This window comes from Martes martes, assembly GCF_963455335.1.
Source record: "Martes martes genome assembly, chromosome: 6".
Lineage (NCBI taxonomy): Eukaryota > Metazoa > Chordata > Mammalia > Carnivora > Mustelidae > Martes > Martes martes.
Genome location: NC_137893.1, coordinates 7,393,963 through 7,660,914, shown reverse-complemented (window position 1 = coordinate 7,660,914; position 266,952 = coordinate 7,393,963). Strand labels below are relative to the sequence as shown.

Sequence of the window (266,952 nt, the reverse complement as noted above, 5' to 3'; positions counted from 1 at the left end):
TGTTTGTGTTGCAAACACTTCTGGCCTAATGGGCTAAGCTCAGTGATGGTCTCCAGGACATGAAACCATGGCGGTCAGGTCTAAGCATCATTTGGTCTTCCTTTGAGGATGGACATTGGTTACTTGGAACCTGAAACTTTGCACTTGACAGGAAGGGAAGGGAAGGAAAGGAAGGGAAGCCGTGTCGAAGCCATGTTGAAGTCATGTCTTCTGAATTCTATTTTATTTTATTTTATTTTTTTATTTTTTTTTTTTTAAGATTTTATTTATTTATTTCGCAGACAGAGATCACAAGCAGGCAGAGAGGCAGGCAGAGAGAGGAGGAAGCAGGCTCCCTGCTGAGGAGAGAGCCTGATGTGGGGCTCGATCCCAAGACTCTGGGATCATGACCTGAGCCGAAGGCCGAGGCTCCAACCCACTGAGCCACCCAGGTGCCCCCTGAATTCTATTTTAAAACCCATCTAGATACATGGAGGGGACCAGTGTTTCATTTCTGTTTCTCTCCAGCAAGTCCCTTCCCCAATATCTTATCTTTCCGATCATAACATATATACTCTTCACTGGTAACAAATATGTAAACTGTGGACTTCAAATTGTTTTCTTACATGTCCTCTCTGATCTTTCTTAGCCTCTGATGAAACTTCTGAGGAGGCTTTAGACAAAGAAGAGAGAGTGTGTGTTGGGGGGCACTGGGGAGCCTCCTCTGGCATGTGTGTTCACCTGCTCTCCTGGGAGTGGTGGGGGGGGGGAGGCTTGGTCCTGGTGACCAGATTTTAAGTGGAGCCCACCTATAGAAAGTGTATTTAAATGTTGCCTGTCTTGTCACGGAGAGGCACGGGCTGTCCTTCCCTCCTCGCCACCCTCCGTGTGGCCACAATGGAGCCACAGTCAATCCAGACAGAGCGAGGGTGGAGGGGGGGGGTTGTCAGGTAGTGTGAAGGCAGAGAGAAGTCAGTCACAGAAACAGGTGATGTCTACGTACTGGGAGAGCTGGGAAGGTGTGACACAAGTGTCAGGAAATCTAAGGACCTGTGAGGACCTGGAGTGAGGCCCCTGGGCTCCTCCTCTGGGGGGGCAAGGTTATGGGGTACGATTAGTTCAGCACACATGTGATGAGCGCCTGCTGTGTGCTTCGGTCATCCCGGGCTCTCAGAAAAGCCCGCAGACAGCTGCAGGCAGGCGATGCTTCCAGTGGCCCGACCAGGAGCTCCCAGTAGCGCCCTGGGAGGTGAGTCAGGTTGTGCTGGCGGGCGTGGAGGAGCAAGGCAGCTGAGCTTCTCAGCGGATGGAAGGACATGAGGATCTGGAAAATCACCTCCCCAGCCCTGCCCCAAACATGTCTTCAGTGCCTAACATGCAACCGTTAGAAATTTCATACTGTGGGTCTTGAAGGCCAATCGCTGGGATGGCAGAAGGGAAGATGGAAGAAGGGAAACCACACATTAGTCCTCAAGTGGGGATGGGGCCACTCATCATGTAAAAGCAGGTGGGGACAGGAGGTCCTGGGACACTGCCCAAGAGGGGCGGGTGCGATGGCAGGGCAGGAAGCCCCACTTCCAGCCTTGTGCCTAGGACATGGCGCCTTAGTGAGGCGACATGAAGTCATGGGAAGAGCCTGGACTCTGCTATGACCCAGAAGTGGTTTCCACATCTCCTCCACCATCTGCTGATTTTATGGATGGAAGCAAGCTCTTTAACTGTCCGAGCCTCTGTGTTCTCCTGGCACCCACCTCCAGGTGGCTCTGAGGATGTGGTGAGAAGGATATGGAAAGCTGAAGAGCACCACCTGGGGACATCCCGTCAGGCTCCGTGTAACACGGGCCCTGCATCTGTATCATACACGGGAGTTAACTGTCTCTAGCTGGAGAGGAAACCGAGACATCCGACCAGCTCCCTCCCTGTGCCTGGTTGTGTCCTAGGGTCTGCTCCACCTCTATGTCCTCTGTGAAGATGAAAGTTGAATGCCTGATGTTCTCAGATGTCGCCAGAGCGAATCAGAGACATGGGGTTAGGCTTTGTACAAAGACACGTTTCAAAAGGTCATTTATAAGATGCATTCATAGACAGGACCTCATTCAGTCATGGCAATAACATTTTATTTATTGTATTTTTATTTTTTAAGATTTATTTGGTGGGGGGCAGAGGGAGAGGGAGCAAGAATCTCAAGCAGACTCCCCACTGAGCGAGCATCCTGACGCAGGGCTTGATCCCAAGACCCATGAGATCACGACCCGAGCTGAGAGGAAGAGCCAGACGCCAGCCAGGTGCCCCATGGCAACATTTTAAAGCTGATATTATTATCTGCATTTCAAAATTGAGAAAGCTAAATTCAGAGATGGTAAGTGGCTTGTGCTAATATAGCAAGGAACTGGGCCTTGACTTTAGATCTTCTGGACCCCATTGGCGAGGGCTGTGGAAGTTCTCCACAATTCTCAAACTGCACTTTTCCTGACTCCTGCCTCTTGATTTTTAAAACTTAAAAACACCAAGAAACATACACACACAAAGAAAATCACTTCAGAACCCACCATCTGACAGAATCCTATGGAGGGAGGATCAGCTGCTCACTCCCCACCTGACCTCAAACCGGGGGCGCTGCTGAGAGCAGGCTGAGTCCCCATCCTGCCTCTCAACACCGGAGCGGCGGGGAATATTGGGAATATCGGGCAAGCTGAGTCTGGGAGCACTAAGAATGTGCATTTCCCCCCACTCCCCTTCTGCACCCCAACTCTGGCTGCCATGAACAGCAGCTATCGCCCCACGCTGAGCTGTTACAGTAAATCCAGAAAGCAAAAGATGCAGGTCTTGGGACCTAGGTTGTCTGCTCGGGGTGGTGGAGATTCAGGACGGGACAGAAGGCATCTCCTGCCCATCAGCGGAAGAGACAACAGTGCTCTGGGCCGGGAGGGCCACGGAGGGAAAAGCTGAAGGGTTAGGTGATGGTCTTTGAGAACATGTTCTGGGGTCTGGCCCCCTATTCTGCACTGGCTCCCAAGGTGGTGAAGTCTGGCTTAAGTTTGCGTCTGAGTTACCAGAATCTTCCAAATACCAGGGTCTTTGACAAGATAGAAGTTCATTTCTTTCTCACGCTTAAGAAGTTGGAGGACGCCCCCCAGAGCTGGTGGGGTGGCACAGAGCAGGGCTGATGCCGCTGGTTCACTGTGTGCTGGGCAGGACTTCCCTCCCCAGGTGGCTTCTGGAAATCACTGGTTACAGCCACCCCTACCGCGGGTATATGCATCACAGGAGACGGGGGACAAGGAGGAGGACAGTCTTCCTTTAGGCCCTGTGTCTCACCAGCCAGTAGCACATCTAGAGAGAACAGGAAACCGGGGGGCATGTGGACCTCACATAAAACTGGGGTTTCATTACCAAGGAAGTGGTGACAATGGATATTGGAGGAGAACCAGCTGTCCCCGCTCTGGTTGGTGGGATGTCTGACCCTTCAAAACAAACCTGAGGGTCTGGGAGGAGAGGGGACCTGCATTCTTGGCCATGGCATGAGGGAGGCCTCCAGAGACCCAAGTCTCCTCTCTGGGGAGGCCAGGGGAGGAGAGCACAAATGCCCTGATTGACCGGAATTCTCTGAGAGAAGCCTGAAACGGTCAGGCTTGCCTGGAGTTGGCAGGATATAGTTTTCCACCACCTGCTGGAGTGAGGGCTGGAGATGAAAAGCCACGTCAGAGAACAACAGGCTCCCTTTCTGGCTCGTTTACATTCTGTGGCCTGAGAGCCATGCCCCGTGGTCGCAATGTGCTTTTTCAACATTTTTTCCATCTGTGAGCACATGGATCTGGTTTTTTGCTTAAAGTCTTCATAGTAATGAGTGGAGCAATGCCAGGGATTCAAGGTGCAAACCCCACCTTAGCACCTTCTCTTTCTGGCGTTTGTCAGAAACGTCGAAACAGGAAAGAATCTCTCTCTGCTCCTCCAAGCATTTTGTGTGCAAACTGACCGTGCTTGCTGAGTCAAATCCTATTTGCCTTATCTTATGAATTAATTTTGTTCTTGTTCTCTCTCTCTCCACACACACACACGCACACACACACACACATACACACACATTTCAAATACATTACATTTCACACCACATGTTACATTACATATAAAATCACCCCAAATGTGGCTGACTTCTTTTGAAATCTCTCAGTGGGTACATTTCCCAAACCTGGCAGTGAAAAAGTTTACTCTGTTTTAGTTAAATAACTCCCCTCTCCACTAAGTACTACGCCCTCAAATGCGAGAGACAACGTTCTTAACTTCTGCCCCTTAGGAAGAGAGAGTTCCATCTGTGTCTGCAGTGCTGCTGTCCCCTTGGGGACATACTTGATCCCACGGAGCAGATGGCTTTTAGTTTAGCAAATAGGCCCTGCTGGGACCTTTCACGAATGAAGACAGGGCTGGGATGGCGACAAGGAAACGAAGAGAGTGCCAATCGGCTGCCCAGATTTCCATGGAGCACAAAGCTGCTTTGTAGATTAAAAATAGGGGATGACGGGAGCTGGAAAGAAGATGTGGGGATAAGGCACTCATTTGGCTAGGTGGCCCAGTATAGGTCAGGCAGTTCCCGTGTTCCCCCCCACCATGTCCTTAACCTGCTAAGAAAGAGGGGAGGATGTGGAATATGGCCAGGTGTCCCATAGCTGGTACAGCTCTCATGTGACAATGACAACTGAGGTCTAGAACATCTGTCTTCTCACTGCAGTGACAAAGCCCTCCACTGCCTATAAGCAAAAGGGATCATGACAGCCACGTGGTCAAAAAGAAATTTATTGCATCTTCCAGTGGCTCTCCCTCACCCAGACCCTGGCTGGTGACATCAGATGGAGTCTCTTCTAGTCCCAGGAGGATAATAAGGGGGTCTTTGAAGAGCCAGAGAGCAGCTGGGAAGAGAAGTTGGTAAGGCATGGCTCTGTCCTCCATCCTTCCCATCAGACACTAGTTGTGCTTCGCACCAGGGCTAGAGGGAACGTCAGGACTCTTCAAAGGATCACCTTGATCACGCAGGTAACCTAATTCCCAGAAACGCTTTCAGTTTGCATCTGTGCCTTGGGGGCCCTTGAATGGTGACGAAAATGTTCACCCTGTGCCAGCTGGGTTATCGGTCAGTGCACCCCATCTCCCATCTGTGAGACTTCTTTCCCAAGTGCTGATGTCATTGCCTTTGACCCCATGTGCTGGTGCTCACAGACACCCTCTGCAACTGGCCATCAGCTCGAAGCTGCAGAGTGTTTGGTCTTTATCTGCTCTAGTTTGGTCATCGACATGTAGAAGGCAAGGCTTTTGTAGCCTGATTTTCATGTCTGTTCTCATTTATACTTCCAGTCAAGTGTCTTGAAATGATTTGTCATTTCATTCCATGGCCAAGGTGCCCTCTGGCATTACTCCACTTGCTACAACAGCCCATGGGGCCATCAAATGTGCACTCCAGGAGGCCAGATTTTAGTCTCTCATGCATAATTTGCTTAAATAAATTAAATTAAATTATTTTTAAAAATCATGATTCCAAGAAGAGTTGCTATGCTAGGCTTAGGAACAAGAAAAATTCATAATTCAAGAAGAGAAAGGAAACATTTTGCCAAAGATTCACGGAGATGGCTAAGGTAGTGTTAAAAAGATGTATTTTGAACCATGGAGGGTCCACAAAGACCACAAAGGGACAATTGTACCATCCTAAAAACAGTAACTGTGGTCAAATGAAGCAAGTTGAGCCTATACAAAGAGTCAGAAGCCCATAATAATACTCAAAAGGGACAAATAATAGGAATTGGGCCAAGGAAAAAGTGCGCATGAGTTTCTAATCAAGTTTACAAGACGTTCTGTTAATTGTTCAACACAACTAACGTGAGTTCTCTCCTCAAGATTCAATTACCGCCAAGGCTGACAGTCATAATGAGAAGCAGAGGAAAGAGGAAGTGAAGCGTGCTTCAAGTACATAATGTCTATGGTTTGAGCGTTTCTTTCTTTCTTTCTTTTGATTTTCAATTTTTAAATTTAAATTCTAGTTGGTTAACATACAGTGTAACACTAGTTTCAGGAGTAGAATTTAGGGATTCATCACTTACAACACCCAGTGCTCATCACACCAAGTGCCCTCCTTAATCCCCATCCCCCAACTAGGCCATCCCCCACCCACCTCCTTCCATCAACCTTCAGTTGCTTCTCCATAGTTAATAGTCTCTTATGGTTTGTTTCGTTCTTTTTTCTCCCCCTCCCCCAATATATTCATCTGTTTTGTTTCTTAAGTTCTACATATGAGTGAAACCATATGGCATTTTTACATTAACATATTTTGGGCGTGCAGAATTATGGGACCTGGAAAACAGGTCAGATCTTTCCTGGACTCTGTCCAAGCTGGAGATTGGAAGGTTGTGAATAGGAAACGTTGGCCTGCTTGGTGCATGCAGGAGAGGATGACCAGCACATGGGTGCGGGACTGGTAGAGGGACCACAGAGCCTATGGAGGCTGCCCTCACTATGACTCATGCCAGCGAGGAGCTGCTGCCCTGGGCCCAACTGCACAACACACCACCAGGTTGTGCCCTGGGCAGAAATAATACAGAATTGCTTCTCTCCTTGAAAGATTTAAAAAAAAAAAAAAGGTATTCCAAAAGGACATGCCTTCTTAATTGAAACTGAAAAATTGGAAGCTAATGGACGTTTCCTGCCTACCTTGTCAGTCACCTGCTCATCAGTAATTATAGTCACACCTTCAAAATGCCACTGTCCAGCCAGGCCAGAACCATCAAAGGGTGAGGAATTTTGGCAGGCACAGGAGCTCCGCACTTCCTTCTGTTGTTGTGAATAGGCTCTGGGAGGGCGAAGACAGGGGCTGGTCAGACAGGAAGAGGCCAAGACCCAGGAATACCGGGGGGAGCATGCCATGAAGGGACCACCACCAAGGAAGAAGTAGAAACACTTCCCTTGGTTACTGCATTGGAAGATCATTATCAGATATATGCACTTAAATCTATACTTTTTTTTTAATTTGAGGGAATTCTGTGATGATCATCTACTGATTACAATTAGCCAAAAGCTTAATGAAAAGATAAAAACTTTCTAACTGTTGGTACTGGGTTGTGGAAGGGGCCAAATAAGGTGAGATACCCATGACCCAAATGAAGGACACAGAGAAATACTGTCAGGGACTTGGGAAACAAAACACGACCCACTGTTATTTGGAATTAGGAGGTTGCAGAATCATTTTCCTTTTTCAGTGTGGTTCCCATTGTCCAGCTGCTCCTGACATGACGGGGGCTGTTCAAAGTTGGAGACATAACCCACTGTGTTCAATTCCAGGGCCCTAACCAAAGGCTGCTCTCTTGAGATGAGAAAGAGAGATTTCCAAGACAAATGAAACTATCCTACCCCAGAGGCTCATATAAAACATACAAGTGGCCCTTGAAATCTTGTTCTATGCTGGCTTTGTTCTAAAGAACAGTTGTGCAATATTGGACCACCCCTATCCATGGGAAAAGGCTGGGTAATTCTAACATTTGGTGCCAGAATCCTGATTAATTTAGTTAAAGTAGCATATTTTCCGCCAGTACCCCTGTGAGAGCCATGGGATAGAAAGATGCACAAACACTAATTAATGGTAAGTTAAAGGAAAAGTTGTATTTGAGAATGACAAAAAATCAATACCAAAGAAGTACAGTGAATGAATTAATGACCCATCTGAGAATGATGAATGGTGGTAGCTAATGCAGACAGTGAAAACTACTCTTCTCTGGATATTGTTTAATTATTACAGGATTAACCATGATTGTTGGGTTGCACAGCCAGACTCCTCTCCCTCCCCCCCCCCCCCATACTTTTATGTTGTCTTAGGGAAAAGATAAAATCAAAGGATACCATGCCTCTATCTGCTGATAGATCCATTAACCCAATTACCCACCATTAATTCATTTAGCAGATATTAACTGACCATCTATTATGTGCCCATAAATCTTTAGGTCCTGGGGATTCAGTGAGAGAGAAATAGAGGCAGTATCTTTTGTTCTTATAGAACTTACATTCTAGTTGGGAGAGACAGACTAATACAACCAGACAATTGAAGTAATTTCAGAAGGAAATACAGTCGCGCAGGATGATAGGCTGCAGAAAGATTTGAATGGACCCTGTCCACAGGGCTAATTTAGCTTAAGTAATTGTGTACTAGTATTTTCTTTTTTTTCTCAAATGGAGAATAGAAATACATTTATACTGCAGTTCCAGAATGAGCATGTAATCCTATTTTTTTTTTCTGTTGTGGAAGAATTAACAGCATATGTAAATTCTTTTATTTGATGCTCATTTCTTACAGATCTTTCTGGCTTTTGACAACAACACCAAAATCATTAAGGGAGTGGTGTGTGTCTCACTTTAAAACTGTGTTGTTGATCACTAAAATTTTTGACATCAAACCCCAGGGATGTTATGAGTGAATTTTTTAATTCAAACTACAACTTCTGCCTTCTTAACTTTTAATTGCTGGAGGAGAGTGGCCCTCAAATTCCCAAATTTCGAGTCCAGGCAGTGGGCACATTTTCCTATTTGTCTGTCTCTAATAAGAACATACCTCAGGGGCCACACCTGCTCAGAGTCTTGTAGTTTTCCAGTCCCTGTACAGAAGGCTAGAAGCAGTACAGGTAGTACTGAGATATGGTTTGGGCATTGAGTTTAATCAGGAAGAATGAGTGGGTGGAAACTTTAACCAATATCAAATTTTTAAATAATTTTTAAATTTTTAAATAAACATATAATGTATTTTTAGCCCCAGGGGTACAGGTCTGTGAATCGCCAGGTTTACACACTTCACAGCACTCACCATAGCACATACCCTCCCCAATGTCCATAAGCCCACCACCCTCTCCCGACCCCCCGCCCCCAGCAACCCTCAGTTTGTTTTGTGAGATTAAGAATCTCTGATGGTTTGTTTCCCTCCCGATCCCATCTTGTTTCATTTATTCTTTTCCTACCCCCCAAACCCCCCACATTGCATCTTCACTTCCTCATATCAGGGAGATCATATGAAAATTGTCTTTCTCTGATTGGCTTATTTCGCTAAGCATAATACCCTCTAGGTCCCCCCCCACATAGTTGCAAATGGCAACTATTTCTTTTGATGGCTGCATAGTATTCCACTGTGTGTATGTGTGTGTGTGTGTGTGTGTGTGTGTATCACATCTTCTTTATCCATTCATCTGTTGATGGACATCAAGGTTCTTTCCATAGTTTGGCTATTGTGGACATTGCTGCTATAAACATTTGGGTGCACGAGCCCCTTTGGATCACTACGTCTGTTATCTTTAGGGTAAATACCCAGTAGTGCAATTGCTGGGTCATAAGTTAGCTCTACTTTCAACTTTTTGAGGAACCTCCATGCTGTTTTCCAGAGTGGTTGCACCAGCTTGCATTCCTACCAACAGTGTAGGAGGGTTCCCCTTTCTCCACATCCTCACCAGTATCTGTCATTTCCTGACTTGTTAATTTTAGCCATTCTGACTGGTGTGAGGTGATATCTCATTGTGGTTTTGATTTTTATTTCCCTGATGCCGAGGGATGTGGAGCACTCTTTCATTGTCTGTTGGCCATCTGGATGTCTTCTTTGCAGAAATGTCTGTTCATGTCCTCTGCCCAAGAGCAAATATGCTCTTTGGGTGTTGAGTTTGCTAAGCTCTTTATGGATTTTGGATACTAGCCCTTTATCTGATATGCTGTTTGCAAATATCTTCTCCCATTCTGTCAGTTGTCTTTTTTTTTTTTTTTAAGATTTTTTAAGATTTTTTTTTTAAAGATTTTATTTATTTATTTGACACAGAGAGAGATCACAAGCAGGCAGAGAAGCAGGCAGAGATAGAGGGGGAAGCAGGCTCCCTGCTGAGCAGAGAGCCCAATGCGGGGCTCCATCCCAGGACTCTGGGATCATGACCTGAGCTGAAGGCAGAGGCTTTAACCCCCTAAGCCACCCAGGCGCCCCATGTCTTTAGGTTTTTTTAACTGTTTCATTTGCTGTGCAAAAGCTTTTGATCTTGATGAAGTCCCAATAGTTCATTTTTGTCCTTGCTTCCCTTGCCTTTGGCGATGTTCCTAGGAAGAAGTTGCTGTGGCTGAGGTCCAAGAGGTTGCTGCCTGTGTTCTCCTCAAGGATTTTGATGGATTCCTTTCTCACATTGAGGTCCTTCAACCATTTTGAGTCTATTTTTGTGTGTGGTGTGAGGAAATTGTCCAATTTCATTTTTCTGCATGTGGCTGTCCAATTTTCCCTACACCATTTGTTGAAGAGGCTGTCTTTTTTCCATTGGACATTCTTTCCTGCTTTGTCAAAGATTAGTTCATCATAGAGTTGAGGGTCTATTTCTGGGCTCTCTGTTCTGTTCCCTTGATCTGTGTGTCTGTTTTTGTGCCAGTACCATACTGTCTTGATGATGACAGCTTTGTAATAGAGCTTGAAGTCTGGAATTGTGATGCCACCAACTTTGGCTTTCTTTTTCAATATTCCTTTGGCTATTTGAGGTCTTTTCTGGTTCCATATAAATTTTAGGATTATTTGTTCCATTTCTTTGAAAAAAAAATGGATGGGATTTTGATAGGGATTGCATTAAATGTGTAGATTGCTTTAGGTAGCATAGACATTTTCACAATATTTGTTCTTCCAATCCAGGAGCATGGAATATTTTTCCATTTCTTTGTGTCTTCCTCAATTTCTTTCATGAGTACTTTATAGGTTTCTGAGCATAGATTCTTTGCCTCTTTGGTTAGGTTTATTCTTAGGTATCTTGTGGTTTTGGGTGCAATTGTAAATGGGATTGACTCCTTAATTTCTCTTTCTTCTGTCTTGTTGTTGGTGTAAAGAAATGCAACCGATTTTATATGCATTGATTTTATATCCTGACACTTTACTGAACTCCTGTACAAGTTCTAGCAGTTTTGGAGTAGAGTCTTTTGGGTTTTCCACATAGAGTATCATCTGCAAAGAGTGATAGTTTGACTTCTTCTTTGCTGATTTAGATGCCTTTAATTTCCTTTTGTTGTCTGATTGCTGAGGCTAGGACTTCTAGTACTGTGTTGAATAGCAATGGTGATAATGGACATCCCTGCTGTGTTCCTGACCTTAGCGGAAAAGCTTTCAGTTTTTCTCCATTGAGAATGATATTTGCAGTGGGTTTTTCATAGATGGCTTTGATAATATTGAGATGTGCCCTCTATCCCTACACTTTGAAGAGTTTTGATCAGGAAGGGATGCTGTACTTTGTCAAATGTTTTTTTGGCATCTATTGAGAGTATCATATGGTTCTTGTTCTTTCTTTTATTAATGTATTGTATCACATTGATTTGCGGATGTTGAACCAACCTTGCAGCCCTGGAATAAATCCCACTTGGTCGTGGTGAATAATCCTTTTAATGTACTGTTGAATCCTATTGGCTAGTATTTTGGTGAGAATTTTCACATCTGTGTTCATTAAGGATATTGGTCTGTAATTCTCTTTTTTGATGAGATCCTTGTCTGGTTTTGGGATCAAGGTGATGCTGGCCTTATACACTGAGTTTAGAAGTATTCCTTCCATTTCTATTTTTTGGAACAGTTTCAGGGGAATAGGAATTAATTCTTCTTTAAATGTTTGGTAGAATTCCCCTGGGAAGCCGTCTGGCCCTGGGCTTTTGTTTGTTTGGAGATTTTTTTTTTAATTATTTTTTTAATTTATTTTCAGCGTAACAGTATTCATTGTTTTTTCACCACACCCAGTGCTCCATGCAATCTGTGCCCTCCCCAATACCCACCACCTGGTTCCCCCACCCTCCCACCCCCCGCCCCTTCAAAGCCCTCAGGTTGTTTTTCAGAGTCCGTAGTCTCTCATGGTTCACCTCCCCTTCCAATTTCCCTCAACTCCCTTCTCCTCTCCATCTACCCTTGTCCTCTATATTATTTGTTATGCTCCACAAATAAGTGAAACCATATGATACTTGACTCTCTCTGTTTGACTTATTTCACTCAGCATAATCTCTTCCAGTCCTGTCCATGTTGCTACAAAAGTTGGGTATTTGTCCTTTCTGATGGAGGCATAATACTCAATAGTGTATATGGACCACAGTTTCCTTGTTTGGAGGTTTTTGATGACTATTTCAATCTCCTTACTGGTTATGGGTCTGTTCAGGTTTTCTACTTCTTCCTGGTTCAGTGGTGGTAGTTTATATGTTTCTGGAATGCATCCATTTCTTCCAGGTTGTCAAATTTGTTGGTGTAGAGTTGCTCATAGTATGCTCTTATAGTTGTTAGTATTTCCTTGATGTTGGTTGTGATCTCTCCTCTTTCATTCATGATTTTATTTATTTGCGTCCTTTCTCTTTTCTTTTTGATAAGTCTGGCCAGGGGTTTATCAATCTTATTAATTCTTTCAAAGAACCAGCTCCTAGTTTTGTTGATTTGTTCTATTGTTTTTTTGGTTTCTATTTCATTGATTTCTGCTCTGACCTTTATGATTTCTCTTCTCCTGCTGGGTTTAGGCTTTCTTTGTTGTTCTTTCTCCAGCTCCTTTAGGTGTAGGGTTAGGTTGTGTATTTGAGACCTTTCTTGTTTCTTGAGAAAGGCTTGTATCGCTATATATTTTCCTCCCAGGACTGTCTTTGCTGTGCCCCACAGATTTTAAACTATTGTGTTTTCATTATCACTTGTTTCCACGAATTTTTTCAATTCTTCTTTAATTTCCTGGTTGACCCATTCATTCTTTAGAAGGATGCTGTTTAGTCTCCATGTATTTGGGTTCTTTCCAAATTTCCTCTTGTGGTTGAGTTCTAGCTTCAGAGCATTGTGGTCTGAAAATATGCAGGGAATGATCCCAATCTTTGATACCAGTTGAGACCTGATTTATGACCCAGGATGTGATCTATTCTGGAGAACGTTCCATGGGCACTAGAGAAGAATGTGTATTCTGTTGCTTTTGGATGGAATGTTCTGAATATATCTGTGATGCCCATCTGGTTCAGTGTGTCATTTAAGGCCTTTATTTCCTTGTTGATCTTTTGCTTGGATGATCTGTCCATTTCAGTGAGGGGGGGGTGTTAAAGTCCCCTACTATTATTGTATTATTGTTGATGTGTTTCTTTGATTTTGTTATTAACTGGTTTATATAGTTGGCTGCTCCCATGTTAGGGGCATAGATATTTAAAATTGTTAGATCTTCTTGTTGGACAGACCCTTTGAGTATGATATAGTGTCCTTCCTCATCTCTTATTGTAGTCTTTGGCTTAAAATCTAATTGATCTGATATAAGGATTGCTACCCCAGCTTTCTTCTGATGTCCATTAGCATGGTACATTGTTTCCACCCCCTCACTTTAAATCTGAAGGTGTCTTCGGGTCTAAAATGAGTTTCTTGTAGGCAGCATGTTGATGGCTTTTGTTTTTTTATCCATTCTGATATACTGTGTCTTTTAATTGGGGCATTTAGCCCATTTACATTCGGGGTAACTATTGAAAGATATGAATTTAGTGCCATTTTATTGGCTGTAAGGTGACTGTTACTGTATATTGTCTCTGTTCCTTTCTGGTCTACTACTTTTAACTCTCTCTTTGCTTAGAGAGAGTGCTTTCAATATTGCTTTCAATATTTCCTGTAGAGCTGGTTTGGTGTTAACAAATTCTTTCAGCTTTAGTTTGTCCTGGAAGCTTTTTAATCTCTCCTTCTATTTTCAATGATAACCTAGCTGGATATAGTATTCTTGGCTGCATGTTTTGCTCGTTTAGTGCTCTGAATATATCATGCCAGTTCTTTCTGGCCTGCCAGGTCTCTGTGGATAAGTCCGCTGCCAATCTAATATTTTTGCCATTGTATGTTACAGACTTCTTTTCCTGGGCTGCTTTCAGGATTTTCTCTTTCTCACTAAGACTTGTACATTTTACTATTAGGTGATGGGGTGTGGACCTATTCTATTGATTTTGAGGGGGGTTCTCTGCACCTCCTGGATGTTGATGCTTATTCCCTTTGCCATATTAGGGAAATTCTCTACAATAATTCTCTCCAATATACCTTCTGCTCCCCCCTCTCTTTCTTCTTCTTCTGGAATCCCAATTATTCTAATGTTGTTTCGTCTTATGGTGTCACTTATCTCTCAAATTCTCCCCTTGTGGTCCAGTAGCTGTTTGTCCCTCTTTTGCTCAGCTTCTTTATTCTCCATCATTTGGTCTTCTATATCAATAATTCTTTCTTCTGCCTCATTTATCCTAGCAGTAAGAGCCTCCATTTTTGATTGTGCCTCATTAATGGCTTTTTTAATTTCAACTTGGATAGATTTTAGTTCTTTTATTTCCCCAGAAAGGGCTTTTATCTCTCTGGAGAGGGTTTCTCTAATATCTTCCATGCCTTTTTCGAGCCTGGCTAGAATCTTGAGAATCATCATTCTGAACTCTAGATTTGACATATTACCAATGTCCATGTTGATTAGGTCCCTAGCCTTCAGTACTGCCTCTTGTTCTTTTTTTTTTTTTTTTTTTGTGGTGAGTTTTTCTGCCTTGTCATTTTGTCCAGATAAGAATATATGAAGGAGCAAATAAAATATTAAAAGGATGGCAAAGACCCCAGGAAAATGTGCTTTAACCAAGTCAGAAGAGACCCCAAATCATGGGAGGGAGAAAGGGGATAAAAAGAAGTTCAGGAAAAAAAAATTAAAAAAGGAAAACAAATAAAGAAAAAATATAAAGAAGAAAAAAATATATATTAGACTGGTGACAAGAACAGGGTCACCCACTTAATTTTGGGAGTGTTTTGGTCTCTTAGAAGAAACTACCTCCCAAAATTTTAAAAAATGGAAAACATATATAAGGGTAAACACAATGAAGGGATGGAATATGCCTAATAAGATGAAAAAAAATTATATTTTTTTAATTTCTAAAAAGGAGTTGATAAAGTAAGTTGATTGGGAGAATAAAGAAAAAGAACGTGGAGAGAATTTGCTTAGGCTGGAGACTAGAACAAGCCCAGAACTAGATTTAGGGTATATTTTGATCTATTAGAAGAAGTTGTACCCCAAATTTTTTAGAAGAAAAAACCCTATGTGTATACAGAAAATAAAGTTAGTTATAATGAAGGATAAAATATGACTATAATAATGAAGGTTCAAAAAAGATTATTATTTTTTTTATGAAAGGTATTGTTAAGATAAACTAGTTAAAAAACGTTAAAAGAGGAAAGGGTAAAAGTTAAAAACAATTTAGCAGAAGAAAAAAAATAAAATTAAAAAAAATTAATTAACTGCAAGACTAAAGAATCATGGGGAGAAAGCCATGAATTCCATGCTTTGCTTTCTCCTCCTCTGGAATTCCGCTGTTCTCCTTGGTAAGTGAACTTGGTCTTGGCTGGATGTTCTTGTTGATCTTCTGGGGGAGGGGCCTGTTGTAGTGATTCTCAAGTGTCTTTGCCCGAGGCGGAATTGCACCACCATTACCAGGGACCAGGCTAAGTAATCTGCTCGGGTTCACTTTCGGGAGCTTTTGTTCCCTGAATGCTTTCCGTAGAGTTTCAGAGGACGGGAATGAAAATGGTGGCCTCCCAATTCCCAGCCCGGAGGAGCCAAGAGCTTGGGGCCCCACTCCTCAGCACGGCCTCAGAGAAAAGAGCTCAATCACTCCCGTCTCCCTGGCCTCTGGCCGGGCTCCCAGCTCACCCAGCCTGGGACCGGTTCAAGGTAATCCCGACCTGAGAGCTCTGTCTCTGTAGCCGGCTTCCCTGCTCTAATAACTGCGAGCTCTGTGACACTCAGACACCCCTGATCCTTCTGTGACCCCATGGGACCTGGGTTCATGCTGACCCCGTGTGGACTTCACCCTGTTTTAGCCTCTGGAGTGATGTCCCTCGGTGGAGCAGACTTTTAAAAGTCCTGATTTTGTGCTCTGTTGTTCCGCCACTAGCTGGGAGCCAGCCCTCCCACCACAGTCTATCTTTCCATTGCTTTGGATTCACTTCTCTGCTGGTCCTACCTTTCAGAAAGTGGTCGAATTTCTGTTTCTAGAATTGTTGCTCTTCTTCTCTTCGATCTCCTGTTGGATTTGTAGGTGTTCACAATGGTTTGATAAGCTATCTAGCTGAGCTCCTGCTACCTGATGTCATCTCAGCCTGCTACTTCGCCATCTTGACTCCTCCCCAATATCAAACTTTTGATGCCAGGACATCACCATCCCATTACAAGTAAAAGATACAAAGAACAGTCTGGTCAGAGATGGGGGTACAAATCCAGTGTGTAGCACATCTCAAAACATGTGGCAAAGAAAAACTACAGCAAATCTAAATGGTTAGATCCACTTGTCTGGAGTCTGAGTCAAGATGGCAGAGGAGTAGGAGACCTTAGTTTTGTCTGCTCCCAGGAATTCATCTAGATGGCTGTCAACTCATTCTGAACACTTGCAAGTTCAACCGGAGATCTAAGAAAAGAATAGTTGCAACTCTACAAATAGAAAAGTGATGACTTTGTGCAAGGTGGTGAATCTGAGGTGATTTATGGGAAGATAGATGGCAGGGAGAGGGAACCTCTGTCAGCCAGGTACTAGCAAGTGATAGAGCAGTGGAGAACAAAATCAGAACTCTTAGAAGTCTGCTCTGGTGAGGGATGTCACTCAGGTAGCTAAGCAGGGGGTAAGACCCAAGCTGGGACAGTGTTGTCTCAGGGTCACAGAAAGACTGGGGGTGCCGGAGTGCGGCAAAGCTCTCAGGTATCACAGCAGGGAAGCTGGTTGCAAGAGTGAGCCGAGGAGTGGGCTCCAGCTCAGGGTTGCCATAAACCATGATCCATGGTACACTAGGGTCACTGCTTTTCAAGCAGGGGCCCAACAAGTGGTAGAACTGGGAAGACTCCTCTTCCTCCCCTGGGAGGAGTGGCACAGGAGCTTCTGGAATCTGCTGGGTTTGGAGACTCCAAATGGGGCTGTGTGCCAAAGATAGAAGTGCTCGGTCAAAGGCTGGGTGAGCTCAGGGCAGCAGCCAGAGACCAGGGAGACAGGAGTGGTTGACTGCTTTTCTCTGAGGGCTCACAGAGGAGTGGGGTCCTGAGCTTTCAGCTATGGGGCTGGAGAATGGGAGGCTGCCATTTTTATTCTCATCCTCTAAAGCTGTGCGGAAAGCCTTTAGGGAACAAAAGCCACAGAGAGTGACCTTAGAACAGATTACTTAGCCTGGACCCTGGCAGAGGTGGTGCAATTCTGCCTGGGGCAAAAACATTTGAGAATCAACCCAATAGGCCCCTCCTCCAGAAGATTCACAAGAACATCCAGCCAAGACCAAGTTCACTGATCACACAGAACTGCAAAACTCTAGTGCTAGGGGAAAATAGTATATAAAATTCATGCTTTCCCCCCTCCCCCCACTATTCTTTAGTCTTTAAATTTTATTTTTTCTCTTTCTTTTTCAACTGATTTCTAATTTTTTTAAAAAGATTTTATTTATTTATTTGACAGACAGAGATCACAGGTAGGCAGGAGAGGCAGGCAGAGAGAGGAGGAAGCAGGCTCCCTGCCGAGCAGAGAGCCTGATGTGGGGCTTGATCTCAGGACCCCGGGATCACGACCTGAGATGAAGGCAGAGGCCTTAGCCCACTGAGCCACCCAGGCGCCCCCCAATTTCTAATTTTATCAACTCTTTTAAAAAAATCTTTTTTAATTTTCATTTTTACAGTTACATTCTATAGTTTCATTGTATTTAATTTTGTTTTTGTATATATATATATAAGTTTTTCTTTCTTTACAATTTTGGGATCTAGTTTTACAATAAACAGACCAAAATACACACAGGATCCAGTGCATTGCTCTATGCTGATCACCTGCCTGACTATATTCTCTCTTTAAAAAAAAAAAATTTTTTTTTTCAGTTTTGGATCTCTTCTTATTTCTTTAGTGTATATTTCTCTGGGGTTGTTGCTGCCATTTAAGTATTTTGTTTTTTATTCATCTATTCTCTGGACAGAAAGATAAGGTGGAAAAACTCATCTCAAAAAGAGAGCAAGAGTACTGGCAGCAGTGACTGCCAGTGACCTAATCAGTATGAATATAAGTAAGATGTTGGAACTAAAGTTCAGAATAATAATTATAAAGATACTAGCTGGGCTTGAAAAAAGCATAGAAGACACTAGAGAATCCCTATCTGGGGAAATAAAATAACTAAAATCTAATCAAGTCAAAATTTAAAAGGCTATCACTGAGATGCAATAAAAAATGGAAGCTCTAACTGCTAGGTTAAATGAGACAGAAGAGAGAATTAGTGATATAGAAGACAAAGCAATGGAGAATAAAGAAGCTGAGAAAAAGAGAGATAAACAGCTACTGGATCACAAAGGGAAAATGCCAGAGATAAGTGATACCATACAGTGAAACAATATTAGAATTATTGGGATCCCAGAAAAAAGAGGAAAGAGAGAGAGGAGCAGAAGGTATATAGGAGCAAATTATAGCACAGAACTTTCCTAATCTGAGGAAGGAAACAGGCATTCAAGTCTAGGAGGCACAGAGAACTCCCACTCAAAAATCAATAAAAATAAGTCAACATAGAATAGTGAAATTTACAAATCTCAGAGACAAAGAGAAAATACTGAAAGAAGCTTGGAACAAGAGGTCTGTAACCTATAAGGGTAGAAACATTAGACTGGCAGTAGACCTACCCAAAGAGACTTGGCAGGCCAGAGAGGACTGGCATGATATATTCAGGGTGCTAAATGAGAAAAATATGCAGCCAAGAATACTTTACCCAGCTAGGATGTCATTCAAAATAGGAGAAAGATAAAGAGCTTCCAGGACAAACAGAAACTAAAAGAATTTGTGATCATCAAACCAACCCAACAAGGAATATTAAAAGGGATCCTTTAAGCAAAGAGAGAGCCCAAAGTAACATAGACAAGAAAGGAGCAGAGACAATATACAGAAACAGTGACTGTACAGGTAATACAATGGCACTAAATTTATATATTTCAATAGTTATTCTGAATGTAAATGGGCTAAATGCTCCAATCCAAAGACACAGGGTATCAAATTGGATAAAAAAGCAAGACCCTTAGATATGCTGTCCGCAAGAGATTCATTTTAGACCAAAGGACACCTCTAGATTTAAAGTGAGGGGGAGGAAAATTTTATCATGCTAATGGACATCAAAAGAAAGCTGGGGTGGCAATCCTTATATCAGACAAATTAGATTTTAAACCAAAGACTGTAATAAGAGACAAGAAAGGACATTATATCATAATTAAAGGGTCTATCCAACAAGAAACCTGATAATTATAAATATTTATTCCCCTAACATGGGAGCAGCTACTTATTTAAGCCAATTAATAACAAAGTTAAAGAAACACATTGATAATAATAGAATAATAATAGGGGACTTTTACACCCCCCTCACTGCAATGGACAGATCACCTAAACAGAAGATCAACAAGGAAACAAGGGCTTTGAATGACACACTAGGCCAGATGGACTTAAAAGACATATTCAGAATATTCCACCCTAAAGCAACAGAATACACCTTCTTGTCAAGTGCACAGGGAACATTCTCTAGAATAGATCACATACTGGGTCACAAATCAGGCCTCAACCAGTACCAAAAGACTGGGATAATTCCCTGCATATGCTTTGAAACTGGAACTCAATCAGAAGAGGAAACTTGGAAATAACTCAGTTCATGGAAGCTAAAGAGCATCTTACTAAACAATGAATGGGTCAATCCAGAAATTAAAGAAGAATTTAAAAAGGTCATAGAAACAAATGAAAATGAAACACAACTGTTCAAAACCTTTGGGATGCAGAAAAGATGATTCTAAGAGGGAAGTATATAGCAATATAAGACTTTCTCAAGAAACAAGAAAGCTAAAAAAAGAAAAAAAAAGGAAACAAAAAAGCTCTCCAATACACAACCTAACCCTATTCCTAAAGGAGCTGGAGAAAGAACAGCAAATAAAGCCTAAACCCAGCAGGAGAAGAGATTAATAAAGATTAGAGCAGAAATCAATGAAATAGAAACCAAAAGAGCAGTAGAACAGAACAATAAAACTAGGAGCTGGTCCTTTGAAAGGATTCATAAGATTGATAAATCCTTGGCCAGACTTATCAAAAAGAAAAGCAAAAGGACCCAAATGAATAAAATCATGAATGAAAGAGGAGACATCACAACCAACACCAAGGAAATACAAATAATTATAAGAACATATTAATAGCAACTATATGCCAACAAATTAGGCAATCTAGAAAAAAATGGATGCATTCCTAGAGAGTATAAGTTACCAAAACTGAACCAGGAAGAAGCAAAAAAATCTGCACAGGCCCATAAGCAGCAAGGAAACTGAAGCAGTAATCAAAAACCTCCCAACAAACAAGAGTCCAGGCTGGATGACTTCCCAGGGGAATTCTACCAAACATTCGAAGAATTAATACCTACTCTTCTGAAACTATTTCAAAAGTTAGAAATGGAAGGAAAACTTCCAGACTCTTTCTTTTTTTTTTTAAATTTCCGTTTTATTTTATTTTATTTATTTGACAGACAGATCACAAGTAGGCAGAGAGCCAGGTAGAGAGAGAGAGTGGAGGAAGCAGGCTCCCCGCTGAGCAGAGAGCTGGATGTGGGGCTCGATCCCAGAATCCCGGGATCATGACCTGAGCCGAAGGCAGAGGCTCTAACCCACTGAGCCACCCAGGCGCCCCTTCCAAACTCTTTCTATGAGGCCAGCATTACCTTGATCCCAAAGCCAAAGTCTCAACCAAAATGGAGAATTACAGACCAATATCCCTGATGAATATGGATGCAAATATTTTCACCAAACTACAAGCCAATAGGATCCAACAGTACATTAAAAGGATTACTCACCACAACCAACTGGGATTTATTCCTAGGCTGCAAGAGTGGTTCAACATCTGCAAATCAATCAATGTGATAGACTACATAAGTAAAAGAAAGGACCATATGATCCTCTCAATATATGCAGAAAAAGCATTAAGCAAAGTACAGTGTCCTTTCTTGATTAAAACTCTTCACAGTGTAAGGATAGAGGGAACATACCTGAATATCATAAAAGCCATACACGAAAAACCCACAGCAAATACCATTCTTTTTTTTTTTTAAGATTTTATTTATTTATTTGTCAGAGAGAGTGAGCACAGGCAGACAGAGAGGCAGGCAGAGGCAGAGGGGGAAGCAGGCTCCCTGCTGAGCAAGGAGCCTGATGTGGGACTTGATCCCAGGACCCTGGGATCATGACCTGAGCCGAAGGCAGCTGCTTAACCAACTGAGCCACCCAGGTGTCCCAGCAAATATCATTCTTAATGGGGGGAAAACTGAGAGCTCTTCCCCTAAGGTCAGGAACATGGCAGGTATGTCCACTATCACCACTGCTGTTCAACATAGTACTAGAAGTCCTAGTCTCAGCAATCAGACAACAGAAAGAAATAAAAGGCATCTGAGTCAGCAAATAAGAATTCTCACACTTTGTAGATGAAATGATATTCTATGTGGAAAAACCAAAAGACTCCACTCCAAAATTGCTAGAACTCATACAAGAATTCAGTAAAGTGGCAGGTTATAAAATCAACGCACAGAAATCTGTTGCATTTCTATACACCAACAATGACACAGAAGAAAGAGAATTTAAGGAGTCCATTCCATTTACAATTGCACCCAAAGCCATGAGATACCTAGGAATAAACCTAACCAAAGATACAAAGGATCTGTACTCAGAAAACTACTCATGAAATACTCATGAAAGAAATTGAGGAAGACACAAACAAATGGACAAAGATTCCATGCTCATGGATTAGAAGAACAAATATTATTAAAAGGTCTACACTACCTAGAGCAATTTGTACATTCAATGAAATCCTTATCAAAATATCATCAACTTTTTTCAGAGTGGAACAAATAATCCTAAAATTTGTATGGAACCAGAAAAGACCCCGAATAGCCACAGGAATATTGAAAAGGAAAACCAAAGTTGGTGGCATCATAATTCTGGACTTCAAATTATATTACAAAGCTGTAATCATCAAGACAGTATAGTAATGATACAAAAACAGGCACATAGATCAAGGGAGCAGAATAGAGAACCTAAAAATGGACCCTCAACTCTATTGGTCAACTAATCTTGGACAAAGCAGGGAAGACTATCCAATAGAAAAAAAGACAGTCTTTCCAACAAATGGTGTTGGGAAAATTGGACAGCCACATGCAGAAGAATGAAAGTGGACCATTTCATTATACCACACACAAAAATAGACTCAAAATGGATGAAAGACCTAAATGTGAGACAGGAATCCATCAAAATCCTAGAGAAGAACATAGGCAGCAACCTCTGTGACTGTGGCCACAGCAACTTCTTGCTAGACATGTCTCCAAAGGCAAGGGAAACAAAGGCAAAAATGAGCTATTGGGACTTCATCAAGATAAAATCTTTTGCACAGCAAAGGAAACAGTCAACAAAACCAAAGGACAACTGACAGAATGGGAGAAGATATTTGCAAGTGTCTTATCAGATAGAGGGCTAGTATCCAAAATCTACAAAGAACTTATCAAACTCAACACCCAAGAACAAATAATCCAATCAAGAAATGGGCAGAAGACATGAACAGACCTTTCTCCAAAGACATCCAAATGGCCAACAGACATGAAAAAGTGCTGAACATCACATGGCATCAGGGAAATACAAATCAAAATCACAATGAGATACCACCTCACACCAGTCAGAATGGCTAAAATTAACAAGTCAGGAAATGACTGATGTTGGCCAGGATGTAGAGAAAGGGGAACCCTCCTACACTGTTGGTGGGACTACAGGTTGGTGCAACCACTCTGGAAAACAGCATGGAGGTTCCTCAAAAAGTTGAAAATAGAACTACGCTAAGACCCAGCAATTGCTCTAGTGAGTATTTACTCCAGAGATACAAATGCAGTGATTCAAAGTATCACCTACAGTCCAATGCCCACAATAGCTAAACTATGGAAAGAGCTGAAATGTCCATGGAAAGATGAATGGATAAAGAAGATGTGGTATATATATACAATGGAATACTACTCGCCATCAAAGAAAATGAAATTTCCTATTTGCAACGATATGGATAGAACTAGAGGGTATTATGTTACTAAAAATATGTCAATCAGAGAAATACAATTATCATATGATCTCACTCATATGTAGAATTTAAGAAAAAAACAGAGGATCATAGGGGAAGAGTGGAAAAAATAAAATAAGACAAAATCAGAGAGGGAGACAAGCCATAAGAGACTTTAACCATAAGAAACAAACTGAAGGTTGCTGGAGGGGGTGGGTGGGCGGATGGGATAACTGGGTGATGAGCATTAAAGGGAGCACGTGTTGCAATGAGCACGGGGTATTATGTAAGACGGATAAATCACTGACTTCTACCTGTGAAACCATTAATACTTTATATGTTAATTAATTGAATTTAAATTTTAAAAATTAAAAGAATAAATCCACTTGTCCATATCCAAAAACTTTGAAGAGTGACCCGTACATTATGTGTGTGTGTGTGTGTGTGTGTGTGTGTGTGTGTTACAGGTGACTGTGATGATGACCTTTTCATGTATTAGCCCATGGGCCTTGTGCAGAATCCTCATGAATCATCAAGAAACACATTCCAGGAAACTATCTCATCTACTAATTCTGGCGGGAATAATGTAATTCACCTGGGAAAAAGAAATGAGCAGAGAAAATATAGCCTAACATTTAAAAGATTCAGGAATTCAAGATAAAGTGACAATCTTGAGATAACATAGCAAATATTTCCTTTTAGAAAAGGTACCCTACCCAAAAGGAGAAAACTTTAAAAAACCTCCAATTCATGTTCTCTGCAAGTTTCTAGAAGACGAGGTCATGAAAGGGGAATTTTTTTTTTAAGTAGGCTTTTACTTATTAGTACGGAAAAGTGGACTATCCCAAGAGGAAAATGGGTGAAAGACAAAAACAGTCATTCCATAATAAAAAAAAAAAATTGCCAATAAACAAGAAAACACATTTACCCTCACTACTGGCAGAAATGTGGGTAAGACAGCCATGAGGTATCCTCTTTTGCTGGTATGCTTTGCAAAGCTGTGTGTGTGGGCAATGCACAGGTGTGTGTGAGAAGGAGAAGGGAGAGGTCCATGTGTGACAAGGATATGGAAAAGCTATACTCTGATAGTGTGTTGGTGGAATTAATTTGTAACACATTCTAAAGGACAATTTGAAGTATTTCAAATTTGAAGTATTTGAAGTATTTCCACAGCTACTGTGGAAAACCGTGGGTCCTCCAAAAATTAAACACAGAATTACCATAGGATCCAGTAATTCCACTTCTGGGTAAATATCCCAGAGAATTGAAAGCAGTGTCTTGAAGAGATATTTGCACACTCACTTTCATGGCAGCATTATTCACGAACAATATTTGGTTGGATATTGTTTAGTCAAAAGAGGAAACAACTCAAGAGTCTACTGATGGATGAATGGATACACAAAAGGTAATATATTCACATAATGGAATAAAATTCAGCCTTAAAAAGGAAAGGAAATGATGACACTTGTGACAACATGGATGGACCTTGAGGACATAATGCTAAGTAAAATAAGCCAGTCACAAAAAGACACTCTGTGCACACACATGAGGTGCCTAGGGTTGTCAAATTTACAGAGACAAAGAGAAGGGTGGGCGCCAGGCAGTGGGGGGAAGGGGAACGTGGAGTTCACATTTAGTTTGAGTTTCCATTTGGCAAGCTGGAAAGAATTCAGGAGACGGGTGGTGGTGGTTAAACAGCAGTGGGAATGTACTCCGTGCCTCTGAACTTAGAAATGGTGAAAATGGTAAGCATTTTGTGTATTTTACCACAATTTAAGAAAACATGTCCAGTAAATACACCATGTGGACGTGACTTTTCTCCATGTAGGGCAGAACAGTCCCAAGTGACCCAAGTGAGGGATGGAGTTAGGTGGTTTTGCACAGGTTTGACTCCTGTCTGGGTATTTCGCACTCACCCGTGATCTCAGCGGAAGTCCCTCTCGCTCCCAAATGAGGTCAGACCTCTCTGTGATCCTTGTGCCTCCCTCTGGGCTGCCTGTGTTAATCACTTCTCTGTTCAAGATACCGGGCTAGGTGAGTGTGTTGGGTGACAACGTTGTACCCTGGGACTGTAACTCCTTGCTGAATGTTGTTTCTTCTGCTACAACATGAACTCCGTGACGTAAGAATAACATCTCCTGTTCCATGTAGAATTTCCATGCCCAGGACAGAACTTGCACACAGCAGACACTTAAAAAGTGTGAGTCAAATAAACACGACAGGAAATGCCAGCGAAATGTCTATTATTGTTTTCACCCTGAAGATTTTAATACTTTTTTTCTTGTGCATCGTGATTTACAGATGTTTTTCAAAAATTCCTGGAGACTGCATTGAAAGTAGCAGTCCTCACACCACAGGCTGTTAAAATTATTCATGGCAAATTCCATTTAGCCACTTTTGGTACTGCCAGAATCCTTAATGTGCATCTCTCATAGGTTCTGGTATTTTTAAGCACTGGCTTTGCTGTACTTCTTCTAGGCTTCCCAGGACCTAAATAAACAGCAAATGACCAGTGATGTCCTTCCAGATGTTTTGTTTACAATATCCCTCTCCAATGAGAGAAAAGGCTCAAATCTTGGATTTCATGATAGCCAAAGGTAGGTTGTGTTAATTTAGATTCATCCCTAGAGAGTACTTATGAAGTCTGGGGTTCACCAAAGGTCTCTAAGTTAGGCAGAAATGATGTTTCTCCCTGTGTATTTCTTTCACTTTATTCTTGTAGCTACTCCATCAGATCCCACTGGGATGACAGTTTACTCTCCCTCCACAGAGCAGCCCTGCAATGTATCAAGTATTTAAGGGAGTTTATCTTATTGTGGCTTTCATCCCACAGTCAGATGTCACAATATTTATTGGTTTAGTTCATCAAAGCAGGCCATTTAAAACTTTGTTGGCTAATTCTTGCTTTTTTAATAGTTTCTGAGGTTAGGGAGAAACATTCTTACCCCCTCATTTAATCTTGCTGATGTGGTTAGGTTGCGACATATCCAAGTGATAGTTCCTTTCTATTCTAAATACTAGAAGCTTTGTTTTTTTAAAAGCATGTCAAAAAATCAGATGTTATTCAAAGTAACATTTTCATGTAATTATTACCAGATTTTTTATTGTCATCATCCGGTCTGAATGAATAAAAACAAATAGTCCATTTAATCTGACTGCTTTCAGACTTCTAAAGATTATTGGGTCAAATGAATTAACATTGTTTCCTAGCATGTCAAAAGAGCTTGAAACTTCAATGACCAGAGAAACCTTGAGGACCCCCATGTGTTTCTGTTTCCAGATTAACATTAAGTTACTACAGTTTGTTTTTATAGACCGGGAACTGGTAAGGTCTTCCCTTGGCTACCACCTGGCTCGATTAGTAGCTAAATCATATTTTATCCTGGTTGGGAAAGTACATTTTCCTTAAAAAAATGGAATGGTAGCTACTTGCCATTATTACAGGATCAAATATGGCCAAGAAAGATTCACAGTTAGGTATAAATACAGACAGCTACAAAGTATATAACTTGAGATATAGTGCTTTAGGGATTTAAAACTCCACATGATGAATTATAATGGAAAGGCAAATTTTATAAGTGATAGAGATACTGAACTCAAAATGAAATCTTTTTCTTTTGCAATGCGTTCTATTTTTCTGAGCATAAATAAGTAATGAACAGGACGACTTCCACTTCGCACTGTTTGGACTAGAGAGTTAGAAAAGGAACCACAGAATAAACTTACGTAAGAAAAACGGAGATAAGCAGAAAAGCAGAAAATAATTAAATATAAAATGGAAATGAAAACAAAGTAGAGGTGCACACTTATATATTTGAGTGTGTGTGTGTGTGTGTGTGTGTGAGAGAGAGAGAGAGAGAGAGAGAGAGAAACATAAAAACAAGGAAATGAGATAGACAAAATCTGGAATAGTTGTGGACAAAAGGGAGCCCTCAAGCACTGTTGGTCGGAGTATAAATTGGTGAGGTCTCTGTGGAGGATAGAGTGGAGGTTTCCTTTAAAAGTTAAAAGGAGAACTACCAGACTTTCCAGCAATTCCACGTCTAGATATTTATCTGAAGAAAACGAAAACACCAATTTAAAGAGATCTGTGCTCCCGCTCTGTTCCTTGTAGCAGTGTTTACATCCACCATGGCACAGAGGCAACCTGTGTCTATTGATAGATGAGTGGATATAGAAGTTGTGGTTCACATACACACACGCACATGTGCACACACACGCACACACGCAGACACACTCAGGGAAATATTACTCAGCCGTAAAAAGAATAAATCTTGTTATGTGTGAAAACAGAGAGGGTATTACACTACGGGAAATCAGTCAGACAGAAAAAGACAAATACTGTACTTACAGTTACCTGTGGAATCTAAAAAACAAAACAAATGAGCAAACAAAACAACAAAGAAACAGACTCAGATACAGAAAACAAAATATTGGTTACTAGAGTGGGGAGCGGTCAGGGTGGATGAAATCAGTGAAGGGGATTAAGAGGTACAAACATTCAGTTATAAAATAAATAAATCAAGAGGATGTAACCTACAGCATAAGAAATATAGTCAATGATACTGTAATAACTTTGTGAGGTTATAAATGGTAATAATGAGACTTATTGTGGGAACCATTTCATAATGTATAAAAAATGTTGAAACATTGTGATGTACACCTGAAACTAACCAGACATTGCATGTCAATTATACTTCAAAACAAGAAAAATCTCTCTCTCTTTTCTCTCTCTCTCTCTTTCACACACACACACACACACACACACCCCAAACCTGGAATAGTTGTTGCCTTTGGTATGATGGAGGTGAACCAGGGAGTAATTAAGGAAGTAATTAAGGAAGGAAGGCTTTACAGATGACTCATATACCACATCTGTGCTTTTGTATACATCAAATTTTGCCTAACAAATATATATATACATATATATACATCATCTATCTATCTATCTATCTATCATCTATCTATCTAATGTATTTATTTATTTGAGAGAGACTGTGTGAGTGGGTGGGGAGGGACAGAGAGAGAGAGAGAGAGGCAGAGAGAATCTCAAGCAGTTTCCCCACTGAGCAGGGAGGGGGACGTGGGGCTCAATCTCACACCTGAACTGAAATCAAGAGTTGGACGTTTAACCCACTGAGCCACCCCTTAACAAATATATTTTTTAATATATTTTAAAAAAATACATGCATTACAGAAAATTGAGGAAATGCCAACATTTATGAAGTAGAAAATTAAAAATTACTCTTGCTTTCAATCACTACATGATTTCTCTTAACCATTTTGGGTGAAACTGTTTCAGACATGTCTTTTTTTTCTTTCTGAAAGTACTTCTAATGTACTTGAAGCTGTTTTTATGAGTTAGGGTTATTTTGTGTATAAAAACTACCGTATCACTCTCAAAGATACTGATGGTCTCAGGACCTCCAGAATTGCCCCTTGATATTTGCTCTCATGTGAAATTCGGCTGCTGAGGGTTTGATGAGTTTCTGGTTTGTTTTCTTTTAGATTGTTACAGGATAATTCTCCTTGCTATACTCACCTTAAATTCAACCCGCAGGCCCCACATCAGATCAGTCTCTATGTTGTTTCTCTCCCTAAATTCCCCTCTCATCCACCCCCTTCTCATGGCCCATTGAGGGTCAGCCTGGGCTGCTCCTGACCTCCTGCTGCCTGTCCCGCCATTCACAGCTCTCTTCAAGACCACAATGGCAAGGGTCAAGGCCATGCACCTGATGCTCCCCCTAGCTTTCCCCCTCCTGCATATGCAGTACCTCAACCACACAGCACCTCCCAAACCTGCCACTGTCTCCACAGAGAACACTCTCCCTCCCCTCTATGGCAAAACCTGCAGATTCCTAGAATTAGAGCTAGGTACCAACTCCCCAGGGAAAATTGTCCCCACTCAGCAAGTAGGACCCAGTGACTGTGAGACCAGCGGCTTCCTTCCTGTCTGTTCCCAGACTAGCTTTCCACACTGTGCTGTCATTGCTTCCTCCATGCCTGTGACAGCAAAACCCACATCCATCTTGTTCACCTTGTCCTGATGCCTAGCGTGATGCTGACATTATTAGTCAGTAGCCAGTATTTACTGAGTGGAGAAGGTCCAGCACACTCTGCTCTGTGGCTGGCGGTGTGGGAGATATTGCACGCACACACCAGTCTAGTGATGCAGCACCTACACGGTAGCTTGATGTGATCCAACTGTGGCCACTGTTACTTTGTGAGCTCCAGTGGCTCAGGGGCTGGGCTTTACTCTTCCTGGTGTCCCTGACCCTAGTAGTTCTGGCTGACACAGACGTAGTCACTAATGATGACATTCCCCAAGTTTTCCGGGGGATGAGAGATGGCTTGGGGAATGTGCGCATGCAGGATATGAATATGGGCTTTTTCAGAATTCTTCTTTTTTTCAAGATCTAAGATAATATCATTTCAGTACGGACAGGAAAATCTCAGTAAGAATGGCTGTCTACGAGAAGCCCTTTGGATGGGTAAGTGGCGATGTCTGGAGCTGGCAGAGTTCTGGGTTACGGCTGTTGATGTGGGAGTCCTAGCTGGTGCCTGGTGGTGGGAGCCAGGGCTGTTTAGGAACCTCTGGGTACACAAGCACTTACATGATTGAAAGGCTGGGCACAGGGGATGGAGGGGTTCCCAGAGCTCAGCCGGGTTGGTTTCTAGGACTGATGTCCTCTGCCCCCACACATCATTCAGTAGCAGAATCCTAAGATTCTGGGTCATAGAGTGCAGGTCTCCAGATGGGGGCCAGGAGAGGAGACTGATTAGTCAGCAGGTAGGGGGGAGGGGAGGAGAGGCAGCCCAAGGACAGGGGAACCTGAAAGTTTAGTCTCCGTTTTACCAGGACTAGTCTTGATAGAAGGCAACCCTCCTGTGCTCTACACTTGAGGAAAAGCATCCATGGGGTAGGATTTGTGGTGTTCTAGGCTTGGCAGGGATGGTACGATATCATGCAGTCATATCATACACTGATTTTCATACATCAGTATTTTGCTCCACACCTTCCTGTCTTAAAGAAATTGTTGCTAGAGATGTCTAAATGTGGATGTGAGCCTCAGATCCATTTGTCTGATGACGTCAAGTAGAGTTGTTGCCACAAAGAGGTCTTTGCCCAGTCACTTTTGATTCCAGAATTTAAAGGGGTCACTCAGGCTCACAGTTTCAGAGTTCTTGGTATAGATGTTATGCTAAGATTTACCAAAGAAAAGGGAAGGGTTTTATTCTTGGCATTTGCTCAGGGTCGTTCTTAGACACATCACCTTACTCATTGAGACTTGTGTGAGAAAAATAAAGGTAATTCTATGTTTTATTTAAAATATTAGCATTTGGGCTCAGGAGAAGCTGGAAACCGGTCTCTCTACTTAGCTGGCTCACAGGATTTTGCCTCCATGATGGTGGTTAATTTTGTGGGTCAGATTGATCGGGCCTTGGGATGCCCAAATTAAACATTATTTCTGAGTGTGTCTGCAAGGGTCTTTGTGGGTGACATTAGCATGTGAATCAGTAAACTCCATAGACTGTCCCCTCCCCAGCATGGGTGAACATCATCCAATCTGTCAATGGCCTGAAGAGAACAAAATGTGGAGGAAGGGAGCATTCTTCCTTTCCTTCATGCCATCCTCTCTTCCTGCCTGCAGGAGCTCAGACATGTTGCTGGGGAGGGACACCATCAGTTCCCCTGGTTCTCAGACCTGCAGGCTTGGACTGAATGAATGGCACTGGCTTTTCTGGGCCTGTTGTTTGCAGACAATAGATCGTGAGACTTCTCAGACTCTGTAATGATGTGAGCCCATTATTTCCTTTTATGTATAGATACAAACATACAAAATTGTACTGGTTTATCCTACATGCATACATCCTATTGGTTCTATTCCTCTGCAGAACCCTGACTGATAGATTTCTCTCTGTAAAACCAGCTGACGAACCCTCAGCTCTGGCTAGAGGGCAACATTCTGGAATGTTCATCCATCTGCATCTACCAGCTGAGTTATAGGCTGATCAAGAGCCAGTTACATTTGTTCCTACCCCTGTTTTTTCTCATTGAACTTGCTATTATAGTTACTTAATTTGGTGACATTATGTAGCCTGATAAAATGGGAGTGTAGAAAATGAATTATTTTTTTATTGTAATTTGATTAAAGTAAGTCAATGCTTTCCTGATATTCAATAAAAATGAGTCACTAAAAATGTCTAAATGTGAGTGACTCAAATGTAAAAGAAAAAGTATAGTAAAACCCCTGGACTTTGCATTTTAGACCTAACATTTATCATCATTGGAGCCAATTGTTGGGTACTGAGTTATCATTTCCTAGAAGATAAAGATTTTGAGGAGGTAGGGGAGGAAGGAGTACATTTTATAAAATGTTACAAGAAACTCACAAGTGACCTTTGAATAGTAGGAGTGTTAGTATGTTAAAAATCTGTAATGGATGTTAAGGGAGTTACCAGACAGAGAGAGAAAAAGAAAAACATGTGAGCTTGCCCAACAAGGATTGCAGTAGAATTTTTGTCCTTATCAGATGAACTTAATGGAACAAGTTACAGTTAAAGTTTGAATGGGAGAGCTGCCGTTGTTGTTCCACATTGGGTTGTTGCTGTTTACATTCCTTGTTGGAATGTATGTTGAACCAAACAGTCTTCATAAGCTTTTCAGCAGGTGTACGTTGAACACCTCTGTTCATGGTCAAGGCGGGATCAGAGGCCATGCATACTGACAACTGATCTGTCTGTTTTCCTCTGTCTTTTTCCATGACTAGACCTACTGCCTCGTCTTGATTTATAAACAAAACCTGGAAAACCTACAAAGAGAAGTGTTTTGTGATTTATCTAGGAATAATACAGAAAATATTGCTGTTATTTTTGGTGAAGAAAATCAATTTTGTATAGTTTATTTCAACTTAAATAAAATGTGAACTTTGTTTAAAGTTCAAAAAAAAAAAATCCGGGACTTTGGATTCAGATTGTTTCAAAGTGCTGGCTCTACTTTAAAGAAATCAGAATGCCAAATTATAAACAATGCGTTATAAGTGTGATTTATGCAAGAAGAGCATGGGGAACTCCCATCAGGAGACCTACTTTTATTTTTTATTTACTTATTTTAAAAAAAAGATTATTTATTTATTTATTTGACAGAGAGAGATCACAAGTAGGCAGAGAGGCACGCAGAGAGAGAGAGAGAGAGGAGGAAGCAGGCTCCCTGCCTAGCAGAGAGCCCGATGCGGGACTTGATCCCAGGACCCTGAGATCATGACCTGAGCTGAAGGCAGAAGTTTAACCCACTGAGCCATCCAGGTGTCCCAGGAGACCCACTTTTAAAGAAACACTATTCATTAAAGAAATATAAATATATTCTTTTTGTTTTAGGCTAAATAAAATTTCTTTTTACTAAGTGGGCATTAGGTAATGGAGATTCTACTAAGCATGTCTTGAACAATATGCATAGAGGGGTCTGCCAGCCCTCCATCCGTAAGTCACCTCTCAGAGTCTGCATGGCCAACCCCTTTCTTTCCTAGAGTGTGGGGGCCTGCTGGCATCACCATACCCTGAGCACATCCAGAAGTCCCTGGTCCTAGAGGTGGCAGCCCAGCCCATCTCAGTGCTGTCGGGAGAAATTGACACAGAAGGCCATGTCCCCCAGAGGGCTGAGCACAGCCCACACATAAAGGTTCTCCATAATGTGAGCAGTTCTTCCTTTCAAATCACTACCTTTCTATCTCCATTTTCTGTAAGCAGGCAATACAGAAAATGACCTTTAATTCCAGGCACACAGAAAGAGAAACTCAGAGTCTAGAGTATTAAGAGGATCGCCTTCTCTGTGCTCTTATTATTTTTTTATTCCAATACTCCTTCTGGCTTCTAGAGGTGGAGTTCTACCCAGAGGTCACCAAATTTTCTCCATAAAGGGCTGGGTAGTCAATATTTTAGGATTTGTGGGCCAGAGAATATGAAACTATTCACTCTGTTGCTGTGAGTATGGAACAGCTGTAGACAGTATAGAATGAATGGGCTTGGCTGTATGTCAATAAAACTTTACTCAGAAAACAGGCAGCGGTCTGGATTTGGCCTATGGACTGTAGTTTGCTGACCCTAGTATCTATAACAAGCATTCTGAACTGAATGAGAGATCAGGAAAATCTCGGAGACTGTATGCAGATTTGGGGTATGTATTTTTCTGTACAGAGGAATCATAATTTTCTTCAGATTTCAAAACCACTTTAATCAATAACTTTAAGAAACATTGCTCTAAAGAAATGGTCTCTTCTAAGCCCCCATGGCATTTACTTTTTAAAAACACTGTAATTTTCATGATCTGTTTTTAAAACTTTATTTTGAAATAACTATAGAGTCACAAAAAGTTGCAAAGATCATACAGAGAAGTCCTGGGTCGCCTTCACCTAGTTTCTCCCAGTGGTTACATCTTACATAATTACAGTATACTATTTTTTTTAAGATTTTATTTATTTATTTGACAGAGAGAGAGAGAGATCACAAGTAGGCAGAGAGGCAGGCAGGATAGAGGTGGGGGAAGCAGGCTCCCCGCTGAGCAGAGAGCCTGATGTGGGTCTCAATCCCAGGACCCTGGGATCATGACCTGAGCCGAAGGCACCCCAATATACTACTGAGACCAAGAAATTAATGTTGGTACAATATGTGAGTATAGCTCTCTGACATTTTATAACATGTGTAGACTTATGTAACCACTGCTGTAATCATTTTCCATCTCTGTAGATATTTTTCCTTTCATGAATAACCTTGTGAGATTGGCTTTTATCACTCTACATAATACCCCTGAGAGCCATTCAAGTTGTGTATCGTTCTTTTATTCCTTTTTCTTACTGAATCGTATTCCTCAGTATGGATATACCACAGTTTGTTTAACCATTCAGTCACTGAGGAATGTTTTGGTTATTTCCAGATTTTGGCTGTTAAACGTAAAGCTGCCATGAAAAATTGTGTATAAGATTTTGTATAGACATACATTCCTACCTCTAGGATAAATGGCCAGGTGTGCAATTGCTGGATCAAAGGGTAATTGCATATTTAGCTTTTTAAGAAAGTGTCAAAGTGTTTTCCAGAGTTAATAATTCATTTTTTAAAATTTTTTTATTTTCAGCATAACAGTATTCATTGTTTTTGCACCACACCCAGTGCTCCATGCAATCCGTGCCCTCCTTAATACCCACCACCTGGTTCCCCCAACCTCCCACCCCCTGCCCTTCAAAACCCTCAGGTTGTTTTTCAGAGTCCATAGTCTCTCATGGTTCACCTCCCCTTCCAATTTCCCTCAACTCCCTTCTCCTCTCTATCTCCCCATGTCCTCCATGTTATTCGTTATGCTCCACAAATAAATGAAACCATATGATAATTGACTCTCTCTGCTTGACTTACTTCACTCAGCATCATCTCTTCCAGTCCCGTCCATGTTGCTACAAAAGTTGGGTATTCATCCTTTCTGATGGAGGCATAATACTCCATAGTGTATATGGACCACATCTTCCTTATCCGTTCGTCCGTTGAAGGGCATCTTGGTTCTTTCCACAGTTTGGCAACCGTGGCCATTGCTGCTATAAACATTGGGGTACAAATGGCCCTTCTTTTCACTCCATCTGTATCTTTGGGGTAAATACCCAGTAGTGCAATTGCAGGGTCATAGGGATGCTCTATTTTTAATTTCTTGAGGAATATCCACACTGGCTGCACCAACTTGCATTCCCACCAACAGTGTAAGAGGGTTCCCCTTTCTCCACATCCTCTCCAACACACGTTGTTTCCTGTCTTGCTAATTTTGGCCATTCTAACTGGTGTAATGTGGTATCTCAATGTGGTTTTAATTTTAATCTCCCTGATGGCTAGTGATGATGAACATTTTTTCATGTGTCTGGTAGCCATTTGTATGTCTTCACTGGAGAAGTGTCTGTTCATATCTTCCACCCATTTTTTGATATGATTATCTGTTTTGTGTGTGTTGAGTTTGAGGAGTTCTTTATAGATCCTGGATATCAACCTTTTGTCTGTAGTGCCATTTGCAAATATCTTCTCCCATTCCGTGGGTTGCCTCTTTGTTTTGTTGACTGTTTCCTTTGCTGTGCAGAAGCTTTTGATCTTGATGAAGTCCCAGAAGTTCATTTTCGCTTTTGTTTCCTTTGCCTTTGGAGACATAATTTATTTTTTAAAAAGGCATGAACATATGTCATGAACATGCATAAGAAAACATAAAAATGTAAGAATTTATATCCAACAGAAATAAACCTTTCCTTGGCATGCCTGGGTGGCTCAGTTGGCTAAGCATCTGCCTTAGGCTCAGGTCACGATCCCAGGGTTCTGGTATCAAGTCTCACATTGGACTCCTTGCTCAGCATGGAGCCTGCTTCTCCCTCTGCCTGCCACTTTCCCTGCTTTGTGTTCTCTGACAAATAAATAAATTCTTAAAAAAAAAACCTCTCCTTATGCACTGTGCAGTCTGGGACTTCCTCTTCCTAGGTTGCTATTTCTATATTATTATTCCAAAAGTCCTTCACTGTGGGGGTCTTTCTATAGAGTAGCTATAAATTGTTTTTAGTCCTTTTTAACTGATGAGTAGATATACCATAGTTTATTTGAGCATTCCTCATATTTAAAAACTGGTTATTTCCAATTTTCACTGTCATCAGGAAATGATGGAACAAGTTTCTCTGGGATGCTTCTGTGTGCACACTTGTGTTTCTCAAAGACATACATTTCTGATATTTATGAACGCTACCAAAGTGCCTTCCTAAAGAATGTATCAACCAGTACTCCTGCCAACAATGTATAAGTGTCTTTACACCCACATCCACACTCGATATTGACTTTATTAATTTATATTAATTTTATTGATTCATCTGAGTGCAGAATTTTTGTTGTTATTTGTATTTCCCTGGTTAACAACGAGGTTCCACATTTTTTTCTTGATAACTTAATTAACCTTTTTATGGTACATCTGTAAATAACTATATGTACTCTTAAATCATTATTTTTTCTCTTACTGTCTTTTTCTTATTGATTTTTAGTAGCTCTTTATTTCTGTTGGGTATTAACCCTTTGGAAATTTTTATATATATTGTAACTATTTCCTCAAATCTGTCACTCATCTATTGAATTTGCTTTTGGGATGTGTGTGTGTGTGTGTGTGTGTGTGTGTGTGTGTTCATGTGGTGTGTGTGAGTTACACAGCCAGCATCATTTAGTTTAGTCTTGTTTTGCGTAGTCACATCGGTCAGTCTTTTACTTTACATCTCTCAGATCTTATTCTTGCCCAAGAATTCCTTCTTATTTCAAATTATGGAAATACTCCCTTATATCTTTTCTAATGTTTCTGGTCTGAAAACTACTGGAACTAATGCCAGGTGTTTCACCTGGTACATTAAACCTGGAATCTTAGATTAGAGCACCCATCTTGACAAATTGGACCTGATTCAATGTTATTTCATCCTTCTGGGCTTGGTATCATTATAATTCATTCTTAAATTTCTCCCCAGATTTCTGCTGATGTTACAAAATCTTGAAATTCTTTTTGTGTGTAAGGTATCTCTTCCCCAGACTTCTTATTTCTTCTCTTGAGACATGCTGGAATCTACTCTAGGTGTATTTGGGCACAATATGGTGGGTGGGTCTTAAGGTGTCCTGTCATCCCCTCTTAAGGTAACTGTGTAAGATGAGGTCATTAAAACTCTTCCAACAAGGGAAAGTGTTTTTGTTTCACAGAAAGGAAGAGAAGGGCTGCTTCTTTTGGCCAAGGAGTTTCAGGGGACTTGGCGGCTCAAGATTTTCAGATTCATTTGTGTCCACTTACAGTTTCCATTTCATTTCTCAGGAGTCCACTCCTTCCCATCCATTCTGTAATTTGCATTTCAGAGGTATGTTTAAGCTCTGAATTTAATCTGTGATATAATTCTTAACACATAGGTTCAAATTTTGAGACTGCTTTTCAGTGGTATCAGCCTTGCCTCAAGGTCTTGAAAGGCCATCATGAGGACCTCTCAATTTCTCTGGCAATGCCTCCACTTGACACTTGAAAGCCTGAAGTTTTTATGTTCTGTTTTGAAATTTCTCCATTGGAGTCAGAAGCAATTGGCTCTATCCCAGAAATTCTGTGGCCACAGTCTCCAGTGTGGTGATGAAATCCAGCAGTCCCTTGGCCTCCCAAAGCCTTGCTTTAAATAGGTTCTGCATTTCGGGTAGTCACAACTTAACTTTAAGTAACTGTTTTGTGACTGAATGTCGTAGGTAGAGACTGTCAGTATCTCACTTTTCCCTGGCAATTATGGCATCAATGTGTCCAATCCCAATCACATTATTTAACAAACTACAGATTTTCTTATTTGGATATCTATTTCCTAGGTGTGGTCCCAAATAGAATATTAATTCATGCTGAATCAACAGAACAGAAACCACTGTAGCTATTTCAGAGAGAGATAATTTAATACAGGCACTCATTTACAAAATTGTTGAGCAAAAGAGAGAAAGCTATTCTAGAGAGAGAAGAGCATGTATACATAAGACCGGGAAACAGCACTTGCTTCTGGCTGGGGCCTGAGACCCTGTTCTTGCCTTGAAGTCAATGAGGCAATGAAGTTGCTGCTGCTACTGCTGTTAAAACTGCCCCCACTACCATCGAGCTGTGACCAGGAACCCACATTCCTTTGGTTCAGGTGGCCAGCAGGTTACTGCAGCTGCCCAAGACACCTTCTCCATTGGAGTCAGAAGCAATTGGCTCTATCCCAGAAATTCTGTGGAAAAGAGGAAAGACCTCTCTTGCTCCCATCTTCCTATGTGGCCGATGCTACCCATTGGTAGAGCCTTATAAGAATCCAGGTGGCAAAGGGCCAGGAATGTGTAGTTGTAACACCTAGTGTTACAGAAGAGAATTTAGAAGGACAAGTATGAGCTCTTTCTCAGGACAATACTGGGAGATGTACTTCCTCAAAATGAGGGAGAAAACCAAGAATGAGGAAGACTTCTGACCTATGAGACAGGGAATCCCACCCAAGAAAGAGGCACTGGGATTGCTCAGGAAGGTGGGGAAAGGAGAGCCCAGGACAACAGCTGGGCAGTAAGCCTTAATGTCAGCCAGGCTACACTGGACCAGAAGGGCTGTGGGCTCCAGGTGAGTTTAGAAGGTGGGATGGCTCCCTGGAAGAGAGAGACGTGTTTGAATGCACTGAGAGATCTAGTGTTTTATCAGAGAATTGGGGGGAAAGTAATGGTGCATATATAGAAAACAAGCAATAAAAACCAAGGCCTAAGAGAAATAAAATGGTGTGAAAGAGTAGAGGTGTGATCATTATATACTATGTGGCTCAGCTGTTAAAAATAGTTACACAGCCATAACAATGTGAATGTCAACTTTTGATTGAATAAAAATGTGATAACACAGAGTGTGAAGAGAAGAGAGAAGTTGTGTGTTGGGATGAGGAGAAAGCTGAAGAAAGCTAAACCTTTATATTTTATATAAAAAGGTCAATAGGTAATGTAATATTTAAACCTAAGAGGTCAAACAGTGTCAATTTAAAGCTAGTTATTCAACTATATAAAGATAAATCACAAGGGAAAAAATCCAGCTAAAATAGTTGAAAATTATTCCAGAGGCATTGATAGAAGTAGAATGGAGTAAGGAACTTCTGTTTTTCATTATAGGCTTTGAAGTATTTAGCTTCTAAAAGTTTTTATTTACTATATTATCTTGGTAAAATATTAATATAATTTTTTAAACCACAAATTTAGAGCAATTTTTTATCAGAGTGAAACATTACCATGTTGGTTTAATAAGCCAACTTCAATGCTGCTCTTTGTCAAACTTTTCTCAAGATTTTTTGTAAAAAGCACACATTTGTACTCATTCAGTCTAAATAGAGGAGATTTAGTGATTACTCAGTTGCATTTCTTATTCTTTCACTTTAGTTTCCTTTAAAGTGTAACCCAGATAATAATGAATGTATTTTAAAATTTTTCACACATGACACTGAAAGGCCAATTTAAAGTTCCTCATGTTCCAGACAACTTGATATTGTTTAACTATATTATATGTTTAAGAAAACAGGGTCTCTCCATTCCCACTTAATTGTTTTTCAGATCTTTTCTATTTTGTTTTCCTGGCCAACAATTCCCCTATGTGTTTTGGTTTGATACCATTGTAGAGAAAGAAATAAAATAAAGAAATATAAAGATGAAAACAATTCCCAGCACCCCAATAGCACTGTCCTAGGAATGCTGGGAATGGAGTGAGCTGGGAGGGTTTGGTAGGATCTGGTCCCATGGGAAGATTTTAATACAGTAGGACAACAAACTCTATTTGGCTACAGACCTAAGTTAGTAGAGTTCAAAGGGGAGTGAGGTTGAGTTCCATGGGCTCTGTGGTGCTTGGAGAAACATCTGTTCTGGACTTGTATCATCACAGCAAGGCCATGGCAAGAGTGGTCTCTCTTCTTAGTTTAAGGGAATGTCTAGTTTCTTGACTTGGAGATAAATCATCTTTTCTTTATTTTTTCTTGGTCTGCAGTAATAAAAAAAACATGGAGAGGGGATAAAGAAATTGTGAGGAGGCTGAAAACCAAAATAAAGAGGTAAGAAAAAAATGGAACAACAAATGGATGTAAACTTTGTCTAGGCACAGTATTGCAGTGTTCTGAGTGGTGATTCCTAAAAAGAAAATAGACAGAGCTTGGTGAGTAAATTATGTGATGGAACAGTTCCAAAAATGCTCCTCTGGGAATGGGACTGGCCTATGTTCCTTACTTAAAGTGGTCACTTTTCTATGTAATAAAGGATGCAGATAATGACTACATTTAATCTTATATCAGTTAAAAATGATGACTGCAAAATCTAGACACTGTTGTCATCAGTCCTTGCAAATACAATTTTTGAAATTATTCTTACCGATGCTTATTTACTTTTCAACAGTTGGGCAAGTGAAAAACCAAATTGCAAATTTTTTCAATCATCTTATCTTTATGAATATCGGGAAGTTGCAGATACTCATTATAGAAATGCTGCTTTCTTCATCCTGCTGTTCCCAGTCGTGCCCTTTGGACAAGCTCTGCCTGATCATAGTATTCAAATCTGGAGTGGGGCTGCTCCCATGTTCCCCAGATCCTCACAAAATTCTCCCCATGTGGGGGTGCTTAGTCCTGTCTCAGCTTCTGGGGCAGTCTGAGACAGGGAGTATAGCAGAAGCCCACCCAAATCCCCTGGCAATGCTGGGGTTCTCTCAGGCTCCAGTTAGAGGGGCCCAAGGAAGTTGGTGGTTCTCCCAGGGTCTCTATGTCAACAACAGTAACAACAAAAACAACAGCAGCAACAACAGAAACAACAATTACAACAGGAAGACCAGCAACAACAGAAATAATGCCAGAAACAGGAACAGCAGCAGTAACAATAGTAACAACAGTGACAATAGCAGCAGCAATAGTAACAATGGCAACAACAGCAGCAACAATAGTAACCACAACAATAGGAAAAACAACAGCAACAATAGTAATAATAACAGGAACCACACCAGCAACAATAGTGACAACAACAGGAACCACAGCAGCAGCAACAGTAACAACAGCAGCAGCAACAACATCAATAGTAACAATAGCAACAATAACAGCAACAATAGGAACAATGACAGCAGCAGCAATAGTAACCACAGCAACAATAGCAGCAATAATAGTAACAACAGGAAAAACAGCAATGATAGTAACAACAGCAACAACAGGAATAATAGCAACAACAACAGCAGCAACAATACCAGCAGCAGTAACAATAGTAAGAACAGCAGCAACAACAGCAATAATAGCAACAACAAGAATAGCAGCAACAGTAACAACAGCAACACCACCAGCAGCAACAGTAACAACAGCAACAATAGTAGCAGTCATAATAACAACAGCAACAATAGCAGTCATAGTAACAATACCAACAACAGCAACAGCAGCAGTCACAGCAACAACAGCAACAATAGCAGCAACAACAGCAACAATAGCAGCAACAACAGCAACAATAGCAGCAGCAACCATGGTAACCACCACCACAACAACAGGAACAGCGACAGCAAGAGCAGCAGCAGCAACAGTAACAACAATAGCAAAAACAGTAACAATAGCAACAGCAACAATAGTAACCATAGCAACAGCAATATGAGCAATGACTGTCACCACAGCAACAACAGGAGCAGCAGCAGCAGCAACAGTAGTAACCATAGCAACAACCATAGCAGCAACAATAGTAACAAGAACAATAAAAACAGAAACGATGGCATCAATAATAGTAATAACAGGAACCATGGCAGCAACAATAGTGACAACAAAAGGAACCACAGCAGCAGCAACAGTAACAATAGCAACAATAATAGCAACAATAGGAACAATGACAGTAGCAACAACAGTAAACAGAGCAACAACAGCAGCAATAATAGTAACAACAAGAACAACAGCAACAACAGGAACAACAGTAATGATAGTAACAACAACAACAACAGGAATAATGGCAGCAGTAATAGTAATAACAGGAAACATGGCGGAAATAATAGTAACCATAGCAACAACAGCAGCAACAACACCAGCAGCAGGAGCAATAGTAACAACAGCAGCAACTCCAGCAACACCAGCAGCAGCAACAGTAACAGCAGCAGCAACATTAATAACAGCAACAACAGCAGCAGCCATAATAACAATAGCAACAACAGCAACAACAGCAGTCATAGTAACAATAGCAACAACAGCAACAAAAGGAACAACAGCAGCAGCAGCAGTCATAGTAACAGTAACAACAGCAGCAGTCATAACAACAACAATAGCAGCAACAACAGCGACAATAGCAGCAACAACAGCAACAACCACAGTAACCACAGCAACAACAGGAATAGCAGCAGTAAGAACAGCAGAAGCAACAGTAACAATAATAACAGCAGCAGCAATAATAGCAACAGCAACAATAGTAACCATAGCAACAACCATAGCAGCAACATTAGTAATAAGAACAACAACAATAGGAACAATGGCATCAATAATAGTCATAACAGGAACAACAGCAATGACAGCAGCGACAAAAGGAACAACAGCAGCAGCCGTAGCAGCAATAGTAACAACAGCAACAACAGGAACAGTAACAATAGCAGCAGCAACTGTAACAACAATATCAACAATAGCAGCAGTCATAATAACAACAGCAACTACAGCAGCACAGCACAGATCTTCATAAAAGTATCTAGATCACACCAAGAAGAGGCATATAAACCAACAGCAGGGATAATCTTGGTGGCATCTCCCAAACCGGATGAACCAGCCTGATGGGAAGCCTTTTACAAGTAGACATGTCTGTGTCTCTCACGGAGCCACACTTCCCTATCTCAAAACCATTCAGAATATGTTTTAAAATTTGATTTCCACTCAGTTGTATAGGGACAAAATCACCTGTTTTACAAAGCAGCTATGGAAACTTCCGTGAATAACAGGACATTTCCAAAGAGCCAGGCACTTTCCATGCATGTATCTCATTACAAAAATCCAATGAGTAGAAACTGTTGTCCTCATTTACAGATGAAGAAATCAAGGCTTGGAAGAGTTAAGGCCACATGATGGGAAATGTCAGGACCTGGCCTAACAGATTACAGCCCAGGCTCCTCCTCACAACACATTACCGCCTTCCCAGCTTGGAGCTGCTGCACAAGCCTGGAGAGCCCACGATTAGAGATTCTGTGGAAGGAGCTCAGCATTTAGTCCACAGCTATATGGGGAGCACCTGGTCTGTGCTGTGGGGTACAGGCTGTGTCCAAAGGGAGGCTCGTGTGCATGGGAAGGTTCACTGAGATAGAGATATGGGGGGCCGGGGGTCAGTTGGTCTAGATCAAGGATCTCAAGCTCAAATGTCTGCATGCACCAGGCAGAAATAATAATAAATGTGCTAGGCACAAGATAGCAGGGAATGTGGCTCTGTGCCTTCTCCAACAGGCATGCCCTTCCAAGCCTCCTGCCAACCCTGCAGCTCCTGCAAACTACCAGCAAGAGGAAATGCCTGCTCTGGGTCACCAAATCCTTGGAATTTTTTTTCTTTAACAGATCCTGGAAATCCAGCTTATGTGGAATTTCCCACTTTAAAAATACCATGTGGGTCAAGCAAAGCCCTTGAGGCCCTGATGTCTTGTGGGTCACCAGTGTGTGACCTCTGGCTGAGCTCAAAGGCCTTTTGTAATGTTGAGCTCCTAGCTCTAGGAAAAGCCTTAGACCACAGCTATTCTTTGCGGCGCCATCTGCATGGGTGCCGAGTGTGATAAATGGGAACATTGTGTAGAACGGATAAAATTCAGTTCAGCACATGGTCCCAATAAGCCAGAACTGGAGTACAATTAAAATGAGTAAAAACATCTAATCATACTGCATAAAGAAATTGTGGGCAGTGTGTCCTATGTTTCTCTTCATTAGACTTTCTTAAGTTTAATTTTTGAATAGGTTCCTATGGTTCAAAATTCAGAAAGTAGAAAAAGGTATACACTGGAAATCCTTCCCACCTGTGTTCTACAGCCACTGAACCCACAGACAGCCAACGTTCTGGTTCTTGCATATTCTTCCAAAGACACAGGTAAAGATACAGGTAAGTATATATAGTTAACAAGTAGTTGCCATACCCAGCATGGAGGCCAATGTGGGGCTTGAACTCAGGACCCCAAGATCAAGATCTGAACTGAGATTGAGTCAGATGCTTAACGGACTGAGCCACCCAGGTGTCCCCCCTTTTTTAAATTAGTAATGTGTCTTAGGGGACTTTCCTATCAGTGTGTATAAAGCTGCCTTCTTCTTTTTAATGGCTGTATAGTATTTTACTGAATGACATACCATAATTTATATAACTGGTCTCCTAATCAACGTGCATTTAGGTTGTTTCCAATCTCTTGTTACATAAAAAAATTGTCTTAAATGGTAATCCTGTACATATGTCATTTTGTACATGTAAATTCCTGGAAGTGTGGAATTGCTAGGTAAAAAGAAACACAGGGCACCTGGGTGGCTCAGTTGGTTAAGCATCTGCCTTTGGCTCAGGTCATGATCCTGGGGTCCTGGGATCAAGCCTTGCATCAGGCTCCCAGCTCAGGAGGGGGTCTGCTTCTCCCTCTCCCTCTGCAGCTCTCCCTGCTTGTGCTCTTTCTCTCTCTCTCTCAAATACATAAATAAAAATCTTAAAAAAAGAAATACACATTTTTGATACTTTTGTCATATTGCCATCATAGAGATTTCAGCTGTGTATTCCCACGGGCAATGTAGGACACTGTTTCCTTACATTCTTCCCCAACACAATGTTACCAAGTGGTTTGGTCTTCACCAATCTAAGTTGTGAGGGGTGGTGTTCAGTCGTATTCCTCTCGCTATGTAGGAAGTGAGCACATTTTCATATCTTTAAGAGCTGCTTTTATTTTCCTTCCACTGAATTATGTGTTCAAATCCTTAACCTGTTTTTTCTTTTGTGTGGTTCTCTTATGGATGTGTTAGAGTTCCTTATATATTAAGAAAATTAGTCCCTTATAGAGGAGTAAATATTTTCTCCACGTTTGTTATTATTATTTATTTTTTTAAGCTTCTGTTAGTTTTTCAATGCAGAATTCTTTGTTTTTATAAAAGCAAACTTATAGATCTTTTAAAAAATGAGTCCTGGATTTTTTTTTTTTTTTTTTTTTTTTTGCTGTACTTACAGAGAGACCTTCCTCACTATGAAAGCATGAGTATTTTTCTATGGTATGTTCATTATTTTACTGTTTCTTTGTGTTTTCCAGTCTTTGATCTCATATGACTTGATCTCAATGGATGGTATGAGGTATAAATTCAACCTCAGATGTTTTTCCAACTGGCTACAGAGTTGGCCCAGATGTGTATGGAGGAATTTGAGCTCCCTACCTCTGCATGTTTTCTGCTTCGTCAATAGTCTCAGGCAAAGCCTTCCCTTTGGTCTCCGGGAGCAGCAACACTAGTCCCCCAGCAACCAAGCCAATCACCGCTGGAAGCCAAACAGACACAAACCACATTAAGAATAAATACATGCAGGCTTTATAATCGGAACTTCTTAAAAAAATTACTACTTCTTAAAAAAATTTTGCGTGTGTGATTTTCTATACTTACAGATTTCTTTTTTTAATCTCTGACTGTCCTGTAAATATTTTGCTGATTCTAAGCTCTGTTGGATTATAATTCCTTATAGGGAGATGGAATACTCAACATTTCGAGTCAAGGTTATTCTAGGCTAGAGAACATTGCCATAATATGAAGATGCATTGGAGTTAGAAAATAACTCAGAAAAAAAAAATCAACTCTAAGGAAAGGAAGAGCATAACCCTGCCAAAATAAAGCACTTAGTAATGAGAATAAGTCAGAAACTTGGAGCACAACGAGAACCCAGAAGTCATGAATCACATATCACTGCATCATGGCTTTTAAAAAGCATAGCCAGGCCTACACTTTTAGTCCTGTTTCGGGTGTTCGAGAAATTCCTTTTGTTCCTTTTTCCTTTGTCAGCAGCTGTAATGTTTTTGCACATGCTGGGGAGTCACAGTAAACATTTGAGTGTTTATGTGTCTTTAAATTCCCATTAACATTTTGGGATTTTAAGCCTATGTTTTATGTTTTGTGGTAACAGAATGCAGGAAGTAGATGTGGAGCTTTCACTGGTTTTGGAGTTCCAAAAAAATGCACACTGGCTTCTGTTTTTATGTCTTTACAGAATGACAGGAATTGAGGCCACAGAGAGCAGTTTAGGACTCTGGCTGGAGCTCTGGGTGTCTGGCACCCAGTTCTGAGCCCCCACTCACTGGTCTCAGAGCCCTGGGAAATTTGGCACCAGACTTGTGGCCATAAAGTGGGGTGATATTCCCACCTCACACACTTGTACTGAGACTGAAATGTATTCCTGCTTGTTACATGGCAGAGCTTGCCACAGAGTTATGAATGAAGTAGCCACCTTCAGAGTTTCTCCAAACATGTAAAGATTCATTTGGTTGTAACTTGTGCAAATTATACACGTATTTGCTGGCTTTGATTCTCTGCAGTGAGTGAATTAGGAAGAGAATATATAATAGATTAATCAAATGATCATCTCCTTAGCTTTTTATATTTGCAAAGATAAGCCTCATTAACCAGGGTATTTCTTTTTTTTTAATTAATTAAATTTAATTTTTCAGTGTTCCAAGATTCATTGTTTATGCACTGTACCCAGTGCTCCATGCAATACGTGCCCTCCTTAATACCCACCATCAGGTTCACCCCCACCTCTCTCCCCTCCAAAACCCTCAGTTTGTTTCTCAGAGTCCATAGTCTCTCATGGTTCATCTCCCCCTCCGATTTCCCCCAACTCACTTCTCTCCTTCTCCTAGTGTTCTCCATGTTATTCCTTATGCTCTACAAGTAAGTGAAATCATATGATAATTGACTTTCTGTGCTTGACTCATTTCACTCAGCAGTATCTCCTCCAGTCCCATCCATGTTGATACAAAAGTTGAGTATTCATCCTTTCTGATGGAGGCATAATACCCCGTAGTATATATGGACCATATCTTCTTTATCCATTCGTTCTTTGAAGGGTACCTTGGTTCTTTCCACAGTTTGGCGACTGTGGCCATTGCTGCTATGAACATTGGGGTACACATGGCCCTTCTTCTCACTACATCTGTATCTTTGGGGTATATACCCATAGTGCAATTGCAGGTTCATAGGGTAGCTCTCTATTTAATTTCTTAAGGAATCTCCATACTGTTTTCCAAAGTGGCTGAATCATCTTGCATTCCCACCAACAGTGTAAGAGGGTTCCCCTTTCTCCACATCCTCTCCAACACTGTTGTTTACTGTCCTGTTAATTTTGGCTATTCTAATTGGTATAGAGTGGTATCTTAGTGTGGTTTTGATTTGAATATCCTTGATGGCTAATGATGATAAACATTTTTTCATGTGTCTGTTACCCATTTGTATGTCTTTTTTGGAGAAGTGTCTGTTCATGTCTTCTGCCCATTTTTTAATATGATTATCTGTTTTTTGAGTGTTGAGTTTGAGGAGTTCTTTTTATAGATCTTGGATATCAGTCAGCCCTTTGTCTCTACTGTCATTTGTGAATATCTTCTCCCATTCCGTGGGTTGCTTCTTTGTTTTGTTGACTGTTTCCTTTGCTGTGCAGAAGCTTTTGATCTTGATGAAGTCCCAAAAGTTCATTTTCGCTTTTGATTCCTTTGCCTTTGGAGACATATCTTGAAAGAAGTTGCTGTGGCCAATGTCGAAGAGGTTACTGCCTATGTTCTCCTCCAGGATTTTGATAGATTCCTTCCTTACATTGAGGTCTTTTATTCATTTTGAGTTTATCTTTGTGTATGGTGTGAGAGAATAGTCAAGTTTTATTCTTCTATACATAGCTGTCCAATTTTCCCAGCACCATTTATTGAAGAGACTGTCTTTTTTCCATCGGATATTTTTTCTTGCTTTGTTGAAGATTATTTGACCATAGAGTTGCAGTCCATATCTGGGCTCTCTACTCTGTTCCACTGGTCTATGTGTCTGTTTTTGTGCTAGTACCATGCTGTCTTGGTGATCACAGCTTTGTAGTAAAGCTTGAAATCAGGCAACATGATACTCCCAGCTTTGTTTTTCTTATCAACATTTTCCAGTGCTCTTTCAAGTGTTCATTTCTTGCTTTTCAGGCTCTAGATAATTGCTTCTGGTTATTTCAAGACCACAGTCAGTACGTCATTATTGCATGCCAAAGAATGGAAAAGGAGTAAACATGGGAAAGTATTTGTTTTATTTCCTGCTAGCTGCTCAGATTGGTGAGAAAAGAAGACAGAACTACAAGCATTGATAAAAGTGGACGTCGACTTTGAGTTTATTTGAAAGGGTGAAATAGAGTTAAAATCCTTGATCTTTTCCAGGGGAAGGTGAATGCCAAGGGAGGTTCCACAGAGGCTCATCTAGGTCTGGACTTGGCATTGCATTGTTAAATGGTCCTTGGAGAAACGTGAAGTCTGTTCTCCACCTAGAAATGTCTCACTGACCCATAGGTCACTCACTGCTCACCTAAGGGAGTGGCCAAGATTGGGGCACCTCCACCCTCCTCCTTGGAAGGAAGGCATCCAGAAAGTGTGGTATTTTCCCAAGATGGAAAGAAGGCTCTTCACAGGTCCACCAGCCAGTGTTGGGAGAGGAAGATGGCCAGGGTCATGCTTATGCCAGGATAAAGAGCTTATGTTCTATCAACTTTGTCCATCTTGCTGTTATTAAGTCATAGCCTAGAGGAATTCACTCAGTCTGTTTTGAGGGTGAGTTTTATCAGCAGTGTGGAACATTTATTTGCTGGCACATCTACAGCAGTGGAAAATTTCTCCCTCACAAATCCCTTGAGAAGAGGAATGAGCAGAGGTACTTGTGGGTGACCAATGCATGGCATTAGGAGAAAAGCCATCTGGGGGTGCCCCCGGTGTGCAGAGTGTCTTGTCTTTCCTCCCCTCAAATTAAGTGAGGGTTGAGGAAAACTTCATGTCTGTTTAGACCCACTCCCAGTGGGTCTAAAAGAAGGCTGAGCTGGGTGCGTTGAAGCCTTCTGGCTAGCTCGAGGTGGCAAATGCTGTGTGTGTGAGACTCTGGACACCCCTTTGCACCCCTCTGTGTGGCACACGGTGAGGGTCTGTCCCATTGTCCACAGCTATGGCAAAAGAATGGACATGAATGAATGGGAGTGTCCACGATTCCCAGACACCTTCCACAGTCTGTAGATGTCATGTTCAACATTGGCCTCTGCATGTTAATTGCTGATAGTTAGATTTGTCCCTGTCACTGTCCAAGCTGCAGGCTGGGCAGTGAGGGGAGAGGGAGGGCTCCGCACTGGTACATTCCTTCAAGGTTGGAGGGAAGGGCTGTGCCAATCCTCCTTAAATCTAATTGCCCAAGGGATTTGGGGAAGGGGTGCCCAACACCAACACAGGTGTGCAGTGATGCTGATGCATTTCCTTAATTGTGGTCTTTCAAAACCGCCTGGGTTTTAACCACTTTTTGTTGAAGTAATGAAGTGAAAAGTTTTGTATTTTCCCATGTTTGGCCATAAAGGAGGCAGAAAAAGTGAGCTCTGTGACAAAGAGACTCAAGCAGGGGTGGAAATCAGTGAGGAGAGAGTTAAGGGTGTTCTTCAGGCAAACAGCTTTCCACCTCACTCCTTCTTGAACTTTGTGTCGCTGAGGCTGGGAGTCCTAGTAGTTCCCATACTTGAGTCTTAGTAGGCACCAATAGTATTACCTATGCTATTACTAACACTGAGAGAAGTACTAATTACTATTACTGGCATTCAGTAGTTGTCAGGAGGCGTGATACCTATTTTGAGATGGAACAATGGAGGGCCCTAGAAAAATGGGTTTTCATTTAAAGATATGTCTGAGTATTATGCCTCCATCAGAAAGGACGAATACCCAACTTTTGTAGCAACATGGACAGGACTGGAAGGGATTATGCTGAGTGAAATAAGTCAAACAGAGAAAGTCAAGTATCATATGGTTTCACTTATTGGTGGAGCATAACAAATAATATAGAGGACAAGGGTAGATGGAGAGGAGAAGGGAGTTGAGGGAAATTGGAAGGGGAGGTGAACCATGAGAGACTATGGACTCTGAAAAACAACCTGAGGGTTTTGAAGGGGTGGGGTGGGAGGGTGGGGGAACCAGGTGGTGGGTATTAGGGAGGGCACAGATTGCATGGAGCACTGGGTGTGGTGAAAAAACAATGAATACTATTACGCTGAAAATAAATAAAAAATTTAATTAAAAAAAAAAGATATGTCTGAGGATTTCTCACCAAAAACCACCAGCGGGAGCTCATGCCAGACATCAGTGAGCCGGTAGACCAGGAACGGTGTGACGATGCCACCGATGTCACACATGGAGGAACAGACAAGGACACCCAGATTCCTGAAATGCAGGAAGCTGATTCAATTTCCAGCTTCTACCATAGAGTACTTATTCCCACTCCACCCCCAAATAAATCCTCCCAAATCGCTAAAATGTCTGCGAACTGAAAAAATGGTGTTCACCTTGTTTTCAACACACATAGATGGTGCATGATTCATAATTCCACTCATATTCTGTTGTACTTGTTTTATATTAGTCTTTTTTGAAGATTTTTAATGAGGGGAGCATTTTTCACTTTTTACTTTGGTCATCTGGCTTCCCTGCACTATTCTATGGTCCTGTTCTTAATGTTTTCTTTTCTTCCTTTTTAAAAAAATTTATTTATTTGAGAAAGAGTGAGCTGGAGAGAGTGAGGGCCCAAGGGAGAGGGAGAAGCAAACTCCCTGCTGAGCAGGGAACCTGATGTGGGGCTCGATCCCAGGACCCTGGGATCATGACCTGAGGCAAAGGCAGACACTTAACCTACTGTGCCACCCAGGCGCTCTTGTTTGTGCTGTTTCTGATCACGATTGCCCATGGCCATTTGGTAATCCTTCTCTTGAAACCAGTATCTTCTGTTCTCACTACACAGTGACTGTATTTGACCCTACGCTGTAGCCGTAAGATGTGCTCTGGCTACTGCCTTTAAATGGTCTTACCCTCTCTCGCCCTGTGGTTTGTTTTGGTTTTTGGTTTTTCCTGCCCTGTGTTTTGAAAAGCAAGGTGCCATCTGCTGGCACTTGTAGTTCTAGCCCATAAGCCAACATCCCACCCACCTTCTTCCTGTTGAGGAAGTTGTGCTCACCTGATGAACGTGGGGTAAAGCTCTGCATTGACCAGGCAAACCATTTCGAAGGCCATTGTAATCCCCATTCTACCCAAACACGCAACGGTAACTCTTAGCCAATGGAGATCTGAAGGGCAAAAATGCACCAATTACACACATTGTACACAATCCCTGGTCTGCAAACAGTGCTCCAGATGGGAGAGTCCACATTCCAGAATGGGATGAGAATGCAATATTCTTCTTCTCTAAACTCAAGACTTTTTTTTTTTTTTCATTGCACCTTTCAAGATTTCTTTTTTTTTTATTTTTAAAGATTTTATTTATTTATTTGATAGACAGAGATCACAAGTAGGCAGAGAGGCAGGCACAGAGAGAGGAAGGGAAGCAGGCTCCCTGCTGAGTAGAGAGCCTGATCCTGGGCTCTATCCCAGGACCCTGGGATCATGACCTGAGCCAAAGGCAGAAGCTTTAACCCACTGAGCCACCCAGGTGCCCCCTTTCAAGATTTCTTATGCCCATTTTTTTTTTTTTAAATCATCATCTTTACAACACAGGACTTTTGAGCAAAATTTCCCATCTCTGTTAGTTGTAACCTTGGACAAGATTCTAACACTCCATTTAGACCTCAGTCATTAATGACAACTGGATTATACCAGTTTACAAAGCTGGGTCAACTCTAATTTATACAGGCCATCCCCCCAAAACAGCAAAATATAGGCATATTTTAAATAAATGCTAATAACTACAGGGTTCAAAGAAAGCTCCATGTTGCCAATAGGATTCTGTTGTACAGGTTTTTGCTTCTCCTCATTGAGAAAGCATTTGAAAAGGGAAGAAAGGAACTGAATAATTGTGCATTGGTTGCATTTACCTAAACTTTCTTATTTGTTCTGCAGGATGGTGCAGGGAGCTCAAGGGGAGTTACCTAAATACTATCTGGGAAATGCGGGTATAAGACTTTAAGCCTGGGCCTGTTCTACCCCAAAGCTTATGCTCTCTGTTCTGGGCCCGATCAATGGCCTATGGCATGTGTCCTCTTCATCTCTTGTTATAGCACATTAGAGAACAATCGTGATTATATTACAGCAGGCAACTATAAGGTACAATTGTTCTTAATGTTCTTAAATGTTCTTAATGTTCTTAAAATATGTTCTTAAAATATGAGTTTGCTCAGGAAAGTCCCAGATACTGTGTTCATTCTTTCCAAATTGACTTGGATGATAAATTACATCATCTTACTATCAGAAGGTTGTGACATCCCCTCTTCTTGGGGCCTTGGAAGACAAGACGCCAGCGTGGCTTGACACTTACCATCAGGGATGAAAACCGAGGCGAGACAGGCTGCCCCTGCCACCATATTTGATGCAGCCCATGGATACCGACGACCTATACGATCAATGGTGAGGATGATGATGAGGGCGGCTGGGAATTCCACCAAGGCAGAGTAGAAGAAGTCCAAGTAGATATTGCTCCCCGCAAGGCCCATGTGCATGATGAGGCCTTGGTAGAGAACAGAGCTCGTGAACCTGAGCAAAGAGGAGAAGCTCAGGTCAAGCCAAGCACCAGAAGCAAGTCATCAGAAGGGAGAGGCTTCTGGAAAAAGAAGAGTTGATCGTGGATCACCTTTCTGTGTCATCTTCTTATTGCTCTTCCCTTCATTCTACTGCTTTTACGTGATCTGGCCCACCACAGTGGCTGACAGGGTCCCCAGAACTGGGACAGGAGAAGCAATCAGGATAGCACTCCCTGGCCAAATTGAAAAGTAGGAAGAAATGTCTTTCTAAAGTGACTTAGTTGGTAAAACTGTCTCAGGTTATTAGTGGTTAATTATTTCTTTCTTTGTGGTCTTCTAATGGAACTGGGATCAAAGGGATGGACTACTTAATTCAGATTTAGGAAGTCAGAGACCCAAACGGGGTACCAAATCCCCAAATGGGTACAACCTCCCTTCTTGCTGATTTCTCCTCTAACACAATACAGATAGCATTTTGACGATGTTTTCTGGTTGTGTTTTGTTGACTGGAAGTGTTCCTTATCTATAATGACAAATAAAAGGATGCTGGGCAAGAGTCACAACTATCCAGAAAAGGAAAGAAGGGTACGAAGCCAAATTTCCTGGCTGTATTTTAAAGGTAGTATTATAAGGTTGCTAAATGAGTTCCTGAGGAGGCTTGCTTCTGGCTGTGATTCCAAATCTTCTTGTGGCCAGCATGAGTCCCGGGACACACTAAAAAGAAAGGGAGCTGCACTGAGGAAGGCTTGGTGCTGAGTGAATGGCTCACAGCTCTAGGAACAGCCTGCAGATAGCAGAAATGCTCATGCATCACCACTGGACTGTAGAGCTCGTGGATTATTCCTTGTGTTTTTTGCTCCTTCGTAAGTTTACTTCTTTCTCCAATAGACAAGAAAGGGAAAAGACCCTTTCCTTGCTAGCCCTGTGCAATAAGGAGAAGTCTATACTCATTATAGGTATAGAACCAGTAGTTCTCAGGGTGGGCTCTATATCGGACTCACCTGGAGAATGTCAAAATATTGGTGCCTAGACCCTTCCCTTGACCAATTCAATCAGTATTTTCTGGGGCCAGGGTGGGAGTTCTGGTGTTGGTATTTTATAATCTCACAGGAGATTCTAAAGCAATGCCAAGGTTGAGAACATACTTATCTATGCTTTGAGACTGTAAGCTGATTTCAAACACCTGTCTCAAAAAGTGGTATCATAAAACATGGCTATAAATGAGATCCCTTGCTGTCCACTATCCATACTTGTACTGGATCTAGGCTGTGTGACAGCGCTCTCTTTGTTCCTCCCCTAATGTGGATGGCAGGGATTTAAAATTTAAAAAAAAAAAAAAAGAAAGAAAGTGGAGGGATTTTAAAGTAAAAAATTTTCCTTACCAGTTGTACATCAAGATCAAAGTATGTTTCCTTATCTGAGGGGTTCTGACCAAGTCAAGAAATGAAGGATTCAGCTTCTCGTCAACTTCCTCATCAGGTCTGAGACTCTAGGATAAAAACAGCAGGAACAGCTTTGTGTGGTGAAAGACGGTGACCCTGGGTAAGACGGGGAATCATGACAGTACCTGCTTGACACCTGCTGAGGGTTTCTAATGACCCTTTCACACTTACTAGCTCATTTAACCTTGGCTATCCTGGAAGTTCATTTCCATCTTTTTTACCCCCTTCCAGAGAAGGGGAAGCTAGGCTAGGGGGAGTTAGGTCACTCATGCGCATAGGTCCAGCAGCACTGGTCAAGCACAAGGGGGCAGAACGAAGCCCAGCTCAGGGGTCCTGAGGGCTGATGGCACTGGACAGGCTCTTTGTCGGACCAGGAGGCTCTGCTCCGGGACCTTGGCACTCAAAGCAGCTCCTTATCGCCTAGAGCTTGTTAGAATGAAAGACCTGGGGCACCTGTCCAGACATGCTGAACCACTCTGCATTTCTGCAAGGTCCCCAGGGGCATCCTGTGCACAGATATTAATAAAAGTTTGAGAAGCCCTGTGCTGTAAGAAAACAGTAGGTGGTGGAGTTGAGATTCAATCTCCAGGGTTCGGGAAGCAAACCTTTGCGAAAACCACTTCTTCCTACAGCAACATGGGTGTGGGGGGGGCGGGGCTCTGCAAGCCTGAGGAGTGAGGGCAAGAACGTTCAGCGGACTCCCAGTGCTCATGTGAATGAACTCTGCACGTTGGCCAGACAGTGATTCACGCGTGCTTTAGTCCCTGACCAATTTCTGAAAGGATCTAAAACTTAAGAATCAGGGCTATGCTGGTCATCCAGGGTAAAGAGGATCTGCCCAACTACCCAGAAACTGGAGAGGAAGTTAAAAAAAGGGGGGGGCTCCAATGCTCACTCTAAAGTCATGAAAATCATAAACGCTTACAGGTAACCTATCTTAGCTCCTGGCACAGAGACGATTACTCTTACTTTGATGGGGTTTTCTAATCAGCTTGATTTTCACTTTTCCAGCCCCTGTTGGATCAAAAGGCTTTAGCTAAAGATGATGAGGTCTTCCAAAGGCAAAAATATGAAACATGGAGAAAATGGACGGATATGATATGATATGTTTTATGTGATATGTTTTATTTCAGAAGGCAGGAGACTGCTCAGAACATTCTGGGGCAAGTTTCTATCAAAAATGCTAAAAATTCTAAGAAATGATTTCTTTCTGAAGACTCTTCCCTCCAGGAAAGAGCCCCCTCCCTGAGCATGCCAATGAACACCGGGGAAGGAAGACACGGGGTACCTGAGTACCAGTGACCCCACAGCCTTGGGCGGCACACAATAGAAGCTTCTCATTTGTCTTTAAGTGATTTTTGGTTTCCTTTTAGTTTTATGTTTTTGATTGATTTAGAATTTTTGACCAGGAACCATGAAGCCTAGTACAACAGAACTACCCTGTTGCATATGGTGAGTCCCTTCTGTAACTCCCCACTGAGAATGCATGGCTTTCTCAGACCCTCCTGTCACTGTTCCTTGATCTGAGAGTTCAGCGGCTTGCTCACCTGAAGGGAGGCAGGCAGAGGTTTTCCATTTTTCTTTGCGATGTACTTCATGACCCTCATGGCTTTAGCACTTTTGTTCTGGGAGATCAGCCACCTTGGAGACTCAGGTATGCACCTAAAGTTTAGCACAAGTGTTATCAGTGCTGTTCAGTATGGGATGCGGGGGTCTTCCCGAGCCCCTGTCCCTGTGAGAGATCTCACACAGTGAGGTTCAGTTGGGTCTGCAAAGGAGATAAAATTGTGCGGGAGCTGCCCAGCAAAGGAGAGCAACAAAATGAGAAAGCAGCCTACTGGATGAGAGAAAATATTTATAAATCATAGATCAGGTAAGGAGTGAATATTCAAAATATACCAAGAACTCATACAACTCAATAGCAAAAAAAAAAAAAATCTGATTTAAAAATGGGCAGAGGAGGAACGCCTGGGTGGCTCAGTGGGTTAGGCCGCTGCCTTCAGCTCAGGTCATGATCCCAGGGTCCTGGGATCGAGTCCAGCATCAGGATCCTTGCTCGGCAAAGAGCCTGCTTCTCTCTCCGCCTCTGCCTGCCTCTCTGACTACTTGTGTGTTCTCTCTCTCTTTCTGACAAATAAACAAACAAATAAAATCTTTAAAAAAAATGGGTAGAGGATCCTAATACACATTTTTCCAAAGAAGACATTCAGATGGCCAACAGGTACATGAGAAGATGCTCAGCATCACTCATCACCAGGGAAATACAAATTGAAACCACAATGAGATGTTACTTCACACCTCTTAGAACGGCTAGAATAAAAAAGATGAGAAATAACAAATGCTGACAAAGGTGTGGGGAAAGAGAAACGCTTACACACCACTGGTGGCAATGCAAACTGGGGCAGCCACTGGGGGTAACAGTGTGGAGGGCCCTCAGAAGATTAAAAATAGAACTACCATATGACCCAGGCATTGCACTTCTGGGCATTTATTGGAAGGACATGGAACTACTAATTCAAAAAGGTATACACACCCCTCTGTTTCTTGCAGCATTATTTACAAGAGCCAAGTCATGGAAACAACCTAAGGGTGTATATATATATAATGGAATATTATTCAGCCATATAAAAGAACGATGTGTTACCATCTGTGACAACATGGGTGGGCCTATAGGGTATTTTGCTAAGTGTGTAAGTCAGAGAAAGACAAATACCATAAGATCTCACTTATACGCTGAATCTAAAACAAACAAAGTTTATAGATACAGGGAACAAATTAGTGGTTGTTGGGGGGGGGAGGTGGACAAAATGGGTGAAGGGGTCAAAAGGCACAAACTTCCAGTTACAAAACAAGTAAGTCCTAAGGATATAATGTATAGCATGGCGACTATAGTTAATAACACAATATTGCATGGGGCACTTGGGTGCCTCAGTCAGTTGGGCATCTGCTTTTAACTCAGGTCATGATCCCGGGGTCCTGGGATTAAGCCCCACATCAGGCTCCCTACTCAGCGGGGAGGGGTTGTAGTATGTGGGTTTTTCCATCTTCACCTGCTGACTTCTACTCAGCCTTGTACAGGAACCTTGCAGGTCCCCTCTTCAGAGAGTTCCCAGTGGGACTCTGCAAAGCGGAAGTCAACTGAATATCCACCCAGCCCTGTGCTAGAGGGAGAAGTAGGTTGGCTTGGCTAGGGCTTGGCATGTGCTGCGAGGTGACAGCTGGGGGGCAGGGGTGCAGGTGGAAGGATGCAGTTCCGTTTTGGGGGAAAGCAAGTATTTGCTTTATATCTATTATTCTGAGAGCTGATTTCTCAAAGGAAGGAGGTAAGAGTTTGAGGCAAACTGGTGGATCTGGCCAGACAGAGAATCCCTGTAGCTCCTTGAGCAGGATGCTAGCCGCTTGGATCTGTGTTTGGAGAGCGCTCTTGGAACAGAGAGATGGGGCTTAAGGGAACTCGGGATGGAAGTTTGTGGGAGTGCAATGGAGGCAGGAATCAATACAACTGATTAAGACTTGACATTAGGAACGGAAATGTGGTGAGCTCAGCCACAATCAATTCACAGCTCACAGAACACATCCTTTCTGTTGTAACACCATAGTGTAAATTTTCTAGATCACATTTGGTGCACAGGTTCAGCCCAGTCACCCACACCTCAGGAAGCAGAGTCAGTTCAGCCCTTTGTTGCATGAGCTGAAGGGCCAAGAAGGTGAAAGACTTGGGAACCAGGTCAGAGAAGACAGGAACCATAAATGGCTAGCCATTTATGTCTAGTCTGGGTGGACTCTCAGAGGCATATCCAAGATAGTCCAAGAACTGCCTGGGAGAATAGAAATGACTTTTTTTGAAGCTCTAAGCAAAGAATTTGGAGCTCTGGGTCCATTTTCTGGGAATGTAACTTCTGGCTCAAAGAGAAGTCTCTGGAACATGAGCTTTGGGTTCTATAGTAAAGTGGCTTGCTTGATGATGAAGTAGGAGTTAGCCATAATAGTGCCCAAGCAGAGGGTGAATAATCATCTGCTGGGGGCGTGGCTATGGGGCTCTGGCCCTGGACAGGAAACTGAGCCAGAGGGCCCCTAATGTTACCTGCCCTCTGATAGCTGACAGCCTACTGGGACAGACAAACAAGTCTCTCAATGTCAAGTGAAGAGCGGATTCCCAACAAGCAGTAAGACATGAGGGTTACCTCTGTGTGTGTAATGTCACTGGGCAAGGGACAGGAGCCCCACCTGGGCAGCCTGATTAAGGCCAGTCTTCGAGGAGTCCCTTCTCTGGTGACTGCCACATCCCCTCTGCCCCCATATCTCCTCCCTTCTCATCATGGCAACCCCCCACCCCCGCCTTCTTCTGTCCTGGCTCCTCAGCGAGGCTTTCAGGATTTGGCGTTTTCTCATGATCTACCCCATTCCCTTCCTCTCCTGACTCTGCTCACTTTCTCTGAGCGATTGCCTCCATCCTATAGCTACAACAAAGACAGGAATTTTACTTGAATTCCTGATCCTTAAGTTCAACCATGCCTGGCTACGCGCACGTTCATATCATTTCCATATCTCCAATCTGGCATATCCCAAGCTTGCCTCATCATCCCACCTTCCAAACCCACTCCTCCTCCTGTGTTCCTCATCTCTGAATGGTGCCCCCAGCACATACAGACACACAAGCCTCTGTTCCACCCACAAGGCACCTCCTCTCTCTAAATCTTCACATTCAGTCTCTACCAAGCTCTGTCATTGCTACCTGATGAAACGTATTTACAGTTTCCTTCACTCACCTTAATTCAGGTCCTGTCCTCTTTTGCAAGGATTATGGCAATAGTCCCTTACCTAATCTCTTTATCCCCACTCTTCCCTGCAAACACCTGTTTTCTACTCTAGATTGCCAGTGATCTTTTAATAATGTGGTTGCATCATGGAGGTTGCAGACTTGTAAGTAAATTAAATTTGATTCTTTTGAGTAAATATGGTAAGAAGGAAGGCTCCAGTGATGGTCAAAACTTAGATAATGGGTGTGTCTTTTCTGTTGTGCTAAAGCATCAGGGAAACAAAACTGTTGAAAGACTTTGAGGGCAGGAGAGGAACATGGTGGATCTGGATTTTGGAAATGCAGCATGAAACATGGATTGGAGAATGAAAGAGCAAATGTCTATGAGACCAGAAAGAGTCCATGGCAGGGTGGCTTCAGAGCCATAAATGAGGAAGAATGGATATGGGAGGGGGGTAAGTGTTGGTCTCGGTGTTTGACCAGCTTTTGGAGGAGACAGGCTTCCTGGGAAGGGTTGAGGTACTTAATTCTTGACGAGACAACTATGGGAAGAGCAGGTGGATACATCCAGAAAGTAATTTGTTGCAAGGGAGAGGGATTTGCTTGATAAGCCAGCATCCATCTTGCTTTATTTTAGGTAACCTTGCATTAGGGATTTCTGATAGTTTCTGCTGTTTCCACTGCTTCCATGGTTCCTCAGCAGGGGTGACAAATGTATTTCACATGCCTTGGTGACTCTGATTTGCATGGTCTGTCTGGGGTGCCGTATTGGCCTGATCTGGGATTGGGACTGGGATTGATTGGAGATGTCTGCCTTGGGCAGGGATGTGCAGAAGTGGTGACACAGTGCCACACTCCATCTTCTCTTACACTAAAGTCTCCCCTGGGACAGAATAAGAATACTAATATTGTCAATCTCTGCCAAGGGCACCACAGTCACTAGACGTTAATTGAAACACCACATAAATTGGGGCACCTGGGTGGCTCAGTCGGTTAAGTGTCTGACTCTTGATTTCGGCTCAGGTAGTGACCTCAGGGTCATGAAATCCAGCCCTGCATCAGGCTCTGAGCCCAGTGAGAAGTCTGTTTGAGATTCTCTCTCCCTCCCATTCTGCCCCTCCCCAACCCCATGTGCACTCTCTCTCTCTCAAAAGTGAATAAGTAAATCTTTAAAAAAATAAAATGAACACCACATAAATAATGTGAAAAGATACAAATCTAAAACTCTTAAGCTCAGAGTAAAAGGACATTCAATTTCCAGAGAGGGAGACCCATTGACGTTTGTGGCTTTGTTATTGTCTTTTTTTATACCTGAAACATGGACCTGGGCTTTTCATGAAAGGAAAGAGTGAAGGACACCTTGGAATTTGGAAGGATGGTGTGCATTAAGGGAGGCAGCCTTCTCAGTAAATGAAATAGTTCAAGTTATTTCCTTTTTTGTTCCAAGTGCGCTTACCAGTAATAGAGCACAAAGCAGATGTTGGGCAGAGTAACAGTGAGCTGCAGCCACCTCCAGTGTGGAAGCACGTAAGCCACGCCAGCCAGCACCAGGAGCCCGACGGTGAAGGCCACTTGGTAAACAATGCCCACTGTTCTCCGATAGCTCAGCCCGACAAATTCTGTAACTGCAGAGAGAGCCCAGATGGTCAATGCAAGTCGGTATGGCAATGAGTTGGCTGTCCAACCTTGGGGAGACTAGCATGCCAACCTCAAAAAAGAGACCAAATTCTAGAATTTTTTAAAACAACTTTCCAAAAATTTTAAACATTCCTTGGGTTCTATTATTGCTGTCACATCAGTTAATATAAGATCTTGTAATTCCACATTGGGTGGGGTGAGAGGACCGCCAGTGTGAGCAAAATGTTTGATTTAGAGAATAATTTCAAGGGCAAATGCAACTGGATTTTGGATACGTGCAAAAAATTTTTCTGAAGCAATCCAAAGTTGTTTTTATTTATTTTTTTTGAATTGTCTTTGCCTTTTCTAACAAAGTAATCCAGTTGTTTTTATTTGCAAAATTTTGATCTAGAGTAAGAAGGCAATGGTAGTTTAAGACCTGAAGAAAGGGATCCAACGTTGACTTGAGACTGTAGGTGGTTTTAATGTAGGTGAACATCTCAATATAACTCATTTTCTTATATGAGTTAAATATTCTCTGGGCAATCGTGATCATGTGTGTAAATGGCTTGGAAACCTGGTGGTGGGTTTAGTGGGTTTCCATACTGATTGGTTAGCTAGTACTGGCTTGCAAGAACTGATTTTTAAATTTCCAGGAATTTTGCAAGTTTGTTATAAAGCCCATTCGTATCTTAAAGTGGGTTATGGTGGGAGTATTTACAATTTAGAAATCAGACAACACCAAAAATCAGGGTTTTTATTTTCCAAAAGCCAGTTATCAGCACCCCACTGCAGGTGGTAAAATAATCAGCTTTCTCCCACTCCATGACTGCACCTGGACGGATGTGTGAAGTCCGCAGTACGTGGATTTAAGGGATAGTCATTTCTATGTCACAAACACATTAGAATTTAAATTCCATGTATTCCATGAGCCATAGAACTTTGGGTTTAAACGTTCGGTAATCATGTTAAAGACTTCAACTATTTATAAATCATATGGAAATGCACCTGAAAAATATTTCTATATAATACTGCAAATGGTCAAAAAGTATTTAAAACAGAGTTAAACAAAAGTCTGTAAGAGCTCAGTAAGTAGAAATATCTTGAAGTGGTTGGGGTCACGGACAGGATCTGAGGGTCGTGGGGCAGAAGGTCAAGCAGCAAGTTGTACCTCAAGGACATTCAGAAGGACTGGAGGGGAAATTAATGGGCAGAAGGCTGAAATTTATACAATTAATTTATACATACTTTCACACATCATGTGTTCTAAAAACCAAATTATTGATTGAATAACTGTACATTAATTTCTTTGCTGCCCTCATGTAGATTAGATGCCTACCAGGACAGCTCATAATAGCCTCCCGCATCCTCCTTCTGTATCTCACAGAGTTCCCTGGATTACCTTTACCAGGTACAGTTTTAAGCACACATATTCTAGCTCTCATGGATAATGAAGCCTTTATGATGGTGATGATTTTAATTTCAAAGCATCCATTTCCTTTCATATGGAGGCTATTTGAATGTTACCAAAGGAAAGATAGAGTTCATTCCCAAGATCTAATTAGGATGCCAATTTTTCTTAATATGGCTTTAAAGATGCTATGCTGTTAGGATTCAAATGTTCTCCCATACTCCATAGAGCTCCCGCATAACTCTGGCTACAGTAAGTGGTTCCTGGACAGACAAGTGGCTAGGGAACTCAGATTCCCCACAGAGCTCATATTCTCCCTTACGGTGCATATAGTTTGAGGTAAGAGTGACTTCCTAGAATCCGTTTATGCAAAGCAATAAAGTCCCTTGTAAATCTGACATATCTCTCACTACGAATTTTCTTTATGTTCAGGCACAGTAGGCTAGATTTTCTCTCTGTGTAACACCCCAGGTACAGAAAACATTTTCCTAAGAAGTTATATTAGATTCTGGGTGGTATGATGTTTACCCTCATTTCTGCCTTCATTGTTTCCTTTAGAGGAAGAATGCAGAATGAATTGACTGAAAAGATTTTAGAAATCCTTTGATACAGAAAAAAAGAAAATCTCTCAACATTTTCTTGAGGCGGGGTCCATTCTTTGGCACAGCCCCCTCCCGTCTCCTGAGCATTTCGGCAGCAATGTGGCTTTGTTCCCACAGCCACAGCCACAAGCAAGTCTTACTCAGGATGTAGCCTATTAACCAGCCTGCCTTGCTGACCAGCCCTTGGATCAAGCGGAAAATTAACACCCATGTATAGTTTGGGGAAACGGCCATGAGAACGCCAGATGCAGCATTTATGAGGATCGTGACCAAGAGGCAGAGCTTGCGGCCAAACCTGCAAGGGAGAGAAAGAGAGAGCACAGAATTAGATGAGATTCGTGAAGATTGTAGAAAATGGCATGGAAGCTATGGAAATCATAAGGGGTGGTTAGCTCTGAATTACGCAAACTCAGGAGGCTCGGACTGGTGCCCACCAAGAGAATCACTGACTTCAGGTCAGTTCGCTTCAGTACTTTTCCCAGGGCACTCTGTGAAAATTCTATTCACAAGGAGCCCCATTCACCCCAGGGTTAGCGAAACTTCTCAGTCCCACACTGTGGAGGGTATTCAGGCAGGGGGTGATTATTCCAGGCCACCCAGTGCTGAATGCCCTAAGGGTCTGTCTGGGTCTTCCATCATCATAGCAGCTGGGCCTTTGCACTAACAGTCTCAACCAACTGCCCACCCAAGAGAAGTCTTTACTTGAGGAAAAAGAAAATTCAATGGTTAATGTAATCCCCCATCCATTTTCAACACTGCTTTTGGACTTTGTGGTATTTGCCCGTCTCCATGGAAAAGGTCTCTCATGTCAGCTGTGAGGTGGGAGGTGGGGGTCTTTGTCATGAAGTACCCCAGCAGGTAGCTTCCACCACACCTTCAGTCAGAGAGACTTGGGTTTCGTCAGTTGAGGAACCTGGAGAGTGTACCAGGACACAGAGAAGGGGAAAACTTAGAGATCTGATTGAATCTTGGCTTTACTACTTACTATGATGTCGGCCAGTTACTCAACCTTTCATTTCCTCATCTGGTAAAGACCTATCTGACTCAGCTGACAAGAGGATTAAGTGAGATACTACATGTAAAGAACTAGACACTTGGTCTACCCCATTTCCTGCCTTCTATCTGTAAGGCAGGTTCTCTGAAACTTGACTTGGGACAACTTGTTCATATCGTCATCATGTCCACCTCGTTTCATTCCAATTGGCCTAATTGGCCATTAATGGATATTTTAAAGATTCTTCATAGAAACCAGTATTTTATTTAATCCTTGCTTATCTACTTCAAACTGAAGAGTCATGTTTATGTCATTTGCTTTGCACATTTGATGGTGGATGAACATTTTTTACTAGTTGCTCTGCTTGGAGGCAGCTTTGTTCTAGTGACCATTTCAATATTAACTGACTATGTGAATATAATCCACAACATCATTAACAATTATTTGGGATGTGGATGTTTTAAATCTGGAATTTAGAGATCACACAGTATCACGAGTAATTAATGTAAATTGATAAACTTTTAAGACCCTGTTTTGGACATTCATTTCTTAATTTTCAATTTATGGCTCCTTACTATAAACATCTGCCTCCTTGGCCTTTTTTTTTTTTTTTAAGAGAGAGAGAGAGAGCAAGCAGAGAGAGGAGCAGAGGGAGAGACACAAGCAGACTCTGCACTGAGCATAGAGCCCAACGTGGGTCTCAATCTCATGACCCTGAGATCATGACCTGAGTTGAAACCAAGAGTTAGAGCTTAACTGATGGAGTCACCTACGCACCCCTGCCTCCTTGGCCTTCAATTCAGTTTTCCCAAGTCACATTTCAACAAAGTATTTTAGCCTTTCTTCTCATCTTCTCCCACCAGACCCCTTCCTTTACCCTTTAGGAGTTTATAAACATTTGCTCAGGGGCTAACTCTCTAGCTTCCAAAGTTGACTTGGGCCTACGATACTAGTCATGCTCCTCTAGATGAATAAAATCCTGTGGCTGATAAGAGAGTATATTTACCATCACAAACTCAGAGCATGGAAACCTTCAGAAAATCAAATCTATGATGCAAAATAACTTCAGTGGGGGACATGTTCCAAATAAGGACATAATGTTATTACAAAAATATGGAATGGCTGGAAGAAGAGTTGGAGATCTGGGATTGCATTTTGAGACTTCTTTTCCCCACAGCAGAACCACTTAAGTGATTAAGTGAAAAACAAAGAGATAAAACAGGGGAGAGGGGTGGATTCCAGTACTGCTGGCTTCATAAGTCTATTAGTTACTTGCTACTCAGCGTGGCTCAGGGCTTATCAGCATCACCGGGGAGTGGCTAAACACAGGCTTCGACTCATTCTAGACCCACTGGATCAGAATCTGAGTTCTAACAAGATCTGAATGGTTTATATGCACACTAAAATTGGGAAGAACCACTTTCATTTCACTGAATTTCCTCATCTGCAAATTGGGGATAAGAATATCATTTTTAAAAGGCTGTTAGTGGTGCAAAAACAATGAATCTTAGAACACTGAAAAAAAATTAAATTAAAAGTAAGTAAATAAATAAAAAATAAAAGGCTGTTAGGATCCTAAATGACATAGAACACATCAGGATGCCCAGTACAGCGCCTGGCACATAGTCGGTGGTGGAGAGCTTATTTTGGAAAATTTCAGAAAGTTGGGTAAGTTTGATGATGACCCTCTTGGACTCTGATTATGCTCTGATCTAGTTCCATCATGAAATACAGACAGAGGGTGCTGGCTCTTGAGAGCTGATTATTAGGCTTTCAGAAAACTTGACAGCTAATTGTTAAACAGAATCATTGTTAAAAATTCTATCATGCACTTAAGTAAATTATATTAAAAACATATGTAATAAATATGCAAAAACATTGCTTCCTAATTATTTTACAATGTTTGAACATTATCTATGCTCATGAGATTATTTACCTCTGTCTGTTGTATCCGTACAGTGGAAATACTATAAAATGGTGCATATTTCTAGCCAAGTCTGTGTTCAGTGACCTCAATTTGGTAGCTAGAAATTACCATGGTGGGGCGATATACACCATGGAAATCAGCAAGTGCTATACATCAGGGCTTTATCCCTCAGGAGGCCAGGCATTAAACTTTTACAGGTATGCCACTAAATACAGAACATATAATTACTGATCAGTGGAGTAACAAATCTGGAATTGGGAGAGATTACTTTTTTGTGTCAGGTGATACTACAAAAAATTCCTTAGGAAGTTTGAATGATGACATCGATGAGATATATCATAAAAGGTTTATTTTCAAATTCTCTACCACATTCCCATTCTTTCTTCCTTCAGTCTACTTACAAAATGACCTTCAGAAACTTGACATGGTGTAAACCTCAGTATCCTTATTTACAACCTTTTCATAATATCCTTCTGGTTTTCTTCTTAAAGCTACCTTAATCACTGTTCATATGTTTTGAAAACATCATAAAAGACAATCTGTTTTGTTTAATATTAGTTTAATCGGTAGCATAAAATGAGCTTCCATGAGATTCTTACACCCTTGTATAAAATCTGAATATTGGAGGGAGGTGGGGTTATGGACATTGGGCAGGGTATGTGCTAAGGTGAGTGCTGTGAAGTGTGTAAACCTGGCAATTCACAGACCTGAACCCCTGGGGCTAATAATACATTATATGTTAATTAAAAAATCTGAATATTGTCCAGAAATAGGCATTAAGTATGCAAAAGATAACTTGATCTTTCTTTTTCTCCCTCTGGCTGTTGTCTTGTTGTCTACTCTCACATGCATACCCTAGTAGAAGAGAAAAGAAGAGGCAACAACCACCCAAACTTCAGACAATTTAAGAAAAAGAAACGGAGTTTTGGATATCGTTTTTTGGGGAAGGATAATGAGTCATCAGCTTCGCATAGGATATTTCAACAATAGGAACAAAATAATGAGGTCATCCAAGAGGGTGGATAATTGACTGAGGTTTATAAATCAGGAATGCACTGTCAGTGGGGAATTATAACCGGTCTCCTACTCCTTGAGTGGGATGAGAATAATTAACTCATTTATTTAACCAGCCGTGAGGCTCAGTCACCTATTTGCTCACTTCCATCCTGGCAGCTGAGTGTTAGTATCTCCGCCTTGCAGGGAACACGGGAGAGGAGAGGGGGTGAGGAGCCAACGGGCCAGACAGACACCGCAGAGCAAGGCAGACTCTGGACTGCCCCTTGCCGGCAGCTCTCCTAACTTACAGAGTCATCTCCAAACCACAGACCTCACTTGTGGGGCAATAAAAATAAAAACCCAATGACCTTCCCCTTTGCCTCACAAGCCTCCCACACAAAGTCCCAGGAAGAACCCTTGAAGGAAGGCTAAGCAGACAGTTAAAGAAGTAAAGGAATGTCATGAAGGACTGAAGGATGGAGCTGCCCTGTGGCCCAGTGGCCTCAACGGCCTCCTGCTGCCACGGAGGTGGTAGGGGGCTGGTGAGGTGGGCAGGTTGTGAAACTGCAGATGCTCCTGGGAGAGGATAGATTAAGCTATTGTTACTAATCTTTAACTCATTTGCAAGTTTTCTTCCAGCCTGAAAATACAGCGCAGTCAAAGAAAATATTTGATTTACATTTAATATAATGCTCATAGGTTTGGGTTTATTTGCATCACAGATATAGTTGGGGAGAGCAACAAGCATAAAGTGTATTTGCCATTTATTTCAGAATTAAGTGTATATTTATATTTTGTAATAAATGAAAATTTATCTTGTAGTAAATATAAATTTATTAAACAAATTAGACTATTTATATTTATTGTATAGTTCTATATCATGAGTTCCTGGGTGACTGGTTATTAAAGAAAATGATACTGTCCAAACAGTTGAGCATGGTGCCTGGCACATGGACAACACCCAATAAATAGTATTATGAGTGCTAAAGTATCAACTACAAAGCAAATTTTTCTGTTCTTTTCCCTTTTCCTCAAAATATCTAATTGGCCATCAACCTGGTAAAGATGCCTGTTATAAGGAACTTTCAGCACAGTGAATCTGGGATTACAAAGTGATGGATAAGTAAGACATAAATGCACAAATGGATTCACACGACTCACTGAAAACTAGCTCCCTGACGACACAGACCATCTAAGAGGACCATTTGCTGTATGTTCTACACGGAGAGGTCTTTCCTCATCTTTCTTCAGGGACACTGACATTGTGGGCGTGGATTTTACATCTGTCAGTGCAGATGGACCCAGTTTCCCTTTTACCAGATTGTTTCTGGGTTCCACACCTATAATTACATCTGGAGCCCGGGCCCCAGTTCAGGACTCTTGCAATGCCAAGGGCCAGGCAGGGACACCCACAGGGAGAGTCTATACTGGCTCTGGGTATAGAAGCAGCAGGCAGAGGAGAGAGAGCTCAGGAACCCCACAGGCTCACAGATGGGGGTGATGATGAAGAGGCTAATGAACTGGGAATTGCAAAAAGGATCAAGTCATCGATGACTTTCCCTCCCCCTCCCCGCCCAGGACTCTGGATAGCCCACAAGGAAAAACTGCTGCCTAAGATAGAAATGGTCCTCTATGGCCCCAGAGAATTAGAAAATATTCGCATCGGTTGTGCTGATGGAAGCAGGAGAAGAAATTGCAAATTATCAAGATGACTGACACGAGGCCAGGAAACTTCGGTCTTTGTCCTTGGGGAAAGAATACTATTCAAGCAGGGGCAGGTGAATCCAAGTGCTTCCCAGACCAGAGGACGACTCAAAATTCCACCACATTCGCGGGGCACCTACCTGTCTGCGAGGTAGCCGATACCCACCGAACCGATAAAAAATCCTACATTCACAGCCGACTGGAACAGGTCCAGCATCCAGGAATCGGCACACACTAGGTTAAACTGCAGAGGGGTGAAAGGTTTCCCGGGTCAGCAGAGAAAACAAAGTCCTGTTAGACACAACTCAGCCCCGGGAACTCACTGAATATTCCTGCTGCGTGGTGTGGCAGAAAGCCAAGAACTCTTCTCTTGCTTATATGAATTTTCTTCAGACAAATCTGAAGATTTGTCCCACAATTTATCTAGCATTCCCTCTGGACGTGCGTCATTAAGCCAAATTCTGTTGGCTAAATCAGCTGAAACCAGGTGAATACTCCACTTTCCCTTTCTTTTTAAAAAAGATTTTATTTATTTATTTGAGAGAGAGAAGGGGGGAGGGGCAGAGGGACAAGCAGGCTCCCCACTGAGCAGGGAGCCCGAAGCAAGCTCCCTCCCAGGACCCCGGGGATCCTGACCCTAGCGGAAGGCAGAGGCTTAACCGACTGAGCCACCGGGGTGCCCCACACCTTCCCTTTCTAACTTTAATACCCAGAAGCAAATGGGTGTATAAAGAGGATATAGATACTGCCCCGGAGGAAGCTGGGCTGTTCAGCTTCTCTTCGCTGTCTCTTTAATGGCAGGGGAAGCAGGAGCGTCTTCTCAGGCTCTTACATTTGCTCTCATTTGGAACAAGAGGCAATGTTGAAGGAAGAACAGGTGCTGGGCCGGAAGTGGGGGGATCCGATTTCTAGAGCGAACTGCTAGCTCGCACTCTGTGGCCTTGGGCAGAAATTTTCTCTGTTCTGGGCCTCAGCTTCCTCATCTCTGCGTGAAGGGATGAGATTAAGCCCTGCTGTATTTTAAAATTGTAGGGTGTTCTATCTCTGACCCAGGCCTACAGTTTCATGTCACTGTTGGACCCCTGAAGAGAAGCTCCTCTGCCTAAAAGTCTGTTCAAACAGGATGTCTTCTCATTATCCAAGCGCTCCTTTTAAATTAAGCCAGGCAGCTGGCTTTCTCTGGATTTTTAGAATAATTGTACCCTCTCATTTTGCTTTGTCTCCAATAAAAGCAGGCCTCCATTTTTGGGGTTGTTTTCTCTATATTTATTAAAATGAGCCTTCATAATGAGATGCTAAAGTCAACTGGAGTTTTTAATAAAGGAATTAGTGCCTTGGCAAAAGCTCCAGCCCTGGATGGTTTTATGCAAACGTTTTGAGCAAATCAAAGAGAGCAAAACAGCCATCAAGGGAAGAACATATCCTGTCTCAGTGAGGCAACGTTCAGGTGAGTTCCATGAGCGCTCACCTGTCCATCTGTCGTACAGCTGCCGAACGGAGGGCTTCCAGAAACAAAAGAGGAGGTTTGACAATTTTCCTTTCCTTGGAATTATTTCCAGGAATTCTGCTTGCTTTTGCTTGTTTCTTACCCCTGAAACTCGCATGCTCTGGAATCATTATTGTCAGAATTTGATGAAATTTAACTACCTCACCTATATGCCAGGCAAATAAGAGGCTGCATGTTTTTGTTGGAAACTAGGATTTTATAAGATCCTCTGAGTCCAAAGAGCGTGTCCAGACATTGTATGAGCCAGGCCCTACCGGCCTCTTCCTTAAGAAAAGCTACTCTGTTGGCTTTTTCCTAATGCAAGGCTTGCTCTCGCTTACCTCGGTCACGATGGACGAGCCAGGCGTGTCGTACACCCAGCCGTGCCGACAGGGTCCCAGAGGCAGGTGACTTCTGTTGGCGGCCAGGCCAGCCAGCGGGTCCACGCAGCTGAGGCCACTTCGGTTCCAATCCACCTCGTAGCCGTGGCACTGGTCGGGGAAGGTCTCGCCAGCAGCCCCCGGGCCAGGCACCGTGTAGTTCAGCTCCTCCGCCAGGCTCCAGCCGCATCGCTGGCTCAGCTCGGCCACCCCAGGGCTCAGGCAGCGGTGATCCGGGGTGAAGCCCAGGAAGACGATGCCCACGTAGATGGGGGTGAACGCTGCAGAGAGTAGAGCTAAGAGGAAAAATGTCTGTTTCTGGAAGAAGTTAAATTCCCCGATGTGCTCTAGAATGTCATCCACAGTTGGCATTATTACTGGAGACAGGAGAAGCCCTGGTGCTTTTCCCTGGGCTGCTACGAGTGTCCTGATCCAGGCTGCAGCCAGCTCAGCACAAGAGTCAAATGGTGGGAGGGAGTTGACTTTAGAAAGTGACCAGCCTTTGATCCAGACCTTTCCTTGCTCAGGCTAATTTCCAACCATGCCCTCCTCCGGGGGACGTGCGTCCTGCTGCTCTCCCGAAACGCCCCGAGCAAGCAACAGGGCCAGATGTTGTGTTCGTTGTAACATCACTCTCGGCAAATTTGTGTTACCTCATACCTGCACCACAAACAATCCCTCCTCTGTATCACTCGGGGAGAAATCAGAGAACACTCACGTATCGCAGACCTGTTAATCTTTCCCTAGTCAACTCAGTGTCCAGGAAATTAATATATTCGTATCTCACCCACACAGCCAACCTTCTCTCTAAGGTGCTACAGAGAACGCACATGCATTTGCCTAGTGTAACGTGAATCATGGTCTTGGGTCAGAGCTCTTGTCTGCAAAGCGGTTTGCAAATTCTACCCCGGGCCTCATTCTATAAACAACAGCGAGTACACTGGGGATCCCATGCTGTGGCTGCCTGTTTTGATTTTTTTCCCCCAGATTTTATAATTCTGCTTTTTAAAAGATTTTAAAGAATGCTGATCTGGCATTCTTGCTTTTCAACCCTGAGGTGTCCTTCCCCTGACCCACTGGTGAGGAAAGAAGAAAATGTTCACTGCACGTGCAGTTCAAGTGCGAAAGCCAGCCAGAGTATCTTCCTTCTACTTTGGTCCTAGATATTTCTGCCTGTGGTTTAGAACGGGGTTGGGTGCACCCAAACACAAGAGAAGCAGCCCATCTTTCCTGGTGCGCAAAAGGGTCCTTACTATAGCGGGAAGCTGCCCCATAGAGAAGGTGGCCTGTTAACAGACCTTCAAATTGAAATACCAGAAATTTAATTCAGTTTTCTTTCTTCCTTTTCTTCTGTTGATCAGTCAGTGGTTATGACAGCCTGGGTCTAAAAATAGTGGCTTCTGAGGATCCTCTTCCTTGCTGCAGCTTTGAGAGTCTTGGTTTTCTTGAAAAAGCAAGAAGCAGGTGCGTGTTGGGCCCCTGTCAACATCTGTTGCACCTTCGTTGGCTCACAAGGGCGCTCAGCTAAGTGACATCAGGCCGGGAGGATCACTACCTTTGCTGGCCCCAGCTTGCCACTGGCTAAGTGAGTAGGTTAAACTCTGTAGATCCAAGGGTTTGGGGGAGTATATTTCTGGCACAAAAGGTATAACGACAAAGCTCATTGGCAATTACATCCACTGACTATTCAGTAGAAAACAGAACAAAACCAACAAGAATGGATGACATTTCTGGTTGTATCGTGACTATCCAAGGCCAGGGGTAGGCTGCAGAGAATAGGGATCTCATCTTCGGGAAACACCAGACTTCTGGAAAGCTGTGGCTCATTCTGCGGCCACTGCAGGCGCCGGGAAGCATTTATGCAAGATGAGGCTCGTGGCTTCATGTGGCCGTGAATCTGAAACGTGTTCCAGTCCATGCCTGAGGAGCTCCCTAGATGCAGAGATAGTTTTCAAATAAAAATAAAAAATCATTGATAGAATAAAGGGAAGATAATGAAATAGTACCAACCAGCAAAAAGATAAGACAATGTTAAACAAGAAAAGTACATGTTTAACTTTTGCTTCCAGGGAAAATGGAGTAGGTGCACTTTTCTTTTTCTTCCCACTGAGTACAACAAAAATCCCTGGATACTGTTCATGAACCGGTGGTACGAGATGCAACAGCAGAGAGAAGGCCGACTGGCTGTGGACCTCTAGGCCCAAAGACACGGTGGTGAGTTTCCTCCCTGGGTTTTCTTTCTGTTTCCCATAAACTGACTGGGTGCTGGAGAAGCTGGCAAACCAGGAATACCAATGGGCCTGGACATCAAGAGCCCCAGGTAAAGCCTGCTTTCTCTAGATTCCCAGGAATAGGTTAGAGCTTTTCTTATGATCCCTGTGGGCATCTCGTCTCTTTTAAGTGTTTTGGTCATTCTTTTGTTAACTTCGAATCATGTTTATCTCCTAAATGTCTCTTAAAATCATCTTAAAGGAATGTCAGAACTCCATGCAACACGATATTGCATTAAAAGTTGCTATCTGCAACCCTGCAGTGTGATCTAGTCATCTGAACAAAGATGCTGAACACTATGAACGTTAATCCCCTAGCTAGGAAGAATCAGCAGGGACCAGTTACCACCTAGACCAACCTCTGTCAAATGTATGGATCCCTCAATAAGCTCTTCAACACACACAGCCATTTGAACTTGGAGGCTGCCAGCTTCATTGTCCCAACATTTCTAGCTAATGGGAAAGTTCCATCTTAGATAACACTGGTGCCCGTCCCTGTACAATCTCTACCTGTTGGACCTAGTTGTCCCCTCCAGGATGACCAGAACCAGGACTCCTTCCTCTTTGACGCCCATCACATGAGAGAGGTCTGTACCATTGCAGTGGCTGACATGAAGAGATAGAGGTGGTCTGTGGTTTCTCTTGGGAGTCAAACATGGCCAGCTGTGGCTTTGGTCTCAGCACCACAACCTCCACCTCCAGCCTCTTCTCTGACCCCAGGGAACTGATGATGGAAACCAGAGGTGGACTTAGTGAGCACCACTGCCCGTGGCTGCGAGCATGGCATGGAAGAGGGGGAAGAGGGAGCGCCATCTCTGAAGCACGTGTTCTGCTCCACACCGTCTCTGAGGTGCTGTGTTCACGTGACTTCTCTCCTGTAATCTGAAGAACATCCCTGGGTGCTGATGTGAATGCTCCTTTTTCACAGTAAAGGACATTGGGGATCAGAGCAGAACAGGAACTTCCTCAGTGTCAGGTAGCCAGTTAAGGAGGAGTCAGACCCTGATACTGGGGTGTTCCCTTCCTCTGCCTCCCCTCATTCACCAGAAATGCTGATAGAGTAGAGTGAGCTCTTAAAAAGTGACCAAGGTCATGACACTTGACTCCAATCCCAGGAACCCAGAGGTGGTCCTGACCGCCATTTGCTAGCACATTTTACAAATACCTGCACCCTGAATTTGACCCATTGACATGATCCATTTCAAGACACCAGATCTTCATGCTGTGAGCAAGAGGGCACCAGGTGAGAGGCAAAAATGAGTGTAGTTTGCCAAGGAGAAAGGATATTGAAATTCACTATGAATTACTTATAGTAAGCAATCAGATAAGGAGAAGGTAAAAGCTCATATCCCTTACAACAATCGGTTTGCCTGCCATCAACAATTTTCCATTGACTACAAACATGGGGGCAAAACCCACAGCATGGCTGCTGTAACATCCAACCTTGGCAGGTGACAAACTAGATTCCTCAGCAAAGCCATAAACAGTTGAACAACTAGATGAGAGAAACTACAGAGTGAGGGTATGGGGGTGCTGTAAGATACAGCTAACTCAGAGTTACAATTTGAATCTGGTCTCTTGTGCACTATCACTTCTGTTTGTGGTGGGGGGAGGTGGGGAGTTGGTGCTATACTCACAAGTATGATAAGGGGCTAATCTGATCCTATGGTGACTGATCATCTAATCCACATAATCTGATGATTATTGTAATTAATACTATAAGTATTTCTCAATCTTTTATCAGGTTCCTTTGCAATGTAAATAAATACTGTCCCCAGGCTGCTATCTTCCGGAGGCATGGAGGAAGGCTGCTTGTGTCTACACTAACTTTCTCAGCTCTCCCCACCGGAGGACAAGAACTGGTTCAAGGGTTCAGTTCAAGTCTTACCCAGCAGCAAGCCAGGATCCTTGGAGGTTGACAGGGCAGAAGCTAGTGACCCATTAGCAAGGGAGAGGGGGTTTCTTTGGTCCCATGCTATGCAGGATGGCTTTGACACTAGATACAGTGAAAAAGCAGGATGTGGTCTTGGGTCACCTCTGCCCCTTGGGTATGTTGATGTATACCTGAGACAAGGATGACTAAAGACACATTGTCTCACAGTGATGTGTGTTGTGTGCTCTCTGTGGTTCATGGGGATAATGACAGGAGGCCAGGTGGGGCCAGGAGGGGCAAGTCCATGTAGCCTGGACTGTGGTCCAGCCTTGCCCTAGAGCATCCACGTCATCTGGGCAGTCTCCTAATTTGTAAACTAGTGACTGTACCTACATCAGAGAGCTGATGAGAAGGAACACACAGGGCTACCCAGCACAGTGGCTCACACTGGTCTATAGTCACTTATGAGACCTCCTCCCACCCCTGTTCTACCCCTTTCTCCCTTATTTCTCTCCTCCTTGTGCCGCACCTCATTTTGTACTTGCTGGTGTCTTCTGCAGTTCCCTGCTGCCCATCACTGCCAGCTGATTAGGGATAGGGCCCTGTGGCTAAGCATAGTGGCAAAAGGTCTGCCTTGACCCAGAATATCCAGATGGAAAGGACCTCAGAGGACATCAGAGCAGCACTGTGCTTACATTCCTCATAGACATCTGTTCCAAATAGTTCTACAAAAATCCTTCCTATGTCAGGTGAGCCTGGTCCATTATGGGATATTACAGATTGGTGGAAAGATCTTCCTCGTATTGTATCAGAGCTTGTCTTCCAGAATCTTCCACACACTTGGACATTATGCTCCCTTTTGAGGTCAGGTAAGTTAAGTTAAAACTCTCCACAACAGGGGGTGCCTGGGTGGCTCAGTGGGTTAAGCCTTTGCCTTCGGCTCAGGTCATGATCCCGGGGTCCTGGGATTGAGTCCCGCATCGGGCTCTGCTCAGTGGTGAGCCTGCTTCCCCCCTCACTTGGCCTGCCTCTCTGCCTACTTGTGATCTCTGTCAAATAAATAAATAAAATCTTTAAAACAAAAAACAAAAACCTCTCTGACACAGAACTTCAGAGATTTGAAGATGATTTTCTTTGACCTTGGCTTCTTCTGTCTCCTGGACTAGATCACCCCATTCCCACAGAGCAGGTGTTCAATTCTCCCCACCTGCAGAGAAAGCCCTGAAGTGCACTATAGCTCCTTTCTTCCCTTAATGCGTTGCCTCTGGGACCCTACACACAACTCCATTGGTGGCCACTTACTGTGATCCACAGCCAGGTGGTTACTTTCCAAGCAGAGATGGGGCCGAGGCCAGCAGAGGAGGTCACTCCTCAATCAGCCCACGGTAGCGACCTCCCTGCTGAGGCTGGCTATAGGAGGGCTGGTGGGAATTCCCTTTGGGCTTCCTTCATCAATGACGTCTCATTTTGTTTGCCTTTATTGGTTCTCTTCCTTACAAAATGAGGGCCTTGTGCTTATTTCTCTGAAGCAGGGAAGTCAGAGTCAGATGGGCATGAGATCGGGAGGCCTTGGCCAGGGGGGCTCCTTCCTCCTGTTGTACCTTCTCTCTCCTCTCGCTAGTAGCGGTGGGTGTCACAAAAGGCCTGGACCCTGTGCTTCAAAATACAAGACGCATGCTTGACACTGAACCGCAAAGGCGACTGGGTGGACTTTGCAGACTTAATTTGGAAAGCCACGGGGAAACTCTTTTTTTTTTTTTTTAATTAACATGTAATGTATTATTCACCCAAGGGGTACAGGTCTGTGAATCATCAGGCTAATGCACTTCACACCACTCACCATGGCCCATACCCTCCCCAATGTCCATTACCTAGCCAACTCATCCCTCCCACACCCCTCCCACTCCAGCAACCCTCAGTTTGTTTCCTGAGATTGAGTCTCTTAGGGTTAAAACACCCAGACAGTTAAGTACTCAGTTTCCTTCCTCACAGACAATACTTGTCTTTAAAGATTGTTTTATTTCTTATGTAAAATTAAATGCTGAGTGTTGGTTTGGCCTTAGGCTCCCAAGTCAGGCTGAACATGCAGCTTCACGCTTGGGCCTTTAGGATTCAGAGCTCTTTGATCCGGCAGCTCAGGACCCTCACACAGTTTTGTTTGCCAAAGCAAACACCTGATTAATCTCCAAATGCAATTAAAAGTTTCATGGGTGTTTAACCTCTCCAAAATCCAGGAAAGAGTGAACTGGGCTGGACTGCTTTCTTCAAAGAGATAGTGAATCCAGTTGAGATAGAAGGAACACCCTCTAAATGCCACATGGAATGCTACCGGACAATGAGGACAGGCTTTAAGATGTTCATTTCCATAATTCTGAGGATAACAGCGTTTGTAACCTCTCGGTTGCTTATGATGTGGGAATTTAGACACAGATGTGTGTGCCAGAGTCAAAGGGCACACCTCATACTAATTTCCATTAATCCCAAACTGAGTAAAACAAACAAACAAGCAGCACTTCTCAGATCCATCTTTTAATTCAGAGCAAAACCATAAGCTTTGACGCAGGTGCCTGAGGGCAAAGAAATCTGGTTAGAGAGGACGATATAATCAGTTAAGGTGAGGCATACTGGAGTAGGGTGGGCTTAAGCCAATATGACTGATGTTGTCCTAAGAAGAGGAGTCCTAGGGAGAAGGCCACCTGGAGACAGAGGCAGAAACTGGGGGCTGCTGTTGCCAGCTGCCACCAGAAGCTAGAAAAGGCGAGAAGAATTTTCTCTTAGAGACAGCATGGCCCTGCTGACACCTTGATTTCAGACTTCTCATCTTCAGGGCTGTGAGGGAATACATTTCCGTTGGATGAAGCCACCCAGTTTGTAGTACTTTATTCCATCAGCCCCAGCAAACTCATACAGCTAGCAAACAGGGGGTGGGGGTGGGGAATGGCATCTATATGGCAGTTATTCTTGATCTAGTTCATGTACACGAGGACCTGATGGGTTTCTCAGAAGTCTTCTTACCTTCACACTTACCCTATCTCTGTTTCCAGTGATGGAGCCCAAACTCTTCCCTCCTTGGCTTGCCCCACTGCTCCGCTCTTGGTTAAAGAATAGAAAGAGACAAGTGGTACCCAGTGGCCCTAGACTGACACAGATGACATATACCTCAGGGGATTTCCTTGGTTACGCCCTCCATTGTCCTCCAGCACCCTGAAGGCCTGCTCTGCCCCACTGTCCTCAGTCTTTCTCCTTCACCGTCTTCCACCCGACCCCCACCCATATCCAGAGAGTGGAAATGCCCTCCTTCTTCCATTGTACCCAAATGAGTCCTGATGATAAGTTTGGATTTTGTTTTAAGGGAAGGACTTCCAATGTAGAGTGGAGTGTGGACCATTCTGACATGTCTACTCCATACTCATTGAAGTATCTAATCTCATAGAATTAGGTTATGAGTAAGAAAGCACAATAATATTTGGGAGAGGCGACATGTCTTATTAGAAAGTGTCGAATGAAACCACAAAAGACTTGAGAATAAGAAAAAGAAAAGCCATAGGATCCATTGACATTTCTTGAAGAACTTACATAATTTGTATGTGTGTGTGTGTGTGTGTGTGTGTGTGTGTGTGTGTAAGATTATATTTATTTATTTCAGGTGCAGGGGAACACGGAGGGAAAGTGAGAGGAAGAATCAGATTCCCCACTGATCAGAGAGCTCGATCCCAGGACCCTGAGATAATGACCTGAGCCAAAGGCAGACACTTAACCAACTGAACCACCCAGGTGCCCCAAGAACTTACATAATTTGGTGTCAGCATTGGGAAGTTAGTCATACTCATTTTCATTTTCCCTGAACTATTCTTATAACTATTTCATAATGGTAGATTTTGAAAGCAGAAAAGGTTTTATGATAGCACTTTTACTCTCCAACATTTCCCAAGGTTTAGTCACAACGTTTAAAACACTTTTCTGTGTATTCTTCACTCTGCTATTCGGTATTCTTGCTAATTTTGCAATCCCGAATTCACAGAATTCTCCAACATAAAAAAATTCTACCAATTCATATAGATCTAATATGATGACTTTATTGTAAAATTAGTGAGAGAGATTTTGCAAAATATATTATCTTTACTTGAGGTCCTGTAGCTAACCCAAGGGTCATACAGTAAGGGTTCGGTAAGTGTTTATTGACTGACTAACTGAATAAAATCCCGAAGTCTGGAGAGCTTGAACACAACGTCACCAGTTGGACAGCCTGTACTAAACATGGGACTTTAACTTCATTTATTTATTTGTGAGAGAGACCTGAGAGAGAGAAAGTAACATGTCTATTTAAACCATTGTTATTTTTGATCCATATTATCTTGCCACTTATCACTTAGAAAATTCCAAATGTCTCAGTTACTCATTTATCACGTAAATACCAATTCAGCAGCCCATAGTCTGAATGGCCATTTGAGAAAAAATTTAAATCAGGTATCAGAGTAATTCATTATTAAGTTCGGGCAATAGGATCAAATTCCACAGGGTTTTTGAAGTGATAGAAATGATTTGCTGATGTCCAAATTAAGGATGTGAAAGTCAGTACCCAATGTTGGAGCCAAAAGGAGCCCAGGGAGCATTGTGTGGTACGAAGGAATATGTACTTGTCAAGAAAAGAATCTGCCCTTTGTCCCAGATAGGCTATAACTCACCCAGTTATTTAATGGGTCTCAATTTCCTCATCCATAAATAGAAGAGAATGAACCAAATCTCTAGGGATCTTATAAACGCTCTAATTTAAGGACTTTGTGATTTCCTAGTGGTAAATCCAATCTTTTATGTTGCACAAAGATGAAGAGCCTTATAGTGCTTACTTTGCTATAGACCTACCAGCACTGCATAAGTATATCTCAATATTTCCTTCTTTCTCTGAAACTTTCACTTTAACATAGGCAGAACCAAGCTTCTTTGGGCAAGGTGTATGGGTCAACAGCTACTCACATCCTCTTCATTTCCTTGGATTATCACTCTCACTAATTAGGAGAAAAAAATATCAAGCATATCACCGATATAATTCCTTCCTCCAGAAACTCTTCACTTTTTTTTTTTTTTTTTTTTTTTTTTTTAGAAAGACAAATTCAAGTAGAAGGCTAGGAAAAATCTATGGACTTCCAGTTGCAACAAGAGATGATGGCAAGTGATTGAAGAGTTTTATTTGTATTTGAGATTCCCTCAAGACCAGGTCTCAGAGTTTAGGTTTCTTTGATTCAGGAATAGAAAGAGCAGAGAGCCTAAGGCCATAGCTTCATAGGATTGGAAGCAAATTAGGGGACCAGCAAGCCGAATTCATTTACCCAAAGCAAGCAAGAAAGGAACACGATGCGACGTGTATAATTGATATTTTTAAAAAATTTTAATTTTACCTCTTTTCTTCATATTAATGGGTAAAGTAATTAATTCTTTAAAGAATTAATTTGTTCTAAAAGCTAAAATTAACAAGTGTGAAAATGAACAAAAACCACCCAAATAAGAAGAAGCCAAGGTTATTGATTCAGCGCTTGCTTGTAGCAAGGGAGTCAGCCACGATCACTTGTGATTTGGTTCAAAGGCAGAAGGGTGGGAAGGCTTCTTAGGGAAGAAAGGAATGGCTTCAGGCATGCACTGAGGAAGGCTGCTCTGTCTCTCACAAACTAGTCATTTTTTAGAATAAGCTTTAGCTATTCTATGCAAAGAAACCAAACCAGCATTGGCTGGGGAGACAGAACCATGTGATGGGGTTGTGGTCACAGAAAATAACATGGTGTCATGTTTGGGGGTGTGGTGTTCAGACCTCCTCAGAAAAAGCATCAAGAAAAATACAGATCTCAGAGTAGAGAGAATTTGCGTGGAAGCAACTTTCTTCTAGTCTCTCCCAGACTTTAGGTCTCTGAGACTGTAATAATGCAATCAGCAATCAAATTCTCCTGTTTCACTGAAGAAAAACAGCTCTATCAATGTGAGGAGAGAAGTCTGGGAAGGGTCCTGATTCCAGGAAACTCTCTACCTTTTTTCCCTTCAAATATTACTTCTTTTTTTTTCCCCTTTAAATATTATTTCCATTCCATCTCTTAACTGGAGTCTTTTCATAAATTAGTTGGAGTTTTTCATTCTTTCCTTCATTTAAAAAAAAGTTTTTGTTTATTTTTTCCATCTTATTTCTCTGTATTAAAGTCTGTTATGTTCTCAGATATATTTTCCTCTGATTAGTTTCCTCTTCTGCTGTGTTTATTCTACAGTTTAACTTGTTTAGGGAATTTTATTTTAATGGCTGAATTTCTGTTTGGTACCTTTTCAATTTCCTTGTTCTTTTTTTTTTTTTTTTAAGATTTTGCTTATTTATTTGACAGACAGAGATCACAAGTAGTCAGAGAGGCAGGCAGAGAGAGAGGGGGAAGCAGGCTCCCCACTGAGCAGAGAGCCCAATGTGGGGCTCTATCCCAGGACCCTGAGATCATGACCTGAGCTGAAGGCAGAGGCTTTAACCCATTGAGCCACCCATGTGCCCCTCCTTGTTCTTTTTAATGTAATTTTGCATTCTTGCACTTGCAATACATACATACATATATATATATATATATATATTCATCTATTCAAAATTTTAAAATATATGCATTTAAAAATATTTTCCCCTTATTTTTGTGTTTCTAGGGGTGAATTATCTCCCATTTTTAGATTTATTTTGGGAACTCAGTTTCAGCTGCTCATCACATACAGGGCTTAAGTCCACAACTTGCACTCTTCCTTAGGCAGTAAATTCCAGTGCCAAGGGGTTTATGGTACCCCATGGGTTCAACTCATGTTGAAACTCAAGAGCCACCTCTTTGATTTCGAATTCCTCGGTGACTCAGGCCTCTAGGGATATCCTTTCCTTGCTTTTGAGTTTGGCTCCCTACCCAACAATTCTATCCAACATTTCTCTGTGCAAGGAGCAGTGAGATCCACTAAGTCTGCCGTACTGACCACTGTCAACTAGTATTTGTGGTGTGTGTGCTGTATACCTACCACAGGTGCAGACGGTGAGAAACAACAAAGCACAGCTTTCTTCCTCAGGACAAGCAGAGTCCAGAGAGCCAGACAGACAAGTGAAAATTTTATAATAAATACAAGAAGTCTAATGCTGCAAATATCTTGGGGTGGACCTGGGAGGGGGATATCTGACTCGGGCTTTAGGGGAAGGGGAAGGGTCAACAAAGAAAATGCATATTTTTCTAAACAAAGGCTCTATTGGAAAAGATGAATGTGTATGACATTTGGTAGGGAAAACATTTTCAGCTGTATTTTATTTTAGAATCTGTGTGTGGGCCCAGCACCCACAATCCCAGACAGAAGGTCTTGCCTCCCTGGATCCCACGGTCTGGATATTCACAAGCTTCCTGTTTCTTTCAGCACCAAAGATATTATTTGATGACTCATTCATTTGGCAAATATCATCCCAACAACTATTAAGGTAGCTTCCCAAAGGATTAATTTTGCTGCTGGGATATAGGTTGTGTCCTGGAAGACTGAATCATTGCCAACTGTCACTAAATATTTATTAGGAGGATGTGCCCAATGACTATGAAGCTTTATTCTGTTGTTGCTGTTAAACATCAAAAAAGCACTTATTATGCACACGTTTTTTGGTAACATGAGAAATTTAAAATTTTTATTGAAGATAAATAATTTGGGACAATTTAAAAATAAGGGATCTGCAATGGAAGAAATATGTTGAGCTGTCTCTAGAACCATGGGATTTTAGTACTGGATATTACTTTGTTGAAAATCTGGTCCAATCTGGTTGAAACCAGGGTTTCTCAATCTAGCAGCATTCCTGGTCTCTTACCTACTAGATGATCTCTGCACTACCCAACACCCTAAGTCATGACAAATGTTCCAGACATTGCTGTATGTCTCCAGTCCCTAGAAGCTCTTTTTTTTTTTTTTTAATTTTAGAGATGATAAATGGAGACCCAATGAGGGTAAGTGATGAGCCTTAGATTTTGCAGCTATTTGGAGACAGACCCTGGGAGAGGCACCCTGCTCTTCCACTGCCTCTTCTCCAGCTGTTTGCACAGAAATTGCAGCAAGAGCTGCCATCTAATATATTGCTAACCAAGCCTTCCCGTCTGTATCAGAGCCTGGGTTCAGACCCTCAGAATAATGTCACTTCTACTGAAAAACTCAGGCTTGGCAAGTTTGTACTGTTTGAGTTATCTCCGATTCACTTAAGAACTAGGATTTTTGTGAAATTTCAATGATACTCATTGAGTTGATTCTAAGTAACCAGGGTGTTCCTTCCAAGGTCACATTTCCTTTGTGAGAAAATATCTCTTCCCTACTCCTTCACTTGTGAAAAAACAAATGCCCTGAGCTTGTCTCCGAGGACTTTTGTATACCTGATCATTTTCCATGGGACTGGTGATTGGGGAACTGTATGCTTGCCAAACGGTAAGTAAATCCATACCCACCTTCTGTCCATCTGGTACATGGTTGTAATAAATGCAGAGTTAGAGTTTGTTTCATGAAAACACCCCGTTTTAACTGAGGTCTTTTCTTCTAGTCAGTACATTCAGATGCCTAGGGGGAAAAAACCCCAAATTCACATTTTGAAGCCCTATGATCCTTTCATTTGCTTCTTAGTCACCACGTTGGCAAATAAGGAAAGGAGACAGCAAAGGGTGAATGAAAGCAGACTCCAGAATGTTCTTCCTTATCCTTAGAGATCGTACCTCTGTGAACCAGCCTTCCCTGTTTAGTGAGAAGCTTACTCGCTTATAGGTTGCTCAGGGTCACTTGGCAGGCCAGGCTTGGATTTTGACACTGCAGAGTTGTTGTCATCGACTCCAGAGGCTTGTGGCTGGAAAGTCCAGCAGTGACGTTCTAGCTCTGCTCCAATTTATGTCAGTGTACCAGTGACAAAATTCACAACTTTTCCTCAGCGCTGCCGGGTATCTGTCTGACAGGGCAAACACTCAGGGACAGCCAGTGCCAGTGGCCACAGCAGGTGCTTCTTACCCTTAGCTGAAATGGCCCGCAGCTCCGGGAGACAGCTCAGGAATGCTGCTGACGCCATCCAGGGCTCAGCACCCTTACCTGCTTACACTGCAACTCTGCCCGTCCGTAAGAGGAATTGTGTTTCCATATTGTGAGATGTCCTCATTGCACCAGATGATGAATTCTGTGCTGGCTTTGTGCAGAACCCAGAAATATCCATAGTCAAATTGAAGTCTGGTGGTGGAAACACGACCAGGTCAATGCTGCATGGTCAGCAGAGCCAGAGGCCCTACAGAGCACCCATCTCCTTCCCCTGAATTACTACATCCTCGGTGCTGTTCCCAGAATCATGTTGTGTTTGAGGTCTATCTCCCGGTCTCTCTTCAGGCATAGCCCGATCTCTGATGCAGTAATGCGGCACCGTGGGAGAGCAGAAGGATCACGAATGGAGACTAAAGGTCTGGATTCCATTCACGCTCTGACAGTTTTTATGAGCTTGGGTAAGAAGCTCAGTTGCTGGGGGCCGTGTTTCCTTTCCACTGTCTGGAACTGTGGTTTCTCACTGCTTTGGAAAGTGGAGTGCGCTAGCTCATGCAGCTGTGCCCTTCCCCATGAGAATCTGGCCAACGGTTAATGTCACTTCCTTGGCTTCCGAAAATGTGGTTCGTTCAGACACTCCAGTTCCTGAGATTGTAATTTCGCTGCTTTATTTTATGTCCACTCAGGGTCGCATCACATCTTTCGTGAAGAGCCAGTGCTGTTGTTTCTAGCCCCGCACCGCAGGGCCTTTTCATTTGGACACGATATATGTATGTATGTACATGTGTGTGGAGATATGTTAGTAATGTAGAAACGTGGAGATTCTTGGTAATAAAACCTTCATTGTGAGCCAAGATTTAGAAAATGTAAACATTTGAGCAAAATGATATATTTTCTGGAGGCTTGCGAGCAGGAGTCCTGTCCTGATTTTTGTGAACGTGGAGTGAGGGCAATGAGGCCTTGACTGGTAATCTCTTTGATACTCTGGAATTCTCCCTGCATATCCATTGTGATGATGTGTCTTGGCTTGGAGAGCACCTGATCACATGTCACTGAGGTCACTTAAAAATATGGGGCAGCTGGTCTCTGCCCCATGGAAATTTTTGCAATGACTGAAGTGTGCTGTGTGTTCAGTATCCAGGATGCTAGCAAGTGGCCGCCAGTAGCTATCGACCTTTGGGATGTGACAAATGCAATTGAGGTACTGGACTTTAAATTTTACTTAATTTTAACTAATTTAAATGTAAGGCTATACAGACATGACCATACTGGGCATCTCTATTATTTTTACTGTTTTCTATTTCATTGATCCGTTGTTCTTGTTCTGATTTGTGGTATTTCCTTTTTTGGCTTACTTTCAGGTTAGTCTGCTCTATTTTTTTCTAGTTTCTTAGGATGAGATCTGATGTTGTTGGCTTGGGAACTTTAGTCCTTTAAAATATAGGCATTTAGTGTTATAAATTTCCCTCTAAGCACAATGTTGGTGTTATTCCACGGAATTGGTCTGTGATGTTTCCATTTTCATAAAGTTCAAAATAGTTTCTAATTTTCCTTTCAACTTCCTTACTGATTCATGGGTTATTTGGAGAGATCTTATTTAATTTCCAAATACTTGAGGATTTTTCAGTGGTCTTTCTGTTACTGATTTCCAATTTAATTTCACTGTGGTCAAAGAACATAGTTTGTGTGACTCGAATGCTTTTAAACTTATTGAGATATATTTTATGGCCCAGAATAGGACTGTCTTGGTGAATGTTTGGTATATACTTGACAGGAACGTGTATTCCATGATTGTTGGTTAGTGTATTTCATAAATGTCAATTAGGTTAACTTGGTTGTTAGAGTTTTCATGTCTCATACATTCTTTACTTTCTGACTGCTTGTTTAATCAGTTATTGAGAGAGTGGTATTTAAATCTCTGACTATAATTATAGATTTGTCCATTTCTCCTTCTATGTATACCAGGTTTTGCTTCATGTTTTTTGAAGTTCTGTTGTCAGATATATAAACTTTTAGGATTGTTATAGCCTCTTGATAGATTAATCCTTTATCATATTGAAATAACCTTTTAATCTCTGGTAATACTATTTGCTCTATATAAACTTATTTTGTTTGATGTTAGTATCCACTCTAGCTTTCTTTTGACACTGTTAGCAAGTCATACTCTTCTCCACACCTTTTCTTTTCACCTACTGTTTCTTTATATATAAAGTGTACTTCTTGTAAGAGTATTTAGTTAGATGCTGCTGTATTTATGCACTCTGACAGCATGTGCCTTTTAAAACTCTTTTAACTGAGCTCTTTAATCATTTACATTTAATGCGATTATTTCATTGCTAGATTTAAGTCTATCATCTTTCTCTTTATCTCATCTTTTTGTTATTTTCCCTATGATCTTTTTTCTTTTGGATTATTTATTATTTTTTAATTTAATATATTTTGTTGACTTCTTAGCTAAAACTTCTTGTTTTGCTATGTTAGTGATTGTTTTAGAGTTTACCATCTACATACTTCAAGAGATATTTTGTGAATCCCATTTAGGCAAGTTGATACAGTACTATATATAGAACTCTATTTTCCTTTTCCTGCTTTCATGGTATTGTTGACATACATTTTTACTTAAACCCTACAAACATAAAATTCACATTTTTCTTGTTTTGTTGCTATTAAAATGCTAAAAATATCTTTTGTTTTAAAAGTTGAAAATTTTATGGACATTGGGGAGGGTATGTATGTGCTATGGTGAGTGCTGTGATGTGTGTAAACCTGGCGATTCACATATAAACATATAAAAATACATTATATGTTTATATAAAAAATAAAAAAATTAATAAAAAAATTTTAAAAAATAAAAGTTAAAAATTTAAGATTTAAATTATTTTTGCCTTAAAAGTCAGCTATCTTTTAGAATGATTCTTTTTAAGTAATCTCTATGCTTAACATGGGGTTCAAACTCACCACCCCAAGATCACTCCCAAAATTAGCTATCTTTTAAAGAGATTTAAATAATAAGAAAAAAATCAGACATATATACCAATGCTATAGCATTTATGGTGCCTCTCACTTTTGTGTGTAAATCAGTAGTTCTCAACTGGATGTGATTCTCAGTTGGGTGTAATTTTGCCCACTGGGGACATTCAGCAATGTCTGGATAAAGAATTATCCAGCCCCAAATGTCACCAGTGCCAAACTTGAAAAAACACTAGTATGAATCTGTATTTTCGTTTTGTTTCACTTTCCTTTAGCCTGAAAGTCTTCCTTTAACATTTCTTATAATGTGGATCTGCTGGTGAGGAATTCTTTCAACTTGTTTAGAGTTTGGTTTTTTATTTTGCCTTCATTTTTGAAAGGTACTGGGTGTAGAATTTTAGATTAAGGGTTTGTTGCTGTTGTTGTTGTTTTTTTTTTCTTTTTTCTTTTAGTACTCTGAAGATATTGTTCCATTATCTTCTTCTTTACATTGTTTCCAAAAAGAAATCTGCTGTCATCCTCATCTTTGCTACTGATTGTGTCTTTTTCCTTTGGCTGCTCTCCAGATTTTATCAGTGGTTTGGGCAGTTTGAATATGAAGTGACTTTGTGTGATCTTTAAATATTTCTCATTCTCAGGATTAGATAAGCAACTCGAATCTGTGAATTTACACTGTTCACCAAATTAGAAAAATTTTCATCTAATACTCTTTGAAATAATTTTTCTGTTGTCTGCCTCTCTACTCTCTACTCTCTCTCTACTCTTCTTTAGGAACTCTAAATATATGTATATTAGGTTATTCGAAATTGTCCATAGTTCAGTGATTTTATAATTTTTTAAAGTTCTTTTTTTCATTGCATTTTATTTTAGTGTCTATTGCTATGTTTTCAAAGTCACTTACTTTTTTCTTTTGCAATGTCTAATCAGCTGCTAATCACATCCAGTATATTTTTCATTTAATAATTTGTAGAAGTTTGATTTGGGTCTAGTTAACTTCTTGAACATCTAGAATGCAGTTATATGTAGTTATAATAACTGTTTTGTGTCCTTGTCTCCTAATTCTAACATTTAATCAGTTCTTGGTTGGTTTGGACTGGTGGGATTTTCTCCTCATTATAAATATCTTCCTATTTCTTTGCTTGCTTGGTGAATTTTACTTTAGTGCTGAATATCTTTGTCTATCTGTAAACATTTTAAAGCTTTGTTTTGGGATGCAGTTAAATCATTTGGAAAAAGTTTGATCCTTTTGGCTCTTGCTTTTAAGAATTTAGTTGGAACAGAGCAGCATTCAGTTTTAGGCTAATTATTCCACACTACTGATAAAAGACTACTTTGAGTAGCCTTTCCAATAACCATTAATTATGAGGCTTCTAGTCTTGCTGTGGGGGCAGGCACTTTTTCTGGCCCTATGGGACTGCTTGGCACTTTTCCCTCAAACTCCTTCAGACAGTTCTTTCTCCCACCTCAGAGTTTCCCCATGTGCATAAGCCTATCAGTACTCTGCTGTATTCTTGAAGGGTTCCCTCCACAGATCTCAAGAATTCTCTCTCCCCACAGCTCTCTCTTCTCTGGCACTTTATTCTGCAAACTCAATACACCTTGGTCTCTTACACTTTCAGCTCTGTTTAGCAGTAGAGCTGTGTTTACCCAGGGTCCCCTGGGTACCACTTGGATTCCCCATCCCTGTACTGTGGCCTGCAGACTCTCATGGCAGTGAGCTAGAGTGGTCATAGGACCCACCTTTTCTATTTTCCATCTCTCAGGATCACTCTCCTTCATTGTCTGATGTCCAGTGCCTTGAAAACTGCTGCTTGATATATTTCATTTGGTTGTTTCAGGAGGCAACCTGGTCTCTGTTACTTCGTCCTTGTCAAAAGCAGAAGATACAAACAAACCAGTTTTATTTCCTTCTAACAAAGATGTATGCATGTGGCTATGATTTTACATTGTACATGTTTTTAAAAATTCACGCTAGTTTTTTACTGGAACTGAGCAGATGACAATTCATGGGGTTTGTCTGCTAGGTAAATCACACCTGCCAGGTACTGAATACATTAGAGACTTCTGTATCTGCCTGTTGCTGGTTTGCATTCAGAAACCTCTTTTCCTATGAAGGGAATTATTCTCTTCTCAATGAAATTCTCCTTTGTTCCTATTAACTACCCACTTGAAATTTACTTAAGTTCACTCTTTAAAATTTCACAAGTAAATGAAACCATATGATAATTGACTTTCTCTGCTTAACTTATTTCACTCAGCATAATCTCCTCCAGTCCCGTCCATATTGACATGAAAGTTGGGATTCATCCTTTCTGATGGAGGTGTAATATTCCATTGTGTATATGGACCATATCTTCTTCATAAGGAATAACATGGAGGACATTGGGAGATGGAGAGGAGAAGTGATTTGGAGGAAATCAGAGGGGGAGACAAACCATGGGAGACTGTGGACTCTGACAATCTGAGGGTTTTGGAGGGGAGGGGGTTGGGGTTTGGGTGAGACTGGTGGTGGGTATTAAGGAGGGCACATATTGCATGAAGCACTGGGTGTGGTGCATGAACAATGAATTTTGGAACACTGGAAAAAAAATAAAATAAAAACCATTGTCACAAAAACAACAACAAAAAAGAAAAATTACAAAAAAAGAAATAAATTTCTGTTGTTTATTTAAAAAATAAAATAAAATTTCAGTTTTTGATCTCTTGAGAATTTTATGAACTGACTTCTCCTAAAGGGACCAGAGCACACTTCTAGTTTTAAAAATCTAAGCCTAAAGTAGTACAACTTCTCAAAATATGTTTACCATGATAAAATCCTCAGGCATGGAAATGTCTAGATATTTTACATAGATATTCAGTAAGTAAATGGTTCACCTGTAAATGGTGGGATTTCCATGGAAGGTGTTCCTATGTCTCCAGGGGGTACATGGGCACAGTGATCTTGGAAGCAGAAATAGGAGCAGAACAGCCCATACCAACACAGAAATAGTCTGTTCTCTGCAGGAATGGAGACCAAGGCAAAGCCAGTACATTTTAGGAAATTGCAGATTTATGCCAATGATTTTTTCCCAGCTTATTTTTGGCATTTTTATTTTAAGGATTTTTAACTTACAAAGGTAATTAAAATTTAAATAGATATTTTTATTTCTTCCAGTGTTTTTGTGTCTTGACATTCTTTGATTAGGGGTCTGCAATAAGAAAACAATATTTTATTTTCCAAAATGTCAAGAAATGTTCCCAGCACTATTACTTTAAAAATACTCATCTCTGTTGATTTGTTCTTTTTTTTTTTAAGATTGTATTTATTTATTTGACAGAGAGAGAGATCACAAGTAGGCAGAGAGGCAGGTAGAGTGAGGGGAAAGGAAGCAGGCTCCCTGCTGCGCAGAGAGCCCAATGCGGGGCTCGATTCCAGGACCCCTGGATCATGACCTGAGCTGAAGTCAGAGGCTTTAACCCACTGAGCCACCTAGGCACCCCTCTATTGATTTGTGTTGCCATTTTTGTAAAATCATATTTCTTGGAATACTAAGATCTGTTATATTCTCATTCCTTCAATCTATTTTCCAGGTGCAATTTATGTTCAGCTTTTTCAGGTTTGAAAAAGAACCCACTGTTAATATTTTCTTTGGGATTAAATAGAACATCTCATCTCTTTGGGAGAAGAACATTCTTACAATACTTTAATCTTCTCAATCTTCCTATTCAGAAATTTGTGCAACTTGGTTATGTAAATATATAAAATTATCTTTATACTTACTGAGATTAGTGTATATTTCCTGTGCATTTCTTACCAGCTTTCCCCTGGGTTGTTTTTGTTATTATTGATAGTGCTGCTGAGAACTTTGGGTTTTAAACTGATTTTTGTTGGTTGATAGGAATGACATTGATGTCTGTCTGTTTTCCATCAGATCACTTTAACCATTTCCTATAATTTTCAGTAGGTGCTGGATGGTGTTTTCTTTAATCAACAGGCCACTTGAAACTCTTAATATTCTCTTGATTTAGATTCTGGGTAATGGCACCAGGGACCTCTATGAAATGCTGAGCCAGAGAGGGGGGCAGCACGAGCTGCAAACTTCTGAAACCTCCTCACTCTGTGATGCATTTTGCTATAAAAATCCTGGAATTCCTCAGGGATGCGTAGAACTTATGGTATAAGAAATTTAACTCTTTCATTTTCAGAGACCAAAACAGAGTCATCAATATGTAGCTGTCGTAATGCCAGATGCTGGGAGTGAGGGCAGGTTGGAGAAAGAAACACTAGCCACCACCTTATAATGAGCAATCATCACAATTCCAGTATATTCCAGTATGGTTACACTTTTAATGTAACCATTTTTCTCCCTCAGTGATTTCAGCAGAGCCCTGTTTTGACTCAAAATGCAGAGCAGAGGCAGAAAGAAAGCTTCCACTAGCTCCCCCAGGCTGTTTTTCTAGGCTGTTTTCTCAGTCCACAGCATGCCATGGGAAATCCTTCTGCACTGGCCATATCTCAGGGAGTGTCCGTGACAGCCAATACAAACAGAGTGTGAACCTGCAAATAGAAACTCAGTGCTCTAGAGTCACGTTTGTCTGGGGGCTTGTGAAGTGGGGGGAGGGGGGGCAGGGGGTGGAGGGTGACTGGAACTCAGGGCAGCCCCACAGGAATAGACCCCAATGGGAACTTGTACCCTTAAAACCACTAAAAATCCTTTAAGGACCTCTGCGTGTGCACACCCTGAAGAATGGGGCAATTCAGATCCCCGGGAGGGAGCCAGCTTTGCACAGTGGTTGATGAGAGCCCAGAGATCAGGAGACAGATAAGAAAGACTTTTCTCACAATCTCATCCTCTTCACATCATCTTTGCTCCTGTTGTGGCTTGAAACTCCTCTGAAAAAAATTTCCTGGGGGGAGAAATGAGCTGGTCAGGGGCAGCCAGGCTGCCCCGTTGTCCCCGAGGACACCTCATTTTTGCAGCTTAACCTCCAAAGTTCACAGAAAAGGGGAAGGGAACGGGTTCTCTAGCTTCATAGAAAGCATTCATTAACTTATTCAACAGCTACAGAGTGAACTTGTTATATGCCCAAGACTTTGAGGTACAGAGGACGCAGGAGACTGGGTCACAGGCATCAGGGGAATCATTACCTAAGTGTCCAGGAAGTAGGGAGAGATCCCCATTCAACTCCAGAGACTTTATTATTTCCACCTGTAAGTGAAAGTGTTGAGCACTGAGTTAGAGGTGAAACACGTACAGTCAGGCGGGAGTAGGTTATCAATGAGCACAGTGGCCCTTGTGTATGCATATCACGTGGGAGGTTATAACAGGTGAAAACTAGTGGCATCTATCAGAACACCGGAGCTGAAATCTGTGCTCTTAACCATCCGTATGATCTGGAATACCTGGACATCAGTTTCCTCTTCTGTAAAATGGAACTAATTGCATTTATACCATAAAGCTATGGAGACATTTATTGAGAAAATGTGTGGGTAAGAGTTTTATAAACAGAAGCTCCCCCGCTAATACGGGTCTGAGTGGTAGGTTCTGGCAGAAATAGCTCAGTTCAAATTCACCAAGATTTGCTGTCACAGCGCTAACTACCGTCAGAGTGAAGCTCCTGGAAGTGTGTAATGAGCAATTAGTATTATAAGCATTTGCGGCAATTTATTTTTCTAACCACAGGTTAAGATTATGATTTAAATATATGTATATTTTACAGAGCCTATGTATATAACCTCTATTCTGCCAGGCTAAACAAAACTTCCCCCCAAAAGAGCACACATCAGTCCGGTAAACCCTTGCTTTAAGGGTTTAGAGGGAAGACTGACTATTTTGGTGGCTGGTGGACCTTGGTAAAGTGTATACAAACCATATGCATGTGTGCCAAGTGGCTCCCAAGTGGGTTATGTAAGGCAGGATGACTCAGGAAGACGTGCTAGGGGAGGTGGTTTCTGGCAGAGATGAGGGGGGCAGAGCCCGGAGGAAGCCTGAGACACACACTCGCACCAGGAAACTTTCTACTTTTTTCTTGGGGTGGTAGAGCAAGCCCGCCGCACTCTGAGACGGGGGTCAGTGTCCTGGTGATGGAGTCATTCAGACACTTGGCACACAGATTCCCCTTAAAGGTACAGGTACGTGGCCATCTGTGCTGTCGCCATCTTCAATTACAAAGCAGGAAAAGAAGTGTTTTCCAATGAAAACAAAGAACCCAGACTGTGGTGATTAGCCACAACCAGGACTCAGCCCTTCCTGCTTAAACAAACTTTAGAACTTGAGTGCATTGTTTCATGGATTATCAGAGACCTGGCCTCAAGGTCTCAAAATAAGAATTGTCTCTTCCTATGGGTCCATTAGATTGGATTATTCCATAGCTAAATATTTTTATATTTAGCTGTACTGTACTGCTAAATATTTTTGATGAATAAGTTAATATTCCACATTAGTGGGGAGGGGCATCTAAAGCGTGGCAACTGGTTTTATCTGTATACACCCATCGAGTATTTGTTGACTGTCCATGCCTCCTGGGTCACCTCTTACTAGATCATGAGCCATGCAAGGGTGGGCAAGGATGATGCTGATCACCTGTGTGCTCAGTCCGGACCACTGTGCCTGGAACGGGGTAGGTTTCAATAAAGGTATGAGTGAGAGAATGTAGAGAAGGTAGAAGAAACAGGGCAGATTCCCTGTCCACTGTGAGCTAGTGGGAACTGGGCCGTGCTCGATGTGACAGCTTCACGAATCTGGTCTGGGCGGCTGGGCGAGCAGGGCAGGGCTCCCTGCCACCCCACTTTCTGCAGGGTGCTCGAGGGAGGTGATCACACGTGGCAGGGAGCCTGCACTCTGATCAGGGGCAGAGCTCCAAAGCTCTCTTTCTGAAGGAGCCTGAGCCCTTGACTCCACCGTGTGGTGTTTGCGGAGAAGACCTGAGGGGAAGCAAACACAGCGAGAGGCCACTCAGGAATGCACTTTCCAGGGAGGACGACTCTCAAGGAGGAGCTAGGGGGCCAGTGAGATTTGGTTACAAAATTCCAGGATCCAAAGCTCCCAGGAGCTGTGGGCTCTGCTCCCCTGATCTAACCTCACGGAGCAGTGCCCCTGGGGAGATGGCCAAACAGGCTAGTAAAGGGTCCGGGAAATGCTGTCTGATGTCCCCTGGAGAGTCCAGCGGTGGAACGGATCGCCGTGAGGGTGGCTTTCATATCCTCGTTTTCCCAGTGAGTGATCTGAGGGTCAGAGGAAAGCAGTGAGGGAGAGACCTGTGCCGGGATCCCTGCCCTGCCGCCAGCCCCCACCTCTCCATCACATGACGCACCTCTCACCTCCTGTTTGCAGGGGGCTCTGCCATCAACGGGCTCATTCGTGGCCGATCCGCAGCCTCACGGGCCGTCCAGTGAAGACATAAGCAGGAGCGCCCTTGTCCACAACACAGGTGCGGAGCTGGACAGGTGCGGTCATCCATCGAGTGAATGGCAGAGGGAGGCTGGACCAGGGCCAGTGCTCTTTGGGCTCCACCAGAGGCCAAGTGTTCGGAATCCTTCCGCTGCTGCTGCCGTGCGCCCTCACAAGTCATCCACACTCCCAGCCCCCGTTTGCTCTGAAGAATGAAACAATATATAACTGGTACAACTTCGTCTACTTAGCAGAGCTACGCGGGGGACTCGATTTCTGTCTACTTTGTGGATCGCCCATCCCATTGGAGAAGCTGGGAGAGGGAAAAGGAGAGAACTGCGGGTTTATCAGAGACATTTCTAGGACAAGCCAGACTCTTCCCACATCTCCGCAGACATGACAAGACAGGGGATTGAGATGCCGTAACACCAAATCCACAATGAGCATTTCAAGGAAAATGCAGATTTTTTTTGGGGGGGGGTTTTTAATAAATCAGGCTTTGGAAACTGTGTATTTTCTTTCTTTGGGTGGTGTTGGACTATTCATTCAGCATGGGTGTATGTGAGACTTTGTTTTGGGAGAAGATAGTTCCAAAGGCATAGAACGGACCTAGGTGAAACCAAAAAGTGTAGGGGAAAGAAATCTAGGTGGGGCCGGGGGCCATGAAGTTGTCTTGAAGATCTCACAGAGCGATATACGGGACAAAGACGTGATAGGAGCAAAGGTATAAACTTCAGGACAAGTTGCACTGGTATCGAGCGGCTGGATTGTGACCTCCCACCATTTCACCCCAAACAGAAGAGGACTCTGGCTGTAGTTTCACAGACACCCTGTTATCAGAGAGGACTACCCGAACCCTCATCATTTACTTAGTCTGGATTTACCTAAGATGAAGCAAGACTCACCATTGCTTTCAACTGGAATTGAGAAAACTCAGGAAGCAACCCTATAAAAATATATTTTTTTAAAAGCACAAGTCACCAAATCTTTTTCAACAAGAAATCCAGAACAAGTCCTAATGGATGCTTGCTCAGACTGGGAACACACGGGTTGATCAGGCCGGTGTGCACACACACTCACACATATTTGTACTGATTTGGGCTGGGTCCTGTCCCTCCCACATTTTTCTGTGAAAGTGCAAGCTCTTAGTACCTCAAAATGTGATTGTATTTGGAAACAGAGCCTTTAAAGAAGCAAGAAAGAGGCTATTAGGGTGGTGTTTTTATAAGGAGGGAATCTGGACACCTACAGAGACCCTGGGGTTGCACACGTGTGTGAGGAAGGACCGCGTGAGGGGGGACACAGAGAAGGCAGCTGTCTGCAGCTCCGGGGGAGCCCTTTGAATGAAATCAACCCTGCTGACACATCAATCTTGGACTTCCGGCTTCCAGAACTATGAGAAAATAAGTCCACGTTCAAGCCACCCAATCCGTGGTGTCTTCTTTTGACAGCAGACCAGTACACACACATTATTTTACATTAAGTGCGAGATAATGATGGTTTGCACAGCACATTTTAAATTTTTAATGTCGTCTTCTTAAAGTTCTTCTGATGCTTATTCCTTCCCTCTCTGCTCCTGCTGCCACCCAAGGTGACCCGTAGGAGTCCGTATTTCTCTGTATCGTCTGAATGGAAGAGACTCATAGCCATACACAACACATACATACTTGTATCTGTTATGTGAGGGCGGGTCACTTTTTTACACAGTTAGGATCATGTTTCCCACGGTTTTCAACATCTTGCTTTAGATTACTCTTTACATCTTTTATATTTTGAAGGAATTTCAAACTTACCAGAAGTTGCAAGTGTGATACAAAATATCCATTGTTGTTGTTTTTAAACCCTGATCCATTCGGATTTAGGGGCAGACGTGATGCCTCATCACCTTGGCTTACTTTGGTGCGTACTTCCTGCGAACAGGTTGGTGTCGTCGGCAGGAAGATTACCGAGATGATGCAGGCTCCATCTGTGGTGCCAAGTGCACGTACCGTTACTGATGACATTCACTTTGATCCCTTGATCAGGATGGCTTCTGCCAGTATTTTTTCTTTTTCTTTTTCTTTAACCACGCGCTTTTCTCCTTTGTAATTAACAGTCTGTGGGGAGGCATCTTGACTCTATGTAAATATCTTGTTTCTCGTCAAATGTTCCGTTTACTCATTTATTTATGTCGCAGGGATTCAGTTTCCTTTTGTATTTAATAGGTCATAATCTGTTAGCTATTGTTATATATTTTGACCTTCCTGTCTGCGTCTTTTTGGCACATCCTATCACGCGTTGAACACCTCCTTGTTTCTCATGCAAGATGTTTCCAGCCCATCTTGCACTTTTCCCCAGCGTGGAATCTGCCCCTTCTCTAAGGATCTTCGCTTCCTTTTGCAGAGGTGGTAGTTAGAAGCCAAGATCTGGGAATGCCTGGGTGGCTCAGTTGGTTAAGCGTCTGACTCTTGATTTCTGCTCAGGACATGATCTTGGGGTTTGTGAGACTGAGCCCTGTGTCAGGCTCTAGGCACTGGGAGTGGAGCCTGTTTAAGATTATTTCTCTCCTTCTGCACTTCCTTGCTTGTGTGTTCTCTCTTTCTCTAAAACAAACAAACAAACAAAAAAACAAAGTTAAACAAAAAATAAATAAATAAAAATAAAAGCCAAGATCTGGGTGCTTGATGCTCATTGTTACAGGTGGGTGGCTGTCCCCAGTCAGTAGAGTTAGAGATTATATATAGATGTACACACACACACACACATTCACATAGACATGCACACACGTATGTATCCACACATACACACATTAGAATCTATATTTATCACATATATTGACAACCATGAACTCACATTAAGACCTCTGCTTCCAATTTAAAACGGCTGGGTTTACTGCAGTTTCTGAGGATTCCTACCTGTAAGCCCCATCTCTTACAGGGAGGAATATTCTCAATATGCCTTCTTGTGTGACAGGTCCCCTTGCATGTAAACAGTCTCCCATTGTGCCTCTACATCCTCTCCTGTGTGGGTGCTCTCCTCACTCCCCACCTGCACACCACATTATGCCCCTGCCCCCTCCCCCAGCTTGGGGCTCCAGCATCCACATGCTGGACTGTTCCTCCCAGCATACTCCCTCTTACCCCATACTGGGACACCTCCATGCAAGCTCTTCCTCCCCCTTCTGGGGCTCTGAGATCCCAGGCCAGGCTCCCCCTGCTGCAGAACCTCTCTTTTCCACTGAGTCTCGGACACGCCTTGCCAGGGCAACACTTGTAAATAGATGCTCTTCTCACTCCCTGAGGCTCTGACCCTCCCATTGGGCCACCCCCTTATGTGTTCACCCTCCTCTCTCTGCCTAGGGTCTCTGGTGCATGGACACCCTCCACACCCTGTTCAGAATCTGACTTGTCCCACAAGGATACTCTCCTTCCCCTGACCAGGCCCCAACATCCCATGTGCGGCTGGCTGCCCACCGTGCTCAGCCCCACCAAAGACTTTAGGGCTGAGTTGCTCTGGAAGGGACGAGAAGGGCAAGGGAAGGCAGAAGCACATCTTACTACTCTCACTCACCAAGACATCAGGCAAATCATACCCAGTCCCTTTGCGGAGGTAGGGTAGTCCTCTCCCCAGTAGCAGGTGCACCCTGTGGTGTGGATATATCACAGCTGCTCTGTGTGTACCCCTCAATAGCATTCCTGTTGTTTCCAGTGTTTTACCACCACAAACGAAGCTGCAACAAACATCCTGGTATATGACTATTGTTATGTACTTTTATTTCTACGGCACAAATTCTCAGGAATGGGATTTCTGGATCAAAGCTAAAGATTTTAATAATGTCTGGCTATCCAGTGATGGTCTCTGAGAAACCGAGGCTTTGGTTCTTCATATGGGGACGCTGCAGTGCTGACAGGTGTCTGAGATCCTTCGTAGCCGTTGAGCCTTGGTAGTGCATAAGCCCAGAGATGCTGGAATTTTTTCCAATGGCCATGCCAGCCAAAAAGGGCTCTCTCTAATCCTTGTAGGTTCCCATTAGGGGCAGAACACACCCCCTCATCCCCACCCCCAGCATTCAGCAGACTGTGACTTGAAGGCTGACTGAATGTTGGGCATGGAACCGGGCACTGGGGGACAGACCTACAGGCTTACTGCCCACTGGGGAGGTTGACCAGCAAGCCAATCCTTGTCCTTACCTGTGCCACGACTATGGGGATGCAGGACAGGGGCGGGTGGGATACCAATGCTGGCAGCAAGGCCAGCAAGGGCTTCCTAGAAGAGAGATGCATGACCCTGGTCTTGAAGGTTGGATAGGTGCCAGCTGGGCAAAGGTAGAGACAGGGTGTGTTCCTTGGAGCAAACAGGCAGGAGGGAGTGGTGGCCCAGGATAAACGCAGGGTGTATACCCTCCACTGAGAGGCCAGGGCCTCAACCTCCTTCTGTACCTCCCTCCACCTGGGCCCTGCTCCTCAATGACCCCCAAATGCAGCAGCAGGCACCCCTTAGCCTCCGGTCTTTACTCCCACCTTTCTTCCCAAGCAAAGCTACTCTCCCAAGACTTGGCTCCCAGCTCTTGTGTGAAGCCTTTCCTGGCTGCTGCAGGTCACACTTATCTCTTGGCCCTGGAACAGCTAGTCCAGTGCCTGGCACATGGTGTTTATCAAACCCCTGCAGCACTTACCCTTGGGAACTTTCCTGTGCTGCAAGGCGGGTTTGAGGTTTCCTGCTCCCCAGCTAGACAGAAGCTCATTGAGAGGCCAGCCGTCACTGTGCACAGATGGGTCTCAGCTGGCTGGGTACTGAGAAGGAGCAGCCCCGTTCAGTTGTCTGTAGACATTACAGACACCTCATCCGCAGAGAACCTTCTACACTGCTAGAGCTTTTGCTGGGAATGTGGATGCATGGGCTAGAACCTCCTCCAGCTTTTGTTGTTTGCACAGTGATCCAAGTCCATCTTTCCATCCAAAGGGCTGGGGAGGGGAAGCAATGCTGCAGCCATGGAAAGAGAAGAGCAGTTTTCCTTCATGGCTTCTCTTCCCACTAAGACACAAAGGAACCAGATGTTGGTAAGCTGAGAAATCCCTACCTCTCATGAGCTTGTTAGGATTCAGCTTAATTATTTGGCTCAGGGGACTTTCAGGAAGTTCAGAAACACGTTGTTGAGTTGACAAAACTCCAAACTGGTGAGTGGAGGAAGCAGGGGTCAGGAGCAACTCCACTGCTGGGCTCCTCTGGTTCCAGACATTTCCCTGCACTGTGCAGGCAGCCCTGTGTTTCCAGTATGTCATCGTTGACTGACCAGCCGCTGACTACCATCCTGCCAGTGATAGATGAGGACAGCTGGGACCTACTCATACTGCTGAGACAGAGCCCACCTGGCATTTTTGAGGTCTTCCCTTTGAAATGGTTACAAAACTTGCCAGTAAATCTGACTTCTAAAGGCCACTTTCTGTGGTCAGTATTTTATGGTCTAAACCAAAGTTGCACTTTATCTTAAATTGAAATAACAAAAATAAAGTTCAATTTGTTGATAGAAGTCATAGCATAATAAGGAATAAGATGTTTATGCTAAGAAGTATGTGCATCTGGGGCACTGTGGTTTGAAATAAGTGTATTGGGCTGCTCAAAAGTTAATGAACTTTCCAAAATTATTAGACATCGAAGGCCTATTCTATCCATAGGGCAGACCATTTGCAGGTGCAAAGTGTGTGTGTGTGTGTGTGTGTGTGTGTGTGTAGGGGGTATGATTTCAAGGATCCAACTAAGGACCTGCCTTAGAAATGGCTAGCTCATGGGGCTCCTGGGTGGCTCAGTCAGTGAAGCATCTGCCTTTGGCTCAGATCATGATCCCGGGGTCCTGGGACTAAGCCCAATGCTGGGGTCCCTGCTCTGCGGAGAGTCTGCTTCTCCCTTTCCCTCTGCCTGCCACTCCCCTTGCTTGTGCTCACTCTCTCGCTGTGTCAAATGAATAGATAAAATCTTTTGAAAAAGTAAAGAAAGAAAAAGAAAGAAGGAAAGAAAGAAAGGAAGAAAAAAAGAAAGGAAGGAAGAAAAAAAAAAGGCTAATTCAGAGAATTTTGATGAGTTCCAGGAAGAGGCAATTCATAGGAAACTACTCTGCCTGGTTGCCAATCTCTATGAGGACTCTTTATCTGAGAGGCGTCACCTGATTAGATTCTGAAAACACCCAGTAGGGGTTAAGTCCGTGCAGTGAAACCAGTGGGAGGTTCTCCTGGAAATTGTGGTGGGAGAGATGCGTGCGCAATGTCACTGACACTGGCAAGAAGAGATAGGAGGCTGGGTCTAGTCCCTGCTTTTCCCTGAACCAGCTTTGCAACCTTGGGCATGTCACTTAGCCTCCAAGACTTTTTTCAGTCCTAAATGTTCTGATTCATTAACTTTTTGGAGGCAGTTACAATGGATTGTGTAGGGAAAAAAACTGCTGAGGAGAAAAAGAGAAACGTATACTCAGCCGCAGGTTTTGCTTTCTATCCCGAGCTGGTCCCATTTCTCTGTATTAGTGTTATCAGGCTGTAATCACTTAGATTACAGTGACTGGAACAGGGTGGAGCAATTCAGGAAAGGACTGTGATAATAAGCAAGTCTTCACCTGGGTTTAGAGAGGAAGGAGGAGCCCAGCCTGGAATGGGAGGGATATTCCAGAAGGAAATGAGTTTATCTGGTGCCTTGGAGAAGCACCAGAAGAGTGGGCGCTAGGGTTTGAGTGATGAGGGAAAGATTGAGGGACTGAGGTCATAGTAAAAGGCCTTTAAATGTCTATACTGCCCAGAGCAATCTATACTTTTAATGCCATGCCGATCAAAATTCCACCAGTATTTTTCAAAGAGCTGGAGCAAATAATACTAAAATTTGTATGGAATCAGAAGAGACCCCGAATTGCTAAGGAAATGTTGAAAAACAAAAATAAAACTGGTGGCATCACGTTACCTGATTTCAAGCTTTACTACAAAGCTGTGATCACCAAGACAGCATGGTACTGGCATAAAAACAGACACATGGACCAGTGGAACAGAGTAGAGAGCCCAGATATGGACCCTCAACTCTATGGTCAAATAATCTTTGACAAAACAGGAAAAAATATCCAGTGGAAAAAAGACAGTCTCTTCAATAAATGGTGCTGGGAAAACTGGACAGCTATATGTAGAAGAATGAAATTTGACCATTCTCTTACACCGTACACAAAGATAAACTCGAAATGGATAAAAGACCTCAACGTGAGACAGGAATCCATCAGAATCCTCGAGGAGAACATAGGGAGTAACCTCTTTGATATCAGCCACAGCAACTTCTTTCAAGATATGTCTCCAAAGGCAAAGGAAACAAAGGCAAAGATGAACTTTTGGGACTTCATCAAGATCAAAAGCTTCTGCATAGCAAAAGAAACAGTCATCAAAACAAAGAGGCAACCCACAGAATGGGAGAAGATATTTGCAAATGACAGTACAGATAAAAGGTTGATATCCAGGATCTATAAAGAACTCCTCAAACTCAACACACACAAAACAGATAATCATATTAAAAAATGGGCAGAAGATATGAACAGACACTTCTCCAATGAAGACATACAAATGGCTACCAGACACATGAAAAAATGTTCATCATCACTAGCCATCAGGGAGATTCAAATCAAAACCACATTGAGATACCACCTTACACCAGTTAGAATGGCCAAAATTAGCAAGACAGGAAACAACGTGTGTTGGAGAGGATGTGGAGAAAGGGGAACCCTCTTACACTGTTGGTGGGAATGCAAACTGGTGCAGCCACTTTGGAGAACAGTGTGGAGATTCCTCAGGAAATTAAAAATAGATCTTCCCTATGACCCTGCAATTGCACTGCTGGGTATTTACCCCAAAGATACAGATGTAGTGAAAAGAAGGGCCATCTGTACCCCAATGTTTATAGCAGCCATGGCCACGGTCGCCAAACTGTGGAAAGAACCAAGATGCCCTTCAACGGATGAATGGATAAGGAAGATGTGGTCCATATACACTATGGAGTATTATGCCTCCATCAGAAAGGACGAATACCCAACTTTTGTAGCAACATGGACAGGACTGGAAGAGATTATGCTGAGTGAAATAAGTGAAACAGAGAAAGTCAAGTATCATATGGTTTCACTTATTGGTGGAGCATAACAAATAATATGGAGGACAAGGGTAGATGGAGAGGAGAAGGGAGTTGAGGGAAATTGGAAGGGGAGGTGAACCATGAGAGACTATGGACTCTGAAAAACAACCTGAGGGTTTTGAAGGGGCGGGGGTGGGAGGGTGGGGGAACCAGGTGGTGGGTATTGGGGAGGGCACGGATTGCATGGAGCACTGGGTGTGGTGAAAAAACAATGAATACTGTTACGCTGAAAATAAATAAAAAATTTAATTTAAAAAAAAAAAGGCCTTTAAATAATTTGCTGAAATAGCACACAGACTTGTCGGCAACAGGCAACAGTGGACTTGAATGAGAAATCCTGTGCTTGAGATTGAGAATTTCTAAATTCTAAATGAGAATTTAGAAAAAGAATAAATGCAGCTCTAAAAAATTTCAGTGACATTGTTTTTTCATACCTTGTCCACATTTTAACAGAAGTCAGCAAAAGCTGTCAGAGCCAGCACCATGATCCAAATGACCCATTTTACAGACAAACTGAGGCTGGAGACAGACTCTCCCACAATGTACCTTTACTTTCATGTAAGTTATCCAACTTACAAAGCAAGATCTCTGAAAAGAAAGGATGTGTCTGGCTTTTATTTGCAGGAGATAGTTGCGGTGGGGGTGGAAGGGTACTTAGCGAGAGATCTAGACTTCATACTCTCTAGCACTAAATCCTGAAGTATCTGATAAAATCAGAACCTTTACCATTAGACTTGTATAACTGTGGAAATACGCAACCTCACAGGTCTGGTTTGTCTTCTCATTTAGTGGATGATGAGTTGACGGAGGTTGTGGAGATGTATTCCCGGTTGGTTCACCTTGGCTTCAGACCCAGAGCTGGACATGCAGGCCCACACCATAGCTCAGAAGCCATGTGCTGACCACTGGTGTTACATCAAAGTGATTATGATTAATAGTTGTGGAGAAGGGGAGCATATCTGGTTGGAACTTTTCTATGTGAATATTTATTGTAGAAACACATTAAATAGGGGATAATTTAAAAACATTACAGCAGCACATTGATATCTGTGGAAGAACTCTAAGGTAAATGTCCCACAATATTGATGTGCTACACTAACTCCCTTTAAAAAAATTTTTTTTTAAAGATTTTATTTATTTATTTGAGAGAGAGAGAGAGAGAGCGCACAAGCAGGGGGAGTGGCAGAGGGAGAAGCAGTCTTCCTGCTCAGCAGGGAGCCCAATGCGGGGCTTGATCCCAGGACCCTAGGATCATGACCTGAGCCAGACACAGATGCTTAATCGACTGAGCCACCCAGGCGCCCCAACTTCCTAATGGAGTTGGCTGAGGACTACAGGGAGTAGCGTAGGGGAGACCGGACACTCTCCAGCTCACCTGCTGTGTGTTCCCTGGGGAAAGGACAGGGGCACTGGACAGTAGGGGCAGGCAGGTTAATCCACCAGGATGCCAAGCTGGGTCTGCGCCAGCCTGCAGCCAGCCAGACAACACAGCGGGGCTGTGGAGCTTTCACGAGAACAGAACACAGAAGGATCATTCTAGGTCTCCCCCATGGACTGGAAATCGTTATTCACACCACACGCTGCTAAAGGAAGCCCTGCCTTTAAAAGAGGAACACTTTAAAAATAGCAGTCATACCTCGTGCATGGAAAGTACCTTTGCTATACCAGACACCATCACATCTGCCTTCTTACTTGATCCCCACAATGACCCAACAAAATTGCTGGGGCGTAGAAGCTATCCAGGAGAGGGAATAACTCATTTCTGGGCCAGGTATCAGGCAAGAGCTCAGCTAATGCTTGAGTAAAGGAAGAAAGGATGGGAGGAAGTGAGGGAGGGAGGGATTGAGGATGACACTGGTGTCCTGATTTTACAGAGGAGGAAACCCCCTAGGGAGAAAATGATCTACCCAATGTGACACCACTGCTTGCACGGGGAGCAAGGTGGGGCTGTGGACTCCTGGTTTAGTGCTCCTCTTTCCCACGACCCTTGCAACGTCTCTCTCAGCAATTTGCTGACAGGTGCATTTGGGGTGATCTTTTAAGTGAATTAGCCCACAGGATCCCAAGTCTGGGACTGATGTCTGTAAAGGGGGTAAACCTACCCTTCTATAAAGTACACAGAGGCCCAGCTGTTCCCAGGAAATGTCTCAGAGAGAGCAGCATGGTGTCTGTGTGATGTGACCAAAGGATTTCAGGTTATGTCCACTCTGTAATATAAGTGCACAGTGTGTCTTGCCAATCTCTGACCCTCTCCAGGCCATAGTTTTCTCAGGGATATAATCATGACCACCATATTCTTCATGACCACCATATTCTTTCCAGTCTCCATCCTCTGCCTCTAAAGCTCATCCTGGGTGGCTTCCAGAAGTGTTCCATCTTGCTGATGGCCGAATCTCCCACACTCTGCCCAGTATTGACCTCAGGAAAATGCTGTGGGGGTGGGGAGAGAAGACTGCTGGATCCTTGGGGTGCATATCACCATCACCTCAAAAGTGTCTGCTGCCCTCCCTTCCCTGTGGCCTTGTTGGCATAGAAGAGATCCTGCAGCCAACAATCAGCATCAGTGGTCCCCACAATAAGATTGCTTAGTGTTCGAACTTGTCCTTTTTTTTTTTTTTAAGATTTTATTTATTTATTTGACGGACAGAGATCACAAGTAGGCAGAGAGGCAGGCAGAGAGAGAGGAAGGAAAGCAGGCTCCCTGCCAAGCAGAGACCCTGACTTGGGGCTTGATCCCAGGACCCTGGGATCATGACCCAAGCCAAAGGCAGAGGCTTTAACCCCCTGAGCCACCCAGGCGCCCCCAGACTCATCCTTTTGAGTAGAAAAGTGATTCCTTATGACCCTACTCTTTATTTTTATTTTAAATACTATCCTTTCAGAAATCATTCCACTGTAGAGAATTTTTTTTCTAGGACTGAAGCTATGTGAGGAAAGAGGGGAGGGATGGACTAATGGAAGGAAATGTCTAAAACAAGGGGAGAAGAAACTTGCTAATGGTAACTGGATCAGTCCTGAGTGTCTGATTGATGTAAATCAAATGTATCCATTACAAAACCTTTCCTGGAAACTCATTGTATGCTGGGCTCTGGATGGACCCACAGGAAGCATTCACGCATGTGGCAGCCTTCACCCTCACAGAGTCATGAAGTCTTTGGCCAAACAATAACTTGCTTATGAACAGAGAAGAATCTATCAGCCTGAGAAGCTGCTGAGAAATCTGAGCTCCACAAAGATGATGGAGAGTGGCTGATGCTGAAAGCCATGGGCATCCAGCCAGCCAGAGTAGAGAGAGCTCACTGAACATCCTTGCTTTCAGCTAACAAATGGGAAAGTCCACACTTAGAAGCACGGCTACTCTGGTTAGTGTATGGGCTACTCTAGACTCATCCTAATCAAGTTTCAAATCAAGCCTCATAAGAATCAGCCTGATCTACCAATAAATTAACTGCCTATTGGCACAAAAATAGATGGCTGCTAGATGAAGTCATCAAAATTTGGAGTCTTAACAATGCAGCATTCATAATTCTAGCATAAAGTCATAAATGAAGGGACATGTGATAAGCAGGAAAATGTGACCCATAATCAAGACAAGAGAAGCCAATGGAAAATTATCCTGAAATAACCCAAATGTGATAACTAGAAGGAAACAAGGAATTTTAAAAAGCCATTATAAATATATTAAGGAATTAAAGGCAAAACTGTTTATAACAAAATGATAGTTACAATATTTCAGTAGAGTAATAGAAACTGCAAAAAGAATCAAATGGACATTTTACAACCAAAAAGTAAAATATCAAAAATGAAAATTGGATAGACCTAAGAGCAGATTACATGAAACAAAATAAATTGTCAATGAACTTGCAGATTGATTAACGAAAACAATCAATTCTAAAAAACCAGAAGAAATGGACTGAAAAGATATTAACTTGTGAGATGAGATCAGGCAATCTAAAAATGTGTAACTTAAGTGCTAAGAGGAGAAATATGGGGCAAAAAGATATTATTTGAAAAACTAACAATTTAAATGTTTTCAAATTTGATGAAAACCCATAACCTTATAGATCTGAATAGTTCAGTGAGCCAAAGATGGACGAATACCAAGAAACCCACTCCTTGTCATGTCGTAGTCAATCTGCTGAAAATCAAAGATAAAGAGAAAATCTTAGAAATGACAAAACAAACAAAAAACCAAACAAGCCCACAATTACTATAGGGAAGCAAAAATATGAATAATGACTGACCTCACAGCAGAAAAAATGGAGACAAGAGTATAACGGAGCAACAACTGGAAAGTACAGAATAAAAATACCAGCCAACCAAGAATTAATTAATTAGCAAATTAATTAATAAATACCCTTCAAAAACAAAGGTGAAGACCTTTTCAGACGTCTGACAATTGACAGACTCTGTTACCAGCAGATCCACATTATAAGAAATAGAAGACGTTCTTCAAGCTGAAGAGAATTGACCCCAAAGAGGCATTTAGAGCTACAGGGAAAAGGGAGAGAGAGAGAGAGAGCACCAGGAATAGTAAATATGTCAGAAAGTATAAAGGAACACATATTCTTTACTCTCTTAATTTCTTTAAAAGACTTAATATGTGTATCCCTGTTGGGGGTGGTTATAAAGGATGTAGCTGTGACAACGATAGAACCAAGGATGGTGCTAAATGGAACAATATTGCAACAAGGTTCTTATAGGTTCTAAGAAGTGGTGGAATAGGAACTCTGAGTAGATTGTGAGGAGTTTAGGGTTTGCATTGTAATCCCTATGGGAACAGCTGGGAGAGAGAAAACCAGTGGAGGACTGACAGATGCTGAGCTGTGACTCCTACATGCCCCTTCAATGAGAGACTCGTTGCCCCAGGGGCTGGGAGTGCCGTTGGCAGATGTTACCTACAGAGAACCAACTTGCCCTTCCCTTCCTTGGGCAGCACATGTGAAATGACTGATCAATTGAAAAGTATAAAGTTCTGGCTAATTTGTCCCATTCAGGAGAACTCTGGAGGACCAGTGTAGTTCTCAAAGTTTTTGCGGGTCTTCTGAGTCTGCTATTGGACCAGCAGTGCAGCTGGACCTCTCCCGATGCCCCATTCTTCTTCTTTCTCCTTTCTTCCCCAGACATCGCTCTCATGGACATTCCTGAGCAAGCTCTGTGCAAGCTAGATTTCATCTCAGAGACTTTTCCAGGGAACCCGATCTGCAACAATCGGTAGCTGGAATGTGCTGAGCAAACCAGTGGGGAAAGAATGGAGTTTTGGAGTGGGCACACTCACTTGTATGGCTCATAGTGAGGACCCCATCATAGCCCCTGGCAGAAGACAATAGTCTAATGGTTTAAACTTTCTCTGATGGTGGACTAGGTTGGCATAACAGGAGGAGAGATGTGCTATAATATAGGTGATGTGGTATATCAGGTATTTAAGAGAAAAATACAGACTGAGATTGCTTAACAAGCAACTGAAAACTACCTTGGGTAACATACCAAGGTGCTCCCATCTCCTGCAGCATCAGGGAACACAAACCTGAGCTATGAAAACCCAAACTTAATTATCAGAGTAGCTAAGCTCCAGAGAAGGTTAAATGCAAACCAAGGCAGGATGTAATGCCAGACTTGAGAACCTCACAGGAAAGACTATGACCAGGCAGGACTCATGGAATAAGGACAAGAAGTCAGTGTTCCTCCAAATATTTTCAAAAAAAATTTTTGGAGATAAAATTCACCATCATAATGATTTTAAGTCTGCAACTCAGTGGTTTTTACTATATTCAAAATGTGCATTCATCACCACTATCTAATTCCAGAACATTGTCATTATACCCAAAAGAAACCATGCTACCCCCAATTTCCTCTTCCTCCCATGCCCTGGAAACCACTAATTTACACTCTGTCTCTATAAATTTGCCGATTCTGGACATTTCACACAAATGGGATCTTATGAAATGTGGTGTCGGAGCTTCTGTCATGTAGCATAATGTTTTACAGCTCTTCTAGGTTGTGGCATGCCTCGGGTCACTAAAAATTCCACCCACATTTCCTTCTAAGAAGTTTATGGTTTTAGGTCTCTCATTGAGGTCTCTGATTCATTTTTAGTTAATTTTGTATATGGTGTGAGGTGAGACTCCAAATCCATTCTTTTGCAAGTAGATTTCCAGTTGTTCTAGTGCCATGTATTAAAAGAGTCTTTTCTCCTTTGAATGGTCTTGGCGTCCTTGACAAAAATCAGTCTATCAGATGTATGGGCTAATTTCTGGACTTTTCACTTCTATTCCATTGGTTTATGTGTTTATTTGAAACCCATACCACACTGTTTTGAAAACTGTAACTTTTTAGTATGTTTAGTATGTTTTGAAATATACTACTTTGTTCTTTTTTAAAAATTCTTTCGGGTAATTGGGGTCACTTACATTTTCCATGTGAAATTTAGGATCATCCTGTCCATCTGCAAAAAACATATTGGAAATTTGATAGGGATTGAGTGGACTCTGTGGGTCAATTTGGAGAATATTGTCATTCTAACAATATTAAGTCTTCCAATCCACAAAAGAGATATGTTTCCATTTATCTAGTTCTCCTTTAGTATTTTGCAATAATGTTTTATAGTCCTTGGCGTACAAGTGTTTTGCACTTTTGTGATTAAATTTATTTCTAAATATTTTATTATTTTTGCTGCTGTTATAGGAATTTTTTAAACTTCATTTTTGGGTGGTTGACTGTTAGCATATAGAAATACAACTGGTAGTTGCATATTGATCTGGTATCTTGCAACTTTTCTGAACTCACTTATTACCTCTTCATTTTTTTTTTATTTGTCTGTAAATGTTTTTGACAAATGCTCCCAGAGAGTGGCTTTAACTCTCGGTATGTTCCAAGTTAGGCACCACGAAGGCAAGCATTTTGAGCTCGTCTTCCAGGGATCCAGCAGACTGATCAAAACAAGTAATACAATTCTTTGTGAATAAGTCTGTTCTGCTGAATTGTGGCAGGGATACAGCATGGGGTTTTCAAGGCTATCACTGGCCTGGGGCATGGTGGATGGGACTTGGCTAAATTAAAAAGCCACAAAGCTTGCCTTTTTTTTTTTTTTTTTTTTAACCAAGATTCAACTGTTTTTCCTGAGTAAGTGTTCCCTTGGTTACTGCAAGCTTTTTGTTAGTTTCTAGAGTTCTGAAAAGCTGATTCTGCTAGTTTTTGCCAGTTTTTTTCATTGCTTTTACGAAAGGATGGACGTTTGGAAGTTTCCGCTGCACCATTTTTGCACAGATCAAGCTCCCTGCCACGCCCCACCTCCCTTCATCCCGTCTTCCCTTATCTCAAATCTGGATTCCTGTGAATTCCTCTGAATTCCTCTGAGCCTATGGAAGTGGCTTACCCCTCCCTTTTATTTGCAAACAATGAGGAGGCTGCTGCCTCATAAGACAATATGTGGCCCCTCAGCTCCATAGCCACGTCCCCTCCTAGCACCAGGTCTATAGCTAAGGTTCAATTGTAAGGCATGCAGACAGGGGTGCACTGATTCTGGCAAAGGAGGAAAGGGATTACCCCAAAGAAGAATGATCAGCACTGTAAGTGTGGGAGCTGGAAGGGGACACATAAGACTGGATTCTGCGGTTTTGAACAAAGAGGCCAAAACATAAGGGTGGACAAAGGAGAGTTAATTGATTTTAGAGTGGTTTTCCAGGTTATAAGATTTAAGACTCTGGCAAGGACCTCAGAATATAGTGTGAACTCACTACTGTGGGGGCTCCAAGAAGCCTGGAAATAGTGATGGTCCATTCCAGGTGATGGAAATGCCAGAAGTACCATGGCTGACGTTGGAGAAGATGAAAAGGCTCAGAGAAGTGGGTAGGCTGGGGTGGATAGACTCTGTAAGACGGGGAACCCACTAAATGTAAATGTGCCATGGGATGGTCTTGCAGATTTGCCAGGGCCATGAGGAGTGCACTGATGAGGGGCACCAGGATCATTGACAGCTCTGATGCATCTCCTCCGTAGGCCAGGGCTGATCCGGGGAGAGGTTGTGACAGAATTTGGCTCACTGATATCAATGGGGAAAGACCCAAAATTGGTCATCTTCACTTTCAAACGCTAGCAGCCCACTGAGAGATTTGGATGGCGATGGACTTGTGAGGGAGTATACCTGAGAATCAGAGAGATTTATTCCTCACTTAGGAGTCGTCCATGTCATTGTCCACATTGGAGGTCTTATCACTCTTGACAGAGGGTGGTAAAAAGGTGGAACATTAGGGTTGGAGAAATGCCAATGGTCTTCTGTGCTTGAGCCAGGAGACACTCTCTAGGATTCTAGGACAAGAAATAGAAGGCTTTATTTAGGACAAGAAATGAAAGCTTTATTTAAATAGGGAAAACTAAATTATTCTGTAGTCATAAAATACTTAGAAGATTATGGGAGAGGAATACTTTATCTTTTGCAGAAGAGGGTCAATGGACTCTGCCAAGATTTGCTAAACAAGAAATGGAAGCATAGTCTTATAGTTGCACATTACAGTGGTAACTTCCAGTAGGACTGAAAATGGAAATCATTAAAAATGGTCAGCTCTGGGGGACATGGAAGTGTCATATGGGGAGATTGTTTCCCCCTTTCCCTTCAGTATCATTTAATTTTCCTCCATGTGTATGTATTATTTTAACTAAAAATTTTTAAATGAAAAATTCCAATGGTCAAGTGTATTTTTGGGGTAGAAGTAAAAGGTCAGAGGAGGCAGTACAGTCATGAGTCGGGCCCCCTGGCCCTCCCTCCCAGTTCCGGGTATCAGGTGCCTGTCCTCAGAAAGGACAACTTGTAATGGGCTCAAGCATTCTTGGAAGGTTTCCAGTGTCATAGAGTTCCTGGATGTACTTATGCCCAAGAACCCACATCTCATAAAGCCACATTTGGAAGCACCAAGGTGTATCCGTGCAAAGCCCGGGCTTGGATCGCCAATCTGTGAAGACAGGAAAAACAGAAGAATTTACAGATTGACGAAAGCAGCCCTTGAATGTGGGATACCTGTAGATAGGAATAGCTACCCTGGTGAAGTATAACTGCTCCTGAGTTCATTTGAGAAGATACCACTGGCATTAATATTGTAGTATTTATGGGCTTGCAAGACACCAGAGAACCCTGGATGCTTTTGGTATTGGGAGGAGCTAATACATTTGTTTAGAGAAGAGTAATTTCTATCCAGTTTCCTCCGATTTTCTCTCTTCCTCCCCACTCCATTTAGATTTCCTTTCAGAGATGGATTTGGAGACCTAAGTTTAATTCATTGGGGGCTATGTAGTTGTGCCTATCAAACACTAAAGTGAATGGGCCTTTCTACTAGAGGCTGGAGAAGCGAGTGTCCAGAAATGCAAGGATCTATCTGTTGTGCAACACTTTGGGGGGAGGAAACTCTATTTTCTATATTCTTGGCCAGGTTAACTTGAGAATTCAGGCAGTAGCAATTTGCCATCTAGAGCAATAAGGAGGACCTTTCCTGAGACCAACTTGGGAGCCAAACAGAGTGTGGCTGACATCGGCAGTGATCCCTGGGCTTTCCCTGGGGCTCTGCCCAAGGCCCTCTTGGTCAAATGTCAGTTACTTTGCACACGTAGAGTCAGGAACTTGGGAAACTCATGGTGAATGTTGATAAAGATACAAAATAGACTAATATAAGAAGGACTTTGAACTTTGGTTGCAGGCTTAGAAACCTGAGTTTGAATCTCAACACTCTCTCTTACGGATGGTGGACTTGTTCTTGTCTGAACTTCATTCTTTCTGAAAGAGAAAAAAATAGCACGACCAGGTGGGAAACCATCAGATTTAGAATTTGACAGGCTTGGATTCTGGTTCTGTCCTTGTTATGTTTGGGGTGAATTAACGGTCTCTAAATCTTGGTTTTCTCTGTTAAAAATAGCATAACAGTTTAAATGAGATGAAGTACATGAAAAATATCGAGAACATTCCAGTTTCTATTCTACCAAAAGTGGTAAGAGCAGAGGGAGTACAAACAAACAAAAATTCTGCCTCCCAAAATGAGGTAGGAGGAGGGAAAGAGGGTGGGAGTAAGAGAGTGGCAAATCTGGGGACATGAGATGACAAGGCTCTGAGTTGCTCCTCAAATGTACAAAAGCAAGCACTCATTAGCTTTGAGGCATTGTATATTTGGGGTACATTTGCTATTGTAGCCACCACTGCTTTCATATGAATAGTTGGAGCCATGGGGCCATTGAGACTGCCCAAGGAGAGTTTGTAGAATGAGAAGAGGAGAGGGATTTGCAGGGAAGCCTGCGGCATGTCCACGTGGAAGGAGTGGACAGGAGGAAATGACCCGACAAGAAGTGTGAGGAGTGGGTTTGGGGGCCTCACAGAATCCAAGGGAAGGAAGTGCTTCCAGAATGAGGAAGAGTTCAGTAGCACCGAAGTTGGCTAGGAAGTCAAAGATGAATGGAGTTCTTATTAATTGGATTTAGCTGAAAAGATTTTTTAAAATTCCGGTGTAGTTAACATACAGTATTATCTTAGTTTCAGGTATACAATATAACGATTCAACACCTCCATACATTACTCAGCACTGGTCATGATAAATGTCCTCTTAACCCCCATCGTCTATTTCCCCCATCCCCCCACCCACCTCCCCTCTGGTGACCATCTGTTTGTTCTCTATAGTTAAGAGTCTGTTTCTTGGTTTGTCTCCTCCCCCCACTTTGTTTTGTTTCTTAAATTCCACATATGAGTCAAATCATAGGGTATTTGTCTTTCTCTGACTGGCTTAATTCACTTAACATTGTACTTTCTGGATCCACCCATGTTGTTGCAAATGGCAAACCAAAAGGAGGTCCTCAATGATCTTGCCATCACAGTCTTAGTGGAGTGGTGAGTCCAAGGGAAATGATAGCAGTGGAGGACTGAGTTGGGGAGAAGGGGCGGCCAGGCCAAAGGGGGGCAGCGCCCTGAAGGAATGGGGTTTTAGGAAGCTTGGCTTCTTCCTTCTTCCTCTGCTCTTCTCATCCTTTTTCTTCTCTTGATTCCCTTCCGTCTCCCTCCCTTCTTTTCCTTCTCTGAGTAGAGAGACTTAAGCACGCTAAAATAATAATGAAAAAAGAAATTGAAGATATAGGCAAACAATTTCCCAAGCTCTGACCTGCTACCCAGATGGCTTTCTCCTATAACCAGTAAATTGCCAGTCAAAGAGCTCCATCTGGATGTTCCCTGGGGGCTTGAAGTTCAACATGCCTAAAACAGATTTTCCCCTTCTCTCCTAGCTTTCTGCTTTTTTAGGCTCTTGACTGGCACCACCACCCATTCCTGAGTCAGATGCCTGTGGTCACCCGATTCTCAGTGCCTTCCTACAATCTCCTCAACATCCCTCCCGTCCTTCAGTCTTCTCTGTCCCCACTGTCATTCCTAAGTGCAGCTCCCACTTCCTCTCCCTTCTCCCTTGGACCACCTAAATGGCCATCTTGCCTCAAGTCTCATATCCTTAAAGAAATTTTCCTCGATTTAGCAACCTCATCTTTCAAAGGAATTTCTTCATTCTGAATCCCAGCTGCAGGAAGAGTTTTGCAGCCTTCCAAATGTGACATGTTGCTTCCTTGTCTTTGCCTTTGTGCATGCATCCTCCTCAGTCTGGAATGCCCTTCACCTCACGTATCACACGCAGCTGAAGGGGTTGTCTGACTCCTGGGCAGAACTAACTGACACCCCTCCTTTATGTCCCCTGTGCTCCAGCCTCTGATCTGAGGTCATGTGCCTCTCATCCTTTCTACTGTAGAGAGTAAGCTCTTTAAAGAAAAGAATAGTATTTTATTTATCTCTGTACCTCCAGCACTTGGCCCAATAATGGGACTCAATGAATGAGTAAATGAATGAATGAATGAATGAAAATGAAGACAGGGCTACTTGTGATTTTGTGGAACTGATTCCTCGTCACCCTTTTTGGGCTTGGTTCTCTAACTAGCCATAAAGCCACCAAGTTACATCAGTGCTGTCCCGCCATACTTCTCTTACCCACAGGAGACTGTCACAGACGGTGACCTCATCAAACTATTTGCTGCATTGTGTGTGTGATCTGTGGTAGAAGGATTCCATGGTCAACATAAGTGGCCAAGACCATGCACACCACATTCCCCTCTTGGTGATATACAATGCACCCTGAGGGCTCTGAGAAGTTGTACAGTAAAAAAGTAAAATTTGGTTAAAAAGCCTGCCCAAATTTATTTGGATCCTTTTTTCCTTTCAAGTCACACCTTGAAATCTTAATATCTTTTAAAGCTTGCCTAAGAGAGTCTTACAGTTTACTGACACAGTGGGGTTATTCTAGTAACATCAGAGGTGATTTGTATTTGACTCTGAGCCACTAATTTTTTAGTGGCATCTGGCAGTTTCTGTAATATCTATTTTACAAAAAGCAATGTATTTTGAGATTATGACAAGTTTCAGAAATTAATGATTTTTTCCTCCATTAGGAAGAATCTATGCCTATCCAAAAGATTCCACTTATTTTATGAAGTTTGTGTTTGTTCTGTACAAAACTTTTTGTTCTTCCCAATGGCTTGGGGATTCAATGAAATAAGATCTATAAGGTTACTATTTTGATGTATTTGAAATGTCAGAGGGTTCAAGTCAGGTCTTGCCTCCTTTGGGGTTTCACGCCAGCCTCCATCAGGAAGGACAAGAATTATTTTCTAGCATGTCTGGGTGGCAGACATTAAACCTAAACATTTTAGGTATTTAAATTTGAGATTTCGGAAATCTAGGGTGTATCTACACGCACCTCCTAGACTAGAATCCACAGTTCCTGTTTAAAAGTTGAAAGGTACTTCATCACGTTAAAAAAATCCACCCTCCTAATTGATTCTTACCGGTGAGCTTACACCTCATTAAATGGCTCATGCTCTTTATTCCCCCAACACCTGGACCGGTCTCCACCGTGCCCATCCATGAGCAGTGCTTTCCTGCAAGGATAATGCTAATCTCAGCTCCCACCGCAGAGCTAGCCGTTCAAGCTCAGTTTCACATTTTTCCCCCCAGGCCACATTTCCTAAATATTTGTGTTAACAAATGCCACGAAGAAGGAACTGGCCCTCTGAAGAGTCATCCTCAGAATTATGATTCCCATGGTGTTTGCGTCACTGAACATCTGAGCGAGGATTATGCTAATCACTTCAGACAAACATCTGCGGAGATTTGTTTGAGGTTCTCCAGCGGAGATTTCACAGTCATAAAATAGCCAAGTGGGACGCGTTCTCTGAAAATCAGCTTGTCTGTCGTTGTATCTGGTGCCTAAAAGGCGCTTCTCTCCACCAACATCTACCATCAAGGCAAACTGAGGATCTCCCAGACTGGGTCTATATAATAACCTGCAAGAGCCCTAAGGCATAAATCACCCGGAGCCCTGCCAAGTTTCCTTTGTAACTTGTTTTTTGGCATTACCGACTCATGACGGGCAGATCAGAAGCACATCAGAAAACGTCAGTGGAGCAATAATTAGGAACCGCGTCAGGCATCTGGGCCCATTTTGATACTGTGAGCTCATGGCTCTCTTGCTCTTGGATAAACAGGGAAGCCTGGTTTCTGGAAACCACAGAGGACCCAATTTATTTTTCTCACTTGTATATAGGGGAAGGTATTATTAAACCAAAGCCTTAAAAAAAAAAAGTGTTTCAGAGAATATGAATACTCTGAACGCTTAACCGAAGGGGTCGTTCAGTTTCCCTTAAAGTGACACAGAGACCCAACAGATTCTTTGTAGAATATCTTGTGAAATGTCCAGCATTACGCTGGGAAATATATACGAGAGAAATACAGAATGCAGTCTTGTTCGTCAGGGAGGTTAAGAAGACACTAAGAATTTGTAGGGCACAGTTAGAAACAGTACCTCCTGCAAGGTGCTGTGTATTGAGGGTAGGTGCTAGGACGTGGCCATAAATACCCAGGAGTAAAGAGAAGTAAGTGTAGGGAGGAGACTCGGAGGAGGTAGGATTGAGAGCAGCCTAGAGATGGGAGACATTCTAGAGAACAGTTGACACTGAACCCTTCCTTTTGCCCAATACTGTGCTGAGCAGTTAGCTTCCAGGTTTCATTTATTTCTCCCTACAGTCCTGTGGGCTTGATACTGTTCTTTACCCTCATTTCACTAAGGATGACACTGAGATTCAGTGGAGGTCTGTGATGTGTCTGAGACGCCCAGCAAATAAATGACAGAAGAATTATTGTAGGGCCATTTCTAGAAGTGAACCACCTTGCTATAGTAGCTTGCTGTGTTATGAAGGACATGGGGATGTGAATAGAGATGTAAGTGTGTGTGTGTGTGTGTGTGCATAGACACACACACACAACGTACCTTGTACATATATATTGGATGTGTGTTTGTGTGTATGTATATATGTATATAAATATATATCCTGTATGTATAGGACATGACATAGGCAGAAGACAGTGATAGAGCATTTCAGGTGTAAAAGAAGGATTAAGCGTAACTAGGAGAGTAGCTGGCATGGGTTTGAGGAGGGATCCATGAGGATACTTCACTGAGTAACTGGAAAGGAGGGCTTGCCTTGGGAAGGGTTAGAGGCTAGGGGGTCGGCTTATGGAAGACCCAGGCAGAAGGCCAGTGTCAGCGTGTGACAGGGAGTTGGGGCTGCGTCTAGAGCTGAGGTTCAGGTATGTACTGGCTGGCCAAAAAGTAGTCATCCTAATTTGTCTGTGCGCTTTGGACACACGGACAGATTATTTAGGGACAAATGCCCTGGCGTGCCCTCTGATTTGACTGTGCCACAGGAGACCTGTGGAAAAGAGCTTGAACCCTGACTGTTTGGAAGGATAAAACACATGCAGACCTGAGGGATAAGCCAGAGGTGGGGGGCAGTGGAAATCAGGGGGAAGTTGAGACTTGCAGAGAAGCCCTGTCTAGCCTCCCCCCAACTCTCACTCAGGAAACAGAGGCCTCCAGTGAGTCTGGACCAGTGCAGTGATTTTTCCCTGGCATTTGCAAGCTTCCCAGGGGCACACATCACCTTTCTCCTGCTGTAGTTTCTCGCAAGATGATCCCTCAGTGCACGCCAGTTCTCCACTTGGTCCCCGACCAGCGAAACCATCATCTGATCTTGTTCTGGAGTGCTGAGAAGACTCTCAAGCAAGATTTTTGACTATATGCTCTTTCCTCTGTGTGCTCTTTCTTGAGAACAGAACCTGCGAGTAAGATGCACTTCTCCAGTAAGAACGCCCGCCCCACCCTACCGCAGTCATAGAGATTCTTGGGGGGTACGTGAAGGGGGACGTTCCAACACTGCCAATACAGTCTGTGGGGTGCACATAAAAGATAGCACCCAGGGATTCCCAGAAAAGCTTGGGGTTGGGACCTTCTGCAGAAATGGGGGTGGTGGTGGTGGTTAAGGCTGCAAAGATTCACACAGTAATCCTGAAATGGCTGCATTGGTGAGCCCAGGTGGCAGATGCCCAGGACAGCCAGCTTTTCAGATACAAACTATTCTGGTGTGTCTCCAGGGGTGTTACAGGATGTGCACACAAAACCCTACATACGCGTGTACGTAAGTAAAGACAGTGAGATCACCAATGCCAAGGACTGCAACAGTCAAAGAGCAGAAGCAGCAAAAAGACCTTTTTTAATTTTTTGTTTGTGTTTTTGTTTTTTGGTCACAGACTTCTTCTAAGACTTTGGTTTTGACAAGATGTGACTGATCGCCTCTTGGCCACCCTTCCTTCTTTGTCCGTCCCAAGACGAATGCTTATTTCAAAACGGAAGAAATCCATAGCTCATGGTTTTGGTTTCACTTGCCCTTTGCACTGAACCCAAGGTCACACTCAAGACAGCACACACACAAAACAACCCTCAATTCACAAACGGGCAGGGCTCCTAAAGCGCACTTATAAATCGGGTCCTGGAGCACAGGAGCGTTTCCTCAAGGACACAGTGGTAAGAAGGAGTTCTCCACTCCCAGGCCAGCCTGTACAACTCTAGTTAACCCCCTGAGGTTTGAAGCTGGTTCCTCGGGAGACGGAGGATGGAACTGGGCCAGGGAGGGGGGGCGCTGGGTTTGGAGTGCAGGGACTGTCCTGTCCTTGAAAGGAAGAACTCAACGGCACAGTCATTTTGGGCACAAAATTTTCAGGACCAGTTGTCATAGCAATATATCAATACTTTTTCTAAAAATAACTTTTTATTTTGAAATAGTTCAGGACTCTCAAGAAGTTGCAAAAATAGGACAGAGAGTTTCTGTGTTCCCTTCACCCAGTTTGTCCCATGATCATACCTTACATAACCGTGGTGTATTGTCAAAACCAGGAAGCTGAGGTTGTCGCGGTAGTACACAGCCAGGTAGGAGGCTTACTCGGATGCGCCCGGTTATCCCTCTTCCCCGCCTCCACAAATATAATGCTTTGGAATTATTAAGCTCGTTTTATTTTTCTACTGTTACAAATGCTAAGAATCTTTATTTTTGCAACAAAATCTCCCATTCTTCACCACAAAAAATTTAACTGATACTGTTATTTCAATGAAGAATGAGTAGGCTTTATATTCATACAAATTAATTTTGACATTGAAAGGCAAAGATTTTCAAAGTTTCTAGAATATGCCATATTTGTAGTCAAAAGAATAATTTATGAAATGACAGCTTCACAAGATAAGCTGAGTCAGTGCTTGATCGTAGAGTGTGGGCCGGGGTCCTGCTCCCACTGGGCCACAAACTGAATGAAGTCCTGTTAGCTGAGTTACTTATCTCTTTGGTCCTTAATTACTTGATTGCAAAATAAGGAAATCAGACTCGCGACTTCTTCTTCTTCTTTTTTTTTTTTTTTTAAGATTTTATTTATTTATTTGATGAAGAGATAGAGCTCAAGTGTGCAGAGTGGCAAGCAGAAGGAGAAGGAGAAGCAGGCTCTCCGCTGAGCAGGGAGCCTGATGTGGGGCTCCATCCCAGGACCCTGGGATCATGACCTGATCCACCCAGGTGCCCTGACTACACAACTTCTAAAATGTCTTTCCGTTAAAACAGAACCCCTACAATAGCTTTTGTCAGAAGTACAATACTTCTGACAAAAGCTATTGTACAGAGATCATTATAGCAAGCAACTTAAAACAAAACAAAAACAGATCCAGGTCTAAAGCAAAAGCAAAAAAAACGTCTTGTACTCACATGAAGGTCATGAGAAAAGTACAAAAGGAAATTGCAAAGGCAGCATCTCCGTCGTGGGGATGAGGAGACCCATCCACAGGTGGCCAGGAATGCAGAAACAGTCCGCATTCCCTGTAAGCTACTGACACTTGGGGGACATTTGGACAAATGATGTTCATCTTTCCAAGCCTGTGTTTTTCCTCTGTCAAGGAACCATATTCCTGGGTGAGTGTGGTTCTCAGGAGCAGAAGGGATGTAGAGGGGAAAGCCACAGCTTGTCCTGGGCAGAGTCTGGGTCCATAAATGTTACCAGAGAGCCTGAGTGTCAGGGGTGAAGGGGATAGGAAAGACAGGCTGGGAGAAGTTTCCATTTAGATGAAACGACTGAAAGGAACGGTAGCCTGCCTTTTGGTGCAGTGAGCTTCCGTGGGGAGCCTCTGCTTTCCGAGGACGCCCCTTGAGGAGAGCATGTTATGGGGCCCAGAGGTGGGTGTCACCCTGGCCACTCACTAAGCCTGAGTCTGAGCTGAGGAAGGTGACGGACCTTCCCCCACAAGGCACGAGAGAGACCCATGGTCTCAGCGGCCCTGACCTGGCAGAGAGACAGAAATGAGTAACACAGAGAGCTCTGATCTGTTTTTAGGACAAGTAAACATGTCCCACGTACTTTTTATCTCACTGTATGTTTGGGATTAGAATTTAGACTCCAGATTCCAGAGTGTAAGACATCTTAATGTAAAAATGCAATAGAGATTTATTTATCCTCTCTCCATCTTGCTGCTTATACTAGTTTCCTATCTATAAACATCTTCTTTTCCGCCTGGCCTTTTCTCCTAATATTTATAGTGGTGTCTCAAACACAGCCATGCAACTGCTATACTCAGGATAAATGGTAAAATCACCTAGACCACAATTAATTCAATAAAAATATAGAAAAAAAAGCCCCAGAAATATTTGCGTACACTCCTGTCCAGTAGCCATGTATCATTTATATAAAAATTTCATGCTGGGTATTCTTACACTCCATAGACTATTCCTTCAAGACACATTTTTAAAAGGTTTCACTTTGAATTTTTCAGGTAGCTTTCACCTTTTCATGTTAAGACAGAGCTTTAAAATCTCACAAAATTGGATATTCCATCTACCAGCATTCCATAACCTGTCTTAGAACACCAGTGCTAATACACACAGGCAAACTGCACTAAAAAGGACCCAGATAACTGCAATTGATACATTTTGTCTTTAAAGGAATTATTCAAAGGAAAGGAGCACTTGAACGCGTTGCATCTTATTGCCAGGAAACAATCTAATGATCTTCATTTTACTGTACTTTTAGAAAGAAATCACTTACCGGCCCAACCAGAACTAGAAATTACTTATTGACTTCAGTATGGACTGCGAAAGTAAACATCTATGATTTAACAAACAAAAATTAATTCCAAAAGGAAAGTAATCTACACACAGAAAGCCTTTAGCTCAGGGCACCTGGGTGGCTCAGTGGGTTAAGCCTCTGCCTTTGGCTCAGGTCATGATCTCAGGGTCCTGGGATCGAGCCCCACATCGGGTTCTCTGCTTGGCAGGGAGCCTGCTTCTCCCTCTCTCTCTGCCTGCCTCTCTGCCTACTTGTGATCTCTGTCTGTCAAATAAATAAATAAAATATTAAAAAAAAAAGAAGGAAAAAAGAGAAAGCCTTTAGCTCATGAAATCAGCTAAGCATTCAAACGCCCTTGGTGTGACTTTGTGAACATGGAGATCACCCCTCTAGACCACCTTTCATATGTACACTCGGGAGATGTCGTTCAATCCAGAAATACTTGCTGGAGGCCTGCAGTGTTAGAACATCTATTTGTGTACCTAGGGTACAATACAGACTTCTCACGGAAACATAAATATAAATATAATGTTATTTTACCAAAAATTGGTTGCGTAGACTACACTATTAGACCTGGCCTATGAATTGCTGTCTTCAGTCTGCATCAGGTTGGTGCAGAGATTGGGAGTAAGCCTTTAGAAACGTTTATACACTCTGACATCACCACAAAGTGAGTGACTAGTGAACAGGCCTCCTTGAAAGGGTATAGACCAGTCCTGATATTGTTGAATTTGCCTTGGGGTTGTATGTGTTGTGAGCTTCAAGCTACTCGTGCTCAGTAAAACCACATTTTGGTCTGCGATAGATGGGAAACAGACAACCACAGGGAGGTTGAGGAGCACTGATCTCAAGTGCAGTCTTTGTCACCTGTGTCTTATAGAACAGGTTGTGGGCATCCTACCTATGTTTCTAGAAGGTCATTTTCAATGAAGGTGTTATTCTTCAGTTTTTAAGTTTGATTCATTGAGAGGTGATTTGAGTTTTAATGGACACCTGCCTCTTTCCCAAGACTGCCTGCTCTCATTCGAAGATTGCATTAATGGGATTTATGTGTGATGGTAGTAAGATTCAGAAACAGTGTGTCTCTCTTGAATGTTCAGCCCAGGGGGACCACTTGCAAACTATTGAAGGTACCCCACTAAAAGACAATTTCATCCATGAGGAGGTTCAATAGCAGAAACCTCTGGACGATATTTTAGCAATTAATCGCTACAGTGACCTTTCATCAAGACCTTCGCATTGGAGACCCAGAGGGAGTATTATGGCAATTTGGCACTTGTCAGGCTGCACTGGCCAATAGAAGGATGACCACTGTTTTACACTTGTACCCCAGTCCCCCTCTCCTCTATCTGACATTACCAACCAATCATGGACTGTTTGGGACTCAACCTCAAAGTTGTCCTCAATAAAGGTATGTTCTAGATAGCTTCTGCCAAAAGATGGGGGAAGGGAGTACATAAGAAGGAACTCACTTGCCATTCCTCGACTGAAACCATTTCTGATGAAAAGGTTTCCAAGAGTTGCAATGCACTTCACCTTGTACTTGTGAGAACAGCACAAAACCCACAAGTACTGGAGGGGAAGTGGTGAAGGGTTTGCTGCCGTATACATTAGCAGAGTAAACAGGAACTCTCCAAGTCTCTTTGGTTTCACTAACTTTTTCTACCTTGTCAAAATTCAATTCTGGAATATTTCACCAGGTTTTCTCCAAGGCTACACCTTCTCTAAAGAGGGTTTTAAGTCTAAGTTCCTAGATGATCAAGTATAGAATGAGCATTGATTTCAAAAGGATAATAGTATGTATAATGGTTCCCCCCAAGCCAGAAACTTTCTTATAGGAAAGTCCAAATTGTAATCAACCAGCAAGGGATGGGTCAGAAAAAGACCCATTAAATAGCGCTCAACCTAAATCAATGTTAGGGTTGGTAGTTAGGCCATATAACAATAGGAGTGACTTGTAGCTTTTACTACATTCACAAACTAAGTTAAAAAATAGCTACTCTGTGCCAAATATGGTAATAATGAGAGTGTTTCAGATATTCTTACCCATTTATTAAAAAACAAGAAAGAAAATACAATACCTAGTTTTTTTTCCTTAGCCCTGAGCACATGTACAAATTCCCTTGCTGAATTTTCTTTCAATGGACCTTTTCAAAAAGTTTTATGTCAAGATTTACTATAGTATTCTTAAGTAAACCAATTTTTTTGTGCTTTACAAATAGTGTAAATGTCATTATAACATATTTTGGTACCTCAATATGGGGTGAATATACCCTAATACTTGGTATATCCATTCTTAAATGCAATAGTAAATTCCAACCTTAAACTTTAATGTGAAAAACCCAAAAAATTATCTTTTCAAGAACAAAGTCAGTATGTTTTAAAAAGGCTGAAGATTATGGGCCAATTGATTCTTACTATGTCTCTTCAGGAAACATTTAATAATCACTATGTCTAGATCAGCCTGCCCAACAGAACTTCCTGTGGCGATGGAAATGTTCTGTATCGGCTTAGTCCAATATGATGGCCATTAGCCACATTGACTATTGAGCACTTGAAACATGGCTCATGAGGAACAGAATTCTTTATTTTACTTAATTTTAATTAAATTACATTTAAATAGTCATATGTGCAGATAGAAAATAGATACCAATGGGTTAGGATAGAAGGATGAATATGATTTGGCATTTCTTTCAAAAACCTACAAAGCAATGGGAGAAATAACATGCAACAGAATTCCACCTCGAAATCCCAGCTCAATTTTTATGACCCTTAATAAAGTAGAGATTTTATATGGAAGAAAAAAGCCCCCAAATCACCACGATAATTCTGAAGAGGAACAAGGTTAGGGAGAGGAGGTGGGGCTTGCCCTACCAGATAATCAGAGTTCTTCTAGAGCTCTCATAATTAACAAGGAAATATTGACATGGAGATAGTGTAGTAGAACAGAGGGAGAATCCAGAAACATTCATGCAGGATTTTCTTTCTTTCTTTCTTTCTTTTTTTAGCAAAATAAAAAAAAAAAAGGCGATAAGGAAAATTGATATGTTTTACTATATCTGAACTCAAACTTTTTGTAGTCAGCAAGACACTATAAACAAAGTTAATAGACTGAGAAGACAGAATCTACACCATTGGTAAAGGAGCAGAATATACAAATAAACAAATTAACTTCCCAAAAGTTCAATTAAAAAAAAAAAACAAAAAACAAAGGGAATGCAGACAGAGGATATGAAGGGGCCTCTCCCAGAAGATGAAACCTGAACGAAGAATATGGTCCATCTGACTATATCACAGACATGTAAATCAGAACAATGAGACTGCATATTCTACCCAGAGCATCTGCTAGTGGTCTTGAGTTTAACAAAGCCAAATGTCAGCACATATGTGGACGCTGGCAGGATGCATGGTGGGACCACCCCTCTGAAAGCAATTTGGCAATGTCCGGTGAAACTCCAAATACGTGCACTCTAGGCCCTGCTAACCTACTTCTAGGCATTTGCCTTCTGTCAATTCTTGCACAAGTGCACAAGGGAACTTGCACAACAGGTTCACTGCAATGTTATTTGTAACTGTGGAAAATTAAAAATGAGCTAGACGTCCTTCAGTCGGGGAAGGATAAATCGTAGTGTGGCCGTTCAAAAGAATGATCCATAGCAGACGGAGTAAATGAGCTAGATCCATGTTTATCAAGGCTGATGGGTCTCAAAAATATAATGTCGTGTGAAAAAGAGAAGTGACAGGAAAATATGGGGAGTATGGGACCAGTTTCGTAAATGTCAGAGCACCCCAAGTGCTATATATTTTTTGTGTGGGATACCTGTGTTTTAAAAGGATGAAAACTGGACAAGACGAATATTAACAACTTCGTGATAGCTGCACCTGGGCAAGAGAGGTCTTGTGCCTTTGGGAGTGGAGCTCTGGCCTCTGCTCCAGCCCCAGGGCCAAGGGGTTGTACCCATCTGAAGCCCATCTCTGCTCCGTCTCTGCATTGCATCCCTCCCACTCCCACCCTGGGAGCTGGAACCCCCAAGATTCCCTGTCCAATGGTCCAAGGCCTCATCTTGGGCCTGGGTAGGCCTTTCCCCCAGCCCACCTTCTCAAGAAAGGGCCTGGTGTCTGCCTTGGAGGCAGGGGACAGGGAACAGGATCTGAAGGAGACTTCAGCTGTGTCTAGGAATGTTAGTTCTTCATAACAATATAACTAAAACAAACACAACAACATGACCCTGCTAATTCTGGGGGTGGCATTTTTTTTTTTTTGCTCTTTTTAATAGCTGACTCATAAATATCACTTACCATGTTTCAAGTACTATTCTAAATGATTCGCCTTTAAAATTAGATAGCTTATTCTTATTCCGTTTTATGGAAGACAACTAAATGACTTGCCAAGGTCACTCACTGCAAAAAGAAGGGAATCTGGACCCTGTAGGTTTGGCTTCAAATTCCATGATCTTAGCAATACTCTAGGTCTATTTGACCATTCACTACAATAAAAAAAAAAAAAAATTAAAATACCCGGACAAATACAACCCAAAGAAAAAGGCGGTGAAATTTTGTGAGAAGGTTCTTAGATGTGTGAAGAGCACAGACGAAGAGGGCTTTACCTGGGCAGGAAGGCAGTCGTGGTGGTGGGGCAGGCTTCAGGAACCAGCTGCCCCCTTTCTGCCCCGGCCTTGCTGGGCAGGGGGGAGGGAAGGGCAGGAGAGTGAAACGCCTGGAAGAGGGCACTTTGTGTATACAGGGATCAATTTAGAAAAGTTCAAGAAGGATTTGAGGATTAGCAAGTAGCTATGTTTGGCTGTTACATGAGGGGACAACTTGGTGAGGGACACAGGTTGGGATCTTTAAAGGGAGGGTAAGACGGGATTTAATCTGGAAGGCAAGGCAGGCTCCGCCGAGCTACACCGTGGCTGTGGCCGGCAGGCCAGCTGCTGGTGAGGAACCCCCAGGGGCTCTGGCGGGGGGGGGGGGGGGGACACTGAGGGGCTGAGTCAAGAAGCAGTCAGGTATGCTCACCTACAGCGAACCGGGCATTCTTCTAGGTGGTGGGAGCCTGGAGTGAACAAAACAGAAGTTTCTGCCCTCATGGAACCTGCAGTCTGGTGGAGCAACACACCTAAGATAAATTGGTGGATCTACAGCAAACAAAGGGAGACGGATATGCATCTGTGAGACGGAGAAAGCAGGGAAGGGAGCTAGGAAGGACGGCCTGTGCACGTGTATGCTGTATTGGGTGGTGTGGGGGAGGCGGAAAGGTGGCAGGGTGGGGGAGTGAGCTGAGGTGCGGTCGGAAGAAAGGCCTGCCCGGTGAGGGGTGCTGCAAGGATCCGGAGACTCAGAGCCTGGGGCTGGGCCACGGTTACACCACAAGGAGGGGCAGGACGAAGAGCTCGGTGGGAGGAAGACAGATTGAGTCTGGGGTCCAGGGGGGCAGTTAAATATAGGGGCCAGAGCCCCGAGCGTGAGACACATCCACCCAGGAGTCACTGCTAACTTGGTGATGGATGGTGATAGACACGCTTTATTTTAGTAGCTAAGATCAAGGAACCAGAGAGCAATAGAAACTGCCAATCAGAGCGCCCCCGCTGTGTGTCCCCCGCACTCTCGGGTGTTTTAGTCCGCACAGTACCTGTAATGCTAAGGACATCCCTGCGGCCCCCATAGAGTTCTAATTCAGCACAAATAACACCAGCAACAGTAGCCCACACTTAACAAGTTATAGACTACATGCACGAGACACTTTCCCGGCCCTTTATACATGTTATAATATGTTAATTCATTCAGTTTTTACAGAGACCCAGGAGGGTACTAACTGGCCTCATTTGACAGGTGAGAATGCTCCGGTGGCCCCGGAAGTTGCCCAAGGCCACCGGCTGGTAAGGGGATGAAGGAAAGGCTGAAGAGTGCGGCCTGGCTCCAGAGTTCTTGTTTCGGAGGGAGGGAACCTCTCGGCCCTCCGAGGAAAGACAGCTGAAGGCACAAAGCCTTTTTGAGGACGGGGTGTGGGTCTGGGGAGAAGAGCTAGAGAGATTCTCCGGGGAGAAGAGCTAGAGAGATTCTCCGGAGACAAGGGCGAGAGGAGGCTGGGCCGGGGCTGGGAGAACGCGGTCAGCTCTGCCGCCCGGGGGTGGCCCGCAAGCTGGCCCGCGAAGACCGAGCCCCGAGCACCGCACACAGCAGCCCCAAGGGACGCGAGCAGAGTCCCGGAGGCCAGAGGCCCGTGCGGACACGCCCTGCGGACCTCTGGGAGCGGATAAAGAAGTTAAAACCAACCCCCAAACCAACCAAACACCCTTTCTGAGCGATTTCAGGCCCGGAAAGTAAGTCTGAAGGCTCCGGCCGGGAAACCCGTTTCCCTCCGGAGGTCCCTTTTCCCTTTGAACTTGACGAATCCGAACGAGAGGCTTAAACGCTGTAGATCGCCCAGCTGCCTTTTTGAAAAAGTTGGGCGACCTCTTAGATGTGACCAGAATCCCCCCCTAGATCCGGCTCGGCAATGGGTCGCCGAACGGCCTTTGAGCCCTGAGGGCTGGAGGTGTCCCCGGGGCACCTGCGCGGGACCCGGAGCGCACGTCCTTCGTCCCCTCGAGACTTCCGAGAGGCCGCGACCGAGGAGCCCAGAAAGTCGTGGGTGACCCTGGAACTTTCCGACGGGGCGCGCGACCCGGGGCGGAGCGCAGAGCAGGCTGCTGGCAGGGACCGAATGGAGCTCCGCGCCAGGCCGGAGGCTGTGCCCGTCACTCGCAGTCCCGGGCCGGGTGGCCGGCGCGCGGTGGCGCTGAGCCAGGCCGCGCCGCCCGGGCACCGCCGCGCGCCCACTCCGACCCCGCCGCCGCGTCCCCGGGGAGCGCCGCCCGAGCCGCCGCGGGCGCCCGAGGTCGGGAGGCGGGGGCGGCGGGCGCGAGGGCCCCGGGGGCCGAAGGGCCGGCGACGGCTGGCGCGGCGCCCGGGGCTGTGAGGCGGGAGCGCAGCGCGCGGGGGGGGGGGGGTTGGGGGAGCGGCAGGGCTGAGGCGGCGGCCGGCGGGGCCCGCGCTCACTCGGAGGCCGGGCGGCCGGCGGCAGGACGCGCTCGCGGAGTCGGGCCCGGCGGCGGCCGGCCGCGCGCACCATGCCCTCCTTCGACGAGGCGCTGCAGAGGGCGGGCGAGTTCGGGCGCTTCCAGCGGCGCGTGTTCCTGCTGCTGTGCCTGACGGGCGTCACCTTCGCCTTCCTCTTCGTCGGCGTGGTCTTCCTGGGCAGCCAGCCCGAGCGCTACTGGTGCCGCGGCCCGAGCGCCGCCGCGCTGGCCGAGCGCTGCGGCTGGAGCCCGGAGGAGGAGTGGAACCGCACGGCTCCCCCCGAGCGCCGCGGCGACGGCAGCTGCCGGCGCTACCTCCTGGAGGCGGCCAACGCCAGCGCCGCGCCCGACGCGCTCAGCTGCGCCGACCCGCTCGCCGCCTTCCCCAACCGCTCCGCGCCGCTCGTGCCGTGCCGGGGCGGCTGGCGGTACGCCCAGGCCCACTCCACCATCGTCAGCGAGGTAAGCGGCTGCGCACCGGAGCCCGCGCGACGGGACGGCGCCCCGCCGCCCCCGCACGCGGCGAGGGCGGGAAGCCGGCCTCCGCGGCCGGCCCGGGGAGGCTGGCACCTGTTGGTGGCCTCTGGGGACCGACCAGGTGCATCCCGCTCTCGAAGCGCCGCGCGCGACAGGCCCGGGAAACGCCTGTCGCTGATTTCCCTCTGCGAGCGAGCGGACCGAGAGATGCTTGGCTGTCCGGTGTGAACCACAGGTGGGGACGGATCCCAAGCTCGCGGATGCTTCGCACGCACCTCCTCGGGCATCCGAGCGTCCCGTACGATGGACGTTGTCGCCGGGGTGGGTTTGTGCAAAAGTGGGAAATGACGGTCCGACTCCCGGTGGAGACCCGCGGTCCCTGGGGCGAGCGACTTGGTTGGGCCGGGCCGGGTTGCTCTGTGGTCTTCAGGGGGTAAAGGAAGGGCGGAACGTCAACTGGTTGCCCAAAAGATGATCGGAAATGCACGGGGACAGAGATCAAGACTCTCCGTGGCCATGATTTTAGCAAAACTGCTCTGGGGCAAAGAGCAACATCTGAGAGAAATCGGGAAAGCTGTGGGTTTCAATGAAGACTTTTAATTTGTTTTTTTTTTTTTTCCTGTTAGTAAATTACAGGAAGGCAGCAGAAAGGGCTACAGGCCTTACAAAGCAGATCCCCCTTCCCAGGGGCGGCCGCCTGGCTGTGTTTGGGACGACAGTGCAGTGGTTAGCTGCCGCTCAGCCTTGGCCGAAGCACTGTTGCCATGCTGGGCTGGGATGGCAGTTCCCTTCCTCATCTTTGTGCCTTAGCTGTGGGGACTGCCTCCACGGGGACTGGGTCACAGGAACCAGCAGTTTGTTTGCACTTCGTGGGCAGTCAGAGATCAATTTAATTTCTTAAAAAAATGATCGAATGTGCCCTGGCAAATTAGGAAAGAAACATTTTTATCTTCAGTTATTGTCATAAACGTTTTTTAAGCACATCCTTGAATAAGGGGGAAACTCAGATATGAAGTTAGTGATGCCTCTTCCATCACTGTTCATGGTGACCTCATCTCTCTGGTGTTGGGATTCTAGGTCTTTGAGGTCATGCATGTTCTGTAGTGCCATGTGTGTATGGTCCTATGCTAAGTGGTGTCGAGATAAAACCTGTGGCCACCCAGTCAGGCAATATGTCTTTGTATTCCCAGTACTTTAATTTCTACTTGATCTGTGGGTAATGATGGCGACTGCTTCATAAACTACGTGGGCTTGCTGTTAGGGATTTCATAGATGAAATGGACAGGGTGTGGACTAGAGTGGGACCAGGTATTATCCCTAGTACTTCCTCCGAGCTGTTCGACGACTGCTGGTATTCCATTTAGCATGGCTGCTTAGTGCTTACTTCCCAGGCAAATTAGAAGGTAAGCCTTGGAAAGAAGACACCGGATTTTTGAAGACATTTAAACCTCAGAGAATAAAATGAAGCCCTCAAAGCGAAACGCACATGCGCTCAAGTGGGGTTTCTGTGAGCCAGTGTGATCCCCGGACATCAGAGAAGGGAGACATAGAAGCTGTGAGTTAGTGCCCGGACAGATACTTGCGAAATATTCTGGGGTTCTGGAGTTGTGTCAGGTGACCTGGGGTTATCTCAAGGAGGGACAGGTGGTCTTAGGAAGGTCAGTGGCTCCCAAAAGGCAATGTGGAAAGTGGAAGGTCAGGAGACCTGGTGTGGTACTGTTTGCAGCTAGCTGTGTGGCTTGGTTGAGTCACTTAACTTCTCTGGGCTTAGCTTTCTCATCTGTAAAATCAGAGGTTGGACTAAGCCCTTTATAGTCTTACAGATGCCGCCGGCATTATGGCTGGATGGCTGCTCAGGGTGCCCAGAACAACAATAAATATTTTCAAGGGAAAGTAGAATGATACTCAGCATGCACTGCTGAAGGCCACCAACAAATCTTTGAAGTATATTGGAGAGATTTTTTTTTTTAAATCCCAAATTGGTCACTTTTTCTGGTTGGTTTGTTTTTAATGCTTTGATTCTTAGGAGAACCCCCTTGCCCGCCATCCATTCAGGAAATACCACCATTCAGAGCAACTCATTCTCTTGCAGAGTTCTGCCTGGCTATTACTTCACTGTCTTTGGTTTTCAAGATGATCCACTTAGTTTTTGTTTTTTCATATTCTGTCGGGATTAAAGGAACTTTACTTCTATCTTGGGTTAACACTGTACCCAATGTGTTTCTACAGACTTAAAGATTAAGTTATTAATCATGGAAAGGGGGTGAATTGCGAGAGTTTCGAAGATGGAAGGGCAGACCAGATTCCAGAATGTCTCTGTATGGCTATTACACTTCGTCCTTGCACCAGTGGGGGGAGATATCATTGTCCTAGCTTTGTAGAAGAGTTACCTGAGTCAGGAGATGTGGAGGGACCTGCTAGAGTCCCAGACCTTTTAAGTGGCCCAGTTGGGTTGAGATCCAAGAGTCATGAGGGTAAATCATTCTCCGTTCCTCCAGGTTGTGCTCAAAGTCTTGGGGACAAGTAGAAGTGGCAGGAAATCATTTGGAACCTTCATATTTACTTCCTTCTCTGGCCAATCTGCCCTTGTATTTCATTTCATGGCAGGAGGAGCACAGTCAGCCATAATCATCCAGACCAGCCAGGAATGGCTCGCTCCTCTTGACATGAACATTATAGAATGGGCACCTGAACCTCACCCACTGTTTCTCCATCTTACAAAGCGAAACAGCTCCAAGGAATGACGTCAAAGTCAATGCCTAGTGCAGGGGTGTTTTAGTCCATCCCCCTCGCCTACTTCTCTTGCTCAAGATGAGGCAGTAGATTTTTCACTGATAGGTAACTTCCTCGGGGCGGACTTTCTAACGTTTGCGCCTCAGCCTTGCGTGCTTGTCAGACGCTGGCCAGCGTAGAGCGTGACAGAATGCAGGAAAGTCTGAGCCTCCTCCACACGCACACTTCAATTCTTTGCCTAGGAGTGAGGCTTTGAAATGGATGTTAGGACTTTTAAATGTTTGCTTGTATGCCATAAATGGAAATTCTTTTAAAAAAGAAAGAACGAAGGAAGGAAAGAAAAAGAGCTTCTCCCTAGTGCCTCAGTGAACCTGACTTCAGAGCACCTTTTAAAAATAGTCCGAATCAGTCTCATTTTTCCTTTCCAGGTCATTTTCTCCCCCCAATAAAAGGAACACCCATATGAGGGAAGTAGCGGCCACACTAGAGAGAGCGGGGGCAGCTTGGCTTTGTAGGGCTTCACGTGTCTCTGCTTTGCTCTAACTCGTCTATCCCACAACCCAGGGCCAACCCAGTGGGTTAACCCACAGACATCAGAGGCGCCCGCACCCTCTCTTCCCCGAATGTCAAGCGTGGAAAGTCTCTCCAGGCCCATGTTTTAGTTTGGGCTCAGTCTCTGCTGTGCTCTGGGCACTTGAGAAAGACTTGCTTCGGCACCGTTTTTATTGCTAGTTATCACTGGGGCCTCCCTCGTGTCTTGCTGAATCAACCTCACCAGGAGGACATCTGCTTGGTCATTACTTCTAAGACCCCCCCCAGGTCACTGTTTCTTTTTATCTCATTAATTTCTCCTCTTTATTATTTGCTCTTGTTTCCCGGTTTGACTTTTGGTATGCTTCTTTCAATGAAAGTTTGATGCATATCTCAGTTCTTTTCAGCCTTTCTTCTTTTGTAGCATAAATATTTAAAGCTATAGATCTCCTTCTGTGTACTTTTTTGACCATACCCAACAGGTTTTGAAATGCAGGTTTCAATTATTATTCTATTCTCGGTATTTGTAATTTCCATTATTTTTTCATCTTTGGCCCATGACGTTTTAATCTTTTTTAGTTGTTGCCTTGCAATTTAGCTTTGGTATGTCAGAGAATGTGGTCTGTGTGATGCTGCTTCTTTGGACTTCATTGAAGTTTGCTTTTTGGCCTTTAAGAGGTCAATTTTCATAAATGTTCTGTACATGCTCTAGAAGAATGTGCAGTCCTTAGCTATTGGGGGCAGGGTTTATAGACGTGCCATGGTTGAAGCTTGTTTCTTTTGCTGTTAAAATATTCTAGATTTTAATTAACTTTCCATTAGCTCGGTCTGTTGAGATTAACAAGTATTGGAATTAGCCATTATGTTGGTGCATTTGTCAGTTCCTCCCTATATCTCCAGCAGGCTTAAAAAGTCACATACATGGGACAATTTTATTGGGTGTGTGTATCTACAAATTTAGATTTTGCTTGTAACCTACATAGTGAATTGAACCTTTTATCAGTGTTTGGAGACCCTGTCTAAAATCTGTGAAGTATATTGTCTTGCTGTCTATTTTGTCTCATACTAATGTAGCCACTCCAGCTTTCTTTTAGTTAATATTTGCCTGTTGTATCTTTTGTTTCCTGTTACTTTCAAACTTCCCATGTTCTAAGAGTTTAGATGTATCTCTTATAAAGTGCATATAACTTGATTTTGTTTTTAATTGGTACACATAGTCTCTTTACATTTATTTTATTCATTGATATATTTGAGCTTGTTATATTATTTTTCTCATATTTTTCATATTACATAATATATAGAATTTTATATTTTATTTTTGTATATTTTTCATATTTTATTTCTCATATCATATTATTATATTATACATATTTTTTCTATGCTTTTTTCCTCCCTTTAAAAAATGATTTTTCAATTTGTTTTTCTTATTCTATTTTGTTCCTTCCTTTATTTATTTGCAATTTAGATCCTTTATTTCAGCTCTTTTAGTGGTTACTCTTGACATTTTACTATGCTTACTTAACAGCACCTAAATTTAATACTGCAATCTTTCAACAATTTAGGAAGTTTCAACACTTTCACTCAGTCTCTCACCTCATGTATCACAGGCATTTGTAGCGAGTATCCTAGGTCTTTCTTTTTAGTCTTAATTTATGGGCTCTGTGTAGATCACACATGCTTGGGTTTACACTGCTCATCATTTCATACAATATCTCCATTTCCCCCTTCCTTTTAATATAAATCTTTAAAATTTTTCTTTAGTGCATATCTCTAGGTGGTCCATGTTCTTAGTTTTTGTTTATATGGAAATGTCTTTGTTTCCTCGTTCTTAAAAAAAAAAAAAAAAAAAAGATTTTATTTTTAAGTAATCTCTACCCCAACATGGGGCTCGAACACAGAACCCAGAAATCAAGAGTCACATGTTCCGCTGACCGAGCCGGCCATTATTCATCATTATTCTTGAAAGACCGGTTTTGCTAGGAAAATAATTCTATCCTGCCAACTGTTTTCCCTCAGCCCTGTGAAGATGTTAGTTCTGTCTTACAGCTTTCATTTTGCTTTGAAAAAGTCTGCTGTCAGTCTCAATGTCCTTTTCGCTGAGGTTGTATTTAAGTGGGTATTTCTTTTATTTGTCCAGATTGGTGCATATTGCCCTAAAAGGCATCTGGCATATAATAGAAACCCCCAAAATAGTCATTGAATGAACCAGTTGTTGTATAACCTTTAACTGAATTTTGGGAAATTCTCAGCCAGTGTCTCTTCTGTGCTCCCTTTTCCTGTTCTCCTCTTTCCTTAATTAGACATAAGTTGGACCTTCTTTTGCTATCCTTCATGACTCTTAATATCTCCCTCATATTTTCCACTTCCTTATCTATATGTATCACTGAGATGTTTTTTCAGACCTACCTTCTAGAATACTGCCTTCATATTCAGCGGTATCAGCTCTGCTATTTAATCCATCCACTCAACTTTGTAGTTCAACAATTATCTTTCTCATTTGTCGAAGTTATATTTGTTATCTATCAAATATGCCTGGCCATTTATTGGTAGTCTCTTATTTCTTGCCCATTTTTCAATTTCTTTAAATGTTTTACATGTGATTACTCTAAATTTTGTATCTGGTACTTATACTACCTGAAATCCTTGGTGTTCTAAATCTTTCATTTGTTGTTTGTCATATGTTTTGTGATTGGTGTTTGTTGATTGTAAGCTCTCAGGTGGTTGATCTCTTTGAGAAACCTGAGAGGATTTTCCTTTGCTTCCCTCTGAGTTAGGGGACAGTACTGATCTGGAATCATTTTCTCCCTTCCAGACTTCCTGGGTGAATTCACAATAGCTGAATCTGTCACTGTTATTTGTTTATTTTTATCAGAGGTGTGTGGTTTCCCCCAACTTCCTGAAACACCAGTAATTCAACACAAATTATATTTTATGCTGAACCTTATTTTTCATCACCGGTGAGGTGAGGTGATAGGTGTGGTGAAGGGATACCTTCTGAATGAATATAAATCAAGGCAGAATGGGCACTGACCTTGACCTCAACCTCAGAGGATAAGGAGGAATGGGAGAGGAGTGTATGAGGAATGGGATGTTTCATTCTCTCCCTCTCTTGTCTTCATTATCATTTTCCCTGTAGCCATTTATTAAATGCCCTCTGGAGCACTGGTTGGCGTGTATTCCTGGCGCCCACCCACAGAGAGTTGGAATCAAAAGATTGAGGTGGGGTTGGGGCATCTTCATTTTTCACAGGCATATAAAGCCCATGCAGGTGGTCTGTGGGCAACTTGTGGAGATACGCTGGGTGTTTCTTTATGAGGAGCATGATGAGAATGTTGTGAGTGGAACTGCTTTATGTGTGATTGAAGCAAGTGCCGGTTCCCCTAAACTCACTCTGTAGACTTTGGGACAGAAGCATCATCTCTTTACCTGAAGGCAGGAGCCTCAGATTTTATCTGGTGAGATGCTACTCTTCATCTACAGAAAGCTTGAAGATATCAGAGATGGGCTGGCCAGATGCGGCTGACCATAAAGTCCTGTAATTGATGAGAGTAGGGTGCCCACAGCTGAACCACACTCCTGGCGAGTTTTGGCAAACTGTAGAGTGGAACTTTTCATAGAGACAGGGGCACAACCAAGTGGGATATCTAACAGATAAGGCATTGATATAAATCTATATGTTTTGATGTATCTTTGGGATTCAGTAGATCTGGGCCTAAATGTCAGCTCCTCTGTATTTCAACTTCAAGGGCAAGTCACAGAAACTGCCTCAGCCTTGGTGTCCTCAGCTCTAGAACGGAAGTAATAACACCTACCACAGTGCTTGGTCTGACATCTGCATCAGAGTGCCTGTCATTGTGCCTGGCCAGAAGTGATGTGCAAAAGTACTGGTTTCTGTTAACATGCACAGACTCTTGAACTGGGTAGGGGTAGTGGTGAGAGAGGGAGGAAGAGGTGTGTCAGATCTGACCCTGGGGCTGTAGTTTACTGAACTCAAATCTAGCAAAATTAACTTGCCTAAGATCTTTAAACAAAACAAAACGCATCTCTTGGACACTAATTTGCCCTTAGGGCAGAGAATGCTCTGCATTTTTCCTTCCTGACCCAGAACCAGGTCATATTTCCCAGCTTCCCTTGCAGCTGGTGGGTCATGAGACAGAGTCCTGGTCAGTGAAGATGGGAGAAGTAATATGGGGGCGCTGTCAGGCCTACAGCCAGACAGCCTTCCTTCTGGCAAGCCCACTCTCTACCTTGCTTCCCTCACCTGCCAGCAGAGAATGCTGAAGCCCTAAAATGTGGTGGAGTCCTTAGATCGAAGGAGATCCATTCCTGAAAGCCTGTGGGGAGGGGAGTCCCATCCTCCTCCCCTCCAGCTCATCTGCATGGGAAAGGGAAATTAATGAAAAGTAAACTTTCTCGTATTAAACCACTGAGATTTGGGGTTGTTTGTTGCAACTCTTAGAGTGAGCCTACTCTGACTAATACAACATTTGAGTATATTTCCTGTAGGCTGCACTTACGTGATTAAATGGTATGGAAGCTTGTTCCTTCAAGACAATCCTCCCCTTGGTCCGGTCACGAGGCCACCTTGTCCCAGCCCGTGGGCGTCTATGGCCCCAAAGGCCCCTGGCCTCTCCAGTGCCCAGTGCTCCAGCCCCCCCGGGACATGTCCAGCTGCTCTCCCCAGGCTTTGGAACATGCTGTTTCCTTTTCTCAAAATACCTTTCTTCTTTCTCCATATGGCCACTCCATTTTTTTTTAAGATTTTTAAAAATATATTTTTAGAGAGAGAGTGCAAGCAGGGGAAGGAGTGGAGGGGGTGGGAGGGGGAGGGGAAAGAATCTCGAACAGACTCTGCATTGAGTGCAGAGCCTGATGCAGGACTCGATCTCACAACCCTGAGATCATGTCCTGAGTCGAAACCAAGAGTCAGACACTTAACTGACTGAGCTGCCCAGGTGCCCCATGGCCATTCCATTTTTTATGCAGCTAGGAGTTACCTGTTCCAGAAGTACCTTCATAATTTCCACTTGTCCCCTGCAACCCTCCCCCAGACACCTGCTGATTGTGTTCATCACAGCCTCCCTTGTCAGAGTGCAGGTTTCTTGAGGATGGAGACCATGTTCAGTAAATATTTGTGATGAAATTACATGGTGTGTAACAGTTTTTTGTGGGTCAGTTAGAGAGTCAGTGTGAAAAGGGTTAAGTGATAAATTTGACCCCTTTTATAACGTTGGTTAAGCCAACCCTGAAATTGACCTTCATAGATTAAAATAAGCTCTTCTCCCCAACAGGGCTCCTGCTTGTTCTTTCTCTTTCACAGTACTTTTATGTTTTAATTTAGAGAAAATGGACATTTTAACAACTTTGATATATTGAATGTGATATATTTGATATCATTTGAATCGATATATTGCTGCATTTTCTTAGGCATAATTCAGTTTCTCTCGGCAATGTTTTGTTTTTTTCAGTGAGGATCTTACACAAATTTCACTAGTTTTATTCCCAAGTGTTTGCTGTTTCATGGATAGCATTGTACATACGGGCTCCCCCCACACCTGTGATTTCTGGCAAATCCTCAGGGGCCCTGTAGAAACTGCCCTCTTACCCCCAACCCCCACCCGGAGCAGAGGGGCAGCAGACCATACCCCTGCCCCTGTCTCTTGTCCCCAGAATCCTAATTTGGGGGATGTGACCTGGAACACGGAAGGAACCAGGGACTAGAACTGCTGGCTCTTTGGGGCCCTAATTGTTATGTGCTGACGTTCACTGTGCAGAAAAGGCTATGTGTTCAGCTGTCCCGGCACTTTTTGGCACATCTGTGTCTTCAACCTAGCCACACTCCAGAAGCCTCTGGGCACAGACACAGGGCCCGGGTCAGCAAGGGGCATACAGGGGCCTGGCTCTCAACAGTTCAGAGACCAGGTGCTAAGCCCTCCAAAGCTGGCGGGGTTGGGTGGGGGTGGGGGGGAGGCAGGCAGACACTGCTTACCTCTCAGAACAAAGTAAAACCTTTCTAACACTCTTCCTCCTTTTTTCCTTTGTTGACCCATAGCCAAGGAAGGAAGTTTATTTCTACTCTAGGAGGAAAAGGCAAAGTTCCTTAAGGTTCCTGATAGAGTTTTCTGGAGTAACAGATGTGGTCAGTGCCATGGTGTCTGGCTGAGAGATCAGTAACATGGGTTTTCAAGGACTGTTCTGTGTTTGGAATAAAACAAAGCAATTTTGGGGCTGGCACTTGTGTAGTAATCAAGAAGAACATTGAGGGATGCAGTTTAAGGGCCAATAAGGCGAATAAGAGACATGATTTTAACAAATTCTTATATGAAATTCTGCAGGTAGTGGGGGTCCTGTGAAGCACATCATTCGGAGTGTAAGATTGATTCAGTAATATAACTTTAAAAACTGTGTTTAGAGGAAATTAAAAATGAATGTCAGGGAATAAGCATAATGATTATTGTTGGATATTTTTAAAAGCTTGGACTGAGGCCTCTGATTACTCACTGAAGCTGATCCAAGACTCAGAGCCCCATCTCAGTTTACCGTGAGCTACTAGGGACAGTGGGCAACATCTTCAGGACCTCTGTTTCCTTTTCAGAGTAAAGCAGTCAACTGTCAACAGATTTCCAAGGTTCCTCTATCCTGGTCATTCTACAATCAAATTCACTTTCAGGTCCCTGATGTATTTAATTCCTGACCCTGAGCTCAGGGTTGTCACATTCACACAAGAGTGGGAACATGTCTTGGAATGAAGCTAACTTAAAGCCTAGAGGTGTTAGTTTCTGGAAATCAGGATGAATTTCCCCCCGCAGGGCACCTTTCTTCCCGGTGGGCACGGTGTGGTGTGAGTGATGTCTGCAGGAGCAGAGGGGCTGGGGTGGACATGTGTCCTTTCCCTCTGGACCAGGTGCCCATCCTGCCTTCTTTCACTTTGACTTTAGCCCCTGGGGCCTCGTGGGGAATCTGAGGGGGGGCATGCCATGGGCCACCCACACACTGAAAATGCCCACAGGAGGTAGGCTGGACTTCAGAAACAAAGGTGATTAGGATGCTGTCAGATCCTGTCTCAGGAGGCAAGTGACTCCCCGTAGGATTGCTGTAAGTCAGGAGCAGGGCAGATAACCAAGTGACAGGTGGGTCTCTGGCTTTCCATTTTAACAGCAATCCCTGGGGCCAGAAGTGGGGGCAGTAATATGGAAAAATGAACTGGAGTTTCACTAGCCTGTCCAGACTCACAGCCTTTGGCCTCAATTATCTGATCATTAACACTCAACCATTAAACTTAACACTGAAAGCTCAACATGTTAAAACATTTAAGTATTTTAAAGAAATTCTGACAAGGTTTAGGGGGAATATAACATTTCTTTTCTGGGTTTTGTTTACTTATGTTGTTCTTATTTGTGATAAAAGCTTAAATAAGAGTGGGAGTCCGTGTTTTCTAGAAAATAGTTATGAGACAAACTTCGGAGGTTTCAAATAACATGAGTGTTTGATGCACACTCCCTCCTGGGTACAGATGACAGGAAACCAGTGCTCTCGCTCTCCTCACCCAAAGGATCGGGGAGTTTTCTCTTGTTGGGATGCTGTCAGCCATTTCCACAGTTCTGTTTTGAGATAGAATTGTTAATTTTTCTTGACTTCATAATGCAGAAATGAGAGTTTCACCTCTAAGATTTAAATGAGCATCTCATAGTATGGGATGCCGTGTTATTTTCTACAGAATGAAAGTGTATTTTATGACTGCTTGCATAACACAGAGGCAGTTTTTTGAAAAATGGTGGTTTTCTATGAAATACCATCAGTCCAGTAATGCCCGGCTTGAGAGGCCCGAGTAAGGTCTCTATAGAAGTTAGAGGAAGCTAAGGCCTTGGCAGGTAAGGATGGGAAAGAGATTACTAGCCCTGATTCTCAGGCAACGGGACCCACGAGGCTGTTGGGTCTTAACAAAATCTGATGGCTTTGAAAGTTTTTGCTGGGGGTGTTGTCGCGATTCTGGAATCACGGGCCACCTCCTCATGAGCTAAGGAGGCCAAGGGTAGTGCACCCCTCCCGACAGAAGACCGGACATCCATGATGTGCTTGGGTACCTGGACAGTGCGTCCCTAAAGCCACCCAGACCCCCTCCCAGGAGCAGGATGGAGGCTTCTCCAGGAGCACAGCTCCTGTCACGTGTTCTCCTCATCCTCTCTGCTTGACAGTGTCTCATGTCTCAGACGCCTTTCTCAGTTGTTGCTTAGGTCCCACGTACGCACAGGGTGGCTCTGATTTCACGGGGCTCCTGCCAACTGGACGCGTTGCGCAGCTGAAAGACAGCGTGTGTGTCTCCAGCCCCCAGGGAGGGACGCCATAAGCCGAAGCCTCAGAGACACAAACAGAAGGGATGGGTGCCAGGACCTTCTCTTCTGAAGATGGATTGTAGTATATTTAGGGGAATTGAAAGAGTGTGAGAGCAAACAGTGTGTGCATTTACTAGGGATGATTTTCTAGAATCAATGCTTTGCAGACATCTATTGAGAAATTAGTTCCCTTTCATTGTTCTCAAATGAGTGTTTTCAAAACAAACGCTTGTATGGAAGTCATGGGGATAATTAAAAATATTAACTATTCAGGGTAGAGGAGAAAATTATGTTGAAACTAAAATTAATGTGGCCTCAACTTTTAAAAAGTCAAAGAAAGGAAGAAATTTCAGAGTTCCTGTAGTGTAAAGGAACTTGTTCCAAGATCCTACCCCACAAAAGTTCTTTGTGTCCTGGTAACTTTGTAATGAGGTGATAGATTGATCTGGGGCCTCCTTTTCTTGGCCACACAGCATCCTAATAGGATTTCTGTGACCCCTCTCTGGTATGTATGTGTATAAGGCATGCACAGAAGAATTTTGATTTTAAACGAAACCAAGTGAAATGTGTTATCAGACCACATGGGATTGCCTTCTTATTTACTGCTGTATAGATGCTTAGATAATGACCATTTATGGTTGCAAAATTCTGTGAAGAAGTGACCACATTTCAGATCTGAATGGGCTTAGTGAGGCCTAGCTCTAAGGCAAATGAGTGGGTGAGAACATCGCCTTGCTGGTTGTGTGAAGACGGGCAGGTTGCTGTTAGAGATGCTGCCACGCTGGGATTCTTACAAAAGGGAATACTAGCTGTTAGTGCCATTGATGGGAGGCTTATACACTTCATGCGGGCAGAGCGCTGTCCCCTTGTCAGCCCCTCCCTCCCAAGCGCTGAGTGACCAGTTGTTGATGACAGATACTTAGGAAATTGACGCAGAGACGCAGCTTGGGTCTGGGAATTAGAGGGGATGACAAACGCGTAGGTCCGAGGGAAGCTTTTGTTGGGCAGGCCACCAAGATTCCAGCACTGGGAGACATGGCAGGGATCCACTGTCTGGAGCTGCTATAGCTGGGACTTAGTAATAAAGACCAAGGAAAGATCCACGGTACAAGGTCAGAGCTACCAGCTTTGGCAAAACTTCCCAGGGCTCCTTGTGCCAGTCTTGACCTGGAACTGACAGTCCCCACCCCCGTCTAGGTGGCTCAGAGGGCTATTCAAGGTAGTATGCTTAGGGAAGGCCCTGAGCCCACGTCATCCCCTCCTTCGTGCTCTTTGTCACTAAACGTGGCCCCCAAGTCCTGAGTGTGCCTGGTCTGGGCTGGGGTTGCAGGACCCAGAGTGACTCAGTCTCCATGGGCTGCTGCAGACAGAGCGGAGAACCGCTGGGCTGGGGTCTTGAACTTCCCTAAGACAGGGCACAGGCAGAAAACCTGGCAGTATCCAAGGCTGGTTTAACGTGCATCTTATGTAAAAGACCTTTCCCTATTGAAGTTATGACTGTTTTATTTGTTGCTGTTTGGCGGTAGGAGGCGTTGTTGGAAGCAAGTGATGGCTTGAGCTGTGTTGTTAGAACTGGTGTGTTCTGTGTCCCCACAGGGCAGGTTGCTGTCCAGGGACAGTCTCTGGTGAGCGTAGGCAGACAGCCAGAGGCATCCACCGCAGCCCTCTGGCCCCAGGCTAGAAAGTGCTTCTTCTCTGGTTCTCAGCCTGGGTGGGATGGCAGCCTGGCACCTGTCCACAGCTGCCAGTTCCCTAGGTCCCGTATAGCTCTTGGGGGGAGAGGAAGGTCATTGTCCATGGTCACTCAGAGCCATGCACACAACTCTGCCAACTGCCACCTCCCCTGGCCCCATTTTGAGTGAGGGATTTTGAGAAGAACTAAAGCATCATCATAACATGAAGCCCTCTCCATCACATGTTGCCTTTTGTAAGCACCAGAAATCCTTCACTAAATATGGACAGTAAAGGTTCCCTAACAGGGTTGTGTTGGAATGCACCAGTGTGGGTCATGCTTACTTTCCCAGCAGGTCAATAAGACAAATTTGCCTCGGGGCGCCTGGGTGGCTCAGTTGGTTGGGCATCTGCCTTCAGCTCAGGTCATGATCCCAGGGTCCTGGGATCAAGCCAGTGTCGGGCTCCTTGCTCAGTGAAGAGCCTGCTTCTCCTTCTCCCTCTGCTGCTCCCCCTGCTGGGTTCTCTCTCTTTCTCTCTCTCTCTCTCTCTCTCTCTGTCAAATAAATAAATAAAATCTAAAAAAAAAAAAAAGAAAGAAAAATTTGCCTCATATTTTTGGGCAGTTTTCAGTCACTATCTCGTATCACAGTTTGCTCGTCCTGTCATGAGAAAGTGGCCTCAAAGAGAAAAGACCAAAAGAGTATTCCCCAACCTCCCGCAGACTATGAAAAGAGCACACGACCATGGTGGGGGGCAGTAATCATAAATACTGGGATTCAGGCTGGGGTTGAGGTGAATTTGGACGAAATTGCTATATATATTAAGCAATCCAGTCTCTTGACATTGAATAGATGCTAAAATCTAATCCATGAAAGTAGCTTAAATCCCAATAGGGACACAAAACCATACTGTAATATACTACATATAACCTTATAGTTATTAATGCACCTTCCTGCTTGGAATTTTTTTTTCTTATTTAATTACCAAAAACATTAAAACATAGTAAAGAGCCGACTCCCTTAATCCTCATGCACCTTCCTTTGTAGGGAAGGAAAATACGATACAGGAAGGTTAAGTGACTTGTCCCATATATGGAGCTCTAGGAAGGGAGAATTGGAAAAGATATTTTTGATGTCTGAACCCACAAGAGATTCACCGATGTCTCTAGAATATAAAAAGGACTTCTATAAATCAACAAGAAAAAGGTAACAAGTCTTATAGAAGAACTGTCGAAGGGTATGGACAGTTTTCGTGAAAGTAGACCCTGAAGGCCATTAAGCATAAGAAGCGATGCAGATCCGTTCATAATCAGAGAAACAGAAATGCAGACAAGATACCGCTTTACATGCATTAGGCCTGTTAGAAACTACAAAGCCCAGCGATGCCAAGTGTTGCAGGGTAACTGCTAGAGGGCGTGTGCAGCTGCTTTCCACAATAGTCCAGAACTACTGATGCCAATCAGGTGTCCACATATGTGTACTGTGATCCTGTAATTCCACTCCTGTGCATAAGTCCCAAAGGAAATTCTCAAACCCATCCATCCGTCCATCCATCCATCCATCCGTCCATCCATCAGGAGTCAGATATGTTCTCTGCAGCATTACTTGGGTGACAGAGAGTTGGAAGTGATCTGGGAGAGAGGGAATGTTAAATGCAGTGGATACACCCCATGCAGTAGTCAGAAATGATGGGTTAGATGTTCACATAGCATCACGGATGGCCTGTAATTCATAGGGCAGAATAAAAAGTAAGAAATAGAGTGAGGTATAGGATACAATATCATTTACATAAAATTGAAAGTGTATGCATATAAAACAGGGTCAATTCTATAAGAAGACAAACAAAAGATACAGCTTAACACATCAGGATGATTGCTTTATGGGGATGGAATGGAAATAGGGATAGCAATAAAATGGAATCGATCTATAAAAGAAGATAGGGGTCTTCTATAGCCAGTGACTAGAATACCTTATAATCAACTCAACCTTCTTCCCTTAAAGCTATTTGTGTGTGTGTGTGTGTTATGTTAGTCACCATATAATACATCATTAGTTTTTGATGCAGTGTTCTGTGATTCATTGTTTATGTACAATAGTCAGTGCTCCATGCAATACGTGCCCTCCTTAATACCCACTATCAGGCTCACCCATCCTCCTGCCCCCTCCCCTCCAAAACCCCCAGTTTGTTTCCGAGTCCACAGTCTCTCATGGTTCATCTCCCCCTCTGATTTCCTCCCCTTCATTTTTCCTTTTCTTCTCCAAATGTCCTCTGTGCTATTCCTTATGTTCCACAAGTAAGTGAAACCATATGGTAATTGACTTTCTCTTCTTGACTTATTTCACTCAGCATAATCTCCTCCAGTCCCATCCATGTTAATACAAAAGTTGGGTATTCAGCCTTTCTGATGGACCACATCTTCTTTATCCATTCATCTGTTGAAAGGTATATTGGCCCTTTCCACAGTTTGGCTATCGTGGACATTGCTGTTATGCACATTGGGGTGCATATGGCCCTTCTTTTCACTACATCTGTATCTTTGGGGTAAATACCCAGTAGTGCAGTTGCCGGGTTGTAGGGAAGCTCTATTTTTAATTTTTGAGGAATCTCCACACTGTTTTCCAAAGTGGCTGCACCAACTTGCATTCCCACCAACAGTGTAAGAGGGTTCCCCTTGCAAAAGACACAAGGGGGTAAAAAGAAAGAAATGGGGTTTTCTGCCAAAGACATTGAGGGGGTCTTGTAAGACAGATTCCTTAGAAACCACCTGGCCCTTGGCCTGTTGGATGAATTGGCCTGTAACTTAGAAATCTAGATGGGATCTCACTAGGGTTGTTGCAAACTGTGTTTGTCCAGTCTTTGGCTTTGCCATACCCACCTCTTTCAGCAGAGTAATTCTACTTCTACCCATTTTATTTTGGTGGTAAGATTGTTTTGTTTGCTAAGGGAGCCAGAGTTCTTCTAAAATAATGTTCGGAAAAACACAGGATAAATCTTCCCCAGGATCCATTCCAGACCTAAAATTCTATATTTTAATTAAAACAACCAATTTAACTAAAAATGTCTTACAACTCAGAGTTTGGAGTGTCAGGCTCGCAGGTGTTTGTATAGAAGACATTTTCTTGGGACGATATTGGGCACTCACTATTCCTAAAGTTGTTCAGTTTCTCTCTGTTAAATTTCAGGACACCATGGAACATCACTGAAGGTAAACCTCTGCATAGATTTGCACCTTGGAGACTAAATATGTCTCAAGTGTCCTGAAACAGCAGGTCTCTTTGTCCACTGTGACATGTCATGGCCTGACATGTCCCCCAGAGCTGTCTACCTGTGGCGATCAGGGACAGCGCTGGTGAAGGACAGAGGGAACTCACTGGTCCCCTGGGGATGCTGTGTCCCCAGATGCAGACCACTGGGGCAGACAGAAGGCCTTTCTTGAACACATCACATGGAAGATGTCTCTCGGTGTCCATCTCAAAAGCCTAATGTAAAATGTTACAGTACAATCAAGTCTAGTAGGGGCATTCCCAACATTGCTTTTTAGTTAATCCACAGTTTTTATTATGCTTTTATGTGTTCTCAGATATAGAATTCCAGGCATTGCTTTTGTCTTCCAAGATCATATAATCTTCCTATTTAGGAAGACTAAGGGAGAAGATACTGTTCAAAATCTTCAGGGGATCTGGGTTCTTGAAGTCCTGTGACTGGGCAAATCTGTAGGTCTTCCAGAAACAAGATGTTCTGGCCTGTCATTACTTTCCTTTTTAATTTGCCTTCTTTCATTGTCTTTTGGTTCTTCAGTGAGGGACTGTCTTGGTACCTCTGAGTTGCCCAGAAAACAGTCTGAGACAAAGGTTTGCGTATGTACTGTTTAATGTGTTAGGACAGCCAGGGAACAGAAGTGGGGGAAGGAGAGTGAAGTAGGGAAGGGAGTTTGCCGTTACATCCTTTAAGCCATGTGCCACCTGTCCCCAAGAACCAGGCCAAGAAGCAGGGAACAGAGAGCACTGAAAGAGAAAAGGGGAAGAATTTATCCAGTGGCTCCTGCCTCCCAGTGGTCAAAGTTTCCCTCCGCAGGCATTAACTTGCTCAGGCTTTAAGGTTACCAGGCAGAGGGTGTGTGGTAGCTTGGAGGTTGAAGGCCAGAGGTACGGGGCAAGGACAGGAGGCCAGGAGCTGGGAGAAGGAACCTGCATCTGGCAGTCAGAGCTCCCACAGGGCCGGGTCAGGAGGCAAGTGAGCCTAGAAGATTGGAGGGGTGCAGAGAGAGTCCAGTCCCGAGACCTGTAGATCATTAGGTCCTGCACAGAATCTGTCCTGAAACCTTAGTGGGACCCGACTCACTGGATATTTGCCTCTCTCTTCCCAAACCTGGGTGTGGTAGATCCCGGCCACCATCTTTTGCCCAACTTCCTGTTAGACTCCCTTGCTCCCCCACCCCCTGGCCTCCTTGCAGAGAGCTGCCTTGGATCCCCAGTTTTTTTGTGGAAGGTCCTGTGGAGTTTTCCCCTTATGACACTGTGATCTGCATTCCAGCTCCCACTTTCTTCTACTGTTTGCACCTGGGGCTCTCTTTAGGGTGACCAGCTCTCCCAGTTTGCCTGGCATTGAGGGGGTTTCCTGTGACATAGGACTTTCAGTGCTGGATCTGGCAGAGTCCCCAGCAAGCTGGGACAGTGGGGCACCTCGGGTGCTCTACAGGCAGAAAAAGTGATTCACAAGATGTATAAAAAATGAAAACCTGTGAACAGCTTGGTTGGGTAATGGGAGGGGATATGGTTAAATAAACACAGTGTACCCATTTGATACACTATGACAGAGATGATAAAACTGTGTTTACAGAGTAATAATGTGGAAATGCTTATGCTACAGTATCAAGTTAGGATGAAAGTCTGGGATATCAGTATGAGTCTATTGCATGATTTCAATCATATATTTAAAATCTCTGCCTAGAAAATCAGTTGTTGAAAAGCAGGGACTGTCTTACACAAAGGCTTTGAAAGGAGAGACCTTTACTGCTCCTTACATTTCTTAATTGAGATATTCTCTTGCCAAAGTCAGTGCTAAAGTAGAGATAAAGCCAAGTTAACATTGTGGTCATGCGACATTTAAAATTGATGAGCAAATGAACGTAGATCATTTAAATTAACCACGGTTTTGTTGTTGTTGTTGTTCAACTTGATAGGATTGCTAAGAAACAAGTCAAACTGCAAAAACTTAGAGCATGCGAATAAGACTGGGTTTTCAGCAAAGGAAAAAACACTAGATTCCTTCTCAGTAAGGCCCACTTACTAGGGGTTGCGAAATCCTATAGCTAGTGAAAGAAAACTATTCATAATTTCTTATCCAAAACAATTACTTTGTTGCTTACATGAAAACCTCCAGAAAAGAGGGGGCTGTTTAGAGAAAATAGCCTGGGGAGAAAGCCAGTCCGGACACCGTCATAAGGTGACAAGAGGACTTTTCTTCACGCAACACCAGATCAGAAAACAAAGCTAAACTTGTACTTGCCCACTTGCTCTGAATTATCAAAAAGGGGATTGCTTCACTTAGCAGGACTTAAGGTTGGGTCTGACCTAGCTTTAATATCTAATCTGTTTGCATGTGTCAGAGACCATAGTATATTTTGCATCATCCAGTTTATATTGTTTTATATTAGTATTTTTTTAACTGTGTGACAAGCCTCCTTTACTTGATTGATGAACCATTTATTTATGTGTTTGAGATTGTGTACTATTTGGGGTTATTTTGGTTACCAAATTTTATTTCCGTCATGAAAACGTAGTGGCCAGATATGTTCTGGGGGCTTTGAATATATTATGTTAGCATCAAAATAGTCTTAAGGATGGAAGTAGTTATTTTCCTGTTGCCAAAGGGTGGAGTTGGAGCTGTGAAGATAGGCCAGTGTGAGCTGGATTCCTTCTGAGGTCAGCCTCACCCAAGCCAATGACACGTCCCTACCCACCTGTCTCCAGAACAGTGGCCTTCAAAGTCTAGAACCATCTGGAAGGCATGTGGGAGCTGAGACTGCTGTGCCCCACCGCAGAGTTTCTGAGTCAGTCGGGCTGAGGTGCGCCTGAGAATCTGCATTCTCAGAGACCTAGTCTCCATGTATTACTGATGCTGTGAGCCCCAGGACCACACTTTGAGAACCAGTTGGTCTAGAAGGAGGTTGACTTTAGCTCATGATTTTTCATTAGGTGATGACTGGCTGTCATTACACTTGAATGGAAAACATGACTTTTTTTTTTTTTTAGACTTTATTTATTCATTTGACAGGCAGAGATCACAAGTAGGCAGAGCAGCAGGCAGAGAGAGAGGGGGAAGCAGGTTCCTTGCCGAGCAGAGAGCCCGATGTGGGGACCCTGGGATCATGACCGGAGCCGGAGGCAGAGGCTTAACCCACTGAGCCACCCAGGTGCCCCAAAACATGGCTCTTTAAGTAAGCTTCATATGAGGTTTGGTTCTTCTTAAAAATGCAGCTTACTGCTCCTTGATGTGGGTTCTTTCTTGGTGGTGTTCCCTTCTAGCCCAACATGCACGTCACCAGATGGGTCCCATGCACACAGCATATTGGTCACAGCACAGTTCTATTCACAGAGCCACCAAGGCTCCCTTCTGTCCATGAAACGAAGCCCAGGTACCGGAGTCTGGCATTGATCTCATGTACCTGTGAGCGGACTGTCGAATGTGATGGAGACGTCCTCTGCTCTGACAAGGATCCTGTCCAGGCCAGCTGCGCTGTACCCACAGTTCACCCCCAAAGTTATGCCAGGAGCCCTGTATCCCCTGGAATGTGTTTCTGGGGAAGATATCTACAGAGTGGCCAGTGTGGGCCAGATGTGTCCTAGGTGCTGGAAGCCCCGTGAGCAGGACGTGTGGACCCCTCACCTGCACATCTGTTGTCACAGGCTCCAACTTCCACTGGGTCTCGGGCCTCTGGTACTGCCTGGTCTCCCTCACTCTGGAGACTCCTTCCAGCTGCCCTCCCCACAACCACCCTTCCCTCTCAGTCTTAGCACTTTCCACTTTCTGGACATAAAAGACTTGGAACAAGAAACTGCTTGAGTATTCTACCGCCCATATAAGAACTGATCCATGTTCGCTCTCATCCTTTCCTCCTGACACCCCTCCCCAAGGAAGGTTGTGCCCCGCCACTCTGCTCTTACCCACTTCTCAGGATTACTGCCTCCACCACCACCCTGTCTCCTTGTGTCCTTCACTAGCATTTTTGCCCACCCACATTGAAAGGTGCTCAAGTGTATCTCATCTGTAGAACACCCTCTCCAATGCCTGAGTCTCTCCACAGCTGAGGACCCATATTTCCCTGCCAGAAGCATATTTCCTGAAAGAGCTGTTGTTCTCATTGCTCCCACATCCCCACTGCTCTCTCTGTCCCCACCATCCACAGAATCAGCTCTTACTGAGGTCTCCAGGGACCCTGGGGCTGCTGTTCACTCCACCCTCATTCCCGGTCCTGTGTATCACACCAAGCATCATTGGTGCTTGAGGGAGGGGCAGGATTCGTACTCTCAGTGACCCTGCTGTCATGGTCACCAGTTCATATTTCACTGTTCTGCGCATCCTGTACCCTTAGTACCTCTGTCTAACCTCTGCCCGCTCAGCCCACTGTCTGCTGAAGCCAAGCGCATCCAAACAGATGGGCACAGCCAGGCCAGGGGCCCCCATCTGCTGGTTCCTCCATACTCTCAGGAACCACGATCCGAAATCTGGAGACAGTGCACAGAAAATATTCAATTTAGTCAAAGTAATTAAATTAACTATCATGGATCTTGTTATCTCCACCCTTGCCGCTATTTCTAAGTGCCTGCCTGGAACGTGGATGCTCTTAGGACATTTTCGTACTGATGATTTCATTTTCCCCGTTGTTCTTGACTTTTTCATTAACACTCCATCTGTAAACAGCCCAAGCCACAATGACTGACTGAGCGTATTAGCGAATTATCCCCAAATGCCTGTGTTTACTTGTTTAACCTTCTCAGTGAGGCCAAAATCCATTAGCATTTCAAAAAAAATCTTGTAAATCATGTTGCTGTAGCATGCTAACATTTTCCAGGCTATTAGGGAACTCTTCCATTCATGTATAAGGAACTACCACTGGGAGTACCACTGCAGGGCGCCATTATTTGAACAATTCCAGTGACAGGTGCTCGGGACTCTATGGGGCCACTTTACAGAGATTTTCATCTCCATCTTTGAGTCCTTAAGAACACAAAATAAAATACAAAGAGCCTTACATGTGAGTCTTTTGGAATCTCTTTGTTTTTTAACATTAGCCCTTAGAAATTTAGTGGAAATTCTGGCAATTTGTATTTTATGTAAACTTTTCAATGAAAAAATACAAAATTTTAAACATTCACATATCACTGTCCAAAATGAATAAACATCAGCATTTTGTCATATTTACTCTAAAGTAAATTTTTTTTAAAGAAATAAACCATTACAGACTAGCATGAGATCCCACTTAATACTGCTGTATAAGAAATTATACTAAAACCTAGTGACTTGTGACAACCATTGTCTTGTAGTCATAAATTTTGTGGGTCAGAGATTCAGAACAGGCCCAACAGGGAATGCTCGTCTCAGTTTCATGACGCGTGGCTTCAGAGAGGAAGGCTCACAGGCTGAGATGATCCGATGGCTCGCCCCAGGAACCATCTGGCAGGTAGAAATGGAACCAGAAACCAAATGGACCAGAAACCCACCCCAACAGGGGGTATCCGTGAGGACTTGCAACTACCTAAGGACTGGTCCATTTGTCATAATTGTGTGACATAGGTGGGCGTCCGCGTGAACGTCTTCTTGTTGTATCTCCGTCTTTCTAAAAATGAGTCCCTGAGAGCCACGGACAGCCAATGTTAGAATCAGGCGTCGTTAGTGCTCTCACGTGATTATTTGTCAACCATGGCAGGGGGAACGTAGCATTAATCAGGTCATATTTACGTCTGCCGAATTACACTATATTCTCTACTTTCCCACACTCTCTAATCGTTAGTAAAAGTATTCCTACCTTAGTGTAGTATTTTACAGTGTTTACACAACACTCACATTTATTTCTGCAGTTGAGGCTTGATGAAAACCAATGTAATTTGAATCTTAAGGCTTATGTTTGAAACAAAAATAATGGAGGAGAAAACGCTTTGGGAACTGTAGAGAGCTACGAAGATGCCCCTTGCTGTTCAGTCTCTCGGTCACGCTTTCTGGCGAGCGAGGTCTGCACTCCAGTCCTGCCTGGCCCTTCCCCTCCGGTATCTCCTTGCTGGCCCCGTCTGCTTCGCTCCCACCATATCTCTGTGCGTCCACATATGGCCAGCTCTTCCTGGCCCGGCTCAAATGCCATCTCCTCCAAAGCTCCTTTACTGACATGTGTGTCCCAGCTGGAACTCGTCTCTGTGCTGCACTTACGCAGCATTCTCTGGGTCTCTTAGGGCATTTAAACACATTCCACTTTGTGTTCTCTTTTGCGTACTACATCACTGATGCTTCACCGGAAGCTTCTGGCAAACCAGAGCCTAGCCGTGATCTCCTGTCAGTGCACAGCAGTGTGCCTCACAGCAGTCCACAGATGTCTTTTGAATGAATGAGTGAGAGAAGGAATGAATGAACCCTCTTGATGCCAGGCTTAGCTCCCTTGTACCTCTCTCAGGCTCGGACCGGACAAGGGCTGGGAATATTGTCACTGTGGCAGTATCTGCTGGGACATAGGAATCCTCCCTGGCTTACCCCAATGCCACAGCTCTAGTGAAAATGTGCTGGCTTTTCTGACACCAGCCTTTCCCACGGCTCGCACCTTCCCGGCAGCAGGGCTCTCATCTCTAGGGGCTCTGGTTTCCAGTTTGGAGCAGATGTGGATTGGGAAAGGCCACAAAAATGAAAAAAAAAAAAAAAGACTTGGCAGCTGGGATTTCTCTAGGATGGGTGCCAACCCCTGGTTTAAGCACTAAGTTATTACAGTAAATGAGTGTGTGTCTTGTCTCCTCTGCAGCGTCTCTGCGTCCCAGGTACAGCCCAGGTACTGACAGCGAGTGGGGACCACATGACTAGCTTTGGAGGTCCAACACCTGCTGCTTTCCCAAGTGGGTAGGCAGACAGCACCACAGGAAAGACCACAGGGTCACCTTACACCTTGGTGGCAGCATCTCTTTCCAGGAATCTATCAGACCAGATCTGAATCAGATCTGGCTCGCAAATGGCCAGATCCACCTCCGTGCCCAGAACTAGCATGACCGCCTTTCTGAAATGCCTCGCGAAGTTTCAACATTATAAATACAGCCTTAGTGATGGTCTGTTTTCTTGACTTCTGGGCCAAGAAAAAGATATAAACAGCCAAGGTGACACTCTACTCTAGACCCTTCTCTCTTTTTCAAAACAAACATAATTTTAAGACCAGGGTGCATAACTCTTGTAGTCAAGGGCTTGCACCTTCTTTCACCCGAGCAATTGGTTCTAAGAGCAACATCAAGCTGCTAGAACACTGTTGAAGATAGTGAGAAACGAGACTGGTATGATACCAACTTTTTTTCTTTTTCTTTTTCTTTTGCATTATACCAGTTGCAGAAAATTTTAGAGCAAATATGAGACAATAGTCATTTGGCAAAAATGTGATGGCAGTAGCTCACTTACTAAGAAGAGATAATTTAATGAAGTTTATGTCATTATTAATGCTTAGTTATTTAAAGGAAAATGACAGGAGTTTTAAAAAAACTGCCCAAACAAGAGAATTTTGGGTATTTGCTGCACTATACATCGATCCAAGTAAAAGCAGTTTAAGAAGGATCTGTAGCACCTGCTTAAATGAAGAATGTATATTTCAGCAATTTTTTTTTAATTTCAGCAATTTTTAAAAACTGCATTTCCTTGTAAAAGGCTGCAGGGGTCAAGGGTTGGCTATAGTCTGGGGTGTACTTGGGTGTGAAGGCGTGGGTTTGATAATCTGCCTACTGATTAGTCTGAAACTGCTGACTCGCTTCCTGATCTCTAAAACCAGTTTCCTCAGCTGTGCAATGATGGTAATAATCACATCTAGCTCACAGGGTTGCTGGAGGGCTTCAAGGGGGCAGCGTGTACAAGCTAATCAAAGGCCTGGGCCACAGTGAATGCCAGGTGTCAATGGCAATCAGTTTCAGCCCCTGGATTCCAGATGTGAAACCTGCCCCCGTACTCACAGTCAGGCATTATCTGTGTCCTTATTCCCCGGGCGCCTGGATGTGTAGAATCATGGGGCCAGGTTGTTGATGCTGCTTTATTACTCTATTTTGCTTACTTACTTTGCTTACTAAATTACTATTCCGTGTTTGGGGGTTTTCTCTATCCTCAGTGATACCTCCTTTAAGGGGCCTTAAAACAAGGTCTTTGTGAACTCCATCTATATTTATGGTTTCAATAACTCCAAGTAATCCTAATGAAAACAATTTGTTTTAAATATGCATTAAGAAGGAAATATTTTCTTTTTTTAGATTTTATTTTATTTGAGAGAGAGAGAATGAGCAGTGGGAAGGTGCAGGGGGGAGAGAGAGAGAAGCAGACTCCCTGCCGAGCATGAAACTCGATGTGGGACTCGATCCTAGAACCTGGAGATCATGAGCTAAAGGCAGATGCTTAACCGACTGAGCCACTCAGGCTCCCCAAGAAGGAAATATTTTCAATTCAAGGCCTTGTAAGACTAAACATAATGTTATCTTGCGTCCCTCAACATACGAGAATGGCTGTCCTGAAGCAGCCAGGGTCAAAGGGCATCCCAGGCCTGGAAGGGGATCTGGGAGGCTTTTCAGGTCTGCCTTCTAACCCCCGCCTAACCCACTCAACACCTGGGCAAGGACAGTGCAGGGAATCCTCAGCGCCTGGGGACGGACACTGCTGGGCACGGAGGGTGCGTGTGTGCTAGAACACTTAGAGAGATAACCAAGTTGGGTCTGCACCTCAGGTCAAGTAATTCTAAACTTTACAGTCACAACAAGGAAACATTTGCAGAGCTGTGCTGTCCAGCAGGAGTTCAGTCAATGATCCCATTGTCCTAGGACTCCCCCGGAGCTCTCTACCAAAAATCCTGGCCAAAACTCTCCCAAGATTAAGCATTTCTCAAATCTCTTTCCTGATTCCCAACGACTGGAAATGTTATAAAAATAAATCTCTTGTCAAGTCCCATTTATTCTTGCTTTCAAACACAAACCACGAAGAGAACAAAAAACAAAGTAGAAGAACACAAGACACAAAAGAAGGCAGAGGCCCTCCGCACCGGCTGCTGAGAAGCTCGGGTTTGGCTCAAAGAGCTCTGTTTGTTTGTTCGAATCAGTTTTAACCTATTGGGAATTTGTCAACTTAACACAGACAACAGCTTCTGCTTTTCCTGTTGGTTTATTTAATGCTGTGTTTCTCCTCAAAAACTTTTCATTGTCGGTTTCTCTCCTAATCAAATAGCAGTTATTTTAAGGATGTGAGTAATGTCGTGTTTCTCTTCTGACACTCACTCCACGTTCGCAGAATCGGAAACCATCCGAATAGGAAAGCTCAGACCTTCAAGAGTGTCTGTTGAGTGTCTCCAATGGGAGGTGTGAACAAAACGAAAGCCTCGATGATTCTAGAACGGGGAGTCAAAATCAGAAAGGTGGTAATAGGATATTCATACCAAAACCCAGTGATTTTTTAAGAAGTTTAAGAAAGATACATGTTAAGCTGGGAAAATAACCAAAGATTTAAAATCTGTGAGCTACTTTTCATATTTTGGGTAAGTCGATTTTTATGTGGCAACGTTGCTGTGTTTCATCAGCTTGGCCGACTATGTCATAAGAGTGTGTTCTTAGAAAACACAGGCTTTGGCAGACTTTGAAACGTGTACATGTTACTCCATGTTCTGACTAGATTATGAAAATCTTTGGCAACCGTGGTTTCCAAGTGGAGAAAACATGGTGCCAACGATTTTGAAACACAGAAACTAAAATCTAGTAAAATGTGTTGGGTCTCCTTCCCCACCCTGGAATTCCTCTGTAAGGAACATTTGATGGGCTTAATATATATCAGGAAATCTTTGACATATCAAAATGGCAGATTTCTAAAAGGAACTGGAGTCTAGCTGTGCTGGCAGAGGCCCCAGTAGTTAACAGAACCCATATCACACCCTCATAAACGAGGTGGGGAAAGGGAGTCTGTCTTTCTTTCCAAAGGACACATAGAAAATGTATGTGTTTATGTTTCTCAAAAGGGATGGTAAAGTTCATTGTGGGATTTATCATCATCATCATTATTATTTGGTTTTCCTCTGTTGGTTTCACCCAACCTATACTCAGATGACTTACGACATTGTTCCTACACCTTCCGTATGTCTCTTACAACCTAGAAAGCTGCCCAAATATCACTTTTGTGTGTATTTGAGAAAATTTCCAGTAGCGAAATATTCCTTGGTGCTGTTTTCAAAATTCCAAGTAGATGTGATAGAACTACTTTTGGTACCCATAAATATCTCCAAGCCTTTTACTGCATAATAGGTTAATTTGGTACTTTCTTTTTCTGAAACCAAAGAGTCATAAAATGCCAAACTTCTATTATTATGATTACTTTTAAACTTTATAATGTTTCTAAAGATTAATCCTGTGTGGTTTTTTCCCCTTTAGTAGTTACAGTTATCAAACAATTGGTCTATTTTTGTGTTAATTGTTGTGAGATTTCAAATGCAAGTCAGTCCTTACATGTAATTGCAGTTAGAGTTTATGAGCAAGGAGCTATGACTCACGCCGAACACTTGCCATTGTTTCTGAGTCTGTCTCATTATTTCTTACCCCTGCTCACAGATCACATGCAGATAAATACATCAAAAGTATATGGGCTGAGCATGTCACCTGTTTTTATTTTTCCTATCATCTAGCCTAGAGAGCCCGTTTCCAAAACATGGAGTCATTTCATATATACTGATCATGTCCTTTACATGTCTTCATATCTCCTAATTATCTTAGAGGACTATTTTCTCATTAAGGGTTACAGAATCAGTTCCAGGAAGAACCTGTGGTTCTCACTAACACTGAGGCTAATCTGGACAGATCCTACATGTATTTTTTTTAAATGGGGGTGAGAAGCTTTGTGAGGGAAAAATAGATTTCTGTGGAAAGTCATGCATATTTTATTTAGGGGGTCAGTGTAAGAATTTTACCAAAGAATCCGTGATCCATATAAATTTTGCAAGTTGCTTTACGTAATCTCTTTAGAAACTTGTTTTATAATCATTTGGGATATGGGAACATATTTTCTTTTCTCTGGCTTACTTTATTGTAAGAATATAGTACATAACACGTAAAACATACAAAATAGATGTTAATTGACTATTTATGTCATTGGTGGGGCTTCCAGAAAACAGTAATAGGCTATTAGTAATTCAGGTTGAGGGGAGTCAAATGAACATGAATTTTCAACTTCACAGTGGATTGTACCCCTAACCCCTGCATTGTTTAAGGGTCAACTGGGCATTCAGATTCTAGCGTTCATGATTCTTGGTCCTCCTGCTTCTGGGGAAGCTCACTCACTTAATTTCTAACTTGTCACCCAGTTTAAGGCTCTGGTCTCTTACGTTGTTACGTCCTTAGCCAATAATAGGGTTTTTGCTTTCTCTCACCCAAGCTGTACGTAGGTCAGTGAATGCACTCAGTTAATACATGAAAAAGTGAATCTGGATTTGTATTTTCTTTTTCTAAGGCAAATTAAGTTGGATAAAATTGGGATTTATCATACTTTGCTGCTAGTAGTAACATAATACCTACATGATAATAATGAATTTTCCACATTTAAAGACCACATGAAGTGAGCTTTCAGGCTATAAAATAATTGTAAAAGGAGTGTTTTCTTTCTTTTTTTAAAAAGATTTTATTTATTTATTTGACAGACAGATCACAAGTAGGCAGAGATGCAGGCAGAGATAGAGGAGGAAGCAGGCTCCCCGCTGAGCAGAGAGCCTGATGTGGGGCTCGATCCCAGGACTCTGGGATCATGACCAGAGCCAAAGGCAGAGGCTTTAATCCACTGAGCCACCCAGGTGCCCCAAGTGTTTTCTTTCATAAGAAGACTTGGTAGCTCCTATGGATAGGGATCTGGCCTTCACAATTTTCGATTTTAAAAATTGTCTCTGTTCCACTGGACTCATGGGAGATAGAATTAAATGAAGTGCAATGTCATTACGTGCAACACTGGATCACAGAGTAAAGAGATTTCCGACCACCACAGAACCTGGCTAAAAGAGGCAGCTGCCAGCAATATGATTGAGTTATCATGTGTTACATTGAGTTAATGTATGATTGAGTTAATGTATGTACATTGCAAGTTACTGTTCAGTGGCTCTACATCCCAGGGGCGTCAGAGTTTGCAGTGGGAGCCCAGATAATTTCCTACCAGAACAAGAGTCTACAATCCTTAGAAGAGCACAGAGGATTCAGAGAGGCTGAAGTGACTACTACCTGCCAGCCTTAAGCCCTGTCCTTTGTCATCTCGAGCCAGTAAGACATGCAGAGAAACAGGAAGTGTGATCGTGCTGGAGCTGGCAGTGGGTGGAGAAGAGCAGCCAATAGAGACTGACTCTGGGTGGTCCTGGGCATTAGATGGAGCAGGCAAGGCCTTCTAAGTGACTATTATCAATAAGTACTTTCAACCGATTATATGATGTTCAAAGAATTAAAGGAAAATTGGTCTTGATGAATGAGTTGAAAATCTCAATAGAGAAATGGAAACTGTTTTTCAAAAGGAAATTCTAGAGCTGGAAAGTGCAATAGCTGAGACGAGAAGTTCACAAAATGGGCTCAGTAGCAGATTGAAGACGGCAGAAGGAAGAAGAAGTGATTTTGAAAGTGGATCAACGGAGACAACCCATTCCTAAGAAGAGAAAGAGAAAAGATTGAAGACAAACAGTGCCCCCAGAGACCTGAAGGATAGTGTCAAAGGTCCAGTACACAAAATCCCAGTTCTGCCTGAGCATTAGGCTTCAGACCAGGTAGGAATGGCAATGAGTGTGTGCTGCATTCTTCCATGAAAGGTCATTTTCCAGAACTGGATTTGCCAGGAGTAAGAGTGGGCTTGCCTTCGGCATCAGGGCTTCAGCTGAACCTTAGGAGAGGTTCTTGATTTGTGTTTCTGCATTTTTAATGATTTCTTATATTTCATGTGAAGTAAATATTATCGAGAGACTTGTTTTTCCTAAGTAGACTCCATGCCCAACATGGGGCTTGAACTCCTGATCCTGAGAACAAAAGTCACACGCTCTGCCCACTGAGCTAGTCAGGGGCCCCGGGTGAGAGACTTCTAAGAAGATGGGTATTAAGGAGGGCAGGTGTTGTGATGAGAACTGGGTGTTATAATCAACTAATCAATCACTGAACACTATATCAAAACCAATGATGTACTATATGTTGGCTAACTGAACATAATCTAAAAAAAATATACATATATATATATATATATATAATCTTCCCACCTGACTCTCACTCATCCCTAATTCTATACTAGAAATTATCTCAAACATAATTACTGGGAAGAACTCCCCACTCCACCCCATACCAGCCTTTGACAGATAGTTACATCCAACTCTGGAAACCCCTTCACCCTTCTTCCTCTTGCCTTGCTGTGCTTACGTTACTTCCCTCAACCAGTCTCCTTCCCCACCCTTCTAACATGCAGCTTTATAGTCAGTATAGAATTTTTCCAAAGTGGGCATAGTTTTATGTTATGTTTTTTTTAAGAAAACACATAAAAATAGTACATGCTCAATGCAAAAACAATTAAGAAAACACACAAAAAATTATGAAAACAAAATTACCTATCATCCTAGCACTCAGAACGTTTCGATTAGCTTAATGAGTACCCTTCCCTCTGACATTTTCTGTGCATTGGCATAAATACAGATTACTTTATGACCATTTTATGTATTTTATTAGACAAGGACGTTCAGAGAGACTTGACACGTGAGAAGGGCTTGATACAGCGTCGCAGGCTTTGAAGGTAGAGGGGACCACACGGAAGGGGCCTGATAGTAGCCACCAGCTGTTGAGAACAACTCTCGGTCTGCAACAGCAAGAAAACAGGACCCCAGTTCCACAACCACAAAGAACTGGATTTTCCCAACAGCCTGGATGGGCATGGAAGCAGATTCTTCCCAGAGTTTGTACATGGGAGCCCAGGCAGGCTGATACCATATGTATGAGAGACTGAGCAGGGAACACCTCCAAGCCTGCCCAGACTTCTGACCTACAGAGCTGTGAGATAGTGAATGGGCGTTGACCTAAGCTGCTAGGTTTGTGGTTAATTAGTCACACAGCAACTGAGAACTAATGCACTAAGCAAAACTAATACAGTGCCTGTGCATTCCTTTAAGAAGCCTGTAGCAATACCCCCTCGGCTTCCCCTCGGCCAACAGTCCATGTCAGAGTGTCCAATCTGAGAAATTACTAATGTAAAAAGTATGTTAGAGTCTGTGTTTCTCAAACTTGAAATTATGTGCAGCAGAATCCCCCAGAAGCCTAGGTCAAACACAGATTTTTGGACTCTACCCCAGAGTTTCTGATTCAGTGGTCTAAGGTAGACCCCAAGAATCTGTATTTCTCACAAGTTTCCAGATGATGTTGTTGCTGCTGGTCCAGCCAAACACTTTAAGAACCACTGTGGTAGGTCACTTAAATTATGAAAAGAATGGTTTACCAAGATGCTGTTTATTTCTAAAGCTCTACTTCAATGGTTTATTTTCTAGTAAAAAAAAAAATATTTCTAGTAAACTGCTCAGAAAGATACATTCCACTGTGAGCCTAATCCCCATCTGGCTGTTGCTCTATGTTATTCTTCTGAATTTAGTTCATCTTTCCCTTTGAGGACTATAATCCCTCTTCTTCATTATTTTTATTTTCTTAGAAATCAGCTTTATCAGAAAGCGTGGCTGTGTTATTTTGGGACATAGCTTACGAAGTCAATAGCAATTATGTGTAATAAAAATAAACATCACTAAAATAAAAATTTACCTGATTGCAGTTATTTACTAAAGACCAAAGGTAAAAAGAAAGAATAAGTGCAAAGCCTCACTGTGTCTGAACAGTAAAGGTATGAGACCTGCATTGGAAAATATAAGAATCTGGCAACATGGACCTATGGGGCACTGGCTGTCAGTCATCCCAAGTCAAGAAGCAACAGCCCCCCGCCACCCTTAGCCTCCCACAAAAGTTAACGTGTTAGATATTCACTAGCTAGTACATTGTTTTGTTCATCTTCCCAGAACATCCATTGTTAAGTGACATAATGAAGTACCTGAGATTGTAGACGCTCACTTGATTAAGAAGTCTTGTGACTTGGTTCTGACAATTGATCTTCAATCATGAGCCATTTCGTTTAAGTTGTAGACTAATATTGATTGCCTTAAACCTTTTTTTTTTGGAATAGCTGACTGACTGAATCAGTCAGTGAACAAACATCTATTGAGTGTTTGCAGAGTGTCAAGCAAGAAAATACTGGTTCTATCATTTAACCCTGAGCTCAGCCCAACTCAGGCCATGTGGTAACTTTGGCGAGGGAGGGCAGAGCACCTTGACTGATGGTCCCCACTGCTGTTCACAGTGTGTGTGTGGTGGGGGGGGGGGGCAAGTTCCCAGAAGTCAGTCGGGCAGTGCTACCAGGGAGGCATGAATGGATGCTGGGAGATAGAACAGCTAATGTGTCCTGTGTGGGGAGCCAAGGTGAGCCTAGGCACCTATAATTCTGCTAAGGGTCTCTTCTAACCCACGGGTCTAGCAGGTCAGATACGTGTTCCTTTTTGACCATTCTTGCTCCCAGTGTTGAAGGTGCTTATACACAGATGGTTAGAGCCAGGCTGAGTAATTTCCTAAATCATGTCCTGATTTAGCACAGGGACCCCTTTCTAGAAAGGGGCACACCCGGTAACATCAGGTTTGTGGCCACAGGATCTGCTGGTCAGCCTGGTGTCGGGGGATATACTCCTGAACGTCCAGGATTGGCTCCAGCACGGAAGGCCAGTAATCCAGAGAGTGAAATCTAAAATGGCTGCTCCTGGGTGAGACTTTGCATGGGTCTTTCCTTCTAGATGGAATTGCATTAGGTCAAAGTGGCGATTAAAGGAGCTATGAGTGGCACTATTTGTTTCCTCAATAATTCAAAACTGATGACTCACTTGTTAAAATGTATCATTTTGAATAGACTCCTCCACACCCAGAATCATGAATTTAAGATAGAGTAGTGCTTGTTGAAAGGATCACGAGTTGCTGCCTAAGCATTCCTTAACCTGGGTTCCCTGAGTAATAGAGCCTAGGACAAGAGCTTGCATGCTAATTCTTTATCAGGACCTGCAACCCCAGGGAAGGGAGAGTGAAGGAGGAAAGAGAAGAATCAGGGATGGAGGGAGGGCCATTTGCAGGGGTGGAGCTCCACACTGGTCCCAGGTCTACAGCAAACCTTGCACAGCGCTCAGCCTTCAGGCATCTCCCCTGAGGTCATGTGGACCAGCGACATCTCAGAGCAGCCATGAAGGGGTAGGACTCCTCTCTTCTCCCATCTCCCACCCCGTCGGTCAGTCTGAACCAGGAGGCTTCAGTTCCTTCCCATGTCTGGGTTATCATGCTCTCTCTGCCTGGGCAGCCAGCACGTTTGAGGGCTCAGGCTGGCCCCCGGGGAGGTGTACCACATCGTAGACAGAAAGCCTTCATGCTGAATTCCTCAGCCCAGGCAGTGTGGTGGCTGTCCTTTCCAGTGAGAGAAGGATCCGTGCTTTCTTCAGGACGCTAGACCAGGGAAGCAAGATGGACCACTGAGGGAAATGCAACTGTGCAGATCTAGATCCAGTACAAAGCTCACCCCTGAATTCCAAGGGGCAAGGATCAGGAAGGGAGAGCTGTCTTTTTTTTTTTTTTTTTTTTAATGCTTCATCTTATACAGAAACTTTGAAAATATCCCGATTGATATGTGTATTAGTTCACTAGGGCTGGCATCACAGATTACTACAAACTGGGCTGTGTTAACAGCAGAAATTTATTCTTTCGTCATTCTGGAGGCCGAAAGTCTGCAGTCTGATTTCAGAGGTCTGCTCCCTCCAGTAGCTCTGTAGAGGAGAATCTGCTCCTTGCCTATTCCCTTCTGGTGTTGGTGGCTCTTATGGGCTGAGATATATTCATCCCCCACTCCCATTTCATACGTACCTCAGACTGTGCCTGTATTTGGAGACAGACTCCTCAGGAGAAAGCAAACCGAAATGAAGTCATCAGGGTGAGCTCTAATCCAGGGACAGTGACCTTATTAGAAGAGGAGGTTGGGACACAGACACACACAGATGGAGCCCATGCAAAGGCATGGGGAGAAGGGGGCTGTCTACAGGTCAAGGCGAGAGGCCTCGCGGCCCTGTTGATGCCTCCGTCTCAGACATGCAGCCTCCAGAATGCTGACAAACTAAATTTCTGTGGTTTCAGCTATAGCCTGAGGTACTCTGTCATGGCAACCCCTCAGGTGAATACAGGAGACCCTTGGTGTTCCTTAGCAGGCACCTCCTACACCTTCCCATGCTGTTCTCCCCGTGTGTGTGTCTGTGTCTGTTTTCTCTCCGTATACGAACACCAGTCACGGTGTTCGTCACCCTCCTGATCCAGTACGACACCATTCTAACTAATTACATCTGCAAAGAGGTCATATTCTGAAGATCTAGACAGACCACAATTAGGGAGAGGCACTATTCAATCCAGTATAATATGCAAAATATGCAAAAATTAACTGTCCCCCAGCCGCTATTTACATAGCTGAGAACCTTGACACCCATGGGTTTCCATCTCAGCTACTCATTAGACTAGATTCCGACTGAATTGGCTCTGGAGGGGGCTTAGACATTGTTTTCAATTATTCCAGTGGTTCTAATGAGCAGCTTGGAAAACCACCAAGGAATGTCATTAAAACCACCAGGAATGTCATTTACTATTATCATTATATCCCTATCATTATCATTATCATTATGTCCCTAATCCTAATGCAATTGGTAACATTTATCAGACATTTAATATATCTCAGCACTGAGTAAAGTACTCTATTTTATTTCAAAGATATCATCATCTCAATCCTTACCCTCATTTTATAGATGGCAACACAGAAGGTCAAAGAGATTAAGAACACAGGGCTAGCAGTGGTAGACAACCAGATGGCTGACCCCAGCCTTGTGGCTCCTCTGCTCTTAGACGAGCACAAATGCAGAGACTTTCATCGTCCTCTGGTCTTAGACATCCTAAGTTATGTACAGAAATCATAAAACACTTTAAGATGAGTAACTGCACATCTTCTCTACAAAGAAATAAAATGGTTTGAGCTTCTAAGATTGGAGAGTGAGTGGCGGAGCATAAGTTAATAAACCACCAGGAGCTATTACTATTAGAGTAATTTCAGTTTTGCATTTTTCTTAATTTCACAAGCCCAGACAAAAAGCTGTGCACTTCAAGAACATCTTTCCATTATATTTGGAGGTTATCTGATTAGCCATACCTGAAGGCATGGCTACTGTCACCCTTGGAGGACAGCTTAGGTGACAGCTTGTATGAGCCTTTTCTCACAGATGGTGCCTCTTCATGCCAGGTGATGTGGCATGCCAGGTGTTCTAGGCGACCATGGCAGATGTTAGGTTTCCTCTCCTGGTCTTGCTCTCATCTTCCTGGAATCTTGTTCTGTCTTGGAGCCAGAACATCTGCTCTGGGCCTTTCCATTTGCAACTTTGCAGATTCTTCCTCTGTCCTCTGGAACTTCCTCCTCCCTCTGTTCTGAAATCTCTTGATGTCTCTGGTTTCCTGAGAAAGAAACTCCCACTCCTGGGATTTGCATGGCACTCCCTGTTGGGTGGAGGCAGTTCCTTAGCTTCAAATTGGAGCTTGACACTCCCATGTGCTGTAAGCAAACCCAAACCTATTGGCATTCATGCGTTTGTGCCTTGGGCTGCCCATCACTCTGCTCGAATACCTTCCCCCTCCCCCTTTTTTCCTTCTAAGTCCAGCTCATTATTGAAGAATCTAATTATATCCCACCTTCTTCACGTATCTGACTGCTTTGGACCTACCAGTCATTTCTTTTTCTGAGCCTGTCCTGCATTTTATAGTTAATCCCTTTCAGCAACACATTTGCCTCACATATGTTGACCTTGGCTCTCTAAACTACATAATATAGGAATGCAAGCTGGTGCAACCACTCTGGAAAACAGTAGGGATTCCTCAAAAAGTTGAAAATAGAACTACCCTATGACCCAGCAATCACACTACTGGATATTTACACTAAAGACACAAAGGTAGTGATCCGAAGGTGCACATGCACCCAAATATTTGTAGCAGCAATGTCCACAATAGCCAAACTGTGGAAAGAACCTAGATGTCCATCAACAGATGAGTGGATAAAGAAGATGTGGTATATATACACAATGGAATACTATGCAGCCATCAAAAGAAATGGAATCTTGCCATTTGCAATGATGTGAATGGAACTAGAGGGTATTATGCTGAGCAAAATAAGTCAATCCGAGAAAGACAACTATCCTATGATCTCCATGATATGAAGAATTTGAGAGGCAATGTGGGGGGCTTGGGGGTGTAGGGAAGGAAAAAATGAAACAAGATGGGACCAGGGAGGGAGACAAACCATAAGAGACTCTTAATGTCACAAAACAAACTGAGGGTTGCTGGGGGGAGGGGGTAGAGAGAGGGTGGTAGGGTTATGGATATTGGGGAGGGTATGTGCTATGGTGAGTGCTGTGAAGTGTGTAACCCTGGCGATTCACAAACCTGTACCCCTGGGGCCAATAATACATTATATGTTAATAAAGAATAATTTTTTTTAAAACTACATAATAAGCTCCTCACAGAGGCAGACACAAAGTGTACAAATCACTGGTCTTCTCTGAGCCTCATCTGTCTACACACACCACTGGAAGCTTCTGTAAATACCTAATGATTAGTTCTTACAACTGCAGTTTATTGTGATGGTTTGTACATGTCAGAAAATCATTAACTGTTTGACAGTAAGATGCCCATATAGGGCCACTTAGGTAGCTCAGTCGGTTAAGTGTCTGACTATTCCAGCTGACCTTATTTCAGCTCAGGTCGTGATCTCAGGGTCGTGAGACCGAGCCCTGCATTGGCTTCCACACTCAGCACGGGGTCTGCTTAAGATTCTCTTTCTCTTTCTCTGCCCCTCCCTGCCCTGCTCACACTCTGTCTCTCTCTCTCTTTTTAGAGAGAGAGAGAGAAGAAGAAAAAAGATGCCCATATAAGTGATCAGATCATATTAAAGAAATTTTCATTATGACTGGAATTACTAATGATATCCTTTCCCCTCATGGAAGCCCAGCCCACATCATTTCTTTATGATGACAATAAATTTTAACCATTATTAGGCTCTGTTACGGTGGCTTGGTGTTGACTTGCAATGGAACCTACCCATGGAGATCGATGCGTAATTGGCCAATGCTAAATGTAGCCTGGGGCACCCCATACCTGACGTCAAACCAAAGGCACACATGCAGATTTGAATACTGATGAAGAGTTTAATGGCCACTAATTTCAAACTGAAAGTTGATTAGGAATGGTTTGATTGAGAGCTCTTCCTTAGAAGATAGGAACAAAGGCATATATGTCTGGTCATTTGACATCAGAGACATCCCTTTCTCTCTCCCACAGCAGTATGAACAACTAATGAGTACTATTCCTCATGGATATGACTAGAGTCAGATAATGTGTTGTACTCTAACCTTAGACCCTCTTACCTGACAGTTTGTTCCATAGACATCTGTGGAAAAGCCAGCCTCTGTGTCCCCTCTCTGTGGCTTAAGGAGTAGGCACGCCCCCTCCAGAGTTTCTAAGTTTTTTTTCACGCCTGCATTATTTTTACCTTGCTTATTACCTTTGACCTTTGTATACTGGAGGTATTCTGTTGCTCTAGTCTTAAGGATAATCTGGAAATCAAAACTTTAACATGTATCTAACAGTAACTTGTCCCAGCATTTTATCATTATAGCTCAAATTAACATAATGTCTATTTGGATTGTAACAACTAGGAAAAGCTGAGAAATACCCCTGGTTAGAAGCCTTTCAAGAGTATCTGATTAGGCTGGAGTTGTGCTTTCTGTAAAGTGAAGCAGTGTAATCCTTCCAGCATTACACGAAGAGTTATTTGAGTGTTTTATCCTATGGGCTTTCTGCTTATGCCAAGCGGAGTAATTCCTTTTGTGTAAAAGTGATTTTGAAGATTAGGAATGAACAGAATGGGTACACATGGATTCATGAGTATTTAAAAATAATTTTTAGATGTCTTTGCATGTACACACTTAAAAAATAAAAAGGAGATATCTCACTTGTTCTTGATAAATTGCCTTAGGAGAAAGACATAAATGCTTGTGTCCTTGATTGAGAATTTGGTGAGTCTGACAAGAGGTAGGTTTTAGGTCTCTCTGGGAACTACAACAAACCTTTAGTACCTTATTTCAGGAAAAAATCCTTAGCCTATGAAGCTCATGGTCTTCACTGCCTGTTAACCTCTCTTTGAACATGAAAACATATTACAGACCCAGAGCTATTGCCATAGCAGGCAATGAGCTCAGAGCTGATCAGAAGTGCCAGACCCAAGAGGTGGTGGTCTCCCTCCTGGATGTATGAGTAAGAGCCAAAACCAAGCCACTGAATCCTTGTGTCTGCTATATTGGTCCCTGTACTGGAAACACAAATGTGTGTTTGTGTGTGTGCACATTTCCTTACATGTACATAATTCAAGTTAATTTATTTTGTACTTTGATAGATAGCATGCTCCCAGTCATAAAGCCAGAAACCAGGCTAGGTATTTCAGGCAGGAAGGGATTTAGTAAAAGGATCTGGATTGAGTTGCTTTGGAAGGCTCGTAAAGCACAGAGGAGAGAGATCAAGAAGGACAGCACCTGCAGAGCCCTTGCCCTGCCCTGCCCTTGCCCTGTTACCCCAGGCATTACGAAGCCAGGATCCCTTTGCTCCCATGTGGATGGGGAGTGGTTAGAAACGCTGACTGACCTCTACAGCCACCAGGCACTGTTGTCACTGCCACTGTTAGAGCTGGAACTGCTACCACATCCAGAAGCAGAATCACCACTACCTCCTTCTTGTTTTCTGATCTTGCACTTAGTCTTCCCTCCCCCACTAGCAGAACCTGAATAGAACCTTGCTGGCAAGGCATTCTGGGAAATGTAGTTTCCACACCTCCAGCCCCTGGGCTGCAGAACAAAACACAGAGAGCTGACAGTATGTAGCCCAGATGGCATCATAGTATTTTAGATAATGTTATTGCAGAACTTTAACCACTTGGATGTTTATTTTCAGTTAAAACATGAAAAATATTTATTTTAATATGAAGTATAAAAAATTCTTTTTGACAGTTTATCTTATGGGAGAATGAAAAAGATAATCAGTTTTATGTTAAAGAATATTTTGTGTATTTAAAGACTATGGGAGGGATATTTTAATTCATACAATTCAAAAGCAGCTGAACAAATGCATCGAAAGGATAGCCTTTGCTGGGCCTCACTATGTCATCAATGAAAAGCTTTCCTGCCTCCCTGGCTAATCTGAAGTACAGCTGGAGGAGGCAAATTCTGCTCTTTGAGAATTTCTATTTGACACTGGCTGCTACTTTTCTGAAGCAAAATGTTTTCTCTGGCAGTTAAATTGCCTGTTTGGTTTCTGAGATATGATATACTTTTATTCTTAGTGCTTTTTTTTTTTTATTCTTAGTGCATTCTTTCATGTGTTTGTTTTTATGAAGTCTGTATCTTAATTCCAGTGTAGTTAACATACAGTGTTATGTTACTGTCAGGTAGACAATATAATGGTTCAGCAGTTCATACATCGCTGGTACTCAACATAACAGGTGCCCTCCTTCATCACCATCACCTATTTCCCCCATCCCTCCACCCATCTCCCCTCTGGTAACCACCGGTTTGTTCTCTAGACTTAAGAGTTTGTTTCTTGGTTTGTTTCTTGGTTCTCTCTCTCTCTCTTTTTGTTTTGTTTCTTAAACTCCATATATGAGTAAAATCATGAGGCATTTGTCTTTCTCTGATTGACTTATTTCGCTTACCATTATACTCTCTAGCTCCATCCATGTTGTTGCAATTGGCAAGATTTCATTCTTTTTTATGGCTGACTAATATTCCGTTGTGTATGTATACCACATCTTTATCCACTCACCTATCGATGGACTTGGACTGCTTCCATAGTTTGGCTATTATAAATAACGTTGCAATAAACATAGGGGTTTATATATCCTTTTCAATTAGTGTTTTTGGATTTTTTGGGTAGATACACAGTAGTGAATTACTGGATGAAAGGGTAGTGCTACTTTTAACTTTTTGAGGAACCTCCACACTCCTTTCCACAGTGGCTGCACCAGTTTGCATTCCCACCAAGAGGGTTCCTTTTTCTTTACATCTTTGCCAACACTTGTTTCTTGTGTTTTTTATTTTAGCCATTCTGACAGGTGTGAGGTGATATCTCACTGTAGTTTTGATTTGTATTTCCCTGATGATGAGTGATGTTGAGCATCTTTTCATGTGTCTCTTGGTCATCTGGATGTCTTCTTTCTTTCTTCCTTTATTTTGGATGTGTGTTCATGTTTTCTGCTCATTTTTATAATTTTAAAAAAAATTTTTAAAAGATTTATCTATCTGAGAGAGAGAGCTCAGGGGAAGGGGCAGAGGGAGAGAGAGAAGCAGACTTTCCTCTGAATGGGGAGGCTGACGTGGGGCTCAATCCCACAACCCTGAGATCATGATCTCATCTGAAGTCAGACGCTTAACTGACGGATGCATCCAAGTGCCCCCCGTGTCTTCTGCTCATTTTTTAAATTGGATTATTTGTTCTTGGGTTTTGAGTTTTATAAGTTTTATGTATATTCTGGGTATTAACCCTTTATTGGATATGTAATTTGCAAATATCTTCTCCCATTCTGTAAGTTGCCTTTTAGTTTTGTTGATTGTTTCCTTCACTGTGCAGAAGCTTTTTATTTTGATGAAGTCCTAGTAGTTTATTTTTGCTTGTATTTTTCTTGCCTCAGGAGACACATCTACAAAAATGTTGCTACAGCCGATGTCAGAGAAATTACTGCCTGTGTTTTCTTCTAGAATTTTTATGGTTTCAGGTCTCATGTTTAGGTCCTTAATCCATTTTGAGTTTATTTTTGTATATGGTGTAAAAAAGCCATCCAGTTTCATTCTTTGGTATGTGGCTGTCCTCTAATTGCATTCCCGATACATTTAATTCCAATGGGAAATTATTTCAGATAATTAATCGTCTGCAAGTTTACTTAAAATAAAATTGTTATGCCCTGAGAAAGCTGTACCTAAATGGATGATAAAACTCCTTTAAATCACCACAGTTCCGGGGGCGCCTGGGTGGCTCAGTGGGTTAAGCCACTGCCTTCAGCTCGGGTCATGATCTCAGGGTTCTGGGATCGAGTCCCACATCGGGCTCTCTGCTCAGCAGGGAGCCTGCTTCCCTCTCTCTCTCTCTCTCTCTCTCTCTCTCTCTGCCTGCCTCTCTGCCTACTTGTGATCTCTCTCTGTCAAATAAATAAATAAAATCTTAAATCACCACAGTCCCTACTAACGTGTGTATATGCAAGGTCTTTTTTACTTTTTTAATCTCTGTAAGTCTTTCCAGCAACTCTGTGAGGTGGGCTAGCTACTAATGCTCCTGTTTTTTTCCAGCTATGTTAAGTGACAGATTATTAGCCGTAAGACAAGAAGTTGGGTTCCGTAAATAAGTGTGACAGTTTGCTTATGAATGTGTATCTACTAATGGTCTTCAAGCTGGGGTGAGCTTGCCATTTGGAGGTACACAAAGACAGTCACAGGGTGGAGTGTCAGGGTACTTTGAAGGGAATCCATTGCCAAGAGCCTCAGCTCATATAGGTCCAAAATGGATCTTCCTGAGTACAATGAAGATACAGGTCCTTTTTCCTAATGAGCTTCTCCCACTTTGCTAAAGGAATCCTACCTCTCTCCTGCCCCTCTGTGATGCACCAACCCGAGGCTTAAAAACCTGTGGGGAACCAAACAACAGGACAGTTTGGATTGGTTTGGGTACTAAGAAGGTAATGAAGAAAGTAAATTACCTTAGTGATTTGATTAAACAACTTTTTGTAAGTGTGGTGGTTTCCTCTTCCTTCCATGTTGCAAAATTATAGGAGAACTTAAATGGCCTGTGAGTTAACAGAAAAGTAAAACTAATTTTGATGATAGATGGCTGTGTGAGTATCAGCACGTACCTGAGAAGGAGCCAGAAGAACTGAATGATGTTGCTTTAACTGAACTCTCTCCGTTCTCATTAATTTACTTATACAAACAAGTTTTTCTGGCACACAAATTTTTAAAACTGAAAAAGGGGAACAGAATTGATGTTTAGCTTTAACTGGTTCTGGTAATAAACAATGTCCCTCTGCAGATTACACGAACTAGCTGGAAAACCCCAGCCTTTCTTAACATTCTTCTAGAAATACAGAGGTACATTTCCAACAAGATGTTATTCCCGTGCAATAAATCTTTTTCAAAATTCCTCATGTTTTGTGTTTTCGTCCATTGTGGTCTAATAACTGTAATTATAACCCAATGAGAAAGGACGCGGATATTTAGAGACAATGTCACGGGGAAATTTTTTTTAATTGAATGTCAATTTATATACATAATTTTTATGCACAGGAGTATTTATTTACCTCACCATTAATGCAATACACATTAATGCAAAATACAATAAAACATTTCTACTTATAATATTAGGATGTAAGTATGTGGGAATAAAAATAAGAATTCAAAGAGAAAAAACAGTTGACTTCAGATTGAGAATATTGAATAGCTTGCTTTTATAAGGTGATGGTGGGTGGCCGAGGGCTCCAGTATTGGATACAGTGAATTACATCTTTGGCTGTTATTGAAACTGACAAAACATTTATATATCAATATAAAAATATGCATGTGATACATTTTAAAGTTTTAAGGAGTGTTCGGGCAGATGTTTAATGATCATTGACTGGGACAGAAGATCAGGTGTCTTGAGGATAAGCAGGGTCACATAGCTCCTGTGTATTTGCTTTGTTTTCACAGTTTGACCTCGTGTGTGCCAATGCTTGGATGCTGGACCTCACACAAGCCGTCCTAAACCTCGGCTTCTTGGCTGGAGCCTTCACCTTGGGCTATGCTGCAGACAGGTAGGCACAGGTGTGATAGCCATTGACAGCACTAGAACATGATGCACACATGTGGAGGTGGAAATGTTTGATGTTAACCATTAGAAAACAATTTCTGCTAAACTTGAAAAAAGTCTTAATTTTACTACTTGTGACATTCATGCTTATTTGGTTGGACTAATTCTCTCCTTGTTCAACTCCATCTCCTTACTCCTTGAACTGCACAAATGGACGGGGCGGCTCCCAGTGGGTCTACAGGCATCTGAATGGAAACCCACACCAGAAAGGCAGTCACTTCATCGTGGGGCAGAAGGCTGGCTGGCCAAACACTGGAGAGTCGATTCTGGGTGTTTCCACAGCCTGATTAATTTAGCCAGAGTCTGCACTTTCCAAATATGTTTCATTTAATGTTTTTTTAAATAAATCCTCGTATATTTTATTCTGCAAGTTAAAAATCCTGCAAAAGGAGTTTTTCCAAAGCCCATTAAAAGAATTTTATCTATCATTTAATATTCATAAATATACCGGTTAATGGCAGACAAGGTAAGTGTGTATACTGAGGATAGTCATGCTTTTTATTCAAATATTCCTGTTTGAAACATTATTTTTTTTGTTTGAAACATTATTGATGTTGGTTATTGTATTCATTCTATTCCTTTATCCCAATTCTAACTATGAAAATATGTGCAGTGATTTAATTATTCCTTCTCTGTCCCTTGGGACAGGAGTAGGAAGCTTTGGCTATTGGCCATGTCTGGCTAATTGTCGCTCTGGTCAGGCTAGCCCAGCCAGGTGGGTCCTTGTGACCATGCTCGCAGTGGGCAGTGCTGAGGGTATGTCTTGGAGAACTGCCCACTGCCACTGATTAGCTCATTGGAGACAATATAAAAGCCCCAAATGCTTTAGCCAATAGATGGTCTGCGTGTAACCAGAGCAGGACTTCAGAGTGGGTAGAACCTTGGTTTCCTCTTCTGTTCCTTCATCTCTCAGTTTTCTCTTGCAGCCCCTGACTCCCTCTTCTGCATGTGACTTTCTCCTCTCTCCTTCTCTCCTTCTCTCTCTCTTCTTTCTCCTGTTTCTCTCTCACAATCAGCAAACATATTCTCCAAAGAAAAATAACTCAACTAAAGGAGGGAGGGCTTTTCCCTTCTGTGTCCCAGCAGGGGACTGAGTGGTTGTCCTCAGAGATGACTCAGCGCTTTGGAGAGGAGGACAGTCCTATGAACGAGTTTGCCTCACTGCCGGCCAGCCATCCGTCAGCTCCTTCTCTTCTTCATGTCGTTGAAGGAAAGGACAAGAAACAATTTAATAGACCACATAGCTAAGAGAGGACAGTGTAGGAAGGACAGACGGTGAATTTCAAAACCTAGATAAACCAGAACTACTTCTGTCTCCACTCCACTGACCAAAGCAAGATGCTGCATATGTGAATTTGGTGGCCATTTCTATGGGAAAATGTTTTTTTTCCCAAATCTCTGAAAGGTCATGGATAACAGACTTCCACCAGCCAAGAATTTGGCACAACTATACCGAACCACCTAATATCAGAATCCCAGAATATGGCGCATAATGATGTGTGCCCCTCGTCTATGCTTCTAACCATAGTTATGCAAATGGTGAGGATAAAATGCCGAACTTAGGAACAGTTCACGTTGTTCCTGAAGTTCATAGTTTGTAAGGAGCTAGACATCAGCATCTCATTTGAGCCTCTACACCCTCATTGTAGAAGGGGTGGGGGGGCAACCCACAAGCAAACGAGCAAAATCTGAGTCTTGGATTGTTGAAGGCATGGACCCAAGGTTGCACAACTGGCTGTTGATTGAGCCAAAACTGAAGCCTGGGCCTGGAGTCTTCTCCCTTTCCCCTTCCCACCCCACTTACAAAAATGCTATAAAGTGTTCAGGCTGTGCCCCTGGGGGCACTGGACGTGATGGAGAGCGGTATCTTTCTGGAAACTGCAATCCCAAAGATTGCATTCTGTGCCTTACATTTTGTCATGTCATTTCAGACACACATGTTCTTACTTGTCCTGGTTTTGCTATAAAACAAAATGTAGAATTTTCAACAATCCTGTACCTGGTAGTAATGCAGTCTTAAAATTTTTGTTGTACTTAAACCTCTTTTAACAACACTTCTAATGATAGTCTTTCTCATTGTGTCGAAGGAAACGTTGAAGGTGACTTCTTCCTCTCTCTTTCTCAAAAAGGTACGGCAGACTCGTCATTTACCTAATCTCCTGTTTCGGTGTCGGCGTCACCGGTGTTGTGGTGGCATTTGCACCCAATTTCCCTGTGTTTGTGGTCTTCCGCTTCCTACAAGGTGTGTTTGGAAAGGGGACATGGATGACCTGCTACGTGATTGGTAAGACATTGCTACGCCTCAGTGTCTCTGTGACAGCCAGGGGCAGGTGGTTGGGCGGTGCCGGCCAGTCAGCCCTCCTGGGGCTCGTATGTGGAGGCTTGGCGGCTGCCACAGTAATGATCTCTGCAAATAAGAAGGTGTGGGGGTGAGATTCTGACTCTTGGGAAACTAAACACCACCTTGCCAAATATGGAATATCACAAAGTTCTTGGCTGAACCAACCACTTTCTAGCATGGCCATACCACTAACACCTTACTGCTTTGCTGTATCAGAGTTCAATTTTTATAAAAATTTCAGCGGTTCTTAAAACGCTTTTAATATGCATTTTCTGTGTATTTCTGTGATAGGGTTTGAGATGACATTCCTGTGTTCTCAAATACTGTTTCTTAATTCTACTCCTTTTGCTCAAGTGGAGAACTTTTTCCCGTGAAGGAGATCTGACCTAAAAACGTAACTAGAAAGTTTGACCTTCAGGGTATGAAAGAAAGAAAAACTTTCCATTGCTCTTTGCTCATTTTACTGAGAAAAGTCCTGGCTGCTACTTTGGTTCTGTCTCTAGTGAGGTTCAGGACCAGCTACCTACTCTGAGGGTCACGGCGGACTTGTGAGTAGGGAGATGAAAAGCTTGTTTTTGATTATTGCTCCGGATCATTAGGCTTCTAGTCCTTTTCATGACTGCTAGACAGTCCATCCCCAAGCAGTGCCCACTTTGGGGACCCTCTGAAGATCTTTTTACAGGGAAAGAGAGAGAGTGCTGGGAGGTTGCCTGTCGCCGGATGGGGCAGAAGGGATAACTTTGGAATGTGAAGTGTTTTTAAGGAAATTTTTAAAGTTGTGATCTTAGGGCACCACTAAGGTAGCACATCCCAGGATGGTCAGAATAGAATGAATGACAAATAGAAAAGGGTAAGTTTGGGGGGATAGAGGTGGGAGAAGGTATGCAGTAAAATCCCCCATGTGATTTTTAAAGAAATATCACATAAATGGAAAGTCCAACGCGGTGGGGAGAATTATCATTTAGTAGAAACTATGTGGTGATCTTGAAAAAATTATTTGTAGGATTATAATGCTCATAAATGCTTACAAATAATCTCCTAAGGAAACTACAATAGGCAAATCTTGTGCTCGCTTCGGCAGCACATATACAATAGGCAAATCTTTAGAACTACCGTGATAGAAAGCCAGCCAGTTGGTTCTAGTTCTGTGTTGATAAAATAGTCATCACTTAAGCTTTCCTAAAACCAATACATACGTTCTTTGCGTACCCAGAAGAGTGCTGGCCTGGGTGTGTGGGATGAGCGTGGCCCACGCTCGCCGATAACTGCCAGAGGAGAGGGTGAGCAGAAAGCATGGTGCCGGCAGCACGTATGGAAGCCTTGGTACCTTTAAGAGTTTGGTAGCATTCTAGCAATGCCAATGGATATGACAGATGTAATGTCTCTGTTTGTTTATTTTGGAGCTGATGTTCAGCTTCCCTAACCTCTGTGTTTGTTTTCCTTCAGTAACAGAAATAGTAGGTTCAAAGCAAAGGAGAATTGTGGGAATAGTGGTCCAAATGTTCTTCACCCTTGGAATCATAATTCTCCCCGGAATTGCCTACTTTATCCCAAATTGGCAAGGGATCCAGCTAGCCATAACGCTGCCCAGCTTTCTCTTCCTCCTTTATTACTGGTAAAGTGGTTTTGGTCATTATTGAATTTATTCTTATTCCAAAGAATTGTAGAGTCTGCACTTCTAAACCACCATGAAAATGAAAGCAACCAAGATTTCCTAACATCTCCAGAGTGACTATGGGCTTTGAATATGTCTAGAGAATTGAGAATTTATAGAGATTATTATTTGACTCATTGTTGTTATTAAAATAAATTAACAAAGTATCCAAGCAGAAAATCTAAATAAAGCATTAATCATGTTTTGTTATTTTGTAATATCTTCTCGAACACTATAAGGCAACATACCATATCTGCCAATATTTCAACATGCAAATTAAATGCAACAAAATTGATTTGCTTCTCTGTGTGTTCTATTAAGCAAATTAATATTCTTTGGGAATCTCCTGAGGAATATGAAAATGTTAAGAGCATGAGGAAATTAGGTTATCAGAAAAGTACAGGTTATATGCATTTGACTCTTATTGTAGTGAATGTATTTTGATCATTCCTCTCATTTAATTTTAATATATGGGGCAATCAGTTTACATGAATTGGGTCTTCATCTTTTCCTAAATGCTCATTAAATCCCAGCTATTTTCATAATGTGTAACCGAGGACACTGTGTTCTAGGACAGCCTGGTTTTACAAGACCAATGCAGTATTGATTATTTTTATTATGACCAATGATTCAGTTATCAAGCGAGCATTTTTCCCTTCCATTATAAAATTTTTGAGATAATTTATATTGCAGAGAGCCTATTCTAAACTCTCAGAATCTCCTAAACTTGTACCTAATCACAAGATCCATTTTGATAGAGAAATTCAAGTCATTAACTTTTAGGTGTTGAAATTACTAGATAAAACTCAAAAAAGTCCTCTTCTTGCCAGGGTGGTTCCTGAGTCTCCCCGATGGCTGATTACACGGAAGAAAGGAGATAAAGCATTAAAAATCCTGAGGAGCATTGCCAAGTGCAATGGGAAATATCTCTCACCAAATTACTCGGAGGTAATCTTACTTATTACTAGTCATAAGCATTATTAAAGTGGGTGAATTGATTTGTCTCTAATGTACATATTATCAAAGAGTTGATTAAATCATTTTTAGTTTGGCTTTAAAAAGGGAGAAAAGAAAAACCTTTGGGAAGAATCACAAGGGGCATTCAAGAAGACATGGTTGTGAGATTGTGACAGCACCAGAGTGAAGGCCAGCTGGTCCCTTGGTCCATGTTTCAATAGTTGCACCACGTTCCTTGAATAATTACACTTACTGTACATTTACTTACTATGGCCCCGTACTATGAAGTCATTCATTCATCTTAATTTGCACAAACTGTACATCTTTTCTTGACATTCAGGATAGTCTAAAGATTTGTCTATAAATGTAATCTTGGAAATACTATTTGTTTGGATGAAAGCGTGAGCAATGATGTACTATTCAGTCTTCAGACCTACACATGCTGCCGGCCTACCTGCCCCCGCTCCCTCATTTTCTTCCTCCATTTTTTTTTCTTCTTCTTTTCCCCAGCAAAGGCTTTTTTAATGTTTCTGTACCACTACACTAAGAGAAATGAGGGACTCAAGTTCATTCTTTGCTCTTGGGAAGATTTGCTATTATGCCTTTGAAGACATAGAGATATATCTGAGGCCACACCTGAATAATTAGAGAATAATACATAAAAATATATGGCAAAGTTTTACTGCAAAGATGGAGTAACAGAAGGATTATTATAAAATGATTATTAGAGAACAATTTTTGGAAGATATGAATCTTTGACGAAAACCTTGAGGAATGTTAGGTGCTAACATCAATTTTTTTGTTCCACTCAGCTGGTTTTGATAGAACATTCTGATTTAAAAAAATAAGCTTTGTTAGTTTTCTTGTCACATCCCAACCTCCCAGAACTTGGCCAGAGAGATTTGGATTTTTACCTTTTTCCTTCACTCTTATATTCAGTGGCAAGTGGTAACCTCTGTATTTACAGAGGTTTCAACTGATCAGTTGACATTGGATTATAAGGATATACCTTGGGGTTTACAGATCATACATACACAATGCAGTAAAGGTAAAACATGATCTGTTTTAACCATGAAGATGAGTCGATCCTTGTTCTTTGAGCATATTTGGGCTGTGGATTCCTTTTACGGAAAAATATCCTGCTGCCTTCTGCCCTTGGTCTCATCACATTAACCTTAATCTTCACAACTGGATCAAATGTATGATAATCTGCCCTCAGTTTAATAGTCAAATAAATATTTTTGCTTTTCGTTCGGCAGTATCCTGAAGATATTACACGCATAGTCCCCGAGCTAAGCGTATGTCAGATCCACATCAAGGTTTTAAAAATAGAGAAAAAAACAGTGTGTGCCGATGGCTTAGGAAGGCAAATAAATACCACTTAACTAGGCATGTGGTGTGTTGTCGTGAGTACAGCTGAGTGGCCACGGGATGATTCCCAGAAGCAGCTGCTCTTACGTCCCCGGGTGTCTGGTTCAACGCTGCTCCCCTACACCCACAGACCCACTTCTAATTCACAAGCACTCTAGAGACATTTCAGCGGGGAAGCAGTTCAAGGCTCGACATGGTTGTGCTCGTGAAAGATCATGAACTGTGGATCCCGTGGCCTCCAAGACGTGTTAACTCTGGTTTTAAGCAGTTACATGATCCCCATTTGAAAGTCAGGTTTGAAGTCAAACATGAGTTTCTCTTGGGAGTTCAGCACCCGAGCCACCACTATCCCTGATGATTCCATACTGTGATGGGCTGATAAACCTCTTCGTTCTTTAGTCTATAGGTTCCTGTTCTTTTCTTTTCCTTGCAACCTTGGGGGTAAAGAATGCTAGGGTTTCTTTGTTGCTTTTTTTCTGTAGACTTTTCTGCAGTCTAAATTGGGGTTAATTATATCCTTAGGATCCTTTAACATGACCCTCTGTCTCTTGTGTTCCCTGTCAGTTGGCAGGTAGATCTAGAGGTAAATCAGGTTTAGATGTGATACTTTAGGCAATCCTCCTTCGTAACTGACTTAGTACCTTTCCATTAAGAAACATCTCATGTCCTCCCGTCTCTTCTTCTGTGGTGTAAGCTGCCATGGATCATTGTTGCCTGCATTTATTAATTCATCAGAAGTTGCAAATGACAATATTGATAATATTCCCACTTTATCATTATGTCTTCATTTGTTACTGGAATACTTACATAAAGACTAACTTCTCCCATCATTTGTTTGGTGACTCTGAGATACAGTTCTTACAGGAAAGGCAGGATACGTGTGTAATTCTTTCTTTCTTTCCAAAATAATGAGTTGGTTCCCTGCATTCTCCAACAGTAATCAGTGACATGTGTGTTGTGGGGGTTTTTGAAGCCTCCTTCTGAATGCCTGGATTTAAACCTATAATTCACTCTTTCACAGGTTTTGTTATTATCCTTATTGGTGCTCAAATTGCCCCATCTTTGGACCAAGAAGTCTCCTCTTTGATGGTTCTGGGGTCCCTCTGCCACACCCCTAGGAGTTCCAGAAGGCTTCTTTGCTTCTTAGAACGATGATATTTTCCAGGCTTATCTTGTAGGGTCTTACTCTTGGAATCACCTACTTCTCAAAGGGTGCTTTGAGTTTTGGACCTATCCATCTTCAACTTTTTAAACTGTAGAACATAAGCAGAAAAGCAAAGTATTATCTTCAAAAAGAGAAGGAATTAACATTTCAGTTTAAAACCCCTTGCTAATAGCAGAAGTCAGTCAAATTATAGGCTAAACCATGATTTTCTATTTCAGGGATCCCAGTGTTCCCACAAAGAAGAAGAATGTGCAAATTACCTCTTTACAGTACTCAGAAGTACTGACCAATAGTGCAGGCATTGCACCCCAATGCCAGAACCAGTCCTATTATGACTTCTGCATACCACTATCAATTACTCACTTTTGGTGACTCAACTAACTAATTGACCACATCAATGTTAGGGTCGTCTTGAAACCTTGTGTCTATATAGTCACTTCGAACCTTCTGCATCCTTTGCTGCCTTACCTGGTACCCCCGCTTCTGGATATAACCTCAAGGGCTCCCATGCTCAAGGCTAATTATCCAGTGCTCTGCCTGCACTTGTCATAGAACCTCTTTTCAATAAATCATGACTTTTGAGAGAAGTTATTATCATGTAAGTTATCACGTCCTCCAAGACCGGTCCAATCCCACCTCATCCTACGTGTTGATCACCACATCACAGAAGGCTAGAAGGAAGTGGAAAGGATCTGCTTGATGCACATGGGAGGCCTAGCAGTGATACTGTCTTCCTTAGCCACCTCCCAACCCCAGCCTTTTCCATCCCTGGTACCACAGATCCTCGTCTATTTTAGGGGGGATCGAAAGCCCTAGCTTAAAATGATGCTCTCTTTTACAAAAGAGAACCTAAATTCACCACAATCTTGGGCGAAACCAGTCCCCTGGGCTTTGCGAATGGAAGGAGGATATGGGAAGAAATAGGTATGATGGATTTCATTGCAACATTCAACCAGGTGGGTTATTCTGAGGTTGGCCGCCCAGCAAATAATCTCAGTTATATTTCATATGGATGTTACTCGTTTCATGGGTGAATAAACTCTGGATGTTTGTCTCACTTGTCTCTAGGCTTCCATTTGCCAAAATTCCCAGCTAGCTTCTGACTTTGTTGAAGCCACAGCTAGAAGCTAGAAACACAGGTGATGAGAACGTCAGGCTCTCTGACTATACCAACTATTATTCCCTGTAACTATTATTCCCTGATGAGAAAAGTCCAAAAATGTAAAATCAATGCAAATGAGGCAGGTGGGTGGAACTTAGAGGAAGTTGAAGAAATACAGAAACATGGAAAGAATCGAAGTGTATGGAAACTGGAAAGAATCGAGTGTCAAACACTAGGCAGTGACCCAATGCAGAAGGACACTTAGCTTAGATATGTGCACGGGAGCCTTTGCAATGTTTAAGGCACACTTGAAAAAATAAAAACAAACTATTAGCAGGTCGACAGTCCTTACAGCCCAGGCACAACTGTAGCACAGCAGTGTGTCCTGAGGCCTCCAGAGCATCCACAGGCATCCTCTGACCCGGGGAGCATGTTAGTGATGGCACTGGTTCCTGCCGTGGTGGTCCCCACAAATTTGTTCATAAGGTGAAGTTCGTTCATGTTGCAGTTAAGTTTTTCCTCGGCATCAGTTTGACGTTACTTCCTCCCTGTTACCTGGAGTGCTCTGGTTCTTGCCTCACACCTAGTAAGTTACCAATCAATCCGACTTTCCATGCTCACCTGGCACCGTGTGTATGATTGAACAACGCATCGCATGATGATGCTGGTCTGAAGAGATGGCCATTGCCCTAAAAACTGAATGTGTATTTCTCAAAGTTGATGAGAAAGTGGGCAAGTATTTAAGAGTGCTCAGGCTTTTGACTGTAGTAGACTAGATCTCTGGTAAGTAGTGGAGAGCTGGGGTTGTTGCTCAGGGACCTTGCCTCATCGTGACTTGGTACTGTGACAGATGCATTCTTCTTCCCAGATCTTCAAGCCTCTTTGTAGGAGGATCCCACACCCCCTCTCGTGGCCGTGGGACTCACAGCAGTGCGCCTCTGCAGGCAGGTAGATTTTCTCCACTGAGTCAGGCTCAGCCTTCTGACTTGCTGGCCTGAGGTACCAGTTCAGAGCAGAAGCTATAAAGGCATCATGCATTTCTGACAGCTCTCTTGCCCTTTCCATCTCCCACAAGAATAGCATACCCTAAATTGGTGGTGTTCCTTCAGCATGGGTCTCGGAATGAGAAGAGCCACAACTTGGAACAGAGTTGCAGAGGCTGACCTAGAGTGGCCATGTGGAACGTGGCCAAGAAATAACTGTTTTCTCAGTGAACTGCAGTCTGCTAAAAGTGTGTTTCAGAGATTGGAGGGTGTTTGTTTTTGTGGCCAAAGCTAACAAATATAGCTGATCCTAACAGCATTGTTTCAATTGTCAGGGTAGGATTTAGTGATTCAACACATTTTTAGTTGTTGAGGTGACCGAGGAAGGGGGTAGTTTAGCTTATTGTTTGAAATATTCATGTCCTCCCCCTCATTTCCATTGGATGAAAATGCTTTGGGGCTCCTTTGATATCGGGCATGTCAGTGTAACTTGCTTTGATCCCATGGTGGGTGGAATGTATGTCCTCCCCTTTGACTTTGAGCTTGACCATGTGAATTGCTTTGGCTGTTGGTAGGTTACCACCAGACGTGCTACAGTAGAATCTTGAAATGTTCTGTGTGGTTGGGCTTCATCTCTGCACTTTAGCCATCACCATGAGAAGAATATTCCCAGGCTTGTCTCCCGGCCCCAGAGGAGGCTGAGAGGCATCTGGAGTAGAGCTTGTTCAGCAAAACTTCCCCAAACCTACATCAGCCATCTCTCAGCCAACCCATAAACATATGAGTGAAATGAATACTTATTACTTTATGTCACTAAGCTTAATGGTTGTTATGCAGCATTATTTTTTTTTCAGAGACTAGATTTTATTTTATTTTTTTTTAGCAGTGTTAAACTTTTTGTTTTATTTTTTTTAATTTTTTAATTTTAATAAACATATAATGTATTTTTATCCCCAGGGGTACAGGTCTGTGAATCGCCAGGTTTACACATTTCACAGCACTCATCATAGCCCATACCCTCCCCAATGTCCATTTCCCCACCACCCTCTCCTGTCCCCCCTCCCCCCCGCAACCCTCAGTCTGTTTCTTGAGATTGAGTCTTTTATGGTTTGTCTCCCTCCCTATCCCATCTTTTCATTTTTTCTTTTCCTACCTCCCCCCAACCCCCCCTGCCTTGCATCTCCACTTCCTCATATCAAAGAGATCATATGATAGTTGTCTTTCTCCGATTGACTTATTTCGCTAAGCATGATACCCTCTAGTTCCATCCACGTCGTCGCAAATGGCAAGATTTCATGTCTTTTGATGGCTGCATAGTATTCCATTGTGTATATATACCACATCTTCTTTATCCATTCATCTGTTGATGGACATCTAGGCGCTTTCCACAGTTTGGCTATTGTGGACATTGCTGCTATAAACATTCGGGTGCACGTGCCCCTTCGGAGCACCATGTTTGTATCTTTAGGATATATATCCAGTAGTGCAATTGCTGGGTCGTAGGGTAGCTCTATTTTCAGTTTTTTGAGGAACCTCCACATTGTTTTCCAGAGTGGTTGCACCAGCTTGCATTCCCACCAGCAGTGTAGGAGGGTTCCCCTCTCTCCGCATCCTCGCCAACATCTATCATTTCTTGACTTGTTAATTTTATCCATTCTGACTGGTGTGAGGTGGTATCTCATTGTGGTTTTGATTTGTATTTCCCTGATGCCGAGCGATGTGGAGCATTTTTTCATGTGTCTGTTGGCCATCTGGATGTCTTCTTTGCAGAAATGTCTGTTCATGTCCTCTGCCCATTTCTTGACTGGATTATTTGTTCTTTGGGTATTGAGTTTGATAAGCTCTTTATAGATTTTGGATACTAGCCCTTTATCTGATATGTCGTTTGCAAATATCTTCTCCCATTCTGTCAGTTGTCTTTTGGTTTTGTTAACTGTTTCCTTTGCTGTGCAAAAGCTTTTGATCTTGATGAAATCCCAATAGTTCATTTTTGCCCTTGCTTCTGTTGCCTTTGGCGATGTTCCTAGGAAGAAGTTGCTGCGGTTGAGGTCAAAGAGGTTGCTGCCTTATGCAGCATTATTTAACCAATATACTGGTTAAATAGCTTTTGTCACTTACGGACCCAGTTTATACAACTACATAGGTAGTAACTGTGGCTGTGGTTTTGCTTTCATTTTTTTCTAAAGGATTTTAAAAGCCCTTATCCTATATAGATCCCTCTCCTCCCCTACTCCTCCACTTCTTTTCCTCGTGTGGGATATGTTCATGGAAAAGAGTATGTTGCAGCTCTAGTTAACAAGGAGCCTCTAGCAGCATAGAACTGAGTGTGTCCATATTTGTTAGTGATATTGTTTTCCTCTGTTGGCCCAACAAACCTATAAGGCTTGACCATAATTTCCCTATTTTAATGATATGCCTATATAGTTTTGTTCATAGTTAGTCTACAACTTATTAAAATATAAGTACCGGCTGTTATATTGGTAGCCAGTAATGCATAAACACACCCGTGGGTGGTTTCCTTGGTGGCACGTTTAGGGAACATCATTTGTGCTTTCTGATCCCAAAGGGTCATCACTGATGATCCCACTGTTAGATAAATATATAAGAAATAGAAAATAGAAAAAGATTAAAACTTCATTAGGGAGTGTTAGGCTAAGTTTTAGATTGCCTCGCTTATCAGAGAGAAGTCCAACTCCTGATCACTGCCATCTTCATTGTATTGTAACAAATTGTCATGCAGACAACAATATGTCTACAGAGAGGGACTTTCCAGCTTTGGGAATGTCTGCTTATGACATTCCCTTTCGGGGGGGATTTTATAACCACAATTTTTGTTCTTCCAAAGAAGGAACCACACCATGATTCTGGCTGTCATGAAGCCCATCTGGGGTATGGCTTTCAGTCCAGTTACTGTAGTGTCTTTGTGAATGCTGTATTTAATTACCATCCAAGGCTTGGGATGGAACACTGTTTTCACTGAATTCATTTCAAAAGATCCAGAAAAAGTAACTTAATCCCAGGCAGTGCCCCAGGGGGGCTCCAGTCCAGTTCCCGTGTCAAGAGCCAGAAAGGTGTGAGTCTAGAAACTAGTGAAGGATATTGGACAGAAAGTCACTGGAAACTTATACAGTGCTTTCCCTTAATAGGATTAAATCTTCATTCTTGGCATCACACAGAATAAATGGTGCCAATCTACCCAACAAAGCCATGATCCTCAAAAATGACATGTAAAAATTGTTACTGTCTTATGCATGCTACCACATTAGCTTTCATTTAGAATATTCTGAATGCATAAAAACGACAGGACATGGGACACCTGGGTGGCTCAGTTGGTTAAATGTCTGACTCTTGATTTCAGCTCAGGGTTTTCATATCGAGCCCCATGCCAGGATTTGCACTCAGCGCCAAGTCTGCTTGGGATTCTCTCTCTTCTTCTCCCTCTACCCCTACCCCTACTCATGCACGTGCACGTGCTCTCTCTCTCTCTCTCATAAACAAATAAAATCTTTTTAAAAATGACAGGACACTTCATATAGCTAAAACGGACCTTTGGAACTGAGAGTTAGTAGTTCTATACCTAAATACGTTTTCACAAATATCCTGAGTTCTACAAATGGCCTATATTTAAATGGATTGTTTATTTATTTCCTACACCTTAACTTAAAAAAAATACAATATTGCATATAAAGGGGAAAATGTTGCTCAAAGAAAAATGCTGCATGAAAAGAGAAATAGTGCTACATTTAAAAAGCCATGAAAACAGTACTGATGGACTTTTGAATCCAGAGTGAGCTCCTTTCCCAAGCTGGTGATTAAATGGTAAATTCGTTTCACTAAAGGGAATTCTGCCTAAAATCTTCCTGGTCAATAGACTCTCATTTAACCCATACAAATACTGAGGGGAGGATGTTCCAGAGCGTCATGTGGCTTTAATTGAACTAGGAATCCAAGTGACCTATGTTTTGTGGAATGAGATTACAGCCTTGGAGCGGGTAAGGCAGGTTTTCAGGATCCCTCCCCAAAGAGCAGCATCTCGAGTAAGGAACCCTGGAGAGACAGGGCCTTCCTCCTCTACCAGTCCCTCACACCAACCTTCTTAAAATAATTGGGCCATATACCTTTGTCAGAATCTTAACTACTTTATCTAAATACAAGTTAAAGCTTGAAAAACATCCATCAGAAGTGTGAGAGGAAACACGCCATGTTACTGTGACATACACTCCGTGTGCTCAACCCCACCCATTAGTCTGGGTGTTCGATGACCCGTCACTCATGCGTAATGGGATCTACAGAACCCTGGACCCTGGACTCAGGTGGTGACTCGTAGGGTGACCAGCTGTACCCATTTGCCCAGAACTGGGGGGATTCCTGGGAAGTGAGAGTTTCAGAGCTGAATCTGAGAACGTCTCAGGCAAACTGGGACAAGGCGGTCAGTCCTCGCCTTCCAGGCTGTGCTCAGAGGAAGTTGCAAAGGTTTACATTTGTGAGCTCAAATTTGCCTGTCTGCCCGTGGACTCTGATGCTTGTGAGGGATTCCTGGTCCCACTAGAGATTGGCTCTGTTTACTTGTTGGACTGGTCCCAAAGTGTGACTCAGGCTGTCCCACCCTGGGGCCTCTGTCTTCCCACCCCCTCCTCAATCCCTAGTTTCATTTCGTTTTTTGTTTTTTTTTTTAACTTTTATCGCCTTTATTTGAAGTCCCAACATGAAATGATATTCCTTAAAAAAAACAACAACACTTTATTGACATCTGATAAACACAAAAAACACACACATATTTGATTTATTCAACTTTCTCACTCCCCAGCTTCTATTCTAGTTCTTAATCTGGTCTTGAACCCTATCTTGTTTGACTTGGGCCCTGTCCCCTGCTTAATTTCTGCCCTTCTTTCTCCTGATAATAGGATCCTAGTGCTTATCCCTTCACTCATCCGCTGTCTGAAAGCTAGATGCTGCACTCTCTTGATGACTGGTACTTGCTCTTTCTAGAGACTGCTGCTGCTCCTAAGAACCCCTTCTCCAGATGTGTCCCAGACCACGGACAGCGGTGCTGACCCATAGACAACCTGCTTTTGACCTCCCCTGCACTGGCCTCTCCACCTACAGGCCCTAGTCCCATCCATGGCCAGGTGCAGAGCCACAGCCCCTTTCATTCACACTTGACCTGGTCCCCTACTGCTGAGATTCCAGCAAACCTTCCAGGCAAGGCTGTATGGGTGATGGTTCTGGGGGAGAGCTCCAAGCTTTACCAAGTGACATTCAGAGTCATTTCAACTAGCCATTCATTAGTTATATAATCTGGGAATCATGGACTCCTCCCTTTTTCCTTCTCAAAAGCTGACCCTTGCCTTTAAGAGCAATGGTCCACCCCTTCTAGCCCCAACACCCTGAGGGATGCAGAGGAGTGTTTGCCTCCTTCTGTCTAGCCCAAGCCCTGGTGGCATTACAAACAAAATTAATTAAAATATAAAACAAGAGAAATAAGCCACACAAGCCTATTCTGTTCTGTTAATATTGGTAGCTCTCTTCTGTGGGCATTGTGACAATGCCTAATTCAATTATTTTAATTCTGGTTCTCTCTCTCATAGAATAGGGGAGTGGGTTTGCTTTCTTTCTTTTTCTTTTTTCAAGCATTTGCCAAGAGAATGGCCCTCTAATACTGTCTTTGAAATGTTCACGCTGTGTGTGAGAGAGAAAGATGGTCAGCTTTTCCAAGTGTTTTGTTCCTGTGCCATTTGGCCCTTTCTTGTGTTTTTGGCAAAATCAGTTTCTGCAATCCAAATTGCTATGCTTCCCTGCTGTGAATAAATGAGAAAATACTAGCTCTTTGTGAAAGCGTTCCCTGCGGTGGAGGCGATGATGGGTACAATGTCCAGAACCCTGCGTATCCAGCTCCTGGCAGGAATTCCCAGGCGTTATTCCTGTCATGTTACCATGACAAAACTGCTTGCTCGATCTTCGTCCCACCAGGAAAATTGCCCTTGTTTAAGAAATAATCCTAAGAAAAGCGATGCAACCTGGGGAGCAGGTGAAATCATTTAAATTCTGCAAGGCCAAGTTGATTGCTGCTGTACACGGATGTGCTCTGTTGCTGCAGATCAACACAGCAGGAAATTGTGCTGAATAGTAAGGGAGAGAGCACACTAAGATCCCTTTGTTTCTATCCCTCGAGGTCCCATCCAGGAAGATGGTAACAAAGATATCAGGTCCTAGATTTTTTCCACGGGACAAATCCTCCTTTTCCTGAGAGGGCACCCAGATGGCCGGATGATGAACACTGGTCGTGTTTCCATAGCAACATTTCTTCATGTGGGTGCAGATGCGAAGGGGACTAGGTCCACACACTCCAGAGATGGCTAGATTTCTTGTTTTGGAACAAATAATACGGACCTGTGCTGTTTTCTCTTTTTCTTTGAATTTGGTGCTATTGAAGGGGGACCTGATTGAGAAGAAGCCTTCCTTCTCCATGTGCTGAACGCACTCCTCTTAAGGTGGCTGGACAGAGGAGGACCGAGAGAGTGGAGAAGTCTTTATGTCCTTCCCAGGAGACAGACATGGGGAATGTTGGGGGAAATGGCCAACCAAAGCCCCTTTGTCTGCTAGAGGAAACTTTCCTATTAAAAGCAAAACTTTGTCACCTTCCCTAGTAATGGGCATAGAGGGCGACCAGATAGAAAACCTTGATAAGCAGGGTTGCTAACACACTCCTGTCACCCAGCAGCTGTAACTTTAGCCCCACAGTTGATGGGATAATCATATGGCAATCTGTCCCAATGGGTCACAGATCCTTGGGGACCATGGAGTTATTGCGAAAGTCCTCAAACCATTTGCAACCAAGCCTTATCTGTAGAGTGAATTAATATATCTTGGGTAAATATGTACTATTTTTTCAGAATGAAAGTGGTTGTGATTGTTATTAATAACTGATGAGTTGAAAGGTGTTATTAAGTTTATAATAAATTTATGTTGTTATGTGCTCTCAATGAACAGAAATTTTTTTAAAATTTAATTTATTTATTTGACAGAGATCACAAGTAGGTAGAGAGGCAGGCGAGGGGGGAAGGAAGCAGGCTCCCCGCTGAGCAGAGAGCCCGATGTGGGGCTGGATTCCAGGACTCTGAGATCATGACCTGAGCCGAAGGCAGAGGCTTTAACCCACTGAGCCACCCAGGTGCCCCATCAATGAACAGAAATTTAAAAGCACGATTCCTATCATTTGGACAACTGTTAAATTCTTTGGCATTAGCCAGGAGTCTTCATACTCAAGAAGGAGAGGAGTCACTGATCTGTCATCACATGTAGGATTAGTCTTCATCTGTTAAACAACCGTTGTCTGATCTCTCACAGTTAAAGTTATACGATGTTCTCAGGAAAAGCCAAAGGACCTCTTCACAAACAGAATTCTTGACAACTTCCAAGATTCATTAACTTTTTGATTCAATAAAGTGAACTAAAGTTTGTTATATTCTGCTCTTTCACTGGTCCTATGGACAAACTCTATATGCTTAGTAGGAAGAATTGAGTAACTGGGTGTACAACTGCCTTACTACCTCTCAAAGGTGAATCCTTGTTTTCTTTCCTGCTTCCATTTCCAAACCAATACACCACTAAGGGTCTAGATCTTGAGGAAGACTGAGGAAGGCATCTTGAATGAATACTCAGCATGTTTACTTTTATGGCACAGAGTGCAATAGAGTTTAAGTACTTACCCTCGTGTTTTGATCAATATGTGTAGTCTCCAGGCTTAAATAGTTGTGTTTGAGAACTTAGAGAAATTTTGCTAAAGGTAATTGAAGTATTCACTCTGCCATTTATGACAGTTTGTGTGCTATATTGATACAGGCTGCTCTAAAATTAGCAGGGGACAGACTTTTTGATGGCAGCTGAGTGAACTAGAGGGTCTACTTCATGTAGTATTTTTTTTTTTTACCATATCATGTCTTCCTACGTTCTGTAAACTATTTGGTAGGCTTTGTTCCCTAAAAATAACCAGCTTCTTCAGTTCAACAAGTTCATTGATCATTTCAGTGAAAATATTTTTCACATTACAAAGTGAATCACAGAATATTGTACTTGGTACTCATATATTTAGAAAAATCATTTAAGGTTAACTGACATGAAGCTGGCTCAGAAATAAAGGGGCACCTACTCACCTGGTATAGCAGGTGATTTGTACATCCATTTCATTTTCATTCGTACATCCATTAGTTAGCAAACAGTTACTGAGTGCTGTGTTCAAAACATCTGCCTTTTAAACAATCTCTGTATAATGTTCACTTTCAAAAATGTCTCTTGACATGCATTGAAGATGCTTTGTATTTTTTCCAATTCTTTGTAGTTGCTTTTCTTTTTCTTTTTTTCTTTTTGAACTGTATTCAGTTTCCTCTACTAGTTCCCTATCTGTTCAACTATACTCACCTTCATGATATAGGAAAGAGCTAAATCAAAGTTCTTACCATTTAAAGTTGAAGTATAGCTGAGATCTCATGTGCAGAGTTTGGAAACCATTTCGGTGTGTTTTTGTTTTGATTGCATTTGTTTCTAAGTGGAAAGGTATTCTAGGGGCGCCCGGGTGGCTCAGTGGGTTAAGCCTCTCCCTTCGGCTCAGGTCATGATCCCAGGGTCCTGGGATCGAGCCCCAAATTGGGATCTCTGCTTCTCTCTCTCTCTCTCTGCCTCCCTCTTTGCCTACTTGTGATCTCTGTCAAATAAATAAATAAAATCTTTAAAATAAAAAAAGGTATTCTAACTGGATCTCAATCAGTACATGTGTTAATGATGAAAACTAACATCTATTTGTTGAGATATAATAAAACAATTCATAATTCAAAATTAGGGTTAAAAGTGAACACAGTCCAACATTAATGCACCTTACTATGGCCCCGAGTCAAGCCACAAGACTGAACATGCTTCACTCTCGAAAACCTCCAGAAACAGAATTCCAGGGATGGCGTGTGCCACCTGCTCATGGCTCATACATAGAAGCATCTTATCCCTCGCTAAAGACGGTTCTGTCTTGAAAAATAAAGGGCATACCAATGAGAAATAAGTAACTGTGTGCAAAAATATTTTGCAAATCAATAAAAGGGAGCCACTTGCAAATTCCAGAACACACCAAGGATTGTGATGTTTATTAAGGTGCATTTCTACTAGTCTTTCAACTGTTCGGTTGTGCTTGACTTTCCTCAGAGAAGCTTCTTCGCATTCCCCAATGCAAACAAATAAACATGAAACTAAGGATTTTCTGGGATATAGAAGGAAGCCAAAATCTGGAGAGTTGGGAAATGTGGAAGCACTGAAAATGGACGAAATTCCAGCGTGGCCTCAACGTGACTGGAGATTGTTTTGGTTATTGTCATTTCTATTTGAGTGCAGCGTTGACTTAATCGTGCCTCTCTGTGCATGGCACAGCCATTACTGGGCTGTGCAAGGACCCTCTGGTGTTTCATTTTACTTTCCCTTCCTCCTCTCTCCCCATGTCCACTCTCAACAGGTTTCCAACAGAATGTGCTTGATTTGTGCCCTTTGATATTTATGTACCCTTAAAAACTAGAACTTGTTGCGTGTGTGTTTAGGTGACATAAATAGAACTGTGCTGCTCTAGACCTTGCTTTATTTCTTTTTCATGCAGCAGTATGTTTTAAAACATATTGATCCAATTACATCCAGTCAGAATACCTTTCTACCATCTTGCTCGCATGGGAGTGCTGTGTGGTTTTCAACAGTATCATCTGCTGTGTTTCATGTCCCTATCCTTCTAATGACAGGCAGGTGGGTTGTTTCCAGTCATTGTCATACGTGTCCCCTTGGAACCTTTGTGAGGTTCCTCATGGAGTTTAATACCTTGAAGTGAAACTGCTGGGTCCTGGGATGCATGCAGGCTTTGTGCCCTGAGTAATGCCACAGTGTTTTCTGTGCACACCCACTGAGTGTCCCATTTGTCCACACATTGGGTATTTTCCGATTTTCCATTGGGCCAGCCTCCTGAATGTTTTAAATCGCACATCTCTGGTTACTAGTGAACTTCAGCATATCTTTGTGCATCTCACTTTGCTGTTTGGGTTCCTTCTCTGTGGATGGCCTTGCCATATCCTCGCTCATGTGTATTGGATTTTATGGAATTTGTCTCCTTGCATTTATAAAACTCCTTTTATGTTTTGAATACCACCCCCTTGTTGGTTCTAGACTTTGCAAGTACATGCTCCTCGGTGTTTTAGCTGGTCTTTGGCTTTCCTACTTTTTTCTTCATTGGACAAAAATTCTTAAAGCCTTAGACTTATCTGATACAGGCCAATCTGTGTATATTTTTGGCTATTGATTATATGATGGGTTTTGTTCAAGAAATATTCTTCTAGGGGCACCGGGGTGGCTCAGATGGTTAAGCGTCTGCCTTCGGCTTGGGTCCTGATCTCCGGGTCCTGGGATCGAGCCCCGCATCGGGCTCCCTGCCTGGCGGGGAGCCTGTTTCTCTCTCTCCCTCTGCTGCTCCTCCTGGTTGTGCTCTCTCACTCTCTCTCTCTCTCTCTGTGTCAAATAAATAAATAAATAAGTCTTTAAAAAAAGAAAGAAAGAAATATTCTTCTATATCCCAGGGCCACAGAGATATTCTCCTATTAGCTTATGGCTGTAGCTGTCTCAGTTACGCCCAGATTCCCCTGGAGCCCACCACCATTCTGACTGGGAAGCAGGGATCCACCTTGATTTGTGTCCGTGCTGAGCCGGCTTTTTTGTTTCTTTCTTTCTTTTTCTTTTTTTTTCTTTTTTTTTTTTTTGAGCTCCAGCTAATAAGCAGATTTCTCATTCCTCAAGTTCCCATTTCAGGGTCCGAACTAGTTTACAACCTAAGAGCTGTCTACAGTTCTTAAGGACCCCAATAATTAGTGACTCAAACATGTGCTTCTGTGCAGCAGACCTGAGCCAGGACACAGGCAGGTTGCAGGGGATCGGTAAAGATAGCCTTCTTAGGAAACTCCGTATGGATGAAGAAATGGGTAATAAACCACTGCACTTGGACCCCAGATTCATATACCGCTACCAGTCATCTTCACATTCTTGGCCTTAAAAGGTAGATATGTTTTTGTTAGTAAGTGCCCCAAAGACTTCTCGTCTGCGGCGCCGCGCCTTCATGAGTCTGTTCCTCCCTGACATGAAGCAGAGCTCCTCTTCGGAGCTGAGATGTCAGCAACGCGAAGGCCGACGCGTTATGGTTGTTCCTCCAAGGGCTTCTCATTTCTTTACGTAATGAGGTTTGCCCTCTGTGACAATAATGCCTGCCCCCCGTCCCTCTTAAAAAGAGGTGCTACGGAAGAGCCCACTTCTTAAATGTGAGAAGAGATCACGGTTTTTAGACCCACCGACACTTCCGTGAGATCGACCCAGGGCTGCAATTTGATTTGTTAACGTTTCCTTTACCTGGGTAGCTGCGGCAGCTCCCAGCCTTCAGCGGGAGGGACGTTCTACCCAGGGTTCTCTCTGCCTCGGTGTTATACTTTTATGGCTAAGTTCTGTGATAAACTGATTAGTGCCTATAAATTGAAAGTGCAGAAGAGATAGTCCTCATTTCTTTTAGGAGGTTTTTTTTTATGATTAATTATTTTTATTAACATATAGTGTATTATTTGCCCCAGGGGTACAGGTCTGTGAATCGTCTCTTTTTAGGAGTTTTAATGGTATGATTTTGTCAAAAGGAGTTATTGACTCTAAGTAAGAAACAAATCGTAAAAGTTGCATTTTTTCCAAATTTAAATTGAACGGTCTAAGTTTAATTACTTGAAGTAGAAATATAGGACTTAGCATAATAAATTCCTGTCAAGAGGAGGTGGGGACCAGAGGTTTTTTGGGTAAACATGAGAAATCCACAGACTATCACTCAAGATAAGCTAGGTGTGTGTGTAACAAACATTACCAAAATCTCAGTGGCCGTTGTCTATGCCCCATAGTTTCACTGGGGCCTCCTCTCCTTGGAGCAGGGTCCCCACCCTATAATCCATGCTGTCTCAGCAGCTGCTGCCTGGACTATCGAGGAAAGAGAATTCTAGGGGATCTTGCTTTGGCCATGAAATGCCCACAAGTCCTTGGCGCATTTGGGTAGGTGGTCCCACCCAGTCACAAAGAGTCAAGAAATGCAATCTTATCATGCCCCCATAATGGGGTAAGGAGGGAGGTAGGGAAGCAAAAATATTAGGCAAACAGTGCCAGTGAGTGCCACCCCGTGGGCCTCTTTTAAAAGAGAATGAATGATTAAGAATCCAGGATTCAATCTGAGAAACACTGACTCAGGAAGATGAATGCTTTTCAACTCAAATTGCTGCTACAAAGTAGGTTTCACCTTCATCACTGGTAAAATAATAATAATAACAACAACAACAATAATAATAATAATAGTTTGGTCAAAGCGTAAACACAATTTTAAAAGTTGTTATGGAAAAATACAGTGGATATTATGAAGACCCGTTTCCTATCAGAGACACCCCAGCCGCGGGGCCCCTTGGGAGCAGAAGGAAGGCCAGGCCGAGGGCGACAAAACGCCAGGAGCCCAGGGCCATCAAGGCAGTGGAAGGGCGGCCTGGCCTCTCCCCAGGCATAGCCAGTTCAGGGCAAGGATCCAGACAGACGCCCTGAAGAGATGCCTGAGAACCCAGCTTAGCACCGCGGGCTTCGCGGGGACCCCATCTCAGCTTACGGAGATGCTGTGAAGGACAGAAAGAGGGAAAAGAGGAGAGGGACCCAGGCCCCTGGCACAAATACAGGAGGCAGCCGGTGCCAGCCTGCAGGCTCTCTGAGAACACTGTCCTGGACATGCCCTGTCACTGTGGCCCCGGGCACTTGCGTGACAGAGTCTCATGTCGTCTGGCTGCCCTTGGCCTGTACAGAAAGGGCTGCCAAGTCAGAGGAGGGACAGGAGCAAGCGCTTTACACTCACGGGCCTGGGCAGAAAGACACCTGCCGGGAATCTAACTGGGCCAAGTTGCCTTTTTACGGGCGTCCTGCAAACACCTGAACGCCCGGGAAAGAGAGCCGGTGTGGGCAGCAGCTAACAGGACCCGGTGGCCAACATCCCCCCCAGCCAGTGAGGAAAACGGCCGTCTCTTGAGTCCATATCCTGTTCCGGTCACATTCAAGACCTCATTCTGATTAAGACTATTTCGGAAGCGTCCAGAAGACTACCGAGCAGTGATGCTAAAGACGCCGGTGAGTGGGAGTCCGGGGTGGGGCTTTTGTTTGGACTAATCGGATGACTTCCTTTAATTCACTCCTTAGCTTTTCCCTCTATTAAAAAAAAAATCCTTGGCTACTTACTGATGTACAGATGCTCCGTTTGTGTATTCATAGAACTAAAAATCTGGAGTGTTTGAACATGCTACTATAGTGTGAGGCTCTGGATGTCCTTTAAAATGTGATATTTGGAACTTTTCTTTTTCAGTAATTGTCACTGACGTTTATGCTGTGGGAGGGTTCCCTGAATTTAATTCAGTCCCTTAACAGCATATCTTGGTGTTTCCTCCCCCAAGTTCTGAGTCTTGAGGGTTAGAGTTGTGTGTGTGTGTGTGTGTGTGTGTTTTAAGGTTTATTTATTTGTTTGACAGAGAGAGAGACATCGAGAGAGGGAACACAAGCTAGGGGAGGGGGAGAGAGAGAAGCAGGCTTCCCGCCGAGCAGGGAGCCCGATGTGGCACTCGATGTGGGACTCAATCCCAGGACCCTGGGATCCTGACCTGAGCCAAAGGCAGACGCTTAACAACTCAGCCACCCAGGCGCTCCTAAGGCCAGAGTTTTAGATCTGAAAGTGCCTTTTCTTCTCTCTCTCTCTTTCTCTTACTTTAACACCTCCCCCAGCACCCCCCCCAAAAAACTCTCTCAGTTTGTTTTTAAGAAATGAAAAAATGTTCCAACACGTGACCCACAGCTGCAACCCGTTAACCTTTGCTAATATTAAGTCTGCACTTTGGATCCCTCCTGGGACCAAATGGATGGATGCACTTTCGCTGTTCTAGGCAGCGCGCCTGCTGGGGGAGGGGCGGGGAGGGACGCTCTCCAGCCAGATTCAAAACGAAGGGAATGACTATCTTCTCTGCGCATCCTGATAGAAGACCTGGCTGGACCCCAGGTGCTCCGGAGCCACCATGTCCACTACAGTCGCCGCTAGCCATGTGCAGCCATGGAGCCTTGACCTGTGGCTAGTCTGAGCCAAGATGAGCCATAAAAGCGGATTGCATAGTGATTTCGCAGAGCATGTAAAAGATCTCCTTCACAGTTTCATATTAACTGTATGTTGAAATGGTAGTATTTTGGATAGATTGGAGTCAGTGGAACATTTTATTAAAATTAATTTTACCTGTTTATTTTACCCTTTTTAATGTGGCTTCTGGAAAACTTAAATCGAACTCTGTGACTCGGCTATATTTTTATTGGATGGCGCTGGTCTAGGTGACTGAGATTTGTTTTTAATTCTTTGCTAAGCAGCAAATATGCATCATAATTTTAATATATACTTTTATTTATAATATGAACTCTGTAGGGTAAATATTTTATCTACTCTTGTTTCAAAGTATAATGAAGTTTTTAATAAGTCCCAAAGCACTATGGGTTATTTGACAAATTGACTTTTATGGATACCAGGTAGTGCTATGACTACCCAGAAGCTAGCCTAGACTTTATAAGGTGCAACACTTACCCTTGGATCTTCTGGTGCGGCCTTCATCTCACTGATGGGGGCATCCGAGACATGGTGGGATGGGGGCGTGGGTCCCCCAGCAGTCGCCAGTGGACTTCCTCCTACTCATGGACGTCTTCCAGCCCCTGATGCTTGTATGAAAGACCTGCAGGTAGTTAAACTTTGAAGATGGCCCCTGGTCCTCCAGATCAATGAGCCCCAAATCCTCAAGTCATATTTGATTCCCCCTGGTTTCTGGAAAATTAAAGACTTCTAGAGAACAGAGCCGTAGGGAACTGGTGAAAATGATTACATCACAGGATTGGACTCAAGAACAGAGAAGTGCCCCCTTCTCATCCATGGCTTTGCTTTTCCTTGCGAAATATGGCAACAGACGAAAAATCCACCTCTTGGGAACAACCAGATGAAACCGCAAGTCCACCTGACATTGCCCCCCCGCCGCCCCCCCTGCCCAGGCAGGCCCTGTGGAGCGTAGTTTGTCCTCTAAAGCCTGGGGCACTTGTATTGCCTCTCAACCTGGGAGGAGTAAACGCTAGGAGTCAGCTCTGAGGCAGGACAATTCCTTGACCATCAGTGCTTCTCACACGAGTCTCCCTGGATGTTCTGAAAAGGAAGATGCTGATTCTCTAATCTGGGCTAGGGTGTGTGTAACGAGCTCCCAGGTGACAGCCACCCTGCTGATTCATGGACGGCGCCCATTTTGAGGACCACTCTCACTAAGTGTCATTTGCTTGCGGGAACATTCACGAAAAGTGACCCAGCCTAAGGCATGGGAGATCAACAGTTGCCAAACTGACATCAAATATACCTGGTACACTTTTAAAAACCAGTATAAAAAGAAATCCATTCCTTTAAAAAGGAAAAAAAAAAGGGCACAATGAACATTCTTCTCTTTACGGAGGGACTCAAGTCAGGCCATCTTTATTTTTTTTTTAAAGATTTTATTTATTAATTTGACAGACAGGATCACAAGTAGGCAGAGATGCAGGCAGAGAGAGAGGAGGAAGCAGGCTCCCTGCTGAGCAAGGAGCCCGATGTGGGACTTGATCCCAGGACCCTGAGATCATGACCTGAGCCAAAGGCAGAGGGTTTAACCCACTGAGCCACCCAGGCGCCCAAGTGATCTTTAAAATAACCTCCCCTTAGGGACGCCTGGGTGGCTCAGTTGGTTAAGCGGCTGCCTTCGGCTCAGGTCATGATCCCAGCGTCCTGGGATCGAGTCCCACATCGGGCTCCTTGCTCAGCAGGGAGCCTGCTTCTCCCTCTGCCTCTGCCTGCCTCTCTGTCTGCCTGTGCTCACTCTCTCTGACAAATAAATAAATAAAATCTTTAAAAATAAATAAATAAAATAAAATAACCTCCCCTTAGGGGCACGATAGCGTCAGCTACGGTTTACTAACGAAAAAGATAAAGAAGTGCCAAGTGAGTCATCATCTGGAAGTAACACGTCTCTGAAATGATACAAAACAGCAATGGTTCTGCTGCCCGTGTCCACGATCGAGCTCTTCCTGTGTGTGGTGGCGTGTGTGGATGTGTGTGATCCAGTGGAATCTCCAAGTACTAGTGAAGTGAGTGTTGCTCTCCTCAGGCTCCTGGGGAGAGAAGTAAGGTTTGCAGAGTTGAGGTCACGTACCAGTTTTCTAACCCCGTGACTCTCTCCTGGTCCTGACTGATTGTCCTTCTTGACCAGAAACCAGCCCCACATCAGGGGACTTCTTGAGCACCATATTTAGAACAGACGGTAATTTATAATGTCTTTCTCTTCCTTGGCAATTTAAATGAAAATGTCAGCTTGAAAAAAGGTTTCAGAAAGGTACCAGGAAGCCTGGTACGTGCAGCTAGATCAATCACAGTTAGATGAACAAAGTACATTTTCAACACGGGCGACATCACTGTTAATGTAACCTAAAAGTCTTGGAAGAGCTGCAAGACCATTAGGAGACCGCTGGGACAAATAGCAGGCAGCTCAGTCCATAAACATTAGGAAACTGACCTATGCAGCTTACCTGTGAGCAAGCCCTTTTCCTACGAGTGACATTACTAGGCAACAAGACTCCAAACACACAAATGTTACCACGAGCCTTTCCTATCTTCCTTTGCTCCAAACTGGAGCAGGCAGACACCCCTTGGATGACATAAACATATGACAAAATCGCATACCAAGCTAGATACAAAAGACGACATTTTGTATGGTTCCGTTTATATGAAATTCTGAAAAAAGCAAAACTGTAATGACACAAAGAAGACGGGGGGTTGCCTGGGGCTAAGAGCAGGGGGAGAGGGTGACCGTAGAGTCGGGAGGAAGCCTCCTGAGGATAGTGGAGACGGTCCGTATCATGACGGCGGTCGGGGTTCATCGGCTCTACGCGTCTGTCAAGATTCACTCAAGTGCACTTGAACTCGCTGAATTCTACTGTATGAAAGTTATATGTCAATAAAGCAAACTGACGTATGTACATATAATAACCCTGATCTAGCCTTCCTACTCTTTTGTGTCTGACTCAGAGTAAGCAAAATTTGGTAACCCTTTGGCAACACAAAATAAACACAGCTTAATTTCAAAATTCAGAGCTGGGAGTTGTTGTAGAAGAAGCATAAGTTCAGCGGCCACTGCACATGAGTTGCCAAGACTGTACTGGACGTATGCCCATCCCAAGACACGGCGTTTAGTCTCTCAAGGTCTTCAATCACCCAGAAAGTGGGTCATCTTTCAGAATATCTGCGTCACTGTGGAGGACATGTCAGTAAATCAAAAACCAGCTGGATTTATTCTTAAATTGGCAAAATGCATACTTACTTGGAGGTACTATTAATCCTTTCATGCACTGGACAGGGAAGATTGGCTTTTACGGTCTTGGTTACCTTTGGTTTTATCAGTACTTCATATTCTTTTGGTGAAGGGTATGTGTTAGGCGTGAAACTTGTGCTTTGAGAAAGCAGAGATCATGTGATGGCTTGATTCTCAATCTTAAAAGTTTGAAATGAAGACTAATAGTATTTTTACTGAGTAAGTTGGAACACTCAAGCAATTATTTTAATTATTTAATACAGAATTATTTTGCCTAAAATATGCAATTATTGCAAAAGAATTGTTCTGGACTGAATTCTGGACCTAAATGCTTTAGGCAACAAGTTACAGAAAACCAACTTAAATGGGTTTAAACAATAAGCCCATTTCCTGGCTCATGTATCTGGAATTCTAGGGTTAATAGCAGCATTTGGGGTTGGCTGGACCTGGCTCTCAACAGTCCCAGCCGTGGTTTTCTCCCGCCCCACTCTGCCGACAGAGTGGCTTCATCTTCATGCGGTTGGCCTCCTGGGCGTAAGATAGATGCTAAGTTCTACTTGAGCCCACCATTTTCTCATTAATTCCCTGAGAGTAGAGAGAAGATTCCTTCAGGAACCTCTGACTTAAGGTCAGTGAAGGACTTTCTTTTTTTGTTTGTTTTATTTAAAGATTTTATTTATTAGAGAAAGAGAGAGAGAGAAGCAGAATCCTCGCTGAGCAGAGAGCCTGATGCAGGGCTGGATGGCAGGACTCTGAGATCAGGACCTGAGCTGAAGGCAGATGCTCAACTGACTGAGCACCCGAGGTGCCCCCCAGTGAAGGACGTTCTCAAGACGATTTCTCATTGGTTCAAATTGGGTCTCATGCCCAGTCACTGGCACAGAGGGTAGAATTGCCCTTCGGCAACCAGGTCTCCCCTACAATTGGAAACAGAATCAGCTCCCCTGAGAATGGGAATTGATGGGGGGAGGCGCAGTAAGGGTTCTATTAAGAACAAGAAAGAGAGAATGACACAGAGCCAACAACAAAAAAGGTACACTAGGGTCTCACTTAAATCCGTTACTTTAAAGGTGAGCTATAGTTCTTCTTGTTAGGAAAAGGACTTTCGGTTTAAATTTTAATTTTAAGAGAGTATTTATAGCAAAAAGGAAGAAAGTAAAACCCACCATAATCTTACTACCCTGTGAGAACCATTAATGATACAAGCATATTTTTCAACATTAAAATAAATGTTATACTCTGCCTACTGCAGACACAGTAGAACATAATGGTTAGTAACATACAGACTTGGGTGTCCACCTCCTGGTTCATCTACTTACTGTCTGTGGGTCCTCAGTGGGCAAGCTACTTATCTTTCCTGTGCCTCAACTTCTTCCTCTCTGTGATGGATATAAGAATATCATTTATAAGTTCCAACAGCACCAACCTTCTAGTTCAGAAGCCAGCGATCTACAGCCTGCAGGCCAGACCTGGCTTGTTGCCCGTTTTTGTAAACAGAGTTTTATTGGAATCCGGCCATAGTCATCCATTTGTGTATCCATCTGTGGCTGCTTTCACACTGTGATAGCAAAGTTAAGTAGCTCCAACAGAGACCATATTGCCCACAAAACCAAAAGTACTTATAGTCTGGTCCTTTGCAAAAAAAAGTGTGCGGACCTCTGGGTCAGACCAGTAGACCTCTATTGTCTTGTCAGACTCTATCATGTCATAATTCTATGGTTGTGTAGTAACTTAACCAGCCTGGAGATACGATCAAGAAAAAGTGACATCGGCAGAGATACCACAAAAGCAAGAGATGCTCAGTTGTTTCATCAGGTAGAGAGAGTTCTAAGAACGGCGAGTGATTGAAAAAATCTACAAAAGTGCTGAAATGTCAAGTTATCTTCCTGAACTGACCAGAGATCTTGAAATATATGATACATGATCTCCTTTAACTCTGGGGTGTTGACACTGGGACGTGAATGAAAGTGAATTTGTACAGTCTTATCTAGTCCATAGAAGTCACAGCTGTGGGGAGAAGATAAGAAGACTGAAGAAGGAATGAAAGAGAAACCATAACAAATTGTGGCAAATAGTGCTTTAGTAAAGAAAAGATCGTCACCATCTGTGTGCTCTGGGGAGCAGTGGTACAGAGTACAGATGTGTGGATGGGCAGAGTAACCGGACCCGGGACTCCCTAGAGAAAAGGGAGTAGAGTGAATGAGCACAGTCAAGCTGACCCAAGTCTGAGCGTGGAAGACCCATAAGTGAGTGAAAAGAAAAGACTCATTGGAAAAAGTGAAATATCCATGGACGACAGCTGCCCTCGCAGTCTGGGTAGTTTTGATCTTGAATGTAAAGATCCTCAAGCTCTAGATTTTAGTCAAATCCAACTTTTCCATAAAATTATGTTTTAACTAAAGGTTAGCTTTTTGGCCAAATGTGTAACATCCTTCCTTGAAAATGAAGTGACCATCAGCTACACAGAAGTTTTCTTAAAAAGCCTCGAATACATTCAGCAGCAACGTGAGCAGTAAGAATAAAGGATCCCTATCAACTGCCTGATTTCAGATCCCGGCTCAACCACCTTCCCGTTAATCCCTCAAGTCATGAGCCTTGTTTTTCTTATTTATAAAATAGGATTGATAACTTTGGAGGATTTTGAGAGAATCAAATGAAATAATCCATGGAAGGTAATTAGCCCAGAATCCAACAAGTATTACATGCTCTTTAGAAATGAACCATTTAAAAAAAAAAAAAGATTTTATTTATTTATTTGAGAGAGAGAGAGAACGAGTCGGGGGGAGGGGCAGAGGGAGAAGCAGACTCCCCACTGAGCAGGGAGCCCAATGTGGGGTTCGATGCTGGGACTCTGGGATCATGATCTGAGCAGAAGGCAGACACTTAACTGACTGAGCCACCGAGGCAGAAGTGAACTATTTTAACGTGGACAAGATAGGAAAGTAATTGTGGAAAACATTTTGATAACCAACCATATAATGATACATTGTTGTAATACCCTAAGTTCTTTCATTTTTGGTATTTCTGCCTTATTTTTGGAGCGGCAAAGGTCTTAAAAATTCTTAGAATTTAGAAGAGGAGATTGGGCAACATTTTCGTAAGCATTGTATTCATTTAGAGTACAGGTCAACTTGCTGTTGAAACAGAGACCCCAAAAGTATAATGACCAAAGAAAAAGAAAGGAAGAAAGAAAGAGAAAGAAAGAAAAAGGAAGGAGGGAAGGAGGGCGGGAAGGAAGGAAGGAAGAAAAGTGTCTTTCTCTCGAACGTGCTCACCCAGAGGTAAGCAACCCAGCACTAGAAGGCAGCTCTGGTCCCTGAGTGCCTCCAGGACCCAGGTTCCAGTTATCTTGTTTCCACAACTGTCACCTGCAACAGATTGTCAAGGAAAAGCTAATTCACCAGCATCTCCTTCCATCCCTTAGGAGAGGGAAGACAGTGAATAAAGAGCAAAGCCATTTCTTTTTAAAGGATTGGATCTAGAACTTGAGTACATGGCTTCTATTCCCACCTCATTACTGAGAGCTTAATCAAAGGGCCACCCGTAGTTGAAAGAGTGGCTAGAAAATGTGACTTTGGCGAGGTATCCACATGCCAAACTGAAATTCGGTGGATTCTGTTATCAAAAGGGAGAAAGAAAGTATGGATGGTAGAACCAATTAGCAGTCTCCTGCGGCATCGTTATGGAAACTAGTTTTGTGTCGCTGACTCTAAGACCCTATTGATTGTAAGACCCATCATTTTATGTACCACTAAGTAAGAGAAACCATGCTCTGAAACATATCGTTAAATGTATTGTTTTCTTTTCGGCTCAGTTGTAGGACACATCCCAATTTAGGAAAGGTTAAAATGTGAAACATATGTGTCTTGGGATAGAAGAAATTCTGGTATTGGAAGAGAAGGTGATCCAAAGACATTGATTTTGCAGTCTTCTTTTGCCTGTGACCGTCCCCGGAGCAAGCAGACAGGAGATACCAGGCTTTGTTTGACTCACCCAGTGTCGTGCTTAGCCTTGGTGACTGACAAAGTACCTGCTTTCTGGCTTTGTTTCCCTTATAGTGCCTTATAAATTGTAGGCAACAGCAATATTTGTTTCATGCAATGAAAGAAAAGACCAACTTCTCGGATGACCAAATAGAGATGAGCTGAATTTTCCACGATCGAAAAGACACTTGATTCAAATAAATGGACCAAAGCAAACTGACACCTTTGGGGCCCTGCTTGCTCTTGAGTTTAAGATAATCTTATTTGACATCAGGTTGATAATTTAAAAAGGAAACACTCATTTGGATCCCAGCTGCTTATGCCATTTTTACATTTATTTTCTCCAGTTTAATAAACGCACACATGTGTTGTACTTTAAAACACACCTTTTGTCCCTGGTGAGTCTGAGCAGATGAGCATACAGGACCCCTGGTCCTTGCCTCAGAACAGCCTCTCCTGCGGCAACCACATCTTTGTGAATTGGAACTTTTATGACGGCGAGGGAATTAAACTCTCCATTCTCAGGTTTTAAGATGTAGTCGTGAAAGACCCTGGTCGATTCAGTCAGATCATTTGACTTGGTGGCTTTGAATCTGGTCAATGAAAATCTATAATATACAGGTGTGTCTTGCTGTATTTGCTACTGAAATCTGCTTCTCTTATATAGATCACTGTTACAGATGAGGAGGTTAGTAACCCATCCTTTTTAGATCTGGTGAGGACTCCCCAAATGAGGAAGTGCACACTTATTCTTATGTTTGCTTGGTAAGTCTGACTTGTGATGGGCTCAAAAGCTTGTATCGAATTTACAATGCGCCCCTTCCTTTGGAGCAGGCTGAAGTTATGCCTTACTTGGTCTCCGTTGTTTTTCACTGTTGCTCCAGGTTCACAAGCGCGGTGGTATATCAGGGACTTGTCATGCGCCTGGGAATTATAGGAGGCAACCTCTACATCGACTTTTTCATCTCGGGAGTTGTGGAGTTGCCCGCAGCCCTCCTGATCTTACTGACCATTGAGCGTTTTGGACGACGCCTTCCCTTCGCGGGAAGCAACATAGTGGCGGGGGTGGCCTGCCTTGTGACTGCATTCTTACCCGAAGGTAATAGTCCCCCAGAGCTGTCCAGCACTCAAGAACGTGAAATAGTCCTAAATCAAAATAATCAAGAATGGGGAACTTCTTGTCCTTCAAAAATGTACCACCCTCAAAATCCTGGTACCAGTCAACCTACAGTGATGTCACCCAATTTTCTTCTTAAGTGGTGTAATGACTCTGCGTGTAGGGATTGGTTCTACAGATTTTTCTGTTTTCTCCACTTTAGGTTCATTTACGGTTGGAATAGCTGTCATGCAGAGTCTAGCTTATAGTGATGTAGGTTATTACTGATCACTTTTATTCGACTGGCTCGCATGCACTCCTTGACCATGGTTACCGTATTTCCTGATTACCTGCGGTATCGCTGGCCCCATGCAAAATACCAGGGTTACAAAAGGAAGAAAGGAAGACACCTGTTGACTCCAGAAGGTTCATAACCTAGTAAGGAGTATGGATACTCCATTTTTAAAAATTTGCTTTTTTTTCCAAGTTCTTCTAACTAAATTCTAGTTAGTTAACATACAGTGTAATATTAGTTTGAGATGTAGAATTTTGTGATCTATCACTTACATAGGACACCCAGTGCTCATCACAAGTGCCCTCCTTAATGCCCATCTAGCCCATCCCCTCACTCCCCTCCCCTCCAGCAACCCTCAGTTTGTTCTCTATAGTTAAGAGTCTGTTTCTAGTTTTGTCTCTTTCCCCCTCCCCACGTTCAACTGTTGTGTTTCTTAAATTCTACATATGATTGAGATCATACGGTATTTGTCTTTCTCTGACTGACTGATTCCACTTAGCATTATACTCCCTAGCTCCAACTACACTACAGCAAATGGCAAGATTTTATTCTCTCATTCTTTTATATGCCTGAGTAGGATTCCATTGTGCGCGCACGCGCGCACACACACACACCCCACATCTTCTTTATCCATTTATCAGTCGATGGACATATGGATATCTGGGCTCTTTCCATAACTTGGCTTTTGTTGATAATGCTGCTATAAACATTGATATAGATATTTTAATGCTTTCACAACTCCCTGTGATAAATGAAATAATAGAATTAGTTAGAGGTAAACCTTGTCATTACGGGTAGGGCGTGCTGACTCGTTGCATGAGCAAAAACCTGCATAGAACTTTTCACTCCTCAGAAACTGAACTGCTAATAGCCTACTGTTATCTAGAAACCTTACCTATAACAAAAGAGTCGACGAACGCATATTTTGTATGTCATATGCATTATATACTGTATTCTCACAATGAAGTTAGGGAAAAGAAAATGTCACCAAGAAAATCATGAGAAAGAGAAAAATACTGTGGTGTAGCGGAAATGCTGTCTGCGCGTAGGCGGACCCATGCAGTGTAAACCTGTTGTTCTGGAGCCGACTGTACCAGATTCACAAACATAAAGCTCTCTGAAGGCTCTGCATGATTAAAAAAAAAAAAAATAGGTACAAGGAGTCTTATGCATGGAGTGGTCAGGAAAAACTACCCAGAGGTGAGAACTGGGCATGTGTGACAGAGGACGAGAGAGGTACTGGACAGGGGGGCCTGGCTGGCCCAGTCAGAAGAGTGTGTGACTCTTAATCTCGGGGTCGTGAGTTCGAGCCCCACTTTGGGTGTAGAGATTACTAAAAATAAATAAATAAACAAACTTTATAAAAGAAAAAAGAAATCCCCTTGACAGAAAGGAAGGGTAGGAGAGATTTTTTTTCACAGCAGAGCACAGCTCTCAGAAGTATGAGCCATCTTTGAGGGATCTGGGACCACACATTCTCTGTTACCGCTCAAGTATCCAAAAAAAAAGGGAGCTGAAAGATCGCCTGCCACCAGCGGTGACTGGCCTCTCGGGCCATGCCAGGAGCTTGGGCACGGCCCTGCGAGCTTCCTCATAGTCGCATCAGGTTGGCTGGTAGCGGTGAGGAGGGAGGGATGCCGAGAGCAGGAATCAGTGTCATGGCAGTCGGCCCGGGTGAGAGAGGATGATTTCAGGGATGTGTCAGAGGTCAGGGTTGCTCAATGACCATAGCGTGCTGCAGAGGGGGCAGTGACCCCAGATGCATGGGTCATACAACCCGCATCCTCTCTGCCCCAGGACACAGCGGAGCCTGGATGGGGAAGCCCTGCCAAGTCCCAGGGAATGTGCGAATCAGAGCAAGTTCATTATTTCCAGGTGCCACGCATGCGAGGTGGAGGTTCCCGAGAGGGCGGGTTCTCCGGGAGTCCTTGTGTCCTTGTGTCGGCCCCAGAGAGGCTGTCTTTTCTTATGAGAATCATCTGAGGATCAAGAAAGATGGCATAATATTGTGGAAGTGAAAACAGGCATTTACAGATGAGTTTATTAATTATATGATGGTTTATGGAGTCCCCAAACCCTACTTGAATAAAGTTACAAAAATGTCCATCTTCAGACCAGAAAATTTAAAGAAGGTGTAAAGTCTTCAGTCTTACTGATTTGGTCGATGATTAACAGAACTGATTATTTACACCGATCTCATTTTCCTCGAGTATACTAGTTTCTTAGGGCTACAGGAACCAAGTACCACGCCCTGGGGGGTGGGGGGCTTGAAACAACAGAAAGATATTCTCTCACAGTCCCAAAGGCTGGAGGTCTGAAATCCCAGTGTGGGCAGGGCCAGCCTCTCTCTGAAGGCTCATCCTCCCTAACTTCTGGGGGTTGCTGGTATCCCCCCAGGCATTCCTTGACATTATCCCAGTGTCTGCCCCCATCTTCATAGGACCCTCTCTTCTCTGCATCTTAACTATCACATCTGCAAAGACCCATTTAGAAATACACTCACATTCTGGGTTCTAGGTGGACATGGACTTTGGGGAACACTGTTCAACCCACTACATTGAGTTAAAACATTTTTCTAAGAGTTGGGGAATCTCTGTAACACCTATTGGCCAATGCATGTCTGTTTAGTATCTATGAATGGCCACCACTAAACTAGGAGTAGGAACAGAGCAGTGAACAAGATAGACCTAACTCCTGCCCTTGGGGATAGTGTTCAATTTAAGCAGAAGGGGGACAAATGGAGGATGCTGGAGACTTCACTGTTCTTTCCATTTTACTTTAACATTGTATCATTTGGGATTGAATATCCTACCAGGAGGTCTTCTGTTCTCAGGGCACATGGAGTAAGAAGTATTTGTTGCACATGAAATTGGGGAATGGGTTAAGGACTTATGGGTGGAGAAAGGTTAAGGATTTATGGGTGGCCCATCATTTCATGATATAACGTTCCCCTGGAAGATTCTGTCTGGGCTCAGACCGATTGGGGTGATTTTGACGTGCACAGCATTCTACATGGTCCCAGAGAGCATTCTAGACCATATGCCCGCACCAACATTGGAGTAACTAGATGAATGGGAATCAGACGATTTTGTAGAGAACACTTTCCTATACGGAAAAACGTAAAGCAAAGAACAGACTTTTCCGTGTGATCTGATCAGTTTTATTTTGAAGATACCATTTCCTGATTTCAGCTTTAGAATTGTTCTCAGCAATCCTGAAAAATAATTATTACGCTCTTATTCTGGACACAGATTGTTTGTGCATTCCCAGATTCGGCTGCTTGGATAGTCATATGTCAGTCGTGATGGGCGAGAAGAAATGCACATCCCTAATGCTCCTTGTGAGTAACCACAGTTTAAGGGCAGTTCCTCACTCCTTTGGCAGCCCTTCTCCTTAAGGGAGCTTTTGGACTTGGTTACTTGGGCTTATGAATTAACATTAGAAAGACTTTTCCTCTCAGTCATTCTTGACGTCAGGAACAGGAGGACGACCCATGCTGAGAATGCTGATTAGCCTTTTAGAGGAATCAGCTCTAAAATTATTGAGAACAATTTAACTGGCTTCCCCTCCACTAAGCACAACTTTTTATGGCCTGAAGAATGAGATTCTGGAAAAAAAAAGCCTTCCTGGCTGTACATTCACTTAAACCTCACTGCTTTTGACCCACATTTTTGAACTCTGATTAAAGTCGGAAAACTAGAAGGTTTTCTTTGTCTGCAGTGGTCTCGCCTGAGCCTTTCATTTGGATTTGTTTGGGATGGCTACAGACCTAACTGCCTGGTTAAGTACCCCTTTTGAAACAGAAAGGCTGTCTTTTGCTTTTATTTCTCTCTTAAGTGAAAAACCAGCCAATGTACCTTAATTTACACATCTCTAGTACAAATTTTCACTACATTTTATTTCAGAACTCAAAGCAGATGGTACATTCAGAGGAGACGTCAAAGAGTGTTTCTTTAAAATCCTGTATCCTGCTTTTCAAAACTTGAGGTCTTATTCCCAGTAATCTCCTGTCTCTTTTTTTTTTTTTTAATTTTTAAATTTCTTTTCAGCGTAACAGTATTCATTGTTCCAGTCTCTTGACCAAACCCCTATTCAGAGGGACCGTCTTTCTCTGTGTTCTTGGGACTCCTTGGAGAGAGTGCCAGCCTCAGTCCTCGTTTGTAAATTGTCTTGTGTTCCTTTGTCATTGCTACGAAAAGTGTCTACCGTGTCTACCGCTGCTCCAAGATGAAGGCAGCTTATCACTGGGATGATGGGAAGTTTCTGTTTGCATACGTGATAGTCACACATCATTTGCACTTCCTAACAAACTGCTTTCGTTTCACTTTCTGTGCCTCTGGTTCTTGTGTGTTATTACACATTTCACCCAGATCTCTAGCCCAGTGTGGTTAGACAGTGGCCTCTGCTGCTCAGGAATCGAGAGGCGCTCAGAGTCCAGCCCACGTGGAGGAGAAACCACGGCTCCTCCCGGGTCTCCGCTGACAGCGTTTTCTGAACATTGTACTCACTTGACTGGGCGTTTACCTGTATTCTCTAAGCTAATCACATGTTTTATGTGCACACATGTGTGTTTTCATTTGGTTTCTGGGTTTTTGTTTGGTTCTTTCCAGCAAACAGTTCCAGCTTCCGTTGTAAACTTAAACTGTCCTTGAAACTGTCAGCGGGACTCCCTTACAGAGTTGTCTTGATTCAGTAGGAAAAAAAAACCCTAAAACTTAAGAACTTAACCTGGATAATCAAGCTGTTTCCACAGTAGCAGGCGACATTCTTTGCAGCCCGAGAGCAGGGAAAGGTTGCCCGGTCGGGCTGGGACCCAGGAAATCTGGGCAAGAGATCCCACGTTCCGTTCCCTGGCACCTGGCACCGTACCACCTGCTCATTGAAGCCTGGGGTGGAATGCGTTTCCTGGTCCCCCTCCCTGGCCTCCGTGAGAAGGCAAAGCCTAAATAAAACACATGTTTACAACCGTTCCGTGCCCGAGCAGATGGCAGCCCGGCACATGGGCACAAGGCTGATATTCCTCAGCCCCTGATGGAGCTGTTGATACGGGAGCGCTGCAGATGCTGTCATCCGGGAAAAACGTCAAGTCCGTCAGGATGTCCTCAGCCAGTGTGCAAGCAAAACGCAACGTTGTAGTCATAAGCTGGAGCCTCCCAGCAACGATCTTAAACTTTTTCTGTGCTTGCCCTCCTAGGCAATGTAGTATTTAGTGAGTTTTCGGGTTTTTTTTTTCTTTGTTGACTCTTCTGCAGAGAACGCCCTTCCATCTACTGATCTTGATTCTCTTCTGTCCTCCTCTGCATTCATGCCTAGGTGTCCACTAAAAAAAATAAATAAAATCATTTTCCACGAAGAGGCAATAATTCTTCTCGGACATAAGAGAGCCGTGTAGTGCTGAGTGAGCATGAGTATGAGTGTAAAAGGGAAAGGTTTCCTTTTCAAAGATGGAAGTCAGAACATCCTTCGCTTCACTTTGGAGAACAGACTCGTGCCTATTTGTGAGGTCATAAGTCCTCACACCCGTGTCCACTGAAGGAGGAGGGCATAAACTGTGCAACTCTTAAGAGATTTAGAGCACTGACTTTGTAGGGCAAAATGGTTTACTCCTTCTTCCTTTAAACCTTGAAAGAAAGAAAATATGTAATGAGGAACACTTGGCTTTTTCCACTAGTTGCTGTGGAGAAAAGGAGAATTTCCTCATATAACCAATGCAGCCCTAAAACAGTTCATTTTTAAATGAAGGAACCAACTAATTTTTAAGAAGCCGTCTCCTCTGGGTGATTTCTTGGGGGAAGAAGCAAGATGGGAGACATACACTCTAGTGATAACACAAGGCATAGGTGTCCCCTTCCAAAGGTTCTGGTCCTCAAAGCCTTGGCTGGCCTTCAGAAACCAACACCAGCTTCATGTCCAGAATTCTCCTGGTCTGGCAGGAACAGCTATGCTGTGTGTTGTCACTAGGGGTGGGAACGGAGAGAGGACAGATGGGCACCAGGCTGCGGTAATGGTTCTCAAGGCCCAAGTGAAGACCACCTTCCAGACAGACACCCGGGGCAGTCAGGCCCTCTAGGAAAGCAATGCCTGGAACACTGTTTTCAGCCTAGTGGCCATTCAAGAAATGGTTCTTGAATTGTATTCCCACCATCTAACCCTGCTCAGAAAGGCGACTAGCACACTAAATATTAGCTATCATCCTGGTGGTTGTTGCTGTTAAAATTTGGCTATGAGAGGGCACCTGGGTGGCTCAGTCATTAAGCTTCTGCCTTCAGCTCAAGTCATGATCCCGGGGTCGTGGGTTGGAGCCCTGCATCAGGCTCCCTGCTCAGCGAGAGGCCTGCTTCTCCCTCTCCCCCTGCTTGTGTTCCCTCTCTCGCTGTCTCTCTCTCTTTGTCAAATAAATAAAATCTTGAAAAAAAATTTTTTGGCTACAATATTTGGAGGTATCTGTCATTCTTGCTTTAAATTGGCAAAAACTTAGGGCCTGGGAAAATCTCTAAGCAAATGCCTTCTGTTGATTTGTGATATTTTATTGAAAGCAGACCCCTAACTCTTTCCTTCCAAATTTTCTGTGTTCACAGGAATACCCTGGTTGAGAACCACAGTTGCTACCCTGGGAAGACTAGGGATAACCATGGCCTTTGAAATTGTTTATTTGGTAAATTCAGAATTGTACCCAACAACATTACGGTAATTCCAACCTATATGTCATTGTTTCTCCTAAGTAATTCTGCAGCCAAACGTTTTGAGTTCAAAGCCATTAAATTGTTTCCTTAACTGGGTGATATGTTAGCCCAGGCTGAATTCAGCCAGGAAAGAAGATGTGCTTTGAGTTAGGGCTACTTTCTGCATTGCTACGTTCCGCATTTTTTTGATAGAAGTATTTCCCGTACCAGTATCTTTATACCCGGCTGTGGTTTTGTGGGATCAGATAATCTGATTACAGTACTTGCTTAGATGTGGGTTAAAACTGTCCGCATCAGCGTCATCCTGTTCAAAGGCTACAGCCTCTGTTCTGGCCACACTCCCTGTCTTGCCGCGGTGAGCCGCTGATTTAATAACGCAGGACAGAGTGAAACAGTGTGCATGGGCTGCAAATCGGCCTCCTTCCCTGGGGGAATACTCGTGGGCACACCTCACTGTCAGGTGAGGGAGTCAAGTCACCTCATCAGCATCGCCGAGTGGGCTGGGGAGTGAGACGTCGGTGGGAGGATTTCCACCCCACGGTCTTCGCTGTGACTCAGCTTTTGCCCAGATGTGAAATGGGGCAGAATGGAAACGATTTGCTTAGAATATGGGAGGAATAGCCATTTTCAGAATTAAAAACTGTAGAAATGGGGGATGCCTGGGTGGCTCAGTCGGTTAAATGACTGCCATCAGCTCAGGTCATGATCCTAGGGTCCTGGGATCAAGTCCCACATCGGGCTCCTCGCTCGGCAGGGGGTCTGCTTCCCCCCCACCCCCGCCTGCTCTGCCACTGTTCCCCCTGCTCGTGCGCGCTCTCGCTCTCTCTGTCTCTGTTAAATAAATAAACAAAATTTAAAAAAAAACTATAGAAGTGGGAAATATTACTAAAATTTATTACTTGTATATCTGAATATTTTTCTTATCTTGAATATAGTTAAATATATTTTATTTAAAACCATTTTTTTTACTCTACAGAAACTTTGGAGTTTCTCTTTGCTCAGGTTTATGTGATTTTGGGGGAATCATAGCCCCGTTTCTGCTCTTTCGGCTGGCGGCCGTTTGGCTGGAACTACCTCTTATCATCTTTGGTAAGAACTCGTTTTATACATTATTTCTAAATGTGTTCATCTGTATTCCCTGTATTACTAGAACTCGATGGTGATTATTCTGCTTGCTATTAAGGAGATCATTTAATTTTTTAAAGACAGCTGCTTGAGTTTTGAGTATCCCATCTGATTACATGGCAATGTGAAAGCCTAAATGCTTTTAATTTATTTTCTATCAAAGGGTCATGATGAGTCATGTACAATTTGGCTTTCTTTGTTTAGGTTCTGAGTTAAAGTCCAGTGCTCTAAAAGTCTTATGATATTGGGGAACAGAGCCAATAATTTGCAGTGGATGAACTCAGACCTTCCATTTGTTTCAAAATAAGCCTCAAATCGGATTATAGTTTTAAACGTTCTGTATCTATTGAGATCACATTTTCGTTTGCTTTGATGCAGACCTTGCTGTGTAGGAAGAACAGAGGACACAGAATCCCTTGCCAGAGTACCCAGTAACCTCTGTTCTGGCCCTCAGGTTCATACCCTCCTTCCCACTCCAACCTCCACAGGCCGCACGAAGGGATAGAACCAAAGTTTAGGGGCAGGGGCTCAGGATAATTCAGTCCAGTGCTTCTCAGGTGCTGTTCCAAGCTTGCTGCCTGGGTCTCATACCCGCCTCTGCCCTCCTTGGCAAGGAAGGACCGGGGGGTCTCTTTCTCACGTCTCTTTCCACCACCTCCATGTCCTCACTCCTGGTAGAGAATGTTTTATGTTTTTCACGTGTTGCTCTGCAGTTTAAATTATAATGAAAATATCGAGTCCATGAGGCCATACATCCTGAGTAACGCAAAATTCCCAACAGTGCTAGCCAGGGATAGTAAAGCTTCTAACCACTTGACACCACCAAATTCAGCACAAGATTATTTCCAAATTATTTCATGGGATCTGAAAAATTAGTTCAGTGTCGATTCTGCGGCCAGCATGGAAAAGCAAAGGGTGCCATTGTTCAACCAAGACCAAATGGTTGGGGAGTCCAGTGGTTCAAGGTCTCGGCCAGGGAGAGAGCCACACTTCCAAACCCTCGGTCACATCACAGTGTGATAAATACCGAGAGCAGAGGCACTGGGGGAGCATAACACAGGGACTCCCCACCTGCCTGAGCCAAAGAGGAAGGAAGGATGTCTAGTTGAGATCGGAGACGAGTAGAAATTGGCCACGTGGGGAGTGTGGCCGGGGCTCCAGGCAGTGGGAAGGCCAGTTAGAGGACAGAGACAGTGTGTGCGCTGGGGCCAGGGAGGGAGGTGAAGCTGTGAGGCAGGCGTGAGCCAGATCGTGGTCTTCCTAGTCCTGCGGTTTGCTCTTTATCCAAACAATCGTGGAAGCTAAGAGCTCTAAGCTGGGATTGACAGTGCTGGGTTTGCATTTTAGAAGGCTGGCTCTGATGGCCCATCCGCCAGTAGGTTGGACGGGGACAGTGCCGGTCGTCAGCCAGTTAATCAGGTAAAGGCTCATGGCAGCGGGGCCAAGGGGATGACACAGGGAGTGCTGGGCATGGAGAGATTCGAGAAATAAAGTAAAACCAGTGAGAGGGATGACTGAGCGGGCTTGCTTGAGCCAGAGGAAGGTGTGAGGCCGGGCTCCCGGCTGGGAAAGGGGGAGACCTCCAGGCCCCAGAAGCAGAGCCTGTGTCTCTGGAGCTGACGGCAGCAGGGCAGGAGCTCGGGGCAAGAGAGAGCAGGCAGAGGCGAAGCCTGGCTCGCGGCGGTGAGTGCTGGTGCTCGAGCCGGTGGCACCCACCTGCCAAGGCCAGTTGTGAAGTTTTCAGGAGTGTTGGAGCCCAGTGGTTACCTTAGCCATTATTAAAACACATACATCAAATAGGTTAAAAACAGGTAACAAATACCCAGAACCCATCTAGGTCTCACCTGCGGGTGTTCTTCAGGTGTTTTGCCGAGTGTATCTTTCTGAAGGAAACGCCAGACACGGGGCGTCACTGCACGGCCCTTCCCAGCGCTTCGTGTGGTGACGTCGGGGCACTAGCTTGGGGTGTCCCCGGGGAGAGTCCGTGCACCATGGAAATTGGCAGATGCTACGCGTTGGGGCTTTATCTTCCGGAGGGCTGGTCGGTCAACATTCACCAGCCTAAGTGGACAGAGTAGGGGAGGACGCTTCCCGAATTTCAGCTCCAGAGACCAGCAAAGGCCGGGGTGGTAACTGGAGGACCCCGCGGGGTGGGGGGAAGGGCCCCTGCCGGTGAGAGGCTCGCGTCCATCTGGTGCTTCCAGCAGCTGCAGCCTGAGGGTTCCTGGCCCCGTGGAGGAGCCCGAAAGACTCCGAGAGATGGCGGCGGGCTGCAGCGGGCACAAGTCAGACTGTGTGACGTGACCCAGTAAGGAAGGGGGTGGGGGGAGCAGGCAGTAAAGCTCTTGGCCGGGAAAAGGAAACGGGGGGGGGGGGATGCCTGTCTGGTGGCTGCCATTTCCCCGAGAGGCAGAAGGTGGGACCTTCTCTGAGGGGTCAGCACGGAGGCACCCGTTAAGTGACCGTTTGGGGAGCGAAGGAATGGTTGTGCCCGAGAGTGCTGGCGTGGTGGGGCTGCCCGGCGCCGAGGAAGGGAGGGAACACTTCCCAGAGCGGCAGAGGAGAGCTGGAGAGCTGGTTAGGGTGACCCGAGGGGTGCGGCTGGCCAGGGCTGGTTGCAGTGAGTGAGCGCAGCTGCTGCAAGGTGGCCAGGGAGGGGCAACGGGACGGGGGTCGCTGGCCGCGCCTTCCTGATGCTCTGCCGCCGTTCCCTGTTCCCTAGGTATCCTGGCATCCGTCTGTGGTGGGCTCGTGATGCTTTTGCCAGAAACCAAGGGTATTGCCCTGCCAGAAACAGTGGATGATGTAGAAAAACTTGGCAGGTATCGTATGAATTTCAGTGCATCTTAAATAAAAGCAGCATTTCAAACTCCTGGGGAAAAATACGTGGAGAAAATGGAACACTCATGGGGAGGGGAGTAATATCAATTACCAACTCAATCCTAGGCAGAAAACTCAAAGTTGATTTAGGAAGTTAACATAAGGGGTGCCCGGGTGGCTCAGTTGGTGAAGTGTCTGGCCTCAGCTCAGGTCATGATCCCACGGTCCTGGGGTGGAGTCCCGGCATCAGGCTGCCTGCTTAGTGGGGAGTCTGCTTCGTGCTCTCTCTCTGACTCTTGCTCTCTCTCTCTCTCTCTTGCTCTCAAATAAATAAATAAATAATCTTTGGGGGAAAGAAAAGATAGGTTAATATAAAAAGGGAAGAACCATAAAAGAATGTGTATTGTTTTTTAAATGTGGTTAGGAAGAGGGAAACATTTCTAAATAAGGTGTTAAAACTCAGAAACAATCTAAAGGAAAGGACATCTAAAAGAAAGTAGAAATAACTTACATGTGCATCAGTAGGAAACTGATGATGGAAATGCTAATGTGTTCATGGTGTGGATTACTATATCGAGATTAGAAGAATTGAGATGTATCTGTGTGGAATGACATGGTAAGGTCTTCAAGATGGATCACAAAGTGAAAAGTTGCTAAACAATATGTTATAGTAATTATTAAAAAATCAGCGGGGTGTCTGGGTGGCTCAGTGGGTTAAAGCCTCTGCCTTTGGCTCAGGTCGTGATCCCAGGGTCCTGGAATCGTGCCCCGCATCGGGCTCTCTGCTCAGCAGGGAGCCTGCTTTCCTTCCTCTCTCTCTGCCTGCCTCTCCGCCTACTTGTGATCTCTGTCTGTCAAATAAATAAATAAAATCTTAAAAAAAAAATCAAAACAATAGGAACCTCTCTCTGTAGCTAGATGGAGGGAGAGGGGATGGAAAGAGAGAGAGAGATGATGGACAGACAGATGGGTGGATGGGTGGATGGGTGGATGGATGGGTAAAAGGAAACAGGTAGAAGACTGGGAAGGAGAGAGAGGGAGAGATTATGAAAGAGAGAAGAGCATCTAACTCTTGTGCAAGAAAAGTTAATACCCAGCCAGTACATAAACATGAAGAATTATATCAACAAAAATTCACAGAACACAAATGCTAATCTCCTCTGCTTAAAATGCTTCATAACAAAAAGAGGAAGAGAAGATACGGATATGAGAATGTGTAGGAAAAGATCTAATATTGTAATATAGACCCGCTGAAGGTAGAAGTGAATTGGGAAGAGGACATCACTTTTACACTCTGTAGGCTTTTGTATTATTTATTTTCTAATTACAACCCATGGCCTTGTATTATCTGCATAATTCAAAAAATAATGTAACAGCTAACTTTTAAAATAAAATCAGTTGTCTAAATAAAGACCTAGAAATTGAGGATGTGGATCCCTGAACTTTAAAAAATATTGCATCAAAAATATTTGTAAGAAGACTGAACTGTGAATAACTTCATGGCACGTTTCACTTGTAGATGGAGGACAGAGTAGATGCTGACATTTTTTAAGTGCCTATATGATCCCAGAACTTTCCTAGGAAAAACTTAGTGTATTTAAAATAAAACCATCAGCTCATTCTTACCAGCTGACTTATAATAGGACTGGCCAGTCAGAGGACAAGGGGACATTTGCCCCAGGAAGTCATCCAAACAGATTCTGCAGCTTGTTTGGAAATCGAGTGACGAATAATGGCTTATTTCTCACCCAAAGCTCTACCTGTTTTCACCCTAGAACAATGCTACCTGAAATTCGGAGTGAGATGGAAGATTCTCTTTAAGATCTTGCCATTTTGCCGATCAAAATTAAGAAATGTATAAAAGGTGTTAAAACTGTGTGGACTCCTCTTGTGCGTTATACCGTTGTAAGGTGCTGCCTCCTCCAGCAAAGAGGAACCTTTTGCTAACTGTGTCTTCCTAGACAATTGCTTGGTTTGTATTCGAGCTTGGGGGCCATGTCACGGTGGGTGGCATCCCGTCCTGTCACAAAAGAACGTAGATGGTTGCAATGCTACTTAACCCCTGCCTAGCGACGGAAAACAGGTTAAAAAAAAAAAAAAAAAGAAAAACCCAGAAGACCGTCACTTTCACTACCTTTGAATTGCGTGTTTATGCATGAGTGTGTTTCATGAAAAGCAGCTGTAATGTTGAGTAGTAGCAAGAAAACTGTTGGAATGAGTTGTCCGATATTTCATAAGGACTTTCTGTTTTCTCCTTGTTTTGATAGTCCATATTCCTATAAATGTGGCAGGAAAAAGAAAACTCAAGTGTCCAGCTCTCACCTTTGAGGCCCGCTGCCAAAGACGAAAGGAAGGAGCTCTTTGGGTTGACCTCTCCCGAGGAACCGATGTGCCTTGCAGACACGTGTGTGTGTCCGTTTCAGCTACGTCGTGCCGTGTGGCTCCAAGTGTTTGTCGTACTGTACAAAGACATTCAAACTACCCAGAGTATTTTTATATAATGTGGGATGAGTTAGGATTTAGAGTGCTGTTGACGTTTCTGGGAACACGGGGTGTGGCTGGTTTAGCAAAGAAAAGAGCCTGTTGTGTGGACGTCGCCTCCTGAGTTTTCCTTGGAAGCTGGAGCAGTGTCTCCGACCCAGTCAGTGAGAGACCAGAGAAGCCTTCCCTGAATCCTCATGGCTGCTCCCTCCGCCACGCAGGCAAGATGTTGCCAAGTGGGGATCTGGAAACGGGATGCAGCAATGGGTTCATCAGATCTGAGCGAGGGACTAAAGCCCCGACCTGAGAGCTCTGAAGATTGTGGGGAGGTTGAAGATCTGGAAATCCTGTTCACAAAGAGGCTGAATTGAAGAACCTTGGGCCACATGATACTGAGCCTTTCCTTTCTCTTCTTGCTTCGAGCTCTGTAAGCCACTGTGGCATCTGGGCTTGCCAGCATCTTCAAGCCTGACTCCGTAATTAGCAACAAACCCTCCGTCCAATTCCAGGATTTGGCTCTATTATTTCTTCCATCGGTTTTGGGCATGCGATGATTGGGGATAGTTTGGGTCCTGCCTTAGTGAACATCTGAAGCCACGCACTCGGTTCTTTACAGAACGAAATGCATGGGCTATGATTTCATGGGTCTTAATTTTTATCTTAAAGGGTTATTTATCTTGTATGTGTTGAGTTCAGTTCTAGGACGCTGCCCGTGGCCAAGAGTGAAAAACATGGACTGTTCCATCTTGACCCTTTTCAATCTTGACCCTTTTAACCTGTCTTGGGAAGAAGCTTACATTTTAATTTAAAAGGAAGGTCAATTATATCCACGCATAAAAGAATTAGCAGAAGCTTTGTAAGTGATGTCATAGACAGTAATAGGAGGGATCTGATCTTTGTTTTGTTACGGAGACTTTTGAAATGCGGAGCTTCCATGCAAATATGCTCTCTTTTTTCTGTTGTTCTGCTTTATCTGGTACATTTCTTGTATTTTCAGACTCAGTATGATCTCATGCAGATTTTTTTAATGAACTATTTTGTGTGAACAGACAAAACGGGCACCAAGGGAAATCTTGCCAACGAAGAAGAAAATCCTACGCGAACACGACAATATGTACAATGTGGGTGCCAATTGCAAACTAAGATTTTAATCCTTAAAGCACAACGGAACTGAGTATGAATGTTTGATTTTTCAGTGAACTAAGCACCACTCTTTGAGGACTTCACGCCGCAGTCACCCCTTATCCGCGGGTGCGCACGTTTTCGCTCTCTTTGCATCCCTCTTTGCTGTAAGATGACTGTTCCTCCTTGATACGCTCACCTTGGAGCTGTACTCTGAGCTGGTATTTTGGTTCTGGTAACAATAAAGAGTTTTCAATTGTCAAGTAACTTCGGTGTCTTTTCTCCCTCTTCCTTCTGAAAGCTGTCACGGTAAAACTGTCCCCACGTGACAGTGCGTATTTCCTATCTGGGCAGCCAATTAGTGAAGGAAATTAAGCCGTCCACCTTCAATTTATGTTCGTTGTTCCTTCACGGGCTCTTGGTCCCATTCCTAGATTCAGACGTGACCCAGAAGAGCACTCAGCCTCTCTGCCGGTCTTGTATTACACTTGTAATGCCCGTTCCCTGCACTGCGTACAGCTTTCTGCCCAGCATCCCCTGTGCTGGGCTCAAGTCAAGTCATCAGTAACAGATTTCATTCCCAAGAATAGAATTTGTTCTCATGACTCCCCGTACATGCTGCAGCTCTGAAAACATTCGTCCCTTCGTCTCAGTGCCAGGATAAAGACCTTAAAAGATGTATGTCAAGCCATCTTTCGCAGACAAGGTAAATATATGGGTGATTTACTGGGACTTCTCTGTTCCCTTCCCTATGGTCTTACAGGCTTCTTGGTTCTTTTCTGCAACTATGCCAAACGAGAAAGAGAGAAATCACCTAAGTCTGCGAGAGGTACACTATTTAAAACTGGTAGGGTAAACGAAGAGCATGAAAACAATGAAGTTCAAAAAAATTAAATCAAAGGAAGGACAGAGTTTATTTTCAACAAATGTTATAGATGTGTTACTTTATTATTACAGAATGCAACAGTCCACGGGCGGGGAAAACTTATCCACGACAACACTAAAATACGTTGAGGTTTGGCAGTGGATGGCGTAAATACAGTGTCTTAGTTTGATTACGGTCGATGATTTCTGAGCACGCCGACTTCCCTACCCGTGTTCCAGCTTCTAGATACGTCGGGGAATCACTCTGTCTCCCATTCACTTAATTATTTCTCATTATTCCTTCAATCCAAGTAACAAACCTTGACACACGAACATAGACACCAGGCTTATTGGGGCGGGCACAGCCAAGACCCCACGAAGTGACTCCTTGTAAAATGTACTTGTCCTTCTCAAAGCAAACCAGAGGCCCTCCACTGTCACCCTATACAGAGAGAGGGGGGGAAAAAAAAAACACGTGAAGATTAAACCGCAAGGGAACACTCCTACATTGTTGGTGGGAATGCAAGCTGGTGTAGCCACTCTGGAAAACAGTATGGAGGTTCTTTAAAAAGTTGAAGATAGAGCTACCCTATGACCCAGCAATTGCACTACTGGGTATTTACACTAAAGATACAAATGTAGTGATCCGAAGGGGCATGTGCACCCAAATGTTTATAGCAGCAATGTCCACAATAGCCAAACTATGGAAAGAACCTAGATGTCCATCAACAGATGAATGGATAAAGAAGATGTGGTATATATATACACAATGGAATACTATGCAGCCATCAAGAGAAATGAACTCTTGCCATTTGCAATGATGTGGGTAGAACTAGAGGGTATTATGCTGAATGAAATAAGTCAATCAGAGAAAGACAATTATCACATGATCTCTCTGATTATGAGGAATTTGAGAGGCAGGGTGGGGGTTCATTGGGGGGGAAGAGGGGAAAAATGAAACAAGATGGGACTGGGGAGGGAGACAAACCATAAGAGACTCTTAAGTTCAGGAAACAAACAGGATTACTGGGTGGTGGGGGGCCAGGGATAGGGTGGCTGAGTTAAGGGCACCAGGGAGGGTATGTGCTACGGTGAGTGCTATGAATTGTGTAAGACTGATGAATCACAGACCTGTACCCCCGAAACAAATAATACATTATATGTTAATTAACAAAACAGAAAAAGAAAAAGAAATAAATAAATAAACCACCATCCTTTTATTATGGAATGTCATCCTTCTGTTACCCAGATGTAACTTTACCCAATATGTGAACATTCTCTTCCAATTAGAAAGGAACTGATTAATACATTACTTGAGTATCTACTGTATTCAGTACTTAACAAAGTGTATTTATCAAAACCCCACACCATTTAGTGTTCCCAGGGAGAAACTCCCTTGTGAATGTTATACTCATCCCTTCCCGCCTTGGGGCTTCTCTTAGGCAGATGAAACCCCCAAAGCAATTGCAAAGTGGTCTTTGTCTCACAGCCTCCCTGGCCTCCCTGCTGGAAAGGCCACCGCATGAGTCCCAGCTCCCCAGAGGACGCGTGGGCTGTGGCAGTGATGGTACATAACTCCTCCCTTACCACCCATCTGGAACTTGGGGCCCAAGAAATCCCCTTCGGGGATCTCAATCCGGATGCAGGGACAGACCTAAAATCTTTCTGGGTAGCATTTGGACGGTGGCCTGCAGTTGGTAAAGCCTTCCGGAATTTGCCATTCAGAGGCTGAAATATCTAAGAGGCCAAGCCTGGAGACTGACATGGTGCTTACCTGACAACTGTCGGTGCCTCCAGCCAGATTCCCAGCACAGAGCTCTGTCGATTTGACTCTTCCATTCAGATACTCATAGCGATTGCACACTTTGTTCTCAATCACAGGCAGCTGGGCTTCCTTGAGGAGCCCCGCACCAAAGGTGCCTGTGTTTAAAAAGATTAAAGAAATGGTTATATGGGATCCCCAACATGACCACAAGGGAACACCTTCCAGAACAGCAGAGCAGCAGTGACAGATCTCGTTTGTCCATGAGGTTGTATAAATCAAGAAGTCAGTTCCAGACACTATCAGAATGCTTTTCATTTTAACCTTGAAGATACAGATATTACGTAAGATTTCATGTTCCCAAGACCTGGATTTAATAATCTGGAATTAATATTTCTTGATGGTGTCTGGGGATACATGTTATTTTTGTTTAACTATAAAGAAGTATTTTGGGGGGCGCCTGGGTGGCTCAGTTGGTTAAGCATCTGCTTTCGGCTCAAGTCATGATCTCAGGGTCCTGGGATTGAGCCCCACATCAGGCTCCCTGTTCATCGCTCCCCTTACTTGTGGTCTCTAGACCTCACTCTGTCAAATAAATAAATATTTTTTTAAAACATATTTTTCAATATGTAAAGAGAGATTGAGAAATATAAGTGTTACTATAACATCTATTCATTTTCAGTCTCTTTTAGATGCTTTTTTCTTCTACTTATATTGCACGATTTTATATCCTGATTGTTTTCACACAATGCTATATAGTAAGGGCTTTCTTAGAATGCTGCAATCTTCATAATCAGTATTTAATGGGGGAGTGACTGCTTCGGGGGTGGGGGTTTCCTTTTAAGGTTAGGAAAGTGTTCTGCAAACAGGGGTGGTGGTTGTACAACACTGAGACTATACTAAATGCCGCGGAGCCATACAGGCAGTGCAGTTTGCCCAAGATCACGCAGCAAGTCTGTGGAGGAGCTGGGATTTGCACTTGGGTCTGTGACGTCATTGCCCAACTGTTCACTCCCCTACTCCCAGGCTCCTACAGTGGCTTCCAACTTTCCACGTCTTTGTTCATGCATTTTATTTATATTCCTTAATATTTTCTTAGCTCTGAGTTCCCATAAATTATATAGACATATTTAGGGCTCCCAGTGAACACTGCCAAATTATTTCCTAAAAGGGTATGACAGCGTAAAATTTCACTAGGAAAAAAAAGGCCACATCACCCCCCCATGTCTGAGTATTTAGTATTTTTTAAATACCTGCTAATATAATGGGTGGAAATTGTCCTAGTTCATTTCCTAATTTGCATTTCTTTCCCAATTAGGAAAAGTAAACATTCTCCTATGTCTTTAGTTTAATTGTGGTATTTGTTCTTTCAGGAAAAACTGCTTTTTTTTTTTTTTTCCACTTTGGCAAATCAAAATGGAACACTTGCAAAATAGCCAGAGGAAATGCTGCTTTCCCAGATAGACACCCCCGGGCATATCTCCGTGTTTTCACAAATAATCCCATTTTCCAATTTTGCAAGCCCAACTTTAATGCATTCTGCAAAAAAAAAAAAAAAAAATCTTTGCTAGCATGGAACAGCCAAGGGATGCGGTGCTATTTCTTCTCCAAAGACTTTGGATACATTTGGGAAGCTGTCTTCAGTTCGGAAAACTTGGCACTCAATCGGGAGTTGACAGAAGCACGTAAGAGGACCCCCATTTGGGAAGGAGAGGCTTGCCCTAGGGCCTGAGGAAGCACTGGGTTGGGGATACATGACTTGAGTAGATGCGTGCAGGGACCCGCCTTCTCAGAATCTTTGGCTGCGAGTTCATATATCCAAGTGTCTTGCTCCTGCCTCTGCTTCCGGAGCGAGAGAACATCCTGATTCTGGTGACAAAATCCACCGAAGTGGACAGGAAATGGAGGTGGTCTGTGCGGAAGTGCTGCCATCGTGTGGCCACAGTGGAGATGGCGCCTCCAAGGGCCGGGAGGCTGAAGGTGACCTGGCAATGGGGTCCTGAGGTCAGGGCCGGTGGGGAGCAGGAAGCAGGAGCTCTGACAGCGCCCCCGGACGGCGGATGAGGGGCTAACCCGAATGAGCCCCTGGCCCTGGACGTTTACCTTGCTTAGAAATATCAAAGTCAGGGAAAGCCTGCAGACCAAACGGGAGAACAGGCCAATTTTTACCTCACCGAGAAGCTAAGAACACTGATCTGATGTGATTATTGCCCAAAAGTCCGTTAAGACCTGATTTCTGTTTTGGGATTCCTCCTGGTTCTGGGAACGTACTGAGAACGGTCTTCTCCCCGTGGCTGCAAGGGTGAGGCCAGGGTGGATGGGGGAGCGCAGTACAGGTCCGTAGTTTGCAAAGTGTGGGTGGAACGGAAGGAACGTCAGATGGGCTGTGAGGGGTCAGGCCCCCCCCGGGGTTCGAGGTCCAGCTACACACGGGCTGTGTGCGTGCGCTACCCAGGACACTGTCCTGCCCGCCCTGGAGCCTCGGATCCCTCATTTGCAAAATGGGAACAAACATATCAAAGTCATAGGGGTTTGTGGTGTTTAATTTTAAGTGTGAAACACTGGAAGGGCCTGTCCCCCCCACAGGGACAGCGCCATCTGCGATGTTTCCCTTCACTCCTCGATGCTCACAGCTCCTGAAGTACAGAGAAGGGGTGGGGGGAACGTGCAAAATCCAGGAGGTGAGATTTTACAGATGTAGGAAAAACGCGGAAAGGAGGAAGACAAATCTGAAGTGATTCAGACCCGTAGTTTTAAACCTTTTTTTAAAGCCACAAGACCTGTCTTGAATGAAAGCGGATGCAAAAGAATAACGTGCAAACCGCAATTTGAAAACCCGGGTTTGACACACAACTTTCTTCAGGTCCAGACGGCACAAAGAGGTAAGGTGACGGGTCCGGTGTGCCCAGCGGGCGGCAGGGGCCGAACTACTTCTCAGGGCTCCCAACTCCCCTTCTGTGCCCTCACCAACCCTTCTGAGAAAGTGCGGCAGAGATGAAGACGTGCTCACAACGTCTCGAGGCCTGTGTCTGATGGGGTGTAATTACTATGAGGGCCTACTGCAGAGAAGAAGGGGTCCCCAAAACATACTATGGGGAGCTAACACAGGACTATGCGTGAAGGTTTCCCCTCTCACGCCCACCCCAGCAACCAATACGAAAACCATCCTAGGACTGGGACCCGTCTTCCTCTCCCCTAGCTGTCATTCCGTCCCACCACCGACAGCCTCTCCACACATATGACAGGCATGTGGGTATCTGGCAAGACGAGCTTCACAGGAATTCCTGTTTCACACTGTGTCTGAGAGCTTGGCATGGCTAACTTCCCACGGAAAATAATCGAACGGCCTCCATTTGTAGGCTTGCTTCAGACCTTACATGGGGATGTGATATTAACATTGACTTTATGGGCCAAGAGACTCAGAGAAACACACCCCGTCCCTCACCCACGTCCCTTAATGACTGATTACGGAGACTTCGGCAGGACCCCAGCCAAAGTTAGGAAAGGCGGACCTCACCACTAGCAGACATTTGCACACACGGACATGTTCTCAAGGAGACTAAACCAGTTCCTGGGAGAGTCACAGGACTGATCTCACCTTGAGTTTCTCCCCAGCCAGTGATGTAGCACAACGTCCGGTCAGCAACCACGTAATTGGCGGAGGGCAGACAAGCTGGGATCACCTTTGAGGTGATGACGGCGGGGCTGAAAGAGAATGATCCAGGGTTCCAGGTGCCCGCCCGACCACGGCGCTTCTGCCATCCACCCTCTGGTCGCTCCCAACAGGGTGCCACGACGCCCCTGTTCTCTGCGCTTTATTGACTCACCCAAATGGGTCCGTTCTCAAAAGAGCGGTTCATTTCGCTTTCTCTACTGGGACCTGTTTCCTAATATCACTAACTTTATGTAACATAAGCAAATTCACCATTTTGTCAGACTTAATAAAATTCTACTTCAACAGGGAAAATAAAAACAAGGACAGGAAGAAGAACTCGCGTGTGTGAACTGCGTGTGGATGTCTCCGTGTGTATTTGTACTGTCGCTTTTTAAGTGCCCTGAAATACATCATTTCATCTGATTTCCACCAAACATATTACCATCTTGAGAGGAGGACTGTCAGCCGGGAGGACGTGAAGAATTCTCTGATTGTGAATGTGTATTTGCTGACTAGTGAACATTAAGCGCGAGTTTCGGGAGTAACTCTTTTTCCACACGGGGGAACTGAATCCTGATGCCTTCTTCTCAAGAGCACAGCCAGAACGGGGCAGAATGGCAGAATGGGGCTGAGCCAGACTTTCACCATTCCCCAAAGCCCTCCTGCCTTTCATGGCCCCCATCCCCGCCCTCCCCCACGACCCCGTGTCACATTGCTCTTCATAACATGAACGAATGTCTTCACGGATGTTGGGGTGAAGAGCATGGGTGGCTCGTACCTGCTCAGCTTTATCAAGGCGATGTCCGCACGCGTGGGCTCCAGGAACAGCTTGGACGCCTCTATCTCCTGCACGTCTGATTCGAGCTTGAATTCTTGGTGTGCACCCAGGATGATCTTGTATGAGGCAGGCCTTGAGGATCTAGGAAAGACGGTGACATTAGGAACAAAATAGCATGCCAGCCCCTTCATCAAGTGCCCTTCTGAGTCATAAACATGCCGTCTTCTCCCCACTTGGCTGACCACAATCAGTGACCTCTGAGTGGCAAGAAAGAAGTTCACTGTTTACCTAAATCTGGCCATGAAGGAATGCTCTTGGGGCCACTTTTGGCCTAACCACAGAGGAAGAATGAAATCAATAGTGAAGTCAGTACAAGGAGAGACACCCATCTCAGGAGAACCAATGCCTGTCCCAATGAGCAAGTCTTCCTGCCGCTGACCCAGGTCTACAAACCGACCGAACTGGGTTTTCCTTCTTTATTCTCTATAGAAATGCTCCCCTCCTCCCTCATCCAATGGCCCTGGCAATTCTGCCTCAGCCTTCACATCTGTTTCTTGGTCCCTAGTGTCACTGCCATGGAGGGAAGGAGGAAGGGGAAGGTAAAGAAAGGGAAGGGAAGGGAAGAGGGAAGGAGGAGAGTGAGAAAGGAGAAGTAGAGGGAGGCAGGGAGTCTTTAAGACAAGTCCTCATATTCACTGTCCCCTAGACTTACCTCTCCAGGCAGTGGGCAGCCGTCAGCACCCACTCTGGGGATATTAAAGTCCCTCCACAGAAGTGCTTTCCAAATCTAGAAGAAAAACATGCCAGAATTTTAGTTCGAACCTGATGGTACGTTGTACAGAAAGCCAGAAAGAAGAGTTCACTCGATTTTGATAATGTTGATGTTCCCAACGGAAAAGGCTACCAGCCCATCATCAGGATGCCCAGAACTTTGAGTTGGACTTCAACAGTGGATTTTCCAGAAGGTCTCATCCTCACCACCCTTTAGATGGCGGGGGAAGGCTCAGGCACAGCTTGTGCATAGGAGAGCAAAGTCACGTGGTGGAAACAGGATGCCCACGTCCACGGTTTGGACTTGCTGGCCTTCGACTCCAACAGAAGTGATCAGCCAAGGATCATCCCCCTGAGGCCTCTTTTGTTTCTTTATGAAAGGACCTCTGCAAGGTTTGATGAGTTCTTCTCCAGGGAGCCAAGTGTGACCCTAAACAGCTGTGATTCCTGGGAATCTTCTCATTTTACCCTCATGGGGTGAGCTGCCTTGCATGAAGCCTATCGTAACAACAGCAGGCAGGGTAATTAGCAGTCAGGAGACAGAGAACAGCTCAGTTTGGGAAAAGAAAGAATCTGAAATATGTAAAAGGTGAAGGTTGTACAGCAAGGAGCTAACAAATGGGAAGGTAAAGAAAGGAAAGGCAACTCAATAAAAAAAGGACAGCTATAAAACCCTCCAGCATCTTCAACACTTCCCCAGCAATACTGGGACGTGCTGTCAATCGCTCCATCTGTAGATTTCGACAACAGCCGCCCAGATCAGGGAAACTACTCCAATGTAGGCTATCGTCAAGGTAGAGAACCTAGAAAAATATAATTTAAAAAATTTTTGTAGCCTGCCTTCCTCCTAAGATCAACTATACAGGCAGGTACAGATCCCCCAGCTGTGTGGATTGGACGTAGAAAGGTTTTAAGGGGCTTACACAGAAGAATGAAACTAACCATTTCTGGAAATACCGTTACCTTGTTCTAAGGCTGATTTGCCAGGGCCAGGAATGTGGGTTGGCCACGCACCCACCTACCACCCTTCCAGGACATTTCTTTGGCTCCACCTGGGGCTTCCCGCAATCGAATGAACCAGATGCTGCGCCACAAAGTGGAAACAAGAGTCACATTTCAAGAAGGGAAAGCAATTCTGTCACGCAACTCAAGAGAAATCAGTGGGCCACGGCCAAAAGCACTGAGGTTTTGACATCTCAGAGCCCAAACTAAATAGCGAGATCATTAATCACCTTTAAGGACATTTTATTCTAAGTTTCAAAAGTAACAGTAGACAGCACAGGACCTTCTCCTTTCAGGAAAGTCTAAGGACTTCTGTATTATTTGCAGGGGAGGGGGGAGGAGAGGGACTAAGCAGATTGGTAGAAATATGTGGTAGGGTGGGAGCTTTGTTCAGAGGACCTGACTGATACCAATTATTATTCTGACTCGACGTGACAGATCTAGGTTCCCGTCTTCATCTCCATCACCCTCCTCACCTTCTTTGTCATCATGATCGCCCCCTGAACCACATCAAGTTGACTGAAAATCATAGTTGTCATCTCTGCTAAAAGGCACTATGGGTATTTTTTTAATGTGAAGCTCTGTGTGTGCATATATGCATACATGTGTGTGTTTGTGTGTGATTGTGTGGAACAGAGCTAACTGTCCTGAACGTCTCTCAGCCAGCTTCTGGACAGGACTTCCAGGAGCTTCCTAAGACTAAGGCAGTGCCCCGGGAGGTGAATGACGTTCACTTGCCCGTACGCTCTATCTACCTCCTACCTTCCCACCTAGACAATAGGGGTCGTGCCCCATCTTTGGTACCCCGCACTAATGCCCAAACAGCTCCAGCCTCTAGAAGACTAGAGCATCTGGTGGTGGCCAAGAGCTGCCCCTGGGAAGTTACTGTACTTCTCCTCCATGGGAATCGAAGAGTGTCAGCCCAGCTGTGGTGCCCGTGGCAGGAATGTCAATTCTGTCAAGCAAGCAGCCTGTCCAGCATGGAGAACCTGGCCGCGATGAGGCAGCAAGGTGTTCCAGAAGGGGAAGGGCGGAGGATTGGGAGTGACCAGCTGAAGGGGAGGCACTAACCCCACTCAGGGCCTTTCAGATGAAGGGGCCACCAAGAGAGCTTCTACAGAACAGAGAAAACAGCCACTCAAGAAGGATTCAGCAGTTAAACTCACCCTAAATCCAGACAAGGAGCCAAGTGAAATCTTGCCCATGACCCTGGCCTCCCCTTCCTCCCCGCTGCTCTACCCAGGGGTGGCCCAAGTGCAAACCCTGCAAAGTAGCTCCTGTGCTCTACCCCGCCATACCCCAAACTCCTCCCCGACCACCTCTGCTTGCTTGTCTACACTGCCTTTGCAGCTAAAGCTTCTCCCTCCCTCGCTCTAGCCCTCCACATGGCAGACAAAAGCATCTGCAACCAAGCTGTGCAAAAGAGAAGTCCAGCCTGGTTTTCTGGAACCAAGACAAGTTCTCTTTGCGAAGACAGGTCAGGTCAGCAGAAAAGTAACACAGGGTCCAAATCGAAGCAGCTTACATCGTTCTCCAGAAGTACCCATGGATTTGTTATTCCAAACTTTTCTCCTTTCCCTGACCCAAGCTTCTTCCTCTCAGAAAATCTCAAGAGAAATGAGGAAAGAACCCAGACACGTTTTCTCTAAGTTCTGTGGGTAAGGTATGGGTCACGAATAGTAAGCGTAGGATAAAGATTTGGGGCTTAGTAAAAATGGACATTCCTTCTCACTGAATCCTCAGGATGGCAATTTGTAGGTTTACAACGTACATTATACGCTCAGCTGTTTCATGGTGTTTGTGCATTTTCTGACTTCTCAGGCACTGAAAGGGAGAGCTTTCGATCCAGGGGCGGGACTTCAATTTGCTTCTCAAGCATCCCCCGCGGGACACGGAGAGCTCAGTGAGAGCATCCCGAGGCCGATGGCATCACCTGTTTGCTCTTTTGGAGGACTGTGTATCTCCTTTATTTAAGGTGTCAGGGAAGGGGGACCCCCTAGTAAGTGGAGCCACCAGGAGGACAGATCCAAGAGGCCCGTGAGGAAGAGAGGGCAGCCCAGCTGAGATGCTCAGCGTTCAGCCCTCCTTCTGCAAATCCGTATCTGGGAGGTGCTGCTGCATTTATGTGAGAAGTCATTTCCTTACACAGAGGAAGGCAGCTTACCACACTGAGGGATATCACAGTAGTCAAAAAGTTTCCTCGGATTCGTCGTGTAGCACCAAGGACCATTGACATCCCCATCAGGATTACGGCAGTACTGGGGGAAGAAAAAAAAAGACAGGTGTATAGGGCACCAGGCGCAGTGGGACAGAGAAGGGCAGAGAAGGTGTTGACAACACATCCCTGCTGTCTTTAGAAGATGAAAGGTAGCGTTCCCAGTTCTTTGAGGTGGGGAGCAAAGCTACTCCTGCTTTTGACTCGGCTTGTTCAAAGGAGCTGTGAGTGACTCCCCTGGAAGGAGGGGACCTGAGGGGTCCTGAGGGAGAGGTGACATAAAGGGGCCTCCCCTCCAGCAGCCTGTGTCAGGGGGCCTCTGGGAGAAAGAGAGAGAGGACCACGGGCCACGGCTGACTCGTCTTGTCCCCGGTTCACATCAGCCATCTACTCCCCAGTGACACCTGTTTCGCTCTTGCTTCAGAAACTGTTCCCAAGAACTGTGCACACTCCATGGGTCAAGCCACGGGGAGGCAATGTCTCCCTTTTCCTTTCCCATACGTACCCCCAAAGTAAACCTTCCCGTAGCGTGTGTGAGATTAGCGGAAACCCTACTGCGTGGAGTCCGCATGGCCCATCCATATCCTTTTCTAGAAAAATTTGACTAAAAGGTCATGAAGGTCATCCTTGACTAAGAAACTAGAAACAGCACACGGTACTAAAAACAAGCAGGGAATGTCCCAAACGCAAACAGAACGAGGAGCCCGAGGACAGCGGTCATGGGCACAGAGGTGTGCCGGCCGTGCAACCACGGTCGCCGAGCGGATGCCAGTCCCACGGAGGCTTGTGCCCCAGCTCCCTCCCAATCCCCTCCGCCGCCACCAAGGCCTGGTCTGGGCTGACTTGCCGTGACACGGGGCCAATTCTGCTTGCAAAGATGGGTCAGCAAGAGGCAAAATAGAGTTTAAGTCAAAGCGGCTTACGTTCTTCTCCAGACCTGCCCGTGGGTTTGTCTCCGGGGTGAAAATACTGTGTCTGTGGGGCTCCTGGGCAGCCCACTCCTGGCAGGGGACGCCCAGAACCGTGGTGGCCTTCTTGCCCCGGTACCCTTTGCCGTTCCCGAACATGCAGTCTGTGGGAGGAAGGAGAACTGGACGGTGACTTGTCCGACACAGACCCAGGACGCTGGGGAGCCACGGCAGCCGCACTAGGACTCTCAAATGACAGTCTCTGGGGTCCCAGCCTGAGAGCCCAAGTTACCAGAAACGCTACTGCCTGGGAAATAATCGCAAGGCAAGATGTTAGCGTGGAAATTCTGACTGGGACACGAAGATCGTCACTTTGATAACGAGCTGAGTGGTAAGACAGAGCCCCCGGAGGAGTCACCTCAGACAGACACCGCCGGGACCTGCCGGGTGACCCGCGAACGCCTCACCCTCAACATGGGTGGGGTAAAAAGAGCAAATGGAAGAGAATTTTTATAAGATAGTATTTTGGCTAGAGCTGTGCTGTGAGTTTCCACCCTTTGGGGTGAAGGGGCTCACAGAGAGACGACTGGGGTTCCTTCTCCAAGCCCATCCCTTGCCCCAACCTAGGGAAAGGGGCTTCCCCAAGACCCCTCAGAGAACATGGTGCGGGTCCCCTAGGGGACCCAGGGCACCAGTGCTCTGACGGCCATCTGGAAAATCCAAAATGCAAACGCTGGGTCGGCTAACCTCTCTGCCAAGGGCGGGGGCTGTGGTGGGCGGCCTGCAACCCCGGAGCTTGCCAGGACTGGGGTAAGGGGGTTACCCACATGCCAAATGTGGGGCAGGCACAGGGGAAAACCATGGCGGGTCGTCCCAAGTCTTATCTAGGGAGGACACCCAGATGGGCACGGAGCACACAGTCTCACCAAGAGAGAGAGGAAAGAGATTCCGCACGTTCAAAACCAAATCCACCATTTCTAGTTCTCCACAGGGGAGGCAAGGATTTAATGTTCTAGCAGATTCCCGTGCCGGCCCGCGCTGCCGTGATCAACCTCTCCAGCCACTCAGGCTCAAATTGAAGCCATCGCTCAGAACCGGTTAGTTTTCAAGTTCTAAAAATGCAGCCCACCCACGTGCCACCAGCCGTCGCAGCTCTGGCTCCCGATGGCACCCTGAGGCTTGTCTCCACGTGGCAGACCCTCTGGGGGGGGAGGGGCTCTCCCTCCATAACGTGGTCCACCCCTTATCATCCTGATGCCCACGTGTCTACAGGTCTGGTCACAGATTTCCCACCTGATTCAGAAGGGTCATTTCCACTCGGAGCTTGGGGCACAGTCGGGGAGTTGGTGTTGGTGTTACTCTCTTCTGTGTCTAAGCACTTTTTCAAGTTACAGAACTCCCAGCGGACAGATGGGTCAGTGGTGTAACACCAGGGGCTTTTGTCACCGTCTGGATTTCTGCAGTAGTTCATGGTCAAGCCGCTGTAAATTCCACAACACAGGCCATGAGAAGTGGAGAATCTTCTGGGGCATCCCCGTACCCGCACATTTTGTTATAACAGAGGGTTAATAAGTGACTTGGAAATATTTCCATTAAAGAGACCATGGGTACCAATTTTTATACAATGTGACAAACACAGAGGGTTCTCAGCTTCTGAACAACTGGGGACATTTAAAACAGATTCTAATTTTTACTTAAAACATCAAAAGTAGTATGTGCTCCATATAAAAACTGAGATAATATAAAAATGTGTAAATGAAAGTACCCAAATGTCTTCCTTTCCCTCGGAGTGGGACATACATTCCCCAGGGATGACCAATATTGAATTTAAAGTGCACGTTTTACATTTTTTTTTCTACGCACGTTCATCTCTCTCTCTCGCTCTCTGTATGAGTACACAGAGCTGTGTAAGTTGGAATTAAAACTTAGTTCCCTGAGAAGGACTGACAGTGTGATGATGCTCTCAGACCACTCCCCTCCATCCACTGACCCCCAACATTGCTAAAATGCTGTGCACTTAGCATGAAAATACTGTAAATATCCCATCAGGTAGGTTTGGGCTTTGAAAGACTTATGGAAGCTTGCCTGGGAAACCAGCTCCTGGGCAGGATGTGTTTCTGAAGGACACCTTCCGGGGAGATGAGGGGATGGGGAAGGGGAGGGAGGGGGGAACACGGGGAATCCAGCCTCCCCTCACTCCATACCCCACCTTGCTGCAGCCACATAGGATGGAGGAATGCAGATGACACTAAAGGAGGAAGAATGGGAGATGTGTGGGTGCACAAGAGGGGCTGAGAGCTTACGGGAGACTTGCCTCTTCTAGAACCTCATATAGGTAGACTCACATAGTGTATACTCTTCTGGTCCTGGCTTCTTTCCTCAGTGAGACTTCTGAGCTTCATCTGTGCTATTTGAGAGTATCAGTAGCTTGTTCCTTTTTATTGCTGAATAGTATTCCATTGTATGAATACACCCCCAACGACTGATTCACTTTCTTATTGATGGACCCTGAATCAATCTTCAGTTTTGGGCTATTATGACTAAAGTTGCCATGAATATTCTGGTAGGGATTTTTGTGGACCCATGTTTTCATTTCCCCTAGGTCAATATTCAGGGACGGAACTGCAGGTATTTTAGGGTACAGCATGTGTCTGCTTTTGGAATGTTCTTTTCTCTACTTGTGTATCTTTCTGCCAGTACCTCTGTGTCTTGATTACTGTACTTTTATAGTTAAGTCTTTGAATCAGGGTGGGTAAGTCCTCCCTGATAGATTGTTTTGGTGAGTCTAGGTCCTTTGCATATAGATTTTGTTTCTTTTTCCAGAAAGAAAAAAAGGGAAAAAAAAAAGCTACGGGAATTTTGCTCGAATGTAGTCTGAATCCAAAATCCAATTTGGTAAGAATTAGTATTGACTCTTTAAAGCTGTAAACAGTCTATCTTTATTTAGATCTTTTAAATTTCTCTCAACAGCATTTTATAGTATGTAGCATGTAGTTCTTGTACACACTTTGTTAAATTTATCATTAAATATTCTGGTTTTGATACCACTGTCAATGATATTGTTTTAAAATTTTTCTTTTCTAACTAGTAATTTCTGGTGTACAGAAATACAATAGATTTTTGTATACTGACATTGTATATCCTTTTGTATCTTTTGATTTTACAAAATTCACTTATTTGTCCTTAGGATTCTGTATCTATGTTGTCTATGAATAAAGACAGATGTACTGATTCCTTTCTAAACTTCAGGCTCTTTATTTCTTTTCCTTGTTCCCAATCTTATAAAGTTTTAATCTTTCCTTATTAATATATTAGCTGGAAGATTTTTATAGATGGTGTTGATCAAACTGAGGAGGTTCCCTTCTATCCCTAGTTTGCTAAGACTTTTTAAAATCATGGATGAGTGTTAAATTTTGTCTAACGTTCTTCTTTATTCATATAACCATATGACTTGTCACTTTCATTCTGTTAACATGTTGTATTAAGTTGATTGTTGGTAAATGTTAAAACAACCCTGCATTCAATTCACTAATTTTTGTTAAGTTTTTTTATCTACATTCACAACAGAAAATACTCTAGTTTCTTGCAATAGTTCTTGTTTACTTTTTGTATCTCAGTTTTTGGGGCCTCACAAACTGAGTTGAGAAGTATTCCCTCCTCTTCCATTCTCTATATTGTTCCCTTCTTAAATATTTGATAAAATTTGAAAATTCTACTGGTTCATTGAGCTTCTTGAACCTGTAAATTTATAATCTTCTTCCTATTTGGAAAAATTTTAGCCATCATTGCTTCAAGTATTTTTTTCTGTTTCAGTTATTTTTTTCTCCTCCGGGGACTTGATTCAAACATATGTTAGACCTTTTGATATTTTTCCAGAGATCCTTAAAGTTCTGTTTATCTTCTTTCAGTCTTTGTTTTGATTTTGTGCTGCAGGTTGTACAGCTTATACTGTATTATTTTCAAGTTAACCTTTTCTTCTGTCATGTCTCACCTGATTGGAAGGCCATCCAATGAATTTTTCATTTAAGATATACTTTTTAAAATCCTGTCTTTTCCATTTGGCCATTTTATAGCTTTCTTTTCTCTTTAGAACATCCAATTTTCTCTTTTATATTCATATTTTCCTTTAAATCCTTGAATATAATTATTATATCTTTTTAAATTTCTGGCTGCTAATTCCATCATTTCTATCATTTCTGGGTCTGCTTCTTTTGAGTGATTTTTCTCTTGGCTCTGGACACATTTAATGATCTTTGTATGTCTGGTAATTTTTAAATTTGTGCCAAACACTGTAGATGCCACATGACTGAGTGACTGGATTTTGTTGTTTTCCTCTCAAGAGAGTTGAGTTTACGTGAGACAAACAGTTAATTTACTTACAGATTATTCTGATCCTTTTAGGATTGCTTCTAAGCTTTACTAGAAGCTGTTTCTAGAGCAGTAGAAGGTGTTTCTAGAGTAGCCTTTATTTTAGGAATACATTAATTCTACTCCTGAAGTGTGACTCTTTAAGTCTCTACTGAATGCTTATGGTATCCCATGAGGTCTCTACTCTCTGTCAGAATCTCAAATCTCTGAACACAGAGTCTCCCAATGCTGTGTAGGTTCTGTAATCCCTGTTTATCTCACCACTCTCAGTTGTTCTTTCCTCATTAACTGTTCTTTGTCCTGTGAACCTTGTGGAATCTCTCCCTGTGTGTGTGTGTGTGTGTGTGTGTGTGTGTGTGTACCTTTATATTCAGCCAAGAATTTAAGAAGAGCTGTGCATATTCTTTGAGCTCCTTCTCTGCACAGATGCTTTCTTATTATTATTTATTATTATTACCCAGCCTACAAAGTCCCAGCTGCCTCAGTAAGCCCAATTGTTAATTTGCTACTAGTAATTTATTTCTCCTTCTAAAAGTTCTCAGTCCTGTGATACCTGTTGTCCATCATATGGACAGCTTATCCCCTACATTTTATAAATGTTTATGGCAGAAATGCTGGTCTTTGCCCATCTACCTGCCCAGTTTGCCTATCAGCATCTGTGTACTTCCTGACACTCATCTGCCCTCCTGCTTTTGCTCTTCATGTCCTGGCAACTCATACCACTGTCAACAACTCATGCTCAAGACCCATGTGTCAATACAACTTAAGTGAAATGTACTAGATGATATACATTTTTTTCAAGTATATATATGTATCTGTGATCCAATGACAAACACATACTTCACTTCAGAGGTTGCAGTTTGGAATGATAAAATCCCACAATTGAAAGATTGTACTGATCCTTAGCAGGTGCTGTGGAATGGTACCGTTTCTAAGTTTTTGGTCATTTGTTCTCCTGAGCTTTCCGCTAGCACGTACTCAACACCTTTATACATCTCCTCTTTCTCTCACAAAAGTACCAGGAAAGATAGCCAGTCTCTAACTTCTCTTTTTTCAGAGCTTTTGCTCAAAAGCAAAGCACCTAAGACATTTTGCCTCACATTCTGGAACCAAGAGAAATTTGGTTCTAAGAAGTTAGTTTAAAGCATGGACCTCCTCACAGAAATTTAGGTTGGCTATTGTTCCTCTCAAGGTTAAAAGCAAAGACATACGCATCTGGGAAGCGTTGTGGGGTCTTCTCATGTCGGTGCGGTGTCATAGACGACCAAGACTGACATTTCTTTCCTGTGATAGTAGTGGATGATGTGCCTCGGTAACTCTGTCCATTACCGTGGTAGCACTCCTGGACCACAGGAGTTTGTTCAGGTGGTACTGAAGCAGAAACAGAAGGTAATCAACTAAGTAATGACTAGAACAGAGATAGGTGAAGCAACTGATGACACCAACAGAACAGTAGTCTCTGGGAATTAACTCTGCTTTCTTTTCCATATTGGTAAGCAAATGGACTTGCAAAGAAAGCAATAGATCAATCACACAATAGAACTTTAGTCACCTAACTTTTCTTGTAAATATTTCACTTAAAACTCAGGGGAAAACACATAGGTCAGAGTGCTTATAATTGGAAATTGCACTCATGTGCAAGTTCCTGCATATGGATGTCTACTGGGTGTTCATGAGAACAACTGGGAAGGAGCTCAGAAGTACATTCAGTGGTGCAGGCTGCATGTAGCAATTGGTTTCCAGTGGGGGGCAGAAATGAGATCCTTTTGTGTTTTCCCACAAAAGGGAAAGCCTTTTCTTTTTCTCTTTCTTTTTTTTTTTTTTTAAGATTTTTATTTATTTATTGAGAGAGAGGCAGTGAGAGAGAGCATGAGCAAGGAGAAAGTCAGAGGGAGAAGCAGACTGCCTGTGGAGCTGGGAGCCCGATGCGGGACTCGATCCCAGGACTCTGGGATCATGACCTGAGCCGAAGGCAGTCGTCCAACCAACTAAGCCACCCAGGCATCCCAGAAAGCCTTTTCTTATATACAAAGCCAAAGCCTTAAGCTGTTGGAGGATGGGGCAGGAAACAGGTCTACATTCAAGAGTGCAGACAAAATATCCTTTGCTTCTCAGAGAGGGATAGAGGCAAAAATCTATTCCTCTAGAGGAGGAACCAGGAATTCTTTTGTGCCAAGATCCTTCACTGACACAGAACAGAAGTCTGCTACTCTTCTCCTTAAGAACCACCACAGAGACAAGTTAGAATTTAGTTCCATGGAAAGAGGTGGGAAGAACATTAAGAAAACACTGCCTTCAAAGCCCAACTGCATCGAGCCCATCTAAGACAGCAGGGAAATCAGGAAAGTAGAGACTGCCTACTGCCATCAAAAGATTAATACTGAGAAATAAGAAAGAGCAGTCTGTCATGAAAGTCTGGTTTAGAGCAAGACTGCTTTGTGGTGCAAGCATTCAGTGACTGCTGAAAATTGAGACTGACTTAGGAATCCTAAGAAAACTCTTGAGCACCCCCAAACAGTATGCAAAGGAATGTGAAGGAGTGTGAAGGGGAAATGAGGAATGTGATGCCTACTTTTAAAAAAAATGCAGTTCATCCACTGACTAGATTGACTTAATTACCCACACAACATGCTTACAAAAGGAGGGTTTCCATTTCAAAGTGGAAGTAATATTAACTGTAATCTCTGCTATTCTGCCATACATCATGTCCAGTATTTGATGAAAAATCAGAAGACATACCAAAAAAGAAAGAGAAATCAACAGAGTCATATTCAGAGATGACTACAGCAGACTATTAGAGACCATGAGGTAGCTATGATAATATGCTGAAGCATTTTACACCAGAGGGGAACGATATAGATGGATAGGTGAAGAATTTCAGCAGAGATGGAAACTATTAAAAAAAAAAAAAAAGGAAAACATGCAAATGCTAGAAATAAAAACCATGGTATTAGAGATGAAGAATTCCTCTGATGGGCTAATCAGCAGACTAGACACAACTGAAAAGAGAATCAGTGAATTTGAAAATAGGTTAATAGAAATTACCTAAACTGAAATGCAAAGAGAGAAAAAAAAAAGTGGGGGCAGAGAGTGCGACAAACATACAAGAGTAAGAGATAATATGAAAGGGTAATTGTGGTCTAAAAAAAGGAAAACCAAAAAAGAGAGAGCAAGCAAGCAGGGGAAAATATTTGTATAATAATGGCTGAGAATTTTACAAAAGTAACGAAAATCAACAATCCACAAATTTAAGAAGTTAAGAGAACCTCAAGCAAGATAAACATAAAAAATAAATAAATAGGGGTGCCTGGGTGGCTCAGTGGGTTAAGCCTCTGTCTTTGGCTCAGGTCACCATCTCAGGGTCCTGGGATCAAGCCCTGCATCGGGCTCTCTGCTCAGCTGGGAGCCTGCTTCACCCCCTCTCTCTGCATGCCTCTCTGCCTGCTTGTGATCTCTGTCTGTCAAATAAATAAATAAAATCTTTAAAAATAAACTAAAACAAACAAACAAACAACACATGAGGACACATCACAATTGAACTGCTAAAAACCAAAGATGATAGAAAGCCTTAAAGGCAGCCAGAGAAGAAAGAAATATGAAATACATGGGAACAAAGATAAGATTTCTGGTCAGGGGCACCTGGGTGGCTCAGTGGGTTAAGCCTCTGCCTTCGGCTCAGGTCATGATCTCAGGGTCCTGGGATCAAGCCCTGCATCAGGCTCTCTGCTCAGCTGGGAGCCTGCTTCCCCCCCTCTCTCTGCCTGCCTCTCTGCCTACTTGTGATCTCTCTGTGTTAAATAAATAAAATATTAAAAAAAAAAGATTTCTGGTCAGAAGCTATTTAGAACAGAATATAATGGAATAACATTTTTAAAGTGGTAAAAGGAAAAAATTTTGAGCCCAGAATTCTATACCCAACAAAATTATTTTTTTTAACTGAAGGCAAAATAAAGACTTTTTTCAGACATACAAATTTGATATTAGCAGCATATCTGTACTACAAAGAAATGTTAAAGGTTAAGGTTTTTTATAGAAGGAATATGACACCAGACAGAAATTTGAATCTCCAAAAGGAAATGAAAAGCATAAAAAATGGTATACATAGATAAATAGATATTTTTAATTTACAATCACTTTGAAATGTGACTCTTCAGGCAAAAATAGTATCAATATACTGTGAGATTTGTAACATAGTAGAAATAAGCTCTTTGAGAACAGTAGCAAAACACTTTGGAAGAAGGAACAGAAATACATCTAAGGTTATTACATTCATAGCATCACTTGAAGGTAGAATGTGCTAAGTTAAGAATGTATATTCCAAATATTAGAAAAAAACCCTAAAAACATCAAAAATGGTTTAACTAATAAGCAAATAGCGATAATAAAAGAATCAGAAAATACTGAATGAACAAACAGAGGCAGAAGAAGATTTAAAAAGGAACAAAGTTCAAACAGGACAAGTCAAAACAAGTTTTAAATCCAATCATATTAACAATTACATTAAATGCAAATGCTAAACATCTCAATTAAAAGGCTGAGGAAAGGGGCACCTGGGTGGCTCAGTGGGTTAAGCCTCTGCCTTCGGCTCAGGTCATGATCCCAGGATCCTGGGATGGAGCCCTCCATGGGGCTCCCTGCTCAGTGGGGAGCCTACTTCTCCCTCTCCCTCTGCTGCTCTGCCTGCTTGTGTCTCTTGCTCTGTCAAATAAATAAATAAAATCTTAAAAAAAAAAAAGTTAAAAAAAATGGCTGAGGGAAAACAAGATCTCATACAAACACTAGTGAACATAGAATTGCAAGCGCTATATTCTTCAGGAAAAGTAGACCAGAGCAGGCAGTATTTCCAAATACATTACATAATGATAAAGGGGGTCATTTCTTCAAGAATCTATTAACAATCCTAAATGTCCATATGCCAAAGAGAGTTCCAGAATAGATAAAGCAAAGACCAAAAAGATATGGATGAATGGACAGCCAAAGTTGGAGATGTCACTGTTCATCTCTGTAATCAGTGGAACAGAGATTTAAAAAAATAAAAAGAATAAGGATTGAGAAGAGCCAAACAATACTAACCCACCTGTCCTAACTGCCCTTTACAGAACACTCCACCCAACCCCAGCAGGGAGACATTCTTTCCAAGGGCACAGGGCACATTCACCAAGATGACCATATTCTGAACCTTAAAACAAGCCTCAGCAACGGAACAGAATTGAAGCCACAGAAGCAAGTCCTCTGACCAGAACAGAACGGAACTATAAGCAAAGCTACTGTGCATTGTGATCCCACGGGATGCCGAAGTGGAGAGCACACTGGGGCGCTCGGTTGGCTCTCACTCCCTTCTCTTACCTGCGGCATCCGAAGGCTCCGAGGCTAATGGAGGGGACTCACAGGACGGAATTCTGCAGTGTTCCCACCTCACCTCACTGTCGGTAGTGTAACACCATGGGGCTGATTCTCCATCAGGGTTGCGACAGTAGTTTTCAACCAAATTTCTGAAAAAGAAGTGGTCTTGAGTTTGGCTTTCCAAACAGGCTGAAAGAACAATGGTGCAAGCATGCTTATTCATGGTAAGACTGGGGATGTTATCCAGCCAATTCTGCAGATTTACAAAAACCTAATGACAGGTGCAAACCAAAGAGCAGTGGGATCCCACAGGGCCCACGGAATTATGGCACCGACGCTGTTTGCTGGTAAATGATGGGAATATACGCCTTAACTGTGGGTAGTCAAGCAAAATCAATCTTTTGCTGTGTGCTATGGGCTCTGCTCCATGCTGAAAGCACAACGGGTTATTTTCCACACCATTCCTGCCTCAAGGAGGACACACCAGAGCCCTGGAATTGAAGTGTTCTCAAGCCTCACTGTGCATTTAGCAGAGGGCTTCTCAGAACATACTGCTGGGACCCACTCCCGAGTTTCTGATTTAGTAGATCTGGACAGGACCCAAGAATTTGCATTTCTAACAAACTCTGCTGATGCTAATGCTGCTGGTCTGGGGAGCATTAGAGGAAAATCTTTGAGAATGAGTGTTAGAGGAAAATCAGTGCAAAACTTCACCTCCCTTGCCGATGACTTGGCCAGTTTTCATTCCAGAATACTTGGACGTGGGTTCCTCCAGGAATAAAACCAAGGCCTCATCGGTGGGATTTCACATTCCATTCAGCAGACAGGGACTGGGACCAGAGATGGACTTACTTGCAAGGGAAGTTTTCCGGGGTCCTGTTGTGCTTGTGAGGGGTCTGTTCACTCCAGCGCTGACAAGTATGTCCAGATACAGTGACGGACACCGTCCCCCGGTAGCTCTCCCCTCTGCCCTTCAGACACTGATATGTTGGGCCAGAGGAGGGTGGCGGTGTCGCTTGGGGGTAATACATTACAATGAATATTTTTACAGTGAAGAATGCGCAGACAGATGTTGTAGGGGAATGGATGCAGGGGGCATCTTCTGCTCATCCTCCCTTAGAATTTGGGACTTGAAAATTGTCTACCATCTCCAAAAGAAATGAACTCGGTAGAATCTTTGTTTATGAGATCATCTTATGAGGAACTCCTCCCAGGACAAGACCCTTGGAGCAGATGCTTCTTTCTCTATTTTCTCTGCTTAGTTCATCATACATGGTCAGGGTCACATAGACCAATGATACAACTTCCTTTGTGACAAATCATAAAGGACAGTACCCAACAACCTTCAGAGTCCCAAAGGATGATTATCAGATCAAAGAACAGGAAGCCACCATCAGGGTCTCCTGCATCTTTTTTTAACTTCTGACGTCTGTCCTTGTCTAAATGTTGAGTCCTTCGCTGCCAATTCTCACGGAAGGAAACTATAAAGTTGTTCCTTCCAAGTCTTCCTTAACGCTCTTCTCCTGCTACTTTCTCACAACTCTGGCTCACTGAAAAATTGCACATCTGGAGAAATTTCTTTATTTCTAAATAAAGCATCAGTTACAAGGAACTCTGATTGATAATGAGGTCTGTGTACCTGAAAGCATGGGTCTGCTGCCCTTTAGCACTAGAGAAAAGCAGGGTATCAGAGCTACTTCCCCCAAACCTACATTCAACTGTACTCAGCAGAGGCAGGAAAAACAACAACAAACACATGACCAGTAGGAGCCCCGATCAATTACCTAGAGTAAGTGCTTTAGAAAAGCAATCACCTCCCCCAGGACATGGAGGGCAGTTTTCAGGCACAGCATTTAAGCACTGACTCCAAGTTTGCATTTGTTTGTTTTTTGGGTTTTTTGTTGTTGTTTGCTTGTATGTTTGTGTTTATTCCAAGGAGAGTACAGGGGAGGATCCCAGAGCACTGGGTACAAACCATACTTACTGCAACGCGGGATGTCACAGAACTCCCAGCGTTTGTTGGGATCCGTGGTGAAACACCACGGGCGGGGCTCCCCATCGGGGTTGCGGCAGTAATTCATCTTCAAGTTCTTGTTCGGAAATCTGAATGGGCAAGAAGGATTTTAACAGCACTGAACATTTACATTTAAGTCCAGGAATCACTTCAAATGAGCAAATATTGAGCACCTGCTGTGTGCAAGGTACAGTCAGGCATCCAAGGAAATGACTGGATGTGGGCTCAAAGAGACAAGGTCTCATTAGAAAGATTAGCTCAATATTCTAAGGGCCCTTTAAGAGTTTACATATGCAAAAATCACAGAACTTTATCATTTTGGCCATACCGAAAATTAATGGAAGCGAACTCCGGTGATTTAGTTGGAAATGACGGCATTTTTACAACACAAAGTATTCACTGACCAGGGATAGTCATCTAATACCCAGTATGGTCAAGAAGCTGATATCTTCATAACTTAAAGGGATGGTCCTTCTTGTCTGCCAAATTTTAGCCCTGCCAGCCTTCCAGCTTAGAGAAACTGGGAGAGATAATTTTTTGTAATTTCTTTTTCATTTAAATTCAATTAATTTCATTTTATTTATTTTAATTTCACTTAAATTCAATTAATTAACATACAGTGTATTATTAGTTTCAGAAGTAGAGTTCAGTGATTCATTTAGTCTTATATAATACCCAGTGCTCATTACTTCTAAATTGAGAGTCATAATTATGCTCCTGGGAGCAACTGGCCAGATAGTACGGCAGAAATCTCAGCAGGGACCCAGTAACTAAGACTGGCACAGAAGGCCTGTGCCCCTCTCGGAGGCCATAGATATTCATTTGGGATGGAGATCACAGCCGGCAGTGGCTTGAGCAAGGCTCTTCTAGTCTCTGGAAAGTTAATTTACCCACTGTGGGCCTTGAGGACTTTACCCTACTTCTTCATTGAAGGAAAATGGAAAAGCTGTGTTTTAAGCTAGCTCTGTGGAATGAGAGGTACAGAAATTCAGAGGAGCTGGTGAAACCTGTGACTTGGTCCCACTTCTTATGAGTTTTATAAGCCCCACTCTATGGTCCCAGAACGAAGACTGCAGAGGAGACATTTTCCAGTACAGTTAAGGTCCTTTACTGTAGGAATCATCATTACTTTCTAGATCATGGATTCTGCCTCCTACTATAAATTCATGGTCCCCTTTGAAGCTCTGCTGGAAGTTCGGAATCCTCATCCCAGAAGAATGCACGGATATAAATATACATAAAACATTGGGGGGAGTCACAAAATCCCAAAACCCCAACCACAGATCATACATTAGGAAGCCTTGAATCTCATCAGTGTAAAGGAAAGGAATAAAGAGGGAAATACTCAGAAAGTATAGAAGTGAGATATATCCTTATTTCTCAAAATTTAATGTGCATACGAATCAGTCAGGAATCTGTTTATAACGCAAATTCAGACTCAGAGGCTCAGAGAGTCTGCATTTCTAGCAAGCTCGCAGACAGCATCAGTCCCCATGAACCGCGTTTTGAGGAACAAGAATGTATACCCCACTTGCAGTCATGTGGGAAGATACAAATTTTGAAATTCAAAACTTCAGATGCGTTCGATTCCCGAGGAATGCGAAAATATCCCGCTAACATTAAATGTCCCATAGAGCCGCAGAGTGGTGAACATCTCATGTCCTTCCCAGCAAGACTTACTTGGAAGGAATATACCCATGAGCATGGGGGGTTTGGGAGTTCCAGGCTTGGCACTCGAGTCCAGACGTGGTCTGGGAAATCTTGCCCTCGTAATTTTCCCCACTGCAATGCATGCACTCCTCTGCACAGAACAGAAGACAAAAGGAGGAAGAAATACTGAAATGAATGAGTCACAGAAGAGTAAACCTAGCAATGTCTCAAACACCACCTGCGACTTGTTCGTTTGTCCTTTCCGGTAATCGCTTGGGAACGAAATTGGCTATAAAGTCTCTTCTAACACAATCCAAATTGTTGTTCCCTATTCCAATGGTAAAACCAGCGTGTTTTGGTCAGTACCTTCTGTTATAGTCATGACTTCATCCAGAAATTCCATAATGCTATCCTCAAACTGCGATGCGCTGGCCCTCGGTGGGTGGGAGGGGGATGGGGAGAAGGTGCATAAAGTCTCAGAAATCTGAGACTTCGATTGTCTTTGTTTCACTAGCAACCTTTAAAGATGTCTATGAAATCATTCTGATCATGAGGACGACAGCCTCCCAGGATTTCAGGGCTTGAGCTGTGGTTTGTGCCCACGACCTCCCTGGGGACCAAGACTCCCCTAAAGGGACAGCGCCCCTCTTCTCCGGGCTGTTGCCTTCTGCATATCTGTTACATGCAGTGAACTGCTGTCTGGAAGATGATCCGACTGCCGCTACATCGCTCTGCCTACCACATTGCCCTCACTTCCTCTCAGCACGTGGGCACGTTATCATCTCTCATCCCCACAAAAGGAGGGAGAAAATAAGACGTGGCGGTGGGGAGACCACAGTGACATAAGCTCCATTACGGCCCACGGTCATCATCGTTCTTTGTCCTCAGTTATTATTGCTAATCTCTTTCTATGCCTAACTGGTGAATTCAGCTTGGCTGTATGCACTTGGGGGGAGAGGAAACCAGGGTATCTACAGGGTTCTGTACTCTCTACAGTTTCAGGCATCCACAGGGGTCTCAGAACGTGTTCCCTGCAGATAACGGGGCACTCCTCTCCCGAGAAGCTTGCCTGGTATTTTTTTGCTTTCTTACATGATTTAAGAACTGCAACTTTGGTTTTGGAATTATTGGAATAACGCGGTGCAGCAGAGGAATAAATGATTTGAACTTTTGTAGGTACTAATAAAGGAAACTGAGGCGGATTGATACAAGCCTGTCCTCTTGTGTGGATTGAGGACCGGATGACCTCACAACAGCGAACACCAATAAGGCATCTGAGGTTGAAACAAAGATGGGAGACCTGAGCTGTCGTCTGTTGCAAACACTATCCACGCCGTCGCACAAATTCCACCCTCATCCTTCCCCTTTTCCACCAATAAATGTAGCAGAAAGTATGAAATGAAAAATTTTTTTCAATAGGAGGTGTTTAACGTTTTTAGGATTTACTCTCAAGGTACACTATTAAATTGGTTGGTTCGTGAAGACAATGTGTTGCTGGTTTAAAAACTGGTTCATTGGGCGCCTGAGTGGCTCAGTCAGTTCAGCATCTGCTTTCGGCTCAGGTCATGATCTCGGGGTCTGGGATGGAGCCCTGCATGGGGCTCCCTGCTCAACGGGAAGTCTGCTTCTCCCTCTGCCCCTGCTCCTCTGCCCTGCTCATGCTTTCATTCTCTCTCTCTCTCTGTCAAATAAACAAACAAAATCTTGAAAAATAAAAAATAAATTAAAAATAAAAACTGGTTCGTTGCTTAGCTTCAATGAAACAACAAAGTCTACCACATTAGATTCATACATTTATTTGCATTTTGTTGACTCTGTGGTTTCATTAAAAAAAAAATTATTAGAGAGAAAGGGGGGGGGGGTAGGGAAGCAGAGGGAGAGAAACTCCCAAGCAGGTTCCCTACTGAGTGCAGAGCCTGACGCAGGGCTCGATCTCAGGACCCTGAGCCAAAACCAAGAGTTTGCCAGATGCTCAACTGACCTGCACCGCCCAGGTGCCCTGATTTGGTGGTTTCATTAACTACTGAATTACAAGTCTTGTTTCTGGCTTTATGCCATGTAAGAACTTTAAGCCTAAGAAATTATATCTAGAATTTGTATCTAATTGATTTGTAAATATCAATGTAACATTTTAATGAAATAAAATTAAGTTCAAAAAGGAGGGGGGTCTGAGCAAATTTTCGGTCTTTTCTAAGAGGTATATACCTCACACGATTTTGTCAAACATGTCCACTAGTTGGTTTTTAACGGTATCTCTGTATGGGAATCACTTTACAGCAAATTACAGATAAAGAGCAGATGTGCAAGCAGTTTCTAGAGGCGCGCCTGACCTTCACACTCTGGAATGTTGCAGTAGTCGAACCTCTGGTCTGGGTCTGTGGTGTAGCACCAGGGCCCCTTCTCGTCGTTGTCAGGGTTCCTGCAGTAGTTCTCCTCCAGCCCCTCCGTGGGGAACTTCTGGGGCGTGAAGCTGTGAAGGACGGCAAAGAATCCCTCACTATCTAGTGGACCCCCGAACAGCATGGGTGGGAGCTGTGTGGCTCCAGTACAGGTGGATTTTTTACAATAAATACGGTACGGCGTTGTAATGTTTTTCTCTCTTCCCTGTGATTTTCTCAGGAATATTGTCTTTTCTCTAGCTTACTTGATTCTAAGAACACAGCGCAGAATGCAGGAAACATGCAAAATGTGTGTTCGTTGACCAGTATGGTCTCAGGAAGTCTGTCAGTAAAGAGTCTGCTATTAGTGGTTAAGTGTGGGGTGGGGGGAGTCAAAAACCATACACGGATTTTCAATGGCACAGGGGGTCAGCGGCCCTAATCCCATGTTGTTCAAGGGTCAAATGTATTTGAAAGATCAGTATGTTGGTGGGTATTATGGAAGGCACGGATTGCATGGAGCACTGGGAGTGGTGCATAAACAATGAATTCTGGAACACTGAAAAGAAATAAAATAAAATAAAATAAAATGTAAAATAAAAACAGTATGTTATTAGGATAAGAGGCTATTTCCATGAGGTTCATGCATTTCTGCTCTGATTTCTGGTTCTCTGCTGGCAGGTAGCTACTCGTCCAGTAGCTAGTATTACGCTTATTACGATATGGACAGCAGAGTCTTAGAGGTAGAGCTAAAGGGTTTTTATGGACAGTCACGAGAAATACAAAGGCCTCAAAAGCCTGCCAACTTCTTGATTCCTTCCAAACACCTGCTCTTGTCAGTTGCCCTTCTCCATGTAAAAATGGTCGCAGTTAATGCCATTGGGTCTGTGTGACTCTGCACTGGGCAATACTGGAAACTTTCTACACCCCCTCTCATTTAGCCTTAGCAAAATCCCTACTGGGAAGACCTTATTATCCCTATTTTAAGGATGAGAACATTGGGGCCCAATGTCCAACAGAATTTATCTTGCCTCAGTGCAAATACCAAGAAAGTAACATCTCAAGTTGAATCCATCTGACTGATTCTGTATGTGTGGGGTAGGTAGAGGTAACTCACTTCCAGTTCTAGAAATGAGTTGCTGTGCAGAGATAAAATTCCATCAAAAGCCTGAGACTTAGAATCCAGACGGCAGATTTCATTTCTGTGCCTCGATGACCTGGGTTTGTAAAGTGCACTTCTCAGGACCTCAATGTCCTCCTCTGCGGGGTCGAGACGGCCTCGACTGTCTCTAGAGCACGTGACACTCCATGATTTGGAGTGCCATTTGGTTTCATCGTTTTTCCTCTGTAAGCTCTGTGTGTTGGGAATACTTTATCTGCCCATCTCATAGAGATAATAAAGGCAATTTGACGGGGGAGGGGTTAGCAGACACTAACTTCCTACTTGATGAGCACTGTCACTGATAATGCAATGCTATCCTGCAGGAAAGCAGAAAATAATTAATAGGCAAGTTGCGAGATCATCTGGTGTTCATCCGGTTTTCCTTCATATTCTATCTGCTCCTTTGCAAAGGTCTCAATGAAAGGAAATGGGATCATTCTTATCACAGGTGAACACAGAGATCGAAGTCTTACTTAGGTTTGTGTGGAGAACTGTCACTCCATTTTTGACAGGTCACGCCATCCTTCGTTTTGGACATCGTCCCTCTGTAGGTCTTCCCATTCCCGGTCTTGCACTCTGAAAGATAGACTGAAGGCGGATCCACACGGTGGGCAAGCCCTCCCCAAGAACCACCACGAAGAAGCTTTGCACTGCTCGGTCATGTTGAAGGGACTCGCAGAGGAGACACCATTTTCCCAATCTCCCGAAAGACAGTCTTCTGCGTCTCCCATCTGAGAAGGGCTGCCGTTCACTGAGCTACTGGGGCTATTATTTATTTATTCAAAGCTACAGCCCTTCTGTGTACCAGGTACTGTGCTGGGTGCGGGAGACACACGGAGACTAGAACGGAGGCCCTACCCTCAAGGAGCTTATATTCTAGTGGACTCAGAGGGGCTGGCAGGTCACCTGGTGTGAAACGAGGTAACCTCACAGTGACGTACCTAACAGAGAAAACAAACAGTGTGAGGACGGAGTGAAGGGGGATGGGATGGGGGCTTTTCAGCAGACTTTTCAGAGGTGGAAAGAGATCCAAGCCATGTCTACTTTTTGAGGCTCTCGGTATTTTAAATACGAAAAACTGCCGAACAGAGTTACACACTTTAAATGTGGACAGTCGACACGCTCAGCTAGCCTCCACTTAGCCAACTCACTGGTTAGCCAAGAGGCTCCAACCTATTTTTAAAATACACGGTCTGATGCTCACCTGTGTCCCACATGTGGTAAGGTAGACACCCGGGGCTGGCAGGTCACACTTTCCAGTGTGCCCCCCAACTTCTGTCCCCACCAGGCGGGGTTTATGTTTACAAGAGTCAACTATTTTCATCGTCAAAACTTTTTATACAGCTATAGTAGATTAAAGATGACCTAAACTGAGAAATGAATGTGAAAAAAATTGCTTAAAAAAAAAAAAAAACCAAGATGAATGCTGTTAAGGACTTGAAGACCTGAAGTGTTTTAAAAGGCTATCAAGTCCATTGAAGGTAATCCAGTTATACAGTTGGCTATAGAATTTTGGGTGGGAAATCCTAAAAATACAAAGATTTTTTTTTAAGATTTTTTTTAAATTTATTTATTTGACAGATAGAGAACACAAGTAAGGAGAGAGGCAGGCAGAGAGAGAGGAAGGGAAGCAAGCTCCCCGCTGAGCAGAGAGCCCCATGTGGGGCTTGATCCCAGGACCCTGGGATCATGACCTGAGCCGAAGACAGTGGCTTTAACCCACTGAGCCACCCAGGCGCCCCCAAAGATATTTTTATAGTCAGATTAATAGATGTTTCTAGAATTTGCTCCGCTTCAAAGAGAAGGAAATCAATTCTAGACAACGCACACAGAGCATTGCTGATGCAAGGAATGCCCCAGATAACAGCTGTCGGTGGCCCCATATTCAAAGAAAGCAGCCTCCACATAAAAGGGGCCAATGTAAATTGCATTTCCTATGAGAACGTAAAATATTTAAGGTATATGTGTGTCATCTTTCATGATTTCCCACCTTAGTCAAGTGTTTTAATTCATCGATCAATTACCTGGGGAGACTTCCTCTAACACACCAAGAGCAAACAAATGCTTTTAACCCTAGACTATGTATAAAGACTGCAAGTGTGGGGCGCCTGGGTGGCTCAGTGGGTTAAAGCCTCTGCCTTCAGCTCAGGTCATGATCCCAGGGTCCTGGGATCGAGCCCCACATCGGGCTCTCTGCTCAGCAGGAAGCCTGCTTCCTCTCTCTCTCTGCCTGCCTCTCTGCCTACTTGTGATCTCTCTCTGTCAAATAAATAAATAAAATCTTTTTTTTTTAAAGAGTTAAAAAAAAAAAAAAAGACTGCAAGTGTGTCTTCACTGAGACAGATCATTCCACTAGATGCATTACACAGATCAGAAGTGTAAATTCAAAGTACTTTGGAGGCCCAGGGGTCAGGGGAGGCTTTTCAAAGAAGGAAATGCTTGAGTTGAGATGTGGGAGATGAGAACAGAAGAGGGGGCTTGGCAGCGGTGTGTGTGCCTGAAATGTGGGAGGAACGCACGCAACCCCAGCGTAGAGAAGCCTCGTGAACCCAGCAGATGGGGTGGGCTTAAACAACACAGGCCCCCGTAGCGTTCGGTTAAGTATCTGGATTTTATTCTAAGGGCACAAGGGGTTGAAAACAGGGCAGTTACGGCCCACTGGCTAACGTGGCCCGGCCAGTGACGGTGACCACTGAGACCACAGTGATGGCAGCAATGGCCACACAGGCCAGGAGCAGACGTTGATGGAGCTAACATGGAGCATCCCTAGAAAAACCCAGGCAGGTAATTTAGCAGCGGGTCGATGGGCCACGGTAAAGAAGCGAGCGCCACAGAATGGCTGACTTTTGACTTTTTACCTCTCTTCTGTTTGTATGTACCCACCAGAGTTTACATAACCTTTTGATCCTTTCCTTCACCTTGAAAACAAGCAACTACCCGACTGTTCAAACTAAGCCCGGTGGTCACCCCCCTGTTCTTTCTGGTTAACAATTTACAAATGGTTTATTCAAATGTTAGCACTTTGCAGGGAAAATCGCACCAGCACCCCCCCCCCCTTTTCAATCCAGTAGGTAACCCTATATAACTCATTCTTTGCTTTTTGTAAAAATGAGTAACTCCGACAGATAAACTTTTGAGTTGCTCTGTGCTTGAATCTCAAGAATCGGGGATAAACAGTGATAAGAGGAGGAGGACGGCAGGCGCTCAGTTAATTCCACCTCAGAAGATGGATTTTAACACTGGAAATGTTAAAAAATGAAAGTAAGGACTTTGTCTATATCCAAATGTTACTGGAGGACTTAAGACACCTCCGTTTTTCTATTTCCGCAGGCTTCGGTCCAGAAGCTAGGGCCCAGGGACCATGGTCTCTGCAGCCAAAAAGCAAGATCCTGGGAACACTTAGATTCCCCTATCCTCAAAAATAAAATAAGATACTGACTATCATATTTTCTGGGCCCTAGAGGTACATGTGACTTTGTTAGTCCAATCCCTTCCTTTTTAAACCAAGAAGGATGAAATCTGAAAGGTGCAGTCGTATCCTCAACTTGACAGATGGGATTAGAGACCAAATCTCATCCTGAGTCTGAATTCCACCACAGGACTGGCCTCCCTTCTCTGGTCTGATAAGCTACACAGACAAAAGAGGATGTGGGAGGAGAGGAGAAAGCCGAACGGAAGGGGGAAGGGTGGGGAGGAAAAGAAAAAGGACGGGTCCCGGGGAGGAGGAGGAGGAGAAAGAAAACACTGTACCCACTTTTCTTTTCGAATAAAACCACATCTCTCATCCTTAAGATTGCAGACGACTTGCTGTTTTCAGCCATGATCACACATTGTTGCTCTTTGCTGTGATACTGGAATGACCTGCAGAAGAAAATCGGGAAACCCCCCAAAAATGTTTTCTGCCATTTAAGGAAAGTAGACTTCTGTTAATAATTAAGAGACTCCAAAGATAACTGTACCTCTTGATGGGTCAAGGAGTTTGGAATGGTTACTTCCGTTAAATTTGGCCCAGTCGAGGAAGTGCTGGAAAAGGATGCCTGGACAGGTCGTTCCTCATTTCCTTCTACCTTCACCTTCTCCTCCACCAAATGTTCTCTCTTTCTGTTTCAACTACTTTGCTCTTTCTTCACTTATGTGCTAGAATATTTGCTTTTGTGTTGGGAAGAAGCAACTCTGATTGCTTTGAACCCTTTTCCAAGATGGTCTACATTGACTTCTGGTCTCCTAGAATTTCCCTTTCCTATAAAGTCCCCTTGACTTTAGCCTCTACATGTCATCTCCTCTCCTCTCACCTCACCCCGCCTTGCCCATCCCCCTGGTCCCGCTGTGAACATGCATCTGGCATTCAAAGCCATCCACGACTGTCTTTCCAGCCCCATCTCCTCCATGAGCCCTTTTGTAACTGATGTAGTCCCCGGTCCTGTTCACAGGGCCACGTGGCTTCCTGGGCCCAGAATGCCTCCCGCCTTGTCAGTACATGACACTCACCCTTCCAAGCCCTGCTCAGTGCCTCCCCCTCCCCAGGCCTTCTCCAGCCCTCTCAACCCTTCGGAATTACTCTTTCCTCTGAATCTTTGTAGAGCACATATGACTATGTCACTTACTGACACCTTGCACCGCATGTGTTTTTTTTTAATTTTTTACATTTTATCCAACTTCTGTGACTACACCATAAATACAAAGAGGCGAGTGCTGGACCTTGCAACTATACAACGACCTGCCATCTACGGACAGAGATAATATATATCCTGTATGTTGGGTCACTGTGTCTCTGCTTCTTTGTTCCTTAGGCTGGGACACCCGGTCACAAGGATCCTCATTAAATATTTACCGATGATGATGTCAAAAACCAGCGCTTAGAATGGCAGCTGGTGATGTCATGTGTACAGATAACAGCCTTTGGGGGCATTTTTTCTGAAGGGGATGCGGGTAAACTCTAACAACCCACTGTTCCTATGGCTTCCGATCCGGGGAGCAGACACGGATCCCCAACTCCAATCCCATGAAATGCCTCTCTTGCCTCTTAAATGCTCTTTTCGTTAATAAATCCCGGGGCGAACTTCTCGTTACCAAACAGCAGTGTCTCCAATGGCAACATTTCTGCCAGTGAGCAGCCCCGGAGAGCATACCTGCAAATGAACTCGGTCTCCTCCTCACACTTGCCCGCACATTCCTGTACGCTCCCCGCCCACAGCTGCTTCTTGGTGAGGCTGAGCACGGACGCCCCCTGCGTGTTCACGTAGTCGTCCAGGGGGTCTCCACGACCTGCAAGTGGAGGATAGAGTAGGACAACTGGCTGAGATTCATCAACACCGCTGCTCGGTCAGCAGGCCGTTGAAATCCTCTCTGTGCTGTACATTCACCATATAAAATTTGCTGCTTTCCTGGAGAGCAGAACGGGTGTCGCGAGTAAAACCGTTGAGTCAAGACAACAGTTCTGCTCGGAGGTGGCGCTGTATTACAAGGGCAAGTGGACCGACGGATTAATCGATTAGGATTATTTAACAACTTCCGTAACTACGTTCGTGGCCATGAAACCTTAAATAAGAATAAATTTATTGGCTGTGGCTTGCGACGCCGCGACAGAACAGCTAGAAGCCACCAGCGGCCCCCGTGTCCGCCATTGCTGATGTTGATTTGTCCAACCTTGGCTATAAACCCAACTTGGAGGCCATGACCTGACTGCCAACAGTATAAGCTTCGGCTGTGACTGTTTCTTAAGCTGATGTGACGTTCTCTGAATGGTTCCACCATGAGATATAAAAATGTTGGTGAGTTGCAGGCCTGGAGATGCGGCCTCCCTAATTTTAGTGACTGTCCCAGGGTGAGAGGCCAGAAGAGGTTAATGAAGACAGCGAAGCTGCCTGACGTTTGCCTAAATGGGATTAGGCAACATGGCAGCCTTGACCACCGCCAGGGGAGTGGTGCGGACCCAAGCCAGGCTGAGCGGGTTGGAGAGTCACAGGGGAAGCCTGTGGAGCCACGTGAGAAGACGAGCCTTCAGGAGCCTCGCTGGGAAAGCAGCTCTTCCCAGACGGCATGTGCAGTCAAGGAATTTTTTTTTTTTAAAGATGAGACATTCGGGAGCATGTTTAGATACTGATGAAAATTATCCAGTAGGAAGGATCATTAGGGGTCAGCCCCTCATTCGCAGAAAGCGCGTCCTACCCACCTGGAAACACATGGCGCACAGGCCAACGCAGAGACTAGTCTTCTCCGGGAGGCCGCGCGCCCTTCCCCCGGCTATTTGTCCTCCCCCACTTAAACATACTCCAAACCCAAAGGGGGTTCTTTAACAGGAAGTTGGCTGCTGTAATTTAAATTTAAGGTACCAGAAAGCATTAGAAAAAGATTTCAAAAGATTATGGAGAAGTAGAGGTTTTAGACCCAGGCCCACGCCTTCATCCCGTATTTCCCCCCATTTGAACTCTCATTTCCAAGAAGAGGTGTACTTGGGTAAATTCTATAGATCAGGATGTGATTTAAAAAACAAACACGGTGTGGGGGGGGGCGCGCATCTAGGTGGCTCAGTGGATTAAAATGTCTGCCTCTGGCTCAGGGCCTGACAGGACTGAGCTCTGAGTGGGGCTCCCTGCTCAGCGGGGAGTCTGCTTCTCCCTCTCCCTTTACCCCTCCCTTGCTTGTGCTCTCTGTCAAATACATACATATGTACACACAAACAGGCATACAATCTTTAAAAAAAAAAAAATGGCAAACAGTAACTCTGGAAAATATATCCTACAAAGACTTAGAGTTTCTGAAGAGTTCTTAGAAAGTTGAGGCGGCTAAGGTAGAAATGATACCAAGGCAAGAAGATTTCCATTTATATCCCCCTTTAAGTAAGCTTCCTTTGATTATGTTATTATATTTCACAGCAAAAAGCTGCTGAGAGGGGCGCCTGGGGGGCTCCGTGGGTTAAGCCTCTGCCTTCGGCTCAGGTCATGATCTCAGGGTCCTGGGATCGAGCCCCGCATCGGGCTCTCTGCTCAGCGGGGAGCCTGCTTCCCCCCTCTCTCTCTGCCTGTCTCTTTGCCTACTTGTGATCTCTGCCTGTCAAAATAAATAAATAAAATATTTTAAATTAAAAAAAAAAAAAAGGCTGCTGAGACCACCTTAGGAGCTGATATCCCAAAGAAATATCCCCAAAGAGAATACATTTTTTTTTATTTGGTGCTCAAAAAGTTCCCCCGCATTATTTTCTTTTCTTCAACATGAGGGCTCGGTGACAGTTGAGTTCCTACAGTGTACTGGTTGACCAAGAAATATTAAACATATCGTTTTAGTAAGAAATTATTTTTAGGGCACCTGGGTAACTCAGTCGGTTATCTGCCTTTGGCTCAGGTCATGATCCTGGGGTTCTGGGATCAAGCCCCATATTGGGTTCCCTGCTCCTCCCCCTCCCCCACCTCACTAATGTTTTTTCTCTCTTTCTCAAATAAATAAATAAAACCTTTAAAAAAAGAAAAGTATTTTTATATTTGAAGCCCAATGTAGATGTATGTAGCTACCAAAACATATGTATTACATTAATAATGTGGGTTTATTACCATGGTGTGTACATTTACACCCACAATCATGCACTTGCAAAAAAAAAAAAAAAAAAAAAAAGCCTTAGTGGTTTATGAAACTACGGAGAACAGTTGTAAAAGGATTTATTTTTTTCCTTTCACCAGTCACGTCTGTGCCCTGGAAAGATGAAACTCATCCACAGAAAGAGTAAATGCCTTCCTTTCAAAAAGAGCTTATAAAAGTCTCCCCCTTTGGCAAAAAAACTATGTTAATCCTGTAGCAGAAGAGTCTGGCCTCCCATCCTGGTGTGAGTCACTGGGTCAGCTCAGCATTCCGGATCCCATTGTCCATAGGCTAACACAGAGTACACATACCACCCCCCCACCTCCGCAACTATGGGCCACCACTTCCCGCAGAAATCTCTGTGCAATCCTCCGCTCTCTGTTTTCTTTGGTATTTCTTGAAATGGCTCTGCTGACTTCAAATATATTTAACTCTACTTTAAAGTACAGCTTACAAGATTTTATCTGGCAATTTATAAACTGAATTTCAGGTATCCATACATTGCTTATGGGAAGGGTTACCAGCATCCTGTATGATTCCATTCAGATGAAATGTCCAAAAGAGACAAATCAGAGACAGAAAGTAGCCTGGTGACTGCCAGGAGGAGGCGGGGATGCAGGTGGGGGAGGGGTGTGGAGTTTCATTCCAGGGTAATGAAAATGCTCAGAATGCATTGTGTTGATGATGGCACAACTCTGCAGACCAGTGCTATGTACGCTTGAAATGGGTGAACTGTATGTGAATTACATCTCCATAAAGCTGTCAAAACACCACACAAAACTCTAAGGACATGTTTAGAATATTTTAAAGGAAGTTTAAACAAAGTTGAAAACGGAGAAGAGCACCAGATTCCTTCCAGAAAAGTTCTGGTTTAAATCCTGCTATCTTCACTTCCTGGATTTGGGAGTTTGGTCAAAAGAGAAGTAACCCAATTTTCCTAAGGATGGATTTCCTCCTCTTTAAAAGGGGGTGAAGATATTCACTTACCTACTATATCAGCTGAATAAGCAAGTATTACCTAAGGACACACACTCACACGTGTATAAAAATGTGCCCAGCTTTTCCAAAGCACTACGTGAAGGTTTCTGGAATTCCTATATGCATACATCATTGGGCAATCGATGCGTGTGGTTTCTCCAAGCATAAGGACTAAACCTAGACATATGGAAGGCTCACGTCAAGCCTCATCAGGCAAGGAACCTCCAGACACTGGCCAGAGAATGCAAAGAAATGTTTCACGGCTTTCATCTGAAAGTGAAGAGACCACGACATGCTAACGAAAATGGTCTCTGTTAACGGAACTGAGCGCCAGGCAAGGGCGCCCCCAACTTTTTGGGTTGCTAGCTCTGCAGACTATTGTTTCAACTACAACAGTCTCTGGCAGGCAACCTTGTCGATTTAAAAGGTCATTCATCATTTCCCCTGCCCACTGGTCTTTATCACGCATGAGGAAATCAAGCTCAGTTCTTAAGTAATTTTTCTTTCTTTTTTTCTTAATGTTTATTTTTTTTATAAGATTTTATTTATTTATTTGAGAGACAGTGAGAGGGAGAGAGAAAGGTGGGGGGCATGAGCAGGGAGGAGCAGCAGAAGGAGAGGGAGAAGCAGGCTCCCCGCTGGGCAGGGAGCCTGACTCGGGACTCTGAGCCAAAGGCAGATGCTTAACTGACTGAGCCACCCAGGCACCCCCTTAAAGAATTTTTCAATCATATATGTAGATTTTGATTAGGGACGCTCGTGAATCAAAAGCTAATTTAAACCAACTGCACAGAAAGCCATCATGTTATCTATTTTTAGGACATCGCTAGGAAAAACATTTTAATTAAAATTTTTTAAAAATCCTATGTCTTACCTGATTTCAGAAATAAAAGAAGTAGAAGCAGCACTTCCTTATGTTCCATTTTGGGACTAGCCAGCGGTGCCCAGAAAACTCAGCGTCCCAGTCCCGAGATGTTATTGACTTACCTGAGAGAAAACACATCCACAAATAAGATAATCACAGGGAGTTAATTATTTTCTGAGACGCCCATTGCCAGTGCGCTCTGAAGGGTTCAAACATTACCTCGGCCGGCGGATCTTACAAAATCCCCATCTGTAATAGATGCTGGGAAGTGGTGAAAGCAGGCCCGCCCCTCACTGCCCCAGGCTGCCTGCTGTATTTCCCCTGGTTCTTCCGCCCCATCATCCTCTGCTACCCACTTTTCATCGTCCGCTACCCACTTTTCATCGTCCACTACCACCCACTTTTCATCGTCCACTACCCACTTTTCATCGTCCACTACCACCGTCCACTACCGCCCACTTTTCATCATCCACTACCACCCACTTTTCATCGTCCACTACCACCGTCCACTACCACCCACTTTTCATCGTCCACTACCACCCACTTTTCATCGTCCACTACCCACTTTTCCTTCTCCATCTGGTTTCCTTCCTCTCCTTCTTCTCTGGCTTTAGGTAAAAAGGAAAAACAGAAAAATCACACTAATAGCCAAACTTTGCTGAGAACTTGTCGTTCAACAAGCAATATTAATATTTCCACTTTAATGAGGGGACTTGGGCTAAAAAAGTTCAACTGTGGAGGTTACTCAGCCACCAATGGTTGAGACCCTGTAGGCCTTAGATTATAAGCATAAGCCAGGGCTCTGTCGTTCACATCCTCACATCCTACCAAACAACGTAGAAATTACTAGAGAGTTTAAACACTTTATTATTATCAAAATGTCTTTATGTCCAATGGACTTACATGTTTTCCATAATTATAAATTATGTTTTAAAAATATTGGTCTTTTCCCCAAATAAATTCACAGTGTGTTACATTCTCACTCTCAGAAAATAAAGCAAGAGGGGCAAAATTGGGTTTGAAGAGTCTGTGTGAAGTTTAATTGTTGGTTCTGTACTTTTCCTCTGACTTAAGGCCACAATCACCAGGTTATTACACACTTGGAAACTATTTTAGGGTTCAAAAATATTTAGGAGTAGTTCAGTGGATTCTATTTTACTTGCAAAATAAGAACAAGAAACACTCCTCTCTCTAGGCTATGAAATTTCTTTCTATAAATTAACTAGCAAAGTGTCGAGGTCAGCACCAAGCCTCCAACATAATTTCCTGGGATGAAAAGGCACTGTGCGGAATTCTCAAGAGCAAATTCTCTTCTCAGAGAACAAGACGGTGGCCTATTGTGAGCAGCAGGGATGAGTTAATCACGTTTTCTGGTTTTCTACTGATCCTAGGTTTCTTCTCTCCTCAAAGTCTCCTCCCTCACCTCTCCCTGTCCCCAGTGGCCTGGTGCTATAGGGGACACAGTGTAGAAGCAAGTTGAGGAGTCAAAACTGAGAAGACTCTTTTTCTTAAAATATTCAAAAGGTCTTTTAGGGGGATTATGTTGATGTTTGAGAAAGTTCTTTGGGGGGAAAAAACAGATTTTACCAATACATGATGCTTTCCATATGCATTTATTTCTATTTAAAATATTTTACTAGTGGGGCACATGGGTGGCACAGCTGGTTAAGCATTCAACTCTAGATCTCTGCTCAGGTCTTGATCTCACAGTTGGGAAGCATACTTAAAAATAAATTAATTGATTGATTAATTAAATGGTAAAGTATTTTAGTCCTGCGTCATGCATGAAGCATCTCAGGAACAGTGTGATCAGAAATTCTATATCCATGCAATGTTCCTTTTCCTGTTTTATTGCTTAATTTGGGTCGTGGTGGTAGGCATTTTGCCCCCTTTCCTCCCTGAAGCTTTTAGGACTATTTGATTCTGCAAAGGTTATCTTGGGAATCAGGTTGCCCTGCTATGGCCTCGTGACTACACATTCTTCACCCTCTTTGTAATACATTGGCACCGTGAGAGCACAGAGAGACATGATGCAGAGTCAGGCGCGTGTGCCAACAGACACTGTCGTGTGTAAGGGGAAGGGCCCAGAGGAACGTATGGCGCAAGTGTATACTGGAGTGGGGGCATGGAGACCTCCATTAGGGCGTGGCCCTCCATGATTTAGCTCCAGGGGCAGAGGGTAGGCATGAAGCAATGGACTATTCTAGATTGTTCACAGGAACCCACAACGGCACTCTTGGACAGATGTCAGGCCTTGGCTTTGCCCAACGCTGTGAAGAGAATTCAAAGGAAGTCATTTTCCACTTGAAGCAGTGGCTAAAACTGAGGAAAGAACTAAAGAGAGATCATCTCTGCACAGTGTCAGCAGGTTGAACAGCTTTTGAGATGCGGGTTCTCACTGGGTTCTACTCATTGAGTACTTACTGACCAACCTACTGTGTGTTGGATTCCTTTGAGATTATATAAAAGGTACATAGCACTGTCTCTACCTAAAGGAACTCCAGGAAACTTCTGGATCTAAGATTTCTGAAGGTGTCTCCTGCACTCTGTAGCCAACAATAAGGACATCAGGGTAAGATGGACGATGACGCTAACTTCCTTAGCTCCGCCCAGCATGGGACAGGCTGCTGAGACCTATATGGGTTCCCTCAGGAAGGGAAGAATTAGCACCTTCCCTCCAGGTACTTAAATGGCGAGTTCCTTGCAAGTCCCTTAGAGGTAAGTTATGAACACCCCGCGAAGACTACCTCACCAGGAGAGTGAGGCAGAGGTCCCCTCTCCGTACCACCTGCACCCACCTTGTCTGAAGGGGAAGCTGCGACCAGGTCACAACTTCCCAGGTGACATGTTTCCACAATGCGTGAACCTTATTTGCTGGCCTAACTTTTGCACCTGTCACCTTTCCCTACTGACTGTCCCCTTTCCTCCAACCCCGGCAGAGTTCCTCACAGCCCAGGCTTTCCCCTCTAGGACCTGTCATTCTAAGACAGCTCATTCCTTTACCGTGACCATCTCTGAGTATCCCCAATAAGACCATGTATTTCAAAATGAAACTAGCCCCAAATTAATGAATCCATTTAGGGTTCAAACGAAGTCTGCCTTCAGGGTTGCAAGGGTTCTAAGCAGTTTTTCTTTGCCCTTGACGTCAGTTTGCAGACTGCATTTACTGTGTGAATTTAGTAGGGAAGATCACCTTGAAAACACGGCCTCATTAACCTGACAGCGGTGTTCATTTTTGTATCTGACCTTTCTTTCAAATTTGTTAGCCTTTGTTCCTTAGTCTCTGGGACTGTGGAATGAGATCCTTATCAGCTCTCAGGCCTGCCGGTAAAGAGACAGCGGGGCTGCTCAGTTAGCACAGGGGTTAAACTGTAACCGGTCCGGGCGCACTTTCTAAGTAAGACCTGACTCACTCATTCAGTGTTAAGCAAGGTGATATTTTCTTAATTGAGTTGTGCTTGCAGAAATCAAGATGCTTATTCATTTTTGAAAAACAAATGAGTCTTTATCAGATGCAGAAAAGAAAATAGTAACTCTCAGATCATTTTCCAGCCCACACCGAGTCAGCACTAGGACTCCCCAGAGACTCAGGCAAGCGTCCTTTCCGCTCTGAGGTCCAGATTCACTGCAGATCAGACGGAGAGAGAAACCAGATCGTCTTTCCATCTTCAACATTCATGGTTGTCTAAGTGAATCGTCACAAAAGTCTTCTTTTATAGTCCTTGCAAGGAACAAGACCTGTAGAAAACATTAAAATATTTTAGGAAAAAATGAGTATATAAAAAAAACTGGTGATATCTGAGCAAGGTCTGTGGACGAGTTCATTACACTGTACAGACAGCAGTTTCCTGGTATTGATAATGAACTTTGGCTCTGTTACGTTTTTACCTTTGGAGGAGCTGGGTGATGGGTAATGGGGATACCAAACCTCTTAGCATTATTTTTGTAACTTCTTATGTGTTTATAATTATTTCAAAATAAAAAATAAAAGTATCTATCTATATATGCATATATGTATATATTAGTATATATGTTGATATATTTGTATATATGGGTATATATTTTGTGTGTACGTGTATATACTTGTCTATATGTGTACATATTTGGATGCCCACGCATACATATTTCGGTATGTATGTATATATTTGGATATATGTGTATATATTTGGACATACATGTATATATTTAAGAGAACTCAGGGTGATGTAGGTGCTTCCATAATATTAGAAAGTACTCCTGAAATATAGAAACTTGTCCAGGGAGAATCTAAAGCTTTAGAGTTTCTAAGTAAGAGTGCAGAGCTCAGCCTCTGGCTGATTTCTGTGGTGGGGGGAAGCCTGAGTGGGATGGGAAGGGCCCCCTCCACCACCTTCACTACCCCCTCCTCCAAGGTCAGACAATTATTATGGCCTGACTGAGCTCCAGGACCGCAGCAGCCCTCCCTGCCTGTGGGTTTCAAAGGCAGAGGCTGGAGGAGTCTAGCCTCCCAGGTGCTCAAGGGACTGCCGCCATCTCCGCACACAAGCAAAACACCACCCAGCGAGGACCCCACATAATGACACCTCCGTCGTCTCTCTCTGCCCCCCAACTTCACAGTCTGGCAGAGGCGAGGCGTGAGAAGGTCCTCTAGTGAAGCCTGGAGTTGGGGCGGAGGGTTTGGTTTCCACAAAAAGGGAAGTTGCTCTGTGCAATCCTCCTGGGTCGAAGCCTTTCCCGTGTCCGCAGTGTTCAAGGCTGTGCCGAGAGCAGGCCAAACGAGGGAAGGAGACAGGAGCCCCGCTGTCAGGGAGTTGTCCACTTAATGGACATGGGGCCAATGTGCAGCTGTAAGTTGGATCGTGGAGCAGTGTGGTGAGTGCTCAGACCCGCTGAGGTCCAGTTTCCCTGGAGCAGGCAGAGCGACGCCTTGCCTCGTCTTCAAGTGTGAGCTCACACTTCCCAGAGGGAGTGACATCCAGGACAAGTAGGAGGGATGAGAAGTGAGGAGAAGGAACAACTGTGCCAAGTACTAGAGGCAAGAAGTCCAGGCAGCTGAAAGTAATTTAGGCTGGAAGGGGGAACTGGTGGGTAATTGAGTTGGGGTCCAATCCTGCTGGCCTCTTATACAGTGCAAGTGTTCCAGCAGACAGCTATAGGATTTGTTTTATTTTATTTTATTATTTTAGTCACCATACGGAAATTCATTAGTTTTTGATGTAGTGTTCCATGATTCATTGTTTGTGTATAACACCCAGTGCTCCGTGCAATACGTGCCCTCCTTAAAATACCCATCATTGGGCTCGCCCAGCCCCCCAGTCCCCTCCCCTCCAAAACCCTCAGTTTGTCTCCCGGAGTCTGTAGTCTCTCATGGTTCGTCTCCCACTCCGATTCCCCCCCTTCATTTTTCCCTTCCTTCTCCCAATGTCCTCCATGCTATTCCTTATGTTCCACGTATAAGTGAAACCATATGATTATTGACTGTCTCTGCTTGATTTATCTCATTTAGCCTAATGTCCTCCAGTCCTGTCCATGTTGATACAAAAGTTGGGTATTCATCCTTTCTGATGGCTGCGTAATACTCCATTGTGTATATGGACCACATCTTTATCCATTCATCCGTCAAAGGGCACCTCAGCTCTTTCCACAGTTTGGCTATCGTGGCCATTGCTGCTATAAACATTGGGGTGCATATAGCCCTTCTTTTCACTACATCTGTATCTTGGGGGTAAATACCCAGTAGTGCAATAGCTGGGTCATAGGGTAGTTCTACGCTATAGGGTTTTAGATTGGGAGAGTGGCACCCTCCTTCTGCCGGCGGCATGGCAAAGGGTTGTGAGAAGCATGGGGCCTGAAGGGGGGACAGTGGTCTCAAAGAAGGCAACAGAGATAGAGAAAAGCAAACGGATTCGGGAGATGATTAGAAAGCAGAATGGAAGGGATTTTGTGACTGATTGACTGAGTCTGGGTATGAAGTGGAGGCTGGTGCTGCATTTCTGTCCTGGGCATCCGGCAGACAGTAGTACCGTTGGTTGAGAAGGCACACGGAGCCGAGAACGAGACGAGTTTGTTCAGACATGCTGTGTCTGGGAACTTGTGAAAGTCTAGGGGGAAATTTCCTGAAGTAACAGGGTATTTGGGTGAAGAGCAGGCGTTGTCAAACTTTGCCCCCCCCACCCTCCCCCCGCCCCCCGCAGCCTCCTGTTTCTGTAAATAATGTGACATTGATTGACAAAAGGCCACGCCCACCACTTGGCGCTTGGCTACCGCCTCATTCGCATAACAAGGAGAGAGCCAGAAGAGGCTGGAAAAGCCAGGCTGGAGACGTAGCGTCTGGGGTTGCAAAGCCAATACAGGGGGCATCGACACGAGGGGGAGGGGAGAGGGCTGAGAGAGCCTGAAAGATGAAAGTGGGCCTGGACGGACCCCGGAAACTCACGAATACCCAGAGGTAGAGACATCTCTCCAGGCTTCCAGGACCGGTTAGCTGGAGAGGAGATGGGACCCGAGGTTCCGAGAAGCCCAGGGAAGGGAGGGGTTTTAACGGTGGGCGTGGCCAACAGGGCAGAGCTCCATGGTCCGGCCCCCTCCCCATGAAGTTCACTCTGTCCGCTGCTGCTGCCACCAGATGGTAAGAAACCCAGGAAAATGGCATATTTTTATCAAATTCATGAGCCACCTCTGTAATACTCTTTCCCTAACATGTTTGGCTGTGTATTTTTTTATTGAATCCTCATACAATAAAGGTTTTGGGACATCAGATTCTATGACAGAATAGAAAAATAAATCTTCTCTCCCTTGCATTTTATAATTGATACACTGTAAAAGTTTCCCTTCCATAGCCTATTACTCGTAAGAAAAGATAAATTTTCAGGATGACAGTCAAATTTGGGAAAGCCTCTGTCATACTATTTTTATGTATGAGCTGTAAGATCTGGAATAATTCCCACAGATGTCTTCTAACTTTGTGCATTTCAAATCCACATATCATGTACATGTTGTCATGACACAATCCATGGTCCCAAACATTCCTGTTGCAACACCGAACCCGCACAGTGGTTGTTTGGAATATTCTGGAAACTGTTTACACTGGGGCAGCTGGTACTAACATACACAGAAGTGACTCCACAGCACACAAATACACCACACTGAGCCCAAATTAAATAAACCCCAATTAAGTTTGTCTTAGCCGAATCCCCAAAAATGCCCACAGCCACTCATGCCATTTAACTTGAGGAGATAGAGGGGAGGCTGGGGTGGAAAGAGACAGAAATTTTACCAATTGCGGCTAAAATATCTTACTTTTGGAAATTTCACAAAAGCATGTGATCACATGAATACATTGCTAGGGCCCTTCCAGAGCCTCCTAGGGGTCTGCTAGAATTATTTATTGCTGTGGAATGAATCACCCCCCACTAAACATGGCATTTCACAGTAAGAGCAATTACTTTTATGATGTCTTACAATTATGTAAGTTGGCTGGGCTTGGCCTGGTGGTCCTCTTACTTGGGGTCTCTCCGACATTGCAGTCAGATGGTGGCTAGGACTAGAGTCATCTCAGCAGTGCCCTCACTCCCACGTCTTGTAGTGCATCCTGCCCATCACTGGGACCACATCTGGGACTATGGGCCAGAACACCCGCAGCTTCTCCATGTATCCTGGGCTTCCTGCCTGTGGGGTCACTGGGTTCCCAGAGAATCAGGCAGAAGTTTTATCTCCTTTATGACCTAGCCTGGAAAGTCACATGTGTCACCACCACCATGGTCACAGGTCTGCCCAGACACAAGCTGAGAACACATAGACCCCATCTGTCAATGGGAGAAGTGTCCACCTCACACCATAAGAAGAGCACATGTGATGGGCAGTCCTGTCGCCACCATCTTGGAAAACACAGTTTGCAGCAGGGGCCCACAGAAGTATGGGACCCTGCAGCTTGAGCTGTGTTGGTTTCACTGTCAATCTGGATCTATTTACTTGTGTTCCCTAATTCAGCTCTTTCTATAGCGTATCAAAAATAATTTGCTAAAACTCTTCCCTCTCCCACCTAGACACAGATCAAATATTTACAGTTTGCCCAAGTGGCTCCAAGCATATCTGCTTCTATTGAAGATAAGGCTAGAGATTTGTCCTCACCCACCCCCTGCTAGTGATGTCAAAACACCCCAATATCCCCGTGTCTTTGTTAGGTAAAGGGGCTTGTTTACTTATCCTGAGTGGCCCGCAGAGAGTAAGCTCCAATCCGCATGATCAGTGCCATCACACAAAGAAAGGGAGGCTTCTGCTCCTTGAGAAGAGAACACCCCCCCACACACACCCATCACATTAAGTCAAGGATATAAGAACACAAAGTTTCTTGGGGGATCCAAGTGTTCCAATTTTTTTTTAAAGATTTTATTTATTTATTTGACAGACAAAGATCACAAGTAGGCAGAGAGGCAGGCAGAGAGAGAGGGAGGAAGCAGGCTCCCTGCTGAGCAGAGAGCCCGATGGTGGGCTCAATCCCAGGACCCTGGGATCATGACCCGAGCTGAAGGCAGAGGCTTTAACCCACTGAGCCACCCAGGCGCCCCCAAAGTGTTGCAATCTTTAATTGTCATAAATATGAAACCCTTTTGCAAAGCATCCTGAAGTATGTGCTTCGGGCACTGCTCAGGGTTGGCGTGGACTTCCGGCATTAGCTCCTTATTCTGTCTGGAATCACAAGTCTCTCCAGCCTGACATCACAGTGTTGGGGTAGAGTAGATCTTTGGTATATGTTCTTCCCCCCACCCTTACAGTACATTCTCTCTCGGGCATCCTGAGTGGTTTCCCGCAAATTGGTCACCCCTTGACATCCTTGAACGTCAACAGGTGTTAGAGTGTAGACATCCCAGTATTTTTCTCCCAGGCAGCTCCTCTGTCTCCAGGTTCATCCGGGAGGTGAAGACAGGGCAGGAGGGTCTCCCAGCTCTCCATGCATATTTAAGCCCCGTTGTAGATCCCTTGAAGGAGACCCAAACTCTCTTCTCTCTCCAGTGCTGTTGGAGCGCCAACTCCTACCCAACCTAAATGTCCCTTCATAAGGATAAGGACTGAAAAATGTTCATTGAGCTTAGCGACAAGAGGGTCAGCAGAGTGGTGGGAGCGGAAGCCAGGCCATCGCTGACGCATGGGTGGCAGAGGAATCGGAAACAACACGCAGACAGCTCTTTCAGGAACTGGGGGGTTGCGGGGGGAGGGATGTGGGGTGGGAGGTGGAGGGAGCCGCGGGGAGAAGGCCTCATTGCAGGGCTGAAGGGAGAGCATGTGGGTGACGAGGAGGCCAGAACAGATGGCCCTGACTGGACGTGCCAGAAGAGGCCGGGAGCCCGGACCCGGCCGAGGGAGAAGCCGGATCTGGTGATGGGGAGTTTGCCGACCTGGTTCAGGAAGCAGAGTGCGCTCCTTCAGGGCCCTTGTTCCTTCCCAGAGGAGAAGGACTATGAAGGGGACAGGCTGAGGCAGAAGATGAGAGGAGGTTGGGAAGCCTTGAGCCAATCCATAAGGAGGCTCATGGAGAGGGACCCTGGGCTGGCCACCCGCAGATGCGGTCTGGACTCTGGAGCCCGCAACCCCTCTCGCTTCTCAGGAGGATGTGGCCTAGCCTGTTTGGATCACATCATCAGGGGTGCCACGGGCAGACCAATTTTTGGTTTCCAGCACGTTCCTCCCCGCTGGAAACACCTCCTGGGCCTGCCTGAGCTGCTCTGAATCTGGGTTGGGGGAGTGGAAGCAGCTCAGAGGAAAGTGACAGTGAGTCTGGGTTTGTGTGGTTGGCAGGAGTGACAATGATTTAGTTTGCTCATGACGATGCTTTTAAAAGCTGTGTTTGGCTCTCCTCGGGACTCACCGATGGGCCTGGCCCTCGAAAGCAACTGAGCAGTGAGTCCTGGTTAGAGCCGAAGCAGGTGAGCAGCGAGGAGGGAGGGACGATAAGGGTGGAAAATCAGATTGGGGTCCGATGAGCACGCTGGGTGTTTGCTAAATACTGTGAGTAAAAGGAAAGGCCCTGACTTGAGGTACATTGCGCCACACACTTGGGGAGCTCCGGGTTCCTCGGAAAAGAAAAGGCTGCTATGTGTGGAGAAAAGGAGGGAGAGTCCTTCCTTTTCTAGGCTCATCTGACCTTCATAAAAGATTAGTTTCTTGGGGGCGTGGTCTTAGAGCATGCATCAGAAAGTAGTTCCCTGGATTTTTAAAGAACCCTTTTCTGAGTCACTCCAACCTGGCTTCTTGAGTCCCTAAGGGCGGCCAGAGAGAAAAAGAAATCACGAGGCTGGGATTGCAATTCAGTCACTCGTATATGAGTATTGTCTTGAAAGGATATACAGATAAGGAGTTGCTAACCAGTATCTCACCACAGGCCTCCCGCCCAGATCCTTCCAGAATCCTTCCCAGTCACCAAGGAGTGCCAGATGATAGCAAACTCTGTTCAATGTTATTTGACAAATTTGACAAACCAAATGCCATATCTGAATAGCTCTAAGTGCTAAAAGGTTACTGCCGAATCTGGTTTTTCTGAGAAGCCTTTCTACCCACCCAGGCCATAATCCACGGTCATCACCACCAAAAGTCCTTGGGACTCTTCTTCAGAAATGACTGGGGACACAGAGACAGTGCCATAGACAGTCACCGACCTTCACATCACAGAGTTCAGATGCTGGCAGTTGGCTAAGAACTAACTTTCCACTAAGCAAATAGATGGAAAAGTGAAGTAAGACACAGGATCATGCTACCTCAGGGGACAATGAAGTACTGGTGCCTGGGTAAACACAACCTTTAAAAACACTTATTTTACTACTAGCCACCACTTACTGTAGGCCTGTCCACTCTGCACTGTGTGCAAACAATTCTATGAATTAAGTACAGCACAACCCCACATCATGATATAATCACCCTATTCATCTCTATTATAATTATTGCCATTTTATAGATCAGGGCACTGAAGCTCACTTGCCCAGAGCTGGGCCAGTGGAAATCGGCAGAACCCGGTTCCCAACCAACTACCTGGGTCTCAAGTGATTGCTTTTAATCGTGGCATTGCCATGCACTTGGGGAAGAAGGAACCGCTGTGGTAACACCAAGATGCTAACAACACTGGCTGAGTACCGGCTACTACCAGGCTCTGTCCCAAACACTCTACAGACGGTATTTTATTTACTCTTCATTCTCATCCTAAGAAGGAGGGACTGTTATTATCATTTGCGTTTTGCTGACAAAGAAATGAGAGGTTCCTACGTGGTCTGGTGTCACACAGCTAGTGAGGCTGGAGGGGGCAGGGACTGACAGGGCGTTGAATGCCGGAGCCAGACCCTCCCACCCCACCGCGGCGGAAAGCCTCCAGCGGCTCATCACCGCACAGCCAGCAAGCACGGCGCCCAGAATGAGCATTTATGGAGCGCCTACTGCATTTGCAGAACTCTGTGACCATCCCAGAAGCCATAGCCATGAGGCCAAGCCCAGGACTGGTAGACAAAGCGGAATCTGAACCCGGGTCCGCTGCCTAGACCGACTTACTCTTGAGCCCCTGGCCCGGGACTAGCGGCCTGGGTCGGCGCCCTTCAGTTTCTTGTACTGAGTTTGCCGCCCGGCTGGGCAGAGTTCCAGCTGCCTCCCGTTTCTACGATGGACATCCCCACGCCAAGTCCAAGTCCCGGAGGACACCCGGGGCTCCCGTTCTGTGTGTCTCTGTCCCCAGACCTGCAGAGGGCGTTTCGGGGCGCAAGTGAAACCCCGATCCGCGGAACGCACCTTCCTCTTCCCATCCCCTTCCTCATGAGGTCGTTCATCTCCACACGTGCGCTCGAGGGCATCCGTGGGACGCGGCGGAGACCCCCCGGCAAGGAGGCCGCCCCGCCCACGTTCTCCTCCGTAGGAAAACCCCGCCAGCCTGATCGGCGGCGCTTGCTGCTCCGGAGCCGGCACACCCGCGGCGAGGCGGCGCGCTGTGTTCCGCGCCCCACGGGGACAGTGGGCTGCGCGCCGCAGCTCGGACTCCCAGACACGCGGCCGTGAAGAAACCTCCGCTCGGGCGCTCCCGGCGCCGCGGGCGACAGGCCGACGCGCGGACACCCGACTCCCGGCCCCGGGGGCGCGCCGCCTCCCACCGCGCCTCGGACGTGCTCCGCGTCCCGGACGCTCCCGGCCGGTTCGGCAGACGCGCGCGGCGGCCGGCAGGGGGCAGCAGACCCCGGCGTTTCCCGCCGCCGAGGCCGGGCGTCGCGCCTCCCGGACCCGAGTCCCCGGGTCCCCAGA

General features: G+C 43.8%; 3 protein-coding genes and 1 long non-coding RNA gene across 5 annotated transcripts; 2 read left to right on the top strand and 2 right to left on the bottom strand.

The window, feature by feature from the left end:
* Positions 1-39,501: 39,501 nt before the first annotated feature.
* Positions 39,502-69,941, bottom strand: SLC22A2 (solute carrier family 22 member 2; the record flags this gene model as incomplete). The annotated part of the gene is made up of 11 exons (XM_080806396.1): positions 39,502-39,568; positions 44,943-45,042; positions 49,860-49,972; positions 50,757-50,865; positions 52,050-52,264; positions 53,634-53,740; positions 55,241-55,355; positions 59,909-60,077; positions 62,223-62,377; positions 67,844-67,947; positions 69,531-69,941. 11 exons carry the CDS (start codon positions 69,939-69,941, stop codon positions 39,502-39,504), a joined length of 1,665 nt encoding a protein of 554 aa, XP_080662522.1.
* On the top strand, positions 68,014-71,783 carry LOC308344661. The gene is made up of 3 exons (XR_013967005.1): positions 68,014-68,190; positions 70,931-71,154; positions 71,639-71,783. It is a non-coding gene; the product is annotated as an uncharacterized lncRNA (long non-coding RNA).
* Positions 71,784-126,741: 54,958 nt separating this feature from the next.
* SLC22A3 (solute carrier family 22 member 3) lies at positions 126,742-216,683 on the top strand. The gene is made up of 11 exons (XM_080806637.1): positions 126,742-127,219; positions 169,619-169,722; positions 171,908-172,062; positions 173,566-173,734; positions 174,604-174,721; positions 201,464-201,561; positions 201,681-201,895; positions 208,766-208,874; positions 209,847-209,959; positions 212,718-212,817; positions 215,083-216,683. The coding sequence occupies exons 1-11, from the start codon at positions 126,809-126,811 to the stop codon at positions 215,141-215,143; spliced, it is 1,653 nt and encodes a 550-aa protein (XP_080662763.1). The 5' UTR covers positions 126,742-126,808; the 3' UTR covers positions 215,144-216,683.
* Positions 216,684-217,308: 625 nt separating this feature from the next.
* Positions 217,309-254,825, bottom strand: PLG (plasminogen). 2 transcript variants are annotated; one of them, XM_080805711.1, is made up of 19 exons: positions 254,713-254,825; positions 250,418-250,553; positions 249,043-249,149; positions 245,762-245,876; positions 244,079-244,218; positions 241,779-241,899; positions 240,069-240,187; positions 238,937-239,099; positions 238,088-238,233; positions 233,953-234,112; positions 229,667-229,854; positions 228,389-228,537; positions 227,415-227,508; positions 225,212-225,332; positions 224,190-224,264; positions 223,478-223,618; positions 222,643-222,749; positions 219,057-219,202; positions 217,309-217,724 (listed from the first exon to the last, which is right to left on the bottom strand). In XM_080805711.1, exons 1-19 carry the CDS (start codon positions 254,759-254,761, stop codon positions 217,563-217,565), a joined length of 2,439 nt encoding a protein of 812 aa, XP_080661837.1. In that variant the 5' UTR covers positions 254,762-254,825; the 3' UTR covers positions 217,309-217,562. The 2 variants fall into 2 exon arrangements, with proteins under 2 accessions (XP_080661837.1, XP_080661838.1); XM_080805712.1 differs by having other exon boundaries at positions 245,762-245,864.
* Between the last annotated feature and the right edge of the window lie 12,127 nt (positions 254,826-266,952).

What these genes read in the sequence shown, in the direction of transcription:
- PLG (XM_080805711.1), bottom strand. Translation starts at nt 254,761, where the DNA reads ATGGAACATAAGGAAGTGCTGCTTCTACTTCTTTTATTTCTGAAATCA. An exon ending in AAATGACCCTTCTGAATCAG is followed by an intron (nt 228,538 to 229,666) that starts GTGGGAAATCTG and finishes TTCCTCCCACAG; the next exon opens with ACTGCATGTTCGGGAACGGC. An exon ending in GAGGCACCGACAGTTGTCAG is followed by an intron (nt 217,725 to 219,056) that starts GTAAGCACCATG and finishes CTCTCTGTATAG; the next exon opens with GGTGACAGTGGAGGGCCTCT.
- SLC22A3 (XM_080806637.1), top strand. Translation starts at nt 126,809, where the DNA reads ATGCCCTCCTTCGACGAGGCGCTGCAGAGGGCGGGCGAGTTCGGGCGC. An exon ending in ACTCCACCATCGTCAGCGAG is followed by an intron (nt 127,220 to 169,618) that starts GTAAGCGGCTGC and finishes TTGTTTTCACAG; the next exon opens with TTTGACCTCGTGTGTGCCAA. An exon ending in TCTCACCAAATTACTCGGAG is followed by an intron (nt 174,722 to 201,463) that starts GTAATCTTACTT and finishes TCTCTTATATAG; the next exon opens with ATCACTGTTACAGATGAGGA.